General features: G+C 39.7%; 2 protein-coding genes across 2 annotated transcripts; one reads left to right on the top strand and one right to left on the bottom strand.

The window, feature by feature from the left end:
* Positions 1 to 81,017: 81,017 nt before the first annotated feature.
* LOC311028863 (uncharacterized protein) lies at positions 81,018 to 82,824 on the bottom strand (the record flags this gene model as incomplete). The annotated part of the gene is made up of 3 exons (XM_084033658.1): positions 82,194 to 82,824; positions 81,884 to 81,976; positions 81,018 to 81,314 (listed from the first exon to the last, which is right to left on the bottom strand). The coding sequence occupies exons 1-3, from the start codon at positions 82,296 to 82,298 to the stop codon at positions 81,018 to 81,020; spliced, it is 495 nt and encodes a 164-aa protein (XP_083889784.1). The 5' UTR covers positions 82,299 to 82,824.
* Positions 82,825 to 97,684: 14,860 nt separating this feature from the next.
* On the top strand, positions 97,685 to 200,183 carry LOC311028666 (cadherin-12-like). The gene is made up of 12 exons (XM_084033364.1): positions 97,685 to 97,991; positions 137,435 to 137,848; positions 157,676 to 157,970; positions 161,925 to 162,044; positions 163,857 to 164,024; positions 166,764 to 166,951; positions 179,572 to 179,825; positions 184,446 to 184,582; positions 189,019 to 189,140; positions 193,867 to 193,984; positions 196,118 to 196,369; positions 198,835 to 200,183. Exons 2-12 carry the CDS (start codon positions 137,603 to 137,605, stop codon positions 199,344 to 199,346), a joined length of 2,412 nt encoding a protein of 803 aa, XP_083889490.1. The 5' UTR covers positions 97,685 to 97,991; positions 137,435 to 137,602; the 3' UTR covers positions 199,347 to 200,183.
* Positions 200,184 to 288,358: the final 88,175 nt, after the last annotated feature.

The following is a 288,358-nucleotide window of genomic DNA, read 5'->3' as shown; positions in this document are numbered from 1 at the left end:
GATTCTAAGATTATTTTTCAAAAACAAAACATGAACACAGAAGTATAAACATGATGATGTACAGCTGATTTGTTTGCAGAAAACTATTCTACTATTTTAAAATTATTAGAAACATTTTCATTGAAATGGCTAGTTTAGCTCCTTGGTAGGTATGCAAATAACACTATCTATTTAACACCATAGTGCAACATATACACATGGTATATGGCTGTTTGATGTGATGTCCTTGACTGGCCACCAGCAGAGGGCAGCAGATATCTTTGAACAGCTGGTTGGAGGCTGGACCCAATGTTTTGCTGCAATACTGAGACTCCCACATAGTACACTACAGCACCTCCAACGATCGCATTTATTTATGTATTCTTTGGAGGATTCCATTTACCTCTAAATTTAGACTAAAAAAAAAAAAAAAAAAAAATCCATTAAAGCAGAAGTGAGATCTGAAAGTTGATGAGTTGTTCATGTAAGCAACCTAAACCCTTAATCATCTTGGGATAATTAAACAAATGTAAAAGATGTTAAGCTTAGTCAGTCCAATATCATTGCATTCATTCAGCTTAAAACAATCACACACCTGGATAATTAAGTAATCAAATGAAATACTCTTTACACACATATGAAGGCTTCTTCATATCGGAGGCAAAACAAATACGAAAGACTGCTTTTGTCTAGAAACTGCGTGAAGAACCACATGTGACAACAACCCAGGTGTGCACAGATGAGGCCTTATGCCTAATGTGATGGCCTGGAGCATTTGTCTGGCAATCAGCGGGGCTATTACTTGGGTTAGTATAGTTAGTTTTTTAGTTATAGTATATATTCTGTAGGTAGAGAGGCTAGCAGTTTCACAGTGCTTCCAGTCTTTATGCTAAGCTAACTGTTTCCTGCATACAGCTACATTCATTGATTTTGATGTTCCCGTTTAACTTGGCAAGAAAGCAAATACTAGTATTTCCAAAACTATCTAACTATTCCTTTAATGGACTACAGCTGTTTGCAAGCTTTAGGTAAATTATGCATATGTTTGTAATCAAGTATACCAAACAGTGATTCTGTGTAATTTAGAATTTAGGTATTTAAGCCCATATCCGGCAGTGATCTAAGCAAATCCACGCTCCATTAAGGGAATGCTCCACTACCCAAACAATGGAAAAACATCCCCCCCATACAACATAAGGTGTTCGAATTACAGCTACACTTCTGGATGCCTTTTTCATTAAGTGTGCTATATGGGTTGCACCATTCACTGCTTATGATCATGGGCATTCTATACCCACGTTACACAGATGAGATGCTGCTGAAACCATACACACCTTGTACGGATGATTACATTTACAGATTCTCAAATTGTCCTTGCTTTCACCCTGCACACAATGAAAACAATCTAAAGACAATGGGTGCTCACTGTCATCAAAAAAAATGTCAATGGAACCTTAAAGATTCCACCAAGAAACTAACCCCCACTGACCCATATATGATAAATAAACCCAAATGTGGGAACCCTCCATTCTTTTCAATCCACAGAACTTTGTAATGTAACAGAATCGGGACAAGAACAATGGTTCTTCATAGAACAGAACACATTAGGAATTGCCCATTGCTTTTTTTGTATGTGTATTTTGCAATGCCAGCATTTGCCAGATCACAAGAATTGTTCATACCACCCCCTTGAGATAATCTCTGTGACTGCAGCCTCTAGCTTTTGTGTATGCAGTGTGTTCCAGAGGTCAGCTCCGATCTCATCTTCTATTTCCTACGTTCGTTAAGCTCCATTCTGCTAAAGCGTGTCCAAATAGGGTAATTCTGTGTTCAATTAAGCAGGGCAGACACAGGACATTCAACACAATGTCAATGAGATGCCACTATGAGTGAGCTATCAATTTGATAGACAGTCAAGAGAGGTGGATAATAAGCTGTTGTATGTCCCCTGATTCTGCACCACCCAAGGCCATCGCCACAATTGAATTACACCGGTGCCTTGGTAAGTCACAGCTGATAGGGCCTCATGCATTGCAAAAAGCCACCTTGCAGTGACTGACTGAGCTGTGCTGTATAATTGTGTGGCTGTCTGTAGCTATCATGGCACTGTCTTCCTAGCAGCCAGGGCCATGGAGCCAGTATAAAGAGACCCACTAGGCCACACAAAGCACTGCAGTTGTCCTTAGGCAAGTGGCCAGTGAAAGAAAGAGAGGGAGATAGAGAGAGCGAGTAAGTTGGTAAGTAAAGTAGGGAATTAGGGGGATGGGGTGATTCTGGTACGCACAGCAAGCCAAATATCCCTGGGCCACGGGCCAAGTGGCCAGTCACGAGGATGGCGTGCCAAGAGAATGCCATCCGGCCAGGTTGCACAGCCAGATAAAAAGCTCCGTGGGCTGCCCCGTAGCTCAACACAGACATCCCATAATGCAACAGTCTCTTCTCACTAACAAGCGTCCCTTCGTAGCAAGGTTCACAGCAATCCATATGTGCTGCGATCGGTGGAAAAAGGAAAACCCAACCAAAAAGCCGAACGTCGCTGTGATCTTGAGATAATGTCCAGGTGTGAAAAGTTTATCACAGAGTGGGCAAAAAAAAAAAGAGGAGAGACAGGAATGAGAGCTTTGATTTTGTTTCGTCTCAAAGCCCCGAGCCGATGCACTGGCATTTCTTTTGTTGGGCTTAGCTAGTAAGCTTTGAACAAAAGTTCCTTAGGATGTTTAGTATCAACCCACTGTATTTCCAAAGATACAGCAGAGAGGTGGATATAATACTTGGGAAAACCTGCAGAAGGTGCATGAGTTATAATAACAGCTGCCATCTCATCTGACATCCTGCTGCGTTCATTATCGGTACTCAGACAATTATTTTCTTGATAGCCACTGACTCCGATTTAAAAGTACAGAAGAAAAAAATGGCTTCATGCACACGTACATGTGTGTTATTAGATCAAATAAAGTCCTGCATGTGGCAGCCATTTCCAGAGGGCATGGTTCTTTTTAATATGATTGCATTTTCATTGCATTAAGCGATGAGACATCAGGTTGCACAGTGAAATGAATAAACTAAATATATTAAAAACTAAATCTAATAAGATTGAAAGAACAAACGATATGAATACTGTTTGTGCTACAGCAACTCCATGATTCCCCCCTACAGCACATAGAGCAATACAAGGCAATACAAATATACAAGGTGCTTTACTTTACTTGATGAAACATCACCACAAATCAATTAATTAATTACATGAAAAGTGTAGCATGTCAATTATTGTGAGGTTTAAAATTAATTGTTGTTCATTTATATTAATATTTATATATATATATATATATATATATATATATATATATATATATATATATATAAGTACATAACCCTAGTATTATTATTAGTATGCAGTATGCTAGTGAATGGGCTGCACTTTATAATATGTATGAACCCACTGCAATGTTTTTCCATCGCTTTGACATCCCAGATTGAGGAGAATAAAAGTGTCAAATAAGAAATAAAAATAATAATAATTATTATTTAATAATTTAAAATTGATATTTTATACCCATTGAAATATTGATATTATATCAATATTATGAGACCGGAAATGGTCTTAAATTTGGTATATTGAAAAAGCACATTTCATGGTTTTAAAGGCTGCATTGCAGATAAGTGACATCATTTTCTGAATATATCCTTTTATATTGCCTTTACCCTCTAAATATATCCAAATTGCTGGTGTTTATTGTTATTATTCATGAAAATGATCATTGGGTAAATATTTTTTGAACACACCAAAAGTTAAACCTAAAATTTTGTCACAGCATGGATATCTATGTATTTGGTTAAAAATGTGTCATATTTGATTTTCTCCATATCAACCAGGCCTATTTCAAAATAAGTTTGTTTTTGTGTGTCATGCTGTCAGACTGTCAGAATGGTAAACATGCTTAATCCTTTAACACCACTGATCTAAAATGCCATGCCTTTAGCAAAGACATTATGTCAGAACATGTTATAAAAGTGGACTTTTACATGTAGTTCGAGAAAAAGATGGAACACGAGTGCCAGGATGATGTCAAGAAAGCAGAAAAGTGACAAAACGACACAGCAGGGGGTCAGAATTGGGAAAAGACCAGAGGAACCTTTTTTTTTTTTTACTTACTTACTAACTGGAGTTTAAAGCCTTCAATTTGCAGCTCATGAGACTGGTATTTTGAGTGATGGAGCAAAACATGCACAAAGGAAACGCCACATTTGCTCGCTCTGAAAGGCTAACGACGCAAAGGAGATATGACTAGGTACACGTGGAAGCTGTGTTGAGTAGCATCCTGCAGAGGCGGAGAAATGCTTGCATCCGCTTGCTCAACTCCTTATTCATACCTTCTGAATTACCTTTTTCCCCCATATTTTGACCAGAATATGCTAAAAAGTGACAAAACTCAACCAAACCTTGACCATATTAATGTATAATGTGTCAGTTAAAAAAAAGAGTGTTGCCGTTGCCAGTGCCGTTTTGTTATGTATGAATAGGCTATACCCAGGAGGTCCTCTAACAAAATATTCTAATCAAAACAACTAAAGCTCTTCAACTACATTTAGATTATTTTTAATAGGCGGCAACATGGCTTAGATGATTGAATTCAAGAGCAAGCAGACTGCCATCATTGGATCAATGGTGAGTCTGAGAAAAATAGTTGCATGACTGCTTGCTAGCTGAGAACTCTTAGATGTGTCTTAGATTAAATTCACTTCCATGTGTTTCTAATTTTTAATAAATAAAGTACGTTTACCAATTTACAATGGAATTTAATACCATCGGAATGTTTTTTTTTTTTTTTTTTTACACTACCTGTGGTCCTCTACAGAAAATTATTACAAACTGAGACTGATCTCTATCTGATATTGTTTACTATATGACCATCTTGCTTGGCCAGTGGACATGGAAACAGGAAAACACACACACACACACACACACACTTTAAAAGTGTTTTTGAGGGAGTTTTTTACTTCCGATCCCTGGACAGCGGGATCATATGCCGACAGATTGATGAGCCCTCTCACTAAAATGTAACATTTGGAAATTGAAGTAGCATGACATTTTGTATTTATTTTTGTTCAGTGTAAGCTTGATAGGGAGACTAATCCCTGCTTATTAGTAACATCTTATATGCACAAATTAATTGTAATGCTCTAGATCATTGTTTGAGATTGTCATCTGTAATTGAAATAGCCAATAAAATCTGTTAGACCAAGTTATTTTCTCTCAAGGGTTATAAGCACTGGGCTCTGTACCTGGGCTCAGTTGGTGGAACATTAATCTGGTTTTACATACAGACCCCCATGAGTAAAGCTACTCTCTGCCACCGTGACTGGTCAGGAATCATCTGGTCTCAGGAATGGAATCATCGATCCAGGTAATAATTATTTCTTGAAGGTAGCTCAGAAATCATGGCAGCTCTTTGAATTAAAATAAAGTGTTCTATTCCCTTTCCAATTAAAAAAGATTGAACACATACTCTGTGTGTCTGTGTGTTTTTTTTTTTGTTTCCCTTTATGATGCTTTCAAGTCAGGATACAACAAAAATAGTAGACTGCATTAGGCTGCTGCTGCTGTTTATAATATCAAAATAGACACTTGGGTAATGTGTCCATATATTTTATAGCTGAGGGTGTTCTATGATAGCCATTATGGAGAAAGCATATGAAGCTCATCACTCAATATACCCAAAACATACTGAGGTTCGTGTTGTTTTAAGTATTAGAAAATGGAAATAAATGCAGGAAAAATAACTTAATCATTTTTACAGTAATTACGAGAAGTTGTATAGGGCTAAAGCCTAACATCAGCACATTTCATCTTCCCAACACACGTGTATGAATGTGACCTCCAGAGGTCCAATAAAGGGCAGAGATGATAAAGGACACTTGTCTGCCATTTCACTGGAAGCTCTCCGGCTGATGATGGGTGCCAGCTTGGCTAGGCCATGTCAATACAACTCATATGTTTCATATTTATAACCTCCTCTCCTTTTTACCCTAAGAGCATGCAATGCATTATTTATGCTGCTAAGACGATATTGAATTTTGCTCTGACACTTCAATGATATAGTCTGTCCAACTTAAGGGCAAATCATAACATCTGATTGGGGACATTAAATGTGTGGTTCTTTTAATTTCAGCAACATATACATGTGTTGTACTGTAATAAACCTCCATTCTGGACAGATAATGGTTGTTTTGTTAAGTGATTGTACAATAGTTTCCAACACGCATGTCCCCAAACTGCATCAACTCATTGTCCTTTGTCATGTTTAACATTAAAAGTCCATGCATTTTTAATCACCAACATGGCAAGAGTTGGGCTCCTGTATTGGCCAGTTGCTATCTTTAGCCCTCAGCTCAGTCAGAGAGACAGCAATGTTGGAGGGGAGTAATATGACCTTAATGTGTCAAGCCAAAAGACCTCGCCTGGCTCAGCACCTGTCAATATTACATCTGGATCAGCACTTTTTCAAACAGCATAGAGCCTCCCCGCCTACATCTCTGCAGCAGGAGGTGGAGGGCTGTCCTCACTCACTGTTTACAAGCACTGGGCTTGTACTTGCCCCTGATGTGATGCGGCTCATCACAAGTCTCACTTTCAAGAGTAGGATGTGCTTTTCAGGCTTGGCACGATAACATTGTCAATATAAGATTTATTGGAAGCAGGATATAAAAGGTGGTGCAGCATATAAGTCAGATGAGGCAACGTGGCACCTGCTATACATCATGTCCCTCTTATCTCTAACCACATCAACTTGCTTGTTTGATATTTAAGTGCAAATTTTAGCACATGTTCTATGATACATGTTTAGGTTTAACCTTGGTTGAAAGAGCAATATATGACATTCAGATCATTAATATATCAACTATTTGCTGTAATGATATAGAGGAGAAATGGTCACCTGAGCAGAAAATTAAGTTGCTCTCCCTCTGTTTGTTGTTATCCAAGCTTCTCCTTGCTTTGGCCTGACCCAGTACCCAGCCAGACCCAGTACCGGGCCAGACCCAGTAAAGGGGCGGACCCACTACCGGGCCACACCCAGTGCTTTTAAACTGTATAGTTTAGGAAACAAAACTACTTGCTCAGGTTTATGAAATATCATTGTTTGGCTTCAAATGATGTAGATGAAATGTATGCAGATACAGTGCCTACTACAATAGTTATTCCATTTTAATGCCCCATGACCAACTGAAAATACATTGCTGCTTAAGAGGAAAACCCGTTTGTCTTTGGAAAATGAACGTTTCAAAACAACGACAATGAAACATATATAAACTATGCCACTCACATCTAGAGATGATGTTGACTGACTTCACTCACTAAAGAATTAACAGTGGGTCAATCAGAATAGTGACTTCTAACTGAGCAAAGCATGTGTTTAGTTATTTACTTGCAAAATGATAAACTAATAAATAATTATGGGACTTGTAATAGAGACTAATTTACTCACCTCAGAAACATACTGTATGTTTACCAAAAGAAGGATGTTAATAGAGATATAAAAGCTAGGCTGGAATAAACAATAAGCCTTAGGCGAAGATGCCTGTGGCAGCAACGCAACCCAACCCCTCCCCCCCCCCAAGTATTAAAACAAATAACATCTGCTTCTGTTAACACCACCTTCACTGCAGCTGTGTTGATTCCCCATAATCCCCAAAGAATATAAACCCACACCGGTGGGGTAATGCTTCCACAACTGTCACAACTGTTTCATCAACATAAAAAGCACTTCTATTACAAATGACATCAGAAATGCTTTATAGTCTGCAACGTGGCAAGAAGTACCTTGCCTTTTAAAGTTCTTGCAATCCCATGTAGCTGTTGCTCAGCTCAACTTAATAATAATCACACTGGGCTAGTTTAGTCTTTATTAGAGACATAAGTGACACCCACACGCCTTTGTTATTAGTGGTTTTGTCGGATTATATACGATACATTATCAAATAGTCACATCAGAAAGATGATTCATAATGTAATACCTGCACATATTGCAATAATTGTGTATTTAATTAAATGTAAGAAAGGCTCATGTATTTACCGGCACATCGTGGAAGAAAACCAGGAAATTGTTTTGTGCATTAGGGTTATTCCGTGTCATTTCATCAAATGCCTCCCACCTGACCATCTCAGAATGTCCTGAAAAAATTCAAGTACAAAGACACACTTGTAGTAGAGACCTGATACGTGTTGTCATATTCCAAAAAACTGACAACACGTATCAGGTCCAAACTTACTTTTTTTTAAAGATCATATTCTTGTTAAAATCATATTAAAAAATCAGGAGGGTACTTTGCCTCAATTTGTCGCAGTGATTTTTTAAAATCCTGATATTGGTGGGGTTTTTGTGGCCGGTTTTGGTACTGCACGTCCTAACAGCCTACTAGTAAACATCACAGGAGGGCAATTCAATTTTGTTTTTTTTACCATTTACCAAAGACTTACATGATGTTACTGATAAATTTAGCCCTACGAAAACATTAAAATGCACAGTTGTAGTTACAGAGGCAATAAGTCCTTGAATGTGAGTTAAACATGGTGAAAGCTTTTAATGTCTTAAACCGTGAACAAACAGCATATCAGAATCAGAATCAGAATTCCTTTATTGTCCCTCAACGGGGAAATTTGTTTGCCACAGCAGCCAACGGACGGTATGTTACAAGAAACACAATAGTAATAATAACAATAGCAAATATTGAAGACTGTACATTTTGTCATACTTTAAGTATATAAATTACACAACCAAATCAAATAATAATCTTAATTTGAGCATAAAGATTTTACATTACAGTACAAAAGTCTCCAAAGTTTGATATTGAATAACAGTTTGTCTCTATGCTCACTATGAGACAATATGTGAGTTGTGTGTATGATCAGAAATGGTGGATAGGAAGTATCAGAGATGTGTCAGATGAAGATGTACTGGTTCAGTTCATGCACCCACATGGCCCTGCCAAGAGTTTCTACTGGCCAAGAAAAGAAGACGTGCAATGTGCACTGCAGGCTAGAATTACAAGTATTGCGTTCCCTCTACAGAAACTGGGTGCATGTATGCCATCAAAAAAAGATGAGCACAACAGAGGAGAGATGTACATTAGACAATTTGTAAAGAGACTGCCAAATTAATGAATGTGACGAAGGAATTGGATCTAAAAGATGAAAAATGTGTGATCCCTCATAGTGAGCATAGAAACAAACTGTTAATCAATATCAAACTTTGGAGACTTTTCTACTGTAATGTAAAATCTTTATGCTCAAATTAAGATTATTATTTGATTTGGTTGTGTAATTTATATACTTAAAGTATGACAAAATGTACAGTCTTCAATATTATGCTGTTTGTTCATGGTTTGAGACATTAAAAGCTGCTTTCACCATGTTTAACTCACATTCAAGGACTTATCAATTTATCAGTAGCATTTAGTCACATGTAAGTCTTTGGTAAATGGTAAAAAACACAATTGAATTGCCCTCCTGTGATGTTTACTAGTACGCTGTTAGGACAAGACAAGAATATGATCTTTCAAAAAAAGTAAGTTTGGACCTGATACTTGTCAGTTTTTTGGAATATGACTCTGAAGTTGGGCAAATATGTGTTTACTTCCATTTTTTAACCTTAATATCTGTGAAACTAATCATCTGAGAGAGACCATATTTCGTAGAATGTTTAAGCTAACACCAGAGATCGAGGCAGAAGTGATAGAAGTCTTTTGCAAAAATGGGAGCTCAGCCACTCTTCAAATGTACTACTTTATTTCAACAAGCCACATTTTAAGTACCTACCATACTTGGTTTTCATTGAGCTACACCCCCGATATTTCATGTCTGAAGGCTATTAGTAACAGATATACACTGTAGAAAGTTTGAAAGCCACAGGTGAGATAGTTTTCCAGATATTGCTGTTTAAAAATGGCTTTTCAGAGTATGATGCCAAAAACCCTCCAAACTACCCTTCATTCAATGATGTTTCATGAGAAAACTGTTGACAGTAGAGACCTAATATTTTGGATTTGTCCTAGTAACAAGTGTGTCTTTGTACTTTAATTTTTTCAGGACATTCTGAGATGGTCAGGTGGGAAGATTTGATGAAATGACACGGAATGACCCATAATAAGGATTTCAATTATGTCAAAATCCTACATTATGAAGTATAAAAAACAATTTTGATTATTTGCCTCTGAACGGATTGTATTGAACCCGAGTTTCCGACATGAGATTTCCGGCCGATAAGGGGAAGAGATAATGTCACAGAACACATCAGAATTCCACAGTGCCTAAAGCAAACTGGACAACTTTCCCTTCTGTCTGTTTGCTGCAATGGAAGCAGAATGGAAATAAGGCCAAAAGTTGTATTTTCAACCATGGAAAAGAAGCAGGCTAAGAAACCAAGATGTGTTCTGTGTATTGATGTAATCCGCTCCGTTTCAGTACTACGCACAGCGCCGCACCAACAATACACATACACCTTTACAATGCTCCTATTTCTACACCATTATGGTCATTCCGTTATATCCACAGCTGCTGTTATATTTAGTAGTAATCACCTTCTACTATTATTTCTGCCATTAATCTACTTTACTGCCCTCATTACATGTGTCATTCCTGTCATATGGATGGACTACGTTGTAATTATTTGATTGTTTATTCTGTACACATCACATATATTGCATTTGTGCCCATCCTGTGAGAGGGATCCCTGCACATTGTCTCTCCCTGAGGTTTTTTCCTTTGAATTGTCTTTTTTAATGAGTTTATTCTAATTCGATGGAAGATCCTGGGACAGGAAAATGCTGTACACTGTAAATAGTGTAAAGCTTCGTGAGGCAAATGTGTGATTTTGGGATTGAATTGAAAAATGTAATGAGAAAGATCCTAAGAATCGCCAGAATGTAAATGTGTCTCAAAACCAGCAGCAAAGCAGCAGGTTTAATGTGTGAATGCAAATTAAACGTTTCATACTCCTTGCTAGTTTGTAGAGATACTTGGCAGGTTAGTTAGCATTAGCAATGGCTATAACTCTAGCAATGGGTTGCATCAGTGATCAAACCAAAATGCCAATCGATGGTCATGGTCAGCCACCATCTATTTTACACAGGAATACCAAGCACTGTCTTTTAATGAAACATAAAAAGGGAGTATTCATTTTTTTACTGATTTAAATCAGTCATAAATTATTTTATACAAGATAGAATCACATTAAGAATCATATCTTTACGCTCATATTGAAAGATAGAATTGTGTGATGGACATTTGCTGTCTACTATTTTTTTTTCACACATAGAAAGTACATACTGTCGTCTGTAACTCTTAGTCATTCTTAAACTCAATCTTGGTTCACTTACCTGAGCCACCAAGGTTACAAGACCCTGACCCCATTTCTACAATCTTGAAAGCTTTTTGCCGCTGCCATCACCCGGTCAAAAATAGCTTTCTTTGGAAGTCACGGTCATCCATGCTCCCTGAAATAATTCAACCGGTGGGAATCCCTGCAATGCTTATCTCTGATGAACTGTGAAATGTGCCGGTAATCAGATATCATATCATGCACCGGCATTCTGCAACATCCAACTAGAAAGTTGGAAAATATCATAGTGTTTTGATGCCCAGTACTGGCTGCACCTCGCTGAGCATTCGCCTCATATTTGTGATGCGCTTCCGTGCCTCAGCTCACAGTGGGATCCCAGAGCACGCTGTAAATTGGACAATCAGTAATGGTATTTGATGACATTAAGAGTGGAGATGAAAGGAAGGACACTTCAGTTATCAACAGGATAATGGGGCTGTCGCCTTGCACTTTGTGGCCAATGAAATGGGACTCAGTTAATTATCCTTGCCATTAATTAGGCCATCCCATCAAGGAGAAGAGGGTGACTCTTCATTGACAATCTACCGCATTATATTGAATTATTTGCCTCAAGAAATGTAGTTTTTTTTGTTTGTTTGTTGGGAGGGGGGGGGGGGGTGCAGCACAATTCCTCTGTCACACACTCAGAGACTTCCCCCTGCATGTTTTTTTCCTGAATTAAATTTGGCACGTCGACTCCATGTGCACTGTTGGTATGCCTTGTGTGGACAATTCACACATACACACACAAGTTTCACTACAAAATACAAACATTATATACATGTAATTCATCGCACAATCACTCGTTTGTGCCGTTTCATCAGACAATCATTTGATAGCTGTTTTGCAACATACAACTGTCCATATCATCCTCTTGATAACTATAATTAGCTCACATCACTGAAAATTCTATAAAATGTCATTCAAACTTCTCAGCATCTTTTCAGGACAACAGGTTGTTGATGTTGGCTGTGAATAAATTGGGCTTTGTTTTCAGTCCATTTATGTGCAGGCAGCCATCAGAATTTCAGTTAAATGCAAACAGACAAATATTAGCAAAGGCAATTGACTGGACTTGTGTCCATATGCCTTTGAAAGATATATTGTCAAAATATGAGCAGGTCAGAAAACCCTCCTCTGCATGTAAATCCAGGTTAAGAAAAAAGCTGCAGTCATGTATGCATGTAATGCATGGCAAATAATGTGCTGTAGATCTAAGTGCATCCACTTATTAAACTGATCAGATTGTACAAGTAAATTAACAAAAAGGAGGAAAAAAATGATTCTTAGAAATGAAACGCTGTCTTGTCAGTTGAACCAATGTGGGCTATTCCAAAGATGGATGTTAAATTTGAGATGAATTAATTTCCAGCACAATATCACTGTAGCTTCAAATTGAAATGTGCATATTTCCCATGTTAAGCCTCATATAGTTGTACAACGCAAGATAATGCTCATTTGGGAGTGCCTGTGTGATGGACAGACATGGAAATTATAATAATGAATGGCTCTTAGAGGACTTCAGCGCTGCCATTCTGAGTCCACTGACGTGCAGATACATCGTCCCAAATGGGCTGGCGAACATGGGAGAATAATTCTTTTTTTATTATCAGCTACCAAAAGGGGGTACTAAAGGTGTGTGCTTCAAACACTCCCTTTATGTCTTTATTTTATGAGATAACACCACTGGCACACCAGCACACAGCCTAATGAAGAAAAATGCCAATCAAATGAGAGATAAGTTATGAAATAACTTCAGTTCACCCATTGCAGAATGATGCAAAGCAACATTAATTATTTGACAGGATCCAACACAGGGGTGATACCAAATTAACACCACAGTTGCTTCAAAGTGAATCAAATTCAACAGCACTAGGAGTGTGCTAATTTTAATTTGCACTTAAATCTGCCTCAAGAAACATGATAGATTGTTTTTCTAATCTAAGTCGTCCAGCCAACCCCAGGTCACATGTTAATCTTAATTTGGCAGAATCATATCATTACTGAGGAAGATGGGAACAGCTACAGGCAAGGAAAAAAAAGGGGGGTGGGGGGACTGATTTAAGATTTCCCACTATATTTCAAGTTTATTATCTCTATTGCTTAGAATCTCTCAAAGGTCATGATATTTTTCATCCACAATTGCATTTGTGTAAACGTATAGTACTATGCTTTAAAGTTTACAGCCTACAGTGATGCAAAGCAAATGGAAGTGGAGACACTCTCAAGTCATGTCAACGATTACTCAAGTTCTTGACAACTATGCTAGTTACTGTTTGTCAATACTTAACCTATAAGAACTTATACATATGTAGAAAAGTAAAGAAACTTATTGTAATTCTGATTTTCTTTCTAACAGCTGTTATTGACAGACAAAGAGGCCAATCACGTTGTCACATTTTTTGAAGATGCACATGAAAGTATTCTCAACTTCATCAGCACCAGGCTCAGAGGCATCCAACAGCAAAGCTCCACGTCTGCTTGACTGATCGCCTGAGTGATCACGCACCGCCGCTCCACGAGCTCATCAGCTGTGTTGCCCCGACGCACTTCGCCAAGGGGGCATTTTTTGAAGCAGCTGCGCCTGTTGTGAAACGTCCTGGTGTGATCAGGCCAACATCAGTGTCAGAAATTCTAAATGGTAGCCTTTTCCTTTGTTATAGTCAGCTGTCATAGTCACTTGAATAAAAAACACAATTCCAATGATTAGGAAATAAATTATTGTATGTTTTTTATATTCGATAAAAAAAAAACGTCTTGCCTTGAGTACTTTTAAGAATTTATTCGAAGCTGCTAAGAGCTAGAGTAAGGAAGTTAAACAGGTCATAATTGCCTCTCTAATATCTCTTTGATATTGCTGTGAAAAGATATAATTCAAACAACTGTGAGTGGTTTACAACTCAAGGTTAAAATTATATTCAGTAATGGCAGTAAAAAAAGTTAGTCTGGAGCTCTACTCTCAATTTCACATAATAGAAAGTTAAAAAATTTATAATGTATAATAACTAATATCGGAATCATTCAGACAATAATAATAATACATGTTTTCACATGCCATCAGGTTTATTCAGTTAAATCACATACTTAATGAGAAAAATAGATATGTAATACTGTAATAGTATAAAACAATTGCACCTGTACATACAACCCAACATGGTGACTGGTTTTGATGTGATGTGTGTATGAAAATAGAATCATTTGTGATGGCATTTATTCACTCTCTGCTGCCATATTAAGTGTCATACAGATGATGTAAGACACAGAAAAGCTGCCAAATTAACAGTTGAAGCAAACATAAGAACATTGGCCTTTTCCTCCAATTTCTGGTTTACAAAAGAAAACCAAAGCATGAAATATCAACCTGGTCTAACTCCCGTAACTGACAGCAAGCAATGATGTTTGAAATGCAGACATTAACATTCCTCGAGATAATAATTAAGTAGCCGTTTATTTGAAGGTGATCTCAGCTCTCGGGCTCCCTAGTTGATCAGCTGCTTCAATTTGCTCCGCAGAGAATGAAGTGATATTGGACTACGTGATTTGCTCGTTAATACTATCCAATCAACCACAAATATAACTTGCTATAAAAAAAATGTGTTGCCGCGCTGTCCTTGTTTAGTGTCTATTTAATGACTTAGGCATAAAGTAGGGGCAGCTGCGGATCAGGAGGTGGAGCGGGTAGTCCGCTGATACCGGATGTTTGGTGGTCCGACCACAGGCTCCTCAGACGCTGAACCCCAAATTGCTCCTGATGGAAAGGCCAGCACTTTGTGCGGGTGTAATATTTAACTACATGCGGAAGGGTCTCTGAACATCTGTGTGAAAACTAAAACTTGTGACCTTTCCATTTACGAATGGTTTCGCTAATTATTAAATCTTCCAAATGCATGAACCCATCTGACATGGGTCACTGTACCTACTATTCTCATGGCCCAAACTTCTACAGCTGCAGACTGCTCACATGATTGCCCATTATCTTCTGCGTCTGAATATATCCTTGGGGCAACATACCCGTATTTTCTTTTCTTTTTTTTTACTGGCACGGGTCAGCCAGTTCTAGCATGGTTATTTTACTGCTGCTCTTGTCAAAAGCAGTGAAACGTGGAACACATTTACAACAGCTGAACCCTCTGTCAGTTCAGCTGCTACATTTATTCCACTAAATGGCGGTGAATAAATGTGCCCCACCACATTTTCAGCCCCTTTCTGCACTATTTTGGTCCCTTTGCAGGAGCTGTTTGCCAACGGGGTGAAATAGTTGAAAGTGTCCTGGTAGTTCTGTACGTTGTGCAGTCTTACACCAATTCTCTGTGTATATCTGAGCAACAAATGCCACTGTGTATCATAATAGTGGCACATTTGACACCACCTTGTCCTCGTGGTGTAGATATGCGTTTTCCCAGGGACAGGAATATATGTCTACTGCATAAGGATCTACATGAACGTATGAAAAAAGGGAGTAAATATAGCTTCCAGAGATAGCACAATAATCGTTTTTATGCTGTCGATCCTGATTGCTGATTAACTATATCGGCTGACACAGATGATACGAAAAAATGATTTCAGCCGAATAAAGGGTTGGTTTAGGAAGTGATTGATTGATATGCAGAAGACTTTTCTATAAGTGGAGCACGCGTTCTAAACATCAATACCGCAGTCGATCATGTTCATTTAATCGTGGAAAGCCAAAATGTTGATCATGATTCAAATTTGATCAATCATGAAGCCCTAGTGTGCAACCCTGTCTCCTACATATTACGTTATATTACTTGCATGAGACTTGCATTGTTTTGGCTATGGGCTGCTGTTTAGCTGTAAGCAATCGTTGCTATGTTGTAACATAGTCATACATATGGACATAACAGCTTCATGGATTTATTATGGACATGACGACTGCACTGCTCGATCGTTTCTTTATGGATACAAAATCAAAACTACGAGGAAAACGTTTTCGTTTTTGCGGTGACTGGGAGGGACGAGCGCGCGCCTGGCACTCTACTGCTAATGTCAACGGGGTGATTTGAGGTGAGTAACTCCATGCAAAAACACATATTTATGTTGTTTCGCCACACTATTTGAGCTAAACGAGTGCTGTCGTGTCTCGTAAGGACCCAAACTGTGTTGCATAGGTCTTGGAATTATTTTCTGAAGCCCAGAAAAGCAGATAAAATTTGCCCCTATCGGTTAACATTGGAGCTATTCTGGAAGTCTGGCAGGCAGGGACACATCTCGGGCTAGGTCAATCAATTTTTGTCGTGTTTTTTGCTTCTAATAAGTTGGGATGACCCTGGGGACAACAAAAATGGGGTCAAAAATGACTGGATTTCTCCTTTAACTGCACTTTCAATTACATCAAAAACAACCAAAGTACTTTACATGTCCATCACCTTGACCTTTTCCCTATACAGATATATCCCTCTGACTCATTTCAAACTTATTTCCAATACGTCAAAAGCAGACCCTATCCACGACAATATATGTTCCCCTCGAAACGTAAATCACAATGCAGTTTCGTTTAGTGGGAACATCATTTTTTAGAAGGCAGGGCTGTAGCCTGTTTGTGTGATGAATCATCCAACCAGCTGCAAATTGCAACGCCATTGTCTAGATAAAACCTGAAATGTGGTCACCTCAAATAAACAGTTAATTCAGTGGGTGGCGTGACAACACCACATGTTCATTCAAACTTTAATGAATGGGTATCTTGCATGGATAAACAGGCTTTTGTGGAAGTGATTGTATTCTATGTTTGAGTATACTTTTGGTTAATTATGTGGTAATTTTGATCATTTAGAACAATGTCACCACCTTTGGTGGTATTACAAAGATGCACAAATGTGCGGTGCCATTAGTGCCATTTTAATGCAATAATGGAAGTTTCACCTGAACAAATATATAACTGTCTTGTTTTAGTTTCAGCAGCTGGAATTCTAAGCATTTACTTATAATGTTTCTATTTGTCATAATAATTGATGGTTGGATCAGGTTTCAGTTTTTCAAGGTAAAGCAGCCTCAAGTGTCGTCCTCTTGTGAATTTGTTTTACCACATTGTTTGATATGATGGGAAAACACTATTAACTGAAATGGTAACATGAACATGACTACAAGGTTTGCTTATGTGATCACATTGAATGGTACTGGCATTCAGAACGGTGCCATTAAAGTGACAAAACATTTCTTAAGAGCGGACCGTGCTCGCAAATTTGTTTAACTAACATATGTGAAAAGATATGTTATTATTTGCATAAATATTTAACAGGCACACTGATAAGGCTTTACTGATTGCATTTAATGTGTTCAGCTGCTAACCGGTGGGCGCTGCAGTGTTTTGCAAAGACGTCTTCAAGGAGAAAGATGGTTTTGTATCCTAGTTGAGTGAAGAACCAGCTGGCTGTAACAGCATTCGTGAAAATGAAAAGTAATTTTCGCTGGTTGATAAAATGGAGTGTATTTGTTGCTGGAAGAAGAATGAGCATGTTCGGTGCCCAGCAACAACCCCCATTTAGTCAGACATATAAAGGCTTTTACACACAAGGCTGTAATTCGTTTTCGAGGTCGATTTTTCTGAGCTCCCAAATCCGCAAATAAGGGCATCAACCAGTAATGTTGTGCGTATAATATACTGCACAACAACACGGACACACTTGGTCCGAAATGATACAGGAAACTTTGCCCCTTTCAAGCTGGACTAAGGCTTTACCCAAGACTGCACTAAAACAACTCAGCCCCATCTAGTGGACTGGAAAGGCAAATGTTATCAAAAGGTTTCATATATATTTTCAATATGAATAGCTTATGTAATTAAGAGTGATAAATGTGTATCTCAACAATATTACCACGCAAAGTATCATGATACAATGCTGCACCTCCTCCCACCTAAATACCAGATCCACTCTTTCTGAACTCATCTTTCACAATAAAAGCCCTAAACATTCAGACTGCGTAACTGTTTGCCAAAGAGATTCAGATGATTTTGCTAAAAAGGAAACTCAATAAAATAGCTTCCAGTATCTCAGATTATACATCAGTTTAGCTGAGACAGACTCTGGGCTCTGGGTCAACACGATCCCGGTGGTTGGTCTGCAAGAATATATTCAAACCTATTGAAAACATGTTTCAACTATTAAACATTCACATCCCTGCTTGTATGAAGAGTTTTGATGTGAAATATTGACATGTTGTTTATTTACCACACTTGTAGTGTGTAAAGGCCTTGACTCTTCATCCATTGATTCGTACTTTCTTGATTTCTGTCTTGTTGCCTCCACATGTTGCATCAACTTTGTCTCCCTTGTCCTCCAGAGCCATTGATTGAGAAGGACATTTGAGGGAAGGGCATCTTTAATTGTACACAAAATAAAGCTCCCTTGACTGTTTTGTCTCTCCTCCCCCCCACAGCCCATTGTTGGATGGGAAGGGATTAATTAAGTGCATCTTCAACAGGCAGAGTTGAGTGTGCAAGCAGTCAGTGATTATCTGTGATGACCCAAGAGGGGGAACGGCAGCATAGCCGTGGTGCTGACTCTTTTAAGGATCACTTTGTGTTAGTTCCATGTTAATTATTTCCCCTTGTCCCTTTGGTTTGCACACTGGATTTCATTCAAAAAAACTTTGAGGAAGTTAACTTAGTTTCATGTGATGGCTTGGCCACCAGTGTTGTATTCAGTGCGTTGTATAAATGGCAAGGTATATCATTTGGGGGGTCTAATCCACACCATGTCCTAAGATAACTACAATTAACCTGATTAAAGTTGTGTGGCTGTTTCATGCTTTTTCTATACATTCCTTGATTTGCCTACATTCCTCTAGGGTCATTCCATGTAATTTCATCAAATGCTTCCCACCTGACCATCTTAGAATGTCCTGTAAACTAATCATCCAAGAGAAACCATATTGTGTAGAATGTTTAAGCTAACACTAGAGATAAGCCATAGAAGTCTTATATCTGCAAAACTGGGAGCTCAGCCACTCTTCAAATTTGTTATTTAATTTCGACAAGCCACATGTTGGGAGAAGTTTAAGTACCTACCATACTAGGTTATACTTGAGCTACACCCCTGACATTCCATGTCTGAAGGCTATTATTAACATTCACTGTAGAAAATTTGAAGGCTACAGGTGAGATAGTTTTCCAGATATTGCTGTTTAAAAATGGCTTTTCAGAATATGATGAAGACTGTCTAAACTAGAATTCATTCAATGATTTGAGAGATGAGAAAAACTCATGAGAAAACTATTGACAGTAGAGACCTAATACTTTGGATTTGTCTTATCAACAAGTGTATCTTCGTACTAGATTTTTTTCAAGAAATTCTGTGATGGTCAGGTGGGAAGATTTTCAGAAATGTGTTGAAATGACATGGAATGACCCTCTAATCAATGGGACAGATGTTTATATTTACAAACTGATTGTGTGATTCAGACGAGTGAGACAACACAAAATCTACAGATAATTTCAGTGGCAATATTTGTATGACTATTCAAGATACATTTTATAAAGAGGTTTTTATTAAATTTTTATGGCCACTTGGAGCCATCGTAATGCCAAACAAGAAAACCCACATCCATTTAAAGTTAGAGTAAGCTGAAAATTGCTTCCAAATCATCTCCCTGGAGTATATGACACCAACATAACTCCATCTGCGGTGCATCCCAACCATTTTTAACATATCTTCTAAATAACCGTCATTAACTTTAAACCCAAGCTTGGCTCCTCTTTTGTGAATGTCAAAGTGCCCATGAGGAAGACCCTTGCTTCCTGGGGGTTTTACAGCAACCCACTGCTCCTAAATACTGTATGTATGACAAATGTAATAGCTGCAGTTTAATAAAACGTGTTATCCATACATTATGATGTGTTCAAATGTAATATTATTAAATGATGATACATTTGGTGAGGAATAGTAACATATGTTTTCACAGCAATATTACATGGATATTAGAGAGGGAATTATCACCTGATTTACTTAATACAGCAGCAGCTTATAATACAGAATTTAAACTTCTAATACCAAAATTGGTTTTAATCAAAAACAATGTACTTTATTTCATGGTGGTGGTGGGAAGCAGTTTGGAGCTTTCTATACCAGCTGCAAAAACTGTAATCATCAATATTGATCATTGGTGAAAAATAGAACCTCTTCAAAGTCCTGCTTAAAAGTGCAAATGCAAAGTCCAATAACCGGATTATATATGATTATGGCACTGGTTTACTATTATTAAATGATGTGGCTTATTCTACACCTCTGCTACCATTCATTTTATTAAAATGTATGTTGTCAAATGTCTCCGTCCTTTGATATGATGTTAGTGTTATGTCATGACTGATGAATCAGACAGAAACCAGACACCACCGCTGAGCGCTGGCGTGGAAGTCTGCCCTGCATGATTCATAACAAATCATTGTAATCCAACAGCTTTGATTCTCTAGGTGCCTGTCAATCGGCATTTCCTCGGAAATATTTCATCCCTCTCATGGCGCCAGAATGATATGGCCTTGAGACTGTTACCCTGCAGTCAAAAATGCATGCTGTAATTCAAATATCTGCGTAAACTAATGTTCTCCGACAAGCCGCGTGAAAAGATTCACTTTATTTCATTCGCCTACTTGTACCCTCCATTTTTAATCTCACAACATTATGCCTGTGGCAATATCACAATATTTCACCTTGAGAGAGGCATCTTGAAAAAGGAGAAAAAAAAGACAAAAATGATATTTCAAAAGATGGACGATTTTGGCCTGCACACCACCTCAAAGTCACATACGTGAACATGAAAAAGATGAGGATGGTAACCTATCAGTGGAGGATGACTTATTGCTGCGAGGCAGCCTATAGACAATCTGTCCTGTGGTATAATATGTGCGTAAATGATAATGTTAAAGGTTATTGTCACGCTTCGCTGGTGACTCAAAATACATTGCCTCTCTGGAAGCTGGCTGATCATTAACCCAAGGTGTCAGGAGACACACATTTGCTCAGTGGCATTCTCCAAAGCCAAAAAGGTATGTAATGCTTTTTCCTCCAGAGAAAGGCATGGAAAAAGATGCTCCAATTGTCTGATGTAGTATATCAGTGCTGAATATCTTAGAGGCAAACACCGGATATCTGGAGATTTGGCTTTAACCTTGAGAAGGGTGTTTTTTTTCTTCTTGACATTCGTTTAATCTGACTTCCAGTCACACTCATTCTTCAGGGTAGGATACGGTGCAATGTTTCACAATATGCAGTTTCCTGCCATTGATCACGGTGGCAACTAATTTCTGTATGGAAACATCACTGACTACTTAATGGTTTATGAACCCGTAGTTATTTGCTGTTTGCATACATTGACTTTAAACCCTAATAGGAACACTAGTCGACATTCAAACATAGGAGGCAGACAAGAAAGAATTTGTCAAAATCAGAGGCAATAAGAGACAACATGGCGCTGGAACCAGGGGCTTATAATTACAGAGCACAATGTAGCTATGAGCTTGACCTTACAGGGGTGATAAATGGTGCAAGTCCTATCCATGACATACAAGCAGAGAGTCATCAATGTTTGTGGGCAACTACAAGGTATGAGGTAATTAATCATACAGCATGGGCCCAGGACTGATTTTAATTAACGGTGAAACACATGTTGTTGCCAGTCTTTAGGGAAGAGGCAGAGGACTGGTCTGAACTGTCTCAGCCATTGCAATATTCATGACCTGACCGTTGATTGAGTGTAATATGGTATACTTGACTTAGACTTGAGTTTATGTTGATAAGCAAAATGCTTATTCCTATGATGCTGAGTTATCTTAGTATTTTCTTTGAAAAATGAAAAATCATTAATGAAGGCAGGTAAATAATAAGTACCATACACTATATAAATTAATGTTTGTTCTGAGATGCAGCTGCTCTGGTGGCACATGATCTATCCTCCTGCGAAGCCATTTCTGCAGAAAGATAGGGGCCTGTTTAACACATTGATTTATCACTGCGCTGCTCCAGTCGACGGTGCACTTTTCAAAGAGAACTACATTAGGGTGGGTCAACTCATCACATCTATATCATTCATGTCATAGTATTCCGGCAGACAGCGAGTATTCCTGGAAGCAGTGGGATGCCTCCCAGCCACGTTGTAGGTTAAGTTACCAAGCCGGGGGGATAATTGTATCAAGAATGAAGGTGTTTCACATAGCCAAGATGACACCTGTCTCAACAACATGCAGCCCGGCAGCTGGAGGAACAGAAGGCCTTGATATGAAGAGAAAGTAGACGCTCCTCGGTTGGCTGACCCCAAAGCTTGAGCCAAATTATTTACAATCAAAGCTCCATGTCATATCTGTTTAACATTCAGGATAGGAGTTGGACCCAGCAATGGTGCTGAATGTCAATGGGAAACGCATTCTGTTCCGAGTGTGAGAGCAGCGAGTACAATGCTGGCAAAAGTTGTAACAAATATGAAAAGTAATAGAAGGCAGCAGATGTGGTGCTTCCACGGGGCGCTGAGGTGCCAAAATGAAATGTCTTGACTTTTGTTGTCAAGATGAACCAAATGTTATTTCATCAAATCTTCTGGCAATGATGTCACGTGTGAACTAATCAACCTTGAATAGGTTTCTTTACAGCTCAATAAATAATCATGCACCTGAGCAACAACAAGAAAAAACCCTTTGGCATCAAGTTATACGCTTCATTCATTAAAACATCACATTCGTAATTCATGCATATATTCATATCTGCCTGATATAATGTAAATAGGCTGGGGAGAGAGACAGAGAGAAAGATAGAGAGTATGATCCCTTAAGCCAAACAAGTCAGGCAGCACAGAATACAGTCCCATGGCAATACTAAGAGTGATGACCTCAGGCCTTGAAGCTGCTGTCCATGCTCCAATGACTTCCATCACACAAAGAGAGGACAATGAGTCCAGGAAGTTATATCCAGAAAATTACTTATTTCTGGATTTGAAGATTGTCAAAAGAAGTAAGGGCCTGTGTTCACATTGCGTCTTTTTCTGACAAGACGGCTTAATAGTATGCCGTACAATGTTGGAAATTGAGCCCCTCATTACGGTTTCATCTACATTTATGAAATTTGGTAAGCAGATGCAACATTTGGAGACTCACAAAAAAAGATTATTTGGGGTATACCGAAAAACAAACAGGAATTCTGCCATTTTGCATTACATTTTGTAATTATGTTCAATTTTTCAGGAGCTGTACTTAAACATATTCCTCCTGAAGAATTAGTCAATTCAACTTCAAGTTTGGTCAGTACAATTTAAAGAACTTTGAGAAGAGAAAGTTACGTTTTGTTTTTATTTTCATGCAATGTTGTTGCCATGGTGGGGTGGCGAAAAAGGGCCTCTTGCATTGCTTGGGAAGGTGCGAGGGCCCCTGATTGGTATTGATTTTGAGGGCACCAATCAAAATGATAAGCCAGAAGCTGCTAATGCTAACTTGAGATCAATCAATCAGAGTCTTGATTCAATAAACTTGAATCGATAAGCATAAATGAATGAAAAAAGAATCAGCAAAATTTAAGCTCATCCCTACTGATATGAGGTCTATGGTTGCATAACATTTAAATATTGTCAATACAGAAAATGATAAAATGGTAATGTGTGCAGTGAACCATTTAATGTATTATCATGAGGCGTACCCTTCCCAGGATGATAAAGTCTTGCATCAGCATTATGTATAAATTGGCACTTCTTATGAAGTCACAGCTTGATCCAAAGTGTTGTTTTGCTGCAGTGGGATAACAGTTTTAAATTATCCCATTAGCCAATGCAAAATTTTGCCATTAGCACTAACCACAACTCATTCCATGGAACATATGAAAGGGGCTGTTGTACTTCATTAGTGTAATATGGACACTCATCATGTATCAATATGCAGCCATTACCGCCCCCAAAGCCTGAGCCACTTACCCCTCCCACCTCACGACTGAAAAGATCATCATCCAGTTTCAAACTGGGATGTTATGGCAGATGGTAGAGAGGGGGAGAGGTGCATGACCCAGCATACTGATGAAACAAAACACAACATAAGCAGGAGCAAGATACTGGCATGGTTATAGGTGAGGACAACATTGAAAGGCATAAGGTTCAACAGCACTGGCTTGATTTTTTTTCACATCATTTGATTATCTAGATTAAATTTGTTAATCCATGTCTGCGGTCTCATGCTATATCAGTTTCATTCCTATCTCATCTGGCCCTAGACCAGCACCACGGCCTTAGCGAGAGACACCATTGCACAGACGAAATTCAATAATGCAGTTTTAGGGCTGGAGTAGGATCTAATTTCATGCTAGACGACTCATACAATTGTTGTATAAGCTATTTTAATTTCCAAAGTACCATTATCCTTTTTTACATAGCTTGCAGGAATATTTTCAGTGGGCATCCTGTAAAACTCACATTCTGATTCAACGCAATGGCTTGTAGGCCTACTTGTTTTATTTATTTCATTTGCAAATAGTCTATTTATCTCATAGTCTCGTTTGTTTACTCTGATTATTGTAGCCTTTGTTCACGAGCGAAACCAGAGTATTGCAATTCCAGAGTGTAAGGCTCTTTAAAATAGATTTAATCCTCCTAAACACCTTGTTGCTGTTGTGCTGCCGACGTGAAAGCAGCGTGTCCACATCACAACTCCAACAGCAGTCCTCTGTCAGTGTCGACACTGGATCAGTTCAGCCTCAGTACTGATATGCTCTCTGAAGCATGTTGACTGAGCTTACAGCTCACATCACAATCATGTAGTGAATGGAAGGCTCACTCTTTAATCCAAAGAACCTGGGGCCGGTTGCACCCTCAGAATGTCTCCTGAGCTTAGGGCTTACTTAAAGGTCCCATATTATGAAAAAAAAACAAAAATGTTTTTTCTGAAAAACACAGAAAGCAAGCCTGGGTGTGATTTAGCCTCTGGTCAAATATAATATGAAATTATTTGCTCTTTGTTAAAGCATATCTATTGCATTCTCTGGTTAAAAAACACTCTTCTCGAGATGCTTTAATTTTCTTCATTTATCGCCGTAAACTCAGTTACAATAGAGGTTTCTTAAGTGTTCTACTATGGCTGCCAAGGACTTTTTCTGCAACAGTTTAACAGTAAGGGATTCATGAAGTAATGAGACAAAAATGAAGAGAAAAACAAATATCTAGGCTGACATTTTAAAGAACACCTTAACTCAAAGGTGTTTTGTTAATCACCCCGGTGCTTTTCCAAAATTCACAATTCAGTCAGGACCACTTTGTCAAAAAGAATCTTTATTTATTTGCACAAGTTTCATTTGGCGGTATGGTACTGTTCTGGGACTCCCTGCTCTTCCACACGCTTGCGTGGAAAGCCTGAGGCAGGAAGAGCACCTTCCTGCCCTTCATGAGCCATCATGAACGGCATAAGCAGGGAGCGTAGCAGCAAAGAAAACCCCCAGACAGAGCAGAGCAACCAACAAGAACAATGGTAAGGTACATAACAGATGACGGGAGGAGCTGGGGTGGAGGTGGGTTGAAGACGCCAGCAGAGGAAGCAACGAGGGAGGTCAGGCTAGAGCAGTTTAAATAGCGCGCTCTGAATGCAATTTCCCAATAGGAAGCGAGCACGGGGAGTCAGCTGAGCCGTCAGCTGATCTCCTCGGTTTTGACAGCTATGCTGTTGCTGCTGATTTAGGCTTGACGTCGTGGCCTGCCAGAACTAACGCTACGCTTGATTTGTGTTGCACATATTCACCTTTTGTGGGAAAAGATCCCAGGGAGGCCCAGGGACGCCCAGGGAGGCTGTAACACTTTCCCAATTTCAAAGTCATAACAGATCGTAATGCCTGTTTTATATCTAAATAGATAAAAAAAACAATAGGGTCCACTGAACATACAGTATACGGGGCAATGTGGAGTTCTACATCCTCAGATATAGCATATATATTTTTGCAAACAAGAACGTGACCCATTCTTTCCGAAAATAGTTTTAGAACCCTTCAGTGATCAAAGCTAAATGCAACAATGCACCAAAATGCATCCCTGAATAAATTGGACTGATTTACATGCACTGACATTGTTCCCAGCGGTAGAAGAGTGCTGGCCTCGTCTCGAGAGCCACATGTGACCCTCTGTCCTTGGGCCGGATTCTGACAGAAACTTTCCGGCTGGGCGATCTGCTCTGCTTTCCTCCAGCTAAAGTCCCTGGAATCTCTGCTTTTATAACCACTATAAGCACCATCAGTGAACAAATGAACCCTAGATTTAACTCTTAAAACAACCATGCCCAGATACGACCAGCTGCCTTCACATATGTGTTTTGCCACCACTGACAGTCCAACACAGAAGTTAGGATGGTACGTTGGAAGAAAAACACACTTGCAGCAGGTTCTAAAGTAATGCACTAGTTCAATGTGAGCTGCTTCACAACTGGCATATGTTGCAATGGTTGCCCCACTTGTGTAAAAGTTCTTCATTTATAAAATTGTGAGCATGCTTAACAGTGATAGTACAGTTCACATTGTGAAGTGGATGTTCTTTGTTTTTTTTTTTGTTTTTTTGTAGTTTAAAGGTTGTATCAGCGATTCTGGGCCGAAACATAAATGATCACATTCATCTGTTTTTACCTCACGATCTGCTAGCTGCCCGCCCCATAAGCAGGCCGTCAAAAAAACGCATCTCTCTAGGCAGCCTAGGCTCCGAGATCGCACACAAAAACAAATGGTACTACCAACACCTCAAAAGCAAAATAAACAGTGTTCCAACCAATCACGTTCATGAAAATGCGCGTCCATGATCATTTTCAAAACACGGGAGGGAGGGGCTAGCTGGCTCTGTTTGTTTTGGATCTCGCAACGGAAGTGAGGGCAACCAGAATTGCTGATATAACCTTTAATGGAAAAAAAACAAAAACAGGAGACAAGGTAATTTCAAATTGAGAACTGCGTATGAACAGAAAGCTGACCTCAGAACAGAAAATGGCACATATTATTGTACCCTGAGGTTCTTGAGTTGTGAGCGTTGTGACATAGCCATGTGCTGACCTGCTGTCCCTTCTGCCACATTCACTCTCAATTCACAACATGATCCCTAATCTAGTCAGTTACACCATTTTGAAACTGTAAGACAGGAAGTTATTACCTTTCTGTTTGAATCAACAATTATGTGTGATCAAACTGCATGGTGTTTAAAGTCCATGGTTGGGTTTGGAGATGCAGTGGTGTTTAGAGTATATGTCGAGGCATCACTCCATGTTTACAGCAACAAGCAAAGTGTCTAGATCAATGAGTCATCATGATATATCCTTAGGCAAGAAACCGAGCTGCAATGTTAGAGAGTCTGGACAAGGACATCAGCTTAATGTCTGGCAATATAAATGTGCAACCAGAAAAAAGCTAATTCGGCGAGCAAGTAAAGTTTAGGCTATTTATAACCCATCAATGAAACAAAAAGGGAATTCAAAGAGCTCCAATATGCATGTATAGCAAAAATATTACGAAATGAGAAACGCAGCATAAAGCATTGATTCAAGGAACTTTCAGCAGTTACATCAAGGAAAGACAATATTTTTATACACCTGCTTTTGTTCTTGTGAATTGCAGGGGCACTTGGATGTGCGTTTTAATTATGGAAGTGCTGCCTGTCTCTATACTGAGGTATTCAGCAAGATCAAAGTGAATTCAACACCGACCTACACTCCCATTTTAGATACGTCAGAATGAAATCGCTGGAGTAAGCAGTTCCTTTCTTTCAGAGTGTGTTTAAGGTAACTTGTTAGCTGCCTCTAAACTTAAGCTGATCTATCTATCTATCTATCTATCTATCTATCTATCTATCTATCTATCTATCTATCTATCTATCTATCTATCTATCTATCTATCTATCTATCTATCTACCTACCTACCAACCATTATTTTAACAGATGCACATGTGTCTGGCACTCAAAATGCATCTTGCTGTGAACACCACTTGAGGCCAGAAGAGGCTGTATGGCCAATAGATTAAAACACCGCCCACCAGATTAAAACTCTGTTATGAAATACTAATGGTAAGCATAATTAGGGAATTGAAACTCATGATAAGTTGACTGTTAAGTGCAGAGACTGGCTAACAGTGAGTCACTTAGCTGTTCGTTAGTGTGACCTTGGGTTGGCAGAATAATGAGGAGCCTAAAAATAACTGACAAGAAAATTCCTAGAAGATTAATTATCAAAACAACAAAAAAAAAAATACCTAGTGTTTTACACACATTAGATAGACCCCCTCTATGGTCCATCCATCCAATTAATTTACTGTAAGCTGCTGTATCATCTCTGAGGATAGCAATCTGCGCACAATACTGCAATAACAGTGTTTTGTTTGGAATCGTAATTGCTCTATAGATAGCCCAGAAGAGAACAGGATGTAATTACACCCTAAAGAGCTGCTTGCTACTGCTGTATGTGCTGTACTTTGAATGAGGAGATCTGGCACATGTGAGCACATTTTCAGCATGGGGATTACTCCACCCCATGATGCATCTGCAAGGCTAGCATTTATGGAGGTGGCAGGGGTGAGCCCCATGTGTAGCTGCTGTGTGGGGCGGCCTCTGAGGCATGCAGTTGGGGGAATATCTATCTTAGATCTGTCCCATCAGCACACTTCGCAAACAGACAACGACACTAGTGGGTGACAATCACAGTTGGAAAATGAAAAGTGCTGTGAGGCAAACAAACTCGATTAATACATATAGTGGAGCACTCTATGGAGACACATGTCAGAAAACATTGATTCAGAAGCTTATTTTTTATTTGATATCATGCTATAATGGCCTTTAGATAGGTCGTTATATAAAAATAAGTCTCTCCTTGGGCTAATGCAATGTGAAAAATGTTGGCTTCAATCATTTTGTTGATTACTGACCATAGTAATGCTAATAGAAACTTTTTTCCAGGGCTGTTACGGTCTCTCAAAGAGGATCCAGAGAAAAGCTCAGTTACAATCAAGTCATCTAATCCATTTGAGTGTCTGATCATCAACAGAAAACCAGAGAAAATAAAACAAATCAGAATGATAGTGTCTTCTCAGAACTGCAAAATGACACTCTGTCTGCTTCCAAGCCAATGGATGTTTCAATCTTACTTCAATAATCCCTCATTTGACTTCAAAATATATCATTTACAGTTTTTCTCGATTGTTTACACACATTTTCTGAATGCATGCCTCATACTCTCAGAACTCTACACACAAATCAAAAAACACACACACAATGGGCAAAACCCCTCAATTCTCCTGCAAAATTAAACTTTACATTCAAAACAATGTTATTCCTTTTCAAAATGGTATTTTGTTTTCAAATGACACACACAAACCATCATATGAATAGACATTTACAGTTTTTCTCGATTGTTTACACACATTTTCTGAATGCATGCCTCATACTCTCAGAACTCTACACACAAATCAAAAAACACACACACAATGGGCAAAACCCCTCAATTCTCCTGCAAAATGAAACTTTACATTCAAAACAATGTTATTTCTTCTCAAAATGGTATTTTGTTGTCAAATGACACACACAAACCATCATATGAATAGACATTTATAAGAACCAGTTGAACACTGATGTGCTCAATGTAAAACACGATGAACACTTCTTCTCCATTTACCATAATGACTTAGGCCTTTCTTTGTTCAGTGTTACACTCACTACAGACAGTACATACATAAATGTGTTGTAAAATATTTTAGAATATTGTTTTTATATATTTTATTTTTCCCACAAGAATACTGTAATGTACACAGTGTTCATCCAAACCAACACAACGTTGCATATACAGTGGTCTACATACAAAACCAGAAGAATTTACTGTATACAGTTACAAAAAAAACAAAAAAACAACAACTATCCTGCATCCTCTCTTCTGTTTCGGTCTGGCCACAGCACCTCATCCACATCACAGGCAATGCAAGCGATGGCCGAGCAGCAGGGGAAATATCGCCTAGCATGGCAAATCCATGCTAGGCTCCTCCTCGTACTCTCACTCCTCTGGCTCTGCCTCTGTTGCCAATGTTGGCATCCATTGCTCCAAAACAGAAGATCTCACCTGTTGCACTTTTATGCTAATGCTCTGATTGCAAATTGTAAAACTGTGTTGCAGGTGTTTGCCCATGTGATGAGTCAGTGTGCATAGTAGGGAAATTAACTTTAGAATTTTGAATGGCAGTGTGTTCCTTGTGAAAACAAGAGATTTTCTTCATGAAAATTGTGCCAAATGCAGAGAATTGTGTGTAGTGTTTTGAAAAAAGTGTGTTTTAAAACTGCAATTTGAGTGTAAAGCAGGAATTGTGCTTGCAGTTTAGCAGAGTTAGTTCAGGGGGTTGGTGCATGAGTTACATGTTGTGGTCATTGTGTCTCAAGTACCAGTATTTGTGTGTAAACAATTGAGAAAACTGTAAAGCAGTGTAACTAATTGCGTGGCTTGCAAGCCTCTTGCGGCTCGGCAAGCCTCAATTTGTGGCTCACATCAGTGGTAAAATAATAGTAGGACCCTATGATTTGGACGGAATAGCGGAATTTGACGATGACAATGGAATCAACTAAAACACGGATTTCCGTGTAACTTGTCAAAATGTGGATACAATTTCTAGAAATCGGGGGGCTGGGTTGAGAAATACACACGCACGCATGCAGTGATAGTCATGTTTAAGACATGTATTATAACTCACGTCTAAGTGGGATGACAAATAAGTAAGCAGATATGCTTAGTTGGAGATGGCTTTTGGTATTTTGCAGCCGAGGTGGGTCTCCTGTGGACTTTGTCTTGTAAGCGTGGCTCTACTGGAGAAAATAGTGAGGATCACTGGTCTAAAGCATTCAGTAACTTGACGTTTATGGTCAATTTTAGGTTGACCGATAGTGAGTTTTTAAAGGCTGACATAATAATAATTTGGACCCTGACCACGATTACTTCTGCTGTATATCCAATTGCTTTGATGAATGCCAATCTTGCAAACCATTAATGTTAAAGTATATCCTACAGTGTCCACTTTAATTTCATGAATGGATAGTTACGTGGCTTGATTATTTGGAAGAGAGAACATCAAGTGGTAAGAAAGTTATTTATTCGAGAGATAACTATTGTGGGGACAAATTTGAAAATGTCCAATGTGACATTGAAGCACTTGTTTGCTGGCTGTAAAAGCAGCTGTTTGCTGATTGGATGAGCAGGGAGAGAAAAACTTTCCCCAAAAACTGTGGCCTGAGCTGCTAGGCACCAGCTCAGTTGCTAGGACCCAGCGTGAGCTGCTAGCTGCCAGGCTAGCATCTAGAACCTGGTGTGAGCTGCTAGCCACTGACTCAGCTGCTAGAACCTGGTGTGAGCTGCTAGCCACCGGCTCAGCCATGGTGAGAGCTTTGTAGATAGAATACATCTATTCAGTAACTGTGTTATTTTTGGGCTCTCTACTATTAATTACAACAGTTAACTAAATGATAAATGAGTCCACAGTTATGTTGAATTAAACCCCCTCCCCAAAAAATATGGTTGACACAAAAACACGCCTACGCTCCTTTCAGACTTTGTAAAAACCATAACCCAAAGGACATGTCAGAAAATCAAATCACAATAAACTCTAGAGATCAAATTAGCCCATATTATTTGGGGAGGACAGTTTTTTTGTTGCAGTGGTTTTTGTTGCCGAGGAATACATTTGACACATAGTGTCCTTCTGCTTCAGCTGGCTGGCTGCCCAGAGGACCACTGTGTCTCCAGTGATAAGTCAAAAGTGGGAAATGCAATTAAAATGGCAGGTAGCTGCTTCTTCTTGTTATGGCAAGTGAACAGAGATGTGTGGTGTCACTAGCTTCGACTCCTCCACTGCTGAATATATTCCGTCTCCTGAGAGGACGAGCGGCGCTTCAGGAAGGCTTAACTGCATTTATCCCCAATTGGGGATGGGATTTCCTTGTTATTTAATCTGCAAGTCAACTGAAAAGTTTAAACTTAGAAACAATGAGGTTTCTTGGGTTCAGGGAGGACAGGCCTTACAACCTGATCAGCTGGCATGACTTTGTCAATGCTTATACAGCATGGCTAATGTCTTCTCTGTCGATATCTGCCAAGCCCACTTCTCAGTCCAAGTGACATTTGGCAACAACATGAACATCTCATCTTGATCACATCAGCGTTATTATGTTCTCTAAACCATCAAATTAAATTGTACATGTATTAAAGTTCAACCTGGTGTTAGTCCTATTCAAGCAGAGGTGTGCAGAGGAATAGTTCAACATTTTGGGGAAACAGGGAAATTTGTCTTGCGAGAAATTAGTGTTCTCATACCTGTCCATAAAATACGAAGCTACAGCCAGTCACTGGTTAGCTTAGCTCTGCTAGGCTTAGCATCCGAGGGAACCAAACTCTGCCCAACAGTATTTCTAAAGATTGCAGATAAGAATGCTAAATCTGGTTTGATTAATCCTTAAAAAAAAAACTTGTAAAACAATTGTAAAAACAATTTCTGGTTTTGAATTGGATTGTGTGCCAAACTTTTTCTTGGCAGTAATTTCCAGTCTTCTTGCCAAGCCAAGTTAACTGGCTCCGATTTTATATTCAACTAACAGATAAGAGGGTGGTAGGCTATTGATCTTTTATAAGAAAGCAATTTCCCAAAATGTTGAACCAGCCATTTTAAGTAAGCTATCACTCTGACATTTCTGAAATCATTAAAAGCCAATAAAAGTGTCTCGAGAAGGACTAACAGACTCATCAACATCAGCCGCCGAGCTTGCACGTAGCACATGAACTCCACGTCATGTTAATTTGACAGGGCGGCAGCATCAGTCATCATAACCTCTCATCAAATTCCCATTGACATGGTGGGAAGCTGTACCACATTGTTTGACTGCATCGTCGATGAGGAGCTGAATCGATGTAGAAACTCTTCAGGCTGAGTAAACGATGTTCTGGTTGATGGAGCTGCACTTGGGGGTCTAATACTTCGAAGCAGGCAAGGCTGTCATTTCTTATTGGGATGCTGTAGTCGTCTATGAAAGCTCTCAACCTTTCCCCCAATCTATGCTTTAAGACAGAGTGCATTTGTGGGGAAAAGAAAACATATCTGTATGTACTTCATCATTGTTTCACGCTCACATGATGTGTCTGCTTTGTGCACTTCCTGTCTCCCTGCAGACCATTCACTGGGCTAATTCACAGAGTGCTTCCTACTGGGGAAGCAGTTATGACAGTTCAGAGCTTGACCTCTGTATCCTGTAAGCCCCGCTGAATGTAATGGTTTTGAAAGGCTTGGCAGCGAACCGGCACACTTTAGAGTGTCCGTACTCTTCAGACGGCCCTGTAAAATTATCATTAATTCAGGGGTGTGAGATGTGATGATATTAGATTGTGGACGACTAAATTTATCCATGATCTGCCTGTCAAGGGAGGTTTTTAGTGTTGTGTGACAGTACACATTCTATCATTGCAGTTCTACGGTTCCAGTATCTCCCCTCCATACAGCACCGCTGATGAAGGATTAGCAATGATGCTTTGTGAAACGCAATAAATGCAATAGTTCTGCTGTCAGGACAGGACATTGTCACCATTTAGCCACTGCACCTAAGGAGTGACAGGTGAAGTGAAGATAACTTTGTCTATACAGATTAAAAGTTTACACAAAGTTTGCTGAAAGTGCTGTCATTGATTGCAGGTACATTTTATGTTTTAAAAGCTATATTGCTTGGCAGAGAGGAGTCATGTTATGACTTAGATGATAACTTTGGCATGCAGTTGACACAGTCATCATTTTGAATGAAAATTGAACTTCTGGCATTTGTTACGAGTGTTTATAGTACTATTTTGAAAAAAAAATGAAAGGGAGTAAGAGGCGAACCAGCTTTAAAAAAATGTGTTTGTGCTGTACATTGGATGGATGTTCAGAATACGTCATTAGTGGTTCATCTGGATTTCAAAAAGTAAACACACGTGTTGAATTTGACATAATTTGGCCCTGCCTGCCCCTAACATTAAATTCCATTCATAAATGAATCTTCAAACCTTCATTTAATTTATCCATGACCATTATTACTCCATACAGCTTTTGTTTGTTCCCTAATCTAACCCACAAATCGTTGCTTCTGCAATGACCAATTTTCCCCACAAGGATCGATAATTCCTCTAATCTCCCCTTATCTCAAGTGGCATTATAAATCATTGCAAACAATATTGGCTGACCGTGTCCTTTTCTCAACAAAAAAGTATTTCCAAGATTTGTTTTTCCCCCGGCGCAAATGTCAAACACATAAGCACATAAATTGTTTTGGAGCTCAATGTATTTGGTTACCTTTCAAAGGGCAGTTTTTTTTAATTGTAATTTGAAGTGCTTTCAGTAACAGTCAAGATGTATCACTTCAATCAAAAAATCCAGCCAATAAGTCAGACAATAAGCAATCATGGAAGTTGTGTTGTTTTTCTACCAATACAAAAAGGTTGCTATTCACTTTCTTCAGCCAGCAAACATGGATCTAGATGTCAAAATATTGTTTAAGTGTAACAATGTGAAAGAAACAGAACAATTGCAAATTATGTCTACATGTCTGTCAATGTCTGCTTCTCCCTTTCACAGCTAATTCTTTTGTCCTGGAAAATGCACACTACTGGATGCAGAGTGCCTTACACGACTGTAAAAGACAGTAAAGAAAACACCCCCCAAAAAGGAGTAATGGTAAAACAACAAAATAGATGATGCAGCTTGAAAAAGGCAAAACACAAAGAAGAGGCACTGACTGAAGTTTTAAAATAATTTTTGGCCTAAAAAAGAGTTACATGTAAATTGATAAATTGCGCTGTATCCTCCAAAAACAACTTATTGGGCACTGGCTACGTGATACACACAGCATTGTTTCACTGATCAACTGATATTCAAACTGTCTATAAAAGCCAGTGTATGCTGACATCAGCTAAACGCAGCTGAACACCTGCCACCTGTGTCTGGTCAAACCCCATAATGTATTACCTTTTTAAGAAATAGATTGGGCTGCTGTGATCTCTTTCGTGTTTATCTCATTGCAGCGTGAATATGAATCATTTCCGAGGGAGTGACCCACCAACCACCCAATTTAAACTTAAGATCCCGTCTCGTTCAAAGGAGATTATCTGCTACCGATGTGAACTTTGTCCCTGCCTCTTGAATAATACACAAATCCCAGAGTAGCAAAACTAAGGTTCATTTTGTGGTTGTTCTTTAACTTTGCCCATCTCTTGTGACTGCATTTATATTAATGGAGTCTTCCCTTTCCTGTCTCGGTATTGCCATGTGACCAAACTGTAATTTCACTTCTACATTTAATTAGCATTTCAAACGCAGAACAATCCCCTCTGCCAATCCATGTCTCATTAGTGGTCTCTATTGAAAATACTCTGAAGTTGCTTCATTAACATAGGTACATTCCTCTGGTTCCCATGGTTCTTGTTGTTGCTGTTTCTCTTCTGGTGTTTAACAGAGTTAGAATACCATTAGTTAATGGATAAGGTTGAAAGATGAAATGCTGTGTTTTCATCATGGCGTTTCCCCCGTGGGACACGATGTCACGGGGAGCAATAGTTGCCTCTGACTGCTTAAATACCCTGCCAACGCCTTAGATGTCGACGAGAACTTATGTCTCTTGACATTTGGGAAAGGCCTGACTGTCATTTTTTAAGAAATAACGGTAGATAGAGACATTTCTTTTTCGTCTCTATCAATGTTTAAGTTATTAAAGAAAACAAAAAAGATGACTTCTGAAATCAATTCATGGAAGCTCTCACATTCAGTACTATCACTATCCAGTGCTCTCCAATGATTAAAATATCTGGCATGAAGAAAGTGACAACAGAAGTAGCACTATATGGTATAGGTAAAAAAAATAACTGCAATTACCGTCTCAAGATGGTATCCTTAGACCAACCAGTAAAGCTGCAGTTTACATCCATGCCTCACAAAATGTGTTAACCAAAGCAATTCACCCTTGAGTCCATGTGGACGTTTGTGCCAGATGTAATCAAATTCCCTCAAGGTGTTCATGAAATTTTGAACGGCGGGAAGGACAACTCACCCCAAAAAAATGCCTCTCATACTAAATTGTAAGAGCCACTAGATAAAAAGAATTATAGATATTTGTTGTTAACTATTATAATATTGGGAGGTTAGTTCAGCTACCTAAAGACAACAATAACACAAATATCTTACAAATACAGTTGAAGCAGCTACTGTGTGTGTGTGTGTGTGTGTGTGTGTGTTATTATGACATGAAATTGTAAATATTTAACGTGTATACTTTAATCCTCAACTGTCCTGTCCCATTTTGTGAATGCAATGCACTTGGTCTACATTGTAAATATTGCATTTTCCTCCTATAAGACATCCTGATGTACTGATCAGCATTCCTGGAGTGTGAATCTAGTATCAAGTCCAAGTCCTCCAAAATTAGGGAGACAATATGTTTTTTGGAAATTGCCCTCCAGGGTGCTTCCACAGATGTTTTTTTCGTCTACTAACTAAAAGTTTGCCTCAATATTAAAAAACAATCTATTTAAGTTTGATCCAAAAATAAGTATTTAATTGATGCCCCATTGAGACAGACCACTGCAGCTGTCATTTCATATTTAAAACTTCAGTTAGCTTAACTGAGGAGAAGTGTGATAAATTGCTAATGTTCCATTTAAATGCCTTTCTGCTTCCATGCTTGTATCTACTTCAAGTGCGAGTAAAGTTCTGACATAAAAGAGATGAGGATTTAAGAAGTTGTATCCCTGGAGTTCCTCAGCTTCTTCCAGTACCGTCACTCTAGTACTGGCTGGCTCGTTGCTCTTAAACCTAAGCTCATTATCCCAAAGACTTAAACTGAAATGTAATATTACCACTGGACCTCTTCTTCTACGGTCACATTTATAATTCACCCGGTACATTTTCTCCAGGGGAACCAATGCCTGTGCAGGAGGACTTGTAGTAGATGATAATTCAATTAAAATCAGTTCACTTAATGGTATTCCTGAGTGGTGCCCTTGATCAAAGTTGTCCAGCTAATGACATGAAAGTCAGCATACAGCCAATGAAAGTTTATATGCGACTCTACAACTCTACAATACAGTAGAGTTGAGTGCAAACCGGCTGAACTGGAAATTGTCATTATGATACTTTCTGGTGTGAAAAAAGTGCTGAATCTATCTTGTACGACAATATGACAATGTTTTTAGCACATACCCACACATCCCAGCCATGCATGGAAACGCAAATTCACAAATGTTTATCAGAGTTCATAATAAATAGTGACTTTAACAGACCATTAGCAGTAACCACTAGCAATTAGCTTCAGAACTAGCTATTGGCATTAGCTAATAGAAAGGGTAAGAGTCGTCATGAATGGCTAAATTATGGCCATTTATGGTTTATATGTGGTACTTTCTATGTTTTGTTTTAACTGTAGCATTATGGTGGAATTAGCTAACCAGCCAACTAGCCAGCCACTTTAATCCAGTCTCAATTAAGGTGGGCTGACCTTTAAGGTGGACCTATTATCATGACAAGTCGGCCCTCCACGTTTTAGCGGAGCGGCTATTGAGTCACCTAATGGTAAAATGTGGTATACCAGTTGGGTATTTGGTTTGAAAAGTTTATTTTTTACAATCAAAAATATAAAATGCTTACAGTTGCTAATATGAGGCATAGAAAGTATGATGTCTAAAAGATTTACCAATGCAGAGAATTAAAAAAAAAACAATTACACAAAATAAAAAGGGCAAATCAAGGCGAATGGAAGCCCCACTTATTGCAATCAGTAGTTATATATTGACTTTTCAATCCCAGTTGAATTAGAGACAAAGGTGAAATAAAATAATGCATTATTGATTTTGCCTCCACTGGGTTGTATGTGTCAACAGTGGCAAATAAATAGGCACTTTGGTCAAGCATCTTACCAACAAGAAGCAGTGCAGATAAGCTCCCCCATTTAGCCCTCCTACCCCTAACTATCTGAGGTTCAACTTTAAACATTAGTGTATAGCCAATCAAGTTTGATTTGACATTCCTATTAAAAAAAAAAGAATATACATCACAAACATGATTACACAGATTGACAATGTGCGGTGCACGAAATTAGTAAGTATGAAAATATCTCTTTTGGCAAAGGTCCCTTTTATAATGTTAAAATCACATCACAAACATGATTACACAGATTGACAATGTGCGGTGTACTAAATTAGTAAGTATGAAAATATCTCTTTTGGCAAAGGTCCCTTTTATAATGTTAAAATCACATCACAACACTTGATGGCAGTAATCCATTAGCATACCAATTTACTTCATATTTCGCTTGGAAACCAGTTTATGTAGGCCTACATGTTTTTGCCAAACAGCATGCTGCCAATGTACACTAGTGTCTCTTATCTCAAGATGACCGAGCTGACTTTTGAAATATGTGTAGTCATCGTTTTAGCTCGAGTAAAGACACTGGGATTTCATATCTGGTATGAGTATGAATAATTATGCCTCCCAGGCTGAGAGCCATGTGCCAGGCCTGTTAGCATTTTGACAGTTTTGTGTATCAGACCACATGTTCTTGCCAACATTCCTCTGTGTCCCGGCAGCAGGGGTGCCTTAGATTGAGCGCAAGTCACAAGCCACAACTAACACCCCCGATCCCTGCTGGCTACTAATACATTACAGTGCAAGCAGCTTTGGACACTGGCATCGTGTCAGTGGCAGTTGCAAATGACTTTATTTCATACAGTGTATGTGTTATGACTCGAGTCTGTGCTTGTAGTTTGGTGGAACACAAAATAAAAATCACATTACAAATAGATAATAAAGCCACATGTCAATGTGCTCACACATGCAGATCAGATGATATTAAACACATTAAATGCTAAGAAGTCTGTGCATGTGAATAAATATTAATAGTAGAATAAATTAATTATTAATGGGAAGAAAGTGTGCATGGACATTCAAGAAGAGGATTATGACTAAATTGTAGGTTGTTCTATTAAAGATGCATGTTAAAATTAGGATTACAGTATTTACTTGAATAACAAGCAACAACTTAAAGAAAAGTTGCCACGTTGTTTACAAGCTCATGTGAATTGCCAATTTCTGTACTTGTGGTGTGATTTCAAATAAGGTAAATCTTAGGGAATCCTTTAATCTCTCCGTCTCAGTGTCCAAACAGCAATTACAATCTACAGTATTTGATGAATTATTAACATTCTTACCCTGTATGTAAGTCTTTTATGGTTGGTTTGTTACAAATCTTTTTCGCGTCAATATTAAAATATAGTTGGCTTTACATAAAAATGAGCAGTATTAGATTTGCTTGGAATTTGTCAGGTGATCTACTTAGCCTAATCCCATATCGGAAAATCATAAATTTTGTAATCTTGTGTGATTCTACAAGGTTTCTAGTTGACACCCTGGGATGCGTAATTGAGGCACATATTTCTTTCTTTTTTTGTGTTTTCCTCTGACATGTTTTTGTCTTCATTGAGCACAGGAGGGGCTTTAAATGAATATTCGATAGCTTTCAGGTGTATTGGTACTTTTAGCACTCTCTCATTAGAGTCGAAGCTGCTGTGAAATTAGGTGTGATTACGCATTTTAATGCAGCGGCTGACTTGCCATGATCGATTTTGCTGCCAAATTTGGTTCAGGTAAGGTTGTGGTTTATTTCATGATCGTCTGAACAAGTATAGACTTGCAGAATTGGACATTATGTCATTATTCGTTATATGGAGCTCAAACTATGGTGGAAAATGAAAAATCTGTTGCAGGACTCAATTCCAAGAACAGAATTCAGTATTTATTTATTCTGTGACACCTCAGATGTGTCCATGTTTTGTGCCTATTTTGGAGTCAGATTTGACTGAATGACTTATTGAATGACATTTACGATGATCGCCATGAGCTCAATTCTAGTCCCATAATTTTCCCTTTTGATTGAAGTCTCTCACATGCTTTTTGGTTAACAGCCCAGTTTAAATGTCAGATTTTGTTTGATGAGGATTTTTTTATTTAGTATTATTTGTTTGATGCTCTTTTGTTCAACAACCGTAAAGCTGTGACTATTGCCCAAAATCCCAAATCAATGAATTACACACAGATGAACTCCTTTCAACTGATGGAGCCGTTTACAAAACAATAGGCTGCATTATTTAACATTTTTACTGAATGGCATATAGCAGAATACACTCATTGACAACAGAAAAGGGAGTGAGGGGGTTTGATTTAGTGCAGCAGACCTTGAGACGATCACCGCCCACAGCCAACCAACCACCCGGACATGCCGGATCAAATGCCACCCAAAGTGGTATCAACGAAGCTAGCTCACACAGCCAAGACCTAAGATCACTCCACTACCCAACATGCTCCTGTCTGATGTCTGGTCGCAGGCAAACAATATGCACGAAAAAAAGACTTTAGGCTCACCCAGCAACAGGATGTCAGTTGTGGTCAGTGACTGTGCTGACGACTTTACAGAGAGCTGGCTCCATCGTGGCATCTCGGATCAAGCTGCACTTGACGGGCATACAATTGCACTACAGGAATGGACTACTATTTTGGTTTTGTTTGTCATGCTTGTTTTGTGGGCTACAACTGTATTTCGTTCTGCAGCTGAATGACTCCAGTACTGCTTTCCTAATCCCATATCCAGCAATTTGAGTCATTGGCGGCCCGATATTTCCCTGTCCATGACTGATCATTCAAAAAAAATATAGGATTCTTTTTTAGAAGTGAAACAATTAGTCGGTGATTCAATTAGACTACAGACAAAAAACAACCACTGATAGATTAATCATTTGAGTCACTTTTCAAAGACAACCATTATATATATATATACACATACATACATACACAGTAGGCTTGGGCGGTAATACGGTATACCACGGGTCTTAAAAATAGCAACGGTATCAGTTTCAATACCGTCATTAAAAAAATGCAATGAGGAGAGAGAGAGAGAGAGAGAGAGAGAGGGGAAAGATGGCGAGCCGCGCTCCGAGTGACCTGGTCTCAAAGAAGAACACGACTTCTGCAGTTTGCCAGTATTTCGGGTTCCGACCTAATGAGAAGTAGAGCTTAGTTCGGGCCCAGAACATCAAGCCCGACCCTACCCGAGCCCGTGCACGTTCTGTCCGAACCCGGACCGACCCGACACATTAACTGTAATTAAGAGCCCGAGCCCGATTTCAACCCGACAATTATTTTTCATGCATGAGGCTGTTGTATGTGCATATCCGTTGGAAGTGGGGGTGCGGCTGCACCACTACTCAGTCACAAAAATATACAAATAATTTTATAGGCTACGTTAGTGCCGCGATTAGGATATGACTGGACAAAGCCGACACGTATCGCCTTCTCCCACTACTCACTTGAAATGATCCCGTACCTCGGACTTTCCGACTTGCTCAACGTTAATTGTCCTGTTTTTAATTTATCCTTTATGTCTCCAAGTTCCATGTTGCACTTTAGCGTAACTCCTTTATTCTTTGATTTAGCTGCACAGAGCGGAACCGTTATGAATGATGCGTGCGCACTATGTGTAGCGTCTTTTTTTTTTTACTTAGACTCTTACGTAGACCTACTCTGCTAAACATATAACCAATAATATTTAATGTTTATGCCTAGCCTTCTCCTCAGATTAGGGGAGAAGGCTAGGCATAAATGCAATGATAGAGGGTAGTGGTGGGAGATTTTGGCCCGACCCGGCCCCGTGGGACTCGGGCTCGGGCAGAGAAGCTGATTTTAAAAAATCACTGCGACAAAATAAGGCAAAACACCCTCCCAATTTTTTTATATGATTTTAACAAGAATATGATCTTTCAAAAAAAGTAAGTTTGGACCTGATACGTGTTGTCAGTTTTTTGGAATATGACTCTGAAGTTGGGCAAAGATGTGTTTACTTCCATTTTTGAGCCTTAATATCTGTGAAACTAATCATCTGAGATAAACCATATTTTGTAGAATGTTTAAGCTAACACCAGAGATAGAGGCAGAAGTGATAGAAGTCTTTTATCTGCAAAAATGGGAGCTCAGCCACTCTTCAAATGTACTACTTTATTTCAACAAGCCCCTTTTTAAGTACCTACCATACTAGGTTATCATTGAGCTACACCCCCGATATTCCATGTCTGGAGGCTTTTAGTAACAGATATACACTGGAGAAATTTTGAAGGCCACAGGTGAGATAGTTTTCCAGATATTGCCGTTTAAAAATGGCTTTTCAGAGCATGATGCCAAAAACCGTCTAAACTACCCTTCATTCAATGATGTTTCATGAGAAAACTATTCACAGTAGAGACCTAATATTTTGGATTTGTCCTATTAACAAGTGTGTCTTTGTACTTGAATTTTTTCAGGACATTCTGAGATGGTCAGGTGGGAGGCATTTGATGAAATGACACGGAATGACCCTATGGTGGTGCGCCATAGTCTCGTCAATGTGTGGGAAACACTATACATATATATATATATGGATATTTAATAAAACGATTAAAAGGGAGAATAATGAGCAGATTAAGCAATAATCAAAGTAAATTTCAGCCCCAATGACGTAAAAACAAAAAGTTTCCTAGGTAAACAGTGGAAGAAGACTTTCCCACTACTGCAGGACCCCGAGGTTTAATCCCTCACTGTGGTGCCTCTGGCTTGCCCAGGTGCCCCATCAAACACAGCTGGAAGTGACACAGGGAAATATCAGTGAGGGACCATGTTCTAGCTGCCACACTCCTAATGCTTAGATGTGTGATAACGCCTTGAACTCCCATGTGTGTCGCCTAGTAAAGCGCCTCACAGGCAGGGGAGAACAAGCAGCTGACGAATCTGTATGCATTGGAAACATATGGTGGTGTTTATAGTACTGAGGTCAACGGAGGGTGTCAATCTTGACAAGACTGGAGTACATGCAAGACTTTTGGAGGTAAAACGCCTAAAAAAAGACAAAAACATCCACGTGTGTAAATGCAGAGAAATATCAGAGTAGCCGGCTGATAAATGTCAGCCGGCCAAATTCATTAAATGTTGTGGCCCACCCCACCTAAGTGCTGCTGGGCACTTCATATTTAAAAGTCCCCTCTCAACAAATCACTTTGTGACAGGCTTAGTCCTGGGAGTCACGTCTGAAAAACACACCATGTCTATGGCGAAGTCAACAGCTTGAGTGACAGAATAATTCTCCATTAATGGGGCGGGTCACTCAAAGATCCTTTATTCCTCAAGGCTTCATGTGACGATCAATGTGGAGTTTAGACATAACACAGAGTTAGCTGGCAGTCTAAGGACGATATTTGTGGAACAAAAACATCTATTATTATTAAGAGGATTATGTGACTCTTTTTTGTAGTTTTTTTAATTTTATTTGGGGGTTATTTCACAACTTCTGAAGCATGTACATGTGGACCTGACTACATTATGTGTGTAGCAACTGTATAATGTACGTTTTAATATGGATAGCACATCTAACAAACCAAATCAAACAAACTTGTTTTAAGAGGTTATCCAATTTAGCTGACTGACCAAATATGTGAGCAATGTCCTATTTTGTCACTTATTGTTTGATTAATTTCAGTTTTGTGTCTCATCTTTGTCCCTTTGAAAACATGTTGACAAAGTAACTACTCATTTTGATATTGTTTGTGTAGTGTTTATTTCTTTTCTGGGAAAAAATCCCAAAATAACATTTGTAGGTGGTTTTGTTAGTTTGTTTCACTGCCTCTTTGTACACTTAAGTCTGCTGGTGGACTTCCTTGCAAAAGTGTGTCATGTGTCTAAAAAAGAAAATATGTAAATTGTTAGGATGTGAGCTGTCAACCACTATATAGTAAGCAGACTGTTACCCCACAAAAAGTAAACAAAGAGAAAAGTACATTGGACTCTGGATTCTAATTGAGAAAGATTTCCTTTTGATGTAACTTGGGAGGGCTGAGAAGGGCTTTTTTTGAGCTAATTACACAGTCATGGCAGAGATCTAATTAGAGTGATGCTAATGAGCCTTGTTTATCCGTATCTCTTATCAAAATGAAATTGGTTAAAATCCAAATAAAGGTACTGACATAAGCATGTTGCCAAGTGGGATAAGAAATGTAATGTAATACTTTTCAAGTAATGGAATTGTGTTTCACTTTATAAAATCAGAATGGAGGTGTGTGTGTGTGTGTGTGTGTGTGTGTGTGTGTGTGTGCGGGTGTGTGTGCGGGTGCGTGCGTGCAGTTGTGTGTCTGGGCATGGATGTGACTGTGGTTTAATTTTGACGGGTTTGATTAAATGCCCTCAGCAATCTGGAAGATGACAGATGTGGGTTCTCAGGGGGTCACAGATCAGGCAGGGCACCAGATCCCTGCACTCTAGCCCCATTCAATTTGACTTGACTTCAAAAGGAAAGTTGATATTCCCAATAACCTTGAGAAAACATGTGCGAATGCCCTGTATAATGAAGGCAAAGCTTTTTTTAATTTGTTAAATGTTTAAATGTGGAAAAAAAATATGTATTAAACACTGGTATGTTACCCAAAGCTCAGATTTAAGTATCCAACTGAAGATCACCATACCAACATTATTAAACTAACGCCTGCTCCTTGACATCAATAAAGAGCGAGGAACCTTACAAAGCTGAAAATAACTGCAATACTTACATTCAGAAGCAGCCTTTAACTAAGGTAAACACACTGAGACATATATGCCAAATAATCCTTGGAAGTCACCTACGGTTCATCAACATCCTGACTGTAGAAAATGTCTAACATGTCCTTGACTGACTGAATGCCTGCTCGGGGGAAAAAAGCATCAAGTACAAATGGTCATCATTTGAGATGGCGTGTGCATGATCTCAGCTTGGATGGTTGACTTCTAATTTTCGCTCTTTGGTTATTGGATCAGTTTCAGTATTGTTTTTAAAGTACATATTTGGACATCAGTGGTGCAATACTGCAAAATTAATGGTTCCGGTCATATTACGGTTTCGAGTCGCGGTTCAGATGAAAAAAAAGGAGAACATGAGAGGGATCGGCCAGTTTTTGTAGTATGTTTACATGCAAGACTAGGGTTGTCAAAAAAATTGATACTAAAAAAAATAATATATATATATATATATATATATATATATATGTTTGTGTTGTACAGCTCAGGGACATCTGTGTACACACACACATGCACACACACACACACTAACACTTATTATGTTGGTCGGAATTTGCACGCCTGCATGTGAACGGAAATAACAGTGGATTTTCATCAGCCACGTTAAACAGCTTTGCAGAATTGTAAAGTAAGGGCAAAAAACTGAATATGTGGATCATTGAAATGGAGCCAGTGATATCACCTGGTTGGATTGGGAATAAAGAAAAAAATGGAATCAAAAACATGATTCAAAATAACTATCATCTAAGACAAATACAGATTCACTGGAAAGTGAAGAGAGAGTAATGCTTTTTAAAAGCAGTAAATGGATCAGATCATTGGCTGGTCCTTATTGACTAACTCTTGCAGAGGATGTTATTCCTGAAGAAGTTCAACGTGCTGCAGCCATTAAGGGTGTGACAGTGAGTCCATTGTCTACTCATCCGAGAAAAAAATTGATTTAGGCAGCTTCTCCTCAGGACAAATATAAACCGCATCATTAAAAAGTTTTCTACCTCAACTACATGTGACTTTAAAAAAAGTGGATATACAGTTCCCCTTCATCTTTGACACACCATAATCCAGAAGCAAATTAAAATGCTTGTTTATAGATATCGTCATTGTTAAAATCTTACATAGCAACCGTTAAGTTTCTTTGCGAAGATAACCTCACAACCCTCTCTGGCGTAAAGAAACAGAATGATTCATGGTTTGCATAGAGCTGAGGAGTTGAAAACCCTTGCTATCTATATATTGCAGTAAGATGTGAACTGCAGTGATTTATACAATGGTTACTTACGGGCCTCCATAAATCAGGGGATCTAATTTCTACAGGAGTGAAATACGTACAGTACACTCAGCCATTTCCTGTAACGGAGCCATGTGGCTACTATGGCTATAAAGAGATTGCAATGACATCCTTTACACTTTGGTGACAGCTAACCCGGACGTAGCCTTGATGCTCCTCTAAGAGGGTGTCAATGTCGACATAAGAAATACTTTATGGAGGTGAAAACATTACTTCATACCTATTACAGAAAAAATAATAATAATAATTTCAACAAGACAGTATAAGCACAACCAGTATGCTGAATGGTGGTTTGCATATATACGATTTTGGGAAAGCCAAGGAAATGGCAGCACACATGTATCACAGTCAGGGATTACTGGCAATGAACATTCATCTTCTTACCCTCTTAAAGGAGTCATCACCCGGAAATCGCAATTTCTCTTGTTAAAACATGCATATCTGTGTTTGACCTCAGTTGAAACTTGCCTGAAAGGCTGGAGTTTGAAAGTGGCGCCGTTTTTTCGCTTCTGCTCTTTTTCCGAACAGGAATAGCACACAAGGGTGTGCATTCCTAAAGCACGAGATTTTGATTCTGCGCCTTCGGTGACGTCACCGTGGCGGCTACTTGCATAAGCCCACCCCTCTTTCACCACCCAACCCCGCCCCGTCCGCTACCTGAAATCGCCGAAGCGCCGCCATTATGTTTTGGAGTCTGCATGCAGGCAAGCCCCCCCGGCTCTGTCCTTCCTGCGGCGAATCAACGCGCGCCTCATTACATATTATACAATGCACATCCGGACCAGTCAAAACCTCGCGCGTAATCTCGCGTGATAAAATCGCGGTACGAAAAAGGGTCAGAACAAGCTCAATGTTTGATTAAAATTTTTTTTTTTTTTTCTAATAAGTTTTACGAATTGATCCAAAGCGATCCAAGGGGGGCTGGATACGTATAAAACCAGGTGATGACTCCTTTAAAGCGATATTTTAAAGTGAATGGATTAGGGCAGAGCATGCTTGTAATCACTAGTAAGAGATAAAAAGAGTCACATCTTCAAATGCCGACAATTAGAGGAGATATACTACCTGTCAGGCATTTAGTAGCGCTTATCATGTCATTTATATTCAAGAGTTAAGAAATCCAAATAATGAGGTCATTCATTAAATTATATGGTACAATTTTGATGAACGCTATCTTCATCCCTGGAGAATGTTTTAGTCAGCATGTAATGTAAAGAATTATATGAGAATTAGTGCTGTAACGGACCGTACTTGATCGTGGTCCATACATATCCTCCCCGTTTCGCCACGCATGTGAACCCCAGATTGAATACGCAATTTAACCATCGTAATGTGAAATATAATGTTTCATTGTCGATCGTTATCTGCACATATTCAGAAAAAACTATGCTAATGGCAGATCGACATTTATGCTTTCTTGTCGCCGATCCCTGATGATGATGCACAAACCTGTGTGACATCAGAAAGAGGAGTAGCGCTGGCAGCACTGGAGCTAAAAGCTAACATTAATGGAGGTTCCAATAAGTTCATGCTCTGTTCAGTAAAAATGTGTATTAGGCAAAGGTAAATGATGTTACCATGTTGTATTTAAATGTTATCTTGTAAAATTTAGTTTTTAGAGAGGAACTAAAATAAATACAGTTATGACCTTTTAGGATGGTGGAGAAAATAAATAGTCTGCAGGTTTGTTGCTGTAAAAAAAAAAAAATCTACTGATTTGGCTCAAGCAACTGTTGCATCTCTCAAAGTGAGATGCCCCCCTTTTTGTCTGCTTATCCAATCACTTACTTAAACCCATGATAGACCAGAACTGCAGGTTTTGTGGTCCAAGGTACCCTTAGCAATAATCCCTTGATGATCTATCAGTGTGTCTCTCCAAAGGGTAGTGTGTACTCTATATATACAGCTTGATAAATAAAAACAAGAACCTAAGTTGCATAATAAATAAATACATGTTGAAGCAGCTGATGAATATCGCACTTAGATAAAATACCCATTTATCAAGTAAAACCCCAGCAGTGCAGTGCTCACTCAGGGGACAGCAGTTGTTCTTATTCCTAACAGCGTTGACTCAAAGGCACTGAGATAACCACCAAGGTCTAAAGCACATATTTCCATTTTTCTCTGATGTGATTTAAGTACACGGTTTGACTTAAAATGCAGACTGACGTCCTTGAATATGATAAATAGTGAGACTGTGGAGGACCATTCATTATTAATGCACTATGTTTCAATGTCTCAATTTCCGAAAATGTCCCGCTTGATATTTTTTATTATTTAATGTGTGAGTTACGGGGAAAGTGTAGAGATAGAAAAAAGAAAGGAAATACGTAAAATGAAGCACCAAATTATGATGAATAACTTGATCACTTGTCAAACATTATGACTGTTGTGACACTCAGCACCTTGCAACTTCTTTTGTATTATTAAGTTTGTGTGTTGCATCATCACTTTAATGATTTTAAAGGTTTTTTTTGTTGGGGTTTTCCAATTTATTGGAGAGCCTCATCACAGTTCATTTTCACATTTGCTTACATTAATTATTAATTATTATAATAGTTGGGGGGACCACTTCATGAATCAGTGCGTGTGATAAACACTTCATAAATGTGAGCAAATTAATGCATTCGGCCAGTTCACAGGTGGTCATATTCCTATGAATTGCCTCTCATACATCATCTTAAACAAACAAAGTGTAGCTAATATTTCATATTAGATTCAGTATTAGGTAGGCTACAATTATCAAATCAATACAAATATGCAGGCTTCACATGTGGCTGCAGGTATAGACCCAACTTTCCACCTTAAGAGAGTCTTGACTAAAGTCACACCAAAGATGAATTAGTATTTTCACCATTTTCACTTTGAACCTGTGTTGCACATTTTTCTTGAACGTGCATAGATATCTGTTGGGAGAAGTCTGAACAGGTGGAGTAGCCATCCAGCAATAATGCCTACATCTGGCATCTGTATGTTAAGCAAACTAGCAGAGTTTCTGTACAGATGGAAGCAATGAGGTGTATGAAGTTTTTCTGCTGACAGCACACTTATTTTCTGTCTTGGGGGCATCAGTGGCGTAATGTTGTATGCAACACAGACAATAAACAAGGAGATGTCTACTATGCTATATGTGTAAAAAGCATTGATTCGTTTGAGGATTTCTAGGTTTACAAGACTCCAACATGTTTAGAAGAAGGCCTACTTTAAGGCATAAAGGTAATTTTTGAATATACCATGTGGTTATGTTATGCTAAAAACACATAGATTCAACACAATAATTGAATTTCCAGAAATTACCAAACATAATACAACAGCATTACCTTACTGCTAAAACAGAGAAAATGGATCTATGCATATTTACAATACGTGATCATTCTATGCAGTTACTTTTAGGCCGTGCCCATTTGACAATACGTTTAAATTGATAAATAGCACCCATTGGTTACATTATCCTCGTAAAGTAATGCAGCCAGATGTATTGATTGTTTTGACCAGTGTTTAGAGTGGTGCATTCAAGTGCTGGCAGGAAGGTCTTAAATCAGATGTGACATTAGAGGCAGCCCACTCCACATCCTGGATGTGTGATCCCCACCATCACTTTACTCCATTAGGGATGCACTGATCCAACTTTTTCAGTCCCGATGCCAATACTTGCACTTTGGCATTAGCCAAAATAGAATACCAGTGTTTGATTAATAATCTGTATGCATCTGTATATTTTATATATATATGCATGCATACACACACACACACACACACAAACACACAAGTGAGGACTTTCAACCATGAGACCGGCGTTACCCACCGTAACTATGTATGTTAAGTCCAACCATGACATTTTTCTGAACTGTTGCCCGAACTTTCGTTTTGTTGCATACTGTTGTCCCGATTGACAGAAAGAAAAACAATGTTGGCGGTGGCACTTCCAATGCTTGGCTCCACGAAATATCTGAAAATCAGCATACACATGAATAAGTAGATTCCAATTTGTGCCTATTTCTCAAACTGCCATGAGACTGCGTTGCCATATAACACTGCTAGATGACAAAGCAGAAACTCACTTAAATGAAAAAGTTCAGAGTGACAACAGCCCCCCCCAAAAAATACAACAAACCATCATAATCTCTTCAATGGCCACTCATTACTCACTCTAAGAAAAACACAAATCCTCAGGCAGCTCACAGCGTCCTGCATGCACCATCCCAGTCTTAATGTGCTCACTTATGGACAAACACATTAGTGGACCAGCAGACAGGCCATTCATATTTGATGTGCTGTCACTGGCTCTCTCCTTTTGGTGAATGCTTACACGCATTGCTCTCTTATTACTGTGGCCCTCTCCTCCCCTGGGAGATGGTTCTACAGGGGTCGTGACAGCGAGGCGGCCGGCGGGGCCATTAATGGAACAGTCAGGGGTCTGGAGGTTGGCCGCCAGCTGCCTTGCCCACACTCTCAGCTGTTGCTGCAGGCCCTTCCTCAGCAGGGGCTCTCAAGTGTTCCTAATACAATCCAAGCAAATCTTTAAAGGCTAATGGACTTGAGATACCATTGCAATTGTTAGAGGATGTCTGTAAAAGGTAAACACTTTAGAGAGGTTTAGCTGTTGTATCAGATATGTCTTGGCAACGAACTACTACCACCACAGATGCTGAATGCTTACCAAAATCAAAAAATACAGATAAGAGAAAGAGATGTCACTGAATAAGAGTATGTGGGTATTTATAGGTCAAAGCAGGACATCAGTGAGTACCTTTCCAGGAAGCAATAAACGCAAACTGTCAAGAGCACAATATGAAATTGTTATAATTTATAACATATGTTTGAGTCTGAGGTTTTCAACTGCTACTTTTGAGACAATATAGTAGTAGAGTCCATTCTTTTAACATAACTTCCCTTAATTTTTGAGATGATTAAAATATTGTAAAATGTGTTTAGTTTATGATAGCATGCGTTATCAAGGCCATATATTACTGCTGCTTGCTGACTCAAACTGACTGCATCTTTATACAGTTTACATATACATGTGTTGGGGACCTAACCGTTAGGACTACACAATGCGGCCTACAAAGCCTACACATGCGGCCAGAACAAAGGGACAAAGGGGATTAAAAACTACACCGCCATTTTAGTTTCACATCTCACCCAGGTGAGAAATGTGACGTCACACAACTGGTGCCCTATTGGCTGACAACTGCAGGTACCCCAGGGGGTCCCCGGCAGCAGCCTTGAGCTTTATAAACCGAAGCCGCCTGGAGAACGCTCTCTTACTCTTACTCTGGCGTCTCTTCCTACAACCGACGCAACACCACGTTGCAACGGGAGGCGACCCCTCCTGCAGCGCACTGCTGCAACAAGAGGAACCAAGCCGGTTCCTGCATTCCAGCTACCAGACGCTGTCTGAAGTAAGCTGACTAAATCGCCAAGCCGCGATTATATCGCCGCTCGTGGGAGGAGGAAACACCAACTGTTTTCTTTATTTGAGTTTGATCAACGAGAGGACACCCGCTCTGCTCTCGTCTGGACGAAGCCGACTCATCACGTCCCCCGCTGACGCCGGAGCCCACGAACTACTGCCACGTTACGGAACGCCGTCATCGCCAGGACGGACTCGCAGCATACGCAACGACAACAGTAAGAGGCTATCAGTCTGGGCAGAGACATAAGTGATAGTGTAGGATATGCTTGTAATTCTTGCTAACGTGTTTTAAGTTCTGACCGCGGACCGCCGAGTCCGTTTGTTCATGTGCTGCTGTATTTGAATGCTGATCGTGTCCCCACGCCGCTGGGTTGATTTCTGTAACAGTGTTTTCGACTAACCTCCGCCATATTCGCGAGCTCAGAAAGCCTCTACTATCAGTTAAAAGACCGGTCTCGCGGAATAAACGCCAGTTCATTCACGCGCGCCCGTGTGATAGCGGCACGCCTTCTGAGCCTCAGAATATCGCTCGCGCATTCTCTCTCTCTTTGTTTGTGTCCCGCTAACCCACACACACACACCGCACACACGTGTCCTACGCCAGCTGTTCCCGGCGGACGCTGAGGACATAGCTACATCTGGTGGTCGCGCCCGGCCATAGCTCTCTCTCTCTCCCTCTCTCGCTACCCCATCGGACGTCAGTGGCTCCGCCCCTGAACGCTGTGAGGAATAGCTCCATCTGGTGGCCGCACATAGCCATCTCTCCCTCTCTCTCTCTCGACACACACGCACACACACACACTCCACGTGTGTCTCTCCTTCTGTTTAGCTTAGTTTTGTGTGTTAGGTAGTTAGGTAATAAGGCTTTGTTAATTGCAGTGTTATTGGTTGTGATCATTATTACTGATTTTAATAAATCTTATTATATTATAACTAGCGGTCTCTTGTGCTTGTTGTGTATATGTCACTGGATAACAGCAGGTTGTGAAGGCTAGTGCTTGAATTTCACGCCTTTTTAATTGTTAGATTGTTTTTATGCTTCTATACCAATGACCACGATGATTGGCATGTGAGTATAAAACCTTTATATTGATACTGAATACAGTTTTAGGTTATCTTTTCCCTGATCCCAGTGTGGTGCCCCGTTTATTCATGATGATATCATGATAATATATTAAATATAATCATTAATATCGATAATCATATTGACATTAATAATTAACTGTTGATAACCAAATCTGCTCCTGCTACAACCCCAACACATGTATCTAATCTAAACCTCTACATTGTAGCTCCATACAGGATATTACATTTTGCGTCAACAAGTTTTTCTTTGCCATCCCTGACATGAGCTTTTTGGACTTTTGAAACTCAGGAGGAAAGGTTTATTTAGATCCAGGTTATCATTGAGTTTAACAAAACAAAACAAACAAAAAAAAAGCAATACACAAGTAGGTGTAGTCATTCATCACTGAAGTGTCCTTCGGCACTTTCCTATTAGAACCTGTCAAGTTGGCTAGGCTCATTATTACATCATCCTAATGGTGTCATCCTTGAACTTCATCAAAGTAATTGCAGCAATTTGTCACATTGAGAGAGATGTGCCTTCGGACAAATACCTGCATGCATACAAGGCTCGGAAAGTAAGACCAGACACTCTCAGGAAAACAAAACGAGGAAGGCGATTTTCAGATTGTGCAGGGTGATGTGATCTCTTCCCTCTTTATTTCCCTCCAATCTTTTCTACCTAACTTCTTTTGTAAAAATATGACAACGTGAATCAAAAAAAAAATAAGCCTACAAGAAACCAAGAGATGTATGAAAGGGTTGTCAGTGTTTCAGCTTTTTGGTCCCCAATTAAACTCCTTGTTCACTCATTAAAGCTGACCCGCTCACACACCAAAAAAAAGCCTCTCAGTACATCAAGCAGACAGAGCCATATAGGCATTAATTGGAGTGTATCTCTGGCCACCTGGTGAATGGAAGTCTACTTTTGATCACTGCCTTTAGCTGATAAATGCTCCACTATGTTCACCAGCTAGTGGCTAACTGTGTAGCATGTATGAGATTTACAAACTGATGGCTGCTATGCTGTCACTGTTATAACGATGTAATGTAAGGTATGTATGCAAAAAATGATACTTATGACATTATAAACAGTCCCTAGGTTTTAAAGCAATACATGGGAACTTTTTTTTCCAGTCAATTGCTAAGGTTGGAATACCACTGGGTTCAGTGATCCTTATAGACTAACAAAGAGTAAATGTAGGAAGCAATAATTGTCACAAAGGGACCAATATGCCTCTTTAAACAAATCTGAAGTGACAGGATGCCCTGAAGTGTGCAAAGCCAAGACTGGGGTTAGACACACTTAAAGAGCCCATTTTGATATTGCCCCTGTCACCAAAACACTTTTGTGCTCTCAAAGACGACTAAATAATAAATGTTGTTGGACACAGACAGATGCCAAGTCCCCCCCTTAGAAGGCTGCACAGAATTAAATGCACACACCTAATACAGTTAATGGATTTCGACCCCCTCACTCCAAAAAGATGTAGAGGTTCAAAGCAGTGGCGGCGCCAGAGTATTTTTTCTGGTTCAACTACGGTGGGGCTAACTCATACGGTGGTGGGGCTCAAATCAATGCCAGCATTTCAATGTGAATATATAACAACACCCAGTGGCGCGCCAGCCGGAATCCTGTACGCACTGTGCGTACTTTTTTTGAAGGTGAAAAAAAAAATTGATGGTACTGAACCGGGGCCGGATTGGAAGATTCAGCGGGATATTTAAATTATGCACATCAGCGGGTGACACCAAACAACGTCTGCCCAAGCAAGTCAGAGCTTTTCTTTCTCTCACACAGTGACCTGGAGAGACGCAGCCGCATTTGAGAGGACGATCGCGTGTGTGTGCGCAATTACGCATAGCGTGTGTTGGCCCCTCTCCACTACACAATACAGCTCGGCTCTAGTCTCGTCACCTCTCTGCTGCTGAGCACTGTGGGCCGAGCCGATGCATGTCTCTCTCCCCGGGCCGGCAGAGTTATCATACTGTACTGTGCGTGTGTGTCCAAGCGTGTGTGTGCGTGCGTGGAGTGCTCACAAGCGTGCGCTTGTGTTAAGGGCGGGGATGGAGGGCACAAAAAAAAAATTTGCACCGGGGCCTATCACCATGATATACACTACTGATTTCACTGATACTGAAAACATTAGATTTTGTCTTTAAAAAGTATTTTTCCATTTGTTGCTGTATTTGCCGTTTCTGTGCGTACATTGAAATTGAATCCTGGCGGCGGCGCTGACAACACCCTCCCGCAGCTATAATCACGCACACAGTGAGAGAGAGAGACAGAGACAGCAAAACGTGAATAGTTACGTTAACAGCCGGGACCCGAGTGGTCATCTTCCCCTGTAGGTGTCAACAGTGCGTAGTTTTATCCAACACGCCCGCCACCGCCATCTGTTGTTCCGTCCGACGACGTTTAAAAACAAATTTATCCATGATAAATTTTTACCAGCTTACTAACATTAACTTAACGTGAGTGACTATAAGCTGCTAACGCTAACTGCTAGAGCCAGGTAGCTTACAAACTAGTAGCCTACTGTCTCTGTGTCGAGCATACACTAAAAGCGGGCTCACATGAGTGACGTTGACGTACGGACAGTAGCCTACAGTCTCTTAATGAACCCAGATCAGTGACAGTTGTCATCGCAGCTGCCTGAATGCCGTTACAACGTGACGTGGTGGTGCTGTTGGACTCCACACTTTTCTTCGTTATTTTGTTGTTGTTTTTTTCTTGGTGGTTTTATGGTAGGGCTAATGGTAGGGCTAACACTATTCTCGATGGGGCTATAGCCCAACCAAGCCCCACCCTGGCGCCGCCGCTGGTTCAAAGTAATGCCTTAAACTGGCATAACCGCAATTGGAGAGTGCACCAAACACTGCAAAATACTATCAACCTATTTCAATATAAGCTAATCGATGTTATTATGTTTCTTTGTTTTGTTTCTTGTTCGTTTGTCAAATTGGTATCTTTCTATTTCTTTTTTAACCTGATTCATTTTATAAATATACTTGAACAAAGTAAAATAGGGCATGAAAACGATTTGCAAAACAAAGTAGCTCAAACTAATGACAGATACTTCAGTTTGTTTCAACTTTATTAGGATGTGTTAAGATAGATATTTTTCATCTCTGAATTGCAAATATCATGTACTTGTGTTAACTTAACATTTATTGTTGTTGTGAAATGGAAGATCCAGCCTAATGGCACAAACATTTTTCAGATCGGCAAGTTTCACCATGCTTGGACAGGCTGATGTAAATTAATCTGACAGCAGCGACAAGCCAAATTGGAGGCGTGTGTTTAGAGTTGTCATTACGCCATTGAGGAGATCATTTGAAGGGTGTTCATTGGTCCGTGTATTGCCCACTCCCAAAGCTGTAATGGCTGGTCTCATTTCAAACAGAGAGGCCACAAGTCTACAGTGAAGAAAACAATATTTTTAATTAGTTATAAGCTCTGTTAATGCTTCTGAAATAAAACAATAGGATCATAAAATGCTTTTGGAAGCTAAAAGTTTCACACAAGATCACATGTTATGCTTCATTCTTTATACATCTTAAACTCACCATAACAAATAGCTTGTACTTTTAGCGTGGCATCATACCATTTCTATCACCCCTGAGTGAAGGTGAAAAACCAAGTGAGACAAAAGTTTAAATTGCTTCTCTGGAATCTTTGAGATGTGTAGGAGAGAAGACAGGCAGCAAAGCACCGATTGGCTTGGCTCACTCAAGCAGCCCATATTGTAGGCACGCCAGCACATTTACAGCATTAGTCACATCGCTGCACTTGTGTCTGCCTGACGGAGAACCTGCAGAGAAGAATGCGGCCGACCCGTTTCTTTTCTCTAACCCCTCCGTCTCTCATGCTCGCTATGACTCTCACCCTTTATAATAAGGTCAGTGGGGATGCAATCATACCAACATCTGTTCAAAACTTAAAAAAATAAAATAAAATAAAATAGAGTGAATACATGTTTGAGAACTAGGTAAATGAAGATTCCCCCCGATCCCTCAAGTCACATGTATTGAGGAGTTGAACGGAGAGGAGGTTGATAATGAGGACGATCCAGGGAATCTGTGGGCGGTGAATAGGTATAGGGTTGAAAGGAAGGAGGATTTTGAGTTTTCAGTACAGTTGTAAAAATCTGTTGTTTTCTTTGGTGAGAATTAGAGTCACTGTCCTCGATGATCAAACCACAATTTCAAAACCTGTTTTTTTTTTCTTCTTTCTCTTCTTGGCAGACTGCATGCCCCGTGTGGCACATTGCATTGCCTTAATTGTCCTTCCTGTCAAACAAATCACCATTTAGTGATGCAGTCTTGCATGTCTAATCATGGTTGTTTAAAAATAGATATGGTATTCTTAATAATTAATCCCATTTCAGGATTCCCACTATTGATCAGGTTTCAGGACATTTTTATCTAGCTGGTATGGCAGGCAGACATTTCTAGATTTTACTGTCAAAGCTAAATAAATTCAGTCAATGACGGAAAATATTTGGATTAACATGACCTCTGGTTAGAGTCCATTTAACAGAGCAGCATTTGAAGCCTAACAAAAGCACATTTGCCAGCACTAAGCAGGTGTTTTGGGCTCCCATCCATCGTTTCAACCCCAGCTCCCCATTCATTATTACCCAGCTCTCTCAACAACACACATCTGACACCATTGCTCCAAGAGCCATAACCTTTGAAGGTAAAACAAGATAGCAAGTATGTCAACATTAGCAACTGGACAAAACAAGTTTAGTAATTCTTCAACTGTCTAAAACAAGTTGGGAAGAAAGCAACATCATGTAATGTCATCCAACTCAGATTTGATACCTTGAGACATGTTGTGAAATGGGAATGTGTTCACAGCGCTTTCCCCAATATCACCGAGAGCAGCCTATTCAAATACTCTCGTCCATAAACTACCATTTGATTGATCTTCCTCTTACCAGATGGATCTGATAGGCTAGTTCATTATCAGCAAAAAGGGAAAAAAATAGGATGTTGGAATAATTTCATACACAACATTTTCAATAATATTTAACTTTTTAACATATTTGCCATGCATTTTCAATAAGCAGAAAACTGGGGGAACCCTGCATTTACATCATGGTCTGGCTGCAGTTTAAAGATGTAGGAAGCTGTGTTCCAGCGTAAGATGTTGCACTGAAGTTGTCCATGTAGTTCAGATGTTCACATCTCGATATCCATAATAGTTTAGCCAGTGTTATTCCAAATAATAGTGGTGAAAAACTGCTCACGTAGTACAAACTGTGATGGAATAGCAAATGAAGGACATCCTAAAAGAAAGGGTCACTTTCATACAGCCTCCCTTTGGCTATGCTGCTCAATTTCAGGCCTGTTACAAGTGCCATGCTCAGCAAGTTTACCCGTGTCACGAACAAAGTCAAACTTCTCATGGATTAAACACTTCCTTATGACATCCAGAGCTGGGTGAGCAACAAACAATGAGAAGACAATGCCTGCTCAAGTAGATTGCAATGAATGGTTTGAACACAGCGGTTTAGTTCTCCAATTGTTCTGCGTTGATGAACAGAAGATCCAGAAGACAAATCAAGCACACTTAATTAGATCTCTGCTCTCTGGGAATTATCTCATGAAAACATTTGCCTTGACACATTTAGACTTTCAACAGTCAAGAAACTGGCAGAGGGGAAGCTGCTTGTTCAGCAAATGCCTCATGCAGAAGAACAGAACACAGCAAGGAATTGCAGAGGAAGAGGAACAGATGACAAAGGGGGCATATGTTTTACAGTTTATCATTGGGTACATTCACACATTAGGTCAAGGATTCCTAAATCCCACCTCTAAATACAGAAGACTGAAGTTTTCTGTTCAAGTATTCACAAAATATAAAAAAAGAGGAGCGGCATTGTATCTAAGGCACCAGAAATACTACAGTTAAATCCAAATTCAAATAAAGTTTCTATTATGTTACACATATGCTTTTGCTACAGAGGCCAGAAGGTCAGTGGAAATATTAGAGAGTAGCTCAGACAATTTAGTTCCAGCCAAGTTTCTCTGTTTTCATAGTGGCTCAAAAAACATGAAACCTGATGTTAGCAATACACACAGGCCTGCTGTACGAACAAAAAGCCACTTAAGGAAGAAAAAAGAAACACCTTCTTTGACTGCCTGTCTCCAGTTCCCATGGTGATGTGCGAGAGCACTTAACCTGCTGGCAGGGTGCTCAGCAGGGTTTCCACCTGAACACAGGACCTGTCACGAGAGGAAAGTCCGAAGGGACTCGAAACAAAAGGCCATGAGCACGCAAGGCCAGGCACAATCTGTCCACATCTGCACTTACACATGAGACAACTGTGACAGGCAAAGAAGGTTTATGTTCCTTAAGAGAGTTGAGCTATACAACAGATATGCCAGTGGCTGGTGTACATGTTTTTTTAATATCTTTCTGCATTATTGCCAGAAGACATAAGAATTATTACAGTATGCCAGAGGAATATTCAGGAAGGAAGTCATAGCCTAAGACACAATGAAGATACTCCTTTTTAAGATGAAGACAAAGAAGCGAGGAAGTGATGACACTTGCGGTGACACTCCTAGAAAGACTTTCATGTCAGTGTTTAGATGATCTTTTATATTTCAGCTTTGTATTTGGATACAAAATAAATACAACAGGGCAAAGCGTGAGGCAGAACAAGGATGTATTTTATATATTAGACAGTACACACCCTGAACTGACATTTATTTTTAGTATGATTTTATAAAGTATTTTAACTTCATTGGCAATCAGAAAAACGATGGAAAAGCCTGTTCGGCACATCACACATTTCCACAAATCTGTAGAAATGAATCACCTGAGGTGAAATAGCAGATATAACAATGCTGTATGTTAATCATGTTGGCCCCAGTAAGTGTTCCAACAAATCACACCGCCTACTAGGAAATCAATCAATGTAATACCAAAAGGCTAAAGTGCCAGTATTTGTGAGAGAAGGGTACAGATAGGCAACAAGTCAACTGTTCCCCTCCTGCCAAGACCGCTCGAGCAGGAGACTCTGGGGAGGCTTGACAAGGCTATTCAATCGCTGAGGCCGGCGACTGACAATAAGGATCATGTCCAGAGGATAGAAATAGAAAGGAAGTAGAACAAAGGGAAGAAAGTCAGAGCACAGCAGGCTGCCTGTGATGTGCCATGAACTAGGGTTGTTATGAAGGCAAAGAGCCATAGAAATTATAGCGTCCTGATGATTCATTGTACAGCGAAGGTTATTGAGAGTTCCTGTTGAACTGCGACAACACGCCCTCCCCCTCTCTGTCGTGGTTGTATAAATTACCTATTCTGGCTGCCATCAAGCCCGGTGCAATTCACAATATTATCCTGATTATCATCAAAATATCCTCAAAAAGGCACTGAAACATTAGAAACAGTTAAAATGTAACATTTAATGGGGTCATAGATATGACATGTTTTTTCAGTGAACATCCTTTGTAGCGAAAAACAATCAAATGATCCTAAAAAGGTCAATGTAGTGCTATCACTAGGGACGTCAACTGTTAATCACCGAAGATATTTTTGACTGGTTACACATGCCAGGCTAGAGGTTTATTTGATATGATATGTTAACCAATTGAGTTGTCCAGACAGGAAACACTGTGGCGGGTTTCGTGACGCCGAGTCCCACTGCACTGAGCGACAGCAGGATATATCCACCCAAATGCCCCACGGTGCTGGGGCCCAGCAAGACGAGCTCAATGACACCGAGCCCGGTGTGGGACCCGGGTGTTTTTGTCCATCTGTGCAAATTAAAGAGCAGGCTTGAAAGCAGATAAATGAGTACTGAACATTTCAGGACAGAATCAATGTGTCAAAACCTGATCAGAATGCGTCAATAGAAATAAAACGAAAAAAATTACAACACAAAACATTAACACTTTGAAATGTCGCAGCACAGCTCACTGAGTCAATGGGGCAGGAAAAGTGCCTCTTGCATTTCACGTCAATTTCACCAGTTAGTCACCAGTTGATGGGTGCTGGCCTATAAAAAAAAGAAACATGAAACGGAACAGACATTCCTAACTGCAATGTTTTCGTCTGAAGTGGGAGTACACAGCATAATATATCGATAGCTGTTTGGGCCCTCTCAGTTGGGCCCTAGTCTGCCCCTGGTGTTTTCCTGAACCAAAGTGTATTTTGCTGAGGTTTCTGACAGTTAGTAGCTGCAACCTGGGTGTTGATAAAACTATGTCAGGGCAGGTGTTGCTGACGACCTGAAGAAGTGCAGTGTTTATTGCGAAGTGGTTTGTATGAGCTGCAAGCAGTACCCCCACAGGCCAAGCATTCAGTCTGATCTGAACAGCCATGTTAGCAACAGGCCCCGTAACTGTGGCTTTAAAGCTACTTAAGGGGAACTTTAAGATGATCAGGTATCAGAGTTCAAGTGAAGGGACCTACAATGTTGTCAACAGTACTAATTGTAACAGCCTCTTAAAAATGTGTGTCCTCAGACTCATCTCTGGTAGAGCCCCCTCCGATCCTGTACCCTTGAGCTATGCAGCCTTTAATTGACACAAACAACAATTTTTTCCCTCCAAAATGAATGAGTTAGATGGCTAATTAGACACAAGATGTAACAAAATCATATAATGTGGAAATATGTCATATGATGCAAAAAACTGTAATAATAAGTCTGATTTCTGAAATGGTTTCTTTGCTTGAAATGCATTACTGTATAAGCCTATTGACACCTGTCGCTTGCTCATCGTGCTATTCTCTTTTACAAATGAAAAGCCTGCAAAATGAGAGGAAGATAGCACAGTATAGTACCATTTCCACTAATATATTTCATACAAGTAGAGCCGACACCAGCATAGTAAAACACCAGAGACATATTAAGCTGCTGTACTGAGAGTTCCCACTATCAGTTTCAATAGTAGTGTGTTTTCTGCTTTACATTTACTAAAGTAAATATGCATATGTTATCTTAAAGCAAAAGTTCAAAAAATATTTTTGTGAGCAAGCAGGAAAACAAACCCAATTATATAATTGTACATTTTATTGTGTTAGTCATCTGTGCATTTATATAATGATATGTTTTAATTGTTAGAATGTTTCATTTCAGTGAAAGAAAAAATGCAAAAACTGCAGTTCAGCTGCAAAAATGAATAGACTAAATTGATTAAAATCAATTACAAAATGTTTTGTTTTGATGCACTCGCTGAGACATTTCCATGGGGGCAGTAAACCAGCCAATGCAACATCTTCTATAGATTTCATGATGAAAGCATTGGAGGGAGAGACTAATGATACAGTGGATATAAGTGCAGACGAAAGCACACGCTTGCAGGTTGTAATTTAAAATCCAATCTAATGGCAGACATACCATCCGTCTGTTTTCGCTCCATTTTGTTTTCATATTAACCTTTAATCGTGTGTTTATCCAATCAAAACGGGCACACATCTCTTGGAGACGGCAGCTTTAGCTAATGCTAATTAGCTTAAATCAGGTCAGGGAGACACTGGAGTACCATTTCACGGTTGTGAACGTAAACATTTCAAAGCTGTCCCTGTAGCAGCGCAGGTGCATGACAGGAAGTAAACATGGACCCAAGGGGTTGCCTGGCAAAGCAAATCTGTTGGAAAGTCTAAGGAACAAGGCACGGATCACACCAAGATGCGTTGCAACAGGCTTGGCCGCTTCAAAATCTCCCTTCGGCAAAACAGCTGATCACACCGCAGGGGTGCGTGTGCAACCAGGTGATCAAATGTGGATTCAAGAAATCATTGAGCTCTTGTTGTGGTATTTGATGAAGAACAGTGGGGAAAAGGCCATAAGCGGAGGTCAATTAAATTTACATAGCCCCATATCACAAATCAGCCTCAGAGAGCTTTAAAATCTGTACAGCTTACGACCTTCTCTGTCCCGGGACACTCCATCAGTAAACACTCCCTACAAAGACAAATGGTTTGTGGTATTTCAGCTATATTCCCCAGCTATATTCTACTTAAATGAATGTGCTCTATTGAGCAGTAAAAGAGTCTTAAATGCAGTATGCATGTTGGCATTTTGTGCCTGAGAAGGTTTCACCACAGCACTTTGAGCCTTGGAGAATTAACAACACCCCCACAATTCTGTCAATGTTCTTAAGCAAATATGTATGGAATTTAGTCTGGAGTGATGTGATTCAAATGGATGGAATTGATCCCTCCATTCACAATTTGAAGGGTCATTATTGGAGGGCACCATACCTTAAGAAGATGGATGAGGCACACAACTCTTGGCCGAGCAAAAGACAAAGGAGAGAAAGGTTAGATGGGGTCGGAACTGTGCAGCCAAGTCTGATTCATCAACTTTTACAGGTCAAATAAAAGGGGGTGCAGCTTGCCAGCTTGATTATCAGATGGCTCCTGCTGCATTAGAGAAGATGACATGCTATATTTTCCCTGATGTGAAGCGCTGTTTTTTCTTTTCTTTTTTTTTTTTAGGTTAGGGGAACTACCAGAATTAAAGTGCACTCTCTGTCACAGATTGCAAATTTATATTCACTATTAACCTGAAGGTGAAGTCCAATTTTCCATCGGCTCCTGGTTTGCCCCGAGTTACTTTTGGCCTTTTATTTAACTTGCTGCAAGTGTTATAGAAGAATCTTTCTTTTCGCCAACTGTGGACATTGCGGGAGGAAACGGATATCTGAATAACTATCAACCACAGCTTAATGTCAACATGAATCTGTTAAGATATTTATCAAGTGTTCAAAATAGCATGCTAAAATTAAACCGATTATCCCAATGAGTCCTTGTTTTCAGAGTATTATATTAAGCACATTCACATTACATTCATAGAAGGTAAAAAAATCTGCCAAATATTCACATTTGAATGGCTGGCTGCTTAAAAAATCCTCGATCATTTCAAATTTAAAATAATTATAGAATATTTTTCTGTCAATCAACTTATTGATTAAATTACTATTTGCTTCAGGGTTTTTTTATTTATTATGTGAGGAGTACATATGCACATAGACAGATCAACACACATTTCTTTTTTGTTTGATCGATTGACTAAACACACCACATTCACAAAATATTCATTTTTTGCCCTTATATCGAAAAATACAAATTCATTAGCCATGTAAACAGCTTAGTAGGAATAAACATCCAACTAATTAATTTACATGCAGCCATGTATTCTGATTACCTTACTAGAACATATTTGTTTAAACGTAGTTAATGCAGTAACATTCGACCATATGTATATAATATTTAATGCCCCATTTGCACTGCTATCTGATATCAGTACATCCCTACTTTTACCTACTTAGAACATATTCAAACATCAAGATGAATGTGGTTTAAAGGACACGAGCAAAGCTGGTTTGTTGCAGTGACAGCACTTACTGAGACATAAAAACATAAGCTTGACATGAGACATTACAAGATCCTTAAGTGTGGATCACAACCATATACTGGCTGTTGTGAATGTACATTAACTGGGCATATTGACTTCTTAAACGACTGTTTAAATGTGTAAAAATGCCCTAGAGACATTCAGGGTAATAAGGGGACTACAAATACTGTAAGCTCTCAGGCCGGATACAAATGGTAGTGGTATATGGTGGAACTTTTATTTAAGTGATATCAATGTGAGGGCCAACAGTTTTACAACAGACACGTTTACACACAAAAAATGGCAACTTGAAGAATATTTGAATGACTCGAGATGGCTGAAGGTTGAAGAAGAGGATTCTTAGCACCTGTTCAAGGTACCATATTAAAGCTCTGCACTATGGGTAGCTTTGTGTCTCCACAGGCATCCACACCAAACACAGTGGGGACCTTAAAAGCATAGCCCTGAAACCAATACTTGTCCGGTGAAGGTCATGAAGCGGAGAGAATATGAATAGATGAATCATAAATGACCAGAGCAAAGATGATTTTTTTGTGGAAGTGTTTTTTTGCCTTGCTTACAAAAAGTGAACTTCTTGTTAAAAAAAAAACTTTTATATAGTAACTATCCAAGCAATATTTGTGTATTGATGCGTTATTGAAAATGCAGGCTGATTGCACCAGTTAATTGGAACACCAATGGGTGGTCTTGTAGAATACTTTGGATTGTATCATGGTTTTGAGTCAGGGGTCAGATCAGTAGACAGAAAAAGGGAAAGGATATAACTTTTAGAGGTGACCCAAGCACGTTATTGCTGGTGATACTAATTGCAAATTGTCAGAACCTCAATATGTTAGCTCTGATGCTGCCAAAGTTATACTCTTGTTGTTTACAATGTAGCACTATCTCGGATTGGTTAATTGAATATTTTTCCTGTATATCAGCTTGTAATGATCTGCGGTTAGGAACGTTGAGGAAAACAGCACCAAGTCCTGGTGCTTTACAGTAATTATGCAATTGGCTTAGAGTAGATAAAACCTAAGAAAAGGCTAACCTTCATGTGCAAGCAACATCAACATCAAAATCATATCAACATCCAAAGTATGGACAGTGCTTCCCTATGAATATGTCAGTGCTGTTAACACGCCATGCAATTCTGTGTTCCCGCAGAGCAGGGTCAGAAATTATCATTATTCTGAGTTTTGCTGGGGCTGGGAAGTAGCCCCAGTGTGTTTTTTGTGGAGTGACACTGTAATGGACTGGTCAGCAAATTTAAATGTCAGATGTTGTGCGCTAGTTCTAATTTATGCACACATGTGAAGAGTTGTTCATGCTGTGACTGATACATATTTGGCAAAGTAACAGATTGACGTCTTCTGTATGAATTGTGGCTCAAATATGGTCCGTTCTGCCGCCACTGTGTTGTTTTGTATGAAATGCTTTCTCCTTGCTAGAGATTTGTCACCTCACATTGAGGCAACCTTGATATTTCTTTCCATCCAAACGCAACATAATTGAAAATGTTTAGACTGACAATGAAAGACAATGGAAAAAGAGGCTGTGCACTTAGCAGTTTCCCACCTGCTCAAACTTGTAAACACCATGTAAAAAAACTCCCACTGTGTTCTATCTGTGAAGGAGAGATAATCTCATTATATTTCTGTTAATGTACTCCCTATGAACTGAAATCATTTGACAACTGGGGAAATACATTTTGCAGTATGGTTTCACTAATTGAAGTCCAAGCAACTCCACATGAGGCGTAGCAATCATAAAGAACAAAAACAACAGCATGAATATTCAATTTCAGGCAGTAGAGGAGTATATGAGCCACTCACTTGTCGCCTCAATAACTGCAGGACAAATGCAATTGGACAAACACACCAATGGTCCCCAATCTCGGCAGCTCATTATTAGGAAGAAGCCCAGTGGAGCTCGTTAGAGGATGAGGGGAAACACGGTAAATAAGGTTAATTGGCCGATCTGTCAGACCCAGGAAGATGCTCACACTGACACGATACAACTGGAACATGACTTCACCCTTTGTGCCCATACCCCACCCTCTCCTGTTTGCCTTCATTAGCAAATGTGGGGTGTGACGAGGTAGCTGCCGTGCTGGAGACCGTAGCCAAGGTGGGCCGTGTTTGAACCAGAGGCGATGAAGAGATCAACCTGAGAGTGTAAACCTCTTTGTGTAACAGCAGTTTGTCACCACTTCAGTAATTGGTTTGTTTGGCACCAAGAACGTTTTTGATACAAACAAAATGATTATCTAAACTTAAGATTTTTGTACTCATTGTGACACAGTACATCAGTGTACTACTAAAATACTGAAGTTGTCGAGACATAAAAAAAATAAACATATACAAAATATATATAATATATGCCATCTTACCTGCTGAAGAACTGTGACAGAAAAATAAATACATTTAAAAATTCAGTGGGCAATTGAAAGAAAAAAAAAACAATTGAAAGAAATAGCCTTTGTGTTAATGAGACTGATATGACAATTACTTCCAAGGGTAACCCATTAGCTCTGAGTGAGATGAGGCGACAGCATAGCACTAGTCTGAATGGTTTAATATGCATGACACCAGCATGCTCTGCTTTCTTTCTTCCCCTTGCTCTCCTTTGTTGTTACGTTCACTTTTGTATGGCTATGGTATTGTAAAGGCTAATGAAGGCTAATTTGGGGTCTCCTCATCAGCCATCAAGATTTTAAGTTACTCCCATTAATGACAAAAGACAGTTAATTAAAGGTCTCGTCTTGTGGGAACTGTATCCACCATTGCATTTGCTGAACCAACCACTGCCCTGCAAGGGAAAAGGAAATCCAAAAAGGATGTCTTGATTAGCTGAAAATTGCTGCACCATGATGGTGATTGAACAGAAAAACTCTGAGAAAACTGTCCATTGTGGATTGCTACTGAAATCACTTGTGATCATCTTCTCTGATACTGAAAATGAATAATACAAGTTGCCAAAGTGCATTTTTTTGGATGTGGTATAAGGAGAATGACAATGCATTGTTCCTTTGGATTTCAGTTCCAATTATATCAACTTTCAATTTCTAAATGTGCTAATGGTTTCCCAATATAAATCCATCTTGTACCTGAAGATCCACTGCAGTTATACTGGAATCTGTTTTGTGACTCTCAGTGGCTAAGAAGAAAAGCAAATCATAATAAAAAAAAGTATAGTCTATTCCAACAAATGGTGTCTACTTTTGGGCTCACACAAAATAAATAAATGAATAAATAAATAACAGAAAAATATCCACTGTATAGTCTATGACCTTGAGCCTCTCTGTGTTCCAGCAAACTCACAGTCAAAGCCAGAGAAGGAAGAAAACCTTTTTGTCCGATTTTTCACTGTGATTTCACACCTAACCTGTTATGCACTCAGGTCCGTTTGTCCAGTTAGTTCGGTTTGTTTGTGCTGTGAAATCACACGAAGCAACCAGAGGATTTTAACATGATTTCAAAAGCTGAACTACTAATAAATCAGGTCAGGAAGTGATCTTATCATTGATCTGTATTTAAAAACATGCAAATCAACATCTATGCATGCATTTACCCTGATTAACTTAGAAGCTGTTAAAACTGCTGTGCATGTATGAGTGTATGAGTCTGTGTAGTTTGTCAGTTCATTAAGTCCATTTAAAATTGTGTGACAGTGATCCCACAGTAAGCCCAGAATCATTACTGTACAAGACGCCTTATGCACGTCAGTCAGTCTGCACAACTTCAAGTTTACTCATCTCGGACTTCATGAACCCAACTGCAGGTGTGAAAGCTGCAGGTGCAAATGGAGGCAAATAGAAATGTCTCCGAGCGTGAACTGAAGCAAATAGTGTGGGTTTGCAGCTGTGAACCACTGCAACATTACAGCACATTGACTGATTGAGGTTCATAATCATTATCCTCCTGTATCTCTGTATCTTCTAATTTGCATTTTATCTCCATACTGGGTCATTTGCCGAGTTGAGATATAATTCTGTTAAGGCAGTCATGGACCGATATGTACAATAAAATGAGCTATGTTAATGGTTTTAGCATTTTCCATTCCTGAATGCCAATCTCTTAAATAGTACAGGGAACTCCGTTTCATTAAATTAACACTATACAGTGTGTTAGCATGGCCTAGTTATGATAATCAAATTGTAATATATTCCCAAATATATCCTCACAAATTATACATTGGAACCTAAAGACAAAGAAAGAGTCCAGTTTGTTATTCATCGTGGATGCACAGCTGCATATAGTATCAGCTCCCTGTGTATATCTGAATATCTTCTACATATAATCTACGTAGAATCGATTGAATGGGCTGCGTGACGTGTAGACAATTATAAATCAACCCACAATGAAACTATTCAAAGGAAGAGGAATAGAAACATTTAAGTTCTTGTTTCGCGTGAAATAATTAAAACAGGTACTCATTTTACTTTCAATGTCCATGGCCTAGACCTTTCCCCATTAGCTGATCTGCCTTTGATGTTAATTTATACTGCTGGATCTCCTTGTCTCCACTGAGCCAGAGTAATGGATTTTGAACTTGTGATCAAAGCCCCCTCAAGAGTTCCTTCTTTTGCCTTCCAGCGTGTAATCCTTCTGCATTTAAGCAGTCAATGTTGAACAAACCACTTGGTCGAATTATAAACTCTGTGCTTTAGTCACGACCTCCAGAAACTTGAAACTTGAGGCAAATATCATTCTTCTATCAAGTGTTGCGGGTGCTGATGGAATACGCTTTTGTTGATTTAATGTCAGAAATAAAAACTGGCCAACTTGGACAAGGACACATGCTGTAGAAAATATAAAATGACATTGAATAAAAACAGTATTTGCACTTCAGTGGACACCTCCCTCAGATGTCTTATTGTGGTATGAAAACACATGAAAATTGCATCTACAAGCATGTACTTTGACCTTTCATATCATCAAGGGACTGACTCCATAACGATGAATTTAATTAATGAAAACCAATTAAAACCAGTGTGATTCACAGGTCAACATGACGGTCCTAATGGGTCCATGTCTATTGCTAAATGTGTGCCAATACTTTCTGTTGACCAAATAGCTGCTGTGAAGTGACACGTTTATTAAGGTTTTCCTAAACCTTCTATTGATCGTGTCGTCTAAACCTGACGATTGTTTTGTTGCCTCAACTTAACTTTAGTTTTATAGCATAATGGAGTCCTGACTGATATAAAAAGATGTTGTGCTGAATGACACAGGGGAAAAAATGGTTCACAAAGTGCCATGAGACTGTGAATAATAACAATCAATCTTGGTTTAATCTTTATGTATATATTTTTGTTTCTCGAATAACAGTCTCTCACATGCAGCGACTCACAGATATGAAGTATGTGGTACAGGACATGGGGAGGTTGTCATTCCTGTTCTATGTTTGTCTGAAATGATGGCAGACAAACAAATTGTTTGTTTGTCTGCCATCATTGCATGTAAATTCATCAAATGAATGGAAAATTGATGTTCTTGTAAACACATTGAAATCACATGACGCCTGGCAGACCGGTGCAGGAGTGATAATTGATGTCACAGCATATACAGTAAGTTATAACACATGCATTCACCTCCTATAGAACCATGCTGTCTTAATAACTATCATTACATTGTAAAGGAATAATGAGCCAAGCTAAATGTCCCTCATCCCAGATCCCAATCTAAATCATTTTTTAATCAAGCGAGTGGCCTCCCTAATAAACACTTGTTCTGAGAAGTGGTAGTTTGCGTGTGACCTTGGGTGGTGATGTATCCGTCAATGCTTTTATTTATGCACCCATCTTAGAATCACGCATCAATAAATCCTAGGTTAGAGGCATTCGCGTTCAAAAGACTAAACTGTCACCTAATGGGATAGGAGGATTTTATGAGCAGGAGGAACAAAACCATATAAAATATTCCCTCATTTAATCTCTAGTGGATCGAGGGGGATTCATCACTGAGGCTATATTGGCTCCTCGAAGGCAAGAACTGCTAGAGACTGATAATATATCAATAGTTTGCCATACATTGGCTTTACTAAATATTTGGGTGTCAGAATGGTGCCAATAATAGTTTGAATATTAGGCCCCAAGCGCTTGGAAAAATAAAAAAATAAATAAAATCCTGCTTTTCTGATAACTTGAGCAAATGTCATGAATCCAGACAAATTGCAGCTAATGCCAGGACTTCTTTCGAGCACAGACTTTAAGTATGGTCATGTTTCATGTCCTTAGGCGGCTAATAGTCAAAGCCCCACATTTTGGAGAAAAGAAATCCTGCTTATAAAAAAAGATTAATAAATAAAAGTATTAGCTGAAATTCACAAATCACTGCTAAAATATGACACACAATTCCCTAAACAACAGAATAGTTATTTCAAAACATGAATTGTGCTCCCTGGTGAGTTTTGTTCAAGACAGAAAATGTGTGAATGTGCGATGACCTTCGTAACAGAACTGACTGTCAAAGTGAATGCAGTTCTCTAAACCAACGCTGAGTGACTCATAGTAAGAAGAAAAGGCAGGTAATGGGAAAGCTACATCTCCAGGTGAAAAAAACATCAGTTTGTATTATTCCAAAAGAGAATAAAGCGTACAAACTTTATGTCTTCATGACTTCTAATATAAAATAAATGCCTTGTCATCATGATTGCGACAGTGATTTTACTTTCGGTGAAAACGTCATGTAGGAAAGCACTTTTTCACAGACAGACAGGCAGCAGATTATGGAATGATAGAACAGTGCACATGCTATAGTGTGAAATATGGTGTGAGTGTGAAAAACTAATGTTAACATCCGGTGGTGGATAAGTAGTGAAAGCACTGCATTCAAAATAGTACTCTAGTAAAACTACAAGTATTAGCATCAAACTAAAGCACCAGCAGTTGCCATGATGCAGAATGGCCTATTCCAGAATAATATATTTTGTATTATAGGATTGGAATTATTTTTGTTCTATTATTGTCATTATTTTTTATTAGATAGAGATAGATACGTTACTTTTAGTGGCCTCTTTCTTTGTAGATAACTGCAGGGGAGCCTCTGGGACCTCATCTCCCAGAGTTCCTTTGGAAACGGAACAGTGTCGACTGTATGACGTCAGTCACTTCGCCAATTGTGAACCTCGTTTTCCCTAGTTGGCGGTTACTTTTCTTCTTGATTACTCACCCTTCTTCACTTCAATTACTTTTATGTTTCCTTTTCTTGGGACTGGAAGTTGAATGGTTTTCTTTCTCTGCCTGTTGATCCTCCATTGTGAGTCAGCAACATTTCAGGCTAGAGGGAGCCTGATTTAGAAGTTGGAAATTACCGCTTTCCGATAACAATGAAATGCAGCATATGCTTCAGTGAGTAGCTTCACCTGGGCAGACCAACTGCTGCTGTAAAAAGCGTCACTAATAGAGCGCCACCATTGAATTTTGCGTGGGAATGTCGCCACAGACACAGAGATCCTGGGCACAATAGCATCATTAGTCGAGTATATGAACAATCACCTTTGTTTTGACTCACTCTTTGATAAGTAGTAACTTAAAACACAATAGATAAAAATGTTACGGAGTATAACTTTAATCTATAATAATACCCCAAAAAATCCAAGAAAATCAGCTCCTGTTAGACACTGCAATGATGAGCCCCTCTCACATCCATCCCTCACATCCATAGCTGTTGTTATTATGTTAAATTATTTAATTACATATTAACGATTTTATCCTAAATAACACAACCTTTTGATTCTCACAAACAAATATCACCCAGTATCTATCGGCCACTGACGTGCAAATGGTAAATGTGTCATATTACTATGCGTTTGTACTCCTTTTCAAGCACCGACTGTTGCAAATTGTCTCCTGCATTATATGGAGCTTGCTCGCAGGAAGAAAGCAGTGGCTCATTGCAGATCCGCCACTGTTTTCCAGTCAGCCTAAAATGGAACACCCTAGCGCTATTCATCATATCCTACTCAATTATGAATGTCTGAAAACTTGAACGTGCTGCAGTAATATATTTGCCGGGGATAAAGGGAGAAAGAGCTGTGCTCGGAAAGCCAGAGCAAGTCATGACGCTATTAGAATGCAGAAAGGATTCTTTGGCTACTAGACTTTGAAATAAAACACTTTCTCATCTCTAAATGGTGGATGCATTCACAATAACTCACACTCACACACACACATCTTAAGTTATTGATTTTACAGCCTATAGAATATATGCAAGAATACCATGAAATATTGCTTAGCTGATGGGTGACTAATATTGCGTTTAAAAGCCCATGCATTATGGTACGTGCAGGGCTCTGGTTAATTTTCTTTTTGATGGTTTTAAATATGGCTGAATAATCAGGGCAGACTTATTATTCCAGTCATTGTAGTCATGCAGGCCTAACTAATACAAGTGAATCAGCCAAAGCCATTGGGGTTCCCAGACTTAATTACCCAAGCTTTCTTTGTCTGAGGAAGCTCAACGGAAGATCTGAAGCAGCCTTAGATGTGCCTGATCTGATCTTCTAAGTGTGATGAGATTGCACTTCCTTTATGGCTCTAATTACTGGAATTAGATCTCCAGTAGAGAAGCCTACTGTATAGAGCTCCAATGGGCGGAACCCTTTATCTCTGGAACTGTAGCCAAGTCTCTTTGTTCTGGGTTACAAGTTTTCATTTCTTTGGAACACGCCCAGTTTCTCAAATGTAGGCTGGTCCTCGAAGGGAACAAATCACAGCTGAGAAATGTGTTTATTTAAGTATGTGGTAATCTATGATTACAAATGTACAAGTGAGTAGTTTTTCCCCTACTTTCTAATATGGGTAATAAGACGATGGACTGACCATGGATGTGCGTGTTCGCCATAGTCCTTGACCTCGGACAGCAAAATCTCGCTATAAGCTCAAACATACACTCTCGTTATCTAGCACATACATAATTAAAACCTCAAAATCTCCTGCCTCAGTAAAGGTTCACCCTTGGAGGTTTAATATTTTAATGAGATACACCGAGGGCCAATCAGGAGCTTGCTCCCTGCTGACTTACACTGAAGTGTGACAATATTTGCATGCCGACATTTCATGTAAAAAAGGGTATTTACTGTTTCAGCGGTTTGTCGGCCACAAATTTATGTTTGGATAAAAATCTGGGGTAATTCAACAGTGTGAGGCTGTGTCCGAAATAACCCAGTACCCACCATTCAGTCGGCTATATAATAAGTTTGCTGTGCTGTATCCTGAGAATAATTATACCTATATAGTGGACTCAAAGTATCCCATAATTCATCTTGAAAAGTAGTGTAGAACAGATGGTCACTAACACAGCATTATATACCATCATGCATTGCACTGAAGGAAAACTAACACATGGACTAGAATAGAGAGAGCAGCACCATTGAGACAAATGAGCAGAGCATCACAACACAAACTGTCACAACAAATGTTTTATTTATTTGTTAATTTGGGAAAATACACGTATTGACCCCGCAATAACATCAGGGTGTACCGCTGCCATTTGTTCTTACTTTTCACAATAAAAACCCTGGACATGAAGAGGGCATCTCTGCTTATCAGAACTTAAATGTACTCACAGCATTTTGATAAGACTCCACATAGAACTGCCTGTATAGTGAGGAGGGAGGAGTGAATGAGTGATTATTAAGGACACAACCACTATTTGGGAAAGCATGTGGAGAAAGGGTAACATGTTATCTTATTTCCTGTATGTACTTTTAAGTAGATTGCATGCGGACATAGCAGAACTACATTAAAGCATCATACACATAATTCATATGCTTGTGTCTATAAAGTATACCTTCTAGTTGAGGTCAGACACATGCAGTGTTGGAGGAAGTCCAGAATAAACCCTAGGATCTAACAGCTGTGTGGAAAAGCTCTTTATCCAGCTCATTTTGCTCACGCTGAATCAAAAGGTATCTCTAATTGATTTGAATTTCAAATGAAATTTGCCACGGGCATTTACGAAAACAGCTACCAGCTTTGTCATCTGCCAACACTGTAATTTGTCAAATGACTTTGGCAACGCTATCAAAGAGATTTTTTGTTTTCTTCGAAGACAGTCACAAATTGTAATGACACCTGTATTGCACAATGGCTCATGGGTAACAAAGGAGCACTCGAAGAATATTACCACAGCATTCCAACAAATTACACATTTCAGTGAAAATTCTTGAATGTATAAGGATCCCGAGCACACAGTTAGCCATAAAAGGCATCCCATCTTTAAAAGAGCCATCTATTTTTTCCCCCAAATCGTGCCGAAAAACAATTTCATTGTTTGATGTTTGATTAAACAATGCTTTCAAGGGCTCATATATTCCCCGAGCTGCTATACAGAGTTCATTATTCACAGACACACTTGATTCAGCTATAGTGCTGCTTGGGTGGGAGTCAGTAAAACACACTCCGCATAGATTTCATTCTGAAATCTAAAAGCATGTTGGGAGCAAACATTTGTATTCCAACTCAATTTTTAGTCTTGATACTTTTGGCAGTTAAACAATGGTAATGAATCACAGGTGAGCAAATCATCACACTGACAGACACCTGGAAATGAGAATCCTTCTCCTGTGAATTAGGCTGTTCATCAACAACAAAAATGCACCCAAAGCAGGAAGAGAAAAATACCCCAGAAAATCATAGATTGTTCTAGTACAAGACAATAACTGTGGGTATACAGGACAGGACCTGGGAACTGAGCACATATTCTAGTCTAAAATAGTGCTAACCTTGAGCTATTTCTATATGTACTTTACGTGATTGAAAACCTGAGAAAATAGATTAAACCAAAACAAGAGTGAAAATAGATTTGGCTCAACCGAGCTTCAAGAAGCCCTTAACAATTGGAAAATTAAATAAACAAATCTTTCATTTCGGTTTGGAGTTGTGCGTAGCAAAATATAAATATCATCACAGGAAGGACCGGACAAACATACCAGAGATTAATTTAATAAATAATGTAACTATTCAGCGCCAGCCTTCTGGGGACAAAGTATTGTTTTCTTATGTTTCGCTTGACGTAGCAAATAAAAAAAACAAATACAATATGTATTTATCATTCTATGTATTACTATGCAGGACAAGCATATTTGCAATAAAAAAATTTGTCATTGATATATGTTTATGGTTTACCTCAGCTGACTTACCATTCTAGAATGTCTTCCACAATGGAACACTTCTGAAAATTGATGGTATCAATATTAGAAGACATTATTTTTCTTTCCTCTGGGATCCAGTCAGTACTATTCTCTCCTGAGCAAACCCTGGAGCTATAAGTGTCCCTGTTGAAGAGGTATGAGGGGGAATTGTAATGGAGACGACTTATGCTGTCTTCCTTCAGCCTTTTTCAGTAGCAAGACATAAACATATGTGACCATGTCTGAGATCTTTGGACGAAAGCTGCTGGTTGCCATTAGACAGAGATTAAATAAGCTGTTTGGGTTTTCCTGTTGAAGTGTTCAAAGAGTTAATGTTGTCAGGGGTCAACAGAGGCCAAAGCAAGACTCCACTGGTGGTTCTGCACCTGTGTTGGATCACCATCACGTTTTCCTGGTCGAGATAATGGAGGATTTTATCATGAAAAATAGAGCCTGATTTAAAAAAAATACAGCAATTTCCATGTAAAAAAATATATCATTTTGCTATTTTTTTATTTATCCTTTATTTTTTGCAGGGGACATTATTTAAGATCTTTTCATTGTTTTGCACTTAAAACTTTACAACTGAGAATACTACGTATTGTAAGGTTAAGTAAGTCATGTATGTTTTACTGGAGATGTCACAATACCAGGAATTTAGTATTCAACAATATATATTTTTTCTCAATTCTTGATACCCTACTCAATACAAAATTACACAATCTAAATAAATCTAAAAAAAAAATCTAAATTTAAATAATAACGTATACTTCAACATAAACTCTTTATTATCATTTGCATACTGGTCATTTATTGGATTCTCTGGTCGTTGAGTCCAGATCACTAGTATGGTACACGTGATAATGTACAATTTACATTATGAGAATTTTTAATTAAAAATCAAAATTCTCACATTATTTTGGAATTAAAGGATTAGGCTTCAAACATGCAGACATATATGCCAAATGTAATGGCCTCTGCTTGTGAACTCATACCAAAGGCAAGAAGCAGAACGATAGAAAATGTGTTTGAAGTAAGTGCTGAGAAAGAGGGAGAAGACACATGAAGAATGAAGGCAACAATAATATTGAACATTGAACATTGAACCTTCACCTGCATCCCCCGAACAAGAACGGAAAGTCCGAGGTTGAAAGTTGAAGCAGTCACTGCTGCTATTGCCAAGGAATTTACTTAAAAAGTCCTTTCCCAAGAATTGTATACACAGTTGACTTGTCAGGAACATTTCCAGAGAACAAACATTACAATTATGTCCTCGAGAACATCCGACTGTTGACCACCCACAGCATACTTTCCGTAATAGACATGTGGGTGGTAATTTGAGGTATTTAGCGACATACACATACGTCATTATAGTCATAGTGAGCTGCCAATGCATTTTGCACTTAACTCTACTCTTACGGTATTCATACAAATGTACTTTGGACATTAGGACACTCCATTTTCATAAAATTTAATTAAAGTATTAATTCTCAAATATGATCACATAATTAAAATACAATACAATAACATTCTCATAATGAAAACAAACGTGGCAACGGTTGCTGTTCAGATTATAACAAATAATTAAAATGATTATGCTCTCAAATTAATCGAAAGGAGACACCCTACTAAATTGCTCTCCGGGTTTGCCCGGGTGTTTTGTATGCAGATACCAAAGGCATCTGGCACAAGTTGAATCTTTTCAGTGTTCAGTTTTTTTTTTTAATTATTATTATAATTCTTAGAAATCAACAAGCACTCAAGAGTGTTTGATTTTAGAGCAGTCTGCTATGAAGACCTAACACAACTTCAAATGCACTCATTGGAGAGTCCATAAACGCCATGAAATAATAAGCGATGAAAAACAAAGCAAAGTATCACCGCCTTTTTGATCCATGCTTGGCCAAGAAAGAAGCAATCATAGGCACTGTGTGGAAGCCAGCGCCCTCTGAAACGGAGCCATCAGCAAGCACTAGCATGCCTGTCTCATACCCCCACTGCAAATAAGCCGTAAAGGAGAAACAGCAGGTAAGTGACAGCTTGGGTAGAATGCCATTTAGAAAGGGGAAAAACAGGTAGACCAAAGTAAGCAGACACAAGCATTACAGCTCCTAACCTGTGTTTGTTTAGTAGTGGAAAATAGTATTGCAAAGCATTTATCATGCAATCGTTGAATCAAAGTGAAAATGTGATCATGTCTCATTTGACCTTTTTAATGGTGAACACGGATTTGTTTGTTGCATCAAATAAAATAAGGTGCCTCAAAAGTTGCCTCGTTTGTTCCAAAAAAGTTACTAAAGTTAAAATCCCATATGCAAACACCCTCTGCTCTCCTTTCTTTGTTGTTATCTAGTCCACTATGTAGAGTAAACAAACATGTGACCAAAAATAAGAGCTGGCACTAACAGTAGTATTTATAGAAACATTGTTATATAATGAGAATAAGTTGCATTTAAAAAAAATTACATATGTTTTATATTAGTTTTGCAGCTAACCAACCGCTGGATGTCCATCCAGTCATTTGCTCATTGTGATCATGCGCTTCCCGTGGAGTTCAAATTTTCTCTGGAGCATTTTTTGGACTGCTGAGTGTCAGTGACACAACAGGGCCACAAGATAATGCCCCTTCTTCTCAAACTCTCCACTTCCAATGTAACTTAACTTTGAAGTCCAGTCAAGGGATCAAGCAGAACATTTTAAGTACTTAATCCCTCATTTTTAGCCCAACACAGAGTATCCGCTTAATATTTACCGCAGAGGTTTCTAATTGTCCTGCTTACTCGTTCAAACTGTAAGTACCATACTGATATTTTTATGTGACCACCAGAGAGACATGGACTGCATGTTGAGAATTTGAAATTGCTCTCGAATTATATAATTAGCATACCTTTGAAAATGAAAAAATAGCATCTCGTTTTTTCGAGTAAATGCAAGGTCATGGTGTTTAAGTACGGTGGTTTAATTAAATTTGCTGTCCATGAAGTTTTTGAGGAACATTATGCAAATAAGATTATAATTATTGCCCATTCCGAATGTCATCAAAGTGCTTGTCTAAAAAGGGAATAGAATGCCTACAGTCTGATTTCCGCTACCCGCATTCCCTCCCATAAAATTGGAAAAATAAAAAAATAATAATGAATTGAATTAGTTCCAGTCCATAACTACTACAGAAACTTTTCCCCCAGATATTACTGTCTACCGAAAATAACCCTAAATCACTTTAACTCCCACTAGTTCACTACATTTTAAGGACAGCCATCCGTTTTGCTTTGTTTAATAAAACGTTGGCTTTGTGTGTGTGACTACGCGTCAATAAAAACATATCCATCCGTTAAATGTGTAAATATGATGACCAAAGGTGCAGGTTAATGTTTAAGTTTATAATTTAATATATGTGTACATAAACACATATCTCTGAATCTAGAGGAACATGTATGTGTTTGAGTTTTGCATTCATCTATTTGATCAACTTTGTATTTCTTCGTGTGCAGGCAGATGCCTCGAGTGTATAGAAAACAACATTATGTCAGTTTAAGGCACATGGAAGCTACTCATGCCTGAAATTATTGAGTTCAAAAGGGCACCGATTGTGGCTTCACACTTAGGAAATCAAATATTGGCTAAAGCCGCCATCCAACTTGAAGGGAATGACACATATGGAGAGGGAATTCAAAGTTAAAACAGGCTCCGATGACTGGGACCTTGATCAAATATTGATTGTCTACAGTAGGGAAGGCGAAACTGCTGAGAAATCCCAAATCCATACCGTGGGATTTGCAAGATGTGGGCCTCCATTATTTAATTATCATTTCCTTGAGTGAGATCAGTGCTCCACTCCAGTACTGACAGATCCACTTGAAAAAAAAAACCTGCCAGAGGAAGCAAAGACTTTAATTTGCCCCTTTTTTTCTCTCTTACCCGCATTACTGGTTCACCCTGAAAGCAAAGTGTATTTCTACAGTGAAGAACACAGAGCTATTACAGCCTGAGAAATAGGCAATGGTATAGGGATGCATCACCAGAGAAAATGCCTACCTCTGAAACTTAGCAAACCAATTATGGAAATTTGGAATTCAAATGAACACACTTTATAGTTTGTGAATGTTGATACACCTCATTATATTAAAAGTGGGTTGCCTGTGCAAAGGCAAATTTTCCGAAACTTTGAGAATGTATTTCCCATTGTGTCAGCATTCTTTTCACAGGTCAATGAAACATCAACACTGTGTTTTATGAGACTTGTTTGTTTCTGTGTGCATGTTTTGTTTGGAGCGATACACAGTTGAGATTTGCCAACAATATTAATATTGTATTACTTCAAAATCCAAGGTTTTAACAGGGTCCTCACACTTGGATTTACATATCTTTTTTTCCTCATGGGTGTTTTTTTTCTCTCGAAGTGGGTGTGAATGAGAAAACATGTATTTTCAGTAGGTCTATTTGTCTATGCGTACATTGGTATGCCAGAGAAACATATCAACAGAAGCAAGCCTTAAGCCCTGCTCTCAGGAGACCTTCATTATGTAGGGACTTCAGGTAATTAATCAACTAACTTTGTGGTTTGTGAATTATATGGTGAGATATTTTAAATTCACTTAAATCACTGGTGGCCTGGATACGACAATTTCACATTCACCATTGTATGATTTAACACAACAAACAAGTCCCTTGAATTTCCTTCGGGATCAATAAAGTATCTATCTATCTATCTATCTATCTATCTATCTATCTATCTATCTATCTATCTATCTATCTATATACATATGTCTTGTAAATATATTCAAAACCTTCCATTCACTATTGGGAGACACAGAGAACAATCTTCTAAACCATTAAGAAACCATTGCACATAAACAGAATTTAGTTAGCACACTCAAAAAAATAACTTGTTGAATTTACTTAATAAAATCCTCGTAACAATTTGCACTAACACTAACTAAGTAACTTTTACTGTCGCATGATTAAGTAAATCTCACTATCAAGTATCAAGTATAATGTACTTAATTCTAGACTTAATATCCATGAAAATATTAAGTAAATGTTACTTAATTATGTTTATGCATAAATAATATTTATCTAAACTAATTAAGTAAAGTCTAATTAACTTTTGAACAGACAATAACGTCAATGTTATGAAATTATTAAGTAAATCTGAATGAAATAACTAAGTAGATTTTATTAGACATTTTTCATTTTCAATTACTTAATTGTATGTTATTATTACTTATTATAATTATGTACATTTTGTTAATCTTCTATTGATAAATGTTAATTAATCTTCATAGATCACAAATCACAGCCACAATGCAATTCAACCTATTTATTTCATATATCATTAGTGACAACATATCACTGTCAAAAGACACACATTTTCAAGCTACCAGACAAAACAGTCACATCAACTTTGGGTGCTGAACCTCAGGGTGACATCTTCATGATGTATGATTGGAGCTGTAGCAGTTTTTCTTAACTAAAAATTCAGTGTGAAGAAAATCACACTTCACTAAATTAAACTAAATCACTGCATTTTAAAGAATAAAACATTACTTTTTTTTAATCAATAATCTGCAATCAACTGACAGAACAGGTGCCTTACGTGATACAAAACAGCCTGGATTAAATTGAACTCAGAGGCAAAGAGCAAAGAGGGTACAAGCAGGATAAACATTCCTATTTTTGTCAAGTGTAAGTTTTTTGGTCAACACTGAACAAAGTTGCAGCAATTCTTGTACAGTGTATAAGGCAAGCAGAACGTCCATGTGAAAACAGGCTGGTGAACATTGCCAGTCTGTGTGCATTTAAGACAGCAACTTCGTCTTCAAACTCTGTACTTTTGGAGACAGCTTAATCCCATCCAGTTCAAGAAAAAGTTTTTGAAAAACCTCAAATGTGTAGCGCAATGCTGGAGGGTATGCAAGGTTCAGGGCGTAAACAAGCCCCATAAGCAGTGTGCAAGCTTTGGCAGTGCTGCCGCATCCCGCCAACATCTCCTTGCCTTCAAGGAGGATGGATACATCAACAGGATCTTCTCCATCAGTGCCATGGACAACCATGATCTTCATAGTGTGTTGAGTTGCATCACTGCGGCTGTCCTCCTGTATACAATGTACAAAAAGAGTTTAGATAATGCTACTTACATATACATGCATTTAAAAAAATAGAATTACTTTAATTGTTTGAAGAGAGGAGAAAGAATTGCATGTTAACTTCCATGATAAAAGAACTGCTCAGTTTACATTAAACTGAGTAAATTAAATTGTGTGAAACCTGATGGCACAAGATGGCTACATTCCACAAATTTGCTGTGCCTAGAAACCCAGTGACTTTGTAACCCCAGAAGAATGTTACATGCCCCCCTTCTGCTCGCCAGGTAGAGTAAATCATGTTGTGTTCCCTTTGACAGGTGTGTCAGATAATTTGGGTGGGTCATAACAATAGGTTTGTACCAGTTCCTAACAGTCTCTTCTATCCTGTGGTTATTTCAGTGTACTATTTGGTCCATCACACCATCTTTTTTTCATTTCTCTTACTTTTGAGTTAAAATTTGGAACCTTATTACTAAGAAAAGGCAAAGTGAATCAGTTGAACTGTTTAATCTTGTTAACCAACAGCTAATGAAATATTACACAAACTTTACAATAAAAAACAACAAAAACATGCTTACCGGGCAGTCTTCAAAAAGAGCCTCCCCTTTTTCACCAAGGTAAAGGATAAGGCTGCGGATAATAGCTTCACGTCTCATTTCAATGTTTTGGTTCTGTAAACAGATGAATATATTGTCAGTACTGAACCTCTTATTCATGCACAATGAACTGCATAAATCTGCAACAAACAGTGACTTGAGTCCAAAGCAAGACCCATTTGTGGAATCATGGAGTGTGGAAGAACATGGAAGCAACAAAGTGTAGGAGTTGGTGCTCTAATTGCATGGAGCAGTATACAGTGTGAATAAGCACAATTTAGAACAAACACACCTGACTCAGTCTGTCCAAAAACGGCCTCAGCTTGATCCCAAGGCCACCACCCCTGGCTTTCATCAAGCTGATAAGTTTTGGTGTGTAGTAGTCGAACTTGTACATGAACGTCTGCTCAAGGGGAATCGTCGTGATTCTTCTGAATTCTGCCTTGATCTGAATGGACAAAAATCAACAATAGGAACTGAGCCTATACACCCACAATATACTAAACATTAACATCTACTCCTTACATCGTAAAAACAGACTCGTTACTTAAAAAAAAAAAAAACCTCCACAGATGACAATACGTAAAAGCATACGTAAAAGACGTGACGAACTCGAGAGGGAAAGAGGGAGAAAAGGGGGGTGGGGGGCAGGTTACCACGGGAAGAAGTGGAACGAGTGAGGGGACGGTAGAGAACTTGCACTGTAGCAGCGACATGGAGGAATTAAGTGCCGGACCCCGCTTCGCTACCGGGAGTCCCGTATCGTAACAACCAGACGGCTAATATAGCTTTAGCATGTTTCAAACTCATTTCAGTATGTTCAAGTTTAGCCACAAACATAAAGCCGGCAGCAGCACTGTTGGCTTGGTAAATCGCGCATATTGCGCTATGCAAACGGCTCCGTCCTTCTCTCTGACACACATATCGATATATTTTCACAAATGTAGACAGACAATAACTTACTTGTTCGGCCATGAAGCACCTCTCCTCTCAGTCAACGTCTCGTCTCGCTGTCGCTCTGAACTGCGCGGGTCGTTTGTTTCAAACGGGATACATGTTTAGATGAATTAAAATTTACTTACCATTTTTCGATTTATGTTCAGTCATTATAAAACACGTAAACAGTATGAGAAATTGTGTAGTAAAATTTACTTTTCCCACATAGTTAATTTACTGTATGATTAAAATATGTAAACATATACATTTTTACGTAAGGAATTCTAGTACAAAGTGAAACTTATTATTATACTGTAGAATATATGCCAACTAATCTAGTATATTGTACAACACCAAAAAGTTCTTTTTTTGAGTGCATGATTGCCAGTGACCTCACCAAAATATCAACTTCATGGGGTGTCGTGATTTAAACTAGGGTTGTCATGATTTAAATATTGGCCTTAAAATCAGGTCGGATCAAATTGTGTATTTGGAGATGAGTGACAACATACTCCACATATTTTAAATGTCAAAAATCGGAAAACAAAAGTATATATAAATGGGTTTCAATATCGAGTCAGACAGGAATAAAGCTTAGTGACCAATACCATGTAGGAAAGTCAGCAGAGATATAGATTTTTTTTTGTGAGAGAGATTAAATCAACATGTCAATCACAACATAGGTCAGAAGAAAGCCAATAACACAATAAGAATGTCTCAAAGCCTTTGGACGGATGTTTGGAACTGAAAAACAACTTTGGAGGAATCTGTAAACACACACACACACACACACACACACACACACACACTAGGAGATGCTTTGCTGTTATCAGTCATCAACTTCCCTATACAGGGCTCCAGACTAACTTTTTACACTGGTGTGCCTAACTTTATTTAGGTGCACCCAAAATGTTTCGCTGCGCCTTTTGGCACCACAATCATACACATTTTATAAATTTTCTTTATAGTTTCCATATACACTGGCGATCTCACATTCGGTCAATTAATATAAACAGGAATAAAGATAAGAAAAAAGAAAAAACTAAAGATAAAAAAACTTGACACAATTTAATAATATTCTGTTAAATGTTGGGGGGGATTCTTCTTGAAGCTGAATGCTAGGAGCACCGGTGCGACCAAGGGAAATATTTAGTCACATTTCACTGATATTTGGTCGCATGTGCGCACAAAATGGTCGCACACTGGAGCCCCGATTTTGTGGGAAATGTTTTAGAAAGTCTGTCGCTCTGGTTATTTCTTCTCTAAACTTGAGACCACCTGCCAATGCAATTTCAATAAGGAGGAAAAAGTAAAACTTAACTCCCAAAAGGGGTTCTAAATTGTCTTCACAGAAAAAGAGGTAACCGCTGGCGCTCAACACTTATTGCAGTTTATGAAAAAATTCTTACCCAAAAGGCCCAGATATCCAAGCCCTAAAAAAGTAAATGCATGAAACAGATAAATAAGTAAACACACCCTAATATTTATATTCTCTGGCTGTATATACCCACTCCCTTTCAAATCGTTGGGAGCAGCTTCAGACAAGGTGAAAAGATCCCTCCAAGACTTCAAAAGTGCATTTGACATCTCATGCTGGACATTTGGCGCATTAATAATAGATTATGTGACTTTATTATTTAAAAATGAACGGGTGTCTCTTCTTCGAGGACTGCTTTCTTTTTCCATCATCTTTATGTGCAAGCAGGTCGAACATCAGGACAGAGACATTAGGTGCAATAAAGGGAAAACTGTCAAAACACACTGGCGTTCTTTATTTTTTCACAAATCTGCAAGATAGGGACCATAATGCATCTGTTCCCCTCCACTGGAACTCCACAATGGAAGAGTGAGGAGAGCAAAGGGCAGTGATGGTGAATGACTCGCACACTGAACAAAGACCTAGCAGCATCTATTATCGACTATTTGTTTTCATTTTGTCACACTCAATGTCCAACTAGAGCCCCTTTTCCACCACAGGAACTTTCCTCAGGGTGGAGGAACTGGGATTCCCTGTCCTAAAAATACAATAGAATCATGAGTAATATTTAGTTTCCTGGTAGCAGGTCTACTATCAACAACCTTACAGACCTTTATGTTCAGATAAAGGGTCTGGTAACATCTTTCCTCCACTTTTATTCGTACTGTTTTGTATTCACTGACAACACAACAGCCATCATTGGTCAGCAACATCTCTGAGCTCCTCTCTTTTTCCATCAATATTACAAACCTGTGTGAAGTGAAATAGATAGTGTTATAAATCTATGAAAAAGACAAGGCTGAAATGCATTGCCAGTAGTAATGTTTTTTTTCCTTTCTCTGGGTAAATTATACAGCAGCAAACGCTGTAAGGATCAAGTCATCGACTTGGTACAAAGGTGTAACATACAGCGAGTAGAAACGCAGGTTTGAATTAAGTCACAGGGACATTGACCCCCGAAAAGGCCATGATCAGGGCATAGCACATAGCACTTTCTGAAAGTGCAGACATTTCTAGGGTATGGTTTGCAGGGAAAACCATCGCTGATTGGTCGAAAACACAAAGAGCCGCTGTTCCAACTTGTGCACCACCACTTCATTCATAAAACAAGACTGTAGTATTGATTTAGCAGCATTTCAGAATGAGGTGAGAGCATTCCTCTTTGGTTGATAACATTAAAGATAAAGCCATCGGCTTTCTAACTCATTTTTAACAAGACAGGGTAAGAGAGAGAGAGAGAGAGAGAGAGAGAGAGAGAGAGAGAGAGAGAGCTGAGCTTATTTATTTATTTAACTGTTGGTGTCCTCCTTGACATATTAGGGACATAACATACTTCTATTTTTTTTATTTTCTCATGTTATTATCAATATTATGCTAGCTTTCCCTTCCATTTCTGTGGAATACATAGTGAGAGATTAAAAGAAAAAAGTTAAACTCTGTGTGTGTGTGCCCCAAAGCTTGGCCACATTAAGCTGATGCTGATTCTGAAAAGCAGTACCAGGACTTAAATTACACAGGAACTTCTTGGTGGAAACACAGCTTAGTAAGTCATGCACTTCTTCAGAAAAGCATTGATAAACGGCAGGCTCCACTGTGAAGGCAAGTTAATCCCTACTGTTTACAGGTAACACTGTACTTGTTCTTGACCGCCACGAGGTGCAAATGGACTTATGTGAAACAGCACATTCCTGCAAAAGAACATAACTTTCTGGAAAAACTCTTCTCAAAAGGAGACAACCTTAATTTATTTATTAGGCTTATGTTGTGAATCTGGCTGCACGGTGGTGTAGTGGGTAGCACTGTTACCTCACAGTGAGAGGGTTCCGGGTTCGATTCCCAGTTCGGATTTCTTCTGTGTGGAGTTTGCATGTTCTCCCTGTGTGTGGGTTCTCTCCGGGTTCTCCAGCTTCCTCCCACAGTCCAAAGACATGCAGGATGGGGATAGGTTCATTGATGACTAAATTATTCTGATTGATGACTCTAAATTACCCGTAGATGTGAATCTGAGTGTAAATGGTTGTCTGTCTCTACACAACCCCCCCACCATATATAGTGTGCATTTTATATTTTTTGGTAAACTATCTCCAAAGGCAAATCTCATCTTTCTTGTCTTCTTTCACCTGGACTGCTGTATTATTGATTTAGCTCCGACTGATGACTTGCTCTCTGCTGCCTGAGGAGGGAGTAGATTGCCCAGCTTGCTGTTTTCCACTCAAAAGCACCACATTAATTAACCATGAGTGGATTTGTTCTGATTAGAGGAACAAAACTATCACCTGAGAAAAACCAGCTTTCAGCTGTGCAAAAGTCACCAGAGGTTACAACACAACCTGACGCAGAACTAAAGTCCACACTGCTAATGGGGCAAAGCAGATTACAGAAGTAGTGAAGTGCTCTTATGTTCAGACAAAGGCTATGGAAACATCTTCCCTAGAGATAGAACAGAATACTCTGTATCATGTTCTCTCTTTTTTTTTTTTACTGGGTTTATTTTTCTCCTTAATCAAACCTAAATGTCCTCAAACTGTCATGTTCATCTCCTTTTTTCAGTTGCCTAAATACTCAGATAATGCAACTTGGTCAGTGCTCTTCACTGACTACGACACTTTATTAGTGTGTGTATGTGATGCACCCGCGCGCTGCATTATGGGCAGAGCAACCGGCGTGGTGTGCCAGAGGGAAGGTGGATGGGTCAAACAATCAGAGGACTTTGGGCCATGAAACTGCCCCTGTCCCCACGAAACAAAAACTAAAGTTTAAATTGTGTCACGTCAGTCATAATGTGAATAGTTAGTGTGTATACACGTGACTCACGTGAGTGGAATGTCAAGTGAGTTGTAGGTCAAGTTAATGTCACTCTCACTCTTTTCCTAAAACAAACTAAGTGTGTTTTGCTGCCAAAACCTAAACTCCTGTGAATCTTACTGATTGACTGTTAATGAGTTATTCACAGTCAACTAGTAAGATTAGTGCCTTGCTCGCAGGCTTGCTGTGGTTGAAATGCCTAACAAGCCGCCCAGTTGCAACTATAACAGGTGCACAAACATGTGGACTCCATTTATCTCTCACTGCAGTGTATGTGCAAAGCAGGCGAGTGTGTTTACTTCACCCGTCTGGGTTAGGGTTAGCAGCCATGGTGTGGCGTGCATAGTCGTGGACACATGCAGCCACTTTCCCAGTAAGTCTGCACTGGGTCAATTATTGTAGCTGCGAGGTTGTCAGCTGTGTGTCAAGCCCGGTGGAGCGTTAGCAAGTGAGAGAACGTGTGTGTGTGATTGTGGATGAAGCTGTGAGCTGTGAAGGAAGCAGTGTGTGGAGAGTGTACTGGTTGGTGAATCAACAACTCCTCAACACCCAAGCCAAGTTCCTGTGTCTTGTTTGCTCACTCTGAAGTTAGCAACAGCTCAGGCTCACTGAAGGTGTGCTGACCTTTAAGTTGGAGCAGCTATTGGGTGAGGAGGATACTGGGTCCCCAAGTCTTCTATTATAGTAGGTTTCTGTTTTGTACAATGGTCAAAAAAGGAAGTTTCACTTTATAGACAAAACTATTATTTTATTAATCAAGAAAATGGCATGTTGATTGATGATGAATACATTACTACTATAATAAATACCAACAATTTAAACAAATAAAAGCCCTATTTTAAATAGTGTATCTCTTCACACCTGCACCACTTCTTTTCTCATGCAACTCACTCCTATCTTAAATGTGTTTGAGTTCCTCTGTGAGCCTTTAACACTTTCAAACTGCCACATTCTGGCCTTCCTGACAGAGACCAATTAGCGAGCGTAAGGTTGAACAGCTTGCGGCCTAAGGCTGCCAACTCTACTCTTTAGTATGGGTTAGAAGGAACCATTTGATAATGATCCCACTTTCAACATCACTATAGGCTAAGTCCAATTATCACCAGCCCCCTTATCAGGAAGGAAGGTTGGACCTGTTCATGGCAGGTTGTAGAAAAGTATGTATTGAAATACTGTATGATAACAGGTTTAAAGCCATAGGCAGGTGTGCAGTGGCAATAATAAGCCCCCAGCAGAGGCTGTGAACATTCACATCACAACCAATGTGTTTGATCGACTTCGGATGTACTTTGTTTTTTCCTAGATTTGTCAAAATGGAAAAACACACAGATTAAAATCTTAGTCGCTGAGAGCATTCAAGCAGGAACAGCATTGTTTTCCGTGCACCAGCCTGTTGATGTCACCAAAGAATGCCTATGATTTTCCCCGCCAACAAATGCATAAAATGCAGAACATCTGAAAATGTGATTTCCTTAAAAAAAAACTGAGTGAGAAAAAGAAAATTGAAAATGCCCTTGCATGTAAGAAGATCACACACTGCATTTCCTCAAAAAGCCTGATTTATTGAATATCCAAAGCTTGTTTCCTTCTTACTATGATATACAAATGTGTGTCAGAGAAAGAAAAACATTATCAAGTGATATTCCCTGTTTAGTTCAGCACATTCAGAGGAAACAGCAAGTCTCAGTAGCCTCTGGTGGAGATTACAGAAAAGAAATTGGGTGGCATTTTTAGCAAAGCTCCCACTCCATCTGTAGCATTTACTTATTTTCAGATTTCCCTGTAGAAATTATACAAATGAAAGAGTATCATCCTCGTTTCTATTTTAGCATGCCACACATGTTGACCACTGATGCCTAATGGATTGGACAACTCATTTAGACTACTAAAAGACACGCAGTAAAAAGTGCACTACGCAATACCGTGTTTTCTTTATGAATTTGCACGAAAATATGTTTTGGGACGTAACAACCACAAGGTTTTTATGGTTAGACAGATGTGGCTCAGTATAAAAAGGCAAAGCCAGCTGGCAGCTTCAGTCAGTGAAAGTACTAGCCACATGTACTCTGATTTGTTTATGACTTGTACTAATGAAATACAGCAGGTGATACAAGTTTATGAAGCTCAGTATTTATTCCCGAAACCTGTTATTCATGGTGAAAACAGCTGAAGGTGAAGGCGGTCATTTGCTTGTACCGCCATCCTATTTTTTAAATAATCTGTGTATTCCACTCTGATTATCCGTTTCTCCCCGTGTGCGCATGCAAACCAATCCAGCTGAATATTAATTTAAGGCCCGCTTGCCAAGTTTGGCGGATGCAGCAGTGCTATAACAGCATCATTTTGGGTTTTAATGACTCAATGCCAAATGAATTAGACTGACAGCAATTTATTGACCCAATTTTGAAACTGAATTGCTGGAATCATCTTCAGTGACAAATTGGACTCTGGATGGTAGCTGCTGCAGAGCTACCTTGTACGTCTATAATATCCAAGATAGCCATAAATCATATGCACAGCTCATTATTTTTCAGTTTTTTTAATTCTTATTAATAAATAAGGGGTATGGGAACCTCTCAGTTCTTGGCTCCCTTTGTATGATCCAATGTTAAAAATGACTCCCCCAACAATCTTAATTAAACCATTTAATATATCTTAATTTTGAAATACTGTTTACATTTTTGTTTTACCATTTTTCTCTTTTCTATCTACTTTAGTGTTTTCTGCCGCATTAAAAACAAATGAACATTTGGAACCAACATTTTGATCTTTAGACCCAAATCACACATTTTACAGCGTGACATTAAATGGAAATGACATGCAATATAGGCCACAGCAAGTTGGAAACTATCTGGTCATCTCCCTCCAGCCAGCTACCAACTTATTTAGGTTTTTGTTGTGAAATGAGGTGCTATCATCAGTTGATTTGTGCTTTACTACAATTGATCAATCGACGAATAATGTCTCCAGCCATATTCAGTTCAAACATCTACTTGCTGTAATTTTTATAATCACACAAAATAAACTTATACATTTGTCCCCCCATTCAAAAAGGTCCTATCTTTTTCCTGGACTTTTAGGGGCCTTAATGCAATGACATTTTCTAAATATCAACCATTTATTCTCATTAAAATGAGTTCAAATATTCCTAACACCAGATGAGCCACCGCCAGGATGACTGATCACACAAAACTAATTTTACCAAGCACATAGACCAGACCTAGCTTAGAGCTAAATGTCGTGGTTTAATATTTTAGCTGAAGGACGAAGCCTTCGCTCAATGTCAGTTACAGGCACACACATTTGCAAACAATACCTTGGCAATCGTGACGAATCTGCCATGTTCTGTGACATGATAGAATATCACTGGCTGTGCGGGACGCTTGCTGGGAGGGAATTCTGTTTCAACACATCTGTTGATTGGCCACACCGTGGGAATTCAGAGAATAATAACCCTGTGAAGGCAGTGGGAGAGAGCAGGGATGAAGGGGATCTAAATCCGTGTGGTGGACAAACAGGAAAGCCGGTTCCCTGGCATCGTTCTGCCCTCCGAGATTACATGTCGCCCGTTTTCATCATGACATCCAAGTTGGCTTGCCACCATTACCGGGACAGACCTCAGTACTTATCCCATCACATTGCAGTGGCTGGAAAAACAGACCACAGTGGAGAAACTGTGTCAGCTACGCACCACCAGGTCTTCGCTAACGACGGAGCAACATAGAAACACTATTTTGTGTGGCAGTTTTTTTATATTGATACTGAGACGCCAAGTATCAATTTTTAGTTTTATTATTAAAAAAAAGATTCATTTTAAACCTTCTGGTAATAATTGGTGGTAACTATATGCTGCATCCTTTTTTTTAATTAAAAATAATTACTTAAACTGAAAAATGTTGCAACAATCTCTTAATATTTTAATTATTTCCCTTCCCCTGCTGTGATAATTTTTTTAATATACTTTCTTAGATTACATCTGTGATTAAATACAAGTACTAAATACTGATGAATACATGATATGCAGTTATTAATGTCATCAATGTGTCAATGCAATTATTTTGTGAGGTCCAATATTTTTCTGATGGGGCATTGACAAATTTGAGTCAGTTGAAAAAAAAAATGTTATTGCACTACGACTGTATTGTGATTTAAGTATGGTGATGCTGTGTGGGGTGAACTAAAATACTCTCAAAAGGGTCAAGTGTGAGACAGTGGGCTGCATTCGGGTGGAAAGCATGAAAAGGTAATATACTCTAGCTGTAGAGCACAATTCAGAGCCAGTAGTGAGTTGAGGCAGTTTCTGCACCACAGCCCTCCTGGCTGTTCAGCACATCCTCCTTCCCTCGTTCAATATACCTCCACCTCTGCAGGCTAAAGCCCATATACTGGCCGCTTCATCTCCCCACAGTATTTAATGCGTTTCCTTCCTTCCCACTCCCACTCCAAACCGTTGCCAAACGCTTGCTTGACAACACATCCCTCAGCCTTTGCAGCAGACAAGTAATATGGGCTCATTTTGCAGCAGCCTGTGGCACTGACAGCAGCGGGCTTGTGTCTGCCAGAACTGATTACTTGCGAAGATTGCTGATCAAATTGTCAAATCATCCAAACTTTGAGACAGTTTCCACTCCTACCTGCAGTAAATGTGACCCCATTTCATTCGTGGGGCAATTTCTGTGACATCCACATTTTGCAGACAAAGCCTGATAACTCAAAATCAAATTGCCTGTGGATTTTTCTCTCCTGTACAACCAATATTTTTCATCCATGAAAATAAATCCAATGTTCAATATCTTAAATCCCTGTGGAGAATAAATCTTCCAGCATTGTTACCGTGCTTTTTTTCTTTTATCTTCAGCCGCTGGGAGAAGAAAAAAAAAAATAAGTTCAACATGTGCCGGCCTCTCTCAAATAAGCGTTTTTAATCTCTTTCATTAGGTTGGCATTACAGCTCTGAGAAAATGATTAGACGTCTCATTCCGAGTGCCGTCGCTGATTGTTGTTCATGGCAACCTGTATCACAGGGGCATTGTCTGACTGAGTGTTTGGCTCACTACCGTTCTAGCAACACTCTGAAACACATGACAGTTTTAATTACCGCTCCATTCAGATCAATGCAGCGTTGCTACTGTGATCAGTATTCAGTATTTGACTTTTCCTTAAAAAACACTCTCACTCGCTGTGCCTCAGGTTTTGATTGTGAAGAGCCTGTTTGTGTGAGCATGCTTTAATCAAAGATGCTTTGGCTCTGATTTAACACTTGGTTCTCAGAATCAAATGTCGGCTATATTGAAAAAGAAAAGCGCTGCTGTAACAGAGTTAATAGTATACTGGTTCCCTGAGATAAAGATTGTTTTGTATGTGGCAATAGTGACCAGTTATGTAGATATGAAATGTCCCTTTTGGAAATCTCTACAACAATGTAGTAATGGCATTGTATGTGAAGTTTAGATTCATGCTCACCGATGTATTCCAATGATTTATCTCTAAGGCTATTCAAAAACAAAAAATGGCACCTCAACCAGGTATCATGACCCATAGATTTGGTGCATGTGTTGCAGGATAACGCCCGGGCCCCTCTCCTGCTGGTAATTGCAGTACGTCAGAGAGGGGGAGGAAGACCGGGACTCCAGATGCCCTGTTCTGGGCCAGACCTCCCTCAGGACAGGCTGGTCTGGTCTTGAGCTGCCTCAGCCGGAGAGAGGCTGGTGATTCCATTAACTTGGCCGCTAATAAGAACTACACCTGGGTCCTTGTTGTCCTGCAACACATCCCCATCCATCCGCAACCCTTCATCCCCCGTCATGCTCCAGATAGATAACGAGTGGAAAAGAAGAAAATAAATAAATAATTAAGAGGAAGGGGGGAATATTTCAGCTACATCAATTTCTCTTCTCCACAGGGCCTCAAAAAGTCAGACCACAGATGAGGTTCATTGGAAGTTTGCTGCAACATATATCTTAACCCACTGTTCTACTGATCCACACACATTTAAACAACTGAACATTGCAACAAAAATAAGACAATCATGAAAACAAATTAGTTTGAATTCAGAGCACCTTTTAGCTTCTTGGGACAACATTCAGATGAGTGGGTTACACACATGTGCTCCCTTTTTTATTCTCATTCAAAATACCGTACACTCCAACAGTTTATCTACAAGCCACTGTGGTTGTCCAATGAAGTTTTCAAGAAAGGAAACTTGAACAATTGCACACCTCTGGTGGCCAATTAAAGTTAACAGATAAACCGGATGCAATTAATTCAGAATTATTACTGTGCATTAGATTTACAGTGTAAATACTCCCTTAGCTTATTAACAATTCACACATTAAAATTCACTACAGTGGCTTTTGATAGTCCTTAGCATTATTTCAATAGCTTTATTAAATATGTGGATATGGCTCGGTCCTGTGAAATCTGGTATGTTACAGTAAAGTTACTCTAAAGCTTCCTATATTGGACTACAAAACTACTTTTTATTTTAATGAATTATGGTTAAGCAAATCACACTATCGATGTTTTCAAACTCATCTGTAACTGAAGCATTTGAAAACATGAACAGTCACATGGGAGCAAATTCTGAGATTTGTGGACACTTTGGGCAGTGTATCCGTCTTTTCCTTACTTCTTCTGTTTCGTTGTAAATTGTCATTTTAAGTTGTTCAAACATTAGCATGGAATGCTGCTATTCCAACACGTATATCATCATAACTCATCAAACATTATGTAATGTTTTGGGGTTTTTTGCCAGTGAAGTCTGCGTGTGCTTTGTGTTACTATTATTGGAACAAATGAGTTGTTGAGGCCCAAAGCCGATATTTTCTGCATTTGTTCCAGAAGGTTATGTTTGCACAGCTGGAACCTCCATCTCATCGGCAATGTGCCCACATGACTGCCCTGTAAAGTATCATGACCTTCAATTAAATGTCAGTCAACCCTTTTTCTCTCCCTCTGTGTGTCCTGCATGCATACTTGTGCGGGACACTTCGGTGTCCCGTGCAGCAGTTGGCCGGTCTGTAATGCCTTGATTGACGCCTGACTCTGAGCATCCGTTCCACCTCTTGCTTAGCTGAGCCAGTGCCAAGAGGATTAAAAATGGAGTCCTCTAGGGCCACGCCATGCCATCTGGACAGGGCTGATCTGGGAGCGGGGTTGTCAGCCAGGAATGCTGAGTGTATAAAATGCTGCAAAGCCACATTCAAATACAGCTTTCAGCTTTTGAGAATTTTTTAAAAGTGTCATTTGAACACAATTCAGTGTTCCTTCCCGCCCTACACACGCTTTGTCCTTATGTTGCTTCCTCTCTGTAGCAGAGATTATTTGTATGCATTTGATTTTTTTTTTTTTGTTGTTGTTGTTTTTTTTATTTACAGTATCTGCTGACAATGGAAATGGGATGACTGGAAAATCATCCGATCGGATGGAGTGCAAAACTCCATCATGACTTCAATTGGTGTGTTCTTTCTTCAGATAAAGTGATTCTCGCTGTCAAGCACTTGACTATTATTTTGTATTTTAATGGTCATCTGTCCTAAATGTAAACATTTAAAGATAATATATTTGCACAGGTATTGAAGGAAAATTGCTTTGAATTCAGTACAACCAAGATTTAACAGAGGTTTTCACTGTCATTTTAAGCAAAAGGGAATGAAAAGGGGTATTTTATTTTAACTGTGAGCCATGTCCATCTTCGAGACAGTCAGAATGAAATATAGATAGGGATGAATGCTAATGCCTCTATAACCTTTTCTGTAGAGTGATGTGTGCCCCCTTTAATTTCCCCACCATATCAAGGTCTAATTTTAAAGGTTAAAGCTGGTGGTTGCTCCTCAATATGCTACGGAGATGCAAGCTGACGTCTGTGTTCTGCATGACCAAGTAAGGCAAGTAGGAGTGCATTAAATCATGCAAAACATGAAAATAAGAGAATTTAGGTCACCGTTGGCGACAACTGCCAGACTTCAGAGAAACCCGTAAAGTTTTGATGATGTAATTCTGCCTCTGTTGTGATTTCTGTTGGGAATAGCGGGGGAGGTGTTGGGTTTCTTTATAAGCTCTTTCTCTTTGAGAGGTTATGGGTATTAGCAGGAACCAGCTGATGCCTCATCTTCCAACTGGATATCCACAACCTCCCACCACCACAACCACCTTCCATCTACACCCCCCCCCCCCCCCCCCACACACACACACACACACACACACACACACACCGTTACCCCTGTCATTTGTATAGCCTGCACACATGTAAAGACACATTACCCCTGCAGACATACACAGGCGAATCGTAGCCATGCTTCTAGTCTCAACTTGATCCCAATATTTTCTTCAAACCACCAAAACTGCCACTGACCATAGATGAGTCCTAATATTGAATACATGATGTAAATTAGAGATAATTAAATGATTAAGATAGGATTCATTGATTGGTCGATTGGAAATGAATCAAACAAATATCTGAAATATAAAGAAAATGTAATATCTTACATTGTAGAAATGAGAAAAATGGTATAGTTTAAATGCAAACCCTTAGTCAACAGTGTCAGGGGCTGCAGTCATGCATCAGGCCTCTGCATTCTCTAGCTGGCAACAAGGACACAGACGTTGGGAACTTTGTAAAGATACGTTTCCCATCCCTGTAAACAAACTACTGAAAGAAAGTCAACATGAGGAGACTACCCAGAATGGCAAGGCTGAAACGGCAGTTTGTCTGCATAACCCCAACATGCCATGCAAGTGGGTGGTTTTCAGGCAAGTTCAGAAGGTTCAATCATAACACTGGCATTCAAAATGTACAAAATATCATTAATAACTGACAGAAACATTGAGTGCAATAGTCCACATTACCTATTGTCACTCACACACACAAAGCAAGCCATGCTGCACTCAGGCTGTGACTGTCGTAGCCCTCAGTCCACATTTATGGAAACAATGATTAATTTATAATTTCAAAAAGTCCCAGCAAGATTTGATCTAACAAAATATTATGCTTCTGTTGAGGTTTAGCTCTTTTCAAAAGGGAACATTTTCACAGCAGTGAAAAACTGTTTACTCTGCATGCCTGTATTAATGGGGCAGTCTAGCAGCAATCTGACAGCACCATAAATTACATGTATACACTATATTTTCCCCATCTTTATAGTGTGATAACATCCTAAAATATGATGCGAGACAGTCAAAGCTTCAGAAAGAACAAATCGATAAAATTAGGACACTGAGATATACGCCAGGTTCTATTCGTTTTTTCAGTTACATTTTGAGCATTGTAAGCCTTTATTGTAAACTTATATCTTAGCTGAGATTATTTCTATAAGTGTAATCTGATATTCAATAATATTAAATATCAAGGCCTATATCTCTTTATTATACATGTTTCATAGGCGACACATTGCAATCAGAGATAATTAATGTTGCTGTGGAAATAAAGCTTTAACTGAAACGTTTTAATATTTCCCTTACCGCTGTGAACGCAGCGGAAAGATGGTTAAAAATGTATTAATGCAGCGCACCCATACACCATCTCCTCACTATAATTGCACTGCAGTTTAAGTTAAGAGCTGAAACTAAAATGGGTTTATTTGCCACATCAGTATAGATGTTGTGTGAATGGCATGCCTTGTGGCTTCCCTTTAAGGACGAAATTAAATAAAATTGGTACCCAAAAGCGAAAAATTTAAATTATGTTTGTCCAAGGAGACCCCCTCTCATCACCCATGTTTATATACCTGTAGGGTAGCCACGGGGTATCTACCCATGTAAATGAGGAGCCAATTTGCATAAACAATGGCCTACAAAAGCATTTTATTTTAAATTGTATTAGCATAAAGCAGTAATTGTCAGTTGCCTATGCAGCGTGAAGGTAAAACAGTCTGACAGCTGAGCCAGCAAAGGGAGAGGGGACATAATGTAAACATTTTTTTCAGTCAAACACCAAAAATGAACCCCCACCCCACCACAGCTTTCACCCTAATGCCCAGCACCATGAACCTTCTGCAGGACATTACTGGATAGACACGTTTTTCTTTCCTTCATCCTTTCCTAGAAAAGATTAAATAACTCACTTCTGACCGCAAAGAGCGAGAAATTCTCTTCAGTTGTGTCATTAAAACATCTGCAAGCACATGAGCTCTGGACAAAAGAAGCATCTCCAAGTGTCTCTCTGATTAGAATATCCCCGGTGACCACGGCACACACCCCTGGCTGTGTGTGTGTGTGTGTTTCTCTCATTGGGGGGTTTGGGGGTGGGGTGCTAGTTGGCTGTAATCCGCTTGATGATGAAGATCCCCCTGTGCTCAGGGGACCTTGATGAGAGAGGGGGGAGTGCACTCGTGCCTTGCGCCAATGCAATCACGACTGTCGTTCGCCACTGAGCCAGCAGCGCTCACAATCCCTCTCACATTCCCTCTCCCTCACACACTCTCTCTCTCTCGCTCGCTCGCTCTCCACACACACTTCCTCTCTCACTCTGATGCACGCGCGCACACAAGCTTCTTTCTCTTACTTCACCGCTCTCTCGCTCTCTCTCAGTCATCATCCTGTAGCCGCACTGACGCGCTCCACTTTGCTTCAGCTCCCACTGTATTCTCCGGCTATTGCGAAGTGGTTGTCTCTGTAAGTCGCGTGGCGCATGCACTCGCAAGCCTCCGTTCGGTTTCCAGCGCGGGCTCCGACTGCACACAAGAGAGCGGGATAATGAATGAAAGCCGCCAAGGAGGAAAGCAGGGTGAGAGAGGGAATTAGAAGAGGAGTAAAAGCAGCAAAGGAGAGCGTCTGCTCTTGCAAAAAGAAAAGGTGGGAGGACAGCTTGATTCAGTGATTAGTCTACTTGGATTAAAACCGGCTGCGTCTCGGCTCTAAAGTGTCCCACTAAAGGTAAGCGTGTCCTCTCTTCCTGCCTGGAGGCATTTTACACCTACCCTAGTTTTCCACTTCGTATAATTAAAATCAGCAACTCTACTGTTACTTGTGCAGCTGCTATAAAGCTTGTTGACATAACAGAGGGTCCTTTATTAATTAAAGTATGCTATTGATAACATTCCCTCTGCAAAGACAGTTGAGACACTACTTTCTAACAGCTGGTTAAGTCTGATTAAATGTGTGCAGTTAACAATGTTTCAACCGAAAGGAGTTGTGAGAAACAAGACTGAGGACTGCAGTTACTGAAGCATGTGCCGTTTGTCTCATGCACATGCTGTCCTGGCTTGTAGATATTGATATAAGAGATGAGAATTCATTAACTGTCATTTAAAAGAGATTGGTTCACACGGCAGGCGACACTTGACTCGGAATGCGCTGACCCCATTTATAGGTCTGAGTTATTTGACTCGATTTGCATTTGAAAGGCTATGTAGCTTTTGAACTCTGTGTCGGAGTGCGTTAAACATTGATTATCACACCACGGCAAGTGCTTGCGCCAAGTCAGTCTAAGCTGTGCGTAAATAAGCTACCAAACTACACAGCTCCTTCACCACATTTCATTTAAACGTGCTTGTGTTGAGAAAAATGTGAATTCGATGAATTAACGGTCTGTTCTGTATGATAATGACAGCCCAAGGACAAACGTGTGCATTTGGGTTTAAATTTAACACATAGTGTTGACACAGTGCAGGGCTATTAAAACTGCTTTCAGTTGAGAGCAAGAGCACACGGGGTCTGATGGCTCCATCACAGGCTTGGGATTATTCCTTTTGTTTGCACACATTGTATTTCGGCAATAATATTAGTGGGTAAGACCATTCTAGTGGTGTGGAAAGAGATTAGAGAGAACAATCTGAGGGGATATCAAAGAGGCTTCACAGAATCTGATTTGCTGAGAAACATGGGATCACAGATGCAACCTTGCCCCCATTCCGCAGTAGCAGATGCTCATTCGGATGAGGCTGAAAGGAAATATAAGGACAAAAAAATATAGAAATGTACCCAGGAGCGATGCTGAGCTCCATCTGCTGTGGACTTAAACATTTGAATGTTACATCAGCAGTCCCACTGGAAGTTGTTAAAACATCAACTTTGCACCTCTTCATCCACGGCACTGTCTCAAATAATGTGTTACATCAAATACATCTCGAGTCTCAGCAACTTGCAGCCGCATGGAAAGAGACTGCAACAACCCAATGTCGTCAATCTAAAGACATTTGAGCCGATGTACATCGCAGAAATAATGGAGGTTACTCACCATTCTGCTTGCAACATTATTTCAGTCTGACTGAACAGATACCTTATGAATACCAGCACAGGTTTTCAAAATCAATCCTATCTTCACTTACAGATTAGATAAAAAAATAAATAAACAACAGCTCTTGCATTTCACTACTTTAAGCGCATCTAATATAGCTCACTTCAGTGTCAGAGGCACAGAGTAGTCTTATCAGCATTCAGCTGAAAACACCTGCTTTGAAATAATCAAATTACGCTCCAAGGAGTCCACTACCAGAGAAAAAGAGGCGCTGGACCCTTTGAGTACACAGAGGCTACTGTGCAGAAAATGAGCATTCAGGGTATGCAGCCACCAACCACTCAGGTATTATGACTGCATTACAGGGGATAAATGAAGAGAGACGCAATATACTTGTGGTATATTAAGTGATGGTAGTGACACGACCAGGCATAGATATTCAGTGACAAAGTGGTTAGGAAGAAAACGTTTTCCGTAAGAGGTTGAATTTTTACAGTGGAAATAATGTCAGGTTTCTATAATATGCTTGCTTGCAAATGTTGCAAGCTATCAGTTAGTAGAGTTGTTCCAATAAAAAAAAATGTCTTCCTGATCCCGATTACGAAACCTGAACTTGCCGACTATCAATCCTATTGTAATGCGTTTTGCAATTTTACTGGGATTTTCCAGTGTAAAATATTTCCAAATTAATGCCAATTTGTTCGCTCTGGCTACACTCCGCTAGCACCTGCTAGAGAGAGGCGAAAGATTGCTGTGTCCGAAATTGATGATGGAAGTAGCTAACCAGTGAGCTATCTTGCTTTGTTCCTGTCTCCGTTAGAAGTTGCACATGTACAGTACAGATCAGATAGCGAGTGATTCTGTGTGTTCTGGTGTTGCATAAATGAGCCGATAAAGACATGGTAAAGACATACGTGATTGTGCATGGAAGCGCATCTTTCGCATCCATCATTTGAGGCTGTTTCGGTGGTATTTCCGATACTGATATTGGCATAGTGCTAGTGTCAGTGCTGCCCTTCAGTGTGAAAATGTTGATGCAAGGACAGCCATCCTCAACAACAGTGTTCTCATCACGCACATTTAATTAAGTCTAGATTCTTGCTGGCTAATAAAATAATTTGAGCGTGTGCGTTTTTTAAAGACTACTTCAACAATATCACTCTGCAATCAAGTTTGATTCGTTTAGGAGATTTACGATGCATTTAACTGGAGACACCTGGAGCTAAAAGAACATATTGCCACTTTGGAACAGATAATAATGGTCGATATTGTTTTTTCGTTTTCTTACAAGTTCAGTGCTTACTTCAGCGAGTCATAAATGAAGCTACGATATGATGCCAAAGCATACAGCATCACCCAAATGCCATGTTGGAACAGAAGAAACTGGAGATAGCTTAAGCAAAATGTGTTGTTTATCAATTACCTTTTGTGGCCTGACAGATACATCTGCCAGAACAGATCTAGAACACTTGTCAGGGTGGATGTAAAGTCTCCTTATGCTCGTCTCCACTCCGACTCCGTCCATGTACATTTAAGCAAAAGACGGAGTGCTTTGTGATAAATTTAAGCACACTAAACTGTCATCATATCTTTGCATCTGCTGTGCTGTTTGATTATTTATGGATTGTCTGCAGCCTTCAGCGTAAGCAGAACTACAGTGATCAGTCATCCGGATATGCTACCTATCACAGCATTTCGAAGTAAGTGTCCATCAAGAGCCTTGGGCTTAAACTGGATCAATACTTGAGATTATTTGGAGTCTCTAGAATCTTTACCTTGGGCTCTTCAAACTGCAGCCCCCACTCAGTGGAACCATTTTAACATCATTCTGCTTTAAATCAGCTGTTTCCAAGTGTGGGTATGTGAATCTGTGTGTGTGTGTTCACTGTCTGTGTGCATTTCTGTGGCACCATAAGATGTAATAAGCTAAACGTCAGAAACTGGATTGCACAATTTAAAGTATCTGAATGCTAAAGTGGATTTGGTTGTTCTGTCTGCAGTCTGGAGGCCAATCTCTATTGTACGTATGAATGTGCTGTGTGTCAGGCGGCAATTTTTCCCACAGCGAGCAACACTCTTGCCAAGACCCCTGCAGACCTCTGAGACAGGGCTCTCCACGGCTCTCAGAAAATCATCAGCAAGAGTCCTAAACATCTCAAATTAAAGTCGTACGGTGATGGATGACACTCAATCTCCAGGAGATATTGTGCACGCTTCTCCTCTGAATGATGGGCACACTCCTCTTCGCTCCACTTCGCAATTATTTATATAGATTTGTCTCTGTTCGTTTGTCAGCTTTTTTTGGACATGCAGTTTCTTCCTCTCTGTGGTAGAAATACTCTGTGGAGGTAAAACCCTCACAGTTTCCGCAGTCTACTGATGCCGAGGCTTTTTCTGGAAAGCAAACAAATACACCTTTCCCTGTGGCATAGGCATGTTGTTGAAGTAGTGGTGAAAATAGAGGAAGGAACGGTGCAGTTACCTGTGGATATCATTTTATAATCAAGGACATCTGTTTTGCCCTATGATCATACGACACGGTGAGCTCAGTATGGAGTGCTACAGAATGTGAGATAAAAGTTGAGGCGACTGTGAAGAGTTTCACCATTGATTATTACTCATATCTGACCACTGCTGCGTCTTATCTTGCAGTGGCCATAGTTGGAGGTCAAAGAAAAACAACAGCTTCTCTAAGCTTTCCAACAATTTCACTTGAATGCATTATCTTACACAAACCTTATCCTTTGAAGACATTTTGAGGAAAGTCAGGAGTGAGGTAAGTCCATGGTCTCTCCTTTTGTTAAGAATACTTTATTTATGAACTTTCTTCCATACATGTTTTCAAAAGAGCAATGTCTTAAAATAGCCCATAGAGAAGCTGGGCCTTTGTGCCTTTGAATATATTTGTGCCATCGCTTTGAGAAATTCCATCACAGATTCAAAGCCAACAGTGGGCAGGAGCAGTTGTGGTCGTTAAACATTTTTTAAATCACTGGAGGCCCTGCACAGGCACAAGTACAAGTACAAGTGAATATTGGAGGGTTTTTCTTTGCCAATGTCTTTATTCTACTATTCATAAAGTTCTTTGTTGTGTCTTCATATTTGGCGGGCGTTGAATAGCAGGTTTTCATTGCTTGCCAAAACCGGAAAGACGGGCAATTAGTGGGTTATATGTAACCCCCCGTCCCTTTGCATTTGCAATGAAATACTTTTTTTCTATCTAACACATTTAATCATCAGGATCCATCCAAAAAATAAACAATCATCTCTGGCCGAACTCGAGAACCTTAAACACAACCTCATCGGCCCCCAATGGCAACTTGGGAAAGATTTCCTGTCACACAGGTGAATGGCTATTAGTTTACTGACCCTAGAGGTAGAAGGAGATTGTAATGATTTCTAGAGATGGTGCTAGGGGGGCTTTCATTATAGGGACTGAGCAGCACTGTAGCATTGCTGCAGTAAAGTGCAAGGTAGAAATAGATATGGAATATACCATTCTGCTGAATTGATTAAATCTTGGCCATGTCTCTCAAGCTATCAGCATACTTTGTGTGTATATATATATATAATGCCTTGAGGGCATCAATACAATTCATACATGTTAATTTTCACTTAACTTTCAGTTAAGATAGGGAAAAGTGCTGGTTGTCCTTTCTTGTCCATTTTTATTTTGTTATGATAAGACGACCACTAATAGTGGGATTATTTATGGATGACGGCATTTGGGCAAATTACTTTAATTTGATCAGTTGAGTCTCTAAAAAACATTAGTAGTTTTGACCAAACAGACCAAAGGTGGGATACATTTATTTTTTTATTTTTTGCTAAATAAATGACTTTTACAGTTTTTAGTTTAGCACTGCATTTAGGTAAACAGGTAAAACAAAAAGCCGGACCTTTATTTCCATAAAACCTGATAATGATGTTTTCAGTAGTTATCATGTAACATTAAATTACTACTCAAAATAAACTGTCTGTGGTTGGGGTGATAGCCTTTGACTGACCTTGAATATATGTTTATTGTTAAGAGTCACAGGCCATTATTTTATAATAACGGTTAACTATTTTTAATTTTGTAGTTAATTTAACATGTGATAGTGCTGCCAACATTATATGTTACATGCAAACAAAATTAATTAGGTTTATAATTATGTTTATTACATATAAGTATGTTCTCATAAAATATAATAATAATAATAATGATAATAACAAAACAAAATACTGTGAAGATGTGATATTTTCTGAGATGTTTTTTTACTGCTAAAATCTCATAACATGACCACCTTAATAATTTAATAACAACCCTGTAATTTAAAGCATCTGTTGTGATACTAAATAGTTGCAATGCGCACGTAAGAAATGTCAAGCTAATATATAAAGCAACAGCATGCCCTTCCCCTTTTTCAGGAAGCCTCTGCAATTAATTCCATCCTATACTGTATGCCACATCACATTTTCACTTTTATTCATCCACGTCAAATCTCATCTTCATTTCATTAAAAGAAAATGTGCTCCTTAAATCACCTCATTTGGCAGTGCAGCAGACACCACCTTCCTGGGAAGTACCTCTCACCGAGTATAACATTTCACATTTGGCTTAACACACTTGAGCAAGTTGCCCTGCCCAGCAGATAGACTACTTTAAATGCATCCAGTCCAGTATAAATGCGTACTGTCTATTATTTATTATCTATTTTCCATCTGTTCCGTAAGCCTATCACAGGGTCTCACACCAAATGTGTGTATCACTCCAGTCTTGAATAATGTGGTGCATAATGTAGAAGGTAACCTATTCTATGAATCCATTTTAAAAGAAAGGAAATATCCACAAAACTACAGTTCTGACTAGAAGCTGACAGAACAAAAAAAATGATACACACTCGGAAACTGCTCCATATGATGAACAATATTTGAGGTGTAATTCCAAGACCGTGGGCACAGGACAGCCTGCTGAATTAAAATATTTACCCAAGGAAGTCGCTCCTTCTGGTATCTCTTCCTCTCATCGTTATCATGGCAGAGAGGAACATTACAACATAACTTACCGGAGTAGAATAGAACCTGAGCGAGCACAGCAGCAGGCAGCAGTTTGATATGGGAGGATGGCAGCCAACTGCAAAAGTCTGTTGCGCTTATCCATGAAATATTAGCCTTATATCATTATTATGACATTCTGAGTATCCTGCCAGTCATGTTACTCACTGCTGATATTGTGGAGGAACCCTATCATGACCACTACTACATTCAAGTATGTTAAATATGCTGTGGAACGTTATTGTCTTTGCTCTTTTTAAGTATTCAGTCAAACATACTGAACTATGAAAAAACGTACATGCAGGCTGAAATTGAACTATGGTGTTCAGTTGCAGAGCTGGGAGTAAGGGAAAGTCTGCTAGCCGCTAGGCTAATTTACATAGTTTAAATGCCCTAGCCGATGGTAGTATTGTAGCAATGTTGCTGGACTGAGTAGTTTATTAAATTTGCTGTTTTATGTTCCAAATTGTGAATGTTACTTCTGTTTGTCTTTCTAATGCGATGCTGTTGGTAATGTGTCTGTTCATCAGTTTATGTTGATAATTGTCATGTTTTTGTTCGTTATGTTGGACAAGTTTTGTCATGACATAATTTCTGAAACACACTCAGAACTTTCTATCCAAGTTTTTTTCAACACTAGTGTTTTAAGAACTCGTATGCGCCGATACTGTTGTCTGATGTACTGATGTCTGCGAAAAGTTAATATCGGTGGGTGATAATAGATAGCCACAGTTAGCTAGACCAACAGGTTTTATATGATAGGAGAGATGGTTTCATCATTTTCATTAGTGAAAATGAATCCACCTGGTGACAGGCTTTAGCCAAATTTGGTGAATTTGAAATAAAATGACAGGTGTTGGAGCAATAGAGCCAGGGCCGCGTGGAAGTGTAATGCAACTCAACATGAAACTGCCAAGGAGAAGCAGACCTGTCAAACTAATCAAAAACTTCCATTACGGCAAAACAATCTGAAATGTGACTCTGAACTGTGGTCTTAGATGACAGCATGAGGACAAAGAAACACTTCCCTCTGTATCCATTCATGCTTATCTTCCAACAAATGGCTGAGTGGAAAATGTCATTGAGGAGATAAGGGAGACATTGTCATTTGTTTCTTAGTTTACCATTCAGAAGAGTGTCGATTTAACATAAAATCACCCCCCCCTTTGCACTTAAATCATCGTGACTCATAAGGACATCTTTTTGTGTACAGTTTTTTTTTTTTTTTTTTACTTAACAGCTTACCATTCCAAAGGGGGTTGGCCCTTATATAAACCATGAACCTGGGGAGTGATAAAGCATTGCACTTCCACCATTAAATAGAATAAGAAATCATCCTGACAGACCCTAGATCTTGGCCCGGTTGAGTCTTCTTATGAGCGAGACTTCCTCAAGGTCAGCATGGTCGTACTTTCCCCACTCTGTGCAGTGTTTGTGATGAATAGGACACAGTGTAAGGTGGGAGAGGAAGTGAGGGCCGAATAAGGAGGTGGAGGGTGGGGTGAGGATTCAGGGGAGGGCGGGTTAATGTATTGTGTTTACCTGCAAATAGAGGCCGCTAGAGAGGTGCACGTTTCTCAGTTGTGACTAAGATTAAAGAGACAACAAGAGCCGGGTGCCTTTTCAATTGTTAATGTCACAGGTTTTAGAAGAAGACATAAATCAGTGATTAATCCACAGCGAAAAAAATCAAGCAAGGCCAAACACGTTTGTCAATATTATTTAAGCTGACGTCAGCGCAGTTCGAGGCTTCACGCATTTAAGAATAAACTTTCAAAACAGAAGTTATGCTAGAGTTTTAAGATGGCAAAAGAGTCACATTGTGGGGACCTACTGGAAATGTGCAGACTGGAAATCAAGGCTCTGGACTAACATTTTTCACAGGGTCATGTAAAGCATAAAAAAAGGTTTACTTCATTAGCATAATCTGTAGTGGCTATTTGCATTAAAAAAAAATCACAGTTCAAATGATTAGGAAATAAATTATTGTATTTGCTTTGATAAAACTAATTAAAAAATATATAATCAAAATGGCAAAATTTAATCATTAGTTACTTTAATCACGTATTAAGAGCTGCTTAGAGCTCATGTTAGGATGATTAACAAATCATAATTCCCTCTCTCATATCTATTGATTATTTATTTGCAGTGAATACATGTCAAATCAAATAACTGTTTATTCCCGATTCTCAAAGAAAAACACCATGATACTGTGAAGCAATATGCTATCTCCTGATTGCATATGGCTACTGACTATTGGCCGATCACTGATCAATCAGGTCACCCTTAATCATAGGACAGTGTAAAATGCAATATAGTGTGTGTCCACATGGTAGCTAGAGTTACACCATGATTCTGTTTATCTTTCTTTCTACCTATCTTTTTATGGTCTTTTTTCTCACCTCAAAGTGAGCTGAGCACCAAGAGTTGACAATCCACATACAGTATGGCTGAAACGTAACACATTACCAGGGGGCAGCCTTACACTGGAGGGCATAAATGTGTTTTTAGAATTCTTCAAAGAAATCTGAAGGAGAGAATGGTATTTGAAAAGGAGAGGATTGGAATCAAGAGACTTTGAATTTTGACAATCACATGCTTTGATCAGTGAAACTGACGAATGAAAATGTAGAGTCAGTATCAAACAGTGGGTGCAGTCGAATAGTCAAAAAATAAGGTCCTAACTCCTATTCCTATCTCCTATTCCTTGACCTCAGGTGAAAACATCACGGGGTTAAGGAAAGGCGATAGGAGAACTCAAAAGGATTTAGGAAAAGTCGGCCGCGGTGCTCAGAGAATCCGACCAGACTTTCACTAAGCTACGTCATTAAAACGCGGCCGCTGATGATTGACAGCTGATGATCGGCACCGGTGATTGACGTGCGTCTGCGCTGGAGAAACTACAATACTGACTACAAAAAGCGCATCGTCCACTTCTCCACATGTTGGTTTTATAAACAGCTGGTTCACTGACCGGCTTCAGGTCCAGCAGCTCCTCCTTCCTGTTTGACCGGTTACTTTATTTACGTTTCATTTGTGGTTTTAGTTTCATTTTTGTCAAGTTTGTAACATGATTGAAATAAATAAAAAAATACCATTCAATTATTATCACTGTCCACACATTTATCATCACTATTCCAATTACTATATGTCTGCATGAAAGGAATTGTTAAATATGTAAATAGGCATATTGTCTGTTTTCAAGAACGGCCGAGGTGTGTTTAAATGTTGCTCTCGCAAAGAATTGTGGGTCGGCGTAATCTCCTTTCCTTTCGCATAGGAAGGTCCACTGCATCCTATGCTAAAGGAGCTCTGAAAGGAAGCATTGGAGCTCCTTTCCTTTGCATTTAGAGAATGCGAACGGCTCTTATCATGGCGGCCACTTGTTTACTTCCGGGTCACTTCTTCAGTTAGGAACCTTCCTAAGCAAAAAAGACTATTCAACTGCACCCACTCTCTCTTGCCCTGTACAAAAAGCAAACTAGTAGGTGTAGCTAGTTCCGGGTCCCAAATATGGAACTGAACAGGGTGGACAGCACACAAGGTGCTACAAATCTGTTTGAGGAACACATTTCTGTTGTCAACCAAGATACCTTATTGGATGTTAGATGTGAAACTTGTGGTTTAGGTGTAAATCTGGATGGCTGGGAGGTGTGGACGCTCATGTGCGTGCATACTGGGGGCATCAGCATGCTTCTGTTAGCCCATGCAAATGGTCGTGCTTTCACAGGTTGCGTGTCCTGTGGCTAAAATCATCGAGTGTAGGCCTTAAGTATTTATGAAGTGCCGGATTCACCAAACAATTTTTAAAATGCATTCAAGGTTTGACACTGTTAACCACTTCAATGTGCTCCCACAGAAGCAGCCTTTGTTTTATTTAACACAGTATCATACGCTCTTTGTGCTTGGACTTAAGTCATGAAAAGTCATATAAAAGAGATACATTTTTAGTAAGACTTCCTGGAAAAGTGAAAAATAATAACCTTTGAAAAGTTTGTACATGATGGATAGGTGCTGACGCGTCCGTTTTTGACTTCATTATTAGTGTATGTGTGCTGTTTAGTTTGGCACAAAATACATCAGTTTGCTGCTTTCACAACCTGTTTGTTTGGACTGAACTCAGCTCTGGTAGGTTAGTCTGGTTTGTATGGGCTGGTGCCAATCAAACCGGGGTGCACACCAAACAACTGAACCAAGACCGCCTGAAAAGGAGGGTATCTGTTCGCTTCCAAGTGGGCTCTTATTTGTAATGTGAAAACAAACAAACCAGCCAGAGGATTTTATGATAGGAGATATGTGGTTTTAGCCTGATTTTAAAAGCTAAACTATTAATAAATCCATCTGCTGTTCTTCTGCACCCAGTCATATGGGAGCATGCAACAGGACTTTTGTAGGGTCATCCATCTCAGCATGTGGTTGATTTGCTGTATAATAATACTAATAATGTATATCATTAATTATTAATCAATGAACATCAGTATACAAACCAGAATTATTGAAGGGCCGAAATTTACCAGAATTGAATTTCCGAACGTGGGTCCTGATGTGGCAGATGAAAAACTCCATAAAAAGGTCCAATCAACGAGTAACCTGCCAGCCTGTAACAGTGAACAGTAGGTGGACCAGATCTAAAATGCAACAATGTATAATTGATCCCATTAGTCTGGATCGAATGAACCCCACTCCAGGTGTGAATGCACCCTTAAGACTTCACCAATGTCCACGCATTATCAGCGCCCACGTGTCAATTCACATGTGAAGGCTGGGAATGTTCATCACTGTACATATTATTTTAACTTTTCTCAGTTTTAAATTATATAAAAGTGGTCACAGGAAGTGGCCAAACCTTCAAAGATTCAGTTTTACAGTCCATATGAGCAGATCTGCGAGTCAGAGGGAGCTAAATTCAAGACTAAACCCCAAAGGCATGGGGCTCTGTATTTGGCAGCTGACCTAGCCTGCTGAGTTTTACTGATGAGCAATGGTCCTTTGACTTCATTGTGTAGGGCATAAACAACCATGTGCCCAGTCATCCTTGTGAGAGCAAGGCCTCCGCCAGCCCCATATCTGATTGTCTACACAATCCGCTAGACTGACATATCATATTTCTTAGATGGAGCCATAAATCACTCAAGTTATGTTTGGGAAACATCTTCACTTGAAATTGGATAAGTTTTAGATTCAATAACTTTCAGTGGCGTGAGCTGTGTGACGTTATTAAAAATGTATTTAAGGGGCCATTCCATACCATTCCATACCTGGGAGGTTTGAGATGGACGCAACATCAGCAGCTCCCTATTTCTGAGTTAGCACTGAAAAAATTTAGGTTGCAAATGTAAAAGTGTGATTTTCAATCAAATAATAACAAATGATATGGTTGGTGAAACAAACCTGTGCTTTGCTATTCCCACAGATTAGTATTACTCACTTGCTGTTGTGATTATAAAACCCCATTTGTTGACGTGACATTACATTTAAAGGTTTTAGAAGAAACTTTAGATACCTTTTTTTTATCACTCCATAAATCAGAAAATCCTGACAGCCACAAAAAAATATCCACTTTGGCCATGTTTTTAGAAATAAAATGTTATATAAATCAGGCTATGAATGATAAATGACCAAACCCCTCTGTCAAAGTCCCTTTAGAATAATGATAGGCGTGAAACTGGAAATATCGGTGTATGCAAGTGCTACTGAAGTGGAGATTTCTGGCTCAGAGTCAGAGAAAAAGCAAGACTACAGAGGTATAAAGTGAAACAGAATTAACTAACAGATATCACAATGAAATGTCACCAGTTGATAACTTACATTGGAACATTTTCTTCCCTGAACTGTTGTTTGAATTTGCAAGTGATGCTAATGGATTCAGATTCAAATAGATAAAGTGTCACATAAAAAAAACAAATGTGGTGTTTTCTTTCCATTTATCTGACAGAGGACATGTTATGGAAGAAAAAAGCCCATCATCTAAAATTGACCAGTACGTAACAAATGATGTGTGTTGCCTGGGGTGTCTGCCTCCTCCAGAATTCAACTGCATATACTGTGTAATTAACCTGTAAAGTATTGGATTGAAAGTGAACATAAATAAGACCTGGCAAATGGAGTTGTGCCACTTTATTCTTCTTGGACTGATTCCCAATTAGTTTTTTCACAAAACAGTGCAGAGACTAAAAGACAGGCTGGCTGCCCAGCGAGCGCTCTCTTCTGATCACCAGTGTCTAATTTCAATTGTTCCCAATGATCAGAGAAAAAGCTATGCACCCAGCATCTTTTTTAAGAGAGCTCCGAGCCTTTCTAAATCTCTGAACTTTTTCGGAAGGCGCTGCCGTCACTGTAGATGAAGCGCTCACCAAAGAAACTATATGGGAACTCAGTCATTAAGTATTTTCTATCCAATTGATTGGTGCAGAAAAGCAAAGTCAATTAGTAAATCATATTTAAGAACTAGACCAAAACCTGTGTGCAGTTGTGCACCCTGATAATTTCATAGCTCACTTATGTTATTCTCAACCTGACTCTTTTCCCCAATGGTGTCAGGCGGCTGTTCAAAGCACAATGCTTAAGTTCTCAAGGTGATTTATTTTAGTTTAATTATAGATTAGCCCCTAGGCTGCAAAGCTTCGGTAAAACAAGATTTTCATATTAAAGACAGCAGATGCCGGTGGGACTCTCCTGACCCCTACTTCTTCTTTATTATGCAGAACTTTTCTGATGGCCAATGCATTCTGCATTAGGGCACATATTCTCTTAATCCATAATGCATTCACTGTATATACAAAATAAATAATATAATTATATACTACACAAAAATAATTGTGATATTGTGAAACATTTAGATATCAAGCTAGTAATTTCAGGCGAGTGACCTTTAGATACAAATGAATGATGCAATGTTGGGTTTACAAAGCAAAGAAGAAAAAGCAGTGCAATCAAACAAGCTGTGGTGTGTTTATGCGTATATGTATGCAACTATTTATCTTTATATAATATAAAAACTGCTCTTGCAACAAGTAATTTACATTCACTTTATTGATTATGTTACCTTTACTCCTACAGAAAACCATATACCTTTCACCTCCGACAAGTAGAATTAAAACACACAGCAGATGTTTTGGATAACTGATTATTTCTCTGCATGGTAATACATGTGAAACCATGACATTTTTGTACATATAGATATTCAAATTGTGTGGAAATTATTAAATAATTAAAAAAGGCAACAAGTGTGACATGTGACTCAAGAAACACATGGATGATCTCGGATCCTATCACATGAGCATGAATTACGTAATTAACAGATGCTCTGGGGAAATCATGATTTGAGGTTTGAAGCTCACAGACAGATGATGTCTCACAGTAGTTGCTCATCAAACCTTAATCAATCCTCCCCCCTCTCACTTCAGAGAACCACCATATAGATTCATCTTTTCAGACTTATACTGGCACACTCTTACTGAGTCAGGAGACATGTAGACATTTTAACATGGTTGATAGGATTTGGGTTTGTTGAACTCAGACTGGTACACTTGATTTATTTCCCAGTATTTTATGGATGCAATTGCAATAATAAAAATCCAAAATACCTTGGCTAAATTGCACATATTGGGGAAATGTATGAATGTTCTATTCCACAGTGAAGCCACTGTTATGTGACTACAATACAAGATTAATTAAACATTACTAACATTTTATTACATAGTATTTATCTATTATATTATATAACTTGTGGAAACAGGGCTTGAAGTGAGAGAAATGCAATCAATATTAGCCTGCCGCGTAAGGTGAAAATGATTTCCCCCCCTTTTTCCATCACAGCATCAGATTACCTGTGCATATTTTGCAGCCTACAATAAGGAAAAACTTTGAAAAAAACAAACACTTCATACAATAGTTTTTTTTATAGTCACTTCAGTTAACAGAATTATGGATTAACAACTTCTATTTTCAGGGGAAAGATTTTCCTCTTTTTTTTAAGGAATTCACGTTAACCTGCTCCACTTTAAATACACGGCAATAGCTTTTCAAAAGTTTACTTGGAACTGAATAATGCAGAGGAGAAAAAAATGCAATATGTGAAGTTATTCATAAGCCTTTTATAGCCATTGTCGGCATTGGAATCCATCTTTTCAATATTTCAATACAGCTTCCAAAGAATGAAGTACAAATGGAGAGGGAGCAAGTGGGAAAGCTCTTACCAATGAGACTTTAAGGGCCAGTACCATTGCTACACAGACCAAAGATATTGCATAGTATCTAGAAAACACAATTTACCTTTCTAAAACTCAGCATCTACAGTATGAGAGAGATGTTTCATTCCCTTAAATAATAAAAGGCATTTCTCCAAATAGTTTTGCTTAATCAAATTCAGCAGTCAATATTTTTGATTGTTAAATACAGTTTCCATTGTCAGACATGTCAGCAATGATTTTTTAAAGAGTGGCTGTCACTTCTTCTTAGATTCACAATGCAATACGCAGACACACACACAACCTCAGGCAGGGACAATAGAGCTTTTAACACCATGGAAACAAAATGCTACAGGCTGACTACGGCTACACATTATTTTTTCTGCATCCGATGCGATGTGCGCATGCGCAGAAGACAAAGGCGTCACTACAACTATTTTGAATCTTGTAAGAAAGGAAAACTCAGTTGATTCTCTTTTTCCATAACTAATCCAGTATCTGGGATCTATGACCTACTGCAGTTTAATGATGAACTATATATTTTTACACCGACCCCTCTGTATGGGAGCTTTAGAGCAGCCCTCGCCTTGACATCCCTCTCTCTCCCTGCGGGGAGGACCAGAGCTCCGGGCGAGACTCTCAACCAGGGCAGATTTTCCAGAAGGCAAGGGGCCTGCAGCGATGTCAGCAACAGGGAGCCCATCGCGTCAACCATGCTTTGTGGGTGGGACTTTTTGGCTATCATATTTATAGCTTAAGTTGTTTTAAGATCTAGCCTCTTAAGTTAGCTCTGAACATGTAGGGAGAGAATTCCTGTATTTTTCATATTGCAGTATATATTGCAGGAAAGCTTACAAATGCATCTGCAGGCGAAAGAGTAGTCTTTACTTTTTCCACTTGGTGCATGAGACATATAGGTCCCATGTTCCCATCAATGTGAGTCATGAAACCCATGTGCACCACCCACATCTCCTTAACCCCAATTCTGTGTGCTATACAATCATGCGCCATTGACCCAATGAGACAGAGCCATTGCAGAAAAGACTCATTCTTAATCTAGGATATTGCTTTCTCATTATGCCCTCTCTCCCTCTGGCCACTTGTGTGATAACTGTTTGATTAAGGCAGTTATGTCACTTGGGAGTCCAAGAGAGCCCACCTTCTAATATTACCTGGCTGACTGATTATACCAGCACTGCTTGAGGCTAATAATGTTGAACTGTGATGCTTGATTAGGAATGCTGATGGGCCCTTTGTGACAACGCAGCCCTCAGAACTCAAAATATTAATCAATAAACAATGAGAATACATTTTGCAAAACAGCACAAAGTGGATCTCCTTGCCAATTCATGTTTAATGGTGACCACTCTGTCACGACTCTTTCCATTTGCTTTATTGTTTAATTGTGAGAGAGAATGGTGTAGGCATCAATGTATGCAAAAATAAAGCTGCAGAAATGAATCAATTAATTCTGAACTATTAATCACAAACTCTTGTTAATAATCTGTTTGAGGCATGTTTTTTTTTAAAGAAAAAGGCTGAGATTTATTATAATCCAGCTTTTTTCATGTGCATAGTTCTTTATTTATGTATGACAGAAAAGTGAATGAGTTATGGACACAAAGGCGATGACTTTTGAGGATGTCAATTACACTATTCAACTCTTTTTTTCCAACATTTTCTGGCATTTAACAACTAATCGATAGATTATTCAACTATGAAAACAATCACTTACAGCCCTAAAGCAAGACATAATATTGCAGCTGCCTTTCAAAATTGCAAGCTACACATTGCATGGTTGGCCTGCACTTACGACTTGAATGTGGCTCACGAGAAAAGGAGCAGTTCACTTCTGTGAACTAAAGAGACTATCATACCTTCAAGAATGCTTTGATTAAGAGCTCTTGCAATCCTACTTGTGTCACTTTAATTAAGTGCTGAAAAACACTGTGCTTAAAAGTAGCTTTCTGCGTTTCAGGTTAGACCACTCCACTTTTAATAGTGATGCTCAGTTGAGGGTCCATTAGAGCATCTGTGATTTGAGATGGGGGCTTGACAGCTTGAAAAGGTGAAACTCAGGAAGGGGGAGAGCCGGGGCAGTCAAAACTCTCAAAGGGATAGGTTAGCAGAAAATAAATAAAAAAGGAGACTGCAGATGCTTGTTATTTACTTAAATAAATCTGTTTTCATTTTCGGAAAACACATCTGACTTATGAGCCGTACACTCCGGTTTGCTGAATAGAAGAAAAATGCTTTGCTTTTAATTGAAAGCGTGTCACCCTCGCCTGTCCTAATGCTCTCAGTCAGCTTCGTGCCTCATATTGTTTTCAATAATCACAGCCAGACGACAGCAGGCGGTTGAAGTGGCAAATAAATGAGATCACAGCCGTTTCACAACAATAATCCCAGAGAACATCTACCTCAAAGTCACTGACTCTCAGTGGTATCATAGGTTAAAGTTGGCCTTTTTTTTATTTTGCGAGTGGTATCGCTCCAGCAGTACAGAGGGCATTGCTGCAAACTTCAATAGCTCCCAGTGTTAAAGGGGAGGAAGATGAGATTCCATGAGGCGTAGCATTTATAGCACATACTATGGTGACTGAGGACTGCCTTGGGCACAAACCCTGAACATGTTCTCTTCTGCCTGCATTCTTTTGAACTGCATTCATTAATTAGACAATTATTACACTAAATTGTCAGCATGTGCAATGTGTATAACTGTCTGAAATGATAGGATCAGACCGCTCATAAAGTTGATGGAAAAGCTATGAGGAAAGGTTTACTTCTTTGTTTGTCCTATTGAACACTCGTAGTCCTCATTCACTCTCAGACTCACGCAGACATGCACGCACATGCTCACAAATGCACATGCCGATGACCGTGACACACACACACACACACACACACACAAACATGCACACCCATTAACATAACCAATGTGATGATCACAGCTATACATCAGTGAGTTCCAACCTTAATGCTTTTTGAGTTTATCTTTGCCCTGATAATGAGGCTCAGCTTAATGTGACTCCATGTGCCTAATAACCCAGAACGCCATGAAACATATTTGCTTTTGGCTCTCTCTTCCTGGGTTTATTTTGCAGCACTATTGAGCAGAAAATGGACAAGATGTAGGACAAAAATGAAGGAGACGGTGAAAGCGAGGTTGAACTAGAGCAAGTTGAGGAGGAGTAGAGGTTGACTGGAGGCTACAGCATGGAAACCGTTGTATGGTTGATTCACTCCCCCACCCCCACTTGACAGGGACTGGAGACCAGGGAGTTCAACTGCATCATTTTAGGTTCACCGACTTGGCAAAATCTAGCGTTTAATGAAATTAGGTCCAGAGTGCTTCGTCGGGAGGTTTCATTTCAAGGACATAACTCCAATAAAGGAGAAATTAAGCTCAGTTCTTTCACTCATATTATATTCTTCTTCAAGCTTCCACTTCATATTTGTGCATTTATTTCTCCATTTCTATAGGGTGTCCTGTATGGTTGTCTGCATCCATATGAGACATAATGTACAGTCGTCAATAATAGTAAGTAGATGGACCAATCAATATAAATCAGATTTGTGCTAAAGTCAAAATATAGTGGCCTGAAGAGCACATTTACAACACATAGCTTTGTGTCTCAGAAAAAAAACAGTTAATTTATGACTCAGTATGTAGCTTTGTATGTTTTGTGTTCATGGTTTGACATGTTATCGGTACTAAAGCACGAATACAAAGAAAGGTTTTCTTTTAGAAAATATAATTGTTAAATTACATCTGTTTTATAATAAAATAAGCTGTACAGTGTTTAAAAGTAAGAGGAAATAATGTGCAAATGATTGACAAAGGAACTGCAAATGTTTATAACAGAACAAATATGTTCAATGCCTATGCCTTGGTGGAATCTTCCAGCTTGACAAATAACTAGACGGCACATCAGATAATGTGACAGACAAATAAGACAACAGAAGTGAAAACTTGAAAGATATAGCAGGACTGATTAATAAGAGCAGACAGCAAAAAAACAAAACAAAAAAAACAAAGAGTAATATAGCAGCTGCACAAATACGCACCCGGTGTTTCCCTATATTCATTCTGCTGTGGCGCTGCATTGAGAGAGATAGGAGAAGTAAAGATAACGTTGTCAGTACCGGTTACAAACGGGCAACCTGCTCACCTGCCGGTATGCCTGTTGGTATTTTTGTGTTTTTAGCCGAGCTTAACCAGAGAATATTCGTTCAAAGAGATCTGGGATGCCGCTTTGCCCACGTTGTTCTCAGAAGTGTGCTGGAAGTGATGAAAAGTAGACCTGGCATGTTTCATGTGGAGTGAACACTGGCGGATTTAAAAAATAGCCTTTTAAATGCTAAATTGCTTGACGGCAACTGGTCATAAGTAACTTAGGAGGCAATTTGGCCTTGCGTGCTCTGATGAATTAGGCATGTGGTTAGCCCAGCAGTCATAATTTTGTTTTAATGAAAACTCAACTCCTGGCATTTGTTCCTGGGGTTCTTCACCATTGCTTTGAAATCAGGAAATAATGGGAGAAATACTTTAAAAGGGACATGCTCTTTTTAAAGAGGTGCTGCACACTTATGACTAATTTGATTAATTTGGAGTTAATTAGTTTTTTTCCCCTGCAACATAGGGAGATAGATGGAATTGTAACAGTGTGGTGGAAAAACCTAACTATTGTTGATGATTTATTTTCTCATGGTGAAAGAGGGGCATTGAGTATAACTCCAATGATTTATTTGTTTTTTGTAACTAAGCAACCACTCAGCTGTCTGGCAATCATTAGACCATGTCTAGATGCCAGGCAACTCATTGAGTTCTCAGTATGCTGGAGATTACAGAAAAGTCTAGATATGATGACTGAACATATTGCACACCCAGCATCTACATTTCCAATTATATTACCTATGAACAGCGCCATTTGCTGCATGAATGTGACATTGTGCACTTTACAATTTGCCCTTGTAGTACATGAGGAATGTTGCAGATTAGATCTTTAGTCTACCAAGGTAATGGCATCACATTAACATCCATTTAGAAATTGTTTATTGTTCATATACAGACTACATTTCGGCTCTGTTGCTCATAGACGTACTGACATTAGAAGCGATCAGTCGGCATCTGTACTCCATTGAATATTGACACAAAAACACAGTTGTGGTTAATGGTGTATGATGCAAACGTTTGAATGTGCAATGCATTCATTCCAGAGTGTTCGCCTTCACATTCTTTAAATGCACAGTAACACTATTTTGCATTCCCTAATACAGTCATCTGCAAATACTTTTTCACAAGAGGGGGCAGACAGGTGCAAAATGCTCCTGACCTCAAGCGATGCATTTCTAATTGTTGTCTCTTGTGATGACACCGTTACATATGCATTTTTTCCTTTGACTCAGATGCCAAAAGACAAGGCAACTCAGTTGGAAGGTTAGAGGGGCATGAAAGAACGCTTGAAAATTGGTACAGCGGGACTTGTTGGCACTGGTGGAATAACAACATTCCCGTAACACACTGGTCTTCAGTTGATTGCATTTGATTCCTCACAGACACAAATCTGCTGTGCTGACATTCTGACACTTATAGCTGAGGGACATATCGATTTGCAGACTCAAGGGGCATTTGTTTAAATATCCGCAGTGCAACCTCCATGCATAATCTAAAATCTATCAAAAATAGAGGGTGCAAAAAATCTATTTTTCAATCACATAATTAGAGCATGACCAGCAAAGCGTCATCTGTCTGCTACTGCACCATTATGGCTCACCCCATCATCCCCTTCAGATGCAATGGGAACTTCATCATGGCTGCAGCGATATAAAAATGCCTATTAAACTTGCACATTATATTTTCATTAAACTGGCCTGTGAGGTTTATTTTTATTAACTGCTCATTAATGCAGGTTATTTTCCCCAGAGCCCACTATGCCATGGTAGAGGTGCTATGTACCCCCTCTGCCTTAAAGGAATTTTTCTTTTCATGTAAGGTACTACGGCCCGTTGTTCTTAGTTTAATGATTGTATTAATTAGCATCACACAGGGCAAGCAACAGGAGTGCTCACATAACCCGAATCTCAAGTTAAATACAATTATCTAAAAGCCCTTATTTGGAGGAGACTGATAGTAAATGTACTGACACGTTTGTATTATTGTGTATTGTATGGGAACATGAATGCATAATTGCGGACTATTATTGATGGCTTACAACAGTTTTGTCGTGTTCCAACAGTCTCACCACAGTCTGTGAAATAGTCAACAAATTGAAATCCAGTGATTCGTGTACATGGGAACAGATTTTATGCACTTTTCTTCATGTCACTGAGCACTAACCCCAAGATTATTCTGCCGTTCGTTACAACATTAAGCTATAAAACTACAAAATAAAAGTCAGGTTTATGCAACAAAATCAAGGAAAATGTCACAGTTGGGTTCCAAATAACTCGGAACAGTTACAAACAATGCTTAGGATCACGTGGTCTCAAACACCAGTCTGTTGTTGGACCCATCCACATCCCCACCTGCCCAACCCCATAGGTTGAACAGTACATGCAGCACATTCGTCTACTGGGTTATGATCACGAGTCCTTCATTGTGAATAGATAGGAAAGGTGTGCAGCAACAGAATCCTGATCATAGAATGAGATCTCAGACAGCTTGTACGCCTGTTTGATCTATGCTCATATTTAATGACGGTAATCCATCTTGGAAAAACATTTGCATTGGTTTATGAGGTCAGGGTCCCCTTTCCAAATGATGCAGGTTGTCCTGCTATAAAATATTGAACTTTTGATCCATCCAACACCCATCCATCGTTTAGTCATCTGTGGCACAGGCCAATTAAAAGACATGCTGAACCTACGTACACACCGATTAACGGTTCTGTATAATAAATCTCAATGTTAATGTGCAGCTCTCTGTGCCAGAATACAGCGGACTCCCTGCCGTTACTCTGCATCTTTGTCATTATTTGCTCTAACAGATGAAGCCTAACAATAGCAAGACCTGTGGAGTTTGCTTACCTTGAATCCATCAAAAGATGGAAAAAAACTCCAACATAATCAGAGCTTATCACAGCTTGCTTGTTGATTTTAGTTGTGTGCCATTGTGTTCGGCTAGTCAGTGCTTCATTTTCATTAGTCTTTGCAGCAGCAACTTTCATTGTACATATACTGGAAAACGCCATATGAAGTCCTGCATTTCATTATTAAACATGCAATTATTTATTTTAAAGCACCCGTTGTCTGTGCTCCCAGCAATGTGCGTTTGTGCAGGTGGATATTCAAAAGAAAATAGATAATTGGCAACAGACGATAAAAGCGGATCAAAGAGTTGCCTGTTTTTGTGTGAAGGATTACATGAAACAAAAAAAAAAATGTGTTTTCTACTTTTAAAATTCAGCAGATTCAGCTGAGTTTCATTCAGAGTGGATAGTTCGGTGGTGGAATAATTGTGATCCCTTTATCCTCCTTTTGATGTTCATTCATTTGATGTAGAATACTGAATCCATTTGCGGCATTTAATAATTAAGCAGATCTTTCTGAGTACCATTTTTCTCATTATTCATTCTAAACGCTTATTGGACTACAGCAGATATGCCCTCGAACATAATTATCATCTGGAATAATTAAAATGTTTGTATAAACTCATTCTGAATGAATGCTCAACATGTGTATGCCCGAGAAAACCTAAATACCTACATTTGCTGTAGAAAAGATTCAGAAAGCATGTAGACAGTTGAAAAGTGATTGTATTTGGTTAGAAAGATAATTGAATAATGTTCATACTGTATATTACCATTGTTGCTGGTACTTGACTGAACCTAGTGAGGATATGTTAGACAGTTCAGGTCTCCCACACAAAAAAACTGCATTGTGAACTATGATTTTATACAAAGATTCTCGTTTTTTTTAAAAAAAAAAAATGTATTTCATGGTCAGTGTTAGCCTTATAGTTTTCCATTGTTTTGTCCATTAGCCATGTTTTTAAACTGTTGAAACAATGTCCTTAGAAACAAAATGACATACCATGCTGTGTTTATTAAAGGAAGAAGACAGACATTCAATTGTTTCCATTTTATTTTTATTTATTAATTAGAAACACTGGGACAAGACAACATCATGCTTCTATTTATGCTGCTAATTCAAAAACACGTGACTAAAAGGAGATTCCCTACAGCCTGTTTTTTTTCTGCCCCAGAATAATGAGCAGATCATTAGGCTTTGGCTAAGGGTAATTGTCAGTTCACCTTTAGGTGTATTTCTACCATTTCTGGGGTGCGATAGTGTCTAATCAGTAGTAATTGTGTTTTCAAGAGAATTCAATTTACACATACCTGCTACTCTATAACCTACATACCCGCAAGGCACTCCTACATCCTCATTGTCTGGTTCTAAAATGCCATTTTGATTAAAAATATATATTTTCAAATTTGAACTTGTACTTTCATTTAGTAGCAGCATTATCAAGTAAGTTCTTGTTACAGTACGTCTGCGTCAGTGTTGTTCGATCTACTCCTGAATTACTCAACTGTTCTGAGATGTCCCTAAATGTAAAAATTCTAATTGAAACATTAAATCCACCTTTATATTCCAACAACACACACAGAGAGACAGCACAGTTTCTCAGCAGAGACTATAAAATGTATAATTAGCCTCAATTGAGAGTCTCTTATCATAAACTTCTGCCAGCACTGTTAGCACCCACTGTTGCCATTACTCAAGTCTTTGATTCTCATCTTTGTTTTAAAGGAAAAATGCAAAATTATTTGATTACTGTCCTATTCAAACACCCTAGAGAAGATTAAAAATATATTGAATTTCACAATACAACCAAATGTACCTCGGGACTACCTTTTGTGTCACATACTGTGCAACTTCTAAAGGTCTACCTTCCCAAGACACTTTACACTCCTGCTGACTACACCAAAGACAAAAAAGGAACAAAAAATGGCAAACAGGCATCTGAATAACTGTTCCAGTTCTGTCTCGGGAAAGTAAACAGAATTGAGCATGTGATGTTGAATGGATATTGTTCCCACTGGAAGGTAGGACACAAAAAGGTGCATTTTTATTTTTTTCTAAAACATTTTTGGAAGTTTGGTCAGAGAAGGTTGTTTTTCACAATTCCCCTGGATTGTAAAAAAAAAAGGATAGAATGTCCTTGTTAGAGCATCCAGTTAATCTGCACTAGGCGAGTTGAAATTTTGTCCTTGTATTTATAAGATTGTTTTTTTCCCCAGGTTTTGCTGCCAGGCTCAGGCTTAGCTATACCATTTTGTTCTGGACATACTGCAACCATTCCTGTGCAACGGGGTACAATTCTTAAAATATATTTGTCCAAACAAAGAAAGCGTTGACGGAATATTTATTTCGGAATTATTGTAGACTATATCTAAAATGAAAGTTGCCCTGGAACATAGATAAACAGTGTCTAGACAGTGAAAGAATGAATGACGTGGATCCTGATATTCCACAGCCTTCACTCCTTTAATGAATAGGACATGATAAAAAAAAAAGAAGGCCGGCCTCGGCAGGCGCCCCTGACCGCAGTGATGGAGTACAATTGATTTGTGACGCCAAAGTAGCAACGTGCAGAGGGAGATTATTGGTATCAGACCACCAACACGTGAGTCTAAAGTTACACGAGGACAGGCACGTACAGCTCCTGCGCCGTGGATGTATTTACAGCAGTGAGGAAGAGCGGAGATAGGAAGAAAGCAACTCACCAGGTGTCACTCAGGACTATATCCATGCAGGGAAAATTGATGGCAGGGGCAGGAAGGAAGGCAGGAATGATGAAGCCTTTCACTGCCACCAATCCTTATCAGTGCATCCAGGATAGCTGTGGCACCACACTGTGTGTAGACAGTGTGTACAGTGTGCACTGCCCCATTCCCTGTGCAGTGAAAGTAACTAGGCTGACACCTTCAATAAGAACAACTAGCAAAAACATCCATTAAAGTCATGATGGCAAATGCAGCATCTCAGAAATGCAGACATTTTAATTTAAGTAGGACTGAATGTTGAAACTATTCGATTACATTTAAAAAGTGAAGTATCGATGAGTAAAACGAAGTATCGAAGAGTACAACCACCATGAATCCATAACCTATATATGATTTGGGTGTTATATTGTATAGATACATTGATTAATCTCTTAATACTGCAAAACAAATTAAACCAGTCAGTATCCTGACATTGTATCATTGTGGGGCCTCTAGTTTTTTCCACCCCAAATATTATTTCCCCCTTTAGCCATCCTGTGGTTTTTCTCCTTATAGGAAACCTTCAGTTTTACACATCCGACTGTTGCACTGAAGGTGCCAAAAAACAATGTCAGGATTTAACTGCAGGGCTTTATTTTTGGTTCAATTAGTGGCATCTCTTCTTTTACAATATGTCAACATGATAAGCAGTCTTCATTCAAGATTAAATTACCATGTAGAGGTTGAATAAAAAGGGGGGAAACACATCTCAATTCGAGTGCATATGCTGTGCCAGAAGCATCATCCTGGTGGAAAAAGGGACAGTTAAAATTTGCATTTAGATTAAGGTGGTAATAGAAAAACCACAGTGATGAATCTTGCTCTGAAAAAGAGACTAATGTTGTTGTATTTTGAATAAAAATGTAAAGTTAAACACTCGTGGTGAATCTGTATGAAAATATGTCATGAAATCATCATAATCAATCTATCATACTTAAATAGTTAAAAGTTAAACATTCGTGGTGAATCTGTATGAAAATATGTCATGGAATCATAATCTATCATACTTAAATAATGACAGCTAATCCTTAGTTATTTAACATGCAGACAACAAACAAATACTAATGTAACTGTGTATGCTCTACAGTTAATGTTAATAGGTGAGACAGTATAGGTTTACAGTTTGTAAACAATGATGACATCAGTAAGTGTGAAAACGCAGTTTGGCGGCAAAAGTACGCCGGGGTGGAAACCAGGTGTCACTCTCTGTCTCCTTTTCTTTTCTGTCTACTTCAGGTTACTGAGAAACATGGTAAAACTAAATTTTAAAAACATGCTCTTAGGTAGATTATGTATTTGCTGGATTACAGGAGATGCTTGGACAGATTCAGAAAAAATGGTGAGTCTAATGTTATCAGTTAATTTGGTTGGTAATTGAAGCCACGTTGTTATTTTCCTTGCTTTTTTAATGGAGTTCTGCTGATAGAGGTCACAACTCCGAGTGGGGCCGTGCAGCCGGTGAGCGTTAGTGGCCTGTTTCAATAATATTTTAAATGTAATTGTTGACTCCATCCTTCTAGTTAGCTATTCTAATTTTCCTAGATCTGTATTTTAGGCAAATTTGTCTGTGGTCACAAAGGCAGCTGTACAGAACATTTAGGTTTTCTCATATTGCAATGTAAACTCAGCTGTGTTTCTTATCTACGCCAACCATACAAGTATGATACAGTGAGCAACCACAGACACATTTGGCTGAAAGTCACCAGTGCCAATGGTCACTCATGAAACCGAAACACCTTTTGCTCTGAAATATCAATTCCGACAATTCTGATACTGGTAGAAGTTAAAATGCAAGGTTTTAACTTCTACCAGTGTGTGTTATGGATGGATGGACTTGCAATTATTTGAAGATGCCATCATTTGAAGTGGGCTCTATCTATTGTATGTCTGCAACGTTATTATCTCTTTATAATTTGGACACAAGAAAACCATATTTATATCATTTTGCGAAAAGACATTGGAAACTATCTACTGTATTTCAGTCAGATATTTTCCACACACCTGCTTATTTTGATATTCATGAGCTCCACATTGTTTGTCAATAGTACATACCGAAAGGGATTAATTTGTTTTCAGTTCTACCCCGTCATCCAATCGCAAAAGAGACCGTTCTATGGCATCAGAGCCACTTAATTAAGCATCACGTAGCCTCAACACATAAGAGCTGTCTCAAATAATAAAAGGCGTTCATCAGCTGAGAATTCCCCCGTCAACTATAGTCATTACTTCGTTGGGGAAAATGTAAACAAACGGAAAGAAACACAATTGAACACAAGTTGGGGAAATGTATTCAGCATTAATGTATTCTGTGCTTACTTTTTCCAAGTTCAGAGAGAACTTTATTTTGCAGCACAGCATGGCAACAAGCTGGCAGTTACTCCGTACTGCATTATCGACTGGTTGTGATGCAAGCAGGAGTTTGATTCCTGCAGGGTGGCAACAGAGATCTTATAAATGGCAAACCCTGGGCTGTCGCATTCCATTACAGATGCACCGATACCAATACTGATATTGGTCCGATGCTGACTCAAATACTGTCAGGTATACAGCTCATTATGGGATCGGTGCTCAGTATCTGCTGATCCCCAAAGCCCACATGTCACTATTAGTATTTGGAGTCAAAAAGTCAGATGGGTATATCCCTGCATTGCATTAGCATTGACTGCAGAGGTGAAGATGTAAGCTTCAGTGAATAACCATGTTGAGGAGTTCACCATTCATATATATTGTGAGTATTCAAAATAAACAGTTGAGTGGTTCTATTTGAAACATGCCTGCAAGATTCTTCTTTCACTCCACCAACCCCCAGAAAGAGTATTATTATTGGGTGTGAAATGTGAGTTATCTGTCCACTGCATCAACATGGTATACAACAGAGGCTGTGTTGAGAAAACCTTTTGATCTAAATGTCGAACATAAGATTGAATATCAAAGCAGCCATGTATAAAAGCAATGCGTTTAACTAACTAACTGGAGCACTAATAGAGATACAATATAATGTCATAATACCAGCTCCACGATTGTTGATTAGAATGGAGACGGGCAACTTCAAAAATGCCACAAGAGCAAACATGGCAGGTTCTCTTTCTGCTCCCATTAAACAGGAATTCAGTAATTGCTTAAACCACTGCCCATTTCCGCTCCCTCTGTCTGTCTCTCTCTCTCTCTCTCTCTCTCTCTCTCTCTCTCTCTCTCTCATATCTAATTTATTGCCATCTGCTCAGCCTGGGTGTAAATCTGAACGCAGGCTGACTTGCTCGCCCAAGCTTTATCTGTTAACATTTAGCAATGTCTAATTAAGCGAAAATGGGAAACGGGTTGGCTGAGAAATGCTGAGGCCGGATAATGGCAGACATAATAGTTTGGGATGTATGTCTGTCACAGCAAGCAAATGCACTTATTAGATGAGGGTAATTAGAAGAAGACAACAGCTGTCATCAGCAAAAGCGGTTCAGCTGTGATTAAAGAGCCCAACTCGCTCTACATCAATAGTTTTCTCATGAAGTCTCAGCTGTGCAAATGACTGACGAAGGTCACTAAAGGAAAATACCTAGAAATTCTTAATTTACTATATTCAGAAACAAAAAACAAATTAAAAAGACAAATGTTGAAAATGGATAATCTGATAAAGACAACAGTAATTAACTGTGCTGGATCAGCTCCACAATACTGGATCACCAAGAAGTTGGCTCAATACAAGGCTTTAATGTGATGGCGTATAAACCAGCAGCCAGCAAAACAGCTGATTGCTTTTGCCATATGCATAATTTGCAATTTCAACAAAAATGAATGGACAGGGTTCATTCCTGTGCTGTTAACTGTATACTTGCTGACTCAACATTTTGTCTCTGGCACATCAAGTTTACATTGCAAATAATGCCCTGTTTGCCAAACAGCTGGTCAGCTTTCACCATACTGGTATTCAAACTTTGAATCCAGTATATACAGTGTACACTTTACATAACCACTTATATATGCAAAAGTACAATCTACAGGTAAAATAATGGCTCATTTATGGCACCAAGGAAGGCTGTCAACTTGAGGCACAGATTGCAATTTTCTTCGCCGAATGAAATAAAAATAAAAAATATATGTTTTCTGCTAATTCCCTTTTTATTGTGTCCGAACCACAAGACTGTAGTTCTTAGAAAGCTCCCAGCATAGAGTTATGAAAGTGTATGGTGATTGGTCGAACACATTTGACAAGGCAGCACCAGCAACTGCCATTTTTTTTTTTAAACTTGTTAGCTAGCAGACAGGTACTTTCCTGACTGCTATCATGCTCGATTTTAAACGATGTGGCATTTAACATAGTTGCAAATGTATTCCTATTTTTTTTTTAAAACTTGTAGAGTTTGCAGTAAACACCTGGCAGTCTCACAGCTGGGGATGTGCGCGAGCAGCGACTGACAGCTTACATCACTTCAGTCACTTGCTCCGGTGGCAGTGCAAAGCAAAAAGAAAAAATAACCCTGGAAGGAACGTAGTTCTCGGTTGGGGAACTCTCCAGCGGGCAGTTTCTGTCAGGGAGTGGAGTATTCTTTACAGATTATTACCGTTTTGGCTTTGCAGAGACCAGGTTTTTTGATTACACATGTCTTTGTAATGAACTTCTGTGATTCTCTTTATTTTCCTTTTCCACCATGAAGAGAACAGGTGCTTGACCACTTGCTCAATGATACCCGTCTTGTAATAATCTGCATGCCTCCTATGATCTCCTGTCAAAAGTTGGCATCGCCATCAGCAAAATTTTATGACACAACAGCGGGGTTCAAAATTCCGCCTCAGAGTTTGTCTTTTCTTCGTTCAAACTGAAGCAGTGGGGGCAGGGCATTCTCCCAGTTGCACTGTGCACCCTGTAGTAGCAAGGAAATCAAGATTCCCCCTACTGTCAGTTTGGCTTTTAGGTTCATAGTCAAGCTGAGTGCTGACAGGTCTCTACATTTGCACCTTTTATTGTAATGTACATTCATTCAGTTCAGATCAGAGAACAGCAGCAGCTTTGAGTCAAACAACCGGCACCATGCATCACTATAGAGCTGTTCTACCTTCAGGGTTTTTATTTCCTTTTTTGGGAGGATGCGTTTATGTGTACAAGCATTATCCACAGCATCTAACAGACAGGAAAGATGAGACAAAAATCCATAATTCAGATCCTAGGCCCCTATCTGACGTTTATGTATTTTCCTTTTTAATCATAACCTTTCATTGGAGCTATATCTGTTGCATCATAGACTTTGTTGGCAGTCGATCCAGACGTGCTCACGCTGGGGAGAGCTGAGTCAGTGTGGTGCTTCTTTATTGCCTCGGGCCAGTTTTGTCTCCACAGCTAAGCCTTCCATATCTTCAGGGGGGAAAAGTTCAGTTACTAAGCGAGAGGCAACCTTCGTTCAGTTGGACATGCAGCTAATTCATTTTTCATCACAGGATTTTATTCAAGGTGATATACCATCTAAAGAAGCATGCACTCAGTGATATGAAGGGTTCCTAACTGGACCAAATTGAACTGTTGAAGCAATTTATTGTCACTCTGTAATCTAGGACAATGTTGTAATAAGAGATAAGGCATGGTTGTATCCACATCCCAGAAAAAAAAAGTTTTCCCACTGCAGGAAATACAGTTTAAAGAAAAGAGCAAACATGGCAGATACTTCACGTCACGTTGGCTTCACAAACAAAAAAAATCAGTTGAGTAGCCAATTTATTTGGGACTGAAGCAGAAGTTTAGGTCAGAAGTTGGATTCTTGAAGGAACAGATTTTTTCCATCAGCTGCTTTGGCAAAGTCTCTCTAACAAGTCATTTACACCAGACATATGTCTCGTTTCCCAGTCGTACTGAGCTCTGAGCACTACTAGACCACAGATGACCACATAGCAATGATTACATAATGCATCCAGAGGAGACATGGAGGACTGACACTGCTGCAGTTTGCTTCAATACAAGGTGGACATTGAATGGGTTATGTCAAAACAAAAGAAAAAAACAAACGGATGAGAGCCACTACAAAATCGTTTTTTAAGCAGCAGAAGTCACAGGGTCAGAAACAATTGTAGACCTCCATGCTAGAGAACTGACTGCCTGGATGACAGCAGTTGCCTGTGCACCAATGGCACTCTATAGCTGCCTTGGGGCGACAGGGCTGCTTCATTTCATCTCTGTGGCTGCATGTCTTTCACCACTCCAGAATAAGATCAGGCGTGTCTCCTGACTCTGAATAGTTGTATCTGTCAAAACGTAATGTGTCAAAAGGTATGATAAAAGATAGCTGCATGCTGGATTATCAGGAAAAACAGATTGGTTGTTTTTATTATTTAAAGTGCTTCTACGACCAGGCCTGAATAAAATATTGAATTCATATTTGACAATAAAGTTGAGCGTGTTCTCTTTCCAGTCATTACTGCTGTTTGAAAAAAATAATAGTAACAATAATATAACGTCTCAGATGTGCAAATGTGCGTTTTCATGATATAAAACTCATCACTGATTTCTAATAAGCTCTCTATTAGTTTAGGTTTAGCTTTACAGGATTGTCTCTGGCATAAAATTGATAATGAAGGACTAATTGAGTGACAGACATTTCGTGGATAAAAATATATAAAGAGACACGTTGACATCTGTTGTATTTCTGCTGTGACAAACCTAACCTTGTCCTGTTTGCTTTCAATCCTAGACTCTGCTTCCTGCCAGTCACTTGTCACAGTATTTCCATTGTAAACACTGTGCACACTGCAGTAAAAGGAAGAGGTCTCCGTCCGTCCTTCGATTTTCTTGACAGCCATTCATCTGACCGGCTTCACTCTTGACACGCGTGTTGCTGAGCTCTTGAGATTTGTGACAGATGTATTAGTAGTGTGTTATGTACATGCTGTGGAGAGCGTTAAGGTTATTCCATTGTGCGACATTCTGGATTCGGCTCGCACTCCATTCATGTTTGTGCAAGTTTTTACACCAAAAAAACCACATACTTGAGCGGATACACCCATGTCATGGCTGAGTATAGCACAGTTGCAAATGTGACATTGTTTGGATGAGCGATTACAGAGAAAGCAACAATAACACCGGCCAAGCAGTCGTGGCGTTCTGAAGAGGCATGCTTTGAACAGGCACTGCAGCACTTGTAATTCCTCAAAGTAAGGCTATCCTGAAAGCGTTTTGGGGCCTGATCTGGATTCAAGCCATCCAACTCCAACGTTGAGTATCTGCCAATACTGAGTCTGATTCAAAATGTGCTTTATCTAAATGTTGGTTTAATATATTTTTTAAACATTGAAACATATTTTGACTACTTAATTTGGCACATTTCATGTTTCACACACTATTATCAAAATTGATGTGAATTGATCAGCCTTGTGTTGCCAGTAGTGGTAACCTACAAGGGAAATGCCACCTATATGGTAAAAAGGATTTGATTAGCTTGATGTGCCGGTGCTGCTTTTACACTTAAACATGTCATGTGGTCTAAGCCTCTAAACGTATTGTCTTCCATGATTTAGATTAAACACCCCTTCCGATAATGGCTCATGCTCTGATAGTTTCAGTATATGTTAGAGTAGCAATCTAGAAAAACACTCGTGGTTCAACTGGTGTTACAGACTGGAGGTTTTTCCATCTCAAAACCTTTGACCGAGTACAGACACCAGCTGCAAGTGAGGACTTCAACCAGACAAAATTAATTTTGGCCTTCCATCAATTTATGAACATAATTAACATTCATTAGCAACAGCTGATAATGTGCTTTTCTTTGACATCAACGAAAGTGATGATCGTTGCCAGCTAAAAATGAGAAGCTGCTTTTTAGAGTGCTCTTTACTGAGGAAGAGAGAGTAGAGTGGGAGGCTAAGCAAATCATTGTAGTGTTTGCCAGCTTTGGTCTCAGGAATTCATTCTCATTGGTGTGCACAAATGCATCTACATTCACAGTAATTAACAGAAAGTTTACTATGCAGAGCCTGGATGGGGTAAAGGACGGCAGTGCTACATCTAGTAGACATAACACAGTAGAGTAAACAAGTAGAAAATAGCGTTTGGAGCAGGTTTCTTTCAGGCAATACTCCTTGCTAGAATGTCCAGATCCGAGGAAATATGTTACAATAAAAATAAATTAGATTCAAATAGAGAAGGTAACTTTCAGAAAACCTGGCAACCTGCTGAACTCTTATTGAAAAATGACAGTGAATTGTAAATGGTCCAACATGACAGAGTTAACCTAACGATGTCATTACCTTGTAACGTAGGTAATAAATTAGGTGCAATTGTTCTTCTTTTGTGTTTCTGCCCATGTTCTTTCATTATTTTTTTTATATATTTGAATATTTTCTGCACATTTGTGGCAAATGGCAATTGAATGTTTGTGTACTGTATTTAATTTAATTCTTTAAGCAACTTTTTTTATTTTAACAAAACATTTATTAACATTTTCCAATATTAAATGTGTAAAATTACACTTCAAAAGCACCTGTCCAAAACCCTCTGCAAAGTCTTTTTCCAGTCTTGGTTTTGCTGACCCAGCAATTTAGAAAAGTAAACATCAAGGCACATTTATCACAGAAATAGCCTTGGCCACGGGAGTAGTTGCCATTTGTCACTATTAAAAACATGTGTTTTGGCTTTCTGTCTTAGTGTTTTAATGAACTCAAGGAAAGATAGAGGTGTTCCTCAACTGGTCCAAAATGCTTTGCCAATAATCGATAGTGGTATCATCGCTTTAAAATCACCAACTTTATTTAGAGCTGAATCAGTTTTTCCAGCAAAAGTTAATTTAAAGTTGCTGCTGTTCATTAAAAAAAATGTGTAGTGTGTAAACTAAGCTGCACACTAAGGGGATGGACAAAATAATAAAAATACCTGTTAATAGACAAAGACAAATCTACTTTTATAGATATTAGACAAAATACTATTATATAGTAATATGAACAGCATTACTGAATATGAGGGGGAACTTAGCCTAACTAAAAACTAATAATATTGCTGGTGAGAGTGCACAGTGACAGCATGTTTAACAACTGCCCAGACATTATGTGAGTGCAGTGTTTCCCCTACCATTGTACAGGCCTGGTGGGGCCGCCAGTCCAAGGAGACCTGCCGCCAGGCCAAAAAAAAAATCAATACGCCAAAAATAAGCCACCTATCAATTCATTCATAAATCAATAATCATTTACATTAGGAGCGCCACCGCGCAGCACAGTAGACTTGCTCCACAAGACGCGCGGCCACAACAATCCTCACCGCGCGCTCCCGCTACGTTCTTCTTCGTGTACTTTACGCGCTTGATGTTGTTCTGATGCCGCTCTGCCTCGTTAAACCACCACGATGTTGCTTTCTACTTTGAAAACACGGAAAGTTGACACTGTATTTTGATAAGCTGTTGCACTCTTCAGACTCGTGGTGTGAGCGGAACCGGACTGCATTTATAAGAAAAATGCCGCTGTGTGTCTCCGTCCAAAATCCGTTTCCTCGCGCTGCCTGCTCGCACAGATCCGCTCCTGCGCACATTCGAGCGTTGTCGAGAAATATATGCAGAGACGGCGCTCCTTAAAAACAACATCAAGCCATGCGTGTGTAGTATTAGGACGTGATGTCGTATGTACAGCCGGCCAACGGGCCAAAGCCTGTTTGGGCTGGAGCGGTGTGAATGCAAAGCCGCGGGGGACCCCCTGTGGGGGGCAATCGTGCCGAGGCACGCTACTGATCGCGCCCTTAGGCAGCCTATGTTAATAAAATAAGGATTGTTTTTGATAAGCTGTGGAACTCTGAGTTAACCTATTTCTACCCGAATTTCTATGAACTATTAGGCTGTTGAGTAAACCCATAACTTATATTTTACTTGATAAAATAAGACAATATATGCACTCATATGTTGTTGTAGTGTTTTACAGTATCTGTAGCTATTAATGTTATGCTCCTCATTTTCAAGCCATGTTTTTCCGGCCCCCAATCATTTCCATCAACCGGCACCTTAATAAGTCACTCTCTCCTTGAATCCTTGAAAACCTTGAATACACTCCGGTTGAACAAAAATGTTGAATGCAAATATAATAATTGCAGAATTGCAGACTGCTTGCTGTGCCACCTGACTTAATCCAACTGCACCAGTACACCATCCCACGCGGCTCGTCTGTTTAGGGTTTTTTCGGTGGGTACCACCGGGCCTGAAAAAAATTCTAGGGGAAACACTGGAGTGGAAGGCATAATTTGGCTCTCCACAACATTATGTGTGTGGGAATGCAAGAACAAATTTGAGAGAACAAATCATCAAATCTACCAATGCTTTTTTTGGCTTGTACTCCTGACAGCTTTGGGCACAAACCTTGCATGCAAGCAGCCCTCCAATGAACATCACAAAGAATAAAATAAATACAACTGTGCAGTATCTTTCTTTTCCCACAAGAGCAACATATCCACTCTTGGGCTTTGCATCTAACAGTCGTTGTTTCACACCTAGAGATGGATAAAACACCATGTTTTTTTGCCAAGCCAGCAGAATGTTCGGAGATGAACTGCATCGTAAATGTATCCGAGCAACTAACAAAGACATTTTATTCGCCATTACTTTGGTTGTGCTATAACCTACGCATGAGGTGTTCTTTGATAATTTAGCCCGACTGGCCAGCTGTGTTGTTACTCCCATTTTCATTACATTGCTTCCACCTACACTTCTCTCCTCCCACTCTTCCCTCGAAGGGTTTCAATGATATTACAGTCTTCGTTGGCCTTAGCCGTGCAAAGGCAACGTCTTCACACTGATTTCCCTAATTGACTAACACTTTTTTATTCATTTCCTAAGCCTCAGTGCAAATGTTTTCCTCAGTCAAGGCTGTAGTTCAACCCAGGTCACTGTTTTGATATTGTGATGACAGGGCTGTCCTCAACACATCTGTTATGACAGATGCCTTCACAAGTATTACAATCAGATGTTGAAAACACTATGATCTATACCAACATACTGGTCTTTTGATACAGGTAAACATCAATAATAGAGGTAAAACAATATATCGTTTGAGCATCGTCATTGCAACGTGCGTGTGAGCGATAGTCACATTGCAGAGCCTGCGATGTAGGAGGCAAATTAACTCATGTAGTTTCAACGGTAGCTGACTGACATACACTGCATGTAGACTCTGCGTGTGCTGTGCAGCAATCCACCAATCACATTCGCTCTTTACTCGGTTGCCAAGCAGACTACCCTGCCAGCCGCCAATCAAAATGAGAGAGGAGGAAACCACGCCCCTGCACATGGAGTGAGCCACTGGCGCTGCCGGTAACAACAACAACGTTTGCAAAATGGGCAACGAACAAGAGAAAACCGAAAATGAAGACTTGTTGCCAAAAAGAAAAGCAACGTCAGTTATCTGGACTTATTTCTAAGGCCGCTGGCAATGTGCTAATATATTTTATATAGTTTCATTGAAATCGTGTTTACTTCTTTTCTACTAGATTCTGCTCTTATTTATTTTTATAATTTTTGATTAAAAAAGAAAGATGTTTAGTTTTACTGTAAAAGATTTCAGTAATTCAGTTGTTGAATAAAAGGTTGAAACATGTTTATCATTCATTGTTATTTGCTTAATGTAATTATGAAGCTGGAATGTTCCATTATAATATAATATAATAATACGTGATAGAACAAAACATATACTCAAGTCCCAGCACAATAAAAGAAAGCAAAACATATCTCTAAAACAGACAGAAGCCATTCTACTAACATTCACAAAAAGAGGTAAGATCAGTGCAGGTTAATTGTCCACAAGATTTCAGCAGTGCAGCATAGCATAAAGTGCTAGTGAATTGATATTTAATAAAATAATGGTATACCCGATCCAGCCATCAGAGTCAGTACTGGACCCATATGCAACATTAGTGTCGGTATTGGTGCATCTCTAATAGTATGTGACAGTACAGGGTTTGCATTAATGAGACATCTGTTGCTGCCCTACAGAAATCAAACTCTACTTCTACTTGCATCATCACCAGTCGATAATGAAGTACAGAGTAACGCTGGCTTATTACCATGCTGTATGAATGAAGGATGGATGTATACATTTACTGTATTGTTTATTAATATAAATCGTACTCCAGCAACAGTAAAAAAAAAAAAAAACATTTGTGGAATTCTTTGGCATGATGCTTCTGGAGTTGCATGACTAAGTTGGTTGTGTCATGCTGCCAACACTCAAATCACTGACTTTATAACCCTTTAAACTGACACAAGAGCATCCTCCCCATTTCCACTTGAAGACATTCAATCAAAATCAGGATACTGTAGTTCTACATACACGTGTCTTCCCCATATGTGAATCTCAGCCATTTTTCTTCTTTTATTGAAAAGCTTTTCTAACGAGGAGTTCCATAACATGACGTTTTAGAATGCACCGCAGTTAAAGAAGAGGGGGAGAAAAAAAAAACCAATATCTCTGCCCACATATCTATGAGGAAATATAAGTGTATGCAAAACAAGAACTTGATCTGGATGACTCATTTCTCCCCTCCATTCCAGGAGTCAATGCCTACTTATTTGTTTGTCATGTTTATGGCAGCCTTGATGACTAATAACTTTCTGTGGGAGTCTCTTGTGGGTGGCAATCTGAGCCAGCAGATCGGCTAGCCATATGTTCTTTGATTATTGAAGGTGATGTGCGAGAACGCTGTCAGCCCACTGCGCTGTGTTATCTGAAGTAGACGTGTGGGTCAAGGCTCAGAACCGAATCCCGACACATGCTAATGAACTTATCTCATAAAATATGCATCGAGCCCTCCCAGGGCCGTACAGCGGCAGAGGCGTGATTTTGCAGGAATTATGGGAACAGTCATTTTCCATTATGTCGATGCTAAATGAGGAGTGACCTGCGGGGAGAGGCATGTCTGACCCGTGTCAAGATAGTTCCTGCCAATTTTGCACGGAGAACTTTGCAGATCAGTTTTGACTTTTAAGATACTGTGGTGACAGAAAGAATAAATGGATCTGGGTGCACGGCATAACCTTGTTAAAGTAATCTGCCTCTGAAGCCGATGTACCAAGTCTGTATAATTAATCAAAGACAATGATGTCAATGAGGGCCCCGGTTATGAAATTAGAAGCACGCTGTCTTCCATTACTGTACAACTTATAAGTGCATTAGGAGGGAGAGAGGAACAATAAAGCAGGTGTGGAAACCATTAGAATCCTGATTTGTGGTTCCCCTTCTCGTGTTTTCAGTACAATTAAATGTCCTGTAACAAGGCCAGAGCTGAATGCTTGGGTGTTGATATGGTAGTCAGACTTGCAAACAAGGTGTGAACAGCAACAGTGCAAGAGCTCGATAACAAATGAGGCTTAACAAATTAGGTTGGTGTGTAATATGTCTTTGTCTGTGCATTAGGGAGGTAATGGATCATTCTTGATTAAGAAATCACATTTTAAGGCCTCTTGATGATAAAAAGGTGCTGCCTGTCCAAACATAACTCACCTGACATCCACACTACAGGTAAACAACAACACAATTTGCAAATGTAATAGTTTATTAAATGTAATAATCTGCAATAAAGGATTTCAAATGATCAAAAGAAAAAAAAAAGTTACCTTATCGACTGATGTAATCCTGTTTTTTACTTTATTTCTCTTGTTTATATCAATGTGATAACACATTTAATACCTGTATTTTCTACGATGGATATGCTGTATTACGTCACTACTGGAAATTATACCACAATCATTCCATTTTGACAGATCAACTTGACTTGTATCGTTATTAAATGCAAATCTACTCCTCAAACAAGCGATTGAGGTGGTTCAAAACTGTCGGAATATTTTACACTACACTTGTGCCTTAGAGATGCAGAAAAATTTGAATCCAATGGCATGACATGCGACATCCGTCTAAGAACTCGACGGTACTTCCACTGAACCATGCGAAGAAGTAAACAAAGCACACAAATTAAATATTCAATTGCTTGTCTGTGAGCTGTTTTATGTATTAGTGATCTTCTGCGTGAGTTGCCTCCTTCATACAACGCATGTCAGTCAAATGACATGCTGCAGCGAGCTAGACATTCTCCTGTGGCCATTGGTTGTCAAATCTGCTGCGCTCCTCACCGCAGTGACGTCTGAGAGAAAGCAAAGCATCTTAAAGAAATCATTGTGAGCCTGCTGCTTTGCACTGACATCTCACACAGTACACACGTCAAATTGATATATGAACTGTCAATGCATCATGCTACATCTTCAGATGGTTGCCTGGAACTGATGTAACTGCGTCGTGCTTTTTTAAAAAGGCTTCATCTCCATTTTTCACAATTTGAATGATTCACTTAAAAATATTAAGGCAAGGTTTTTGAAGCACAACATGAAAGCTCCTCAGTACACTCTAATTAAAGTGTCATTAAATAATACATGACTTTCGACCTTGATTTTCAATGAAGGAATTGCAGTCACACTTGCAGGTCAGTGGCACAGTGTGCAGTGTCATTTACAGCACAAATAACGTCTCAGTTTGCACTACAGAGACAAGTAATCTACCTAATTAGAGCATAAATTCCAGAGAATATCACTTACTATATTTATCATGATCTATTCTGTCTGGGTCAAATTATGTTATTTTCTTTAGGTTATTTAATTTTTTATTTTTTTTTTAATTATACATTTAAAAAAAAGAAATGGACAATCACATTATTGTGCCTCTCCCCTCACCAAGGGCCCGCTTGAGTTGAGGCTTGAGGCGATTTTTTTTTTTAATCTGCATGCAGATGAACGGTGCCCCTTTGTCAGGGGTCTATACTAATTTAAACAGCATTTGCATGGGATGATTCAGTCGTAAATTTTATGAATCTGTCCTAAGATTTCTGATTTAAGCAGTTGATCACTTTATATGTAATCACTATCAGCGGTTTACACTGTACCCTCATTCACTATTGAGCAGTTAAAAACGATAGCAGGTGGGAGGTGGGAACTAGGACTATGAGCCAGAAACATCCACTATGCCATTGGGATTTATGGACAACCAAGTGATAACCCCACAACTACTTAAATGATGATCACATGTACTCACAGTCCAGGACTGTGTCTAAATTAAATAATAACATTGTATCATTAATATACAGAAAGTATTTCAGGTAATGGGGATTTAGCAAAAAGCTACATTTTTAACTATATGTTTTCTTCCTTTCAGGTGATGAGCTCCATAAATCTCTGAGTGGGATCGTGACAGACCCAACAAAACTGCTTTTCATGCAACGGCTCAACCATTTCCCATAACCACCTCCACAAGTTGTTTCAGTGTGGCTCAGCAACTCATCATTGGACTTTTACTTGGGGACCTGAACTTCACAGATCGCCAATGCTAACAAGGAACTGCCTGCTGCTGTTCCTTTGGATTCTTGTCGACGAAGGCTCAGCCTCTTCTTTACGTGCACCTTCGCCAGCACTGGGACGGAGCAGGACGGGTCGGGAGCACGCCAGGAGCTTGGTGGGCCCGATGAGGAATGGGGCGGCTGGATTTCAACGGGTCAAAAGGGGCTGGGTGTGGAACCAGTTCTTTGTACTGGAGGAGTACATGGGGTCAGACCCGCAGTACGTGGGCAAGGTAAAAAGCCTTATTTTTCCAGGTTTTTATGGCATGGAAGAAATCATAAATCACACAGAAAGGAGCTTGGGAGAAATTGAAGTGGTGGTAAATGGAGGGAGCAACAGAATGTGAGGGAGATAAAATAGAAGAAAGGGAACAGAAAAGCATGTTAATATATAGAGTTTGAGGACTGGTTTCAGATGGAGAATATGAACTACATGAAATATCACAATATGCTTATTTATAATCAATAGATGTTTATAAATGATGTGACATTGTTTTGCGTAAAGACAATACAACAGTCACAAATTACCGGTTTTCATTTTTCCCCTGGAACTAAGCCTCACAATTTAAATCCAACGGTATTTGTTGTAGTGTTTTAAGATACAAATGATATCCAGCATTGTAAGGAAATCTATACATGCTAATGGAGCTGTGCGTACACTTCTATGATGGACAAACGTGACATTGAAGTGCTGAGTGAATCGATGGCGTGGTAGAAATAAATTTAAATTACGGTCCTTGTAAAGCTGTCAGGATATCATAGTTATGAGCCAGAGGAGATGCTGACAGCAATAAAAAGACAGCAGTGAAAGCCAATAGCCTGAACTGAGATATACATCCCATCAGACACACTTATTCTCTCCCCCCCTCAAACCTTGGACATCTCTGTTTTTTTGTGATCTTTCTTTATTATTCTCTGCTGTGGCTTAAGACATTCATAAGTAAACTCTGTGGGGGTTTAAGGCTAAAGTTGTAATTTGGCACTCCTGGCTTACATAGGATAATAGTAAGACTGACTTATCTGCCCCAGCGCCGCTGCAATCAGCCCTGACAAGCCATGCTGTTTGTGGAAGTCTCTGAGGCTAAAAGCAGGGGGGAGGAGGGCTGCTGTCTGCTGCTCTCCTAAATCACTTAATCCTGGGCCGCTGCACTGCTTCAAAATAATTGACTGATTCTTTGCCATATGAAAAGCATTTGTAGATGAGATCCTCAGACCTTTGTCAGGACAGTCTTAAGGGAAAGGCTTTAGCTTCAAAATGATTGTAGCTGTAACAGGATACACGTCAAATGGATAATGCCTGAAAACTGGTGGGGGCAGGGTTAGTGATATGTCTTGTGAGGAGTTATCAAGTACTGTCACCAAGGACCGCAAGGGCAACCCTTTTCAAAGCACATGAGTGAACTCTAATGGGCCATGAGTCCTCATGTAGTGAATATTTGTCCTATAATACATCAATGCCTAATTGTGTTAATGTATTCATTCAGTCTAGAGTGTAAACACTATTCCCATTCAGTGACCTGCAGAGTATTATGGCTATGATGGCTCAAGTGCAACCAATACCGACCAACCAAATCTAGAAATTTTGAAATTGATTACCAAGAATTTTTCCTTTGTCATCTTTTATTTCTTTCAGTGACAGATCTGCGAATTACTTTTCCCCTCTTTTCTTCTCTTTCTTTGATCATTATAAATATAATGGAAGCTCTTTCCTATCCTTATGGTTGGTTTGCATGTTCGATAAATTATTATTAGTTATGCGACTATTTTACTCTTTGGTTCTCATTAATCAGTTAATTTGCACGAGGCATACTGAATGGTTGCTGTTTCGCCTCATAGTTGAACTTTTCTAATATGTATGGAACTTTTGGTGCAATATAAATTATGTATAATTGTACATGGAAATTACTGCTAATTGCATTACCATTAGACAGTGAACTGTTAAAGAGGGTCAACAGAATCAAACTTGTTTTGTTTTTGTTTTTTTGTTGCTGTGAAAGCTCTTCAGTGTAAGACATAACTAATCGAATTGGAACAACTAATAAGACATTTATTCATTTACACGCATGCTGCTCGGAGTAGTCACATTATCCAGCTTGTCTACAGACACCATATTTCTCTCCCTATCACAGTCCTGCTTATAACAGAGGTAACTGCTGACATTAATGGACGTCCCAGGACAGTGATGAAAAAAAAGAGCTATGCCGTCAATAGGCCCTTCCCTAAGCCCCACCTTTAGCAACACTGTTGATGTCCAGTAGGGCATTATTCACTGCTAAAACTATAAAAATGAAATGCTCAGAAAGAAAATCATAGATAGAACAAAATAATCAGAAAATCAGCAAGTTGGAATCGGCAGGTCAGACTTTAAAAAATGGAAATCAGTGAAGATCTAGTCAGTAAGCCCCCTCCAGTCAAAATGCATTTTGTCTGTCGAATGCACTTTTTTTGGCTTCCTCATTGTTCACAAAGCAACACAAGATAACGGTGTGACAGGCTTTATACGAACCAAGTCTCAAAATGTGATATATAAAACCTACAATAAAAGGAAAGAGATAGACAATCCAGACTTAGAAACAGCTCTACTTGCCCTATACCTTTATGAAACATATTTGTAAGGTATTTGAGATCACAAGTTTATTACATGTGATGGGTTTTGTGGTTGGAAAATACTATTGTAAAAAGGACAAACCAGGTAAGTTGGTCCTTGTTTGTGGCTTCAAAGCCTTGTAAGGTGCTCATTAAATAAGACGTCTCAAAAGTGTTTTGATTAGCTTTTAGGTGGTTTCCATTTTGCCTTACAGTGCAATTCAACTAATAAGAGATGACATTCTGAAAGGTGTATATCTTCCAACAGTATGGAAGCCTTGTTCATATGATGCACCTTTTTTCTTCTCTTTTAAAAAAACAAAACAAAACCTGACCATGTCAGCAATAAGAAAATGCATTTCAACATTGTTGTATGGGAAGCATTACTGCCAAGATCACTCTTAATTAGTGCTGACCATTAAAACATAATTCCCATTACTAACAAGACAGTAATTGTGTCAGTTCTGACGGCATACAAATGGAGGAGACAACCACTGGAGGAGAAAGGGAGGAGGGGGACAAACACTGATGAGAGGAGCATCAGGAGTACCAGTGTTACGGATCAACAAGTTTGCCTATTAACTGGTGACTTTTACCTGAATGCACCAGCAGTTGCTTGTAGTGACAGCAGATTTTTGGAAACAATATGATAACATTTGGTTGTCCTAGTGAATGCCTTATTGTTTTCTTTTTAATTAAAATTCCCCCAACATACTCCTCTGTGTCTCTGACTGCACTGGACCTACAGCATGAAGTATTCAGGCATATTAATAAGACCCATCACTGCACCACAAAAATAATAATCTTTTCTTTTTTTCTTTTAAGCATTAACATATTTACTTCTTCCATGTGCACACCTTTTCATTTTGCAATCATATGAGGCATAGGTGAATATTAGTCGTGTGTTGTGTGCAGGGAAGGGCATACTAAAAAAAGATCTATCTTTCCATACAGTGGTCTATTTTAGTTTAATTTAAACAAAGCAAAGCAACATTTTATTTCTTCCACAACGCCAGTATAAAAATGCCGTCACTGCATTTCCACTTGTTTTAGTGGTAAGGTATTAATACAAAATAAAAAATTTAGACTCGGGCTGTTATAACATTTAATGAATGCGACCTAATTTGAGAACAAAAACTGTAACAAAAAAAAGTAGCAGTAATATATTCATATTGATTTGACATACACACACACACACACACACACACACACACACACACACACACACTACTGAATTGTAATATTTATGCCAGAATTTGTATATTCTTTCCTCTTGGTGAGTTAAGATGAGGTGGCAGACCCCAAGCATGATGAAACCTACAGTTATGCTTCATCTGGAGCTGCAACTTACACTGCTTACTTAATTATCCTCTTTGCCCCCTGAGGTGCAAATAAGGTCATGAAAAAATTCAGTGTGGCATTTAGCACTACTATAAGTCCCTGTTACAAGAATGGAAGGAAGGAAGTAACTGCTCTGGGGCCTTGCTCAAGGGCAATTGAAATGCAGTCGCTTGAAAGTTGGTCAATTCATTTTTTATATAGAATCCCAATATGTTCATCGTCTCTAAGCCACTAAGATTCCTCTGTGGAAAATACAAATAAGTACTTAAGAGTACAACGGAGGTGTGAATATATACCCCATGAAACTATATATAGACCCCACTTTTACTTCGAGACACATTGGGGGTCTGTTCAGTTTTATAGCTATCCAGTTTGTAAAGTCTGGCATATACGTTACCCCACGAAAAATAAATCTGAATGAATAATCTAATCACAGTTAATCAGCCTTCAGTTTTCTTTCTGTCCCAAACTACCGTTATTATATTGGCCTTTTAAAATCCAGTCAGTCGACCTCTAATAGTGTCCATCTCAACTTCCAATGCAATCAACACAAAAAACACACCATTATACATTTCTGAATATCTTCCACTACAATTAATATGTGAAAAAATATGTGAATAATTATTGTCACTTGATATACAAAGGATATCAACAGAACAGATTTATTTTTAGAAAATCACTTTGAGCACCAACATTTCACATTTAATTCAAGGCCCCATGCTGTGAACCTTCTGACAATCTCTGTTGACAACAACCACATTATTGCAGATTAGCAATTAAAGCCCAGAAGACTGGAGGGCAGAAGACTGGAGGGGGTAAATGTAACAACCATGTACACTCACAATTAGATAATGCAGAGGCCTTTCCAATTCTGAGCAGTAATTATCTGCAAGAAAAATCTGCCATTAGTGGTGTGGCTATATATCAACCCAAGCTGCTTCATCTCACTCTCTATTAAACTCTCTGCTGAGTTAAGCAGCTATTTTTCAGCATTTCCTTCTAGCATCATGGGACCATCCATTTGAACATAACGATCACAAATTGCTGCTCCACATATTTTTCCATAGAATTTAAGTAATGCGGCAATTGACAATCCACTTCTAGGAACTATCCTCGTCAATTTGGATGACAAATGGGTCATTCCGTGCCAACTCAGCCACCCATGTACATGACACCTCTCAGATTTTGCTGAAAAGCGGTGAAAATATGCCTTATGTTACCAAACAAAGGAATCTGAAGTTTCAGGTCAATATCTCAAATGGTTTGCCCATGGCGTCCATTTGAATTTCAAGTGCCACACCCCTTTTTGACACATTGGAATTTCGCATTTCATTTGTTGGCATTTTTGGAGGCCCATAACTTCTGTTGTAATAGTGATAGAAGGCTGAGAATTGCTCTGTTAGTTCATTGTAATGTGTACTTCACAATTCTACAGGCAGACATCAACATTCCTTACTGTTTGGGTGAGAGGTGGGTCACCAAAGTCCAATTTTTTTTTGACGGCCAAAATTATTTTTCACTTTTTGGGTGCTCCTAGCACCACGATGAATGATCATATTTATTCTAAACAGGATTGTTTGTTATATTAGGGACCTTTGCTCTTGCCAAAATGAATTTGAAGGGTATGGTACCACTGGTGGTACCCGGGCAGAGGTGACTCTTTTGGAACCCCATATTTGGACCCCCAAATGACCACGTGGGCACTTGATGATCCTAATGGGATTCATACCACATAAAGATACATATTTGTTCTTTCTTTTAATGAAATAAAACCTTTGACTATGAAGCTCCTTGATATGAATTTCATTCGTCAACATGCACCATTTTGGACTTTTTTTTCCAGAAGTCTGGAATGTAGATCAGTGAGAATTTATTGATGATAAAGCATGAAAATAGTGGAAATAACTTAGTATTATGCTCAGTGATGGCAAACAATTAAATATTTAGAGTGCTGGCCATTCATTTCCTGAAAATCACAAATTAACCCCTTATCCCCGATGAAAGAGACCCGCCTGTGACAAGCGACTTGCAGCACGAGCAAGTCTGCAGGCCACTGATGCAAACCATATTCTGACACCAATGGAGTTGTTTCAATGGGCAAAAGAAAACATTAAGATAATTACATTCTTCTTTGTTAGTGCAGAAAATATTAAAAAACATGAGGAAACGTACAAATTGTAGAGACGTTACGCCTCGGCCAAAACCATCAGTGGAACACGATCGCATCATTGCTTTATACCAATTTCCAAAGATAAGATAAGGATGAAAAGAATATCACAGGATACAATATTCACAGATGTCGATGCAGGACAACAATCAGATTCAGAACACTTGGATACAGAACACCTCGCAGTCAGATCAGCCACAAAACTAAATTTTCCAGGCAGGAAAATACATTGCCTGTATCCAGGGCCGGCCCTAGGACTTTGGAGGCCCTAAGCAAGATTTTGTTTGTGGCCCCAAAACGAGCACAGGGCAACCACCAAATCACACGCACTGCTCGTAATTGAATCAAAACAGACATGCACATGATTAACAACAAATATCTTACTTTATTTTAATACAATGTATCCTCAAAACAATATCAAATTCTGAGAGGCTAAGACAATTACCAATTGAAAAGTGTTCAAAATAATAAAAAATATATGTCAACTGTCTATATTTAAACTGTAAAAGCAACGCACTTGGATTTAACAAGGCCTATAAGTAAAAACAATGGCAAATGAACACCAAAAAAGTAACAGATTTTGACAAATAGCAATGAACAGTAAAAGTGCAACATTTTCTAAATAATAAATAATAAAGTCAACAACTTTATACTATAAAAGCAATGAACTTGCCTACAACAAGGTCAATAAGTAAAGCCAATGACAAATGAAACCAATTAAAGCTAAAATATTCTGACAAATAAATAGAAAATAAAACTATAGTATAACAGTGCAAAGTATTCAAAATAAATAGTGAAATAGTGAAAAGTTGTAACTTTTGTACAAAAGAGCAGCTATAGACTACTGTAAAACCTATAGCTTTATCCTTTCACCACCATCCTAAAATAAAATGGATTGACTATATAATATCACAAAAGAGTTTTGCTTATTTGACACATTGAACTGCCTGCAAGAGTCTGTTCATAGTCCATTCTTGATTAAAAGCTGTGTTTTCACCGTCTACTTTTCACATCTCTTGACACGCAGCCAGCAGAGAGCCCTCGTCATCCCCGCCCCCAGCTGCAGTGTTGAGATTGACTGCCCGGCTAGCTTACAGGCTAGCTTGCTTATGTATTATTACGTTTAATAACCCCCTGCTTATAAGTGTTGCCGACATATCGGACACAACACTAAAGTGCTCTCACAATGCTATTTTTTTTTTACAATAGCTGCAATGCAGCGTGCTAGCAAGCAAAACGGCAGATTGCTCCAGTTAATTCACTGAGATTAAACAGTCACATTATAACATACCTTTATCTTGTGCTCTTCTCTCCATCTCCATCTTTTTTTTCTTCCGTCCTTCAGCACCACTCTTAAATTTTCTTTTAGGAGCCATAATGCTGTTTTCCCAGTCAGACCAGCAAGTATACAAAGCCAAGGGCTTAATAAAGATCGGAACGTTACATTACCCATAATGCCCCGGCTGCGGTGCCGTGTCACCATGGTTACGCACGAAGCAGCAAGTCACAAACTGACTTTATTGGTTTATTTTTTCACTCCTGTGTATTTTCCCTGTATAGTTTGCTAATAATACGTCAGTTTAAATTGATATGTTACCGTGATTTGTTGTATTGGAATAAAGAGAGGGACAAAATGCAAAACACATTGATAGTGTGGCCCCCTCTAGTGGTTGTGGCCCTAAACAACCGCATAGAGTGTTTATGCCAGCGGCCGGTCCTGCCTGTATCTATGATGATGACTGGTTCATTGGAAACATTGTTGAAGGTTCAGATAAACATGGTGATGTTTTTGTAAAATTCATCTATGGACGCAGTGCTCGCCAATACAAACGTGACCAAAAGGACCATGACAAAATGATGTTACTGCTTCCACAATTTCTTGGATAATAGTTATCCATAGATGAATTTCACAAAAACGTCACCATGTTCATCTGAACGTTCAACAATGTTTTTTTTCATCCATATCTTATTTTTGGAAATTGGTATAAAGCAATGATGCGATCGTGTTCCACTGAACGTTTTGGCCGAGGCGTACGTCTCTACAATTTGTACGTTTCCTTGTGTTTTTTAATATTTTCTGCACTAACAAAGAAGAATGTAATGTTCTTAATGTTTTCTTTTGCCCATTGAAACATCTCCATTGGTGTCAGAATGTGGTTTGCATCAGTGGCCTGCAGACTTGCTCGTGCTGCAAGTCGCTTGTCACAGGCGGGTCTCTTTCATCGGGGATAAGGGGTTAATTTGTGATTTTCAGGAAATGAATGGCCAGCAGTCTAAATATTTAATTGTTTGCCATCACTGAGCATAATACTGAGTTATTTCCACTATTTTCATGCTTTATCATCACTAAATTCTCCCTGATCTACATTCCAGACTTCTGGGGAAAAAAAAGTCCAAAATGGTGCATTTTGACGAATAAAATTCATATCAAGGAGCTTCATAGTCAAAGGTTTTATTTCATTAAAAGAAAGAACAAATATGTATCTTTATCTGGTATAAATCCCATTAGGATCATCAAGTGCCCACGTGGTCATTTGGGGGTCCAAATATGGGGTTCCAAAAGAGTCACCTCTGCCCGGGAGGGTTTTTGGACCCCCATAAAACCCCCACCAGTGGTACCATACCCTTCAAATTCATTTTGGCAAGAGCAAAGGTCCCAAATATAACAAATACTCCTGTTTAGAATAAATGTGATCATTCATCGTGGTGCTAGGAGCACCCAAAAGTGAAAAATGATTTTGGACGTCAAAAAATGTTTTACACCCAAACAGTAAGGAGTGTTGATTCTGCCTGTAGAATTGTGAAGTACACATTACAATGAACTAACAGAGCAATTCTCAGCCTTCTATCACTATTAGAACAGAAATTATGGGCCTCCAGAAATGCCAACAAATGAAATGCGAAATTCCAATGTGTCAAAAAGGGGTGTGGCACTTGAAATTCAAATGGACGCCACGGGCAAACCGTTTGAGATATTGACCTGAAACTTCAGATTCCCTCGTTTGGTAACATAAGGCATATTTTCACCACTTTTCAGCAAAATCTGAGAGGTGTCATGTACATGATACCCCGATTTTGGCTGTTTTCACATGGAATGACCCAAATATAATGACCGCTTACCCCTGGTGGGTAAAAAAACAACAACACCACCACCACATCCCTCTGGCTTGCAATCCATACGGTTTTGTTCACATACACAAATGTTGAAGGGGGCTTACCCCCATGTACATTACAACAATGTTTCATCAATCATGGCTATAATAACCACCATTACAGAATGCAGATTATACATGTTGTGGAAGATACGTTGACCAAACGGCGTAAAATCTGGGCACGCTCAGAGATTTCCATGAACTGCAAACACCTAAATAATGAGTAATTTAATAGCAATAGATTGATAAAATAATCAATACAATAGGATTAGGATAAATACATAAGGGTAAAAAGTCTGAATTCATGATTCAGCGCCTTATTTTATGCCCGATAATGCTGCTATGATGTTTTCAAGCTCTTTTAAGTAATATATATTATCATGATGTGCTCAAAACAATTTTTAAACTACTAAGATAAGATATTTTTTTTTATATTCTAAATAAAAATACAATAACTAATCACTTAAATCATTTTAATTATGTGTTTTTACAGAATAGAAAACACATAGATGATAGCTGCTTAATTTTAACAAAGAGACATTTAGACTGTTTACAATGATTTTGCTTCTATTGGAAATATTTTTTCAGGACGTGTCAGGGAAGGGGGTAAAAACAATTAGTCAAAGCCAACATTTTCCAACACAGGAATGAAGGAAGAATCAAATCAATAAGACAAATAAATATTGATGTCAAATCTTATCCATTCTCATCCCTTGTTAGGGGAACAGTATAGCAAGACAATGTGTAAAACCCTATTTAGGCCGACAAGACAAATTATGCACTTGGCAAGAAAAAGCAGTCAGGGAATCAGTTCCATAAAAACGAACTCAGCAGCCATTAAGTTCAGAAAGTGAAAATCATCCCCATAACAGCCCATGCACCGAAGGTTAAAGACAAATCCAATCAATTTAGATAGTCACACTTAAGACCTAGAAATGGGAAAAAAGTCCCAGTACCCTTTACTGCAATACAGTGCATTAGGTGGCATGCAGTGGCATGCTCCAATGCCCCGTTTCACACACTTGCCAACTAAAGGTCGCTCATTTAAATACAAGTCAATAAAGCACTTTTGCTAGAAAGGGCAGCCCTGTGTCTCCTACAACTTGTTTATTCCTTTGCTTCCCGCCTGACAAGGAATGACCATCCTTCTTTTTATTGATGGCTCTCCCTCTCAGTCCCACCCACACCTGGCTGAGATTTATTACTGATGTGGAGCCCGCAATTTAATCTTTCAATGAGGACCTATAAGAAGGACATAAAAAACGCTCCAACAAGACTTATGCACCAGGTCCAACAAAGAGAGATTCCATCATCTGACCGTATTCACCAGCCTTACAAGTGTGTTACACATTGTTAAATATGGTTCAGTTTAAATGCTTTGGAATTTAGCTGTAAAATGCATGAAAACCCAAAGAGGCCTATATAAAAGCAGCGAACCGGTTTACACACTATGGCATTGATAGCCATTGTTGTAAAATAATATAGTGGGATTGGCTGCAAAGCCAGCAGGTAATTAGCATCAACTCCAAAATCACAGGCTTCATAACTTGATTGCTTGGTAGTGTTCCATGCAGAGGTCTGTTCACTGACCTAAAGCAAAGCAAGGCGACTACTCAGGCAAACAGTCTAAACAAAGTGGCAAACAATTATCTTGTTGATGTATCCATGGCATCCATAAAGCATGCCTAATGTAGTAACCGATTGTCTGACGCAACAAAGCTGCTATCCTTAAGATGGGGAACATAACACACAAGTACATACTACATCAACAATTAGATGACCCTTGACTCCATTGTTAACACAGTGATTTAAAAGGAATTATACTCAGGGATATGGGTATACCTTTAAATGCCAGTAAAGAAACTGCAGTAAATGTGTGGATTATATAAAATGTGTATAACACACAGTAAAACGGCATGATCTTATCCCTAAATTAATCCAGAAATGTGTTGCCCAAGTAATTCACTGTCAAATGCAAAGTAATTGGAAAGGATTGCACTCTCGGAAGGCTGTGCACGAGGTGTGCCGGTGATTCAGCCGCTCGTTAGAACATATTAAGAGGTTGAGGGCTTTTACAATTGTAATGCATGTTGATGATGAATGTTGCGGGAAATTCTGAAAAGCACATCTGAAATAAAAGCTAATGATGCCATTCATCTGTCCTGCCAAAGTAATATATTTCATATATTTTGTCCTCATGGGTAATAGACTTTTTATCCTGAATTGCCCGGATCATATTTCCAAACGTTGCACTAATGTCCCAATCAGTATCACTTACTTCCGTGGTCAACGTTCTCCATTTGTTCCTTGGCATTGATGGGCAATATTGTTGGGACTCTGGGTAGAAAATTGCATTCTGTATGTTGTATCAATATTACTATATTGTGTAATCAGGTGTGATATGAGAAAAGGGAATAAAGCCTTAACCCCAGTCCCGAAGATCGATAACAATCATGTACATTAATGTGATGCGTCAAAAATCATTCTTACGTCCATGATATGCTCTATGCAAAAGATAACCTCACGTGAAAACACATTTTTGGAAATGTTTTGTAGTGGCTTCTTATTGAATTGCATTGGTTTCTCCGATTGTTGACGTAAGTAAGTTGTATACAACCACAGGGTTTTACAAAATGCCCATCTCCAACTGCAGGTGAGATGTGCGAAGCACTGAATTTGAATTACGATAATATAGCCCCAGAGGTGGACATTTCTCAAGAGCTTCTATCTTTTGTCAAACAACCTCGCCTATATCTGTCAATGTCATCCCATCTGGTGCTCTATCCCTCTCCCCCACACTCATACACAAACACACACATTCCCATATGTTTTCTGTGCTTGCATATGTACCAGTATAGCCGCCTGTGTGTAAAGTATGTGTGCGTGACACACCCGAGATAGCAAGCTCCAGGCTGTCGGCGGCAAAGAAATGGCTCGCAAGCCAATATCGATCAGCTATAATAAGCTTGCAGCATTTGACACAGTGTTTTTCTTTCTATCAGCAGCTCACCAGTGCACCGGCTACCCGGGAGAACTTTCCTTCTCAGGCAGTCACAGTGTGTGACGATGACATGTCACTGGCCTGACACTGCACAAACTCGGGGCCCACTTACAACATACCAGTACTGACACTCTGTCCTTACATTACTGGGATGGAAGAACAGTGGTTGAATGGTTGTTGGATTGAGGGGTAGTTACAGACCGAATAATGAGTAGCATAAAAATAAATTTAAGACTGCAGTAGGGCACAAAAGGACCAATGGATCCAGATATATTACACTTATTAACAGCACGCAGTATGAATTCTGATGGATAAAAGACTATATGCCCTGGTTTAGCTTCAAGTGTAACCCGCTGTTAAATCAGATCAGAATCAAATTATTCACACAATATAATAAATATAGAAGAAATCACATTGTGGCATCAATAAAGGGGTATATTTATGACATACATTGGTAAATATTGCTCCCTCAACATGGAGAGTTAATGTGGGTTTGTGTTATTGTTGTCACAATACCTAAAGTGTGCCTTTAATACAATCCCCTGCCTAAAATTCCTTTATATGACATAATCCACAGATATTTTGTCTAACTGCAGGTTAAGATGAGGAGAACAAGTGTGAATTAGGGTTGGGCCGATATCCGGTTTCACCGGTTGGGTGTACAAGTGATTAAAATAATGTGTTCATTTATAAACGGATCGGCGAGTGTCCGAGTCCGCCAGTGCGCAAAATGAGGCCGCCACGCTGCGGAGCGAGCCGAGGCCGGCATGACAGAGATCACATTTCAGTCGAAGGTGGGAGGGGGAGATGCGCATGCAGTACCTTGTGTTTGTTTACTTCGACGTTTTGAAGACACATTACTAGGCGACACACCACCAGAGCATTTAACAGGCTGTGAATATCCAAAGAAGATAAAAAGCCGCTAGTTCCTCATACAAGGCCGCCGTTGTACGCAGCAACACCTATATGATGCACAGCAACTTCGCTTGCGGTTGAAGAGTCCTGCTAGACGAGCAAAAGTTCACCTTTCATAGTTGTTTTGAAGCCACGGGCTAATCGGAATTCCGACACTCATTGAATATGTCACACGGCCTGCGGCGCCGCATGCATCTCTCGTTCCGCAAAGCCGGGATGCTTTGTAAAATGAGACACCATTGCGGCCTTACGCCACGAAGCAGAGTTATTTGTAAACGCTACAATCGCGGAATATTTTCTACTTTCTGTGATTCAGGCGCACTCTTCTGTGTACAAAAACAAAAGTATGACTCAGGAGAGCCTGCTATGGCAAGTGCGACGCCTAGTGGGAAAGGTCGGTATAACCGGTTCGGTCTGGTCTTTGGCTTAGTATCAGAAGTTGTACTACATACTAGGCTTGGGCCGGATTAAACATTTTCAAACCGGCCCAACCCTAGTATGCAGTACCACTTTCAGAATGTTTACTGATATGTTAACGTACTTGCTGGTGGTGGTAGGTGGCTGGGCCATTCAAGGATGACAATGTTGGCTGGCTATCAACAAAGAGGTGCTGCCTTCATAAGCATTCCTGAGAGGAGCGCCTCATAAAATACCCGGTGCAGAAATCCAATTACAGCATTTTCTACAGAGGTTGGTTACATTCTCCTCTGAAATCACTCAAATTAATCAATATGCGGATTTACTGCACCGCAAATGAGGGACCATGTGCTGCAAATCCTGAAAGTAACGGAGAGCACCACCCTCTCTCATAACCAAGAATTCCCAGTACTGCACACTCACGATCCTAAGTATGTGACTATGTTCACATCCAGTACAGATAAGCCATCATTCTTCCCAGCTGTTGAGTAGCTTCAGTCGATAGAAGTATTTTTCACTAATAGGAGATGAGTAATGGACCTGCCGATATTTGTTTTGACAACACTACTGATGCACTGGGCTGGCGGGCAATCTGCATTGCCTCAACTGGTCCAGACAGGGCAAGATGGCCTATAATAGCTTGAGAGAACATTGCAGAAATTACAGTTCACGGCTTTGAATTCTACGAAGTCTAATGCATGTCAGAAAAAATGCTTTAAATCATGGCCTGATTAGATGAAGCAAGACAGCTAAATGATGCCAGAATCATGCGATTCACAAAACCAGTCTCAAATGTAAATGCGAAATGTTCGACGGTCTTGAAAATTGTGAACACAGAGGGAGGTAAAAAAACACCATGAATGAGAACATAATTACTCCAACAGATGGTGCGAGTTTGGATGGGGATAGGAATCTGTTTTCCAGTTCCTCGGACTCTACCTGCTTCTTTTTTCTAGCTGCCTTGTCAGCTGGTACCCTGAGCAGTTTGTGTTGCTAATTATGCTGATCATTAAAAATGGAGTGTAAAGACATTCTCGCCATCATATGGGTGCATACCATATATTAAATATATTACATTTTATATTAAGCAAAACTCTTTTTAGGATCGACATACAGTAAAGGTAATTGACTCAGTTAACTTGATTAATGTTTGTTTTGTTTTTTTTAAATGAGAAAACCCATTACATGAAAGGAATGGAGATTGTTTCTCCTCTTTAGTAAAATCACTTATTTTCTTTTGACACACTGTTGAGACTGCCGTGGCTGTGATTCCTCCTCTTGTCTTTTGTACCCACTGGATGTTTAATAGCTTAAAAAAGAAGCCCTTGTCTGCCTCCCTATTAATTAATTATTTCATAGATTTGATAATTATTGTTTGAGGAATATCATTTTAATTAATGCCAGTCAACTTTCACTTACCTATAATTAACAAGGCCTATTCTTTGCATTTGCTTTCCATCTTTAATTGTGCAGTTCTAAATCATTTGCAGGTGCCTCTTCTGAGTACTTGTATTGAACAAACTGCAAACATGAAAAATATGCTCCAAGTTTTTTTCCAACTTTGTCAGTCAAAGGATAACTAAATACAAGCCCCTCATTAATCATAAATACAAAGTAACAATTCATTCAATAGTACAAACTGTAAGTCTGCAAAACGTTTACAGTTTACTAATTCAGTTTCAGTTAATAGGAATGCACAGCATGAAACAGGCAGATCCATACCAGCAGTAATTATTATCTACATGGCAATGGTTACCTGTCTTGGAAACTATTAAGAATACCTGAGCAAAATGATGGAACCCAAAACAATCGCCCTGCAACGGATACAACTGTGAAGCCTACAATGCTTCAGTAAGGTGTTGATTCAGCTCTAGAAGGTAGTGTCTCCAGGACTGGGTGACAGCTTAATACGAACAGATTGTAATATACTGCAATTGCAATCTGTATGTCACTGTATGAAAAATCCTCAACAAAAATGGATCACATTTTCATAATGGTATTTATTGAAATATGTGTATGAGTGGCATGCTTTCTGTCAGCAGTGTGTTCTTTCTTGGCTAGTTCTAACAAGCAAAGGATTGTGGACCCTATTATGACTACATTGTTGCAACAGTCCATCTGCCTCTCTGATCTCTCCGGTACGCCACAAGCAAAAAAAGTAGCAACTTTCATCATGCTCACGAGCGAGACTGTAGCTCGTTGGTACTGTCGTGTCATCTCCCTGACAGGACAAAACGTGACGAAACCATGCCGTGGATCGTGCGAATGGATTGCGAAAGATTACGGGATTATGGAACAATAGAATACAAGATGGATAATAAATGAACAGAGACACCAAACAGCTACTGTTGCTACAAGATCCCCCTGTTACTGTCTGATAAAAACATAGGGTACTGGAATGCACAGTGTTTTATTAAAGACGAGGGCTAACCTTGAAGCACAGGTTCCTGGGGAGCACCTGAAGGCAACTACGCTCTTTAACCATGCCGACAGCCAAAAGGCCCACAAGAAATGGTTGCCTTTCATTAGCCACAACTAAAATGGATCATTGCATTGTGTCTGTTTTATCTATGCATACAAAAAAGCAATCCATCCCCTAGTGTTTACACATTGTACATGTTTAAACACTAGGTTAAAGTTTAAGTTTATAAATGTTTCACACAGAAACCCTGAAAAAGAGTCACTTTTTTTGCAAAGATTTACATACATAAGGCTGAAATCCGAGTGGGCTTTAGGCGAGTAATAATTGCTGTGCAGCCTCATGTACAGACGTGGCAGACATTCCATTTCACAAAACTAAACAGCGATGAAAAATAACTATGATCATTACTGCTCAAATAATGCTCCCCAATGTGTCTGAGAGGAACAGTTTAATTAGAGGGGGGGCTCACTGCCCAATATTACAGGGGACTGCTTCATTTCTCTACAAAGCCAGACATAAAAAAACAGCTACCACAGGCCTGCACATACACACAGGCGAGCTAATGGCACGATGGCCCCAACCCAAAAAGCATTGAAAAGATCAGAATACATTAATGTACAGAAGACATGTTGGGGGGCATTGTGAGCAAATCCACCACAGTATTCATTTCCAACTTGCCACCCAAGATTTGGATTAAAAACTCAGAATGTAACTACATTTCACAATGCTAAATCAAAAATAAATCACTAAAGATTACTTATGTAGTAAATTATTTAAAGCCATAAAGTTGAAACCGAAACCTTGCTGGCTTGGTGCCAAATCAATAATTATTGAACCACACCCACGTTTTAGCAACATGCCATCCCTCGCAATGATGAATCCACAACCATTACCGATCAAAGTTGTTCCCCAATTTGTCTGATGATGATATGACCTGACAAATAAATGCTCATGACTAATGAGAAGCAACATTAATAGATGATGATGAATCCACAAAACATCACCATCACCAACAGCCCCACACTGCAGGTGAAGAAAACCATGACATACATTCATGCAAATTGGCAACTCGGTGGTAACATTTGTACAATGGCATGGCAGCCCACAAATAGAACAACATCACCTTTTGTAGTCAGCCGTAATCTGCCATCTAATTCGTAATTCCATCTGTGGGAAAAGGCATGAAAATATCCCTTTGTATGCACAATATGTGTGTATAACTCGACTTGCAAGATTTTCAACATGTTAAGATAGGTATTTTGTGCAACAACAACAAAAAGACACATTATACAATCATACATTGCAATACAAGATTTGTGATCAGCAAACAATTCACACGTCAGACAAACGAGGAGCACAGCAGCCAACAAAAGCAAAATGACATGGCGTCCTGGACACCAAACAGCATAACACAGAGCGTACAATACAACACAATGAAATAGGAAATAAAAGAGAACATGACTTCCTTACACAACACGTGGCTGTGCATATGTGCAAACTAAGGCAAGCACATCAGACTGGGCAATATGTTTTCAAATAAATATCCCACTGATAAACCTATAGGTCACGTAGAGAACCGAATATGAGGATGGGTGCATTAAATCGTGTTGCACTGCATTCCATCTTTGCAACATCAACAACTCGTTTGTTAGTGTCCACTAGTGATACTTTGATAAAATAACATGATTTGGATCGTATCATCAACGAACAGTTCGCCTGAGCGCCAATAAATTATCCCCCAGCTCTGCGTGTACACACACACACACACACACACACACACACACACACACTAAAAACTACACTGGAGTAAATGTATCACAACATCACACACATCAGCACAATATCACGACAGCAGAAAAAGGCCAGGCGACCTCCAAGCACCACAGGATACTCAAATGAAGCCAGGTCCTACCTTGTTGAAGTCTCAAGCCAAACAGTTGTCCAGAATCCCGAACTTTCCAAGCCGACTTCAGGATTACTGGTCTGGAGAAGTCCACTTAAGTTCACCTCCGTAGGAAAGTCCCGTAAATTCAGCATCACTGACGTCATCCCGACGTCTTACCAGCATTTGCACGTAGTAACTTTTTTTCTTTTTAAATCAACCTATTTCTCTCGTCGGGTTTGCACAGCTTCTTCGCGCGAGCTGTCCTCCTGCACATTCGCACTTTCACTTCATGTGCCCGTACTTTAAATAAAGTAAAAAAGAAATAGCCATATTTACTGTATCAAAGTACCTGGGGACGTTTATCTGCATCCTCTCGTCTTCGGCAAAACGCTGATGAGGACGAGGTGTGCACCTGTGCGTTTCACCCCCCTGGGAACGAGAAGAGGATGGCTTCCTTCTTCGTTTCCAATTTGTTTCCTCGTCTCCTTGTTTTATCTCCTTATAGCAAGGGTATGGAATACTGGCTTGGATGAGGGAAAAGATAAATAGCCTGAGGAAGTCTACACTTGTTCTCAAGTTTGGATCCCAGTTAATTGGTGCTATTGAGATATCTATAATTAAATACTAGTCTGCTTCAGTACTTTTTTTATGTTTTCTTTACTGACAAAGGAATCAGATTATTTATTGTTCACAATATTTATATGGACAATACATACTCTGCATTTTAGATTGCATAAAATGTGATTGGACCTTATTCAACAAGTGACATTTGCTAGACTTAAGTCACACATTTGAGTAGCAATGAATAATGCACCGTAGATAAGCACATCACATGCCATGCTACGTTTGTATGAAGTGGGGCAATTTGCACTGAAACACCATTTACTCCCCGCCGCTTGTGCCTTGTTTTAAACCGTAACCTAGAGAGAATTTTGAGCTCCATTTCAAATTTCCTCCCCTCTCCATTGCTGCAATCACCATGGAGGTTCACTGGGAAATTAGCTATGTGGAAATGATAGCTTTTTTTTACCTGTGGGGTAAAAAGGGACATAGTGAATTCCTGCAAAAAGGAGAGTGAGTGTGAGGATTCAGTCATTAGCTGGTACATGACAGCTTAACTCTGGGATGGTTAGCGAAATATCTCTATGGCAGATACTACGCAACTAAAACATGTTGATAAGGATACCGTGGCTGGTGTTAATATTAATTGATATTGTATAGCAAGCCAGCAAACAAAAACCCCAAATATTCATTCAGACAGTTTGATGACACCATTAAAAAGTTACCCTGACCACTCTGTTAGACCTTGTCTCCTACAAAATGATGTTCCAATAAAGCTACACTCTCAATTATAGAGATTCTAGAGAAACATATATTTTTTGCATAATGGTCACAGTTTGAAAAAGTTTGAAGCATGTAGTTCATTCATAGTAGTCAAGTATCTCTGTGAAAGATATGGAAGATTTTTACTGAAAATCAGTATTCATGTATGGTGATGATCACGTAGCATTAAAACCCTTAAATATTTAAAAGGGTTTGAATTGTATGACTTATCTCCCCAGGGAGGTAAACACAACTATGTCAATAGGCTTTCTGCCGGGAACCCATAGTGTGTTTGTCTTGTACAAAGAGAGCTGCCATGGCCCTGGATCTGTATTAACAAAGATGTTCTCTGGCTGGAGTAGAGTCATATTTTGCAACTGTTCCGAAATTCGTCAGGTCACAGACCTCCACTGTCAGGTGAAGGAATTAGAAAGTGTTAATGTGGAGTATTTACCGCTACCGTTTTCACAGTCTGATCGATGCCACTGATGAAAAACTCCTATTGAGACATGACAAGATTTCAGGGTCATGCCTGAATAGAAATGGGCCTATGATGTTGAAGAGTTATCACTGCAGTGTAATTGCAAAGAGTGAATACATTATTTATGAGAGATTTAGCCTCATTAATCTGTGAAACGTTCCGGAAGCGCAATCATTTTATTTTTTCTCATGACTTAGTGTTTTGCAGATCTTCGCAGGGACATGCATTTGCTCTTTGATGCGCAGCCAGTTTCCTTGACTGTCTTTGTAAAATAGTCTTCTTTGACAGCTCTTCCCCAGTGCTTTCATTGAATCATTATGTGTGCCAATGTTTGCACTCAACCTGTCTTTTTTCCTCTTTCGTCTTGCAGCTGCACACTGACCTCGATAGTGGGGACAATGGGGTGAAGTACACTCTCTCGGGAGACGGGGCTGGCTCCATTTTCACAATTGACCAAACAACAGGGGACATCCATGCCTTAAGGAGCCTTGACAGGGAGGAGAAGCCTTACTACACACTGCGCGCCCAGGCTGTGGACATCGACACCAATCGGCCCCTAGAGCCAGAATCCGAATTCGTAATCAAGGTTCAAGACATCAACGACAATGAGCCAAAATTCCTGGAGGGACCTTATACGGCCAGCGTACCTGAGATGTCACCAGTAGGTCAGTGACTTTGTGCAGTGGCTTGTCTTCTTCACTTAAGATAGAGAAGCCTGTAATTTTCTTAACTGATTAGAATAATTTGCACTGACAGCTTTGTTTTCTCCACTTGAACTATGGAACAAAAGTTTGCTCCATCACAGGTACAACCAGAGGGGCAAAGCTGCTCCCTCAAGATTTTGACATTTCAGAGATCCAGTTATTCTTGGTGTGCCCCTGAGTATATTTCACAGCTTTGTCTTCATACATCCCCCACAACCCCCCAGGGAGAACAGATCAAGGTAATTCACTGAGAGAATGGTTCCTCTTGATCTGAATGGCAAAGAATCCCTCAAAACTCCAAAATCAGCGGTCTCTAGAGTATGGGTATGAAAGGAAAAACAACAAAGCTAGTGCACATTCTAAATCATAAACAATTTCAGTCAACAGTTTACTGTAGAATCAGAGAAGCTTTCAAGTCGATCAAAACATCTAGTGTGACCATGGAAACAAGAGTATAGTGATTAGCTTAGACAGAGCAACCCAGTGAATGAACCTAGTAATTCACAAAGACTGGGTCGGGACCCACAGGAGATTTTATTAAGGTCGCCAAATTCTTTAATCTTTTATTTAGGATGTTTATCTACAGTACTTCTCTGTGCCACATGAGGGAGCCTGAATACTCGCATGTTTTAATAAATTGCCCACGTTTAACATTGAATCTAATAAGGAAGGCAAGCATTGTTTTACTGATGACGGGGGGAAAGAGAGCCTGTTAACGCCACCTAAATGCATGTACTAGATTGAGCAATTATATAAAAATGGTTTCATTCATAGAAAGGGCCCATTGTGAAATTGGGTTGCAATGGTTTGTAATTAAAAAAAAAAAAAAGTTAAGCTGGGATTACAGTTCTGTGCGTCCGAAAAGCAAAATACAATTCTTTATTTCAAGTATGTTGAAAGATATTACACAACATGTTTGCTTGGTCAGTGCTCAAATGCTTAACATTTTGACACTCCAGATACCCATTTAGCATCACTTTTGCTTCCATCAGTAACTCTGTGTCAATATATGCTCTTTACAGCCAGAATGTCTTTTCAAAAATAAACTTCTGTCCTCAAAGAAAGTTAGCTTTCTATAATAGGTCATGTGACTATCTACACTAACGGTTCATGTTACTAACGGCTGTTGTGACAAAATGTCAACTGTACTTTTAGTGTCACATGGGTCACCAACAGCAGTTTTCTGCATGAAACTCAGCTACCCTTCCGCCCTGTCTGGAATAGCGCCCTCTTTATACTACATCTGTTTTTTTTTGGATTATAATATGTGATTTCCAACGCAGCCTGTGATCAAGATCTGGCCCAAAATCAGATCAATTTAAGTGCTAAATTCTTTTGTATGCTAAAACTGGAGATGGTGATTTAATAGAAAACAATGCTAAGTAGACTACTTACTGCCACTCATTCCAGCTGAAGGAATACAAATCACAAGAAGCAGAATGTGTTGGCAAATTATCCAGAGTGACACCACTATCAGAAATATCTAAGCTGAGAATACAATGGTTTACAAGTTTAAACCATCCCCTGACATTAATTTGTTGGGAGAAGTTATATTTACAAAAAGATTAGCATCAAACCTAATAAAGTCTTTATCAATATCAACAAGACTGGCGTGATCAATGGGTCCATTAACGCTCACATCCCTCTTTGGCTAGAATCTTCTTTTTTATGAAAGCAGGGAGAAACAAACACAAAGGGATCGGGGATGGATGCTGAACATAAATATGCAATGATGGTTGGTAAGGAAGACCAATCAATGGCCTGAAATCATTCATGGTGGTAATCCAGAGTATCCATTAGACTATATATATTTAAACATATACATATAGATATATACATATAATCTATAAGAAACTCCAAACATTTTAAGGTGAGTCCACACCGGAAGAACTGCCCGACTCGCGTCGGTAAATGAAGTTGGGCTACTTAATACGGCCGACTCGAACAACGACATGGGCGGTTCACACCTACGGAATTACAGCCGACGCCATACGTTCCGCGCTTGCACGAGATGTAATGTCTCCAAAACAACAGGCGGCGCTAATCTGTATTGTGGGCCAAAAAACACGAAAACCGGAAGTAGCCGGTCCTCTCTAGACCATAACACAGAGCACGCTGTCCTCACCTGTCACTGTTGTCAGCAGAGTGAGGTTGTAGACTGTAGTTGTGATTACTCTCTGAATGGAAAAATGTCAAATGTAAAATGTAACCCGATTCCGCTGTTTATCTGGTATGTTTACCATCGTCACTTCCGGGCTTCACTGATTCGCTAGTCAAGCTGCTAGCCTCCACCAATCAGAATGGTAAAAGAATGACCGACTCGAATGGCGGATTATACATTTGAATCGGCTGAAATGAACGCCGACGTGGGCCGATTCGAGCGACCACACCAAGTAGACTCATGTCAAAGACGCCAACTCTCTCAAAGACGCCGATTTTCGGTCCGGTGTGGACTCGCCTTTAAATAGTTAATATCAGATTTTTACATGGCACGCCCCAATCTGTCTTTTGATTGCACTCGTTCTTCTCTCTTTCTCATCATATTTGAACATAAATTCTGCATGCATTGTGTGTTGTGCCATGTTAATTGGTTCCATCTGAATGCATTACAGCAACTTGTTGAATATTGTGATATAAACAATATTTAATTAAGTCGGATAGATAATCTATATTTTTGCAAAAACTCTGCATTCTCCTCCTGCGTTTATCAGCTCTGACCTTTCACGTAATTTCCTCCACCTAGTTTTTACTCACACACCCGCATTTCCATAATTGCTGGAATTTAATCAGCTTGTTTAAAGTCCTATCCAAGTTAAAAAGCATCACCTGGAAATGCGTAGGTGTCTGCAAAGCTTAAAGGCTTTTAAACTTTGGCTCTGAGCTCTACATGGTGATCCCCTCTCCCCTGCTGTACAGGAAACCAGTTTAATTGTGTTATCTCATCTATTGTGTATTTGTGTTGGAAGAGGATGCAGTCCGGTACATCTTATCAGGCATGTTTAGACACTAATCTCTCTCACCTAATGTTTTAATGCCATTGTCACCATCTGCTCGGGCAGCAAATCCCATTTAATACACAACAAGTTCTTTAAAGACAACTAGGAGCTTACCAGATTTTTAAATGAATGGCTGGTGTCTCCCTGTTCATAAAAGTGTCCCACAACTCCTGCATCTGAAAATACACGGCGTGTTTTTTTTCAAGATAGCCAGATGTGGCTGTGTGATTGATGCATGTGCACCGAGCTGTCTGACTGTGAAGGCGTTCGTGTCATCCTGTCTGCAAGTCGTCTTTTTAAAGAATCTGCCCATCTGCTCAAGAGAAAAACAGGCTTGTGTTGTTACAAAATAGTTAAGCTGACAAGGCAATTTTTTTTGGTTACTCTGCCCTTAAACTGGAAACTCTGGATAGAGTCTGTTGAATTTAAATGCATGGTAAATAAGGAGCTTGTTCACTGCCAGCTAGTTAATGAGGATGAGCCAAACCTCCAACAAGTAATTATTCTGTCCTCTTCCTGCAGCAGTTTGGATGACTGCCATCCTAATACTATTCTTGCCTTGGCCCTTTGTTTTCTTAATGGTAGCACTGTTTAATGAATGGTCGCACAAGAGTTTTTTGTTGTATTTTTTCTACTCTTGCTTTATTTTATTTTTTTAATCATGCCCATTCCAAACATATGGGAAAACAGGAAAATCGAATGTCATCGCAACACTCCTCCACACGCCTCCTCACCGCAGTCTATCAGCGACTTTGACCATCCCTTATTAGCCGTAGCTTCCACAGTTGTAATTCATCATGCATTAGTGTCAGGTGAGATCGTTCAGTAAACTGATGAACTTCAAAGAGTTTGGATTGCAGTCCCGTGAGGACACAAATTAAGTCAAAGTCAATATGTCTTCCCACGCCTTTTCCCCCAGGGACGTATGTGACGCAAGTGACAGCCTCAGATGCAGATGACCCCACCTATGGAAACAGCGCTAGAGTGGTATACAGCATCCTCCACGGCCAGCCCTACTTCTCTGTTGACCCTAAAACAGGTAAAGTATCTTGACATTTAAAATAGCTGATATATTATGTGATATTTGATATTGATATTTTATATTGGCTGCGTTAAAATTGGTTGGATTGTAGTGACGGCAGCTGTTGAAAACACAACCAGAATGTGTAGGTGTCCTCTTGAAAGCCTTCAATCAATATCAAATGAATACTAATCTGTGTTTATTATCTCTGCCAACCATTTACATAAATTACTACAAGCAACCATGAATGCATCCAGCTGAAAGTCACCAGTTGACACGGTCACTCATTAAACTGAAACACATGTTGCTCTGAAACACTCGTGATCCTGTCGGGGGACTTGACTCTCGACTGATTGAATATCTAAACAGAAAGCTGAACATACAACCACCAAACGGTTTAATGCTAAACTGTTTCAATTCAGTTATGCATGCATATTTTGCATATAAAAAGGTCTATTGTGCGGTGAAATGCACTTGTCTGGACTGTTAGTCCTGAATTAAATATATGATTGCGTGTCCTCTACAGTGTTGTGTGGACCAGTGTAAGCATATATCATGAGAATAAAAGTGGTCCCAGAACTGATAAAAAGGACACAGGCTTTCTTATAAAGACGATATCAAATGATACATTTAAATCAAGCAGTTTTAATATCAACAATGTTGTATAGTTAAAAAGCAGAATACAGCTTGGATACATTTATCAAATGCTACAATTTCCACATTGGCTGTGATTGCGAGCTTGCCCGGGTGCAGGAACGGCATTCGAGTACAAAGACCCTTATGCAACCTATCAAAATGTCAATGTTGTGTCGAGTAGGCAAGCAAACTGCTGTAGCTGGTAGTTTGAACTGACATCACCGCAAGACAAATAACACAATAGCATCTGATGCTGAAGCCTTATTTTGTTATTTTCACATTATTTACACATGCACTTTGCTGGTGTAGGCGGTTCGGTGTCATAGGCAGTAAAAAAAAAAAATATGTTGCAGAGGGGCAGCGAGGCAGGGTATGGCAGATGACTGCTCTAAATCTGAAACACCTTCACAGCACCAGTGTTTGCCGGCAGTGGGCTGCTTTTGGCTTCCCATCTGGGGCAGTTCAAAGCATACGAAAATAGGTTCATACATATCTCACACGGCAGATACGGTGAAATCCATGGCTGATTACGCCGCTCATCCCAGAGCTTTACAGAGCACATGCTGTGACTGTATTTCAAACTGATGTTGGCAAAAAAAAAAAAACAGTTGAAGTGAATGTTTGCCCTGCTGGGCCTGCAGCTATCTCACATCAACAACTGGAACAAACGCTGCGAGGTACAAGGTGAATAAGGGAGAGACACCCCCTAGTGAACCATGAATATAGTGTACAGTGTTGTGTACCACACGTTAGGGGTCTGCGGATCAAATGCTACATCCTCACTATATTATCTATAGTAAGAGGAGGAGAAAAAGTGCAGACCCACCTAGCTGTCCACTTCCTTTTAGCCTGGCAACCTCCCACTGACCTAGCCATTAATCTGCAGTACAAACGCTCTCTGATCTCAGGGTCTCTGATCCTCAAGTGGATCGTTATATAGCTTCACCAGAGTTCCTGATTGAATGTCAAGTGTCTCCAGTTTGTCAAATGACCTCTATTTCAGCCTTGGTCAGAGATGCACAAGCGGCTGCATCGTGGGGAGTGAGCTCCTCATAGGTGGAAATGTATTGTGCTTTTAGCATCAAACGTATTTCAGGATTTTATGTTTCTTCCCTTTTGTCTTTTTTGTGTTGGCTCACTGTCTCTATCGCTCACTCTCCTCCTTTATTTCCTATCTGTCTTGCTGTACACCAGGGGTTATAAAGACGGCCTTGCCCAATATGGACCGAGAGGTGAAGGAACAATACCAGGTATTAATCCAGGCCAAGGACATGGGGGGCCAGCTGGGGGGGCTGGCTGGGACCACCACCATCAACATCACCCTCAGCGATGTCAACGATAATCCACCCAGGTTCTCGAAAAGTGAGTGCCCATTGTAGATAATTGACAAAAATAATCATGATAATTGCTGTTTTACAACACCAGCTTCCATTTTTGTAAAAATAATAATAATGCAGATAACCTCACAAAAGGTTCACACATTTCATGATCACGGAATAAACACTGCAATTACAATAGGGCAGGGGGTATTCATCATGTCTTCCCCTGTAATTGGTTTTCATTATTTGCCATTATGTGCTGTTGTAAGCAAAGGCCTGTTTATTTAGCATGATTGCATCGACATAGTCCTGGCAAATACACTAGGATTGGTTATTTCGCTCATGGGGCACCCTTCTATATTTAGATCAGGTTTGAGCATGATGGTGCTGCACCAGGGATTGAGTCGGAGTATTTAAACACTGTATTTCATCCGGTATTTTGAATAAGCTGCTAAACCAGATTAATTCGATTGTAGCGTTCACTAGGTCATGTAAAAAGCCAAGCTGCCTGGTGAGAAAAAAAAAAAACCCATTACTGTAAATACGTTGATCTATGAAAGCTTCTCAACTTATACTAAGCACGTCTGTTAAATTGTGTGCGAAATGTATTCTATTCCAAATAAGTGTATGACAGGAAAGCAAAAAAAATAAATAGTTCTGTATACTGATGCAGTCTCTTCAGGTATTGTGAGGTGACACTGAGAGGTCTCCTCTGAATTTAAATACAGTCAGTCTGACGGTCAAGCTCCTCTGGCTGCGGGGAAAAGATGATATTTCCATAATGCTGTCACAGCAGAGGTGTGGGCCAAGCATGGCGGCTCTCTGCCCTGTCCCAAATCCTTTCTTTGTCACCTTCCCACTTCTATTTGTAGAAGGCTTGCAGTTTAAAATAAAAAGAAATTAAAAAAAAACGTGTCATGTTCATATTGGAGGACCTCATCAGATGATTCATTTTACCTGTAACATTGCCGGATGGATCCATCCCACATCTGTCTTTTCCAGAAATCCCTTTCCCCCCTTCAGCTATTATAGATTAACTATTTGTAAACCACCAATCCTCTGTGATGGCACCAGATGTGTTTGCAAATACATCGCCTGCAATGACCGTGAGTAATAGCTGTGTATATGTGAAGCTTGTGAACCCACCCGAGGCAAAAACATCATTTTTCATGTACTGAAATTTGGAGTTATATTGCTTCCACTAGTCTTCTTCAACATTTAGGTGTTTATTTGACTGCTTTGTCTGTGTTTGTTTTTAGATTTCTCCCAAATTCACCAAAGGTTAACATTAAATAATGTCTCATGTGCATATGTAACGTCAGAATCAGAAAACCTGCAATACAAACTCATTTTATTTTCACCTGGGCTGTCTCTATGTTTGTTAACTTCTCCTCAACCTGGAACTCATCATGTTTGGCACTGTCCTGTCCTTCAAAAGACACGGACCTTGAAATTAATGCTTGTCCTTGAAAGTACTTGATTATTTATTGAAATTATAGCAGTCAAATTCTTCCGTGTGCCTCAGCATCCTTTTCAAAATCCTCGGATCAACAGTAAGGAAAAGATGGTAATAGTGTGGAATATCAAATGAGAGGATGTGCAGTAACACAAACACTGCCTCAAAAATAGTATTGATTGTAAACAACTATTAATAGTTAATAACATTTCCCAATAAACTAAGCAAGGTGGGTATTTTGCTTTTGTTCTAGTACATTTTGGTCCCCAACAAAAAGCAAAATTTCATCAAATCAAAAAGAAATATAATCTTCCCTTTTCATCCTACGAACAGACACTTTACGTTAAACATCGCTCTCCAACACGCCTGTCTCTCCTGCACTCTCTTCCCCATTCTTCAATTTTTTTTCATAAAAAGGACCAAATACATTAAATTCTGAGAAGCAAATCAAGGTTTTCCAGAAGTGGTTTTGGCCCATTCTTTGTTGCAGCAGAGCCATGTGTCAAGCCTCAGCAAATGGAGGAATTTGTTTAGGTTGTGTGAAACATTATTTAAAAATACGATGATGCAGATCATGGGTGCCAGACCCTGACTAAAAAGACTGTGAATGTTGCGTAACCTTCGACATAGCGCCACTTTCAGAATGCATGTTCAAAATGAATGTCACGTCGATTCCCCAACATTTCTTGATGTTCAAGATTGTGAGTGTAGAATGAGAGGCATAATTATCTCCAAAACATCCCAAGTCCTCAGGATAATTTCGACTCTATTACAGTTTTACTGAATTGCCGGTGGCGCCACCGTGAATGCCACCAGGTGTTCGCAATCGATTTACAATTCAAAAGTAAAGTTTTCATGTCTTTGGCATGAGCAGATGCTATCGTTCTAACAGCTTACCATCTCAGAGAATGAAGCACAGAGACAAAATAAAAAATAGATAAATTCCCACCTGTTGTCAGGTGTAAGTGATAATCAATCAAGCCACAGTTTGTTTGCTTGTAGATTTCTTCACGATTCCTCAGCAGGGATTTCTGCTGTTGGGAGCATCAGAGCCCCTGCTTTCATGTTTGTGGTACAGGTTGAGCGAGCCGATTACAAGGAGCTTTGCAGCCTTGATGTCCAAGCACGTCAGAATTGAATAATGTCATGCCCATAGCTACAGGGCTGACTTCAGACAGAGCATTATCAGCTGCTCGCCTGTGGATGATTACCAAACGACAGTGTGAGAGACGACATAAAGGACACAGGATGTGAAGAGCTCAGTATTTTCCAGTCCAAGTGTCAAGTGATGATAATAACTGAATCCAGTCTGATGTTTGTTGACAGGTTTCTTTCACCTGCGAGTTCCTGAGTCCTCCTCTGTGGGCTCCGCTGTGGGTAGAATCAAAGCCCACGACTTGGACATTGGGAAAAATGCAGAGGTAGAGTACACCATCGTGCCAGGTGATGGAGGCGCCATGTTTGACATCGCTACGAATGAACACAACCAAGAGGGGATCATCATTCTCAAGAAGGTACGGAGTCTCGGAAACACAGTCAATTTTATAGCATGGACACTTTGCTTTTTTTAATTTTAATCAACCTATTAATTTCAATTCTTCCACTTTTCCACATTAAAACATATAAAATGATAACCTAATATTCAGCAGGTAGCATATACCAGTGGAAAATATCCATCGAACCATGTTTTTTCATTGCTTGAACTTAAAATACATGGCTGCTTTATATTCAAACTTCCTGTGAATTATATAAATGCAAAGCAGTGCCCCGCTGGGTCTGCCACATCATAAATCACATCACATCTTGAAAGGAACATGCGTACACGTAACATAATCACTACCATCATAGGACTGAACAATTGAGGAAGTAATTTAAAAAAAATGAATACAGGAATAAATCAAATAAACTTTATTAAAAATACATTATAAAATGTGTGCAGCTACTATCTAATTGTGTTGCACAGCGTCGTACCAGCAGGACACTGAACCTGTGATCCTTCAGGTGTGTGATGTTGTTCTCTAACTCCTTGTCTCCTTGGTGTCCGTGCTTTAAAGCACAGCTTAGAGCGATGGCTCTGTGAGCGCCTGTGCTATATAAAGCATTCACTCAGCATGTCAGGCCTCATTTACTATGCCATATGTTCCTTTTACTAAATGGATTAATGCATCCAGTGCATCGTGACCCATAGCAAAAGGTTGTGGCCTTTGACTGCACTTTATTTGAACCACATAGCATCAATATCTCATTTAGTACCAACTTTTGCCGCATAAAGCATTTGTATGGGGCTATGATATCGCCTCACAAAATGACAAGTGGCACAAAAGCACCGGTGATATAAGAGAAATGTATTATTCCAAGCATAAATCCTTTGAGAAATATCATCTCGTTTTCAAGGAGGACCCACAACTGCCAGAGGTGAAAAGAAAAGGACATTACAGCCACCGACTAAAATTAGAGGGAGCAATAGAGTGATTCAGCCAGTGCAATGAGTACTAATCTACTAAATAGCCCGGCTATAATAAGACTTATTATTAGCAATCAATTATTAACTTTAGCCAATACATATATAAAACTAAATGAACAGCTTCGTTCCACAATTCAGTTCATTCATACTTAAAATAAATGACTGTGACCTTCTTACGTCCTTCAGTGTCTAGCAGTGAATTAATAAGTTATGCATATTTCATTTCAATACACACAACAGCGCAGCTTTCTCTCAACAATCCCATTAATAATCGTACAAAATTGAAACGTGGATAACAGGACAAATACTAATAGAGTAATATGGTCACAACTGCTGCCTGTAAGAGAATTCCTTTATTGTTTTTAATGCCAGGTTTCATAACATATTCATGATGATTTGGTTTATGAAGTAAATACCCCCCAACCGCCTTCCCTCATTTGTGTATCTCCTCAGCTCTCCTTAGGGTATGGCTGGTAAAAGATGTGAAGATCCATAATAAAAACACACCAAATACACATATTATTGTTCTATAAACACAGGCTTGACTGTAAGAGCAACAGCATGGTGTTATTTCTCCCAGGACATTGAAGGCAGACAGCAGGGGATGATATGCATTTATGAGTGCTGCATGAGCAGAGAAAGTATCTTCTCATCAAGGTGCCAGGAGACTTCTCTTAAAAGGCACACCTACGTTTTAGATTGTGATAAGCGTCAATGCGACACAAAGGACAGTAATAAGATAATTTGCTTTGATGAAATTGTCATTAGACAACTCCTTGCCCAGCTTGGACATATAAATCAGTGTGAGTGCCCCGTACAGAGGAATCTGGGCTCACAGGTGTTGGTTTGTTTGCCTCTCGAAACTGTCTGGTATCAAGCTTTGCAGGCCAGCCCGGCTGGTAAACAAGGCAGTGCAGTTTTCAAATTGTAATTTGTCTCTGCCATTTGGAGCCACTGCTAAATAACAGAGCTGCTCACGCTCCCACACTTCTTCCAGAATGCTTTTCATATACATCAAGTCGGTATCACTTGAGCAGCTGGTGAATGTTTGGCTCAGTGTCTCCGCATGTGTCGAGTTAACATTTAAGAAGCACAATAGCCCGAATGGTAGGTCTCGCCCACCGAACTACACATGTGCACACGTCCACTATTCCTCATGTCGCATGAACAGCCTGTCTCCTTCATACTCTGCATTGCTTTTGCCTTTCTTGAGAGGATGAGATTGACCCTGTGGTGAGTTTAAATGCAATTTGTTGTCAGTGCCATTGAGTTTCAATGGGGGGGGGGGGGGGGGGAGTTCTGCAGGGCAATGCCAAGTTTGCATATTGCGACAGCCACAAAATGTCAGGAAAGGAGGAAAATGTAAATGTCAGAAAGTGAAGATTTTTCTAAGCAATGCTTTAACGTGTGGTGGAGAAACATTTCCTTTCTGGTATGACTTCTCTTCTCTTTTTCCCAAGAAGCTCTTTGAGCTTATATGGGCACCTCAGATTTGAGTCATCATTTCCAAAACACACAATTATTTCATTGAAATAAATGTACGCTCATGTCTGCAATGATTTTGTAGCCATTATTATTCCCCAAAGTGCATATGTCATTTTGATTTGTTCAAAGTTATTCAAAGTTGAGTCACAAACAGTATAATTAAGGTTAGAACACAACCGTATCAGTTGGAATCGTCAGCAAACTTTCCTCCAAAATGTTGCAGCTTTAAATGCAATTTCAGTTCTGGAATATAAAAAAAGGGTTCATCATTAAATCCTGCCTCTGCAATGCAAATTCACCTAGACAAAGTACTTTATAGGAGTGGTAATACATCTTTTTTTGTAACTTCTTTCATTTCAGGTATTTCCCCTGATTGCAAAAGTAGCTAATTCTGTCTGTTTATGTGACTTTCATGGTATTACTGATGTAAGTATCTAAAATGTTCTTTTCGGGGAATGCAAATCTGCATTTGTTTTTTATGAGGTTTTTTTTATAACGATTTTTCAGACTTCGTTTACTGGTCCATTTTTAGTACATGCCCCAGCACGCAAAGGTGTGATCCTTTGATCCCCAAAAATATGAGTGAGTAATTGATTCCCTGCTCAGTGTAAGAGCTGCCTCAGGATGCTCCGTGCATGTGTATGAACATATGCCAACTTCTCTGCATTAATCACTTATGCGTGCGTGCATAAATTGTATGTGCTTAATGTGCTCATAAGCATGGCTATAGATCATTGTCTAGTGACCTTCTCATCGACATTAATGGAATAACAGAATGAGTCAAGAAGCAATTATGATATAAATAAGACAGTTATTTGTTTACAGCATCAATGGATGGCGACGGATGCGCCTTTCCTCCCCCTGTTTTCACTTGCACTGTTTGATATGCTGCCATATAACGACGAGGCAGTGTGATGTATTCCCTACAGTGGTGAGCCACCGCACAAATGCTCTGTTGATGGGGGACATTCTGAACCCCTTTAACTGGCCGAGCCCTCCCCGCAGTGTAATTGACTAAACAACATGTGCCTCTCGCCACGCGGGACTGTGATATTAGCAGGACATGGACAGTGAGATAGAGAAAGGAGAAAGGATGTGCTGTGGCTGGGAACGGTGTGGGGAGTAGGTAGCTAGAGATGAAGCCTTTATGAGTTGTTCACCGTGTTCCCAGAATACTGACCCACCCACAGACTTGTCTCGTTTCAGATTGGTGGAATATCCCTGGAGACAGGTGTGCAAATGTGTGCAGACAATCCATCTCTCTCTACCCCTCCCTCTCTGCCACTCTTTTGACTTTCCTCCCTTGCACCGCGAAAAAAAAGGAAAAGAAAGACACAGCAGGACAGATACAAAAGCTACATTGTACACAGAGCAGAGTTTGGCAGACCCCAAATTAGAGACTCGGGAAGGTTGGTTATGATAAGAGGATCAGGCTGAGTAATGGGTTCAAAGGATGATCATCTGTTTCCCGGTCTGACGATACAGGAGGAGAGGAAAAAAAGAGGCACCGAGGCATGGAGGGGGGTTTGAACATCCCATCTGCAAAACATAGGATTATGGGAGACAATAGGTAAATCCACCAATGAATTCCCAGGGAAATGTTCAGACAAATGTGTGCAGACAAATGTGTGCACGGGTAGCGACATGCTATAAATGGAAAAGAAGCATGCGGAAGGCTGCCGCAGCATTCAAACACTGCTGTACATCCACTGTATGGAGAGCTATAGCCATCCCAGGCGTCGGGAGCGTCGACGAGACAACCTTGGGTTGTGTCGGTGAAAGTATTTCTAGTCAAATTAAATGTCATTTGTCCATTTGCATGTTTATTCACCTCCTCCTGGGAGAAGAAAGGATGGCAGATATGCGTAATTGAAATGTTCTGTTCTGTGCCTAGAGGAACAGCATTGTTTAATGGCAGCATGTGTGGCATAATATTTGCTGGCTCACATTCAGGAAATCCATTTTATTCGGGACTATCTCCTCACTGTACAAACTGAGTGCCCCTGGCGGCCACAGCGCATTGAGTGAAGAGCATCTGCTGCAGACCTCTGGCACTGCCTCCAAATCCATTGCCCCCGAGTGTCAGACGGGTTCAGAAAATGTTGTAGAGAAGTGCAGGTAACTTGTGTATTGCAAAATGCTTCACGGACACCTCAACTGCTGGTTTAATCCAGCATTTAATGGAAAGATATTTATTTAAAGTAAATTAGGATCTTAGAAAACAACTAGAAGATCTTTGTTGTTGTTTGTGATCGGTTGCAGTTTGATCCCTGGCTTTTCGATAAAGACAATGAATCGGGGAACCTGGGAATAAAATATATTGTTAAGCTCTTTGTCCATCTAAGTTTGAAAAGTTCTACATGAATGCATCTCATTTAACAGAGTTTATTCATTTTTGGTAGCAATTGCATGATGCTTACAAACAAACAACAAAAATAACAGTAGTTCAGCATGATACCTGTTAGTCAAAATGGAAAATGACTTTCTATAATCTGTGTTTGCTGCTCGCTTTAAAGTTAATTGTTTTGTGTCTGAATCATTTTGAGAGACAAGGGAGAGGTGTTTGACACAGTGAGCAATGACATTTAAATGCTTCAGCACCATGGACAGAGACAGAAAGCGACTCAGAACAATGGAGGGAGAAAACTAGGGTAACATTTGATATATTTTATAAATATATTATACAACCATCATTATTAAATATTCAATTTATTTAATTGTTTCAGTGTTTCTACTGTTTACAAACAATGACATGACAATGAAGTATTATAATCATAAGTTGCAAATATCTGGTCCATCTCTTTTGTAATATTTAAAGATGTTTTATAAATGATGTTTCTGAACTGTTCACACGTCATTCAAGAAAACTTAATATATACCGCTACTTATTAACTACCGATTTGCCATTCATGAGTGCAGGTTATTATAAGTGTTACCTGCAAGGATTCAATTGGTTTACTGCTGCAAACTAATTTGTTTCAAGTTATTGTTCTAATCAGGAAACACTCAAAGTAAAAGTGGCCAATGATTCATCCAAGTTGCTACAGCATAGTTAAGTGATTAATGTTTTAGTGTTGCATGACATTTAAGAAAAGAGCTTGTCAAACTGATAAACATTTGCATACAAAACAAGTGCCACTAATTGCCGTGACTGCTTTAGCACAAACTCGTTCCTGTTCAGACTTCCCTAAAGTCAAAGCAGTGTTGAGGCAAGACGCCCTTTTCATCCTTCCTGCCATCAATTAAAGACTTAATTTCACACTGGGCTGTTTGAACAGTAAATCATTTTCAGAGAATGGAAGCCGTTACTGCCTTTCAGTCTTGACGGGAAACTAGCATGCAGTAAAAAAAGTAATGGTCTAATGACAAAAGTAATGAACAAACTGCGAACTTGACTGAGGGCCAGAAACAGGAATGTTGGATGAATACTAAAAGACACAATGGGCAGCATATAGAGTTCACTGCTTATACAAGGACAAGTCCGTGCATTGTAAATTTTAAAAGAAAAATGTCCTTACCTTGTGAAAGTGTCCGTGGTATTTAATCTCTAAATTGCCTCGGAGTGATTGCAATGTACTATAGCTTACGACTGATAGCATTGAGAGCTCATGCGGCCGCATGATACCTACTGAGCCTTCCTCACAGACAGGACTTGAAACTAATCTATTGATTATAGTGCTGAATGTTCCAGTGGGAGGCGAAATGAGTTATTTTTGGCCCTGGTGTGAAAGGAGTCGAAAGAAGGAGACGTACCTGAGAACAACAAGAGATCCAGGAGACCAACACGTATGAATAACACTTCACCAAGCAACCAAGCAGGGAGGAATGTTTGTGTGTGTGTCTTTGTGTGAGTGTATGTCTGGTGACGTGTGTGCCGTTTTTGACTGAATTAGTACAAAGAGGGGGAGATAAAAAGAAGGTGGCTGAGGTGGTGCTTGGAGCCTATGAAGTGCCTTCTCTCTGGTGGCCCGGGGAGGCGTGGGTGTAATAGATTAAACTAGTGTCTCGGGGCTCATCCCATGGCTAACCCTGCCCTATTAAGAGTGGCAGTGTGAGTCTTTCACAGTCACTCCACTCCACTGCAGTGTGGACAGGGCTGCTGGCAAGACTCTCAGATGGCACTTCACTGTTGTGAGTACTCGTTGGTGGTGGTGGTGGGGGTGGGCTGGAGATGCTTCGAGGCAGCCAAGGACACGAACCGATGTGACTGATGGCAGCACAATAAAGTGAGCATCTTCTCGCCCCCCCCCCCCCCCCCCCCCCCCCCCCCCCCCCCCCCCCCCCCCCCCCCCCCCCCCCCCGGTACTCAGAGGGACATCAAATCACTCTCTGGGGCATGTAAGCTTTTCTCTGCTGCTGATAAGCTCATTGTGCTCCGTGGTCAGTTGACTGCTTATGGCACAATGATGGCTGGAGGTATTTAGCATTCTTCTGCATGGCAGAACCTTGCTGGACTGTCAGTCAACGGCTGCAGTGACCTTATAAAGAAGGCACTCACACGCAACAGGGACGCCACGCCGGACTCAAACCACTGAGTCATCATTGCTTATCTCAAAATCTCAGTGGAATTTTTTTTTTCACCTTGAAGGCTTTGTATCCCACACATAATGGTGTGTGTATCTTTGGGAGGACCATTAGCGCTTAAAGCCATGCAACAGGTATAAAGTGTCAGCTTCCAAGAGGATGGGTGCTGTCATGTGGGATCAGCAGGTTTTGGCCTCAGATTGAAGCATCCAGACTTGGCCCGATGTTGCTGTTTGAATGCATTAGCTTGCACGGCTGCAATTACAAATGTGTAATATTCTGGGCATGTCTGGCTTAGCTTTGATTTACTCCCGAGAGGATTAATCATGTGAGTGGGTGTAAATGATTCATATGTGGTATTGTAAATATATAATACGGTGGTAAATGGATGTATGACTGCTCTGCATATCATAGATTAAACACTTGCATTATTTTTCACCCTTTTTAATCTCTTCAGGTAATACCTGGGCTCGGCACAAACAAAAATGAAATCAGCCTGCTAATGACTTGTTGTGTTGTGATAATGATTCTTCAAGGGGAAAGGCGCAATTCACCCACCGGTGTTGGCAGAAGACTATCCGTCCGTATTATTGGGCGAGCGTCGCTGAGGTTTGAGAAGAGTATTGAACCCCGCCGTGATCCTGAACCAAACACACAAAGAAACGGAGAACATATTCAATATGCATATCATCCTGCGTCTCCCATCCCCAAAATAACCCACGAGCTGGAATAAACAGCTGCAACTAACACTTTACACTGTTCATTGAGCTCACTATGGGGGAGGGGACCAGAGACAGACTTAAGTATCAAGTGAGAAATCTATCTCAGTTGATAGATTTCCTCATATTATACCCCAGTATAGATCATCAACTAACACATCCATTGTTTAATATTCACACATGCGAATCTGAAGATGTAAGGGATATATTTGCATTGTGTTTGAAGCGTAATACTGTACCTGCAAGACTGTGATGCCTTGATTAGTCCCCTATTCTAAATTAACAAATTCCCTTGGAACATAGCAGGTTTCAGTTGGTGAGAAGAAAAAAAAATAGTTCCTTCATTCAGTATCACTGCCAGTGCAATGAAGGTGCACATTTACATATCAAAGGGCGCAGCACCATGTCTAGAATTTCAAGTGTGTTCTGTTGTGATGTTGAAGAGCAGCAGCACTGACATGAGAGGAACTCGGTCTGTCCTCCTTACAAATTCCTCCGTTGATACACTTCCTTGTTGTGTCCGCAGAAACCCATAAAAGGTGCGCCACAACCGAAGCCAGAATGAGAACTGGTGTGAGCGACTTGTTTAAGGTTAAAATATGAGTGAATATGGGTAACACTTAGTCTTGCAGCAGTGGTTCTGAGGCCCATAAGTAGGTCATCTTCCAGGAAGGGGGGAAAACGCAAAATGATACACGCAGTCAGAGAATGAATGGACTTTTTCCCTTTCTGAGAGATTTCCCTTATGGCCTCCAGATCTGATTTGATTCTCCCCAAGTCAAGCGTTGACACATTAGCTCGTCTTCTCATTAACTCCGAGTTTCTCATTAGCCCCTCCTGGCCCCATTTTATTCCTATTTAACAACAGATATCCCAGACATACTTGGACCATCGTGAGTCTCAGACACATTAGAAAGGCAGTGAAGCTCTGAACATTACATGTCTACACCCAAACCGGAATATGCAAATTAATCTATGTGATGTGCTTGGCAGTTAATCATATGGCTGCTCATGCGTTGTTCCACGTGTGGCGTCGAGGCCTCTCTGTCTGACACCTGCATAGGAAATGAGCCGTAATTTGTTCTTGTCATCTCTTTCCTTTGCTGCTTCTTAATAAGTACCTTTACAAGTAAAACCTTTCAGTACTCGACAAATACTACAGCCTGTACTCTATATGGATACATATGTGAAATAAGTCAAATGATGTAAGAAATGGTAGTACAAAATCATCTGACATAGTTCAGATGTGATGATATCTTTCAGTGTAGATTTTCAGGTTACATAACTTGCCCTCTGGTGGTTATAGTGGAGGCTCTTTGGCAAGCAGAGGAAATGATCAGATTGTATCTGATGTCAGAGATGAGGGTGTCAGATTTGCATAGTAGAGACACCATCTCTACAAACCTATGTGGTTGCTGTTGCATGTTGACATTAAGATCGTTAAAATTGGTTATTTCTGACCTACAAAAGCAGAGAGCAGTGACTACAGAAGAAGCAGTGCAGTTGAGATAAAAGGGTTTAAAGTTTTCAAACTGTGAAACAGACTGTTTCTTTTTTAAATTGCACTCCGTCTTGAGGATACAATGACTATCAATGAAATGGTTTCTTTGATTTTTTTGTGCATTTAACTAGATTGTTTAAGATCGTATGATGATGATTTCCTGTCCAGCATACATTGGTATCAAATGTAGGCTATTATGTTTGCTTGACCGGTCTTTTACTCGCTCTTGAAGTGTCTGTAGCTGTATGTGTTTGTGTTTTGGCTTTCTTTCTTTTTTTCAGCAATTCATTTTTAGGTTCCTTGCCAATTGATGGCACCTCTTTTTTAAAGATGGGCAAAAGCTTCAAAATTCATTCCATCTATCTTGTCTATCCATGTATTTTACATAATGGACCAAAACCGCAGACCTTGTCTTCAGGCATCTAACCAAAGACCCGCTCAAAAAAAACCATTGACTTTTAGCTGATCCGAATCGGAAGCGCAAAAATGATGACTCGTATCGGACTCTTATAGTTACATAACTGTATGAATCTGAGGTGGTTTGACAAGACTGAAAACGTGTTAGCTCTGTGAATAACTAAAATCTTGAAATGTCTTATAACACCAGTCAATTGTAAATCCACTGAACCCACCTGAGCCTAAATAACATTGGTCAACTCTTTTAAACTGAGTATGAACGCACAGCCTTTCCTCAAATGTGACTCCAGGATGGCAGCTGTGCTCAGTCTGAGAGTGACGTCAAAACTGCACAACGTGTGTGAAACGAACATTTTCTCATCCCACTTCACAACACGCTCCATCTTTGGGGTGGCAGACGATTACATGGCAACTAGACAGCTCTAAAGGTTGAGAATTAGGGCCTGTATCCTAACCGAGTTGAATGATGCAGCATTTTGAGATGGAAAGCAACGCTTCTCCTCGTCCCAATGAGATTCTGGCTAATGAGGCCTGCATGGTGCTATACCGCCTGCTGTCCATCTCCCCACGACGCCACCCCTCCTCCTCCACCTGCGTGTGCTTTTCTGCTGAACTATGCGTGCCTGTCGATACTGCATGTGGTGTTTCAGGCTCAATACGATGTTCAGTGTGTGTGCACGCTTCTTGGTATCGTATTATTTGTGTTACATTTACTTTTCTTATCACTTCTATTTCAAATCACATATACGCCAAATTATTAATGCAGTTATTTCGATGTCCAATACTTTGAAATCAGCATCACAAGGAACTCAATGTACTTTGTTTTTTCAAAAAGTCCACAAGAACCAGCGGGGAGTTCGGGAAACTGAAATAATGGCCGCTCTATATTTGAGACTACTTAGTAGGTGTAAGTTGGCAGGAGGTCTTTAGTGTGATTGTAAGGATCAGCGTTTGAACAACGCCCGCAATGAATTCCATTTTTCATACACCTCTGATGCTTCGGGGAGCTCAGCCTTCTCACAGTGTTGTCACTTCTTGAAAGAGATTGAAAGGGACAGAGTGTATTTCCTGTTGAAGGATCTTATAGCTGTGCCTAGCCAGTTGCATCTGGCGCACTGTAATCAAACCAATCATGGTGGTTGATGGTCAATGATTGCTTTCAGATTGGCTTGCCTTCACATAGGTCTCTCTTTCTTTTTTTCCCCCTTCTTTTTATGGACACCTGCTGTAGCAGCAAGACCGTGAAACCGTGGAGATAAAGGGAAGACAGAGGGCTTGAGAAGCATCTGCTACCACTGTGAAATCACAACTGCACAGTCTCTGATCATTTCTAGTGGTTGGACTTTAATGAGGTCACTGATTCATGTGCATTTAATTTGGACACATGACTGGTCCTAATTATCTTGCATAAAAAAAGCCCCCCCTCCCTCTCACGCCATCATCCAGTACACCTCGCCTCTCACATTGACCATCTCTCTACATAGGGACATGATGGTGTGTCATGACCAGCTGTTTTCAACTGGTGTCTGTTGGAACAACATGCCAGGAGAAGCCCAAGACCTGGGGCTGGGAGATAGCATTGCTGCCATAGTGCTTACATGTTAGTCAATTTAAAATACACAGAAAGGAATGTCTCTCATGTGACTCCAGGCCAGCAGAGCGTGTCTGACTGCAAGCTCGCCAAGTATGGTTGGTCACACATGAGAAGGCAGGAGACGGGCAGAAGCACGAACGCGGGGTGTCACTGCTGTCGGATGTTTACACCTCAGCCGCAGACATGCCGAGGATGCAGATTCCAGCCCTCGCCTCTGACTAATTGACCCTGAGCTGATATGTCAGACGCTTGAGGAGGTAGAATATATGAACCCTGAAGCGGTTGTTGTGAGAACTCTTGTCAAGGGGTGAAGTTCTGCTGAACCAAGAACGTGAGGCATGACTTCCTCACACTGAGGGGGGGCGAGGCATTAACCTGGTCAGGATCTGTGTCTCACATGATATGCTGTAGGTACAAATCTACTGTTGACTGGCATTTGAACTGTCATTTAAAGGGCCAGTGTGTAGCATTTAGGGGGTTTATTGGCAGTAATGGAATAACATTAAATATAGCAAAGAATTAAAGTGTCTAGTCCCTTGTATGTATATGGAAGGAGTCCTCTTCACGGAGCCAGCGTTTGTGCACAGTAGTAAATTAAACAATGGATCTAGAAAGTAGGGGTTTGACGTACCAGAGGCTCTATGTAACAATATAATTACGGTACTGATGATATGATCTTATTTCAATTAAATTTTTTTTCCGATATGCACACTATTGTGATAACGTATTGTATTTCATTGTGATTTTTCCCCTTTTGTCAACTGCAAATTACATTGTCTGTTCTGCTAAGATAAAGTTTTCACCTGCCTCATGGCACACCAATTATTAATAATAAAGATGCCGTAACCTCTAGCAGACACATGGACCGATACTTCACGTACCAATTTTTTGTTTTCGTATATATATTAGTGTCGGCCACCAGTTCTCCAACATGCTTGGGAAGTTTCAGTTGGTTGCAGTCTGCATCCGCACCACTAGATGCTCCTAGAATCTAGAATCACTAGAATCCTACGCACTGAACCCTTAAACAACACAAGTGTAATCATCCTCTGTGATATCATGTCTGTGTCTTCACTCCTTTAGTTCAGCTCTTCAGGCGGCTGAGAACACTGCTATTTGAATGTGTTGAGTGACAACATAAACATTGGAAATCATCCAAATACTGAAATGTGTTGGATACGAGGAGGCTGATGTTGACAAGTGATAGCAGTTAGTCATCCTTGAAAAAGCTCGACGAACAAAAATAAGATGATGGCAAACTGGCTGTCAAGACGGATGCTCATATAGACGCTTTTTTCAAGTGCTTCACAGAGAAAGGAAATTAAAGCAGGAGTGCTGACAAATGCTGTGTACTGTTACATGATTATGATTTTAAAATAAACAGTAAAAGCAACAATAACTGGACTCTTTTTTTGTGTTTTTTTTTTTAGCCCCTGGACTATGAAAGCAAGAAGGCGTACACCTTTAAGGTAGATGCCTCCAATGCTCATCTGGATCCACGATTTCAGAGCTTTGGGGCCTTCAAAGACACAGCAACAGTGAAGATTAACGTTTTGGATGTGGATGAGCCCCCGGTGTTCAATAAGCCCTCCTATGTGATGGATGTGTATGAGGACACACCCGCGGGCACTATTATTGGAGCTGTGACGGCACAGGACTTAGATGCCAGCAGCAGTCCAGTCAGGTAAAGTTACAATCTCCAGTGCAACCCAATATACACGTTACACACCAGTTTTAGTACAACTAAATTGTATTTGGATTCATATTGAAATGCATACATGGAAGCGACTAAAATGTCTGCATGAAAATATGAAATTGAATGCCAAGAACATCTTCACTGTGTCAACCATGTTGGTCTACTTGGGCTAAAATGCCACATTTGTACATTTGAGCTTGGTTATATTAGGTTATTCGTGACATATTTATATTAAATTTAGTGGTGAACATGTTGTCACTTTATTTATCTTTAGCAGAGACTCCAAATGCCCAATCTGCAATCCAACGAAATAGGACTAAAGGGGGCAACAGAATGCATACAGGGCATTTCAGGGTTTATTTGTGAATATTATCAGTTCGGATCTTACTCTGGAGTAAATACTGATAGTGAATAAAGTGGATCTGACTGCACATCTTCATCTTGAACGGCTTTTCTATTGAACCAAATATCCCTCGTTCCTCCCGCAAGGATAAGGGGAGAAGTACTGCGATACTGCAGCCAGAGATTGAAGGTTTTAGAACACTAATCCATTCATCAATGTCTCCAGTCTGCATTCATCACTGTCATCATGGCTTTAATCTTGAGAGTATTGTCAGCTTTACTCATCAGAGGACCAATCAATCCACGGAGAACGTTTGACATTGTCATTGTCATGTAAAATCCTGTCTGCATCATCTGGCAGAGCGTTGGATGTGTCGGCGACGTAACAGAGACAATGTTGTAACTAATTTGCATATCTGAACATTTAAGAGTACAGATATTATTAGTTTGATGATAAACCTTGCCTATATGTTCAACGCCTGTGCCATTAACCTGTATATTCACACTATATTGTATTGAATAAAATAATATATGTTGCCCGATAATTTAGGATTAAGGAGAACAGTGTGAGTGAACTTCAAACCAAGGTCCCTGAAACAGCAGCTCTTCAGGCTAAACAGGGAGTTAGTTTCAGAGGGAATTAGTCTGTCACCTCAACCAAGCGTGCAGTTTTCATTTATTGTTGCATCACACCTGTTGGATGCAGAGCATCTGTTTTAATGAGATTAAGTATTTAGCAAAACTTGCAGTACCTTTCTTTAGACCAGTTTTAAAGTCCCAGATTCCCAAGTGAAATGGAATATTTAAGTGGTGTAAAGCCACAGGAGGGATTTAAATCAAATCCCTCACATTTGATTGGACCACTTAAAAGTGGGCGGGCGTAGAATGTGGCGCGATACAGAGCTGGAGAGGACTGTGGCCCACACCTTCCTTGACAGTAGATTGATTGATTAATGGGTGGGCGCTGTGATGTTATTGGTTTAACTTAGTTGGAACATGTTTTGGATTTTGATATGAATAAATTGAGTATTTGATTGATATTTATTTTTTGCATATATTGTAGGTGCATAATATGACCGGGCATGTGATCTAATTGATGCACTTTTTATTTCTCAACTTTAAGGAAGGAGACAGAAATGCTGTGGGTTTTCCCGTTTGGCTGGCATCCACTAAGGCTTGCAATTATTCAGCTGGGTTTGGCTGTCATTCTGAAAAGTTTTTTAATTGAATGTGCAACAGTTTTCATGCAGTTGGACACAGTTCAGTGAAGCTGCTGTGAGATAAGATATGTTTGTGATTTGTTTTGTAGATGGGAATGATTGATGTAGCTTAATTAAAAGTAATTGTTTATATAGTGTATTAGTGTGTGTGTCTTTATGTGGAACTACATAACACTGTGCATAGTGTGCTGTGTTGCTCTCAAGTCAAGTGGATGTATTTAGTTCTTTTGTACAACTTTCATGGCGATAATTAAAATGGATGGTTGCTGAAAGGAACTCTTATTTTTTACCCACATCCTGAATTAGCAAGTGCAAGTTAATGCGCATAACGCACTGGAAACATTGTTCGGTAACAATTAATGCAATCTAAATTGAACATGACAGCTAATCAGTACTTTGGTATATCAGTGCAGCCCTACGCAAGCAAAGAAATGCAAACTATTTTTCTGTAGTTTAATTTATATGCTAAAATTAATTTCTTACATTTTGATTGTTTTACATAGAACTCAAACATTAATCATCATCGAATATAATTCATGGCCTTGCAAAATGTCCCCAGGGTCCGAAATCATTTTACAAGGCTCTGTGCTGTAGACTGCTGGTCTCTCCTTGGTAATTATCAGGTGGGACATTCAAACGCCACCGCTCAGTTTTATAGATCTTGACTCAAATCCTGATTTACACTCAAAGCAAGTCATTCCTATTCTTTCTCAATCCCTCTGTCTTGCTATGCACCCATTATCAAACATGCACAAGCACGGAACCCTGTGTTCAGCCATAAAACCTAAGTGGCAGATAACAATAAACCGGCATTGGCAAAGACAAAGGAAGTGCATTCTTGAAATATGTATGAGAAATCTTTTGTTTTTTGAACTCTTATTACACCATCTAGTCTTGCTCAGGCGCATTGTAGTAATGGTTCTTCAAAGATGTATCGCTCAAGCGTAACGCAGAAGGCAGAAAATACCTGTTGCATGGTCAGAAGTTGTTTTATTATGAATATTTTATTCCAGAGAAAACAAAAGAATGGAAGAAGTAGAGATTTGTGCAAAAAAAGAAGTGTATTTGTCTCTGGCACTTTAAATATTCATCAATACCACATTTGAAATTGTTCATTTGTGTGCCCTCAGAGAGCAGCCTTGCATTCTTCGCTTCAAAATAATAGACTCAGTGACCCATCATGCATAAGGAATTATGCTTTTAGACTTTAGTCTCAACTGATGTTTCTATTTAGCAGTATAGAGCATAGTTATCTCTAGTTAGGGAAACAAAGGGGCATCATGAATACTGCATTGCTGGCCACTTCTCAAGAGTTTCCTAAAGTTTGAATGAAGAATTGAACTTTGGGCCTCTGTAGAAAATGATCATATCACAAATCACACTGAAGACATTAATTCTAAAGGGTTTTACTGCAGCAAAAAAATGCAAAAATAAATAAATGAATCAATAACTGTAGAAAATGAACATAAATCATTCCTTTTCCTCTTCTAAAATCCCCTTTTTTGCATTGTGTATAACCATCTCTGGGCTGAATTAGCATCACCGCAGTTTGAGGTAGGAGATAGCGCTGTAATTAATTTTCATATCTACAACTCTCAGCACTGAGCTGAACTTAAGTAGACTCTTTAGATCTGTGATTTCTTTCTCACAGCTGTTGATGAGCTCCATTCTCCCTGAAGATAACCCAGACTTTGAACCAATTACAAGCAAAACATTTTTGATGTTTTTTCTCTCAAGTGATTACAAAAGAAACGTAGCTTCTGAAACATTCTTTTGCCATTTATCTTTTCAGATTTGCAAGTTGCGGCAGTTTGGGTGTGTTTACCTGCTCAAGGAAATTTCAAAAGAGTCATACCGTGTGATTTAATGCCTAACCACTGGGCCACACTGACACTGAACAGTACGCTTCAGTAGCAGCTTGACTCCAATAATACCGCCCCCTACCCCCCTTCACACACGCCCCAAAAAAGCATTGGTTCCCTCAGGAAAAATTGTGAACCACTGATCTTTTGAACTCTTGATGGGAGTTTGGCTGTAATATTTATCAAAGCGATTCACACTGAACTATGTTGGACACCCTCATGTTCACTTCAAGGCTACGCACCACAGGGCGTTAAAGAGAGGACGTGGACAAATCAGAATTGAAACAGACAATTTGATGGATCCAAAAGCGTGTAAAAAGAATAAAAAATAAATAAATCTTCTGAAATGGCGTTGTTATCATCTCATTAAAGACTTGGGGGTTTGGATGCAAAGCCAGGCCTCTTGCGTTTAATGACTCCAGTCCAGTTTGAAGCTCTAGTGTCAAAAAACAAGCATGATAAATATTAATGGGAAATGCCCTTTTAAGATCAAATGGCTTGCTGAGAAAGAATAGGCAGAATGGTGGCATGAAGATGCTGTCCTTCATGTGTAGTCAAGTCCAGGCTCGAACCTTGGAGAAAGTAAGCATCTGTGTTGCCCACGAGCAAGGCATTGAATCGCCCCAAACTCTGACCTCGTTGCGAAGAGGGATGAAAGACAACAGCATATTTCCTCCTCTGGGTCACTGACGATCGCACGATTATTAATGAAAAATAGCCTTTTAAGATCAAATAGCATGGCGTGATGAATGGCACTGTCATTGGCATGCCTTTTGATTTCAGATCTCTTTTGTACGTCATAGTTTGCATTCAAAGCGACTGGCCGAGACCAAAGATATATTTCTCAGAGGGCATTGCACCCTCTGTACTCAGACACCAAACACCAACATCGGCTATGTGAGATTGATACGGTTTCAATGGTGCCTAAAATTCATTTATGCTCAAGAAAAAAAAAACGTTTGCTCAGCACGGCCAAAGTACATGTGCCCCATTACAGGATTGGAATGTATATGCGATCCTCAGCACATTTTCTGGAAATGACCATTCAAAATGAGTAATGAAGGCTACGCCAATGTTATATTACACCTAACTCATATACATGAGCCCGTAGGGGAAATCAGTGCGGTTTAATTTTCTGGTTTATGTTGGAAATGGACGCCATTAAACAAACATTTTTCTTTCAGGTATTCCATTGACTGGAAGAGTGACTTGGACAGCTACTTTGACATTGATCCTGTGGAGGGAACGATCTCCACGAACGAACTCCTCGACAGGGAGAGCATCGCCCAGCACAATATCTCCGTTGTGGCGACCAAACTTAGTAAGTATGACAACCAGATCGATTGTGATCTGCACAGGTGTCGTCGTCCTTCCCCTGCCATAATCTGTGTGAAGGATTTAACACACTTTTACTCAAGTCAATACTCAATCCCATTTTGCTGGAAAGGTTTATAGGTGTCTATAAACCGTGATGGCTCTCCTGGAGGCATGTATCTCCAGAACGTTGTCTCCTCTAGCATACTCCCCTCAACTCTATTTTCATTTTTTTACTGTCTTTTTTAAAACGCATTTGATGACATTGGCATTGGAATGGAGCTTGTCTTGCCAGAGTCAACTTTTACTTACACTGCAGTAAAATTTGAACCTTCTTGAGCTTTTTTTTTTAACAGCGAGCAGATGCAGTCGCGTCACGGCACGGTGTGAAAGAGGGAAAACAGACGCAGAGCTGTTACTTTAAGACATGTCATCAAGCTAATTATGCTTTTATGGAGGAAGTGGAGCAAATTTCCGGATAAATAAGCAAATCCATCGTCATCAAGTCATCAAATCTTCCGAGAACCGTCAAAGTCATTATCCCAGAGGCAGGCTGGTGCTCAATCAAAATTACACACGCTGTATATTCATTAGGACAGACTGTGAAATATGGGCTGTTAAAACATGAGTCATTGTCGCCTTGGAAACTGATATTACTCACTTCCCCTCAAGGTCATGCCACTGACATGCTAATTCTGTTTCGGTGTGTGTGCGTGTGCGTGCGTGGCTTCTGTGCATAAATGTCAAAGAACTAGAGGATGAGCTAGTCTGAAATGATTTGAGGTTGTTGGAGGATGGAGTTCTGTAGTACCATTTATCCAAACTGATCTCACGGCAAAGTGTATAAATAGCACAACATTTTAAGGACATTCCACTCTTCATAATAATGCATTTTGGGCTTTTGGTGAGTCATTTGACACCATGGCGTTACCGTGAAACAGCTGAATAGGTTCATTAAAGGTAAACTATGGCAAATTTTAAAAACGTAGGTATGGAAAACAGGGCATAAACGTAACTCCAACACAACTGGAGTGGTTGATAGTTTTATATAAAACAATATCCAGCACCCGGATCAGCAGCACTATCCCCCCAGGGATGTGTGCTCTCCTCACTGCTTTTCTCCCGCTACACCAACGACTGCACCTCAGGACACCCGTCTGTTAAACGGCAGGAATTTGCAGACAACACAACGGTCATCGGCCTTATCATCAACAAGACATTGGACCAGTTTCTTCCCACAGGGCATCCCTCTAATGAACAGGAAGCATCAGTCATACACTGTCAGCAACCCTCTAATACCAAACATCCACTGCTGCTGTTATAGACTGTTTACAGTTTTTTCGATGCACGATTTGAATTTGAATGTATACATATCGTCTATCACTGTCAAAACACACTGTTATACATGTACATAATGTACATCATCATCCAGAATCCGATACCTGTGTTCATAACAGTCCTGTCTGTTCCCTTCCTTTATCCTTCATGTCCTTGTCCCTAGCTGTTATTTTATATTCTTGTGTAAGTACATTGTGAGAAAATAAGAAAGAAACAAGAGAAATTACTGAATTTGTGCATGCCTTGAGTGGATAAAGCCGATTCTGATTGTATGCATATACATTGGCCTAAAACGTCACAGTGAAAATGACATCGTAAGCTAAATGGCTTACAGATGGTCTTGTCATTCATGCACCATTTGATGAGAACTCGGCGCAGCACATCTTGCTCTTGCCCACATTCTTATCACCCTACCCCAAGTCAGTCGCTGATCCCCGGAAACAGAAATCCTCATCCAAAGCCAGAGTTAAAAAAATAATAATGGCTGAAGAGGCGCAACAGGGATGTCTATAAACCCAGTCGGAGTTTGCATCCCAACTCCAGAGTTGATATCTGTATTTGACCTTGAGTGTGATTGGCAGAACTTGGTGTTCTGAGAATCAGACTGTTAAGGCTCCACGAGGTCCTTTCTAATTATCATCGCTGGGAGGTTATGTGTCTGCCGCAATAAATACTGAACCAAGATACCTTGAAATACCCACAGTAATAATGCATTGTGTGAAGAGAGGTCATACACAAAAAAGCCCCCCCAAAAAACGTTCCTACACTGTCAGTTGGCCCTGCACAGCAGTTTTCAATACATAGCGTATTGTTGCAGAGCTCCAAGTTTGACCTGCTTCGGCCACCACTGTGTTCTTGCTGCTCATGCTTTTTAACATTTATACACCCACACTTTTTATTCCCTATTACAATGATGAGGAAAATATCCAACAAAAGGAGTTGTCGGATGACGTTTTTCTCAAATAAACTGAGTTTACTTTATGATGATTAGCACCAGTCCAGTCATTGTTAGACACTGCAGCCATGCAGCAAAAAGAGGGAAGTCTCTGCTGCTCTCCTGAGACACAGAGCACAGCAGCAACCGTGCTAAATAAGAGCCGGGGTTAAATTAACCGTTTTGGCATTCAAGCCCAGTGGCAATTTTTAGGAGTCAAAAGGAGGGGTAGAGCTATTAAATGCAATAATAACCTTGGCAGGAGGCAATGAGAAGGCAAGCTCTCTATCTATTTACACCAATTGAGTGTAGTTTCACACCGAAGATTGGACTTTGTGTGTTTGCTTACTTTTCTATCCAGAGTTGCACTTTAAATATTGCTGACCATAAGGAATGTGTCTATCTCTGTTTTGCAGGGCATTTTTATAGATTTGTGGTTGATTGCTTGCTTGGTTGATTGGGTTTTTATTAAAATCAGCATAATCAAAAAGTGTAACATCCAGTAAAAAAATGGTATAAAGCAGGCAGCTTTATGGCTGACTAATCAAGCATTCTGTAGCAATGCCAAATTCAGTATTCAATAAAATAAATACAGCATTTTTTTATTGGGCTGAAATGCTGACGCTTGTCAGATTTGAATATAATGACTATACCATTGCTCCATCTAGTGGTCTGAAAGATATATTACTGATGACATACTGAGGGGCAGTCAACAATTATGGAGATTCATTTTTGAGATTAGATGGGTAGGAAGCGGTAAACTTTTTTTATCCAGAACACTGGAACTTTAAAGACATTTTTCTTCTTTTTTTTTTTCTTTTTTTTTTTTTTACAGATTTCATTGATCTAGTTTTAAAGTTGTGCAAACTTGTTCAAGGCCAACAAATTCAGGACCTTGATCATAAGAGATCTTTTTTTCTTTTTTTTTTGCTGGCGGAGCATCAATGTTAGTAGTTCAGTCAGTGCAAAGCAGCAAATCCCATGCTCAGTGTCATTTTTACCTCGTGGGAAGATTGCTTTTTCCAACAAGGTCAAAGACAGGTTGCTAACTGAGCTGTGGCTGCGTCTCCAATCCCCTTGAGACGACGCTACAGATCCCCCCTCCTGCCTTCCTCTAAACCACCCACCTACGCACCCATGCACTGGCACTCACACAAACAAGTGCCCACTAAGCCCCCCCACTGCAGAGCAAAGCCTATTCCCACATCAAATCCATAAAGTTTATCTTACTTGGGCTTTCGGACAAAAAGAACATTTCCCCGTTGTGCCCCTGCAGGAAACATTGTAACAATCAACCCAGGATTTCCTCTCAAAGGGTCTTTCACACTATAATTAATATTGGCTGCACATCTAAAATCCATAACAGACCTTGAGGAGAAAAAAAAGCTTTTAAAGAAAATATTCTCTCTATGGAGCCATATTCCACAATGTGAGGCATGCTTTATTTGTAGGCAGCACATTGGGGTGCATTTATATATTTTTTTAATTTAACTCTCCTTTACATCATCAATCAAAAGCACCATAAAACAAGTAGTGCAATTTATGCCCCTACATGTTCCAGACACATCAAATGGTTTCTGGCAGACGCATTTAAAGCAGGGTGACTTACAGTATGGGCCAGCAGTTAGGCGGTTTAGCATCAGCTCAAGGACACTGACTGGACACTCGCGTATGGCAGCCTCTTTAACCAACAGTGATAAACCAACTCATCCGGCAATGGTAGTACTTTTGATATCCACATGATGTCAGTGCTGTGGGGGGAAAAAAACAACTACTTCCATGTTGTATTTCTTTGTGCATTCATGTTCACAGTGTTCACACTTAATCGCAACACTTCCGTCTGTCTGTGTTTATGTTTATATGTTTATAGTACAATCTGGCTGCCTTACATTTATAGGAAAATGACAGCTGGATATTGTGACTGCAGAGTGAGTTACGACATCAAATTGCAGGTTATATAGCAGTATGTTGCTGTAGTATAACTGCATTGAACTGCCATTTTACAGTAAAATAGAAAGTAAAGTAGAAATACATTATTTAAAATATTAGTCCTGCATTGACTTCACAATTCATTGATTGTGAAATATTACAGTTAAAGACCGTGAAATGATCATAGTGTAATTTATTGTGAAATATTACAGTAAATGTATGTTTCGTGTTTTCTCCTCCAGATAGTCCAGTTCTGACCAGCCGTGTGGCCGTCACTGTCCACGTTTTGGACATCAACGAGTTCCCCCCTGAACTCGCCAGTCCTCATGAGACCTTTGTGTGTGAAAATGCCAAACCGGGACAGGTACTTTCATGTTTACTCTCTTCCCCTGCTCCTTTCTGTGCACACAGCGTTTTGGCAGCATTTAACACAGCACATTTTCTTGTCTTAATATTTGTCGATTCTTGGGTGAGTTGACACCTGTAGTGTTGTTTATCCCAAAAGCTGATACAGCTTCAAGGCTATTGTTGAAAAGTGTTAAAATTAATCTGAAAGGTGCCATTTTATATATAAACGCTGGCAAAGTGGCAATGTTTACAGAAAAAAACATTGTACTTGAGGTGTGTCGTGATCATTGTTTCAGCTTTTTGGAGCACCGTATTGCTGTAGTAAACAGACATATTTGTCCCTCACTTTGACACCTAAAAAGAATGTTGATTAAGTGTTTTACTCAAGGTCACTTAAATAAAACCCTTTTTCAAGGGAATTTGCAGAGGACCCTTGAGTGCAGTTAATTTAAATCTTGAACTGATTGTGCCGTAGAGTTGGATTCAGCAGGAGAGGCAATCATAAAGCCCAGCAATGCTTTGCATATCAGCAACCTAGAGTACATTTCAGATGATATATTTGAGACGCAGTGGAGAATTTGCCTGTGCGCATTGTAAACCACCTGTGCCTGTAAATTAGCCCATTAAGCAGCATCTATATGCAGTTAGCGTTCTGAGCGAACAGCTTCTTTGGCAGTCTATCAAATTGCTCCTCATCACATTGAGGATGTTTTCGCTGGTCCTCAGGCCTGTTGCAATCAAAACAACGGCTGTGCCCTGCATTCGAAGGCATCACTGTCTGCTTAACATGAAGTTGGCTGTGTTTTTGTTTTGTTTTGTGTTGTTTTCAGCCTTTAAGATTGAGTAAAGACATTTAGATGTGGGGGTTGAGGCCAATTTGATGCTGGATTCTAAAATAAATAAAATCCCAAAGGTCCTGAAAACCCTTTCTTTCAATCAGCTCTTCACACTGGTGGAGTTATGTGGGGTGCGTGACCGCTGTGTTTGAAAAAAAAAAAGGCAGGCAAAGCAAAAGTGCCCTCTTGGATGGTCCTATGATAAATAAAACATGATGCAGTGCCCTCTAGGGTGCCCGTGAAAGGGAGGAAACACGATAAAGTGCCTTCTATATTGCCTTTCCAGTGGAGGAAATGTGATGAAGTGCCCTCTAGGGTGTCACTCCAGTGGAGAAAACATGATGAAGTGTCCTCTAGACCCTTACAATGAAACAAAAAATGTGATGCAGTGCCCTCTTGGATGCCCTTTACCACAATCAGGATTAATTGGAGAAAACATTATAAAGTGTCCCAAAGGGTGCCCTTGCAGTTAAAAAAAAACATGATGGAGTGCCCTCTGACTGTTGCTCCAGTGGAGAAAACATGATGGAGGGTCCCCAAGGGTGCCTTTTCAGTAGAGAAAACGTGATGAAGGGCATTTGAGGGTGTCCTTAACATGAGAAAAGATGATAAAGTGTCCTCTAGTGTCCCCCTCCAGTGGAGAAAACATGTTACAGGGTCCTATTTAAATGAGAAAACATGATAAAGAGCCCCTAGGTGCCCTTAAAGTAGATTATATGCAAAGGAATGCCCTCTGGGTGCACTTCCAGTGGGGAAATGCTACAAAGTTTCCTCCAGGGTGCCCTTGCAGTTGTAAAAAGGCATGCAGTGCCATAAAGGCTGTTCTACATGCATGCCCTCTTCATTTTGTTTGCCCTTGCCCCTCAAACAGCCTAAGCCCTCCAACGGCTGCTCACTATGATGGGATCCTAAAAGAACGCACAGAAGAACCATTACTAGTCGTAAATTCAAGCTACCGTAACACGTTTTGAAAACTACAAAAAGGAGACAAAAAGACAAATGAAAGCAAAGATAACCACAGCCTTATATTCAAATCAGCTTCAATCATCATGCAATATGTGCCCTGTATTCGAAAGGCGTTGCCTCTCTACCTTGCCCTTCAGTGCAGTATACACACTTTCTTCCAGCTTATGATAGCACCAGGTGTTGTGCACAGCTGGTGGATGATAAAGAATTGCAGATCTTCTCTTGTAAAATCCATCACATGTCTCCCTAGATGATTATCTGCATTCACACTGCTGAAAAAAACATACAAACCGCTTGTTTTGGAGTGTCTGGTGTGCAAACCCCCATGGAAAAGAATCTGTAACCAGCACAAAGCCATGAAGCAACTGACTATTTCCATGTAAGAGTGTGGGGAGAACAGGAAAGAGAGTGGCCTAAGACCCCCGGAAACTGAGATTTGCAAATACAAATGGCTGTGGCAAAGTAATACAGCAGAATGTTTGATAATTGTATTATTTATGGCACTGACTGTCCTGACTGGTCAACTGGTGAAGTGTGAAATGAGAAAAAACAACCACAAAGTTGTAGTATTACATACATAGGACAGCCAGTGTTATTATGTGCTCCACGCTCTTTCATGTATTTTCTTTCGCAGGCCTGTTTTAATGCCATATTGAAATGCTAACCCACCAAATCAGTTTGTTAAACTGGAATAATTACATTTACATTTACAGCATTTAGCCGGCACACTTATCTAGCATAATTTACAATGCAACTGAGTGCAAAAGCAGAATACACTTAAAGCCATTTAACGTATAAAATAGCACCCAGCAATAAGCAGTCACAGTGCCACTTATGATTGAGAAGAGGTGGGAAGCACTTTAGAGTCCAAGAAAAGGAGCAATTTGTATACAAAAGATTATAATTAATAGTGTAATTAGAAAATCAAACAAGCTTTGTGGCTTATAAAGGCAACCGCCACATGCGGATGAAAGTGAATTTCTCATCGAGGGATTTACATAACATCCCTTCTTCCTTTTCCTTCACAGTCGGTGTCATTTAAGAGCAATATGTTGGTATGCATAGCATATAAAGGTGCTCATTGTGAAATTCAGACCACACGGCGGCCGCTGAGACGTTGCTCGCAGTTCACAGTGCTAAACTTGGAACGACTTTGAGTTTTCCCCATTGAAATTAGAATGCAGTTACATGAGAAATTGAAATCAAATTGATGATATGATATATCATGATATAATTGGACGAAATCGGTTGGTACTAGCTTATGTTAACACACACATTTTTTGTTTTTAAATGAATAAAAGATGATAGTATTGTATTGTAAACATATTAATACATTTCTTTTTTATATTTTACTGAATATGACTTAAGTAATATGACCAGGGTTGTGATCTAAAGGGTTAAACATTTTTCTTTAAACATGGACACGCTGTTGTATTGAATAGATTGTATAAAGTGATTTTCTGTTGCTGTAGGAAGGAAATGCCATGATATCAGCAGTGGATGTGACGGGCCATTATCTAATGTTGTTGATTTCCTAGATTGGGCAGTCGACAGATAATTCATAATTGAGAGTTTTGATTAATCATTTGCCATAGTAGGAACAGTTAACATTTGCGAGTGCAAGCTTCTACAACTTGCTGCCTTTGTCTCATTCCTATTATTAGAAATTGCAACCTTTATTTGGATAGTTAGACAAGGAATGAGGGTAGAGAGAGAGCGGGCGGTATGGCATGCAGCACAGCTCCCTGGCTGCCTGGCTGGCTTCAAACCAGTAACACTGCAGCTTTATGGTTTGCAAGTTAAGTGCTCGTCCTCTGGGACACAACTTCTCATTTTAAGACATCCCATTGCGGTCAGTTTTGATCGACATTAGCCATTATTCCTGACATAAATGACTTTACTCAAAATACGATTGATGGATTAAATGAAAGTGAAATGAATTGTAAATTGCAGCATTAGATTTATTTATCACCAAGCTAATTTGGTCACTGGAAATCAATAGTACGGAGTGTACAGCTGCTGTGGGGAATATAACAGAGCACTCATCACACCTGGTGTCAGGTTTACTCCTCTGGAGGGAATGTTATTCAAGTACTGAGAGGGGAATGAGCACGAGAGGCACAGTCGGGATGATGTAACAGGGCAGGGGGGCTGGTGGCTCCTAGATCAGGTAGGTCAAGCCCAGCAAGCGGGGGAAGAGTAGACGGGTAGCACAGCTGGGCTGGAAGGGCCTCCGATTTCAGACGAAGCTTTGGGGAGAAGAAGAACGCCGTCAGCAGTCTGGTACAGAGGCAGCTGAATCAGCAGTCTGTGTCTAGCAGGGTGGAAAAGTTAGATGTTGTTTCACTTAATGCTTTTACATATAAATCATCCAGTTTGTTGAAGTGCTGTATTTGTTGGATTGATAAAAAGTGTATCTTTTTCTTTCTTTCGGGAAGGCAATTGGAGTCGTGCCCGGAGAAGATGTACTGTAGCATAAGTGCAACATAAAACAACTGGTTTTCTGTTCATGGACCCTTGAACAAGCTCCAGCAGTTTTGAATTAACTGAATCCATCACACCATGTGTTGAGGTGATCTAGAGATTTTAACAACTTATCAATCAAGTGCTCAGCGACTGTATCCAAAACAACAGAGAGAACAATTCACCGCCTTGTTTCTGCCCAGACGGGTCTGACATTCAGTCAGTTCAGGACTCGTTGACACTTCGGTTCAATGCTGAATAATTTTCCATTTTTCTGTCAGAACAGTCCGACCTGTAGGAGTTTTATTTCCCATTAAAAAGACATTTTTGACATTGTGGATTTGCACAGTTGGAAGGTTTTGAGTCATTTTGTTTCAGTTTCCTGTCGAGCAGTGTATCCCATGCTAGAAAATTAAAAGTGAGCAAAGAATGCCTTCCTTTTTATAATCGTCTTTTATCTATTTATTCATTTAAAAGGTGATTCAGCTATTCAGTGGAAAAGACCAGGATCTACCGACTGCTGGACAACAATTTTCCTTCAAATCACCAAAAGAAGACGTGAAAAACAAGAATTTCACCATCCGAGACTTTGGAAGTAAGTGTTTGTGTATTTTGACACCACAACTGTTTTTTTTTTTTACATTTATTTACCAGGATATTCCAAAGATATTTTTGTCGAGGGAGTTCTGGCCAAGGCAACAGCCTGACAAGTTTCACATTTAAGCACAAACAACATACTTATGACAAAACAACATAAGAAATTTCAAAGGTGCTCGATATGAAATCCGACTGATAGCCTATCTAGTTCCTCCACATGACTCTCAACATGGTGACGGCTGAGCCGGCGGCTTGCAGCTAACAGCAAATAGTGGGAACAGTGCTGTCAGAGCTAAACATGTTTACCTGAGGAGGAAACGGAGGCGACGTTATGCACAGCTGCCTTTAGCTACAGTACTTCAACAAAGCACAGAGCGGGAGCGCAACTTCATTCTCAACTCGTAACATTGCAAATAGTTGTTTGCTGCTATATTAATGCTCTGCATATTCTATTGAGAACCTTTGAAACAAACAGCAAATGACATCAAACAGTGAAATATCACATAGTCACATTTATTATCACACATTAAGAAGCTTTCATCTTCTTTACACCTGACAAATTACAATGCAACAGTGCGAATGATAAAAAAAAGGCCTGAAATCAATTGCAGTGTTGAGAAAGAAAGGAGATCATAAATATATAAGCTTTCATGAAAGAAACAACCTGCTACATCTTTGAAAAATATCTGTGAAGGATATTTAAAATGGATATCAACATATAGCATTGCAATAATAACAGTTGCGGGGGGGGGGGGGGGGGGGATAACCCAACAAATTGAGCCATTATTCATTACATCTCAATGTCCATGCAGCTAGTTAGTTTGGAACTAGGGTAACCATTACCTCAGGATAAATCACTTTTTATTTTTAGAAGGTTGTTGCTCCCAGCTTACAAGAGCGGCACGTCTCAGTACTAAAAATAAGTTAAACAGATGCAGTCTGATGTTGTCTTATGATAAGGGCATATATGACACTCTGCAGTGTGCCCTGGCCGAGCCCTTTGAAGTCGAACCAGAAAGATGGGTAATGAAAAGTGGGACATGGCAGGATGAGGCCAGGGAAACGAACGCATTCACCATCCTTGACAAGCCCAGGTCTGAACCTCTGATCCACCTTTACCTTTTGGACACACCGTCTTGCAGTTTTCCCGACTGCCAGGGGCCCCTTACAAGCGCCCTCTCCAGATACAGAGTGAGATCTGATAGGCAGGGACAGGAAACACAAACACCACAGGCGCGGCCGACAGGTTCGGCAAGAGAGGGAGAGAGAGCGAGCACAAACACGATCACAGTTGTACCCGGCATGCAAGGTGTGCTAAAATGCCTGACCTGTCGAGAAAAAGTGCCAGGCCCCGTCAGTAGAACAAACCCGGCCTGACAGGGGTCAGAGAGTCTAGCTGTAGCAGATAGAACCAGGCAGGTCCAACCTGACACATTCCCTCTCCATCGTAGGCGCTGTCCACATTCATTCCGCTCGCCATCCTCACACCTCCGGCTGTCTTCCCAAGTTCCCTTTGTGTGTGTGTGTGTGTTTTCTTTTTTTCTTTCCATCCATTATCTCTCATTGCTAATCTGCTGTTTCTCTGGAGTGATGCCGCCTGCACACAGAGATAACAAAATAACAACCGATCCCAGCAGTGCTAGCAGTGCAGGTAGACAGAAAAACAACTTGCAGTGTTTCAGAGAATGATGTACTGGGTGTGGTCAGGCTCTATCGGCTTTTAGGGAAAGTGGTGTAAAACGGTGAGCGCTTTGATAAGGAGACTCTTTGATACATCGCAGGTTCTCATCAGATTCAGGCACATTTGGATTTGATATCAAACATAAAGAGTTATCAGACGCTGAAAAGTGTTATCTCCCCCCTACTTGGACCACCGGACTTGTATTGTAGCTCAGGAGGATTGTCTTGGTGATGTGATGTTATACTTGGGGGGGTATTTTCTTTTGCTTTGGTCAGAACACTTTCTTACCTCTGTAGATCAAGGAATGCGCACTTGCCGCACTACTTCAGGCCTCCCCGTGCACATTTGAAAGATTCTTTTAATCTAAGACCATATGCGCTTTGAAAAAAAATATCAACGGCTGTTTTGAAGATTCCTTTTTGATTTTTTTCCCTTCTCCCTTTTATCTAGACAACACTGCTGGAATTGTGACGAAGCGCAGTGGCTTCAGACGGCGTTTGCAGGAGATCTACTTCCTTCCTGTGGTAATTGACGATAATGGCTACCCACCTAAGAGCAGCACCGGAACCCTGACCATCCGCGTATGTGGCTGCGAATCAAATGGTTCCCTGCTAACGTGCAGCGCCGAGGCCATCTTTCTCCCCGTGGGTCTCAGCACAGGAGCTCTGGTCGCCATCCTCCTGTGTATCATCATCCTGTTAGGTGAGACCTGTTGTCTTCCGGCTTGTAAACATGCATCAATGTAGTAAACGCAGTAAAAGCAGCAGGGAGCCTCAACGTTTGGCAGCTCCAACTGGGTATAAACGATTACGCATTTCCAGAAATTTTGATTTTCAAGATGTATTATTTATCTCAGTAAACAGTGTGGTCTCCTTTGTTGTTGGTAGTGGTGGAGAATATTATTTCAACCTTTGATGATTATTTCGTCCCCTTTAAGGACAACATTTTGAGCAATATCTTCAATACATTTCTGAAATGAAGTGTCCTGCTACTTTGTCCAAACCAGTAAATCTGAGGTTTCTCAGCAAAAACACTTTCTGATTTCAATTGGCATGTTTATACCTTTACTGGCTTGTGATGCCAGAGTTAAATCTCAGCTTTAAACACATCTAAAATTCAAATCTCCAGATTTATTTTCAATTTCAGGGCCGCTTTGTTGACAACCCCTGAATCCACACACGCCGAGGACTTGTTCCGGCGTCTCTACAGGAGTGTTCGCAGTTAATTATAGAACGCATATGAATTTGGACGCTCAATGAGACGTTCAAGATTGAAGGGAGGGCCGCTTGGCTCTATAAACTCAATCCAATCTTTCTGCCCTGTGGCTTCTTCCCAGACTACAGCTTTTTACATTTCCCACAAGGTCACGGTTGTAAAACTCCCCCTTCATTCTCTGCTAATAATGTCCAGACTCATCTTCACAGCAGGGAGGAAGTAAATGTAGGTTTATGGGATCATTTTCGAAATTATGAATATGAGATGGTCGGTTGTTCCTAGAAGTTCCTATTTTACAGTGGAAGTCAAGGGTAGCCATGACCTTTTGAATTGTGCTGTATTTACTTTTCTTTTTCCCTTTCTAATACATAACCCAGCAAGGAATCCACTGTTAAATCCCAACTATGCATCATAAATCCTTTTCATCGCCTTCATACATGTATTCATACGGAATATCAACTCGAATTGCACTGTTTTATATACAAGTGAACATGAAAGTACATGGTGGAGTGGTGGTTCGCTGTAAAGCCGCGTTCACTTCTTCTGAAAGGAACGTCTTCAAAGCGTCGAGGCGACTCACCCTCCAAGGCTGACGGCAAGCTGTCATGCTGTCCCTGAGAAGAAAAATGGCAGAGAAAATCAGAACTCACACTGAGAACAGATCCTCAGAGCCACTTTCCAGCACTGGCTCCTGCGCCGCCCTTTGTCAGGATGACCCAGTTGTCCCGTGAGGAGAAACGATGAGGTGAATTAAAGAGATCAGTGCATCGTGCATTGCTGTGTCTCACCAAACGGACGTGGGTGCACCCAGTGACAAGCTGCGTTCAACCAGTCTATCCCCCCAATAGCTGACTGTTTCTGAAGTCTACGTAGGAGCCACTGGGGGGAGCTGGCACACTACACACAGGTAGATAAAAATCACATGGCAGTAAAGGGAGGCGGAAAGGAGGTGAGCGACAGCAAGGATGAAAGGAAGGGACCTACTTAAGGCTGCTTTTTTCTTCTTTTTTTTTTACTCTGAATGTATTTATTGGACTCTTTCACATGAATGATTCCAGATTTATCCTGGCCATTGCTCTTCTGCCCGGATGCAACTGTATATCAAAGATCCAAAGGAAAACACATATTTTACTGCATGTTTCACCGAGGAGACCGAGAGAGGGACACAGAGGGGAGACAGATTGCACTGACAGGATAAAGGGAGAAAGAAATGCATTGTCACATTATGTGTTGAAAATCACCCTGTGTGAGACTGCAGTGTCTTAAATATGCAGAACCTCAAGCAACATCAGAGGGGTTGTGGGCAAAACAGTAAACTGTGTGCTTTGGGTATATTCTCAGTGGTACAATTTTACCCAGAAGTGCTTCCAGTTCCTGTGCTATCTATTATAAGTATATAATGCTGTCAGCACCACAAAGGCTGTTCATATCCCAGAAGGTACTGCTTTGCAGGTCCAACTGGGTTGAAAACTGTGTTTTAGATGTATAGGTTACTTTCAGTGGGATTTCATTTACTGTACAAGCATGTTAAATGCTCCTATATCATGTCAATTATTTAAATCCTGCTGAAAAAAATAAAAACTGGACATGTTAAATAGCCCACAGCTATGGTGGTGACCATGAAAGGCTCTGTCTAGGTACAGTGTTACTTTAAGCAATGTGTCAACATGCTAACATGCTGACCTTTTTTATGTTCACCATCTAGGCTTTGTTTGTTAGGGGGTTGCGGATGTTAAGTTTTTCAGATATGAAGCCCTAAACCAAGGTATTTGTGAAAATAACATTACAAGCTGTTAGTAGTGCTTGCTGAAATGTCAAGGCCATGAATGTTCGTACCTAAAGATCTTAACTAGTAATGTCTTTTTTTCCTGACAGGAAAGATGTTTAACGCTCAGTAATGAGGGTGTTTCGACAGTGAGCTAACATGTAATTGTCTTGATTTGTTCCCCCAGTAATTGTGGTCCTTTACGTGGGCTTGAGGCGACAGAAGAAAAAGGAAACGCTCATGTCATCCAAAGAAGACATCCGGGATAATGTGATCCACTATGACGATGAAGGAGGGGGTGAGGAGGACACGCACGCGTTCGACATGGGGACGCTCCGCAATCCCAAGGTGGTTAAAGAGAACCTGTTCCGCAGGGACGTCAAACCAGAGCTGAAGCGAGGTCCCAGGGCACCGGTCTCTCAAGACAGCGCCGACATCCGAGATTTCATCAACCAGCGCCTGACGGACCACGATGTGGACAACTCGGCGCCACCCTATGACTCCCTGGCCACGTACGCCTACGAGGGTGACGGCTCTGTGGCGGAGTCTCTCAGCTCCATCGAGTCCCTCGCCATAGACCACGAGGAGGACTACGATTACCTCAATGACTGGGGGCCCCGCTTTAAGACACTGGCAGGGATATTTGGGGAACAGTCAGAAACTCAGTCGAACTCAACGACCACAGAGAACACACATTGATGTTATTCACGGACTCGAAAAAGCAAATATGTAACAATGCTCACACACACACACACGCACACACACACACACACACACACGTTTTGCCATTGTTTTCCTCCCATGTTATCTTTTCTCATCCTTTCCAGTGCACTGTTGCCTGTTTTATGTGGTACTTAACCATAATCACTCCCAAAATTGTAAAAAAAAAAAATTATAATCATAAAAAATCTAAAAAATGAGGGAACATGCGGTAACATGATTAGATGAGTCAAGCAGTCATTCAATTACCTTTAAATTGAATGCTCTTCTTACATTTTGTTTCCCTTTTGGGGAAATACGCAAACACACGGAAATGTTGTCATTTCCTCGAACATCCTTAAAAGTGCCTCAATATAATTGTTCTTTCACTTGCTATTTCATGCCACATATCCAGTGTTGTTCTTTAGAACCCCATAGGTTCCGCTGATTTGGTCAGCATACTGTACTCTGCCTGGCTGAAGCATCTGCCATTGAAGATCAATGTCAACTCTTTGGGGATAATGAAGTGGCCTGAGTTTGGCCAAAGATATTTTGAATGTTATTTATTGTTCTATTTATTTATTGGCTGATTGAGTTTGATTAGATTTGTGTATTTATCTATTTATCTCTCAGTCATCAATCTGTATTTTTTATTTTTTTGGAGACACTCGAGGAATTTTGTAATTAAAAGGCCCACATGAAAATGTATGTTTCTGTTAGGTGGGTCCTGTGAATAGACTTGTACTAGAGTTGTAAAAATGATTAGGGCTAAAAACTGCAGTTCAGTCATGTAATAAACACAATTTTCTTAAATAAACCACACTTGGACAAACTCCATTTCTGTGTTCACTTATTTGGCTCTCATAATGTATGATCTATGAACAATTAAAATGAATCCACCACTAGATGAAAATAATATACTCTGCATAATGATGGTCTGTTGGCCCACAACCTTTGTTCCACAGTAAAATATCTCAACAAATTGCCAACACATTTTGTACAGTCATTTATGATCCCAAGAGGATGAAGTATACACACTTTGGTGATCCTCTGACTTTTTCTCTAGTGCCCTCAGCAGGCTGACATTTTTGGCTTTGTGTGAAATAAGTGGTTTGCCATTACATTGTGTCTGGTGCTCAGAGGATGAGTCCTCATGAATTTTGTGATCCCCTAACCTTTGTTGTCTTATGTCTACCAGATAATAACGTCTTCCAGATTTTGTCACCATTGGACATTTTTGGTTCAGACTGGATTAACTGTAGTACTTTCTGTGATGCATTTAATCCAGCCCCATTATCAGGTCAAACCTTACATTTGTCCAATATGTTTGGGTCCCATTAGCTTGCATCATGTTAATGTGCTAAACTACAATGGATGTGACAATGGTAAACAATAACTGTATGTCAGCATGTTAACAAACTAGCTCTTGAGAGTGAATTACAACCTGTCCCATTCCCCACCAACAAGGGCACCAACCTGCCTGGTTGAGGAACATTATTTTACAGTTGCCTAGTTATCTTCCGATAAATCAACAAACAAATGCTTTTGAAGTGAGCGTTTTTGGATTTGGCCAAACATCCTCATGCCAAGAAAAGACAACCAAGTTGCAAGAATTACGAGTTGTGTTGAGTCTTCAGTCAGGTATCAAAATGGGCCCATTTCCCCAGTCACTGAATTGAGTAGCTCAGACCTTTCTTGCCACGGTCTGGTGACGACATAATGGAAGGTCTGGATGAAAGCCAAAGCAGTCAGTTACATACAACGCAGAACCTCTACCGATGGTTACGAAGTGATTCCCTGTCCCTCTCTCTCACATCCAATAGGTATCCCTCAAGGCTGAGCTTCAGTGAATGTGCGATGAAGTGTATGAATGGACATTAAACAATATATGACCCTTGCAGGCAGCAGGAATTACAACAGTGACACAACTGAACTTCTACACCCATGCAATCCTTTTTGAGTTACAGTGGCCTGAAACCGACACCAACAATGTAGTCATATTTTCAGAAGATATATGAATGTGTGAGCAAATTAGAGCAGATGTCCAACACATTCATCACCATGAAATAAACTACAGAAATAATGGAAACTATCGCAAAAAAATGTTGATGAGGAGCTGACTTGACTTACCAATGATAACATTTTTCTCTTGTGGTCATGCAAAGATGAAAGCAGTGAGCCTGTAGCACCACAAAACCTTCTCAGGAAGATGTTGAGGATGTTTTTTTCTCGCAATGGCAATGATGTCTCCCTAACCATTACCACAGATGTATGTGGTTTGGAGGGCTTCAGTTGCTTCCTGAGGATAAGGAAACATGGCCATATCATATCATGACCCACTAACAAAAAAAAAAAAAAATACAAAAAAAAAAAAAAAAATACCTATAGCACTGTTGCTCTTGAAGTACTAGTTTACTCAGATGAGGACCTAACACTTGTTCTATTTTTAGCTCTTACTTTATCGGCAATGATTCGTTGTGGTTTCCTTGTTTCCTTCTTTTGACAAATGTACTTATTGTAAGTCGCTTTGGACAAAAGCGTCTGCTAAATGACCTAAATGTAAATGTAAATGTAAATGTAAATATGGGTGATTTTGGAAGGCAATGACAAAATGTGTTGTTTTGTTTGTGGAACTTGTTGTAATAACCCTGCTCATTTGATTCTGTGGCTTCATAATGAAGCATTTATTTAAATATTACGATACATGCCTACACTGTGGTCATTTTGTATTTTATTAATGCAGAAGACAGTGACAGAGTGGAAGGGGGAGAGAGAGAGGGAACGATGCGCAGCAAGAGGTCAGATTCAAACCCTGGGCTGCTGCAGCAAGGACTCAGCCTGGGGTGCCAACCCTACTAAGTGAGCTATCTGGCACCCCTAGCAGTTAATTATTATAAGTAATGTGACCTGCAATAGTTCTCTTTCACAAAATTGTAAGTGAGGTGATCAGTCTGATCTCATACAAACTGAATTGCTTCTGCTTTTTTATGCTTGTGACCTCCTGCGAAATATCTCAACATCACCATGCATTGCACCAAATTTGCTCCAGGCATTAATGTTCTCCACGCAATACATCCAAATGACTTTGGAGACCCCATGACTCTTCCTGTAGAGTTAACACAAGGATGACATTTGTGGTTTTGAGTGAAATGTCATGACACCTGTCAACACCCTCATCAGGTCATAGTTTCAATTTCCCCAATACTTTATCACCAAATACCATCATATCAACTATGATCAGCAGCAGCTGTAATTTGTGTTAAGTGATAATTAGAAATGTTTGCATGCTACTATGCTAAACTATGAACATGAACATGCCTCACTGGGAGCTTATCCTCATACCAATGTAGCCAATTTAGCTCAAAGCATCATTGTGTGTACAACTGTATTAAGTATGAAAGTGCAAGGCAGGACCTTGGGTTTTGGACTTTTGAGTCATGAATTTTGACATATGTTTTTATAGACATAACTATTACTGTGACTTTCTGAGGTGTCTCAGTGGTTTCGATATGAGTACCAAAACTCTTGTGAACTTTAATCGCAGTACCATCGAGAGTCTTGAAGGGCTATGTAACAGTGCTCAGGTCTGTGGACTACTTCAAAGAGACTGTAAATAGAGCAGCAAGAAGAGAACTACCACAACATTAACACTTGCTGCATAAGGAAAGCTGCGAACATCCTTAAAGACACCAGCCACGAAGCTCATCTTGTGTTCTCGTTCCTTCAATCTTACAAACATTACTGGAGCATCAAATCACTCAGCCGTCTGACGCACTTATAGTATATGCACCAAACTTGTTATCTTGTACTGATTTCTGAGCGTGTACTGAATTTTGTGTATGAATCACCTATCTCTAGTCTATGTCCTTTGTGTCAAGGCAGAGAGAGCCAGAGCACAATCATTATATTGTATTTCTAATACACACAACAATACAGTTGAACTGGAAAGTAATCAAATAATTGAAAAAAGAAAAAACTGTTTGGGGAATCGATAATGAAAATAGTAATTAATTGCTGCCCTATGAGAGTGGTCAGTTTGGTAAAAGCATTGTTTCAATCAATACAGAAGGCAGTCGTTATCATTTAACACTTCATTCCTGCTGCTGTTTGCATGCTGTTTTCCAAAACACACCATTTCCACACCATGACTCATCATGTCTAGTAATACTGGGCCCTGTTGCCAGACCCAACAGAGACATCAGCAGTAGGGAGGAGTGGTGGATGTGGGGGTTGAGTGGGCTGCCATACGCATAAACATGAGATCTGGCACAATTGGCGCAATAGCTTAGGGAAGAGCTATTAGGACCAGAAGCCACAGCAAAAAGAAGTGATGCCATTGATACTGTTTATGTTGGATGGGGTTCAACGCTCCATGCCCCAATGAACAGCAGTGTCCAGTATCATTGTTCAGTTTCCTCTTGACTGCCAATACCCCTGCATGAGGAGTGTGACTCCTTAAAATCAACACATGGTCTTCCTTATGAGGCATTTATCAGTAATTCCATCACAACAGCAAACTCTTTCTGCCATAAAGATGTGGCAAACATTTGACACCAAGTAGGGGAACATGACATTCTACAGGGCTTTCAAGTTATGGGGGCATTGTTTTGCTTGGAAACCAAGGTGTTTTCAGCATTTCAATTTCTGAGTCACGCTAGTATTTGCAAGCCTAGCTGTCATGATTCAACAAAGATGAGTTGTCACGTTACCTTTTGAATAAGCTCCTCTATTGTTGTAGGCACTGCACAAATTGCTTAGACTGAATTAAATGAATTGCTTAGACTGAATTAAATGAATATACAACATCACCAAGACCACTCTGTGCTATTACTTCTCAGTTTGCTATGGAAAATAGGCTTCAGTTTATAATGAAACCCTGTATTGCTGATGCATTTGCGTGCCTTAATTAACACCAGTCACTTGGTATTATTCTGCATATAAGTGTGTTTTCTGAGAATGTTTATACATATGTAGATGAGCCTGTCACCACTGCTGCTGAGCGCTCTCTAAGCTGACAGGTTCGCGTTACAGCAATGTGCTGATCTTGGTGTGCATATATTTGGGGCCACTAACCTTTGTTAACCCTTTAAATTATGCAGCAGCAGCAGTGACAAACCTTGAGAACGTGGTGTAAACACAGCAGTCACACGTTGAGGACATGTCTACTGAGTGTTAAGCAATAATTCAGGCATTTACTGATGGAGGAAAAATTGCCTGTGCATGCATCCGCTTTTAAGTTACCAGTTTATTAGGCACATCTAACTGCATTTAAATCTGATGCAATTCAAAAGAAAATTCATAGAAGGTATAATATCTTTGTGAAGCTTAAAATGGGATTTTTTGTTGACAGTGTCAAACAAGCTCCTTTCAAAACTACACCATTAATCAACACTACACTACGTTCCCTTAGATCCTCTGCTGGTACCATGCCATTGTTCTGACTGCAGAGCAATACTCCAAAAAATGTCCCATTGGACTGAAAGCAGTTTGTCCGACAGCCGGTCATCCTGAAAACAAAACACCATTGTTTCCAAGGCAGAGAGCACGTGGCTAATTATTATGCAGAATGACATCAACAGGCCGGGCTCCAGTTTCCCCCTGCTATGGTATATAGGTAGGGGGTCTTAACCTAACCAACCAAACCAACATGTTTGTGAGACATCTCTAATAGTTATTGAAAGATGTTTAGTACATGAAAAGGATGATGCTAAGAGAAAATAGGACCTCATTTCAAATGGATATTAAGTTCATGATGAAACAAAGGGCTGAAAGTGTATAGGGGCTTATTTGGATGAAAAAAAAAAACAGGTGCTGAGGAAAGACAGGGCTGAGGAAGCAAAGAACCGGCCTTGTTTTGGGAGCCACAGTTGGTGTTTAAGTGTATTGTTGTCAAACCCCATTTAAATGGGGATGGGTGACTGTTTGTACACAGCCAATGTGACTATAAAGTCGAGGTACATGTACAGCTCATTCACTTGGAAATCACTTAAGAAGTCTCAGCTACCAAACACGGCCCTATCTCTGGTATTACACTGGAGACCGAGTTGAAAGGAACAGGGTGAAAAAGTCAGCTAGTGGATAAAAAGCACTGTATTTTCCCTTTAAAGGTATTACAGGAAATGTAAGCTCTAAAGTAAGGTTTTAAATCCATCCACACATTTCTGGAGCATCCGTGAAATACTAAATTCTTCTTTTATGCAGCGACTTTATTCCCCAACATGTCGCTGTTCGCCAGTAGCGCTGTTATCCCAAACAAATAAAAAAAATCACTGCATTGCATTTATTGTTTATATTTGACAGTAAACAGAACTGCTGAGGAACAAATCAGTGCTGACATTCAAACTTATGGGAGCTCTAATCATGGCAGAATACTCATACACACACACACACACACATACACACAATACACGTCCTTAACTTCAAAGCAGTGCAACAAAAGACAAGGAAAACTTTGAAATACAGATGCAAGACATATAGGCTTACTTTATTAGATATAATAAAGCAGAAGTCTCACGTTTTCCATTTGAAAACAAAACGTAATACATCGAAAGTCTGCTCTGATGACAATTTGTAATTCAAGTTCTATGTCGATTCTTGATCTCCACCACAATCCTCACTGACTCTTCTGGATATTACTGCTCTGGGCCATAAATGTCATCCAGATGCATTAAACATTTAATGCAGCAATAACCCAGCATGCATCTTATACTCCAGCCCACACTCATCTCTCATGCTTTACAGTGATATGGCGATTAAACACATTATAAACTGAAAAAAAAAGTTTTGCATATTTTGTGCTGCAGGTTAACATTAACCTGACCCGCCAGATGGTTTGTTATACAGAGGCATCGGAGAAGCCGTCATTGGGAAAAAATGCGGCAGATGATTGGATGAAAATCCTTTAGTGGAGTTCTTTCTCTTCTTTTACAAATACGATTCAGTTCTGACATAACTGATGCTATTGCAGCGTATATATCTTCAGAATGCCCGTAGCTGCCAGTAACTCCTCACAGGTTGCTGATTCGTCCGTACTCTGGCGTACTGGACAAAAACGCATAACGTAAAGCCTGACAAGATTGATTTTTGTGTTATATGTGATCCTGGGATTCTCACAAAGAATCCAGCTGCCATGCAAGATAAGATGTATGTGGTATGGTAACACAATAGACAAAAAAAATATGCGTCTCACCTTAAAAACAATTCTCTCACATATTTCACTCACATAGTTCATGTAAGATATTACCATGGTTGACTCAGAATCAAAGAGCAAAATCTTACTCAAGCCCTCTTCACATTTCCCAAGTAATAATGGCATGGTCCATGATTGTAAAGTGTTTGTCAGGGTGCCACTGAATCTGATTACAAATCCATTTTTTCATACAAATGACTAATAGCAATGAAAAAGTGTTGCCAATATGCACATTATTCATTCTATTGGACTGAAGAAGTTCCTATCATATTGATATTTAATGACACAGAACAAAAGACAAGACGTTTCCAGTGCCAGAGAGATTCTTTGATAAACGGGAATTGTAACCCTAACGCTGGGCATTCCCAAATAGACGTCTTATAGACACCATTGTCTTTAACAGTCCATTAACTAAGAAGAAAATAGCTTCCCTGTTCACCGCTGACTGAGTTAAGGGCCATATGCTCTGTTCAGTCTTAACATGTAGAGTACACATGGCTTGAACTAACACTAACGGACACAGATCATTTCCTACGCAGTAGCTGTCCCAGGGGATGTGTGTGCTCTTATAAAGCAACAAGTTGAGCTGCCTGGTGAGATACAAATGTGTATGCGATTAGGAATGATGGGTCTTATCTAAAGGAATATTGGTCAGTGATGCTTTCTCCGCTCTCATTTTCCTCTTAAGCTTCTGTCAGTACATTTATGAATTCATGATTACATTTTTCAGTGGGACAGTCCACAGCTGGTTGCCTCTGTAATACCCTAAAATAAGGCTGGCCACATTTAGCATGCTTGAAGCAGTTTATTCAACCAAAATTGCCATAAAAAAATGAATGTCGAATGTCTCTGAATAAAAAATGTTTCATATCTGCCTTTTATCAGGCTTGTATGAATACACAATGACTTATATTACCATTGTTAAAGTATTGGTGAGGTTTAGGCTACAAAACTACTTGGTAGTAAGTTTAGAAAAAAGAGCATGGTTTCTGGTAAAATCAAATTTTAACATCGCAACATAACATCCTAATGTAACATCCTAATGTAACATAATAACATAATGTATTATTATGGACTTTTCTTACATTATATTATGTAACAAGCATAACAACATTGTATAGTAAACGTAAAGTCAGGGTTTATTTCGCTTTCACATAGGACACAAAGAATGGTCTCCTCAGTGAAAAACTCAATCAATTATTTGCTTTGCTGAAACATACCCTTATTTTTCTGGCGACTGGTTTCTTCCAACTTTTCTTGAAGAAAACACACAAACTGATATAGGAATAGTTCTGTGTTCTCTACCAACTGCAATGGTGCTTGTGGCATTTTAGTACAAATCATCTGAACAAAAAAACGGGGATGTTGATGCACAATATGCACCTCTTACTAATGCTTGGAAAACAAACCAAGGGCAAACCGTCATGTTAACTGTTGTGAAACACCAGTTTGTTTCATTATCCGTGTCTGGGTTTTGTGTGCGAGTTCACCTTGTTACCGTACCATGCCACCCAATTTGGATGTGGATCTGCTGAGAGTGAGAGCTTCAAGAGTATTTACAGAGCATCCCTGCCTGGAGCTTTCTTCTATGCACTGCTGGTACAGTAAATGATTTGACCACAGATCTGTGAAATTGAACAAATTACAGATTAACACTAGAAAAGCTCTCAGAGCGTGCCTATCTCTCCAAGGATGCACAGGCCTCTAAATCTGTTATTTTAATAAGACTGCGACAAAACTCTTCATCTTTTGTTTCCTGCTGCCAGCTGATGGCATTTTGAGCATGGAAATGCTTTCCCTAGACAAATAATAATTTTGAAAATTGCAAATTTGCATTTGCTATACACTTATGTATTACTTCATGCACCTGCACTCTATTGACATAGTTGCAATGTGTTAAGACGTTGCTCCTGATCTTTATCGGACAAACACCTTAGACAGATTTCTCAAACTTGAGTTTTCCATGTTTTCTGACAGTTTATATATGAACACCAACTACAAGCAGACAGGAATGGGATGTTAACATTTAGTCCCTTGCAGAATGAAAACAAGACAATTTAAGGCAACAACAATTCAACTAGATTAACATGACGCTAACATATAGGTGTGGCTGTCGAATAAAACTAGAGACAGAGTGAGTCTACTTTAATGCTGGATGCATTTGCTGGAGCAAAATGAAATAACACTGTCATAATCATCACTGAGATAACCTTCGGAGAATAGTTTAACCTTGGAGAGAATGTAGCCTATAATAACATGCAGCTAATTTGCTAATTTCATGCTACATCTACTGGGGCCACTGAACAAATTTCAAAAACATTACATTCTATTGAAAAGCAACCAAAAATTATATCTCAACCCTATAATACAGTGTAACGACGCCTGTGATTATCCCTGTGGTCTGTGAAATGGCACCTTGCAACATCTATTCAACTCTGGGGTAACACAAAGGTGTTCAGTCTCAAGCTCCAAGCTAATGTATTCTCACAATCCAATCCAGGAATATAAACAACCTCGGATGGATGCGGGTGACATTAGCCCTCGTGGGTCTCTTCAGGGGAAAGAAATAAGATGAGGAAATAAATATTGTATTTGAAGTGCTACAATTTACCTTTATTCTAATAGTTAAAAATGTATTTCATCTTAAAAATGATTTCTGCTGGTTAATGTGTTTGGCTGATGGTAAAATAACTAAGGACATGTACTGCATACCAGTACTGTACTTAAGGACATTTTGTAGTACTTAATTTAGCTTTAGTTGAAACATAAACAAAATGTAACAGTGTAAAAAAATAAAATAAATAAAATAACACTCTTTACATATAATATGTCGCTGTGCAAAGTTCAAATAAGAATGCAGACCTTTTACTTTGCAATTTAATTTAATCATCTATTTTTTACTGAAGTAAAATTACATGTCTTCCTTTTCTTTTTATTCAGAACCACTGTTTTTTCAGTAATTCAGAAACATACACAGCATACAGCACGTTTACCAATAAACTTTAATCATTTAATTTGTGAGAGTGAGACATAGCACCTCTTGATCCCTCCGTGTCTTTGCTATACAACATATTGGTTTGTGTCATCAGCGCATCTTTATTTCTTTTACAAACAACATCTTGATGTAAAATGAAAAGAAACTAAGACATGCCAATTCACCCTGTTCTAGTACATTAATTCACTAATGACTGCCTTTCCCAGTATCCACACAAAGACATGTCAAGTTTGCTTTTATGCGCTTGCTGCTTTTCTTGTTGGCGGAGAATTGACATACGTTCAGACAGTTTGATGATAGTGATTATGTCTTCATCATTCAAACGGGTACTGTATGTGCTGTGTGTGAATAGATTTACTGTTTTTTCCCCCCATGCAGAGAATTATTATAATTCATATTTGGTATTTTAATAAGCATTATCATTTAGCAGTCACATTGTTTTTGATTTCTTTTTTCTCTCATTTTGGTTGTTTTTCATTAAATTACTTCTGGGGTGGTTGCAACACTTTTTTTGGGGGGGGGGGGGGGCAGATAATTGTGCTCGATATCAGTGTCCTCAATCATCACAGAATCCAAAATCCAGAATTTTTTTAATGCATTAACGCTAAAAAGAGAAGATGGAACTATTAATGAACGACTTAATGTTAGCGAGTGTCCGGTGGAGAGAGAGAGAGAGAGCGTGACGGTTAGCATAAAGTCAGAAAATCCAGCACTAACAGAGAGCAGCTGTGTACGACGGCGTATTAGGGTCACTGTCGAAAAAAAAAAAAAAAAAAAACGGAACCGAGAGAGGTGGGCAATATTCTGAGATTAAAAGTAGACTTTAAAACTAGCAAATTTGCAAGTTTTAAAGTGGCAAATTTGCTAGTTTATTACGATGCTAACAACCGGCATTTATGCTAGCTAACTTCCCATGAATGTAGCTTTTATCTTTCTAATTAATCCATCCCGTGTGTCAATGCTTTGCTAAGGTCCTTAGGGTGATGGCTCTTGATGGTTAGTGTTGGTTAATTTTATATGGGCCAAATTGTCATTTTACGGTATGTGTGTTTGTTGATCGGGTGGTTTGGCTAAGCTAGCGGTCATAGAGGAAGTAATCACGTAGCTTGACCCGGATGTTTGCCGTTGCTATGACAACAAGTGAAAGCTACCGCTAGCTTAGGCAAACTACCTGCTCAATAAACACAAATAAGATGACAATTTGGCCCATATAAAATTAACCAACAATAACCATCAACAGCCATTACCTTAAGGGCCTTAGCAAAGCGTCACACGTTGGGATGAATTAATTAGAAAGATAAAAGCGACATTCGGAAGCGAAGTTAGCTAGCATAAATGCAGGTTGTTAGCATCATAATAAACTAGCAAATTTGCCACTTTGAAATTTGCAAATTTGCTAGTTTTAAAGTCGCAAATTTGCCACTTTAAAACTAGCAAATTTGTGACTTTTAGGGCCCTAGTTTCGTGGCGCAGCGCAGGGCGGCGCAGGGTGGCGGAGCCGGCGCAATGCAAGTTTCGACCAGCGCAGCCTTGCGCACAGTCAGTTTGGCAGTTTGGTGGATCGCCTGCGCCAAGATGGGTGTGGCGGCGCAGCAGGGGGAGGCGTCACAGATTTAGCTTGGCGTAGCGGAAGTTTCGTGGCAAAAAGCCTCGCCGAGACTGCGCTGAAAGCTCGCCAGCTCCAACCTGGTCTACTTTCGGCGCAAGGCGTAAATAAAGTCCATTCATTCAATGCGAATCACAGCTGGCGGAGTGGAAGTTTGGCTGACGGTGCGCAGTGCGCACACGTCACCGAGACCTCACAGGCAGGTTTCCACAGTTCCAGGCACATTTAAATGCAATAAATAATCACAACAAACACTATTTAATGCAACTAATTGAATCAACACGTGAATTTACATCTATATAGATTGTCCCGTCACATCTGACGTCAGATCAAAGGCGGATGGCACGCGTAACGGAAACTCAGCCTCTCGGACCAAAACATCTCCCTCTCTCTCTCCTGTTTTTTATAATATGGGCATTGTTATTATTATGATACGCGCGCACAGCGCGTGATGCGTGTGGTGGGAGTGGCGGCGCTGCTTCTGTCATCGGGTTGTCAAGTGACAGATCTTGCACTGAACCTCCCCTAACGCATTAAAGGAGAGGAGAGGAGCTCATTTGATTGGTGAAGATCTGAATCGGCTGTATTAATCCCAGTCCACGCCTCGTCTCCTCCTCGTCTCCCACTCACGCCTTCTTCTCCTCCCTCTTTCCCACTTGCGCCGGTGGTCGAGACGGGAGGTGTGCCTGCGCGAGCCTGCGCGGTGCACGAAACTTGCAAAGTCCAGGCGGACACACCCCGTCGGCGCGGCGCAGGTGCGCTGAAAGCTGACTGCGCCTGGTCTACGAAACTAGCGCCCTTAATCTCAGAATATTGCCCACCTCTTTCGGCTCCGTTTTTTTTTTTCGACAGTGGCCCTAATACGCCGTCGTAGCTGTGATGCCATTACAGTTGTGAATGTAGCAGTTAGCCCTGACATTAGCAACTGGCTCTGGGATAAAGTTTTTTTTTTTTTAAACTCTTGCTCCGTCTCACTTAAGGTGGGCTGACCTTTTAAAAAGGGCTGATCTTTAAGGTGGACCAACACTATTCTCCTTTCAGTGACAAGCTGCTCCTCTGAGTCGCTGATCTTTTTGAGCTTAAGTATTTATTTTAACTGTGTAACTGACAGCAGGTAAACCAGTTAATTATGAATATATCTTCTGTAAACTGCTCTGTTTGTATCAGGGAAACACAAAGTTGAATATACAAAGAGAATGGACATTTTTTAATGTATATGTATGAATGGTGATTAATTGTGATTAATGCACAGCTACCTTGTGATTAGTCTGATTAAAATTTGTAATTGATTGACAGCCCTACTATTTACATTTGTCTGGTTGTCCAAGAATGAGCCAATCTCGAGGTGAGCATGCTGCAAATTTTGATCTGCACAATTCCATCTTGATATTGTGTGGAAGTAAAATCTATTTAACCTTCATACACAAAGGTGGACACCACTGCCAAGTCTTAAGATTTCTGCTTTAAGATCATTCTTGCCTCATTCTGTGTTCACTGTCACGAGATTCAACCACACAGTTCTCTTAATCCTAGCACCAAATGGGGGGAAACTTCCAGGGAGGCTACTGCAGTCGAGTGTATTCATTCTTGCAGTTGAATGCATCAGTTGTATTTATGGTGTCATTTTTTAATTGAATTTTTGTCTTTTAAATAATTATCACCAGTTAGGGGTTTTGTTATTGCTTCTTCATCTCCCTTTCATCTCACTTCTGCACCACTTAATTTTTGTCCAACACAAACACACTTTGGTGTCATATTTGTTACACCTTTGCGCCACCGGAGACACTTGTGACTTCAGTCCTCCTGCAACCAATTTAATGAAAAGGCAGTTCCCACCTCTAATAACTGCTTTTCTGTGTCACTAGCATTACTGCTTCACTAATAATAAGCTTCCTGTGTAAAGCCTGAGTGGTTGAAATCTGTTTATTTTTTCCAGAGTTGGGCAGATTAGAGGGTAAGGAAGTTAAAAGATTAAATGGTGTGACATTTCATGGCAGGAAGAAGGCCGGCTGAGAAAATCTAACTAATTTATATGTTGATTGAAAAAAAAAACAACACAGCATAAAATGCACAGCTACTTGTGACTATAATTGATCATAATAGGTGCAAAAAACAATTGTTCAAAAAGTATTTTTTTATTTAACTTGGAATGATATTAAAAAAATAGTTGGGTTTAATTGCTTGACTTTGCTTGAGACATGAATACAACTGGTGCAAAAAATACCAGCAGACAGTGGCAGAAGTTCAACTCTAATGACTTTGCTGAAAGCGCCTACACCGCTGACACAGAAATCCGGCGAGAAGAGAAAATGAGGAAACTCATTACCCATGTCAGTTTTAGTCACTGATGAGAAGCACACTATTCAAGCTCTACAAGTGCCAGGTGGGTAGAGGGAAAAGAGAAAAAACATCGAAATTGGCCACAGCATTCAGGTGCAAATGCAGAAGCTTACAGTGTAATTCTGTTCTGCATGATGAGACTCTCATTATCACTCCAGCAAAAAAAGGATGGAACTAATTCTTGATGCCGAACCGAGGCAGTAATCAAAACCAGCAAACACTGAGTCTTCTGCAAATAAAATGACTAGACAGTTGACTGAAAAGGCAAATGTTGATGCAGTGATTGTTGTTTCATTGCTGAGCTATTTAAGTCTGTCAAGTTCAAGCAAGCCATAAAGTGGTATTCCGCCATCTACATAAACACTCACTTCAAAAGGTTTGCTTCTTTGAAAAGGTATAATGCCTCTACTACTGGGTCCGCACATCTAAATTTACCAACAAAAAAAAGCCAAATACTAACTAACAGCATGGCAACAATAAAACCAAACTGCTGAAACCTGTATTTTAATTTCTTCCTCCCTGCCCTGAGGAGAGCATACGTTTGCTCGAGGATACAAACCTTCAGTTACTGGCTGTAGCAACTCAACTTCAACCAAACCATGTTGGGCGGGAACTAACTGGGCGCTACAGTGACTCACTGTGACCTCTAGAGGTGCATGTGGTATTTTGCAAAACAGGATGGGCCCTGGCAAGCTGGTAAGCATACTAATATCAGTAGATATCTCTGCAACACGATACATAGATGTCTTTGACATAACATCAGCACTGTTACCTCCTCACATTCTGTTGAAAATAATTCATTCTTTAAACAAAATTCCTGGCCGAATCCTACACATTGCAACTTTAAACAAGCAACGCAAGTTCACCATTTCAACTATTAGTAGTATTTTTCTTTATTACTCTTCCTGTAATCAACTGGTGTGACAAAGCTGTAGTTAATGCCAAAAACCATTGTAACAGTGAGGATATGATCGCCTGTACAGTGTTCATTTCTTTCATCAGTTCAAGTTCCGTTTTCACATGCAAGTGATCAGTGGCGGCGCCAGAGTATTTTTTCTGGTTCAACTACGGTGGGGCTAACTCATACGGTGGTGGGGCTCAAATCAATGCCAGAATTTCAATGTGAATATATAACAACACCCAGTGGCGCTGCTAGCCGGAATCCAGTACGCACTGTGTGTACTTTTTTTGAAGGTGAAAAAAAAATTGATGGTGCTGAACCGGGCCGGATTGGAAGATTCAGCGGGCTAGATATTTAAATTATGCAAATCAGCGGGTGACACCAAACAACGTCTGCCCAAGCAAGTCAGAGCTTTCTTTCTCTCACACAGTGACCTGGAGAGACGCAGCCGCATTTGAGAGGACGATCGCGCGTGTGTGCGCAATTGCGCATAGCGTGTGTTGGCCCCTCTCCACTACACAATACAGCTCGGCTCTGATCACTGTGGGCCGAGCTGATGCATGTCCCTCTCCCCGGGCCGGGAGAGTTATCATACCGTACTGTGCGTGTGTGTCCAAGCGTGTGTGTGCGTGGATTCCTCACAAGCGTGCGCTTGTGTTTAGGGCGGGGATGGAGGGCACAAAAAAATATTTGCACCGGGGCCTATCACTATGATATACACTACTGATTTCACTGATACTGAAAACATTCGATTTTGTCTTAAAAAAGTATTTTTCCATTTGTTGTTGTATTTGCCGTTTTTGTGCGTACATTGAAATTTAATCCTGGCGGGGCCATACCAAGCCCCACCCTGGCGCCGCCGCTGCAAGTGATTATCAGGTTGTTGTTCATTTGCATGCTTCCCCGAAAGACATTATCGGGTTGTTTTTTTCTTTATTGGTTGTGCTTAATGTTTATCTGTTACCATCATTGTCAGGCAGGATATAGACATGTCACACTATAGCTTATTACTACAACTCATTCAAAGTAACACCGGATCTTGCTTCGCAGGTCCCCAAGGGCATTCAGTACATTATGCACATAGTTTTTCTTGTGTTATTTATGTTAGCTGCAAACCAATCTCGATGTGTTGTACATCTGCATTCTCTGTGCTTTTCTTAGCAAATGTTAGGCTGGGTGAACCCTGCCTGAACTTCCGGGAAATTTGGATTTCGCTCGGCAGTTTAGGCTGGACACCCTCAGGCTTACTTTCGCTGTTACATTGCCAGAATCTTTGGCTCCAATCAGAAACGGCCATTCTCTCCTGGCACGCTATTGGCCGGTGACGTGACGATGACGAAACATAATGGGCATCGTTCATTTGAACGATGCCCATTGATCCCGCCTCTTGAGCAGTAGAAACAAAGCGCAGCTTCCCGGCCATTCTCTCCTGGCACGCTATTGGCCGGTGACGTGACGATGACGAAACACAATGGGCATCATTCATTTGAACGATGCCCATTGATCCCGCCTCTTGAGCAGTAGAAACAAAGCGCAGCTTCCCCAGACTAATGTTCAATCTTAAAAGATTGACCTTAGTATGGTGAAAACCAGACTAAGCAAATGTGCCAATAAATGTGAAAATTTAATTTAAACTGAAAGTTCAATAGGCATGTTCATCTGAAGCCCTGCAGGAGTTTCCTTTCTTTGTTTTTGACCAGCGGGCTGAAAATCACTTCCTATTCAGGTGATTTTTTTTTTATGAAATTGTAAAATGTTTTAATAAAGGATGATATTAATCCAATGCCTGGCATCTTGCATGATTCTGATGTGGTTTGTGTCTCCTTAATTAGGCACTATGGGTTACTTGTGGATTGATTCACTTGAACATAAGGTGACATTCGGGTTGCAGGTTGGACTTTCTTTATGTCTGTTTAATTGAGTTCTATTATAACTAAAGAAAAATAATCTTCTTTTCCATAACAGATTTGTGTTCATTTTAATATTGGTATCCCATTTTTTAAACATGGAATGAAAAAATGCAATATAGGGCATGAGTCATGCAGACCTGTATGTATATTAAATTTAATTTGAAATGTATGACATCTTGAGACTTTCCTATTTGAACTTCCTTCATGGATCTTGCAATAAAAAACATACTTTACATCTAAATAGTAACAATTTACACACATGTATGCAGTGTGAATACATGTGAGTATGCACACACTGCATACATGTGACTATATTGTCTCTATTTAGATGTAAATTGTAATATACTCACATGTATGCAGTGTGCAGTTCAAAAACAAATTCCTTGCAAATATTTACTGTATGTCCCAAAAGAACAAAACTAAACGTCTAAACACTGACAGTAGCCATTTCCCAGTAGTCATTATTCCGACATGATTCTGTTGAGAACAATCATGTAAATGAGTGCCAGAATTTTATTGAAGTTTGATTGTGAAGATGGGAGAGCAATCCAGTCTGTAATGAGCACAAGAGTTATACAGAAGTTTGAATTTAAAGATGGAAAACACAGTTTGATATCAGGAGCTGTGAACATTGATGGGCGTCTCATCTCACCTTGAACCAACTGTTAAGTCTATTATTACCTAATCACATATATGCACCTATGTGATATTTTATAAGCACCATAATGGCACTAAAGGACAAATTCCCTGTGGAGACATATGCAACATGAGAAGAAAAGAGGGCTGAATAGAAGTTGATTTGATCAGCGCCAGGGAGAACAGAAGATTGACAGAATGTCATCGCAGTGCACACACACACACACACAGACAGACAGACACACACACACACACACACACACACACACACACACACACACACACACACAATTCTCAGAAAACAAAGAACAGAGACAGATTCTGTCCTTGGATGCTGGGCAAGCTCCAGTCATAGCACTGAAAAAAAAACATAAATGCTTTAATTTGAGCAACTTGATCTTCCCTTGAGATGCACTGTTTCCCACAGAATATATATTTTACAGTCCCTACATGGGCACCGATCTTAAGAATAGACATTAACTGTTTTTTGACATTATTTTATGATGTTGAGGTCAATGAAAAGGGACTGAACACACAGTTTTAAATTAAATAGGTTGTGCTGTCTCTTCGCTGAAGACCCCAACCAAGGCACAATCCTCTAGGGTATTCTGGCAACTGGCTCTGGTCATGCATCTGGGAATTGTGTCTTTCCCCCCCTCCTACCTAAAAGACAAAATAGGTTATTGTTTTCCAAAATGACCCATTTGTCTGTTCCAGAAACAACTCAAAGGATCATTTCATGCCACCTCGTTTTTTTTCAGGGGATTTTCAGTAAACACTCATTTTTTAAACCTACTTTTGTTTAAAGGGAACTCCGCTCATTTTACAGGTATTGGGGAATATTACTGCATATAGTTGTATACAGCCATTTGTGGCTTCAGGGAGCTGCATTATGTCTAATAAATGTCCTCAAATGCTCTGGTACTGCATTGGTTTTCATCTTTTTATTTAAGGATTGCAGTAATGTTTGTGAAAGATTGCTCTCGTGGTTGAAACAAACAAATTTTGACTGTTGGTATGAGACGGGGAATGAACAGAAATAGCTGAATGTCAGAAGTGAAAACTAAATCATTAATAACATCCACAACAAAGATATCTTGGTTGGAAGATTGGAATAAACTAAATAGGAATAGACTGATGGCAGCCTGAGTCAATTAGCTATTAGTGAAAAAACGTATGTGATATCATTGATGTTTTCCTGAGTTTCTCTCAGGCAATTTTGATTCTACCAACACTGACAGAAAAAAGTTACACAATATCTGATGCTATTTGATCCTACATTAGACTCATACAGCTGTGTGTATTGTGCAAGTGAGATATACATTCTTTATCTCATGGGTTCACCACTCCTTCTTCCGCCAGCTTCACTTTAAATTCTACCTTTCATGAACCAAGACAGTCTGATCTCACTGAAATACATGAAATAAGCACAATCTCTTATCAGCGAACTGCAAGGTGATGGCATGTAATGTGTTACTTATGGTGGGTGGATGGAGGGACAGATGGGACAATAAAATGGGACATTCAACCAGGAGACCGGTGTTTGTTATTGTGAATTTTTGTCCCTGATGTATTTTACGTATATGTTTAAAAAAAAATAAAAAAATAAAATAATAATATATATATATTTCCCATATCACAATCAGGACTGGGACAAATTTAGATGTGATGACTCAAACATATTAGTACTTAGACTGCTGAAAATGTGCTTAGCAAAAACCAAAGAAAATCCATATGTTTGTTGACAAGTTTCACAAAGTCCTGAGAGAATAATTACTTGTCACCAGATCCTCCCTTGGTAATACTAATGCCTTCTGGAGTGGGCGTTTATTAAAAAATATCATGTTTTAATCATAAGTTCAAATCTTTTTGGTTGTTTGTTCACATAAACCGTACTACAACAAAGCAAATTGCTATGCTTTCGCAGATGGTTAAGAAAGCCCTTCATACTCAGTAAAACAATTGTAATTAAAATGCTTTAATTGAAATGAAATGGCTTTTGTGCTAGAGGTAGAAGTTTCCATCGACTACCTGATCTTCTCCTGAGTACATGTTGCTAGCAATGCCCAAACATACTAATGTGTTTGAAGCTCCTGTGATGTGTTTACATGTAAAATAATTTGCATCTGCAAATTTCATTCCGATAGGATTTGTGTTACTTTACGCTAAACCCCCTTATAAACCAATAAATACAAATTATACTCCATTATAATCCATATTGTTAGACTTCCTCTTCTTTGAGGCTCCATGCAAATCATTTTATTGTAAGACAACAAGCCCCATGTGTTCGCGGGCCACCTGGGTGTTTTAGGTGTGGATCAGCGCAGGAACACAAGATTTGCTGGCGTAACTCGAGCTTTGTGCATCTGTAAGCCAGTGCTTTTCGAGCATGGGAGTAAATGGCGGATTATACATGAAGCCCCTTGCAGCAAAGCAGCCAGACAAGGTGACCCCAGAGAAGAAGGCTGTGTTAGGAAGATATGGAGATCAGTGTGGTCATCCATGACCGCCAGTCTCTTACTTTACACACCACCTTTTTTTCCAATTCCGGCCCAACTGCTATATTCAAGATAGGCTGTACAGCAACCCTGACAAAGCAGTCACACATTTACAAGTTTATCTCCACCATTACTAAGTGGCAATTTATTCATACACACATGGTTATTTGCCTAATAAGGGAAAGATTTATTCAGGATTATAATCATTGTTTAAATCCCACTGAGAATGTAGCTCCACACATGAGGAATTAAGTTTATTTAATATCTGTCTGCACTAGAATTATTAGTATGAATTTTTTACTTGTTATGTAATGAGAAAGGTCTGGAAAAATCATGAATGGTTCCAAACTCTGCTGCCAATATGGTCCGTGGATTTGAAGGAAACGCTTAATATAGTGCATCCATCACAATCAAACAAAATACTACAGAAATGTGAGTATTTTTATTAAATACAAAAGTAACAAAAAAAACCTAACTAATGTGACCTGCACCAAAAAGGCAAAAACAGAAGCAATGAGGACACGTTGCATCTTGTTTCCTTTCAAACTGATTTTCTGGTTATTTTATGAAACAAAACAAAACAAAACACAACACATTTTTGTTAATTTCTAACTTAGTGACTTTTACATTGGACATCCATTATTTTCAGACACCAAGGTGAACTGACCAAGCTGGGCATTGGGAGTGAGACTGCATTCGTATACGTATTCACTCTATTCAGTTCTTTCTGTGACAAACACATTTTCTTAAACTTACATTTTCAATAAACATCTTTAATAATTAAAGAACATTTTTTCCCATGGCATGCAGCTGGTTGAAACTTTGCTATTCACTTTCTATTAGTGCAATCTGAAAATAGTATATTCCCATTACTGCACACATGCCAACATGTTATTCTCAAATAATTACAGGCCACTGAAATGTATTAAACATGTATGAACTAGAAAATGATTTTATTGCTTGTTTTGACCATATTTTTAGAAAACAGACTGAGCCGTCACTAACGACCAATATTCAATTTACTATTTACCTTCAATTGTTGGTATATACAAAGTGCATTGTAAACACTCCTGTAAACCACACATATTCACAGTGTTCAGGCACCTTCAGATACATAATACCACTGGGGACTGAATTATCCACTTATTTCTTCTTGTCTTTTATCTATGTCAATGTCTATGTCACAACATTATTCCATTACATATATAATATTTATATTAACAGTTTAACAGGAGAAATGAGCATGTGGGTCTCGTTTTCTACCCATGAATGTATACAGCATTGAATGCGGGACCTTTTTCATTCCCATGGGAGTTTATCAGTGGGGCATGAAGCCAAAAATGTTTGACTGTCTAGAATAGAATTATGTGGATCTTCAGGCAATTTTCTGCATCCATGGGCCCTAAGAGCAAGTGCACTAGCATCTCCTTAAACCCCGCCTCCCAGCCCTTGAGCCAATCTCATATTTGGGCTTATTCACCAATCCAAAAAAAACATGTCTCGCTCCATTAGTGTAATGACAAATAGCTGGGAGCTTCATTTTGGGTGAAACATAAAAGTATACTGTGTTTATTAATAAGCCATAATTTGAACACAAGTTGCGTTAAAATTGTATTATATGAATGTGGTCACACTATGTTAGATGTGTCACACATTGGCCATCCCCTGATGCAGCAAGTGTCTACGTCATGGTTGTGGACCAGTCTCTACGTCTCAGTTAACTATTGACAACTGTCAACTGCTGTGCCACCTAAAATAGCTAGTTATGCTTTGGCTCCAGAGCAATAAACTTTCAACAGTACTCAACTTTTTGGGGGTTTGTTCCTACACCTTTGAGAGATAATTTCTTTTATTTTTGTTCCCTTAAGATGCCTCCTGAAATCATGTCAGAGTGTTCAAAGCAACTCAGGCTGATGCTGCCCTATTTCAGTGACAAGACAGGCAAGGGAGCGGTATTCTGCTCAAAAACAAGGATCCACTGTGGAGCTACTCTCGGCACTCTCTGTTTTGTGGGTTGTGAGTTTGCGGGGAATGGATTTGCTCACAGTGCTACAAAGCTGCACTTCAATGAAGTTTAGGCGTCAAAAAGGAATCCCCCCTCACTCAAAAAGTAATCTTTGAAAACGAGGTTCTCATCCTTCTCCATTGGTGGCTACTGAAAATGTGATATCATTCAGTCCGACTGCCAAACATTCCCACATGGTGAGGCATCCATACACGAAAAAGCTTTGGAAAGCTATTTGAAAGCAAACAAAGTGGACTTTGCCTCCTGTAAAGCCATTTTCTGATGTGTCATCACCGTCCTCTCCCAAACCTTCACCCTGCTCAACCTCATATTAGTCTTGTCTGAGAATCACCTTATTGCAGTGAAACTCACCACAGGCCACCCACCGGCACTCTCCTCATGCAGGATAAAATTAACAACACTTCACTCCGTCTCGCAAAAGGAACTTTTATAGCCATGTAATTATCGACAGAGAATGCGATCCAAGGACAGCAGACTCTCTCTGTGAAGTCTGCTCAGGCTAAAAAGCATTGTGACCTCGGTTTCCTCTCTTATGCAAGACATGCATTGTTTTTAAAAAATGGAGGCAATTTGCTGCAGTGGTTTCATAATTTAGTGAGAGTCAAAGCCCCTGAAGACTGTTTTTTCCCTTTTATTTTGAAGTGGCAATTGTTTGAAATGTCTTCCCAGCATAGTCCCCCATATCAACCCCAAATTGTAAACTGAAAATATAAACTTATTTTTTGCTGTAAATCAAAATGTCTTTATTAGTTATAATTTTTAAACATTTTTTTAAACAGTTATTGTTGAATAGTATTATGTATTAGTATCATGTTAATTCTTTTTTAGATTAAGTTTTGTGACTGTATTTACATTGTCAGCCATGTCCTGTGAGGTCACTCATTGAAAGTAATTATGTTATTAATTTTGGAAGGATGGATGTTTCATAAAGATGTTTAATTAGTTGATGTTTAACCAGCAAAGTGTTGGTTATGAGATCAGAACTGTTTCTATTATCTGAACAGATCTGGGACTTCTTGACAATCATCAAAAAAAGGAAAAAGTTTAAATAGGTATGAACACGACCTGCTGAGTCTGCAAGCGGTGATTACTTGTTAAATGCTGTCATGCAGGGTAACAGCCTGTCACTGTAACATAACATAATCATGTTCAAAGTTTTTTTTCTATTATGTTCTCATACATGCCGAAAGCCATTATTGGAAATAGGCTTATTCTTTTCTCTTTTTGAGAGTTAGATGACAAGATTAAGAATATATATTAATTGAATTTGCTTTCCATGCTTCTGACATTCCAGAAAGAATTTGCTACATTTGTTGAATAATTAGTAAGAACATGTATTTAAAACTGATTTTCATCTACGGAAACACATTTGACGAATGAAATCCTTTGTTCTAAGTGATATAATACCTCCAGGTACTTTGCTGCTATATTAAGGGAACAGCTTATATATTTGGTTTCTCAACACAGCAGCGCCATGACCTCAACAACCGAATAAAGGACAACACGTTGCTTAAGATTGCCCAGGATATAATGAAAATGGTGATGTAGCTAGATGCACTTAGCGTTATAGGTTAAGTCACAACAGCTAGCCGTAGGGCAATTTGTGTATATTGTTGCGTTCGCCCCTTAGACCGACTTTCACCCTGTTTTCCCATCACACTGCTGGAAAACGCCTTAAGATGCTTTCTTCGTGTGTGAAAATTGATGTCACCCTTTTTATTTGACATCTGTTGACTCAGAGAAAATTGTTATATGTTACTCAAAATATATGTTGTATGCTGATGAGATAGTGGCTCGTTTGAATCACTTAACAGCTTCCTAGCTGCTAAGACTTCAGACTATTAATACACACTCGTGTAAAAAATGTGCCAATTAGATGCCAACACAATCTGCACCAGAAAATCTATCACTGTTTTTAAAAGCATTTCATCACAGTTAGAAGTGTCAGAATTAGCTTTTTGGAACCATTTCAAGATTATAATACCACAAGGTTATGTACCTACAAAACACTTTGAATCACAGCACATATTGACTATGATGCGCTTTGTGTTATCTCCTTCAAACTGCAAGGCATTAAAGAGAAGCCATTACATGAGGCAGCATGCAGGGACACGGACAATGTGTAGGAGGGAGATGATTCCCCAGCTATCACTTACAGAGAGATTTAATTATCCGTAACTATGAGCGTAGAGAGGATGTCAATCAAGGCTAAATTTGCATCCTGTTCTACACCAGTGTCACATCTATTCATTTGGAATGTGAAGGAGAAGGGGATCCATGTGTGGGGAAAAAAAGACATTCATTTGAGGGTTTTTTTCCTGACAAATTTGTATTTAGCAGACATGGTTTTCTAAGGAAAACCTTCTCCGAGTGTTCACGTAGAAATGTAATGAGGTAAAGGTGCATATGTTGCAGGACAACATTACATTTTGACCTGATGATGAGACCGGATGAAATGTCATGGCAATCCATCCAATCGTTGCTCAGACATTTGACTCAAAAACCCAAATGCCAACTCTAAGGTGGCACTAAAGGAAAGTCATGAGGATTTATTCTGTATGGATACTTTCAATATCTGCAGCACATTTCACAGCGGTCCATCCATTAGTTGTCAAGCTTTTCACTCTGAACCATAAATGTCAACCTCATGATGCCGGCAGCAGATATGCGTCCATATAAGTGAACTTGGCAATCGCCTAGACGGCACTTTGGCAAGAGAAGCGGAATGTGAATCTATTCATGAGCTATATAGCGGAGTAACCAATACTGCAGCATGTCTAAACTAAAGAACTGGAAGATCTGAACTGAAAGAGGTGACTACTGAAGCAGCAAGTACTCTAAAAACAGATATTCACTGATATATTGATCCCAGGAGTGTTAGCGAGGATGACGGCACACCTGCAAGTCAGGAACCAAGAAGCCGCTAGCACACCTAACCTTACCGCCATTGCTCCAAACGAGAAGCAGGTGCTCGGATGTGAAAAGGTAAGCTTTGTTTTGTTTTATTGCTTACAATTCATGCAAGGGATTGAGGAGCAGAAAGTGACTTACATATTGTGAGCACACTAGCCGTGCAATGTGCGTCACATGTATGGAAGATTTATGTGAGGTTGCTGGTATTGTCCGTTGCAAATAGGGCCGGCATGATTGTTTTTCATCTAGAGTAGCAGAAGTGCATGTGTTGATAATGGATGCAGGAAAGGTCAACACTGTTATTAGAGTTCATTCTCTGGGGACCATAAATGTCTATTCAAACTTTCAGTTGTTTATGATATTTCAGAGTTTTTTCATAGTTTAGAAAGTTTTGAAATATCAAAAGCAGATGAAAAAAAGACTTGGTAATATATAAAGAAATGTGATGGATTTTTATCAAACATGGTCGAATATATTGTGTACAAGCTTATCAAATCCTACTGGAAACTTGATACAGATGTACGTCCATCTCTTATTACAGGCAACCTTGCTGCAATGAGAAAATCACATAAAACAAATAGCAACTGCAACCTCTAACCAGACCTTCTTTTGGGAGAACACAAGAAATATAAAGCAAATTTAAGCTCTATTGCTAACTCGCTGGACTTATTGGAGAACTTCATTGCAAACAATGAATAATTAAAATAAAAGTTTGCGATCAAGCATCATTTCTTTGTGATGCCAACATGCAGTGATGTAGCTAATGAGATTTTGGTAATGGGCTGAATTCTCCCACAGGTGCAGTAATAGCTGGGGCTTCAACGGTTTAGGTGGAGCCAGAACATTGCCTCGCTGTGAGCTTTATACCCTGATGAGCTATGGCTTCTTCAAAGGGAATGTAGCACCTTCATGATTTTGGCCCCTCTGTTCTGCATGTTGTGAAGATAGAGAAATTGTCACTCATTTTGTGTGAACTGAAATATATTACTATTTTGGTGTCTGAATATCAATTATTTAAAAAAATGTGTGTTGGATTAATTTGAGCAAAAAGTAGTTTCTTCTCCTCTTATACTTTAAAGCATGTCTTATAATTCTCACATCCACTGATACCACAGTGAAATATGTGTCTGTATTCATATCCCATGGGAAGATACTATTTAGATACTTAAAGTAAATTTACTACCTTTTAATCATTTCGACTTCCTTTGATGTGATGTCTAATAGTCCCATAATAATAGTCCTTCAAAAATAAAGTTTATGCTATATTAAGTTTTTAGAGTCACACTTTCATGATGAATTCCTTTGACTGTTCAAAAATCTGGATCACATGACTGGATAAAAAAAAAACATTGGAAACAGCACAGTTGTTAGCTGTCAAATCCATCAGCACATGCGATTGTAGCAGCAATACAACAAGTGATGCAGAATTAGGTCAGAAAAATGTTGATCACTGTATTCGATAGCCTCACCAGAACACAGATATCAGGCCATCTTAGGAGACAGGAAATGTATACACATTTCAATTCATTGGCGAATCGTGTAATGCAGCATATTTGTTAACCTAAATCACTTAAGTTATTTTTATAATCCTGGTACTTTTCTATGCATAAACTAATTGTGTTAATTCCAGGTAAAGAGCTTAAGTCAACTATGCCCAGATAGTTGTTTATTGAAACTAAATAATCAAAGTTTATTAAGTGAATTTTGGTTAATATGCTCCAAGAGAGCAAAATAAATTTCATTTATGAAGAGATTTTACGTGCATTTTTTTAAATTGATAATAATTGTTAACAGATGATAATTTTAATTTGATGACATCATCATCATCATTTTATTTTCAATTTTGCATAAATCAACCTGTAAATACCTTTATTTGGTATTGTGAATGGCTGCATCAAGCGATATCTTCCAAGTAGAAATCTTAAATAGAGTCAGTATTATGGCCGACAGGCAGGCCTTCGCAATCAGACACACAAGAGAAAAGCAAACCCACTTTAACCTTTGTGTCGTGTTCGTTTCTCCCCCCTTACTTTAGTGTTCCCGGTCAAATTTGACCGGCCTGTTTTAACTGCTCTTACATTAACACAAAAACCACTGATCATCACCAAATTTTATTTTACTCCCCTTTAAGCTGTTAACAATGTCTCAGACTACTGGTTTACATGAATAACTGCAGTGAATATTGAAATTGTACACTTTATTCCAAAATGTGCGTGTATTGTAAAAAAAAAAAAAATCAAAACAGAGACCAAATTCACAAAACATCAGAACATCAGCATGAACACATCATCCATGTGTGTGTGTGTGTGTGTGTGTGTTTGTGTGTGTGTGTGTGTGTGTGTGTGTGTGTCTTCACGCACAGGATTGGCATTTTGCAATCAGGTCGGAATGCGCCTTGCAAACGTAGGCAAGGTCGGAAAGGTTGTGAAGTTCTGTCATCAAATCGGATAACTCGTGAGTGGACATGAAAGTGTTGCAGGGACGTAGTTGACCAGAATATAGGCCTCCCTGACTCCGCATCCCACAGACTTTTTGTAGCCTCATTGTTGGACCGATATACTCCTGCTAAAATCAACAGACCCATGTAGGCTTGGAGGTCTACCTGGTTCAATGCTTTCCATGTGTCTGCAAACACACGCCTCCCCTCCAGGTTTGTCATCAGTATAATTTCCATAATGGACTCTGGTAAAAAGAGTTGGAAGCTGGACTTGATGTCATCCACATGAGATGTTGCATTCCGTGTTGGCCCTGGCGTCATCCTAACAATATCCTAAACTCTTGCTCTGCCTCCTCTGTCCTGGGTGGATGAATACCAGAGCATGTTGCCATCCTTGGACTGGAATGTCATCTCAGCTGTCTCTTCCTCAGGTGCCTCTTCCTCACCATCTATGACTGGTTGGTCTCACAATGGTCTGGGTCAAAATCAGGATCGATGTTGTCTTCTATTTCTGAGACATCCTCCTCTATTTCCGGTTCAACTTCAATCCCTTCTTCATCAGTTTGAAAAAAAAAGGTCAAGAGCCTCTCTGGCAGAAAATCGTCTTATCAGGCGCCTACTCATTGTGTTCAGAGTAAAATGCAAGACACGGATTGTATTTCATTTGCTTTGGTGAAAACAAAATTGTGTAAAGTGTGAGGGAAAGTGACAACCAGTGATGTTAATATACGAGGAGACAGTAAGTGTGACCCTATGGAATTGCAAGACAACGTTGTGTTGTTGGTTAGTGTTGCTGTCAACAATGTGCTTAACGTTAATGTTGTGTTGCTTTGCCAGGGCTTCACTTTTTGAAAGACCTGCTATCCGGCTGTGTCTTGGGATCTTATGAAATGGAATTTAGGAGGCAACACAGGTTGTTTACTTTAGTTACCTGACTAATTAGGTGCTTAACAACTGATAATCAGTTGCTGCCCATTAGTGGTGTTTGCTGCTAACACCAAGGTAAGGTTGGTTTACTCCATTATTTTCTTCTGTTTTATATCTACAAGCTCAACAGCCTTGGCTTTCCTTTTCCCGAGGAGACTTGCTCCTATCCTCTCGTATAAATTACACACTAATTATGAATTGTTTCTTTTACAATTTTGCTCTCTCCCTTTCCTAAACCTTCTCTTTTATTTGGGATGTGTGAAATGTCTAATTGAACAGTGAGATTCTCCATGGAGATGTCTTGCAAAGCGAATGAAATTAACATTCGCCTCACTGAGGACAATAATTATTCACTGAGGGGTTTTCTCTGAATAACAGCAACTGCATGTGCGGCATGAAATCAAGTTGATTCAAATGAAATGTCCAAAATGAAACCAGTATGCTGATTTATTTGTGTTTATTTATGTGCCCAAGAACTTTTTGGAAATACATATACACTATTACATTAGTGAAATTTTGGACGTGCTTCCCATACTTATGTAGTTTAGGTATGTATTTACTTAGCTCACATAGAAAACATCATGGAATTTCTGCCAAAACCTCACTGTGGCCATTAATGTTGTTTGTTAAACATAACCACAACCATTTCACAGCAATGATGTAGCGTTAAGTGACATGTGAAAAGCTGTAGTGTTCACATTGTGGCATATAAATGACATGCGGGGAAAGCCTAAAATACATGATGACAAGGAAAAAATGTCATGCCGTTTATATGCCTTCCCATGAGCTCCAGTTATTTGTTTTTGTCTAAGCTCTGGAGGTGGACATGGCTGTTGATTCTGAGTCCTGCATACCTCCCACAGAACACCTCGGGGAGCACACTCACAAGTGTTTTTGAGATCCACGAATCATATCTGGACGAGACAAGCAGAGGTTGTTTCAAGTATTTTGCCAGGTGTTTAAATAGTTGTCCATCATGAAACTTTACTTGTGTGTCGTTGAAAATGAAGATTTGAAGATGGATGCGGTCTGAGCAAGGGGGTGGGATGTGGGGACAGGGTCGTGTTTTGCACCGATTAGATTTGGTGTGATCCCATCGCAAGATGGTCTGTAGTTTGCTTTTTTTTTCATATGAATGAAAATGACAAAGAATGAATACATGAAATGACAAATATAGCAAATTCAGTCACAGCAGTGTGAGTTCCAAAGATCTCTTCATCTCCATGTCTCAAAGCTTAATTGGCATTTAGAAATAATAGCCTGTAAGAGAGCAATATGGCTTCAGAAGAATTGTGTGCAGAAGGTGCCAACACATGGCCGCTTCATGAGCCGAACAAACTGTTAATCTCTGATGAACTGGTGTGAATGGCATTAAAACTGTCAGCTCTTGTTTAAAAAAAGTGCCTGTAGTGTGCTCAATTTGGTGACCGGACATTGGCTCAATTACATTTCATCCAGGTGGACACATGTGTACAGTGGGTTTAGTGAATATTGTATAAATAGTACAACATTTTAAGAATACTCCATGTGTCACGATAATGTAATTTAATGCTACAGTGTTTGTGTGAAGTGGACGCAGTTTCACAGTAAACAATGTGACCGGATTAAAGAAAACACATCACAAACATCACGAATGCAGCTTCATAATAACTCCATGTGTATGTGTGAAAATATGTATAGTGATGGAAGAGGAGGTATGGGTCAAACCCATACCTCCTCTTCCATCACTATACATATTTTCCCTTAATTCTCAGAGCATATTTACACAAATATGTATACATTACATCCAGTACAAACTGCATGGCATTAAATGACACATAAATAAACAAGAATGGTGTTGTTATTGCACGCTAAATGACTTTCAAATTGTTGTGTCATTTATATGCCCTATTGGTGAGAACAGGCTGACATTGGAATTAGTTTAATGCCCAGTGGGTCGCATACAGACACTAAAGTGTCCCTCAGTGCACCACTATCAGACACAGAAAAACATTAAATTGACAAAAAACAATTGACATTTCTCTGCAATAATGCAGCAGTATTGGTTGATGTGTTTCTAGCTGCAGTGAATATCTTCATGTCCGAATAGGTGTCTTGGGGAGGATGCACATACCTAATTAGATCTTACCTGCATTGCCTTAGGGTCTGTGGCTCCATGAGACTCTCTGCGAGTCACTGAATTGTGCAAATTATGTGTATCCACACATCCACACTAGTTCACCACATGTAAATATGTACTCTATTGAACCCATGTTAGTCATCATAATTCTATATATATTTTGGAGCTGCAGCATGTTGCAGGAGGTATCTAGAGCTTTAGCTGCAGATTCAAATTAACTCCATAAATCTTTTTTCTCCGGGAATTAATCACACACACAAACACACACTGCATCATGTAAAAATCACTTAGATTGGTGATAAACACAAGAGGAACCAACATACAATGCTTAAAAGAGCAGAGAGATTTCTGACTAAAATCTCTTCAGCTATTATTTTCTCGTCACTTTAAAGCTGTTATGTATGATAGAGGTGGGCAATATTCAGAGAAAATAGTATTTATAGCAAACTTTTTGCATACAATAAAGAATCTTGCCCCCCTCTCTTGCCTCTGTTTTCTTTTGGCATATATTCACATGAACAAATAGCCGATGTTTGTCGTTGCTACAACAAGTGAAAGCTACTGCTAGCATTTACCCCAACTGCCTGATCAATACACACCCATAAGCTGACAATTTGGCCCATATAAAATTAACCAACAATAACCATCAACATCCATCAACATACATCATGTTGTAATGTATTAATTAGAAAAATAAATGAGACGTTCATGGGATTTCAGATAGCATAAATGCGGGTTGTTAGCATCGTAATAAAGTAGCAAATCTACAACTTTATATCTGCAACTTTATAAAGTTGCAAATTTGCGACTTTTTTTTCCTCTGAATATTGCCCACCTCTCTCGGCTCCGTTTTTTTTTTTTTTCCTACAGTTATACAAGTACATAAACTCACCAGTCATTCATGCAGGAAATAGTCTTACATCTAAACTGAAAAATGCACATACAATTCTGTTGACTGTTTTAATGACCTGACCTGAGAGTTACTGGGCCTCACATCTCAATAGATAGATTTTATTCAACAACTTGAATGCTTAAAAGCTTTGGAGAAAAAAGGGAAAATATTTGGCAGGAATAGTGACATTGTGAACTTCTTACAGGAGATACAGGATATGAAGGGATAGGAGGGAGTTTTGGATAAGGATGTACCAAACAAGCATGGAATAGCACTCACTTTGAATTCAAACTTCAAATGCATCAAGTATACAGAGGTGTTGGGGTATAATCAGTGTTTCTTGTTGGAGCTTGTTTTCAAATGTGATGACAAACTATCTTAGGAACAAATTAGATTTTTGTTCGACCAGACCAGAACATTACTTCATGTGTCCCTCACTTAGACTTGGTAATTCTTTATTTTAAAAGAAACACCCGAGAGATTTTTTTAATAATGAAGAGCCGCTCAACATTTCAAAGAAGCATTTCATGGTTAATTTCACTGAGCTACGTCTGTCAGAAAGGCGGCACTATGTCAAAGACTTACATTTTTTATGAACTTTCATTAATTTGATTGAATAATTCAGCAATGGCTTTGATGAAAGCGACATCCTTCTTGTTGCTCTCAACGTCGTCGGTTTTCACACTTTGTCTTAACAAGATTACCCAAGTGCATTATACAACGCTCATGTGCTGCACGTGACAAAACAGGCTTTTTATCAAGTCTTGTCTGCCCTATTTTGGTTCTCATATTGTTCATTAGATGTGCAAAAGCCGGGATTCAATATATGACCATTGCATTTGGAATTATCCTCAGATGATTATGAAGAGGTTGTAACAATATTTCTGACACCTATTGATTCAGTGTGCAGTGAAATTAACGCCTCTTTGGAAAGCAGGATGCAGATTAGCCATATTTTCACACTTAAGCTCTTGAGATGGTCATTATAATTTCACAGAGCATACTTGTTTGCATTAATCTCACCAGGTTCTCTTAAGAAAAATGTTTTTCAAGTCATCTCTAGTTCTTGCCTCATTACTATCCTTCCGGGGTTTTTTCACTGGAATAAAAAAGTTGTGAAGTTGAAACCATCCATCACATTTCTTAATAATAGTCCTGTCTCTTAAAAAACACAGATTATTCAGTGCTGTTTAAGTATAAATAGGAATTTCCCCTCTCTCCACAATTTGTGCTCTGCTTCATTTTCCATTTGCCACAACATACCGCTCCAGCATTATTGGTATAAGAGAACAGAATTATTATACATTTCTTTCTCACATATATTATGCAATACTGCAGACTGTCCGACATTCTGGGCAAATCAGAATTGTCCCTGCTTGTTTGCAGCATCTCATGGGACTGTGAAGGTGATGTGCACTGCTCTGTATCTACCATAACAAGCAAACTGCAGGCAAAACCCCAACTTCATCCAAAGTTTTCACCTTGTTTTCAGTCAGATCTGCAGGCTGTGTACAGTGCTGTAAACCGCATTGATACAAATTGCGAACTTGCGCTGTCTAATTAACAAACCAAACGAAGCTTCCTCCGTGTGTGTGAACAAACTTTTCCTTAAACTCCTGGCCAATCCAATTGCAACCTTGTACTCCACACAGGCCACCTATTGAGCGGCGTCTAACACGATTTTCTCCAGACCTCTTAGAATGAGCGGGTGTTGTGGCGACATTGGTTTACTGCTGGTGTGATAGATGGCTGAGCTGCTGATTGAACTGATTCAAAAGTGCATTTTTGAAGGGGATAAATGCGTCTTCTTCTACCACAGGAGAGTAAATCTGCTTCCGAAACTTTTTTTTAACAGTTTAATGGACGAGACGCAAAATGCACTTATATTCATTGCTTTATTAGTTCACAATCTGAGATCAAATCCTTTCACCTCTCCTTGTACTGTATAGCCTAATCAAGAAATCCCTAAGTGCTTGAAAAAGAAATGGTTGGCAGATAAATGAAATGCACTTTTAATTATTTAGCAAACTGCTGAATGGCGCTAAAGCACTGTTCTCATCATCAAGCAGAGTGATTCACGGCACAGGTACATCAGTCAGTCATGAGCCGACGCTCTCCAAGCTGTCTGCTTAACGAACTGCGTTGTCCCTGGAAAGTTAAAGGGAAATGCTTCTGTTTTAATGGATCTTTAACTCACAACCACAGCCTTGCACATCACCTCCCGTCCCTCAACATTAGCAAGAAACAAGAAACACAATTAGGCCGTGGTTAAAGAAAGCAAGCAACCCATTTTTAGTGTTAATGATTGACTTAAGGCTGCAGGGAAAATAACCGTGTGGGATTAACCAACACATTCCCACCCCAATGCATGAAATAATGCAGCATGATGCCCTACGACGTACCCCTCAGAATAAAAGATTAGCAAAAAAAAAACATACTTAGGATCAGGAAAAGAGTGATTTCAACAGAGTGACTAAAGACTTCTATGACTAACGAGTCACTGGCAACTCCCATGAGTCACGTGACCAATGTCACTAATGACTCATATTTGACGACAAGAAATACTCTTTTTTTTTTTGCACAGGACATGGACATCTGTCTCCCATATGAAACTCCTGTGTTTGTCTGTGACTGCAAATGTGCAGAGTGCCTTGACATAAACCTTCAATTTATTATGCCCAAATCTCCCTTTTCAAACCAAATGAGAACATAGTCCGTTATGTGTTGCGTTTTCTCCGCTGGCACTGCTTTTGTCAGAGCAGGGTGACCTCCTTTGCCAGTCTGCTTTTCAAAACTCATTTGAATGTTACAAAAAAATTCTCACAATCATGTTCTGCTCTGCCACTGCTGTGTTTGAAGTTTTATATCACACACCCAAAAAAAAAAACACTTGATCATAGATACTAATAAAATGACACATTGGACATGACCATCCAACCCTACCGTAAGTCTAAGATAGTTTTTGGTCACAAGAAATCACCTACTAGTAGCTGACAACTGTATAGTGGGAACTACCACAGAAACAGTATTTTACCAGGTGTTTATATTTAGATTTTGTCACCGAGAAAGGGTCACAACCGTGGAAGACGCAGGGTGGAAGTAGGGGGGTAAGAAGAAAGGGGCCATTAGCCTACTTTAGGTCCCTGGAACTATTTGGCGTTGCAACTGCTGTGGTCTATATATGTCATTTTATGCATTTGGACCAAAAAGCCAATGCTGTTCGTCTGGTGCTTGTGAAAACAATCTCCATTTTGCAAATACATCTGAATAAGTTTATTGCAGCTTGTTATTCACTGCTATGATAACAATGTGCAAATCCATCAGACACACACTACATGTATGCCATCTTTAATTATAATTCATGTATTGAGTAAATTTAGAACCCCATCACATTCACTTATATCTATTAAACATTAAATTGCCCTCTGCCTGCAACACATGCCCATCTATTTTTTCCCATTTCTTTAACAGTATCTTAACTGCTAACTATACTCCACTGAATCTCTCACATGAGGTCAGAGGAGAATTTGTAAATGCAAATGCTATATAGGCTGAATTTTAATAGGCTTGTAAATATGCAGAGCATGTATGGAAATATTAGCATAAGAACTCAGCAGGTCAGTGACTTCCCATTGTGAACACTAGATTGGAACATAAAACATCCATTGCTGCACATACATGCAACATGTATGAAGACTTAGTTTTTTGTGTGGAAATCCTGCATAATTTGATCAAAATGACAGAATTACATTATTTATTCAAAGACAACAGCCTGAGCCTTTGAAATGTACAAACAGGTTCAATAATTGTTAAGGCAATGGCTCAAGTAAACCAGGGGCTTCTTTCAATCACTCTAATTTAATTTAAATAACATGATTATGAAAATGTGTATCCACAATATGTGATGGCCGGAAGCAGTGGACTTTACCAGGAACATTCATATTTCATTTAAAATCAAGGCTCAGTCATTGTTTGTTAAAATTACATCTAGAGAATAAAGAATAGAGGGAAAGACAATGGCCTTGGGCTGAACTTTAAGCTTCCAGGAAACACAGCAGATTCTTTTTTATTATTATTATTTATACACGTGGGAGTGTTTCCCCAAACACATTCTGTATTTGTTATTTCATCATTTTTTGGGTGATTCATATCCCAGTATACAAAACATTCTTTAGTAGAGCCAGCACAATTTCTGAGCATCACTTTTCAAATAAGGGTTGACCGTATTTCAGCAATGTATCTTCGTTATTACTTTGGAAAATGTCACTTCTCTGACAAAGCCCAATATGTTTTAGTTAAAAGGGTTATTTCTCTCCCCTTGAGCACATTTATTTTGCAGAAGAATCAATTGAATTAAGTGAACAGAGGCTGTTGATGGTCTTCTTATTATTAATATGTTAGCCATTATATTGGATGGGGTGACATTTTTATGTGCTATCATTTCGACTACTACTACTACCACTGCTACTACTACAATACACACGGTTCAGTAGATTCAGTGGAATTTACAGCCATCAACCAGTATGACTGCAGTGAAGACACTTTTCCTGTGTTGACTGTATGTAGGACAGATGTTGTGTTGGCTTTCCGGAGGCTGTCTGCACCGTATCCGCCCTGTCCTTGCGCAGTGAGACAAGGATGCGGAGGTCACATACAAGTCCCAGGTGTGACCATTAGTGGCAGGATGCATTTGTGCAATAGAGTGATGAAGCGGGAGGGAACCAGAAGTCTGGAAGAAACCACGAGGTACAAGAGAAAAGAGGGAGATAGGGAAGGGGGGGGCACTCGGGTGACCTCTCCTGTCCCTGTAAAGCTGCAGTTTACTTTCGTAATCCCCCACAGAACAGCTAAGGGGGATATGCACACTGTGAAGTAAAGGTGACAGTGGGAATGATACATTTTGTGCTTGCTGGGTAAAAATGGGAGCTAACTGCGCAGATAGTCATACTTGATTCTTGGAATTTTACAACTGACTCTCAGCTTCATTTTAGAAATCACAGCTGGTTGTAATGGAGGAAACTGGAAATTCAACTGGAAAAACAGAAAGAATTAACGTTGAAGTAGCAAATAGAGAAGTACAGTGCGCTTGTTTTGCATCCGTCGCGAGCCATGCTTGGTAATTGTTTTTCGATCTGTTCTGTGTGTCTGTTATCATTCTTGTTTTGTATCACCTTAACGCTGAGGCGCCGGCTAACGAAAATCTCCCCAAGCTTGCCTGTAGCTTAAGATGCCCAGCCAAGTCTCCCCTTAACTATATAGTGTGCATGAGGGCCTGTATTCATTCAGCCACGTTATTGATGGAAGAGATTATCCTCCAGTTGCTTAGAAAACAGCATTGTTTTGATTTCTTGCTTCAAATCTCCCCGAGCGTGTTCCTGAACTGCATTCCATCCTGAATGCCCATCTGCAATTGCACGCTTTAATCACCATCCCCCTTAAAATGAACCGGAACCCGGTTTGGTTCACAATCTCTTCTGCACTTGTAGGTACTCATCTCACTGCCCCATTCTTTTTGACCTGCCATTTTCTTGCAGACAACTGCAGGGAAGGCGATGGAGTTCAGCAACATCAAGGTGTTGCAATGAGATAGAGATATCAAGGGGGGGAAATCGGCAAGGTTGACATGCTATAGTGGGGGAGAAATAAGAGAAATCTCTGGGAGCAGATCAGATCGGTCTCAAGCTGCATAACCCCAAGAATCAGCTTACAGAAAAAGAATGTCAGAACTGGCAACTTGACATCAAAGCAGAATCTCCCCCTCAGATGTTTTCCTCCTTTTACCTGAAAGGCCACAAGATGTTTCTCCCCCCGTTGGAATGCCAAAAAAGTTGGCGAAATCTTGCTCAACTATTTCAAAAGAAGCAGGATGCGCACAGTGAAATTAAACCTGATCACTCTCCATGAGATTAGATATTGATTTGTCTTCTGAATGACTATAAAGCGATTTCTCTCTGGATGATAAGGTATTTATACTTCATACCACCATTTCCTTACCTCCGCCCACCATGGATTGAAGAATCTGCATTAATAATGAACAATACAAGAATTGTATTATTATTTTTTTTCATCTGAGATTTGTTCATACACCATAAACCTTAAGCCACTGTATGTATTTTTGTTGAATTTAACAAGTAATTGATTTGCTTTCCCTCACCCTTTTTCTTTGGTTCTGTTGTTACATTCACTTTGACGGAGCCTGATGGAGGAGTTTAAAGCACGGCGCCGTGACCCTGGAGCTCTCCGCTGTCTAAATCTCATTTCTCCAGCCTGGTTGAGAAGGGCTTACTCTGGACAAAGTAATAATAAGCACAGAGTATGGTGAGTCATGTCGCCTGAGCACTTCATGGACAGTCGTCATGTGAAGATGCATAGGCACGTGCATCCGTGCTGATCCAGAACTACCAAACTGGAGGCACTACAGGAGAGGCACATGGTGTCACTGATGGGAAATGTTACGGATGTTTCTGCACGAAAGGAAAAAAACATTAACAAAACACAAATATATGTTTTCTTGCTTTATTTGAGCTACTTTATGCAAAGAAGCAGCATAATACTGACTATACCTACCCTTCAGCTGTTTGCACATCATGAGTCATGAAACATTTTGGCAGGTAATTCAGAGAGACCTAAAGGTCTATACATTTTTCATGTGATTTATATTTTCCCCCCACAGCAGCGTGGTGTCTACAAACAAAACAAATCACTCTCTTTCAAAAAGGAACTTTTTATGCACCGCAGTTTGTGAAATCAAAGCAGGCTCCGGTATGATTTCATGTTCTGCATGAGAGGCGAAAATAGCACTGCATCACTTGCATGCATTCATGAGAAAGGTTTAATTGGCCAGCAGCATTGAAGTTTGGACTACTTTCATAGCACTGACTGGAAAAAAATGCATCCTGCCTTACATTTAGAATGGATCAATCAATTGTATTTCAATGTGTGAACCGGTGTTGCCCTGCACTTTTGCATTTGCATGATACCATTCACCCAGAGGCAATAAATATCTGCATTCATTATCCTTTTCCCCGAAATAATCAAATGCTTTTTTTGTGCAGTCTAATGCCATTGCTGACATTTACTTTATATGGAAGCTGTAAACACATACTAAAATATGCAATTCATGACATAATTATCTTTCAACTTAAATGTATCTGTAATTTTAAATTGTCTACTGAGTCTGCAAACTTATTTGAGTATAGCACTGGGACAACCTCAGGCATGGAAGCTTAACCAATGACACACTGGCAATAAAGTGTACGAGAGAGTTTCTTGGAAATGTGTCTCATCTGAATGCCAAATTACCTGTTTCACAGCCATTGGCAAGTATGTAGCTGAAGAAGAAGGTTGGTCGGGTTAATGATTTAAACTCAGATGTGGATGGTTTTTTTGGGGGGAGGATGGGAGCCTTCTTTTGTAGTACAAGGTACAAGGTTACACGATTCAGTTTTTATCGGTTTGTGAGGAAGTCCAATAACTGCTCGCGGAGTGTGGTATTCGAGCCCAGAGTGCTAAGTTTAACAAATCAGTTTCACGGGGGAGATTGTGTTGAATGCTGAGCTGAACAACAAACAGCATAGGTAGGTGTTGTTATTTTCAAGACGTGTGAGGGCTGAGTGGAGGGCGGCGCAGACGGCATCCTCTGTGGATCTGTTGGCTCTGTATGCAAACTGGTGAGGGGTCCAGGTCCAGGCTGGCTGGGATGCTGTTTGATGAGCTGAAGAACCAGTTTTGCACAGCACTTCATCAGAATAGAGGTGAGTGCCATAGGGCGGTAGTCAATTCGACTTGACACTGCAGACTTTCTAGGTAGAGGGATGATGGTATGGCAGGTGGGAACACTCTCCTGTGAAGTGACAGGTTGAAAATGTCCCTCATTAAGATGTCTCATGTATAATTGTAATGTCCTAATTATGGGGCGTTTCTTTCTTAAATGTTGCAATGCATGTCGCCTATATGGATGGTATACAATTACAGATTTGTTGGAGATTCACATTTTAATGTGGTGTCAAAATTAAACTTAATGTAGACGAAAAAGAAGAAGAACAAAAACAAACAGAACTAAGAAAAACATTCTGTTAATGCAACAAAACTTGGCTAGGATTAGTAAAAAAAAAAAAAAAACATTGTGGTTTGGCTTAAAGTGAAATTGAATCAACAAAAACAAAAAAAAGTTATTTTTGGGACGATATTCACAATGCAGATTCCACACCAGGCTGGAAAATGATTATTCAAATCATTTGTTTTTATTCCTTTGCGTGACAAATGACATCGACTGAACATTAGGGATTGTGATTGTGAAAACGTTTCAGCATAAACATCAGTTCATGGAGACGTGGTCGATGGATGGATCTCCTGTCGATTCATGTTCAATAGATCTACATCACAAGGACATGTGCTGTATGAAACAGGAATAACCCTCCAGAGATACTGTAGTACATCTTTTTGGTTACAAACTGTACTGTCAGAATATGAATGGATCATTTAGTATGAAAAAAAAGAACAAGCTGTTCCATAGGGTGACTACAGAGGGTTGAACCTTAAATCCCTGTCAAGGTATATTCCATCAGTTACTTTATTTCACTAAAGGGAAAGTGGCAACAGAGGAATCGTCCTTCACACGAGCTTGATCTAATTTCACAGTGACTGTCAGACTGACACCATGTGCTTGTCAGGCTGCACAGTCTAGTATTGTCAAGACAGTCAGAAGTGCAGATTTTTTTCTTCGTTTCACAGAAAGAAAAATAGAGATATTGTGAGTGTAAATCAGAATTACAACATCCTGTCCGTTCAGGGTGAATCATGAAGGACTCGTTTCACTGAGGTGAGTTAAGCTGCTTGAGAGATGGGGTTAGAAAGGAAAACAACCAGTGCTGAGTGACTGCCTCTTAATTAAAAATGAATACAGGGAGCGTTGTGGTGATACCATTTATTGCAGCTGGTTAGAAACAAACCGAAAATAAAAGGCGCCACAAAAACCTGCAAATGACATATGCCAACACCTTCTTTTCTCTCCGCTGTCTCCAACAACATCAGGGAATTCATCCCCCTCAACTCGCTGGCACTGTTTCAGCACCACCTTGATGAATAACCTCAGGCTAATTTTGTAATTTGCGTTTCCTCATTTATTTATATAAAAGAAGATGCAGATATGATGCATGGGTTTTGAATGGCAGATGATAATGAGGAGTGTTCCCACAAAAAAAGTGAGATTATAATAATTATTTTCCTTTGTTTTGTTTTTTTTTGTTTTTTTGGAAAAGAGCCAAAACCATGTCGTCTATCAAGTTCTGAGAGGAGAAAGTGTTTTTCAATCACTGTGTTTTACAGAACAAGTGTAAGGAATAGCCATTCATCCAGGTGGCTTTCCACATCGCTGTGTTGTTGGAGGACAAAGGAGGAACAAAACAACCAAAATATAAGTGCTATGTGAAAAAACTACCCATTTGAGTTTCCTCTCACAAATAAGATACTTTTCAAAGATTTGTATCACGTCATGTGTGTTGCTATGCACGCAACACATCTAGTTAAATACACACACACACGCACACACACACTGGTTATTGCTGCATGGTTTCCTCGCAAACATGTTCAGCCTCAGCATACCAATGTAAAGATGCTCCTGTGAGGTCAGTTATTAAATGAGCGGGCAAGGTCATTGAGGAGCAAGGTAAAGAGGCGATGTGGTAGGAACAGCCATGGCAAAGAGAGTCCCTGCCATTGCTGAACGTTGCGCCCTGCTGTGAGAGGCGTACTGTAGAAATACATTCCACCTCATCCTGACTTCACTGTATATATATATATAGAATATCTCATCAGTACCAAACAAGACTCCTCAGCAGCAGATATGGAACCCTGAACTGTACCAGATAGCAGATGTGAATAAATACAGGCTAGGTGCTCCTTAGCAGAGGCGCATTATTCACTTTGGGGTTGTTATCTTATACTGTGGACAGGCAGTGCAGAGTATGGATTTTCTTGTGTGATTTGGCTGCTTCAGAGGACATTCCAGTCACACAGCAATCTGAAGAGGGATCCCAGGGAATATCATCCAAGCGGAATATGGATCTGAAGCAAAGAGCATGGAGATGCATCTGTGACTTCCAGCTGTGTTCGAAACCCCTGTTGAATAAATAGGGGCCGGCCGTTGGTATGAGAAACTGTTCGTTTCACGGAGTGCAATCAGGGCTGACAAATGTTTTACTCTACTCTTGTCATTTTTTAAATATTTGACCAGGCCACTGCTTGAAGTGGTGATAAAGAGAGCCATAGCCAACGGTGATGACAAATATTTTGACCCACACACACACACACACACACACACACACACACTATGGAAATGCCTAATTAGAAAGACTATACACCCAAAGGTAATTGACATTCTGCAATTTTCTTACTTAAAATTATCTTTTAAATTGATGAATATCATACGTGTAATTCATGGCACAAGGATCAAGAAATATGTTTCTCTCACCATTGACTACAGTACATGTTTTTTTTTTCTGAAGTAAGGACCTATAGGGATCAACGGAAGGTCAGGACTTTGCCTCTAATGTTACAATGTTATCTGTTGGGCCATGGCTTCCATTGAAGACACTTAGAGCATGTCTGTTATTGTAGGGACTTAGTAACCTGCTAGGAAGACTGCATTGTACAGTTGGAAAGAGGATGTGGTGGATTTGGAGCTGGTGACAGCATTTTCAGACTCAGAAATGTAAATACTCACAGGCCAATGAATAATGAATACTGAATGTTTCCCCAAGAACACTGGGCCTCAGCCAAGAACCACTCCTACAAACCTTAGTGCGAGTAATGTAGGAGGATTTGCATTTCACCATGTTTTCCCAGATTTTGAATTTCCTCTTTTAGGCCTTTCATGAAATTAAACTCTGCATGTTTAATCCTTCATCACTTTATCATGTCATCGTGAGCGTGCCACAGGCGACCATGATCCTGGGAGAGATGCACCTGCATCTAACCTGTTCCTCTTCATCAATCTTTAAAAAATAATTCCCCCAAAACCCACAGACACACACACACACACACACACACACACACACACACACACACGCACTTGTTTTTGGTCCATCCCTGCTCTATATGGAGAACTAATCCAGAAGCAACTGAAACAACCTGCTGCTACTTTTATGAATAAGCAGTTTGTACAAACTGACCCATGGATGTCTGCAGGAGCCATGGCTGCAATGAAGGTGAAGAGCCAGCAAACCAGTCAACGATTACTTTCCAGAGAGCTCCAGTACCACCTGCTTCATGATATCCGCCATGTTGGCATTTCCTGGCTGCAGCCACCACCTGCCTACTAAGACAAGCTGCAATGCATAACAAACCACACAGGCGAGGCCATGCATTTTATCCAGCCCTGTCTCCTGATAATTATATTCCCATCCAATGAGACTGCATTGTGAATTATATTACAAGGGAAACGTACATTGTCATGGAAATTGTCTTTTGACGCATCATCTGGTGGTGTTGAACCGCGTTATCCAAGTTGTTGTGTTTCTGCTTTTTTGTTTTAATTTCATGTCATTTTAAGTGTGTGTTTGTGTGTGCGACTAGACTTCAAGATCACACATCTGCAATTTACTCATCTCAACAACACAAAAGGATCAAGGAATCTACAACTTGACCAGATCTGATTTTTCTTTTCTTTTCAATGATTCAGTTACAACATCTGAGTGAGAAAGAGATTATTCAGATTTTCTAAGTTTCAGCAGCCCAGCACGTTCTGCAATTCATCCTCACATGGCTAGCCCGTGCAACGGAACTGTGAAATGCTGTATAATATTTGTTGCATAATAAAGTGGGAGCAGAATGGATGCAGCCATACAGTATACAAATGTTGCATCTGTTCCTGGCAGTGGAAGCTCAGCTCGTGGTCTGTTCTGCTGTGATAAAAGGCGGTAGAGATACAGACCAGTCTCACAAAGACTTCACAGTTCTGGCTTGAGCCCAAAGATTAACACACAGTCGCAGCAGTCTTTACAATGCAGCCCAAAATCCTGACGCCCACATCTCAACATCATCTGACAGTCTTCCCTGCATTGTGTTGGAGCGGCGAGGAACATGTCAATGAATTGTATTTATTTGCATTGCAGTGAGAGTTGAGCTTTGTCAGAGCATATATGCATCTGAAACCTCATCATGCTTGAGTGGTTGGACTTTTGGTAAAAGCTCCTTTGAGGTCTTGATGCGATTATGAGATGGGCGATTTAAGATTTTAATGGTTTTGGAATTTGGTTTTCAAGAGAACATAAAATGGAGGTGGACTAAAAGAAACTGGAGGCCCTTTGTTCTTCAGAGACACATTGACAGGTTTATGTTTATTTGATGAACTGGAATAGAAAAAAAGGAGCTCTGAAACTGAGCTGGACATATGGAGATGGGTTTGGGTTTGTTATGATCTCCTTGAGCAAATAATACAACGTGGTGAAGATGAGGCTTCCAGTAAAACAACATGTTGGTACGTTCACAGTTCATTAGGAAAGTTTACTACAGTTTCTGTAAACTGTGTGCTCTTTGTAATATTAATAGTATGAAGGCTGGCGTGTGTACATGCTATATGAATGAACCTAGACATTTAATATATTCCCTTGACATATGAGAGACCAAGGAAATGGTGCCAGGAGGTGATGCAGACGTTTGAATATTTAGGCAAAAGCTGACATGAATTAATTATAAGGCACTAGACTGTGGATGCTGCGTTATAAAAGGTTCAGCCTTGTGGCTAAACATCTTCAAATGTGAGCAATCACAAGGTTTTTTTAAGTCATTTTAAAGCTATGAACTTCTTCTACAGCTCTGTTAAGAATTAATAAAAGCTTTCAGAAAGGCTATGTATAGAAGCATATAATGTTTTAGCTCACTTCTTACCCATCTATTCCTTTTCATTGCATTTATTATTTATTTACGCATTTGCACTCACTTGAGGTGCAATCCTTTCGCATCAAGCGTGTAAAAACATGGAACAAATTTACAAACAGCGCGCACTTGGGTAAAATCGTAGAAGAGGTAAATTGCATTTTCAATATGCGCTTGTGGGAGGGTCGTGGGGAAAGTGGGAGTTCCCCGCATAAAGATGGGAGGATAAGCGTTAAGTACGCCTAATTTTTCCCCGGTACAAAAACTGCCTCTATTCTGCGGTGGAAATTCTCTGCCTCTTAAAAGCAGGTCTAAACCAGGAACTGCCACACAAATCATACTTCATCAATCATGCGAACCAGAAATAATCGTCATCATCATTAAGCAGCCATGCAATTATACAGTTACCAGACTTGATAAATTGATTGTAAATAAAAATGAGAAAAGAAGTAATCAACACAGACTGGAACAATGTTTGTGTGTTCTTTATTATTTCTTAATGAATGGTTTATCTGAGACTGTTTGCTCAGGTATTTTTCTTTTCCTGAGAACAAAGCGTGGATGTAACAAACGCAGCGCAAACTGCGCCAGTCTTAGTAAATCTACCCACGAGTGTTTCTTGTTCGATGGTATTTGAAACAATCCAGAAAGAATATAATTATGTTCCATCAGAATCCATTCCTGATCCTCTTTGTTGTTCCACAAGGTATGACTGATGTTCAAAGAAGCAACCTGCATTTTCCCGCACATATGTTCAACCCTTAAGGCAGATGTTTCTTCTTTGAGCCCCCCCAAACCCCAACCAATTGACAGAGAATGAGGAATACTGGTTGCTAAGGAAACAGAAACACTTGAAATTAGTGTGACCATTCCTCAACCAGGTGGCCCAGATTCAGGCAGCCAGGGCAGTCCCTGCTGGAGTGTCCTTGAGCAGGACACTAAATCCCTTTGAGAATCGATCAGTGAGTTTGGTTCTGTTCGGTCTCTGGAGAAAAAAAAGATGAATTCCCCTTGGCGATCACAGTGTCACAAAATCGCAGCAAAAAGCTATCGTTTTGTAGTTTTTCTTTTGTATTCATACAATCCAATTTGGTGCAATCTCAATAAAATGGATGAAAAATTACAAGCATCATGCAAGGAGGAATGTATTGTAGGCCTTAGACTACAATATTGTACAACGTTTTCATGTCAACTTTCCCACTACCTGCAGAGATTCCATTCCATCATCTTTCTTCCCCCTTCTACTGTAGGTGTCACCGCATCTTTTCAAATGGTTGCTTTGTCTTGCGGGGGTGAAAATCATTCATCAACATCAATGTGTTGTATCGGCGTGGGGAAGCTACTGGGCTATTTCATTGTCTATCTGTCATTCAATTGTGAAAAAAACATGTTTCAACTGAAAGGATGACCTTCTGTCATCTCCGTCACCCATAGTTAGAGTCTGTGTCAACAAGGAACTACAGAGCTCTTCTTGTTGATTGTTATCAAAGGAAGGGATGTGTTGTAGCATGTTCCCTGTAATGTTCAGAGACTTCTGCAAAGTGACAATATTTGGTATGTTCTCCAAAAAAATCAACCACAACCCTCATTTCTCATGCAGTAGCCAGGTTTTAGGCTGTGTATCTCCAATACACAGGCTTGTGTTGCACAGTTTGAAACAATTCACACACACTAAATCCCCAAGGGAAACTCTTACAACATTCACTTTGTAAATACCTAATCTTTAATTTAGGGCACAACTCAAATAGTTTATCCCAATAAATGAGTTCCAAAAGCATGCAAAATTGTAATGATCCCTAAGAAGTCAGACAACTATAGTTCTTATGTTACTAAGAGTATCATTTGAATTTCATCTCTGCCACACCACCGTAATTGTCACCCCGACAATTGCTGGGGCCAGAGAGCACACTCAACACCTCGCCAAAGCTGGTCTCTTATTAACTTTTAAAAAGGAACAAATTATTAACAATATTGTCATATGAATGTGGTCTTAGCCAATAATACAATACAGTAATTTCCTATTATAGCAAGAATAAATAACAGCTTCCAGCCTGTTCCATTCGAAAGGTGAAGAGGGCAAAACTTCATGGTCATTTCAATCATGACAGCAAGAAAAGTAACAATATTGTCATTATTATAATACAGGTTATTCACAGCCTTTGTTGGCTGGCAGCAGCGTGAGCCAGTTTAACCTGCACCTGTGTTTAGTTTAGTTTAAGGGAACAACGCTCAACAATGATGCTCTAGCTACACTTCTAGCGTAAGTCTTGGATGCTAAATGCACAAAAATAAACGTGTTCACAGGAAAAGTACAGTTTCTGCTAAATAGTGTTTCCGACATAGATGTATTGGTTTTAATTAACTTTGAATATGAAAATATCCAGTGTGTTGGTTACAGATTTTCTTATTCGACACGTTGGGTGTGAGAACTGGTTGTTGATTCTGGAATGGAGTTTGAAACACAGTGTATACATTATTCAGCAAACATATGTCCGTGCAATATGTGGAGTAGAAATACAGTAAATAGCTCTGAATCAATAGGGGTCTGCACAATAGTTTATATTATAGATTGTACATGTTTTATGTGAGATTTCCAATTGATCTTGTCATCTATTATCACACCAAGAAATTTAATTTCATGCACTCTTTCAATGTCCACTCCCCCTATCTTTATCTTTACTTGAGAATGTATATTAAAATTGCAAAAGACTATGAATTTAGTCTTGGACAAATTTAGTGACAATTTATTTTTGTCAAACCAGCCTTTTATCTTGTCCATTTCAAGGGACATATATTAATACATTATACAGTTCCTGAGGTCTGTTTTTCAACTTTGCTTAAAAAGTCTATACACAGCTGAGAGCTTGGTAGAGAGCATACAGCTCAGTATTCAGCTGAAGCACTGTCAATGTGTTGGTTTCTACCCTTTACAGGAATGACTGATTTACATGGCAAGCAGCGGATTCAAAGTGTGTCTCTGCCCATAGCCAGATTTATGGTGGTGCAAATATGCTTAAAGGTTAAAAAAAAAAGAGAGAAAGAAAAAAAAACACAAACCAGACTGGATTTAAAATGTGGAAATAATGAGATTCAGACAGTAGTTATACGCATCAAACCATTAAAGAGAAGTGTAATTACTCCTCACTGCTATCCATCTCTTTAGCCCGTGCTGAGATATCCTTCCAGTTGTTGGCTGGTTGAAAGCGAGACATATCTTTCATCTCTTTGCATTTATATTTCAGGCATCTGGCTCACTACATGAGCAGAAATGTAGAATATTTTAGCAGGTAAGAGTTGGTATCCCTCTTAAAAAGAAATGTGGTTGATGAGGAATACTTAAAAAACGGGACAGTCTCAGTTAGCAAGTGGGTCAATACTGGATCTACTAATGATAACAGTCAATATCACCCAACTATCAGGTGTATTAATAAAATAGTAATTTATCCATCCACCCTGAACAAGTGTTTATTTAAAACCTTACTGACAGTTTTTAAACCATTATTTCCATGCAAGACTGAAATTACCATACCCGTTTCAGGAAAAAAAATATGGTTGTGATAAAATATTGAAAAATAATAAGACGACTGTTGGTCTAGGATGGTTGCAATAACAGCATGGTCCAATAAAAATCACAGTCCCATATTACGAAACTGCACTGCTAATCATGTTTCGAGGGAACTGTTTCATGGAAGTGCTTTTCTTTCATCTGTTTCAACATGTATAGATAATACAGGTTTAACATGACACAACCCATGTCAATTGCAATTATTGTGAATTGAATTTTTGTGTTATTGTACCATGATGAATAAAACTGTTGCACAGTGTTGTGAATATTAAATCACATATTGGGGTACTTAGCCCCCAACACATAAATACAACCCTTGCTTAATTTCCTCAGGGGTACGCCCACACATTTGACGGGCCATCATTGGACCATTACCAGATATGTATATGCTAATATTTTGGTCAGTGAGTTACAAGGGAATAGAGTTTCATTTTATTCTCCTTGAGGGAAAAATGAGAATACCTTCATTATGCGATGAACAGGATGTAACATTCAGCAGACCCCACAGCCAGGGCAACAAAGCCACAAGTGATTTATATTGTCTTGCTTGTAAAACTGAAAAAAAGATATGGGTAATATATTCAGTCTAATCATTTCATCTCTTCATAATAATCATTTTGGGGGAGGCCTGAAGGGCTCTAATAGCAATCCCACTAATCCACCCTGTCGTCACATAAATAATATTCATTGTTTTACTTTTTGTTATGTTAATATTGAATGATCGCATGGCTTTAGCTTCCATTATATTACATGAGCCAAAAATGCTATTTGTTTGTGCCGCAGTAGGCAACTAGCCATGTCGGGGTAATAGAGGTAAAAATGTACTTCAATTCCCCAAAATCATGTACTTGCTGGTCAGCAAAGTGCACATAGTTATGTTTACTCCTTTGATCACTTTTATAGCAAAGGGACAAGAGAGGAAAGAGCCTTGAGATGGATGGAACACATGATTATACCCAGTAAAAAAAACAACATTTAATTTGGGCAAATGTACAGGGTTTCATGAGAAAATAACCAACAACAAAACAGTGAATTAAGCACATGAAGCACTGAACCTACATATTTCATTAATGCATTAAAATTGTTTTTACATAAAAAGTGCCTAGTGCAGCTTAAACTAAGATGTTATAGTCAATTTGATTTATCACAATATGAAGTACATCTCAAAATATGCTGATCAAACCGCTTTCGAATAACAGCAGAGTGATTTATGTACAGTATAAGCTAGCCAACGCTGCACACTGCTAAACTAATTATGCTCTCTTGATTGTACAATAAAGAGACAATTTAAACCAGCACAAAAAAGTGTGTGTGTGTGTGAGAGAGAGAGAGAGAGAGAGAGAGAGGCATTAACAATGGTGCTCCATGATAAAATATAAAATGTTTTGAAGCATGCCTTGGATTTTAAATAGTGGGTAGCCTGTTTTCAGCCCTGTGATATTAACATGTATGAGTTGATGTCACCATAACCTGAATTTATTTTTTTGGGACCAAATAATAAGCACGATACAGATCATAGTGTTCCTGGTGGCTGAATTGTATTCTCAGTCCGTTCTCATACCAATCACCCAAAGACATAAATACATCAATCCCTGAGGAATTTGTGATGCATTTATTCATTCAGTTTCTTCTTCTTTTTATCCTTTGTTTTAAATATCCATTTTTTTAAATCTTGGTTTTAAACATCCCAGTCTTTGTTTCCTTTCAAACACTTTTTGATAAATGTGTCTAAAGTGCTTTGGGATTGGATTTGACCTAATTTGACTTGACTGCTGGATGTGTAGCTCCGCCGCTGCATTTAGCTCAGCAAATTAGAGCGAAACAGTTTATTGGGGGATAACAGTGCGTAAGGATAAACTCTGTAGTGAAATTACATTCCGTCACTGAAATGTGTGAATCTCTTCGACAGCACCGTGAAAAGGTTCACAATAATATCAACAACTTCAGTTTTACTTGACTTTTTCACACTAGACAGACACCACAAGTAGAGTTTTGACTTCATTCAGCTCAAGATGGGGTTTGTATTGAATAGTGTGTTGTGACACATGACTTGTTATACCTGTAAGCTGCTTTGAAAAGAAACTCTACTGAGAAGAAGTGGAAAATGGAGAGAATGGATCAGGTCCATTTCTGATAGATTCATCACAAACGTGGCTGAATCATTTTCCGTAAAAAGTCAGAAGTTGAAGAAGATTGTACCAAATCATGAATCCAAGTTTTCATTAAAAGGCTGGGCTTTGTAGTCAAGAGGTTGGGTTCGGATCCACTGAGGTGCTGCTTCTTTTGAAAATTTGGATCTGACGCTTCCAGGTAAATGCAGTTTAGGGTTTAGATTTAATGTATTTTACTGTTCTTGCAGGCAAATAAGTTCATGCGTGTCTAGGACTGTACTTATTCTCAATTCTTCTGCAAGGAGGCTGAGGTGGTGCAGACTTCACTAATTGAATGCAATTCTTAAAAAAAAAAAAAAAAAACTTAGACAAATGTTAAATAATAGGAAATTAAATTGACGGTAGAAAATACTTTCTTCAGGGACACCCGTAGCTTTTCTGTGAAATAGATTACAAGGTATCCATGTCTCAAGAAATTTAATCTTGGCCTTTCATTAAAGGATGCAAAGTTGCTGGCTATGTTTGGTGTTTGTTTATCCGTGTGGAAGCACTGTTCATGAGGCACCAGCAAAAACCAACTGCAAAGCAGCAGTGAGCAAACATTTCCATTATCTTTGTGCTTATTGCTCAAATTACCTCTATGTTTTAGATTAGTCCATGTGCTGCTGATTGTTTGTTTCAGAACAGGCTAACAGTGAGTAGTAGCAGGGAGAAGCAGGATGAAAAGATAAGAGTAGAGCCTAACAAACCACTCTTATCCCTTGCCTGCCACTTTTGTTCTCTAGCAACGGTTGAAAATACATCTATACATGATATATCTATATACATGATACCAAATAGTTCTTGTCAGGTGGGCACATTGTATATCAGCTGAAACCCTATATCCATCAATGGTACATGGACAGTACACTTTAGTATCCTTTTTTGTAAATGTGCCAAACGTCTTGGCTCTTTTTCAACTGCAGACCATTGGTGTAATGCCACAAAACACAATGAAATGCATTGAAGCAGGGACGCTTATATTGTACCTGCAATAAAGCAGACTATTTTTAACTCCCCAATTAAAAAAAGTGTACATTGTGAAACAGGCCAGGCCAGAATTTTAATTTAAAGTCGACCTGAAATGAAAAATGCCCTTTAACCCCTTTAGATCACATCACCGATAACACAGTGCTCCTATTTAATGATATACTGTATGCTGAAAAAATACAAAAAAACCCTATCTATTTCTATGTCAAAATTCAATGTGTTTTTCATCCTGGAAAACAAAATATGACACTTGCTTACATCAGCTAGAACCAACCAATTTCGATATGTCTCGCCTGCCTGTCCTGTTTCACTCGGAAATATGTCACAATACGGAAGATAGATACTCTTGCAATGTCGTTTCAGCTTGACTTATTATGTTAAAAAAACACTTGAAGAGGTTGTCCAGTCCCCAGTAAGTGTAGAAGGAGACTTGTATTATTTTTGACCAGCTCTCAGTTCCAGCAGTTGTGCATGTGGCCATATGTCGCGTCAATGTAATGGGAGAATTAAATGTCAAAAATGTGAAAGGCAAATGTAAGACTGTCTAACATCAATACCCTACAGCAAAAATACAACAGGACTAGAAGATTCGCTCTATAAAGTAATGATTAATTTAATTGCTTTAAACATTAAATCAGTTAGTGTAGAAATCAATTGCGATATTCCCAAGCTGTACACCTTCTCTCATGTTTTCTATGTTCATCAAATCCAGACCCTGCACATTAACCCAGTCTTCTACAGAGTGTTCTAGTAGTAAAATGATGCAGAGTACGTGAGGATTTACATCCATGTCGAGTCAACCACATGGTGTCAAACAAACACAGGACTTTCACCAAGAAGGCTCCTGTTGGTGTCCTGTGTAAAACCAAGTCGGCGTTGAATGTTTTAATTTTACATTACTTGCATTTACTCATTTTGTCTTATATACACAAACGTATTTTTAATCATGGTCTTTCCCCTCAAGCCAAGTTGTAAATCAAAAACAGAAGAAATGTAGATAAAAGTTGGAAGAGGACACACATACTGTAAGTTATGACAGACCAGGCTGACTGGACTATATAGACCCTCTAGTGACACAATTAGATTTCATTTGGTAATCCCAATTCAAAATGTGATAGAATGCTAGCTATCAGGAATGTGTATGCATTGCATCAGCATGCAACTTTACACAGTTCAAAACATAGCACTTGGTTGCTGATTTGTGTACCAGAACCAACGCTGATTATCGTCTGATCTTCATGGTTTGAAGCGCCGTAGGACTTATCTGTTCAAGCGTCAGTATTCGAAGCGGTGGGAGTGAGAATGTATTAAATACAACATATTAAATCAAATATTTTTCATGTCGTCCACGTTGAAGCTAATGAGTGGATAATCTCAGTGCACACCTTATTAATACAGTATATAAATGCAGACGGATCTCTACATGCTTGAGATGAATGAAGAGAATCTCATTAGAGTGGTCAGGTTTGGGAAACCAAATCCTGCCAACTAATTAGTGTGAGCTGTGTGGAAAGAGTGCCCCATCTTTCAAGTTTGACTTCTCATATCGTGCAATAAAAGTGAACATGGCAACATGGAAATGGGCGAATTATAATATTCAGGTAATTATAATGTTCAGGTAATTATAAAATTGCAATTCAATCAGCCAGTCCCCTCAGATGTGATTGTTTTGTTGATGTAATTTGTGCATGTTATGCAAGAGTTCATTAACAAAATGATGCTCATTTCGTAGGAAGAAAGATGCATGTGTTGTCCACTAACTGTTGGTTTTAGTTTTGCATTTTATTGGGTGTCACTTCATGCTAATGAACACCCCCGTTTGTGAGCAGACTTCTAAATGAGATATATTTGGTTGGGAAGGAAACACAGCAGCTGTCAGTCAGTTTCCTGCAGTCTCTTCTCACAGCCTCACAGTCCCCCGATGCAACAACAGGCTTAGTGGGGCGTTCTCAATGTCATTTCCAATTAAAGTCGTCCTCATTAAACCCAAGCTGCGGTTGAGTAGTCTTTTTTGCTTGGAAAGGTTCCTAACCGTGTGAAATGACCCGGAAGTATTAAGTGGCAGGCATGATAAGAGCTAAGAACTACAAACCAAACAGGCTTTACAAATTGTCCTGGTTAAGGTCAAAAAGCTGCTACTCGACTAGAGAAACTCATTGCAACACAGAGACGTGAACGCTGACTTCAAGTGTTGGAAGTGGTGACTGTGAAGAAGCTGAGGTTTAAATGGAGTGATGTCAGCAGCTTGTCCAATACGGAGACAGCAATCCCTTCAACAAACGGACCAATCATGGATCACCAGCTGTTGCTCATCACACATACACACACACACACACACACACTAAAAGAGGAGGAGAGAGCTATATGTCAAAGGAAAGAATAAAACTAATATGGCCTGTGTACAATCTTGTAAAAGAAAATATCTGCTTAACAAAAAAGAAGCGTTTCCTCGAAATTAAACAGCTCCCTTATCGTGGCTATATTAGATAATATGCTAATTTCCAACAACAACCTCATCTAATTATTTGAAATGCCTTGCTTTATATCTCGTCCACCAAAATGCTTTCAAATATATTGTATCTGCTACAAAGGTTTTTTTGCCTCACATTTTTAATCGGCTATTTGTATATTTTTCTGTAATGTTTAATATATGAAATGGAATGCTGCTTATATAAGTAAAACAGCCCTTCGTCTTGCAGACATGACAAGCCAAACATAAGCAAAGCAATGTACCCGATGAACAGAAATGTTCAGTACTGCTCATACGTTTTCACTGGATAAAAAGGACAATGCAAGTAAGAAGTTGAAGTTTTGACTTCCACACAAAATAGAACAGCACACATGCATTTCCCAGATGATAATTCTTCTGAAGAGACAAAACACGCCAATTAGGTAAACTAATGATTAAAGAGCGAGTGATTCTAATTCTTGATCCACATGGGTCCCAGCAGCCTGCTGGTTTACATGCCAGCCATCTGATAGGGGACGTGTTTACTCCAGGGGTGAAAAGGTGAATGCAATTATGTATAATCAGCTACCTGGTAGGATAGAAAATTATCTAAAAACACTGATCATGGTGTGATCATTTACACACCATTTGTTGTGTTCTATTGGATAATACCCAGATATGATATATTAACACTCTAGTTATATAAAACCATCAGATTTGTGACTTGGTTGCATTTCTTTTTGGGATATCCAAAAGTCATCTGGCTGACAATGGCCAGTTGCAAATAGCACAGCGTAGAACACTGAGCACAGGTCTGCATGACATTAGGACCATTTCCCCCCCAGTACAGCAAAGGAGCGAGACTCATGCAAATTTCTTCCAAAGAAAAAAAGAAAGCAAAGGTGAAGAATTCAATGAGGAGTAAAAGGCAGGTGTGAATAGAAATGCAGGTAACAGTGCAATATGTATGTTGCTTAGATAAACAAACTAAAAAAGAAAAAACAGCAGAAAAGCTGCCATGCAAGTTGAGGAGAAAACACTGACATCTGGGCACCGCTCATGCTGGCCAAATGCTCCCAGATACAGAGGCTCTGAGCCAAGACACTGACGCAAAACACACATATGCACAAGGCATCCGTTTCCGAGGCCATCACATTGTTCGGTGAGTAATGATGCATCTGTTTTTGTGCAATTTCCCATACAAACTAAAGCAATAAGCACTGCTGGGTCCCGATGAAAATAACTGTAGTTATGTGGTTTGAAGTGGCTGCTACACAGAACTATTGTTATGGTTTGTAAGTTCATGACTCTTTGAGTGCCAAACTGTTTGGAAGAGCCCAAATGCAGCACAGGGGGAAAGCCTACCTGACTAAACTGTTGTTGCTTTTAGAGTGCCTGAGCAGCTCTGGGCTCAGGTGCTCACAGGTGCACTGAGTCGACAGCCCCGCCCATCAATCAGTAAGATGACCGGAACATGCCAACAAGCATGGGACAGAAGCAGGGGGGGCTGCACGGTGGTATACAGGGTAGCACTGTTGCCTCAAAGCGAGAGGGTCCTGGGTTCGATTCCCGGTTGGGGTTCTTTATGTGTTGCGTTTGCATGCTCTCCCCCGTGTGCTCTCCGGGTTCTCCCACAGTCGAAAGATATGCAGGATGGGGATTGATGACACATGTCAGCCCTGTGATAGACTGGCGTCCTGTCCAGGTTGTACCCCGCCTTCACCCAATGTCAGCTGGGATCAGCTCCACCCGACCCTGAATACAGGATAAGCGGTAGACGATGGATGGATGGTACAGAGTTAGGCAAAATGGATGAAGTTTGTTGTTATGACATTGAACATGACAGAGACAGAATCTCACAATCAAACTTAATTTGTTCAAGTTGTCAGTGAATTTCACTGACTGATTATACTTATTGCAGTCTACACAGAGCTATGATTTACTAATCAAACACACATTCATAAACTTCATTTTTAAATGGATTGCTTTATTTACCTCTGTGCCTATTGAAAGTACAACAAATAGCTGTACTTACACTCAACAAAAATATAAACGCAACACTTTTGTTTTTGCTCCCATTTTTCATGAGATGGACTTAAAGATCTAAAATTCATTCCAGATACACAATATTACCATTTCTCTCAAACATTGTTCACAAATCAGTCTAAATGTGTGATAGTGAGCACTTCTGCTTTGCTGAGATAATCCATCCCACCTCACAGGTGTGCCACATCAAGATGCTGATCTGACATCATGATTAGTGCACAGGTGTGCCTTAGACTGTCCACAATAAAAGGCCACCCTGAAATGTGCATTTTTTTTGCTTTATTGGGGGTCTGGGGACTCAGAACCAGTCAGTATCTGGTGTGACCACCATTTGCCTCATGCAGTGCAACACATGTTCTTCGCATAGAGTTTATCATATTGTCAATTGTGGCCTGTGGAATGTTGGTCCACTCCTCTTCAATGGCTGTGCGAAGTTGCTGGATATTAGTGGGAACTGGTACACGCTGTCGTATACGCCGGTCAAGCACATCCCAAACATGCTCAATGGGTGACATGTCCGGTGAGTATGCTGGCCATGCAAGAACTGGGACATTTTCAGCTTCCAAGAATTGTGTACAGATCCTTGCAACATGGGGCCGTGCATTATCTTGCTGAAACATGAGGTGATGTTCATGGATGTATGGCACAACAATGGGCCTCAGGATCTCATCACGGTATCTCTGTGCATTCAAAATGCCATCAATAAAATGCACCTGTGTTCTTCGTCCATAACAGATGCCTGCCCATACCATAACCCCACCACCACCATGGGCCACTCGATCCACAACATTGACATCAGCAAAGCGCTCACCCACACGACGCCACACACGGTGTCTGCCATCTGCCCTGAACAATGTAAACCGAGATTCATCCGTGAAGAGAACACCTCTCCAACGTGCCAGATGCCATCGAATGTGAGCATTTGCCCACTCAAGTCTGTTACGGCGACGAGCTGGAGTCAGGTCAAGACCCCGATGAGGACGACGAGCATTCAGTTGAGCTTCCCTGAGACGGTTTCTGACAGTTTGTGCAGAAATTGTTTGGTTATGCAAACCAATTGTTTCAGCAGCTGTCTGAGTGGCTGGTCTCAGACGATCTTGGAGGTGAACCTGCTGGATGTGGAGGTCCTGGGCTGGTGTGGTTACACGTGGTCTGCGGTTGTGAGGCCGGTTGGATGTACTGCCATATTCTCTGAAACGCCTTTGGAGACGGCTTATGGTGGAGAAATGAACATTCAATGCACGAGCAACAGATCTGGTTGACATTCCTGCTGTCAGCATGCCAATTGCACGCTCCCTCAATGCTTGTGGCATCTGTGGCATTTTGCTGTGAGACAAAACTGCACATTTCAGGGTGGCCTTTTATTGTGGGCAGTATAAGGTACACCTGTACACTAATCATGATGTCAGATCAGCATCTTGATGTGGCACACCTGTGAGGTGGGATGGATTATCTCAGCAAAGCAGAAGTGCTCACTATCACACATTTAGACAGATTTGTGAACAATGTTTGAGAGAAATGGTAATATTGTGTATCTGGAATGAATTTTAGATCTTTAAGTCCATCTCATGAAAAATGGGAGCAAAAACAAAAGTGTTGCGTTTATATTTTTGTTGAGTGTATTTCTATTTCTATTTGAGATATCATTATAGTCCCTTGTGTTTCTAACTTTACCCATTCTTGTGAAGCACTTTCTAAGGTCTGTTTTGATACGAGCACAAAGCTGATGTTCTGATGTTTGATGATAATTGAGATATCGCTGCAGATGATAGATTACATCAATAAATGGATACAACTGTGTGTAGGCCAGCGGCAACTCAGGTGGTGGATTCAGCCATGAGTTGCTGGTTTGATTCTCACATGTTGAAGACACACAACCTAGAATTACAGTTCCTCTTTATTGGTCTGTCCATTGACGTGTCTATAGACTGATGTAGAAGACAAGAGTTATGATGTATACATAGGTGGCGGTCCAGTATTTAATCAACTGAACAAACTATTTAAGCATACACTGCACGTGGATGTATTATTGACAAGCCTTTGAGCAAACTGAATGCAATGACTATCTACTCTGCTCCAAGTGGTTTTGCAAGACAGGATGCATCCTCATTTCAGCACAGCAGTGTAACCCCTTAAAAAATCTGGAATTTGATTTAAGTGAGGGACATAACCACTGGCCGTTGTGAATAACAGTGCAGCAGGTACATTCAGCAAACTATAATAAGCTGATTTAAATCCTGGTAATAATTACACTCATGCTGTTTTGCCATGAGAAAAGAACAACATGACTTCCTTTCCACTCCATTCAGTTAAAAAGCCTGTGTTGGATGCCACCCCCCCCCCCCCCCCCCCCCAAAGGTATTTTACAGCCAAATGAACAGTAAAAAACGTGGACTGCACTTGAAGAGAGACAGGGAGCAGATTGCACTTCACGAGCCACCAGTTGCCCGTTCCTAAAGATACACATGGGTCACAGGTGAAGCAAGAAATGTCCACAAGCTCACGCCTTAATATCATTTGAGCCAGATGAGTCTCGGCGGGCTGATATGAGGCAGCGCTGAGCTCCGACCTCTCTCTGTGGTGACTTATGATTCAGTAAGTCGCTTTATCTCCCGGGCAGAGAAGTGTGTCACAGAGCCCAAAGGACCCCGGGGCGTTCAAGCCGGTGGCACCCATGACATACATGTTCAAGCAAGGTATATGTATAGCACCATTCATAGACAAGGTGCTTTACAGAGGCAGATACATAAATTCATTGCAAATAAGTATAGAATACAAATAGAATAATGACAGTGAAAGTGTGATTTAAAAACAATAAAACAACCAGGAGATATGCTATATCATTGAAAAAAGATGAGAAAGCTGCAGTAAACAATAATGTTGTCAGCCCTGATTTGAATGAGCTCAGGTATTCAGGGAGTTTGTTGCACATGGGGAGCATAGGAGCTAAATGCTAAACCAGTAAACCCGAGACCATTCAGTGCCTTATAGAGTAGAGTACCACACATTGTTCTGTGCATCTTGAAACTACAATTAATCCTTTATCTGTGTTCTAAGCAACCGTGTGGATAATATTATTATGAATCATTTCAAGAGATTTTTGAGTTATAAAAGGATACAATCTTTGAGGAAACAACCTTATTGATAGTCATTGTTGTGATGTTTCTGCATTGTTTTGTTTTTGTTTTTTGTTCCCTCTGTGTCTTTCTCCGTTCTACCACATTGACTTTCACTGCTAATGTTAACAAACCATCAACCTATGTGGCCGCAGGTAAAATATGGAGGTGGAGGGGAAAAAAAAGTAAAGGAAAGTGCAAAACTCATGGGAGATTTGTGTGGATAAAGTTGTTCCTCGTCAAAGAAGAATATGTGTCTGTTTTTTTCTAAATATTGATATCGAACACAAATTCTCATGTGATATTATGAACTCATGTTACTACATTTAAGGCGTGCCCCTGGCCTGAATTCCAACTGGTCTAATACTTTTGTCTCAGGACCAAATACCTGCAAAACTAATGATATTTTAAACTACAACATCATGTGGACATCAAATTTCTCAACCATGCAGCAAAGAAAAAGAAGCAGCAATGCGTTCCTGACATTTGGAAGCACACATTGTGTTCCAGTGTGGAATTAAGTTAACCATCTATTGTATTATTTGATTATTGTGACAAGATTGTAAAAGAAAACATAAAATGGGAATGAAAATGTCATGGAAATGATAAAAGTGCATATCTTAAAGTTCAGGTTCTGCTTGCCCAGGTTTCCCTTTTTACATCTAGCTGTTATTCAAGCTGTGGAAAATATTGTCTTTTGACAAAAGGGGCACATTCCTGCAGGCAGTCACACACACACACATGCTACTGTGTCAATGGATGATTCAATCTTGGCATGATTGCGCTTAAGGTAAGGAGGAGAGGATTTAGAAAACCTCAATTAGGTGCGGATGCAGTGTGGGGAGATTCTGTGGGGAGAATGACATTCGGAGTGGAGGGCTAATGCTTTATACAGTGGGTCACAAATGGAGCAAAGAGGTACGCCCTGATGCCACTGATTGGCCTCAATCATTGTGGGTGATTGGGAGACAGGATGACGGAAGGGCTTGCAGGAGTGTCCTCCTCCTTCCTCGCTCATCATTCCTCCTCCTCGTATAGATTCATTTATTTGTGCCGGGGACATTCAGTGCACTGAGTAGAGTAAGTGGACGTATTGATGCAGGCGTACAAAAAGCAATTTGGGTTGCATTTTGTTGTATTAATGCAGTGCAGTGTAAATGCAGTGCCCTGTCAATACAGAGAGGAGCAATAAAGGGGGAGAGGGAGAATTTACTAAGCATGGCAACCTCTACAACCGCATAAAAGTGTGCCACTTCTGTCATTATGTTTGAATTGCTCTGTAATGATTGGCTAATTTCCGAGAGCAAGCTCGTCGCATGGCTGATGGAAGACAAGCAGAACACAGAATGTTGCTAACAGAGCAGAGCGAGGGCAGACAGTGACCTTGAAATTGTCCAGGGAGAGTGGCAGCAAAAAAAAAAAAAAAAAAAAGAATACACAACACAGCCACCAACTCTGCGGCTAATGAGCGAGTGCATTGCTCAGCTTTATCTTCTTAATTAATGATTGAGACGTGACTTGTCAGTTCCTCCTGGATATATGCGCGTCAGCTCTGCAGGGATGTAACAATGAACAGAAGCAGCAACTCGTGAGGGAAAATAATTTGGAAACAAAAGCAATTATCAGGTGAGAGGTTGTGAGGTGTGAAAATAAAAAAAAAGTGGCTTGATTACCCTTTTTGGTGTTTTTGCACAATTTGCATCTTTGTTTGTTAATTTAGTTGGAGGAACTTTTAACTGGTTATGAAACATTCTCGATGTAATACCGATGCCTATGTAAGACCTGCAAAATGAAAGTGACCATCAGGGAATACACTAGCTATTTCTATGTAGTTATTTTTTAATGCTTATGATTTTGCTATTGTTTTGTATTTCTGTGTAACCAAAATGACATATATTAGATTTAGTCAAATCTAGTCCCAGTTTATGTTTATGGATGATGCAAATCCTGCTATTAATCACCTTCTGGTATTGTTTTCACACTACATTAAATATGAATAAATATGATAAATGACTGTGCTTTTCAAGCTGGCCCATGTTACCAGAATCCACCATCACTTTGTACCTGTTTTTGTTTATTTGGCTACTGGAGTTACAGCAGCAGCCTATACAACTACATGAAGCTACAAACAATGAAGCTGTACATGCTGCCGAGTTAAAATCATTTAAAATACTCAAATAAGTTTCAATGCTCGAAATGTCTTATGACGTTTTTAAAAATGCATCCTGGTTGCTTTAGTTATATAACTACGAACATATGCATGAGCCATCTGGAGATGTCATGAAGTGAAATCAGCAAACAAAGAAAAGAAATAGAAATATATCCTAGGTGTTTGAGATTTTTTTTTTTTTTTTGGGGGGGGGGGGGGGGGGGGGGTTTGCCTTATCAGATAATTGAGACAGCAACACAGGAAATTAGCACTACATCAGACTGCTGGCCTTATAGGACGCTCAGGCGTTTGTTGTTGAGTTTGTTTACTGTCTAAAAGACAATGTTCCCAAGAGATTAAGGTGTGACCTGTACAAATAACAGATCAAAGTTTGTGTAGGAGAAAGCAAGACTTCCGCTACTGTGGCAAGCAATATTGCCACGCTTCTGTCTCCTTCAACATTTCCATAGATGAGTGGAATCCACACGTTCAAAGTCAGTAGCTCTGTCTGTCTGCAAGTAGAGACTGTCATACTCAAGTTCCATGCTACGTTCTGATTCTCACTGTGTTGTGATGGATTATGAGATTTTCACACTGAACATGCCAGGCTTGTTTACCTTGTTTATGCCTTGGGACATTCCCTGGTAACGCTGTGTTTAATGCCACAACGCTATGATTTGTGCGGTAATTCCCTCAGACAAAGACATGCAGACTTACGGAAAGTGTGCATGAAGGGCTCAATGTGTCTGCGAGTGGACCGTCGGCACTTCTTATCGCTATACCATTCTCCCTCCTCATGCCTAAACACAGTATACAAGAAGTGGACGTAACTATGGTGATGTCACCCATTGGTCTGTGGACTACGGTTCTAAAACCGTGAGTTCCGCGCCATCAGTCATTTATTTGAGATCACTACGGCGCTTCATGCTGGACACAGTAAACATGTTGTTGACGCTTACGTTTAGGCAACGAAACCACTTAGGTTCAGGAAAAACATTGTTTGGGGTAAAAGTGAACATGAGGCTAAAAAAAGGTACGGGAAACGTGTACACAACAAACAAAACGTGGCCTATGGGACATGATCAGCTGTTCGAGAGGGAACATAATGAACATAACCAACATGTTATTTCACAGGAACCAAGAATATATATATATATATATATGTGTTTGTTTGTTTGTTTGGCCCCTCCACCACCACTCCTGTACCATTTTCTCTGAGTGTCTAATAATGATGCTGTTGGGTTTACAGTCCAGTTCCTTGATAGCCTGCTGCGTCACATACAGATGCGGTATCTTCTTTTATCTTAATATAGCTGCTGAGGTGAAAATGCCCTCTAAACCTACGAGAAAGTCGGCTGTTGTTTTTCCCGTCAATATGATTATATTTCTTGCAGATTTATTGCCACAATAAACATGGCTGTTCTATGAATAAATCATAGAATATTGAGTGACAGAGAGAGGAACAATAATAATAAGAGCTAGAAAGTGGTACTTCCTGAAATAAGAATACGATTTCATTTGAACCGGTAGTTCAAATATTCCACTGCCCACAACTTCCTGCTGATTGCGGTTACGTTAATGTTGCAGTAGAGATATTCCCCCACTCCAAATGTTGGGCGTAGTTGGCAGCCTGAGATCTCATGATTTCATTCATTTGGATCAATGTTGAAAGTGAAGGGGAGAGAATTGACTCATCCAAAATGCTGCAGGAATAGATCAACACGTTAAATTTGTGAACAATTGTGTCTTTTAGGCTTTTTTGTTTGAATTCTTAAATTCTTAAAATCTTTGTTAAAATGAATTTGGTTCCGAGATGCTAATTTCCCACATGGAATACATGGTTATGTATAAACTCAACAAACCAGTGAGAACATGAGATTTGCAAGGTAATATTCTGCTACCACATTATGCAAATGGTCAGAGCGGACCCATGTAAGACTTTTTTTTTCTCCTAAAACAACCTGAGGGCTTGTTTTACAAGAGCTGCGAAGCGAGCACGTGCCCTGTTTCACCGCGCCGGAGTGTAGCCCTGCTAGCTGTGCATTATCCATTCTGCTGCTGGATTAATGGGGCAATTGATCAACGGCAGACTTGTGTATCCCAGAGAACGGCTGATCACTCACCTACAGCAGGGCCTGACACAGGAGCACCAATCAGCACTGCAACAGCCAGAATGATTACAGACGCATGGCTGGGCCTAGCAGCGGAGGAGCCGTCGCCGCCTCCCTCCTCCTTCTGACAGGCTGACATTGATAGGGGAAGGAGCTGCAGTGGGTAGCGCAGGAGGAGACGAGGATAGGTTCAACAAGGCAGAAACTAACAAGGATGAAAACACAGGTGTAAAGCTAAATCTCAAAGCCGTGGACATGCTCGGAGGGATGAGGGATGCTCCCTCAGAGCCGTCAATATAATGACGTACACTCAAAGAGGCATCGCGGTTGATCATATAGATTGAGACAAAGATAGAACAAGTTTGCATCAATGGCTTCTGCTGGAATGGAATGTGGATACAGGGCGACCGTCTCTGCATATAGGTATTCGATGGGTACATGCCATGAGCTCAGCCACCTGGCTCCAATGGTGAATAACAGAAAATTGATTTCAAGCTTAGAAAATATGTCCTGGATTTGTGACTTTCATGACAAATATCACCTAAGAGCACTCTCAGATAATTCCCCACTTTTCCCATCACTACATGTCAAGGACTATAGGTGTGTGGAAGGTATAGGAGGAGTGTAAATGATTTGAAAGAAAAGAAAAATGAAAAATAACCTTTAGACTTTCTACAATGCTCATGTCAATGTCAAGTAATAATAGTCATAAGGCTTCAAAATCACAAAGCCTTTCATAATGAAGTATGAGATCATGTATCACAATGCTTTTTTGCAAGGATGCAAGGATCATAGTGTATCATAATACCCATAGATTCAAAACATTATAAGCGTTATGTATTATTCATCTTTAATGAGTTACTGTAAGTGGCCATTAATTGTTTTCGAAGTAAAATCTTATTTTATATGGCTTTGTGTGTTGGTCTTGAAAGATTTAATATTTTTTTCACTTTGCTAGCAAGCAAACAATGACTACTTAGGGAAACTCATAAGCACATTAGTATGCATTATGGTTGTTTATAATGCACTCTAAAAAACAACTACATGAATTATAATACACTATGACTGTTGCAAAAATAAATGTCAGTGAGTGACACTTACGAAGTGTTATACTGCATGACCATATGAGTCATTATTAAATGGTCTATGTGATTTAATTGTTTTAAAGTATTATGAAAATGTTTGAGTGCTTAAAACCAATTATGCAATGTTATAAACATATTTTAACATATTATCTTATGTTTAAAATGTATTAGTGTCCTAGAAAGGGTTATCTTCATAAACATGCCATGTTACAGACCAGTACAAAGTGTGAGTATAATACAATAGATGATAGACACTAAAAAACAACCTTTCGTAACACAGAAGCACTAAAAACTAAATGCAGGTCGTCACAAGATCACAATTTTTCATTATCCTCCATTCTTTCTCCTTAGCATCCGTCGCAGTGGTGTCCTTGTACTGCACTTCCCAGCAATGACTAGTCCACCACCCATAAAATATTGTGCTCTCAGAGCTGAATATTGCTCCGAGATGGAAGACAGAGAGCTGTAACCCTCACAATGCGCTGCTATAATGCAGTGTGGAGTTTGTTGAGACATTCAATCAATACAGGAAATCATCGCTTGAACCAGTTTATTTTATTTTACTGTATATTATACAGAAGCTTTCACGCTGAGCACAATGGAGGCAGGGAAGCTGCATGATAATGCAATACAATGTAACGCACACTGAAATGGCCTGGGTTGTGCAGGAGTGGAGATGCACTTTACGTTGGATTATTAACAAAGGGAAATCTGTTTCAGGGACATCCAAGTCCAAAAAAAGAGAGGCTTCACTGATAGAGAAAAGACATAGACAGAGCCAGATGATGTTTGAGGAGTTTTTAATAGAAATGCACCCGGGCTTGTCTGGGGACCAATATTTATCAGATGTGGACAGGCAAGCAGCAGAGGAGGATGGTCCAAAGACTAAAGACAACACCATGAACTGGAATTGCTTCAATTTGTTCCAATATAGGCTATTAAAGCTAGCCTGCACACTTGAAGCTGCACAAAACATATGTTTCTCTTAAAAATGGGTAAAATCAATATGTGTACTTGTTATGATAAACCACCAGATCAGTGATGATCAGCCACAGTGGTCCTTCAGGGCTACATAGTGGCTTCTTTCAGCTCATTGTTTTAGTTTACAGGTTCAACTCAACTGTTTCCACCTGTTACATGCTCTTTCCTTAGTTCTTAGATTTACATAAGCATAGTTCTTGGTCGGGCTTGGGAAAAGATTATAGTTTGGGGTAAAGTCAGTTTTTTTCTCAGCTAAAGTAACTTTTTCATTTGTTTGGTTGTTGAAAAATACATAAATCATGAAAGCGTCACTTCACAACAACAGCTTGGGACACTGGACTTGTGGTTGAAAGTCCTGTATTGTTGGACACATCGACCTCCCGACCCGCTTGCCATAAGTAGTCCTTCTATATTTTTATAATGTTTAATACTACTTGCTCTGAGCGTTGAAAAGTTACATGGGTGCATTTAATTCATGTGTCCACCATATGAAAGGTTCCCAATTGCCTTTCTATTGGCATTGTTTTCATGCAGAGCAGCGTAAAAAAACCCCACCAGATTGCATCTTTTGACTATTTCACAAACTGCTTTGAGACTGGGTTGGAACACATCCCAAGTCTAGCTTTGCTAAGACTTTAGAGGAACATTGAAGCCTACAGATGGAATAGAAGCTGGCGTTGGGCCACACAAGAAGACACACATTGTTTGTGAACAGCAAGAAATGATGATGACAAAAAGAAAAGTTTTAAACCATCAAGGAAATCAGAAGCAGCTGAATATTCAGGAAGATGTAGTGGAGCTGTGGCTAAAGTAATCAATGGAAATTATAGAGTATGCTGTCAATTTAAATAAATCAAAAACACAACCACATTTCAGAGAGCTATCTAGCAATTCTAAAACACGCGGTCAGCTATGAATTTAGCAAGAATAACATCAAAAGGACTGATGATATGTCTCGTTTGAAATTGTGTTGTTACAAACTGATTAAGGGAGGCTGGAGGTGGAGAGAAAACAGTCATTAAAGAAAGGAGGGGTGAGATATTGAAAGGCAGTTGCCATAAAGAACCCCAGGTATTGATAACCTGATTAAGAAGACTGTTAGCTACAGTCAAAACTGATTACACAGACTGAGAGTGAATCTGTCTGTGCACGTATGTATAAAGAGGAACATAAGGACACAGAAAAAAAGTGTGTCAGCTGAAGAATGGCTCCCCATAATATCTGTTGTACTCCTGCGATGTGCTGCTTCTCATATAGCTTAACTACTCCCCCCCCATCATAACCCATCCCAGCCTCGGCAGATACCCTCTGTTGTGTTCACTGCGCCAACCCAGCCCATCAGTGGACTGTGCCATTTGATCCATGCAGAAGATGATTCACGCTCTGCGATCTGGGGAGAAACAGCAGCAGAGGATCCCCCCCCCCCCCCCCCCCATCCATAATTCAACATTTGCGCCTTCGTCCTCCTCCCTTTTTTTCACCCCCCCCTCCTCTGTCTCCTTCCTCCCACTGCTTTTTGCTGCTGCTCCTCAATGCCGTGTGCACTCCAGCACAGCAGCAACAACCTGAAGTATCAGTCGTCTGTAATCCACCCATCTGGAACGCTACGTCAAGCGGCACAGGTAAGGTACGAGCCAAACTAACTGCTACTTTTCCTCCATGACACCTAGCGTTTGTGGTGTGTGAAATATGAGGGATGCATGCATCTTATAAAGTCTTGTGGTTGATTTGCTTCCTAATTTACTGCATCATTTTTTTTTGTTTTGCAAGTAGATGATTTTTGGAGCAAAGACATGGTGAAGCTGTTGCTATGGTAGCTAAGTGAAGCAGCCAAAAAATAATAATACTAATAAAAAATAAAAAAGTCTGTGGTAACACACCAGGGGGGAATTGTAGAAATTGTTGGAGCGTTGGTCGTTGGCATGCAATAAAGTTTAATGTCCCCATGTGAGACACTAATCCCGCCATCCCAACCACACTAACACACGCCATTCACTCTTTCTACAGGCTGCTCTACCTGTATCCACTCATAAAGTCAAACAGCGAAGCTTATCATGTGAGTTCAATCACTGAACTCTTGGTGGAGCTCAAAGGAAAGTGGACTGTTTTGCTTTGCCAGGCGGAAGCACACTAACGGGATGAGTCCCCACTGCTTTGTGTTTTATGGTGCATGGACGCATCCTGTTGCGGACTGAGGGTTTAAACTGTAGTTTGATTATTGAGGGAAATGTGCTGTGGCTGAATTGTGTATATGCTTTTGATCTGACATGTGCCTTTTTTGTGTATGAAAAATGCATCTCGGATCCCACTCTATAAATGTAATACCAAATGGGCTTTATAAAGGCATTGTTTTTATTATTCTCATTGTTCCTTGCAGTTTGTGTTTAATTTAAAACTTTCTAGGCTCTGGGTGCAAAATTGTGTCAGAATGTCATGTCAGAAAGAGTTTGCAAGCTGTAAATGTCTGAGCCTTTATTTTTGAGGGAATTTTTGTGTGTGATTCTGTCTGTCTGAGTCACATAAACCCGCAGAGCAATACGTGGCCAGATTGGTATGTGAACCTTGCCTGAGGGAAGTGAATTGATTTGATGTACTGTGGCATACCTTTACGTTATTTTTGGTGTTTGTGTTGCATAAGGCAGCAGGTGTAGAACAGGATGCTGGAGAGAACAAAAAAGAAAAAGGAAGAGACACAGAGACTGTGTAATATCTCAGTGAGACTGGCTGTTGATGTGTTGCTACTTGTACATGAGAGAGTGTTGAGGTGCACTGAAGCCGAAGTCTGACGCCAGACTGTCAACACAGCTGGATTTCAAAGAGGCTGGTTCAGAGTGGGATACTGTTGACATTTTTCAATTGATTGAGACAGGATGAAAAGTAACTAAAACAGTGATGCTTACAGCGTAATGCGGCCCAGGAGCAAAGCGATTTAACCTCTCACACTGTAATCGATGTGGACTCTTTCTCATATTGGTTTTACATGATCAAACAATTGAATTTCCTCGTTTTGGGTGACATCTGTGCCCCGTGTTCACGGCGCCCTACACTGCAACACATTTTCACTGCTGGCAAATTGCATTGTTTAAGTCTGAGCTTCGTATGCTTGTTGATAAATGATGATGTAGTGTGACGAGATGCACAGTGGGAAAATGTTAGGCTTATTAGCTGTTAAAAAAAGCATGTGCTTCAATATTAAAACGGGAATTGTATCATTAAATTGAAAGCAGCAGTGCCTCTTGAGAAATTAACATAGGATGTATTTATATTTATATTTGGACAGGTTTTCAATGAATTTGCCAACAAAAATAAAGATGTTCTCTGCTTTCTGGCAACATTTCGCTAAGGTGTCACAGTTGAGCTGCTCGGTCATTACTGAGGTGTTACTGCACAACCAAGATATCACCTGTCAATCAGTGCGAATAGATGTCTTTTGAGCTACTATTTTGTGTTGTTTTTCTGTAATGGGGTCAACGCTGAACTAATGTTGCACCTCATAGATGCCAAGGCTTAATTTACATTTGCAACAGAGTCATATGATTTGCTTTTATTTAAGCCACAGAACTTTAATGGAGCCTGGATCTAATTAATGCTGCTGAATAGCTTTAGCAGTCTGAGCTCTTGTGTTAGTCATGAGCTTCAGGTTGATGGGTATTTACATAAAATAAGCATGTGCCTATGATGTTGATGAATTTGAAAGTATAAAATATTGACGTGGTCTCTGTGATGTCATCCATCCATTTCTGAAGAGCCACTGTGAAACTCAAAGCGGGTTGACATTTTGACAGTGAAAGCTAATCCAAACTTGGGCAAATAGATGGATTGCTGGTGGAGCTGAGGCGACAGCTAGCAGCTAGCACCCACCTGTCAAAACTTTAAGGCTTGATATAATTTAAATTGTTGAGTCGTATTAAGATTCACCCAAACATGTTTACTTCTGCTGGAAAGTTGGGCATTTTAACTTTGGGCTCTATGGGCATTGACTCACTTTTGGAGCATGGCTCAAGTGGCCATTTGTGGAATATCAGGCTTTGACAGTTCTATGTTGGGTTTATTTTTCAGCACCAGGTTGCCACTTGGTCAAAATCAGCAGGGAGAGGCACTTAGAAACAGCTGTTTCCAGCTTCCTGCTCTCTCTATTTTCAACCACAAAAAGCAAGCAAGCGAAGAAACCGAACTATCAAACACTGTTTCTGTCTGACTGTCAACCGTTCTCCTCCACTCTATTTCAGTACAACAGACAGCGCTGCACCTGCTCACTCACCCTCCATACGTATGAAACCATAGACATATAAAGGCTTCATGCAACACGCCCACTCGTAACACGAATGTCTATGGTGCATGTACTAATAACCACAGCTTGCTCAATTTTCAACCGATTTTCAAACGGTTTGGTTTGTCATAAATGTCAGAGATGTAGTTATGATCCTGCATACTTATAACGACTTTCAAAAGCTGCAATTTCAACACGTCCAAACATCCTGAATCATAGTCAATAGTCAATCACTGTTGTTGATACAGTGTATGTGATTGCTCCCTTTGTATTCGTTTTACACCCCTCTTACAACAAAGTTATTACACAATTCCCACAAGGCTATCTCTCAGCACAGTGTTTCAAAACTGTCAAGGCGACCTTCCAAGGGTCAATCACCCTTGCTGGTATTTTCTGGACTTGTTCACAGTTCAGCAATTCCCCAAGGTTCCTATAAGTACATTACATGCTTACTACTTTACCTGGGCTGCTGTCCCCTTAAGTCTGGGACAAGAACATCGGTCTTGAATGTGTTTGAGTCACCTGCCCTGTGTAATTTGTTTTGTCTCTATACACTTGTCTCTGAGCAACTAATGGTGTGAATGGGTGTTTTCCTTCGTCTGCAGGCCCTTGTGACTATGTACGCAAAAACATGTCTTCGTGTAGATAGTTTTTCTGCCCTCTCCTACAGTGAACGCTGGTTTATTTCTACTTTGACCTCTGTCTTCCCTTCATCGTAACTATTTTGAATTGTTTAAAATGTATAGAGGAGGCAGATCAGAGAGCACGCTCATATGAGTAATTTTTGTATTTTTTTTGGAAGGGAAACAACAACATTTGTATCACGAACCACATTCTACTTTGCATAATCAGACATTGATAAATAATTCAATCTTGACCTTGCACCATTGTTTCCAGGCTACAAGAGGTTCAGGAAATGTCATTGTGCCGATGACATCATGAAACAGGGGGGCGTAATTCATTAATATTAAACATTAAGATGCTCTTGTTTGAATAGGGCTGTTAGCAACGGATGCTCCGCATCTGGTTTTCAGAGTTAACAAGATTTCATTGTTGCACTTTCCATATAGCTGTTGATTAAAAATGCCTCCGGCAGATGCGCGTGATTACCCAGCTGCTACCTGATACTGGAACACAATAAGTGTAATGGCGGCAAAGCTGTGTGGTCAAATTACTTTGATTGTCATTTTTTCTTTCGATCACATCACAAACCCAAGTCTGCTTGACATAAAAGTTTTAACCTAATTGAGACATTCGGAGTTTGAAAACTCAAATGCCTTAAAAATTTCAAAGCAAGACATACTTTGAAATCAAAGCAAGTAAAACAATAGTTCCTTAACTGAAAAGTTGTATTTGGTCAGTGAAGGCCAAATTCATGTTTTTGTCTTCTCCGCACAATCACTCAACTCTTGCATTAATTTCTCTCCTTAGTCTGTGCACAATAGATTTTCTTCAGATGGAAAAGCTGCCAAAATGTCTTTCTTCTGACACGTCAAACTGTGTTCAAAAGATCTCTTGATTTCGCTTTCAGAGATAGTTTTAGAATAACAAACTGTACCATCAATAAAACCCTTCTCAAAATACCTCTTTACTTTCAGAAAACTGAATCTTAACTAGGAAGTGTTACAGTTAGGGTGAACGCATAATGAGTCATTGACCTTCCCTGACAGAGAGAGGCAACTTGTTCATAAAAAATAGGAGACAATCCTCACTAGCCTCACAATTGTTGATTCACCTGTCCAGGGATGCAGAACAATCCTCTATTTGTTTCTATTTCACTTCACATATTCACATATATTTTTCATCAGTTAATGTGAGCAGTCAGTTAAATCTGAACTCAAAAAATCAGACTACAACTAGAGATGGGAAAAGATTCACTCATTCACTCACTCAACTGTACCAAACAGTTAAAGTATCTGGGGGTGTCTCCATTCACCTGGATCACTTGCTGCTAATACCAGGTAACGCATACTATCTAAACCATCAATTGCATTGCTCCCTGCTCTCTGTATAACCTGTTCAATCTAAATATAACATACCCCAGTCCATCAGCTGACCCCTAGCAAGTGACTTCTATAAGCAATTTCAGACAAGAGAAGGTGGTTCAGTGTTTGACACTGAGTTAATCACTCACTTAATCGCTCAGAACAGCAGAGGACTTGCTGCCATGGATCAATCAGTGCAACTTCCGGCTAGCTCAAAACAGCAGAGGACTCATGGATCAATCAGTGAAACTTCCGCTTTACCGAGAAAATAGACTCGAGACAACAGACTCATACTCGAGACAACAGACTCATACTGGGTTAGACTTCCACAACCCCAAATCCCGTTTTTTTTTTTTTAAATGTATGTTATTTACTCACTTTACTCACTCATTTTTGACAATAGGCCACAGCAGGCTGTTTCTATGTTTGTTAATGTTTCGGAAATTAAACAAGATGGAAATTCAATGTTTCAGTACGTAATTCAATTAAAAAAAATGTACAAACAATAGACTCACAGTATGAATGTATTTATTTGTAGTAGGAGACAGTGGGCTTGTGTTTCACCGATAGGATTTCTATGCTCTTGGTGATACTGACTCAAGTGACTCAAGTGACTCAAGTAACTCGTGAACTTGGATCAATTTAGTGATTAACTCAGAAGTCATCTGAGCCACTTACATACTCATTACAAAAACAAAATATGAATCCTTCTGTAGTTCGTTACAACCAGTGTTGGGCAAGCTACTTAAGTAGCTTGCCCAACACTGGGAAGTGTAGTGAACTAGGCTACCAGTTACTCTTGTAATGGGAATTTTGGATGTTTGTAATTTATAATCAGAATATTTGTCAGGCCAGACGTCGATCCGCATCTCCTCATCTGACTGTTATGCTATGACGAAAATGAATGCCTGTTTGTAGATGATATGAACATGAGTGCCACATTGACATAAGATAATTTCAGGACTATGACGCCTGTGTTCTGTAAATCTTGACCTTGCCTGTACATCTTGTCTTTGTAAGATAGGACATGATCTGTCCTTTGGTTCCTCCTCCTTAAAAGGGAGATTGTTGTTAGACTCAGGGTCGTTCCTGCTGATTCTGAACCTTTGCATCAGAAGGCAGGGGTGACCAGTCCCTCCTCTGCAGATGAGAATACTTAGTGGAATAAACCTCGGAGTAAAAGTTGATCCTGGTTGTTGATCTTTATTGGGCAGATTCATTTTTCCACAACACTCTGCATTAAATGACCCTCACGACAGTGAAGCTACTCCCAAGAGACATGTTACAAACTAAGCTACAGTAGCATGCCAAAAGTAGTTTCATTACATTGAAGTCAAGGCAGTAAATATAAAATATATTATTTAATTATAAATATATGATATATATTTGGCCCTGTGATAGACTGGCGTCCTGTCCAGGGTGTACCCTGCCTTCGCCCAATGACAGCTGGGATCGGCTCCAGCCCCCCCGCGACCCTGAATACAGGATAAGCGGTAGAAAATGGATGGATGGATGGATGATATATATTTGACTAAATTTAACATCCATGGACACTCCATATACAATATCTTACTACCATACAAATATCAATCTGCCTTGCAATAATGTACATAGTGTAGAGTGGACATACTACTTGTGGACATACTATGTTATCTGTAGCATATGTTAGTTAGTTAGTTAGTCTCATTTATTGTCCACGGTGTGGAAATTTGTTTTTTGGTCTCATAAAAACAACAACAACAACACTTACACACAGACATCTTCAGGGCAAAAAGCAGGACAGCAGTGGCAGTTAAATTACAACACATCAACGCATCAACGGGGCATGGTGTTCAGTGCCCCAATTGCATTAGGAATAAAGGAATTTTTAAAAATGTTACGATTTGCCCTTGGCACTTTGTAACGTCTACCAGAGGGAAGAAGTTCAAACTCCCTATTGAGTGGATGAGAGGGATCGTTTGCTATTTTGACAGCTTTTTTCCTAAGCACTTCCTCATACATACAACTTAATTGTTTCTGTCTTGTCCCTATGATTTTTGAGGCAAGGTTTACTATTCTCTGCAGCTTGCTTCTTCCTTTAATGTTTAGATTACCATACCACATTGCCATGTTAAAAGTTAGAATGAAAAATTCACTGAAATTTAGGTTACAATCAATATATGTACCTAGATATTTGAACTTGTCTACTACCTCTACAATTTGTCCCCTAATTATAAGGGGCTGCACAGGGTCCTTTTCATGAAAAACAAGTTCCTGTGTTTTCGTTACATTGATCTCTAAGGAACTTTCGTCGCACCACTTTTGGAGAGATGACACATGTGCTCTATATACTTCCTCTCTGACTATGTCCCCCTTCTTTAATAAGGCAACCAGGGCCATATCATCCGCACACTTAAACAAACAAAACTTTTCCAGATCTAATTGGAATTCTGGTATATTACTATAATGAATCAGTGTATGTTCACAGCCAATCACAGCCAATACCATACAGTTATTATAGTATTATTATTGTAATGCCCTTTAGTTACACACACAGTGTAATCCCTAATATTTCTAGTTTAACCATGTTGGACTATACAGTCTGAATTAGTTTGCAGTTGTAGTTCTTTAATTTCACCAGCAGGGTGCGCATTCCTTACATTAAAGCGCCACTCACGCTCGTAGTTACTTGTTTTTTCTTCACTGATTCCGATGAAGACAGACTACAGCCGGGAGAGAGAGCATGCTAATGTTAATAACTAGACAAAAACTCATTAAAACTTAATTTTGTCTTGAGTTATTGATCCCGTGAGGTATCCGCAACCGTGAGGAGGTTTTTGGGTTGCCGGACATTACGGTTGTGTTTTTGTCAAGAGAAAAAAAAACTCTGGTGAGTAGTAACCATTAGCACTTAGCATAGTATGCTAGCGGCTGCCAACCACGGCTAATTACTCAAAATATCATGAATAAATCAGTAGTATGTGTTGTTATGTTTCTGAGAAAATATTTAAAACCAACTGGAGGTATATAAGAGTGTGTACTGAAGTTGAGAATGTGGTTAACTTTTGTATTTCTGTGTGGAAATTACTTGTGCTAAATCGAGCTATTGCTAAATGCAAGCTAACAAGCTGGTTTTGTGAGCTAAAACACATGCAGGTGTGTGCATTTGAGTTATTGAGGGACAGTAATTCAATGAATCATTCTCAAACATTATTTGATATTGATAGTGATTTAATTCATATTTTGTGTGCACAATGCGTGATAAAAGCTAAAAACATTTCACATACACAACATTTTGTGTGTTGGCTGTTCATAAAATTAATTTTATAGCTGAATATGATACATTATCAATGTGAATGGTCATGTCCATTGATTAAAGATTAAAAAGAGAATAAATACTGTACAGTTGATTAAGCTAAATGTATAAAAATAGATAAAGAGTTTAATTAATAGATAAACTGCTGCTCTATGCAGGTTGTTTTTTTTGGTGTATGAAACGATTCTGATGGCGAGCCAGAGCCCAAACCCGAGGAACGTGGAGCAGGACACCGGCTTACATGCGTGGAGGGTGTGACGTCGGAAACAGCTTCATCGTGCATCTGGAGAGAGCACATCTATTACATCATACAGATAAGACACAAAATCACACTACCTGGGTAGATGAACAATTACATGAACAATTACACCACCATACATTGAAGGACTAACACACACACGGACAACCGTAGACACTGACTAAATTGGACATTTGACTTTATTTCCGGACTTTATTGGACTTTTTTTTATTTACAGCATTTGTCCAAGCTGTACATTTTTTAATGTTGTTTTTTTACAACTGAGGTTGTTGAATGCTAAATTCCAGGTTGATTTAACTGGGTTTTTGATATATAGAGCGAAATATAAATCCATTCATAGCTGAACTGTTTCCTTAGTTGCTATTGAAGAGTGGCTTTCTGCCAATAAAGAATATTTTTTTCTTAGCTTGTGTACAGTAGACATCCTTTACATTATTATTATTATTATTATTATTATTATTATTATTATTATTATTATTATTATTTGTATTATTATTATTACTACATTATTATTATTATCTGCCCTCTGCAACATTTCCATCAGGTTAATAGTCTGTATTCTCTGCAGCAGAGACGTCATAAGGATAATACAAAGACTGGAGCTTCTGTTGGCAACAGATACACGTTCGTGTATGTCAGCGGCGTCACTTTCTGTCTGATGTATGCTGCGTGAATTAGCCTTGCAGCGAGCATTTAATCTTGATAGTATCTGCAATTCAACTGCTGCAATCGCGACATGATGATGTTTAAGTGCAAACAGTGCTGACATCAGATTATCAAGTTTAACAATAACAACTCTTGCTGTCAGCACTAATTTCCTGTATATCGTCTATTTATGTAGTCAGACAGGAGTGTGTTTGTGTGTATACATCGTGTGTGTGTGTGTGTGTGTGTGTGTGTGTGTGTGTGTGTATGAACAAAAACTCGAAAGGAAATATGAGTGGGAAACCAGATATAATGCAGAAAGTGTATGAAAGCTTCTTGAAAGACAACAAAAGGAAGTAAGATAAGTGTGCAGCTGTGCATTGTGTTCCACCTTGAGCTTTTGCTTGCTTTAAGAGCAGATTTAAAAAAAAAAAAAACAGTCTCCCTGGGGAGCATCACTGAATCCCCTGAGTGTGTCTGGGGAAGCGTCCTTTAAAAGACTCCTTTGATGGCAGTTCTTCATTAGTCACTTGGATGTGAAAAGACAGAAATGACGTGTGAGAGGAGGTGTAACTAGGCAGTTGCAGGCAACTCTGAGACACTGCCTTTATTGTGTATACACCAGCTGAGCCTCAGTGATTCATGTCTGTTTGCCTCTGGTTGGTGATCAACACCAGGTTCTTTAAAGCAGTTTTATTCATTTAGAATGTCTGGCAATGACTTGTGAGCAACATTTTCCTGTTTTTGATGAATTTCACCATGTTATTATTCTGCTGTGATACATCTGTGGCCAGGCGAATCGACCTTTGATATTTACAGGCTGTAGCCCGTTTGGTCTGATTTCATTGATCCCATTGATTCATTCCACATGGGGCGTCTCTACGAGTGTGTTTACTTTGATCGATGGGTCTAATGGGTAAATACAAAATTCGCCTATCTTTCTCCTTCTTCAGCCAGTCCATACTAATCCCCTCGTATGGCCTGGAGGTGATACGATATTGCTAAGATACTAATCTCTCTGTTCTAGAGGGTCAGCCTTTCTTTCCATCTTTCCGTTTCAATGATTTTCTCTCCAACCATTTTGCTTTTTCTGTCCCAGTCAAACTCATTTCTTCTAATGAGGATAGCCACCATTAAGAAGATGATTATTTTACAGATTTCACAAGGTTGTCAGGCCAGTTTCAGTCTGAGAAACTTGAAGAAGTCACAGTTTACTGCCACTATTGGTGGCAATGTCCTAATGTGGCTGAATGGTATTTCCAAACAGCCCTGTGGTGGCACTGTTTTTCCATCACTGATCTCTCTGATGTCAAGAGATTCTTCATATCTCCTCTGAGCAATACACACACACACACACACACACACATACATGGGAGAGAGACAGAGGCGAATGTTGTCATCTCAAGTGTGTCAACATAATAGGATGTAAATATTTTGATCTCAGCCTGTTTATTTCATTAAAGTTTAACAAAAAAAAAACATTCAAACATTGACAGATTGGGCTCATCTATAAACACTCGTGCCACCATGTTCTGTTCTGTTTTCCTTCCGTATAAAAGCAACTGCTCTGTGGGACTCCACTCCAACTCAAACAAGTTTAACGCGTGTCACTCAGAGTAGTCATGAAAACATAAACACATAGTTTGGGGGATTGCGGTGGTTCTGTATCTCAAACAATATGATACAGTAGCTCTTAACATTAAATCTGTAATCGTAAGTTAATTCATAACTGATACTGGTGACAGACCATTTCTAATGCAGTTTGATTCATTAGCATTACATACATTTGTTAGCGTGAACATACAATATTTTTGCAGGATTTAAGCAGCTCAAAAACATGACATGGATATTTAGCATTCCTAACTGGGACCCACTAAAGCTACATATGCACACATTGCTCCGAAAAAGAAACATTCTAGATTAAACTATTCACTAAATAGGACAAGTATTACATTTCATTTTTTATATGCGCTGAAAAAGAAGAAGAGGGTGAGCTTGTGGTACTTAACCCTGTCTACCAGACATATAAGCTGTCATGATAGGTTTCGACAGCATAAGGTGATTTTACGTACACCACTGACAACTCAAATGCTGCACCAGCGAGATAAAGTCTGTTTAAATTGCCTCCAATTCTAAATTAGCTCTAATAAACGCTTCCATTTTTTCCTTTTCTCCACATGAAAAAAGTCATTACCCAGTAGGCACAGTATGTCAGCAATATTGGCAGCTGTAGCGACGCATCAGTTTGGTATCAGGTCAGGGATTTTTTGACAACATCTGGGTTTGTCAGCTATCAGTCGACGCTTTTAAAGATTAAAAAGGACTCACGGGGGCATTTTCAGAACTGATTTTGGCCCAAAAAAATGTGGCAAATGAGTGCAGCGAACAACAAACAGCAGCAGTTAGAGTATGTGTGTGACCTAATTGTATCATAATCTGCCCTGCACTGAGCCAGTTCCCAAAGAGTGCCATGGAATAACTACATTTGTGAACATGGAAATTGAAAGGCTGCCACATTGGTGGTGCGATGCAATAAAGTAATTTTCTCTTGCCTTGAAACAGTGCTCTCCTGAACACTAGTTCAAATTTCCTTGTTTGAAGACAATACGTTATTGGATTCGATTGCCAAAAATACGCTTTTTTCCCTCTTTATTTAAAGACAAGTTTTTTATTTGCTGTTTTTTCAAGATAAGGTTATTGTTGGTTACCATGCTGGACAGAAAACAAAGTACAGACCTAAACTCTTCCTAACCAAACGTCAACAATAATTCTATTACTTGCCAAAAGCACCAAAATGGCAGAAATGTTTCATAATTTCATGAAATGAATGCACTTTTCACAGCTAGATCTAAACGTGATTTATATAATTAGTTTTATGATATACTGAAACATTTTGTAAATTATCTGTAAAATGTATAAGATTGTGATGAACTGAGTAACTTGGACTAGTAACACCCAAAAAATCATTGTTTTTAACTTCCCAGTCACTATCCTGAGACCATCTCAAATTAGGGGCATTAAAAATCAAGCTTGTATCTATAACAGTGTTGAAGAGTTAGGAAAGCCTAGACTCTTACACAGCAGTTTTATCATTATTTATTTAATTTTTGACAACCACAACTCAGGTAATTTCATGAGACTGCTGCTACAAATCAGCCCAAATGGCCTTGAGTAGGTAGAAGGGGGATGCATATTCACCGCCAGTGTGGAGGTACAGTCTTTCGCCATGACCTATTCTTCTTGGCCAATGGAAAAGAGTAGTGTGCCAGCATGATTAATGGTTATGATTACCTACTCAGAAAATGTGGTTTTCTGGCCCAGCAGCTTCACTTTTATGACTTAAACCTGGGGCAAGATGCTTCATCATGCAGGCAAAGCTGCATACAGACCTCACAGAGAGTGTGTGGTGAAGACCAAACATATCACTATAAAGTGTTAACCATCGGCTGTTTGGATAAGAAGGTAAAGCCTCGCGGCGATTGTTGCCTGGACATCTATGTCGAAGATGTGCGAAGACAAGTCCGTGAACATCAACACTAGCCTCTGGAGATTGTAGCCAGTGCAGGAGTGGTGATACATTCCAATCTCTTAAGTGTATATGAAAACAAAACAGGCTAATTGTGTTGCAGATTGTAGTGAGCAAAATAAACCAAAGCACACCTGATCTGAATCTAGAGTGGATGCTTCATTATAATAGAGAAGCTGTCGAACGAATAATCCTAGAGAGCCTTGAGGGTTTAATTGATGAAACCACAAGATTGATATGATGTTTTTACTTAACGCCATATTCTGTCTGTAAGTTTCTGAGCATGCAAGCATAAAAAGCCTGTGCCACTGCAGAAGCTTGTACTTGATTTTGCAGCTCTCATGTGCTAGTGAGCTCCCAGATGACACAGTCCCCGATCATTAACCTTCAGTAAATTTCTGTCACAAACACCACAGTGGCCCTCATTACGACTCAGCACTTCTGCACCTCCATCAAACAACTCTATATCTTGCCAGTGAGCCTCAAAGGTTAGCCCCTCTAAAAGGTTACAGCTCCCTGTGACATTTCCCTTGATGACTTATTTGGCCCTTTGTTTTTGATAAATATCAACTAGCTTGTTGTTGCCGCTTGGAGTTACTTACTCATTAAACCATAATAGCAGAATTAGTCCTGGATCAAAGCAGACCGGTGACTCGTGGAAGATTTAAATGAGCATGCCTCTTGACACAGACAGGAAGCCATCTATGACTATTGTCAATTTTGTTTCAAATTTGAGGGAACGAGGGAAAACCAGCATCATTAGCTGATGCTTTCCACACCAACAGCTTACATGTTATGCTCATGTTGAACTGCAGCTGACATTCATATAAAAGTCACAGAACAGAAACATCAAATGAAGAGGAAATTCATCAATGCTTAAGTATTACAATAATCTTCCATTTGCATTTTTGGCTAGGGAGCAACATTTCTGTCATCCATCACTGAGCAGCTTAAAATATGAGAGCAGTTGAGATTGTTCCAACACTATAGGCAGGAAGTTTTGAACGTGAGACATCTCACTTGTTGGCACGGTAGCAGCTGACTCACTGGAAGTGATCAACAACCTTGTCAAACTGTTCAGATATATCATGATCATTTTTGTGCTACAGGACCTTAAAATCTGACTAATGGTACCTTTAAAACCTTTAAATATGTCAGTAGCCCCCAGTACATTTGTCAGCTGATGCCGATGCACATAAAATGTGGGTGCATGCAATGATCAGGCTCAGTAAGAGGAGTTTATTGAAACTGAGGTAAGGCCTAATCTAGCTATGGGTTTAGATATGACCCCTTTAACTTCACATCCAAGAGCCAACCAGAAACCAGCTAGATCCCAGTGATTCAATGAGGATACATTTGGCAGTCAATGAAAGGCTGCACACACACACACACAGTTGGGCTGTAAAGTGCAGAGGAGGGAAACATATCATTGCTGAATCCCCATTGATAGGATGGAAAGTTCCAAGAAGCTGGGGTTCATTTAGTGCTGGGCGGTATACCGGTTCATACCGAATACCGGTGTGTGTTTTTTTTTATGATATGAATTTTTCATATACCCCAATACCGGTGAGTGTGTAGCGTATGAACGTTGGGAACGCAGATCTGTGGAACGTCGCGCTGCCGGACATTGTTTGAGAGGGGGCTGTTTAGCAGCTGCACCAAACAAGCAGCATGTGAGAGCACAGCCTGTGTTGAGCGTACGATGCGGTGAAAAAATGGATAAACACGGCAAAACTTTTTTTTTTTTCGCCGAAACTTTCGCCGAAAGTTCCTAACGAGCAAGCAATGAAACAGAAGAACTTGTGCCGAAAAGAGGAGCCGTGTCTGTTGTTTGGAAGTTCTTCGGCTTTAAAAAATCCGACGTCGAACAAACAACAATATTCTGCAAATGCTGTCGGGCTAAAGTCGTAGCCGCAGTTGGCACTGCGGGAGAAAAGACGAGTCAAATGTCACTCAAAGACGCGTTTGCTAGGGGGACTGCCTATGACAAGAAAAGCAAACGGTGGAACTATTTATTTTTTCTATTTATTTGTTTCAGTATTATTTATGGATGTTGCCTTAATTTATGTTCAGTGGATAAAGAAGTCTTCATTTTGCAGTTACAGGAGACGTATTGTTTACATTGTGTAGCCAGTTGGTTTACAAAAGATGTTTTTTTCAAGTTGCAAAACTTGCACAATAAAGGGTTCTGTATTTTGACAGCAACAGTCATGCATTCTGATTCCTTCACATCATTAATACTAGTGTGGACATTAATGTTTTTCTACAATATTCACTCCTCATGACAGTAAATATGTCATTTCAAGCCAATTTACTGCAGTAATCTCTAAATTATTAGAAAATTAGGTTAACACCCAGTCGTGCTTGAAAAAAAAAATACCGTCAAATACCGTGAAACCGATATAATTTTGAAAAATACCGTGATATACATTTTTGGTCATACCGCCCAGCACTAGGTTCATTTATGTTGCATGGCAGTAGGATTCTCAAAATATCACACATTAATCCATCTTGTCAGGCATCAAGTAATGCCTGTGTGCGCAGAAAACAGTTGCTCCATCCGATCAGCATCCTCTGAGGAACTACTCTCAGTTACCAGCACGGTTTAGGTTTGTGTGATATGACACAGAGGTGTGACTGTTCCTTCAAAGCAACAAAGGCAGCTCATAAATGCTGCAAGAGAATCAGTTATATCTGAGCTGGAGAGTATTTCTTCATTGAAAGAAGAGCATAGAATGGCAGGTTTTTCTGGATGGAAAGATGTTTTTACTATTTTTCAGACCGGCTTTACCAAGATGTTTATTGAGAGATGGTTCATCCAATCACCTACCCAGTATTTCTACTTGACCTTTAACAAATAGTTTCCAGAGACGTCTTCTAAGATGGTAATCCTGGCTATCATTATGGCGGGTCACTCTAGAGGTTTGTTGCAAAAGGGGGCTACCTGAAAAATTTGATGTGGAATGTGTTAGTTGAATAAGGCTTGTTGAAGACACTATTGTAGAAGGCCGTGGAGGGCTCCGCAATAAAAGACCATCATGACCATTTCCTTGATGGTGGGGTGAGGTTCTGTACTTGATGCCATAAAAACTGAGCTGTGGCCTTGGTGATAGTGCAGTTGAGCTGGAACATCTGACTTGTAGTGGACTTCTTACTGAACTCATATGTGACTTTAGCCGCATTCTGATCGTGAGTAGGAACAACTTATGTAAACTTTAATAAAGCATCACTCAAAACCAACACTGGCCCCCTCCATCTCTAACAGGTGACAAGTAGAACACACTACCTTTGTTGACAGTGACCATCACTGGTGAGCACACAGGCCGGCAATCATCTAGGGGCATCAGTCTCCCTGCTTTTGGAATCAATGGGCCAGTCATTTCTGTGCAGGCTCAGCCATTTCTTCACTGACTGGCAGCTTTTGTGTTGCTGCCAGGAGGATGACAGCAGCTCAGCTTCAGCTTTATGTGCTACAGAGCCACTGGGGCATTGGAGTTTGTTGCCACCATGCATGTGGTGCATATCTTCAAAAGACATTTGTGGTCTCACCCCTTCCCGTGCCCGAGATGCATTGTGGCCTGCTTTTTTTTCTCGATTCTCACTACTTTGAGCAAAGCAAAAAACAGTCCAATAGTGCCACTCAGCAGAATGTCTCAGATAATGGGATCCTTAGACAAACGATTAGTTAGAAACATGGGGATTGTGGCTTAAATTCTTACACTGGGAGAAGTGAAACGTGTTCTTGTGCAAGGCATGAGTCCCCAAAGTGCTGCTCAGTCGCGTCAAGCACTGTGGACTGAAATATGTAAGACTGTGGTTTTACTAAAGAGCTTAGAAGTACAGCGTATGTATCAGCGTGAAGCAGGGCAGTGCGGGAAAACAAGAATGCATACTCAGCAAACCTTCCCTCGATTAATACATTTTATTATGTCGTGGTGTTTAATTCTTGAGCCAATGCTCCTCAATGCTGTCCTCTGAGCCACGATGCTGTTCAAATTGATGCCGTGGGAAAGTATTTGTTTTTCATAGGGCAGGATTAACACATTAAAACAGTGTTGGGAAAATCAAAGCCATCCCAGAATGTATGTCCATAGTAATCAGTTATTAATTTCCAGAATTATTTCCATTGTGGTCCTCTTGTATAACACAACAAGACAACAAGTGTAGATAATACAATCAAAATAAAAATCCCAGACGGCAGGGAAGCAATGTGCACTTGCTCTTTAGTTACATTTAACATTGAATTTGAAAATGTTAAATGGTACTTTGTAACATCTCTTTAAGGTCACTTTAAGTGTGTTCTGTGAAATACTGTGAAATAGATTATTAAGGTTAGATTATTCCACTGTACTGCTACAAAGGAATGTGCTAAAATGTATCGCCCACTTGGCTCATAAAAAGTCATGAGTTCTGTCAAGCTCTTGTCAAGTAGCTTCCCCCCACTCCCCCCCTTTGCATTTGGTGTTGACATGTTATTTGTCATGGGATTATACTGTACTGTGTCTGTTTTAACCATGTGACATGGTCCATGAAGTTGTTGTATGGCTTCACTGGTATGTCATTGAGTGATGATCTGCCGTTAGAAGTGAGGCCATTTGAGATTGTGCATCTTGAAAATGTCAGCATGTCAGATATCGAAACAACTTCAGTTCTTTGCAGAATGAATGTGCTAGAGTAATGAGCAATCGTCCATCCATTTATTTGCTATACCGCTTCTCCTCTCCGGAGTTAATATGCTGATTTCTCAACTTAGTGAGAGTTGTTGTGCACCCTGACATATCAATGACAATGTTGCTTTATTCATAATTTACTATTGCCACCTGTTCCAGAATGAAATCACTTCATGTAAAAACACAGCTAGACATAGGGCCCTAGTTTCGTGGCGCAGCGCAGGGCGGCGCAGGGTGGCGGAGCCGGCGTAATGCAAGTTTCGACCCGCGCAGCCTTGCGCACGGTCAGTATGGCAGTTTGGTGGATCGCCTGCGCCAAGATGGGTGTGGCGGCGCAGCAGGGGGAGGCGTCACAGATTCAGCTTGGCGCAGCGGAAGTTTCGTGGCAAAAAGCCTCGCCGAGACTGCACTGAAAGCTCGCCAGCTTCAACCTGGTCTACTCTCGGCGCAAGGCGTAAATAAAGTCCATTCATTCAATGCGAATGGCAGCTAGACATAGGGCCATAGTTTCGTGGCGCAGTGCAGGGCGGCGCAGGGTGGCGGCGCAGGGTGGCGGCGCAGGGTGGCGGCGCAGGGTGGCGGAGCCGGCGTAATGCAAGTTTCTACCCGCGCAGCCTTGTGCACGGTCAGTTTGGCAGTTTGGTGGATCGCCTGCGCCAAGATGGGTGTGGCGGCGCAGCAGGGGGAGGGGTCACAGATTCAGCTTGGCGCAGCGGAAGTTTCGTGGCAAAAAGCCAAACTTGCAAACTTCTCTCTGTTTGTCACTATCCGTGGATCTGAAACATTCAGGCCCAGTATCTGTATGTGTCTCTATCCTTGGTGCTGAAACATTCAGGCCACGTCTCTCTGTTTGTCACTATCCCTGGTGCTGAAAGATTCAGGCCCAGTATTTGTGTCTCTAAACACGGTGCTGAAATTCCAGGGCCAGTATCTGTGTTTGTATCTATCCATGGTGCTGAAACATTTCGGCCCAGTCTCTCAGGCCCAGTATCTGTGTGTGTCTCTATCCATGGTGCTGAAACATTTCGGCCCAGTCTCTCAGGCCCAGTATCTGTGTGTGTCTCTATCCATGGTGCTGAAACATTTCGGCCCAGTCTCTCAGGCCAAGTATCTGTGTATGTCTATCCATGGTGCTGAAACATTCCTGCCCAGTCTCTGTCACTATCCGTGGATCTGAAACATTCAGGCCCAGTATCTGTGTGTCTCTAAACACGGTGCTGAAATTCCAGGGCCAGTATCTGTGTTTGTATCTATCCATGGTGCTGAAGAAGTGACCCGGAAGTAAACAAGTGGCCGCCATGATAAGAGCCGTTCGGATTCTCTAAATGCAAAGGAAAGGAGCTCCAATGCTTCCTTTCAGAGCTCCTTTAGCATAGGATGCAACGGACCTTCCTATGCGAAAGGAAGGGAGATTACGCCGACCCACAATTCTTTGCGAAAGCAACTTTTAAAGTGCCGCACACCTCGGACGTTCATGAAAACAAACAATATGTGCATTTACATATTTAACAGTTACTTTCATGCAGACATATAGTAATTGGAATAGTGATGATAAATGTGTGTGGACAGTGATAATAATTGAATGGTATTTTTTTATTTTATTTCAATCATGTTACAAACTTGACAAAAACGAAACTAAAACCACAAATGAAACGTAAATAAAGCAAACGGTCAAACAGGAAGGAGGAGCTGCTGGACCTGAAGCTGGTCAGTGAACCAGCTGTTGATAAAACCAACATGTGGAGAAGTGGACGATGCGCTTTTTGTAGTCCATTTTTGTAGTTTCTCCAGCGCAGACACACGTCAATCGCCGGTGCCGATCATCAGCTGTCAATCATCAGCGGCCGCGTTATAATGACGTAGCTTAGTGAAAGTCCGGTCGGATTCTCTGAGCACCGCGGCCGACTTTTCCTAAATCCTTTTGAGTTCTCCTATCGCCTTTCCTTAACCCCGTGACGTTTTCCCCAGAGGTCAAGGAATAGGAGATAGGAATAGGAGTTAGGACCTTATTTTTTGACTATTCGACTGCACCCCCAGTATCTGTGTGTATCTCTATCCATGGTGCTGAAAAATGCAGGCCCTGTCGCTCTGTTTGTCACTATCCATGGTCCTGAAACATTCAGGCCCAGTATTTGTGTCTCTAACCATGGTGCTTAAAAAAAACACTGTTTCTTAGATGATCTATTTTTCTATGGCTGTTTCATAATGGTATTCATATTTTTAGATACGGAAGAGACATTTTCTAAAAACATGTTAGGATGCACCAGAATGTGGGAAATTGCATCAGCCTAATTCCTAAATTTTCTGGGGGAGGAAGCCGAGACCCCCTGCCTACACAGAACCCCACTCACATTATATGCTGCTGACGCCCCTGGGTTAGGGTTAGGGTTGGTGTTAGGGTTGGGGTTAGGGCTGGAGTTAGGGTTAGGGTTTTTATTTTGGCTGTAACTCTGTAACAGTACGTCGTAGAGACACGGGCTGAAGACTGGTGTGTTCAGAAGGGTAAAATTAGTTCACCCCGAGTCGCTACGACCCTCTTTTCCTGAGATACTTTCAGGAATGCTCAGCTTTGTGCCTGTAGTCATAGGGGTTCAAAAACAGTAACCATTTTACTTTGGGTATGTCGTTTTGACGGCAAAGCAACGGGTTGCAGAAATGTTCAAATTTGGGTTTAGGTTCAATGTTGTTGTCAATTAGAGGGGGGTGGGGGGTGAGGCATTATAAAAAATGTCCGTATAACTGATAGGCCTATTTAATTCTCATTTTCATTTCTAGGAACAAGAGACATTAGATACAAAAGACACATCTTCTAAAAACATGTTAGAATGCACCAGAATTAGGGAAATCATCTACTTAATTCCAATTTTCTGGGGAAGGACCCCCACACCCAATATCAAATGCTGCTGATTCCCCTGAGCACTGCATTAGGTGTCTGTTCTCTGTTCTACATGTATGTGCTGGCTACATTTAAAGAAAGAAAAATGAATTAGAATGCCTTACATACAAATGCATGTACTCCTTCAGTGCATCATCATCTGAACATCACATGGTGTTGACTGTAACACACTGCTCCTCTGAATTCACTGACACATACAAGCGATCGTCTCACAAATCTCATTTGCTATTACAGTTGCTACTTTAGGCTGACAGTACGCATGCTCTCTCATTTGTGTGTGAAAATACTGATATTGATTTGTGGACAATGACATGGCTGGATCTAATCTCCCTGTTACTGATATTTACAATACACAATGTCATTGGAATCTTGCTAGTATACTATTAGGATTATGCAATCTTATGGTACCCACAGAGCTTTATAGTATCTGGAAAGCTCAGCGGGTTACACCACTGACTTTGGGGTTCAATTCCCGGTTATTGTGTGGCAAATCCAGTGTGGCCTTGACCCTTGATGCTATCTGCCTACCCCAGGAGTGTTGAGGAACAAGGGCAACCTGATGAGAAATGGGCTACTGGAATAAGACATAGGGACAAGGGAAGAGAATATGGGACTGTTGGACACCCCCTTCTGTGATTCCAGCTAATGACTGAGAATGAGCTGAATAAGCTGAACAGATACCAGTTCTGATATGGAGATATGGAGAAATCATACCAGTGGCGAGAGAAGGCTGGTCTGACTGACAGCACAGAGGCCGTAACATCTGAAACATCTGTGCTGTGTATGGGCTGCAGATCCTTTGGGACTTACAGATCCAGACGGATAAAATGGTGATGCCTTACCAACCGGACATCGTGGTGGTGGATCAACAACATCGGACAGCAGTAGTGATAGATGTAGCTATTCCACGGGATAGCAATGTTAAGAAGAAGGAACATGAGAAGATCAAAAAATACCAACAGCTGAAATAAGAGCTTGAAAAGATGTGGAGAGTAAAGGCATCAGTAGTTCCGGTGGTGATCGCAGCACTCAGGACTTTGGGTCCTAGTTTCGTAGACTAGGCGAGTCTACGAAATGAGAGAGGGAGATGTTTTGGTCCGAGAGGCTGAGTTTCCGTTACGCGTGCCATCCGCCTTTGATCTGACGTCAGATGTGACGGGACAATCTATATAGATATAAATTCACGTGTTGATTCAATGAGTTGCATTAAATAGTGTTTGTTGTGATTATTTATTGCATTTAAATGTGCCTGGAACTGTGGAAACCTGCCTGTGAGGTCTCGGTGACGTGTACGCACTGCACGCCGGTCAGCCAAACTTCCACTCCGCCAGCTGTGATTCGCCTTGAATGAATGGACTTTATTTGCACCTTGCGCCTTACGCCAAGACTAGACTAGGTTGGAGCTGGCAGGCTTTCAGCGCAGTCTCGGCGAGGCTTTTTGCCACGAAACTTCCGCTACGCCAAGCTGAATCTGTGACCCTCCCCCTGCTGCGCCGCCACACCCATCTAGGCGCAGGCGATCCACCAAACTGCCAAACTGACCGTGCGCAAGGCTGCGCGGGTCGAAACTTGCATTACACCGGCTCCGCCACCCTGCGCCGCCCTGCGCTGCGCCACGAAACTAGGGCCCTTTGACTCTAAAAATGGGATCCAGCAGATTCCAGGAACAACATCGGAGAACTCTGTCCAGAGGACTGCAGTCCTAGGGACATCTAGATACACAGAATCATCACGCTCCCAGACCTCTGCTAGAGGGCCCAGGCTTGAAGGAGGAAAGATCGTCCATGGGGCGAGTGGGTAATTGTTGTTTCATTTAGTAAAAAATGCTATTCATATCACTTGAAGCTCTTGAAAAGCTCAATAATACATAAGAAAAAGCAATACATTCGCTGAGAATAATATGTATATATAAAAACCCATATTTAAACTTTTACAATTTGAAACTGCTACACTGGAACTGAAAATATTATTGCTACTGGTAAAAGTACATCCAAAAGGGGTCCCTCAAGCAAATCTTTTTAATAAGCAGTGAGCAGTGAGGACCAACTAACTGAAAGCTTTATGGCTTTTTTCAAGCTGAAATCTTGACAAAACATTATAAATCAGGGGCATTGCCCTTAAAGTGCTGATAATGCATCTCCCTGCTCTGAAACTATCCTTCTGAGGTTTGGGGTCCTGGAGTGGAAAATGAATCTGATGACCCACACTTTAATTATTTGGACATAAAATGGCATCATTATTCGTGGACTGTGTCTCAGATGGATGTCTTTAGAAAGCGTACGGAGATGAAAGTCAAGGTTATGATTAAAGACTGGTCTCAGGCACAATGCTCTGATGCCTTCGAGTGGAAGTGTCTCTTAATGCTCAGCGTTATTAATGAACATTAACTTCATTATACATACTCAAACGTACAAAATGTGCTACTGATTGACTGTTGTTAATAAGTATCAGACATAAAATAATGGTGCATTTCTGACATAATTTAAAATCCAAGTCAACCATTCTACCTGTGGGTTTGCCTTCAGAGACTCAGGATGGACGTGACGACTCTGAGACAGA

This window comes from Eutrigla gurnardus, assembly GCF_963514095.1.
Source record: "Eutrigla gurnardus genome assembly, chromosome: 18".
Classification (NCBI taxonomy): Eukaryota; Metazoa; Chordata; class Actinopteri; order Perciformes; family Triglidae; genus Eutrigla; species Eutrigla gurnardus.
Note: the sequence above shows the minus strand (reverse complement) of the source record. Positions and strands in the feature narration are given on the sequence as shown.

Excerpts from the sequence above, each read along its gene's own strand:
- LOC311028666 (XM_084033364.1), top strand. The coding sequence starts at position 137,603 with ATGCTAACAAGGAACTGCCTGCTGCTGTTCCTTTGGATTCTTGTCGAC. Across the intron at positions 137,849-157,675 it reads ACCCGCAGTACGTGGGCAAG|CTGCACACTGACCTCGATAG; the intron begins GTAAAAAGCCTT and ends TTCGTCTTGCAG. Across the intron at positions 166,952-179,571 it reads GGATCATCATTCTCAAGAAG|CCCCTGGACTATGAAAGCAA; the intron begins GTACGGAGTCTC and ends TTTTTTTTTTAG.